We start from the raw sequence: 288358 nt of genomic DNA on the forward strand, positions 1-288358 counted from the left end.
TCCTAGAGCATTTAGAGAGTTAGGGAGATCCATTACCAGAATCTAGACTTCTTGACTCCTAATTTAGTCTATTAAATTAATAAACTTTCTGCTTTCTGAATTGATAGTTAAGTGGACTCATTTCATACCCCCAAGGAACCCTTCCTATTATTCTTTATTTGTTCCTCACAGTGACAATGTGAGAGAAGAGCAATTGATATTATTCCTAAATCATTGTTGAGGAAAATGAGACAAAACAAGGTTAAGACATTTATGGCTGCTACTCTCTAAAATGATGTGCTTGAGGGAAACCTGTATTTGAATCCCAGATTTCCTGTTGATTTTGGTCATTTCCCTTCCTCTGGTTCTCCTTTTCCTTATCTCTGAATCCCCTTGTGATCTCAAATCATGTAATTATTTATTATATTTATTATAATTTATTATAATTATTTGGGGCTAAGGTAAGAGGATGTCATTTACTATTTCAAATTGGTACCATTTTGGTGCCTTTTTTTAGCACATGGATAAGAGTGAAATAAATAAAGAATGAATAAGAAATCATGTTGCCATTCCTTCTAACTTTCAGCATTGTTTAAATCAGGCTGATAGACAAGTCAGGAAGTTTGTAAACGGTGACTGACAGCTAGCACCTCTCCCCTAGAAGCTGTTGTAGAATTATATTTTATTTTTTAACTGAAATTCATTAGGAAACTGAGGCGGGGAGAGGGGGGGGAACACTTAGTAAATCTGTTATAGAATTTGAGGTAAGAATTGTAGGATAATTTCTTGTTTCCTTTGATTTCAGATTGCGTACACAGGAACTACATTCGTTGGTTATGTAGGTTTATGGACTGGACAAAGTCCACAAAAGTTTACAATTTCTGGTGATGAACGAGGTGAGCAGATGAACCTTCAAGCATCTTACCAGGCTTATTGATCATTCTCCCTACAGCTTTAGCACTCTAAAAGCTAATCTTGTAAGTTAAACATGGCAAGACCTAATTAATATTTGAATGGGACACTTCCTGGGGCACAGAACTGAGAGGCAGCAAAGCACAATGGGTAGAGACATGGCCTCAGGTTTAAGTTACTGTGTGACCATGGACAAATTACTTAACCTGTCTTTTAGCACCCCAGGTAACTTCTAAGACAAGGTCCTTAACCATTTCTGTGTCTTTGGCACTTTGGCATCTGATGAAGCTTTTCTCAAAGTAATATTTTTAAGTAAATGAAATAAAATAGATAGCATTACAAAGGAAACCAATTATATTGAAATAGTTAAAAATATATTTTTTAAAAATCCATGCTTTCTAGATTTAGGAACTTGTTCTAATAATTATATACTGAATGATAGTTGCTGATCTGTATTGGAGAAGTCCTCTTGTTACCGAGAATTCCCTACCCCTATGAATTCATAGATTTTGCCCCATCTTATTACAAAATCTATTCAAATACCACAGAAAGAAAACTCAGTTCCCTAAGCATGATAAGCTTCAGAAAGGCTTTCCCTTAAGGTTAGATTTAGCTTTTAACCCAGTTTTGTTGGGGGAAGAGTTGAGAATGTTTTTTGGTTGCTTTGGTTATACAACTTTTGACAGAAGTGAAATCAGAGTTTCTAATCTAGTTAGTTCTTTATTTTATTTTATTTTTTACATATTTATTTGTAGTGGGTGAATTGTTTGGAGCTTATATATGGACAGACCTATGAGGTTGCTCATAGAGCTGAGCTAGTTCTGGCCAATTCTGGGGATACCTTTACCCTTGCTCAGTGCTGAAGGATTTTCTCTGTTAGATGATTTACCTCCCTTATTGTTCCCCATAGCCTTTTACTTTGGGATGATATAGCCCTGATTGGTATCGTGGTCCCACTAATGGTAAAAATATCAAAGGGGATTTGTCACGGAGCTGGAAAGAGCTGCTTACTCAGTAGATATTAAAAAGGAGAGAAAGTTTTGCTATTGCCTTCTCTCTGTGTGTCTCTGTCTCTCTCCCTCCCTTTTTTCCTCCCTCATTCTCTTTGTCTCTCTGTCTCTGTCTGTGTGTCTCCCCATCCCTTCTTCCTTCCCTCATTCTCTTTGTCTCTCTGTCTTTGTCTGTCTCCTTGTCCCTTCTTCCCTCCCTCATTCTCTTTGTCTCTCTGTCTTTGTCTGTGTCTCCTTGTCCCTTCTTCCCTCCCTCATTCTCTTTGTCTCTCTCTCTCTCTCTGTCTCTCCCCATCCCTTCTTCCCTCCCTCATTCTCTTTGTCTCTCTGATTCTCGGTCTCTTTCTTTTTTCCTCCCTTCCTCCCCCTTTCTGTGTCTCTGTGTTTCATTATTGAGTATATCTAAACTCCTTTGGGTCTAGATTTCCACGAAAGGGAAAGGAAGAGATCTTAGTCTGCTTCCCCTGACCCTCTTGGCAGTATTGGCAATCCATCATATGTACACTGCCATGTGATCTTTGCTAACTACACTCTGGGGTATAGTTTATTCAAACTCAAACTTCTTTGGGGAAGCTATGTATTCTTAGAATTTCCACTTACTTAATTTAGGTTTCAATTCCCACTTAATTCTTCTTGTCCTAGCCCTTGATTTTGCCTATAGCATAATTTTAAAGACAAAACCCATTCCTCAGTCTTAGCATTATTTACTCATAAAAAATGTTATTCTTCCCTAGAATAACATTTTTTGCCATCTTTTTTCCCTAGTCTTTTGCCTTCCCTTTCTGTCTCTTATATGTATCCTTTTTCTTATTTCACTGATGAGCTCCCTACACAGCTCTTTAAGATAGCTTTGCTTTCCCCCCCTTCTCTTTTCTCCTACGTTAGAATTAATGGTAATTGTTAGTAATATTTATTCTTGAGAACCTCTCACGCTTCTGGTGTCTCAGCTCATGGGATTGAGCTTTTGTCTGAACTTTTCAAAATGAATCCCTTCCAAGCTGGGATACATTTGCATTTCAGACTATGTCCAGTATTCCTCTCCTTATCTGTTGTGAATGTGTAGATGATGTGGTATCTCCCCAAATTCTTAGCATTGATTTTTTTAAATTAATAATTTCTTTTTGTTTAAAATTCTTAAACTTTGTTCTATTATTTAGTCCAAGCATTTTTCATAGAGTCACAAATTTAGATCTGGAAGGAACTTTGAAGCCTTACTTCAACTTCTTCATTTTATAGATGAGTAAACTGAGGCCCAATAATAAGATGACTTGCTCAGGTTCACACAGGTAGTAAATAGTAGAGCTGGGATTTGAATCCAGGTCCTCTGACTTTAGAATTTTCTCTGAGGCTATCATACTTATTCTTAAAAATAACTCCCTACCTTTTTGTTTAGGGAAATTAGAAAGGTGTGATGGATAAAAAGCTATTTTCAGAGTTCAGAAGACTTGGATTCAAGTAATGCTTATGATATACATGACCCAAGCAGGGCAAGTCACTTAATTTCTCATACATCCTAAGAAACTCCAAGTTACAGAGCAGATGCAGACTTGTTGATAGAAATTTCATCAATGGAATTCCCAATATCCCTTTATTTTCATCACTCCTACAAAAACAGCAACCCTAGTAAACATGGGATTCTGGTGTGCAGTTTGGAGTGGGTTATGTTTATGAAGAAATAAATTGTACTTGTCTAGTAGAGCTATAAAGAGATTGTTTATACACAAACCTAACTAACTCTCAACAACTGGATGTTACCCAACATTTAACCTCTTGAGACTCCTCCTTCCTCTGATCACATTCCTTCTGCCAAGTTTTCTGACTGTGTATTATTTTGGAAATAAAATAGAAACTAACTAGATTTGGAGATTTTTAGAAGAATGTTATTTGAGCAGCAAATTTGGATTGTCTGTTATTTATTTTTATCAATTATATTATGTAGTGATCAATAAACTTTGCTCCCGCCCTGATATTCTTGCCCCACTTTTATAGATAAAGGTTTTTGGTGGGAAAATGCAGTGGCAGCTCTTCTCAGAAAAAATTGTCCTGTGAGCTGGCTTCTTAGGAATGTAAGTATGTTTTCTGTTGAGTCTATCCATGTAACTTTGTCTTCTGTATGACTATTCATATTCTGATGTCCCATACTTCATATGAATGCTATTAAAATAAAGAAGCTATATTACTTAACCAAGTACCTAAACAGTTACTTTGATATTTGCAAAGTCCTTGAAAACTTTAAGGCTGGTGTTTTCAGCAACATCCTGATGGTAGTAAGTAGGTGACCAATACAAAATATCATGAACATTTTTGATGTTTGGGATTTAATACCTGTGAATCAATCAAATTCATAGAGAGTAATGATAAACAATTATGTTTTTATTCTTTAAATATTAAATATAAATATTTTGTTTAATTGTAAATAGCAATTGTTTCTGTTCTGTCCAGAAACTTTCCCAGACTGATTCTTTTATTAAGGTAAACTACATCTTTTGCTTCAATTCTTATCTAGTCTTTAATTACTAAATGGCTGTTTTGTTAGATAAACTGAGACTTGTTGAAGACCTTAATTTAAAAATGCCATGGTCTCCTATTACATCTTGGACCATTGCAAGTTGTCCTGAGCTATGTCTTACCACTGAATTTGAGAACTCTAGGAAAAAAGGGTGAGGCTGATGACTTTACACAACCTACCTCCCTTGAGTCCAATTCACTTGAAAATTAAGATTTCACTCTCCTGAGGTCATTGGTTCTCTTTACGAACAAAGGACAAACAACATGTTTTTTTATCATCAAGATATCAAGAGCTGATTTCTTCTTCGAATCTCTCTTCTGGACTCAATGAACCAATTTTTAAAGGTCACTAAGAGGCGTCATCTATCACTTTTTATCCTATGGCTCATTGCTTCTTACCCGATTCTTTCATGAATTTTCCTTGTACCTCTTAAGGATGACTTCATTAATTGCATGTTTACAATATAAGACCTATTGTTTTATCCCTTTCCTGTGATTGTCTGGCAAGACCAAATTTCATATAATTAAGTTTGTAATAAAAAACAAATAAACCAAATATTGCTCTACTTTGCAGACATTTCTGTCATCTGTTTGTGCAAAATTGATGGTTTTCATTTATCTTTTTTTGCTTAGACCCTGGAAGAAGCTGAGAACTTTGAAGCTGCTGTGATCAAACTGGCCAAAACACCCATTGTTGCGGATGTTTACTATATTGTGGGAGGCGTGTCTCCCAAGGAGGGGGTGGTCATCACGAGAAATAGACAAAGTCCTGCAGACATCTGGCCTCTGGATCCCACAAATGGAGAGTAAATAGAATTGGGCACTTCCTCTAAATTCCCTAAATTCGCACTGACATGTGATACCTGTGAATCAGTCAAATTCATAGAGTACTGATAAACAATCATATTTTTACTCTTTAAATATTAAATATTTTATTTAACATTTATGTTAAATTTTGATCAAAATTATATGTTTCTACAAGGCAAACATAGGACTATTTTCTCAGGTTCTGTTTTTATGTCTTCTTTTGTAGGTGGTTCCGAGTTGAGACAAATTACGATCACTGGAAACCAGTTCCCCAGTGGGATGACCGAAGGTACATACATATCTTCAGTGATGGGGACTGAGGTTCATTTTCTCTATTAAAAAGGACATCCCTCTCATCCAGCAGCTTGGAAAGCCAGAGAACTGAGAAACGTGTCTTCCCAGGAATTTGTTTTTTTGGTGGCGTTATGGTTATATAAAGAATGATATTGAAAAGGTAGCCTCAGGAGCAGCCATTTCACTAAAGGAATGTCTAGCCTTGCTGAAAAAGGCAGTAGGGATATTAGTTAGTGGAAGTACAACTCAGTAAGTAGGTAAGATTAGATATTTTATGTCAACTTGGAAGTGAAATCTGTAAATCCTCTTGCTCAAAAAAATTCTCCTTTCTGCTGAATTTCCCCATTTCTGTCAAAGATATCACCATCTCTTTAACCTCCCAGGATCATAACTTGAGCATAATATTCTATTTCCATCTCTCTTACCCCACAGAGCCAATCTGTTGCCAAATCTTACCATTGGATCTGTAAAATATCTCTTGCATTTGACCCCTTCTTTCTACTCCCATAGCTGCCACCTTAGTTCTTAGTTCTTCTTAACTGCAAAACCAACTGTTACATTCTATAGGTTAATAAACTCCACTGGTTCCTTGTTGCTTCAGGCTTTGTCCTATCTTCCCAGTCATTTTTTTATTTTTTAAATGTGTTATGGACCCCTTTGGCAATCTGGCGAAACTTACGGACTCCTCAGAATAATTTCGTTAAATGTATAAACTAAAAAACATAAAATAACAAAGATAGCCATTATACTGAAAAAAGATATAATTTTTTTTCTGGCTCAGATTTACAGATTTCCTCCTCTCTTCTCCCCCAACATTAAACTCGATCTGTGGATCCTAAAGATCAAAAGATCAATGGCTATCTTGTGGTCTAGTCAAACTGATCTCACCTCTGTTTCTCATACATAATACTCCATTCCTGTTTCTGTGCCTTTCAACCAGCCATCCCCCGGGGCTGAAATCCTTTTTCCTCCTCACTTCCATTTCATAGGATTCTTTTCTTTCTTTGAGGTGCAGCTCAAGGGCCTTCTCTTACACAAGAGACCTTTTCTGTAATCTCTACTTTTAGTGCTCTCCCTGAATATCTCGTATTATTTTGTAGTTTTTCCAATATATATTTATTCAGCATATACTTATATAAGTTGTCTCTGATGATAGAATATGCTCTCCTTGACAGCAGAGACTGTGCCGTTTTTAATTTGTGTCTCCCAACTCTAGTCATGTGCCTAGTACAGAGGAGAAGAGGTACTTTATAGTAAATGCTTTATAGTAGAATACTCCAGGAAACTAAACTGAGGCTTGTGTTATTTAACATTTTCATTGATGATTTAAATAAAGGTACAGATGGCATGCTTAGCAATTTTGTAGATGATACAGATTTGGAGAGGTATCAAATATCCTTGCTGACAAAATCAAGATCCAAAAATTTTTTTGATGCACAAAAACATTGAATTGACTCTAAATGGGTAAAATTGAATAGACATCAAAATGCAAAGTCATACATTTGGGTCCCCAAATCAATTCCTTAAGTATATTCATGATTCACACTAATTGAAATTAAGCTGTAGAAAGGAGGAATGGAAAAGAGATTTTAGTGAACTGCATGCTCAGCATTAGTTTACACTGCTTTTGTAGCAGCTGAAAAAGGTAATGCAATTTTGGGGGTATTTAGAAAGGAATAATTTATAGTATTAAGGAGATGTGAGAGTTCTGTTGTACTCTGCCCTTATCAGATTACTTCTGAAATACTGTGTTCAGTTCTCTAAATGCCAGATTTTAAGAAGAACATGGATAAACTGAAGAGTATCCAGAATAAAGTAATTAGGATAGCAAGAGGCCCTGTGCCCAGGCCATGTGAAAATATGAGTGGTATAGCCAGGAGAAGAGAACTCTCTTCTAGTCAAAGCATACTAGATTTATACATGATTGTGTACACATTTACATATTTTGTACACAAGCAGATTTATAATGAAGGAGGGGTTGGATCGGTTCTTCTTGACCCAGAAGACAAACCCTGCAAAAGAGGCAAATTTGGGCTTGGGGTCAGGAAAATTTCCTAACAATAAGAACTCTCCCAAAGGAAAATGGGTCAGTTATTAGGGATATTTGACCTCAGGCAAACTGAGCCCTGCTGAAGATCTTAGCTTAAAAAAGGTCAAGGTCTCCCATTTCATCCAGGGCCATTTCTAGTTGTCTTGATCTATATTTTGCCCCTGGACCAGAATACTTCTGAAAGGGAAAGTGAGGGAGGTGACCTTGCACAGCCCTCTCTCACTTAAATTCAATTCACTAACATGTCCTGGTATCTCCTCCGTGATGTCATGGTCCTCTTTGAGAATGAAGGACAAACAACAGATGTAGTGGGCATTTTATTTTAGATTTTATTAGATTCTTGTGTATGCCCCTTTCCACTGTAAATTTTGTGATTTTGTGATTTGTTTCATCTCAAATGTACATCAGAGGGTCTGTAAATTAACATTCAATGATTTCTCTCATAGAACCCCTGCTATCAAGGCCCTTAATGCAACTGGACAGGGAAATATCAACTTGGACACACTTTTTAAGGTATTTTAAGATTGTTTTTGTTTGAAATTTTTGTACAAATTATTCAGAAATATATTAATATAATAAAATAGTGCCTCAGGTTGACAAGATTTGAAAACAAATGTAGCAAATTATATTTGGTTATCAGAGACTGAAAAAAATTATTTATGTTGAAATGTTTCTTACCTGAAGCATTTTTACTTCTTTATTTTTAATGAAGGGGGTTGATAATTTCTGGACTTGTTCACTTCTCCTCCATGTCTAATTACTGTCATGTCAGCTCCCTTCTGTCCTTCTTATATTTTAGTTTTGTTTCAAAGAATCTGTGTATAATAAGATTTTTTTTTATTTTAAATGTAGGTTTTGTCAGTGATTCCAGTTCTGAACAAGTAAGTACCTTTAATGTCATTCATTAAGAATGTCTATTTTTTAATTTAATATTTTCTTTTCCTCCAAATTGTACATAAAAACAATTTTTAAGATTTTTTTTTTAATTTTGAGTTCTAGATTCCCTTCCTCATTGAGAAGGCAAGCAATTTGATAATACATTACATATATGCAGTTATGAAAAACATAGTTCCATATTAGTCATGTTGTGAAAACAAAACAAAACAATAAAAACCCAAGAAAAAATAAAGTTAAAAAAAAGTCTGCTTTGATCTGCATTCAGGTTTCATTAGTTCTTTCTCTGAAGATTCATAGAATTTTCATCATAAATCCTTCAGAATTAGTTTGGCTCATTGTCCTGAGGAGGTCTGAGAATTGAGGGGAAGAGATCCCCTCTGTTGGTTATTGCAGGTTCCTTGGGAAAGAATTTACAAACCTGAAGTCTGTGTGGCAAAAGAGAATTTAGTTTCAGTAGGAAGAAAGCTTTCTTAGCGGTCAAAACTCCTGGTTAGGAATTTGGCAGAAATTCGGGGTTCAATCGCCTTTTATTAGCCTTCTGAGGTTTGAAGCTTTTCTGATCTTTGGATGAATCTGACTGATTTTCAATTCAATTCAATTCAAAATTAAATGAGATTGCTTAACTGGGAGTTTGAGCCACTCAGTGGAGGATGTTGACTATGCCCCAGGCTCAGATTTCCAATTGAGTGAAATTACTTATCTTGGGAAGGGTATTGTCCCTCTCAGGGTCTGGGAGAATTTGAGACTCAGGAATTCCCCCCAAAGGGGGATGCAGCTTCAGGGGCCCCCAAAGGTTAAAGGGGACACAATTCCCCCCCACGCAGTCCCCTAAATTCATTTGGGGTAACAGGACAAAGGTCTCATCTTCATCTTCTGTAGTTGCTTCAGGCTGACAGGGGGTGTTATAGCTGGCCCTGCCCAGTGGGGTCCGGAATGAAGAGGGGGGATTGAGTGAGTTGTAGGCCGTTGGGTGCTGAATGTCAGAATCAGGTCTCAGGTGATTTCAGGTTGACTAAGGGGTTGGAATTTCATGACTCAGAGTCTGGAAGAAGCAACTCTCACAAGTGTATTAAAAATGCAAGGACTAAATATGAGCAAAAGAGAAAGTATAAACATAAGTATAGTTAATATGGAGGCTACTAGGGATAGAAACCAGGGACCAGAAACCCATCCACAGGAAGGCTGGGGGGGAGATGAGGCTAGCATAAATGCCTCTCATTCAAACAGCTTTCCTAGCATAGAATGTTTTCTCCAAATTCTTGCTTTTGTTTCCTCAAAGGAAGAGGCAAAAGGAGGCAATGGGTATAACACATGCCCTTCAGTAAATGTGATCTCTCCCAGCAAAATATCTTGAGCCTTACCAGGGAAGGTTTTTTTGCCCAATTAGTACAGGTGTTAACAAAACCGTTTAAAGCCCCTTCAAGTGGCACATGTGCAGGCCCTTTTCAGAATTTACTTGCCTGGGAGTTATATGAGGAGGAGTCAGGAGTCGGCGAATTAAAATTGCTGTGGTCAGGGGCAAACAATCCAACAATCCTGAATGCCCCCATTACCCGCAGAGTTCCCTAGCTGAAAGGCTAAGAAGGAGTTAACTGCTGGCAGGGGCCGTAAAATGACATCAAGAAAAGCCTAGGAGAAAATGCTAGGAGAAAAGTTCTCATCCTTGGAGTGAGAAAGAATTAGGAAGGAGATTTTAGTGAGAGACAGAAGGACACAGGCAATTTCACCCTTCTTTTCTTCTTTCTGAAATACTTCTTTTTATTATTATTATTATTTTTTTAAAATAACTTTTTATTGACAGAACCCATGCCAGGGTAATTTTTTACAACATTATCCCTTGCACTCACTTCTGTTCCGATTTTTCCCCTCCCTCCCTCCACCCTCTCCCCTAGATGGCAAGCAGTCCTATATATGTTAAATAGATTACAGTAGATCTTGGATACAATATATGTGTGCAGAACCGAACAGTTTTCTTGTTGCTCAGGGAGAATTGGATTTAGAAGGTATAAATAACCTGGAACGAAGAACAAAAATGCAAGCAGTTTACATTCATTTCCTAGTGTTCTTTCTTTGGGTATAGCTGCTTCTGTCCATTCTTGATCAATTGAAACTAAGTTAGATCTTGTCTTTGTTGAAGAAATCCACTTCCATCAGAATACATCCTCATACAGTATTGTTGTTGACGTATATAATGATCTCCTGGTTCTGCTCCTTTCACTCAGCATCAGTTCATGTAGGTCTCGCCAATCCTCTCTGTATTCGTCCTGCTGGTCATTTCTTACAGAACAATAATATTCCATAACATTCATATACCACAATTTACTCAACCATTCTCCAATTGATGGGCATCCATTCATTTTCCAGCTTCTGGCCACTACAAACAGGGCTGCCACAAACATTTTGGCACATACAGGTCCCTTTCCCTTTTCTAGTTGAAATACTTCTTTTAAAAGAAGTAAAAGCTGGAGTATTTGTCGCTCTGCAAGGAGCTAGGCAGGCTTAGGCAAGGTATGCTTTCTTTTAGCAAGCAAACCAGAGCCTTCTCAGTCTTACAGGGAAAAGCTTCTACCCAGTTAGTCAAGGTGAAGACAAAGATCAAAAAGCAACTTGATACTAATCTCGCCTGGGTATGTGCCCCTTCTCTGAACAGGGGAATAGAGTTAAAGAAATATTGTTGGACATAAGGCCCTGCTCTGAAGGAGTTCAGAAACCTCCTGCTAAGGACTGCATAGGGGTGCAAAGGAAGGCTCCTGTGTCCCTAAAGGAGCAGGAAGGAGGGGGTTTGATTTCCCTTTAGCAAATTTAAGCAACATCTTTCAATGTTGTTTTAATTTAAGCTTTTTAGTTTTGAGATCTTTCAAGCCAAATTTGTCTGTTTTTAAAGAGACTTTCTAAGGGAGAATCTTTAGGGATTGAAATAAATTGTCCCATTTTGCCACAAGCCTTAGAATCCCAGATTCTATAGTGCTTTGCCCTTCTTTTAGGCATCCCTAGAGATGGGGAGAGAAATGACAAAATACTCCCTGATTAAGGGGATTTTGGGGCAGAAAACACAGTAATTTCCCTTTCAGGGGAATTCTGAGAGAATTCTGCTGGAGTGGGGAGCTCCCAAATTTTCCCCAGGAATTTTTGGGTGTCCTATCTATAAAAATATACAACAAGAAAAGGTTTTTACCTCGGCCAAATTCTTGGGGATCCTCTTACCAGGCCATCAAATTGAGGGTAAGAGATTCCCTCTGGTTGATGTCACAGGTTTTTTGGGAAAGAATTCACAAACTTGAGGTCTATGTGGCAAAAGAGGATTTATTTTTTAGTAAGAAGAAAGCTTTCTTAGCAGACAAAACTCCTGATTAGGAATTTGGCAAAGATTTGGGGTTCAGAATCTCCTTTTATTAGCCTTCTGAGGTTTGAGGCTTTTTTGATCTTTGCATGAATCTGAGACTGGGAGAGTTTGAGACTCAGGATTTTCCCCCAAACGGGGATACAATTTCAGGGTTCCCCCCAAAAGTTAAAGGGGGTATTAGTACTATTGAGAACAGCTAAGTCAAGAAATTTTTTTTTATCAACATTGGGAGGAAAGGTTTCATGCTTATTTTAGGGAATGTGAGAAATCTGTAGAAAAAAGTGGTGTTATGTCATGAATTGTAGTTATTTGTTATCACAGAATATGACTTTGTACTTATCTTTATTTTCTCCCCTATTATTCATTTCTTAACCCTTTCCCATCTGGCTTCTGGGCTTAATTATGACATGACTCAATCTTGCCTTCTCTAGTATTATCAAGGATCTCTTAATTGCTAAATCCAATGGCATTTTCTCAGTCTCCATCCTTTGTGAGCTCTTTGCAGCATTTTACATTAGTGATTACTCATTCTTCTTGGATACCCTTTTTTCTTTCAGCTTTTTTGATAATGCCTTCTCCTGCTCTCCTCCTACCTCTGGCCATTCTCTCTCAGCTGTTTTTTGTTTGTTTGTTTGTTTGCTTGCAATACTCCATGCCTAAGTGTGAAAATCCTCCCTAATTCTATCTTGCATCCTTTTCCTCTCTCTGCATTCTTTTGGGGATCATCAGCTTCTATGAGTTATATCATTAATTGTATTTTTGCTATAAAGGTGACTCACAGCCTTAATTTTTCTAGTATCATATGACCAACTGCCTCGTGGCCAATAGCTTCTTGGCCATGGATGGCATCAGAAACACATGTTTGAAAAGATTTACTCATTATCTTTATTGACAAACTTATCACTCTTCCTATTTCTGTTAAGAGTATCACCTACATAAAAAAAAAAGAATTAAGAAGAAAAAAAAATTAAAAAAAGAGAGTATCACCTACATAACCTCAGAATCTTCCTTGATTCTTCATTTTTTTCTTTTTTCTTCATTTTCCCCATTTCTAATCAGTTGCCAAATCCTATCAATTGTAGCCTCACAAATTCTGTATTTGGCCCATTCTCCTTCTTCATGCAGCCACAACCCTAGTTCAGGTCCTCATTATTTCTCACTTGTACCACATTAATAGTAACCTAATTGGTCTTCTAGCTTTTCATCTCTCTCTTCTTCCATTCATCTTTTATATAATTGCTAAAACAATTTTTTAAAGCACATATTTGATCATGTCACTCCCTACTCAAGAAGCTTCAATGGCTCCCAATTGCCTTTATGATAAAATTAATTAAACTCAATAAGCATTTTATTAAATGCATGATATATATACTGTGCTAGCTGCTGGGTATACAAAAAATAACAAGGAAACAAGTCGAAAAAATTAATTTCCTGGAATGATTTCTTTATTTGGAATACTATTTTCCTCTTAGATTTTCCAACATCCTTCTAGGTTTGGCTCAGTTGCTCTTCTTCTTCCATGTTGTCTTTCCTTATAATTCCTTCTAGCTCTCCTAAAATTATTTTTTATTCACTCTGCATATAATTTGAATTTATTTTTGTACATTTAATCATTTCTACTCTCATTGGTATAATGAATGATAACAGAAGCACCTTGAGAACAGTTATCGCTGCATTTTTGTCTTTGTATCACCAGGTTGGTGATACATAGTTGCATATACTAGATACTTAATAAATATTTGTTGAATTGCATTACTACTATTGAACATCTAACATTTTATCCTTGTCTCCTTGGTTTCTTTCTATTGTCTGTTCACCATCATGGATGATTCTTCTTGCCTAAATCATATTGTGTCCTATTAAATCCATTTGTCTTCTTTTGTCCTGGATCTTTCTGCCACAACATATAAATCTTGATTTTAACTCCAGGAGATTTTCCTTGAGCACATTTCCCTCTGGGCTGATAAAGATTTAATGGTTGATTTAAAGCACAACCTTTGGTGAAATTTATTTCCCAAACATGCCTTAAGCTTTCTTCATAGTCTTTCTTCCTGGAATGTTGCTCCCTGCTTCCAATGATTGAAATTCTGTCCATCCTTCAAGATCCACTCCAAATTCCTGTCTTCCACAAAGACTTTTCCCATTTAGCAAATTAGATGCATGTGAGGGGCATGGTCCTGGAAGGCAAGGATCTCCCTTTTTTGAACCTACATGGCAGAGGTCTTCTCTTGCTTTTCTATTCTGCCCCCCCAACATTTCAAATAGTATCTTGCAGTTAGTATTTACTGAAAAATCTATAGCATGAATGAATGTCAAGTTAAGATTGTTAGCGTTGAACAACACAATTGGTTTTGCTTTCAAATAAGCCTTTAAGAAATAAAGGAGTAATTTTGTGCCTCTTCTAGGTTCTCCTGCCCCCAGTTATCTTTTATATAGATACATTATGCTTCTAATAGAGTATATGATACTTGAAGATACTTGGCACTTAGTCGGCATTCATTGAATCTTATTGGTTGATTTCTATTTTCTGTTTTTGGAGGAAAACACAAGTTTTTAATTCACTAATCATTTTGGAGTGAGAAATTACCAGCCAAATGTTTCTCGGTTTTATAAATGAAACATCCAAGTGAGACTGAATTTAAGTGACTTCTTTCCAGAACAGTCATTGCAAGAACCACAGCTGTAACTCAGGCTTTTCCTCCAGAGAAACATTCCTCTCTATTTGTGGTTTCTGGGTAGTTAATCATTTTATTAATAATCTAGCATATTGCCAATAAAATGGGTTAATGACATTCTCAAAAGTTAAAGACAAATCATGGTGGAGGGCCCACAGTTTATATTTCCTTGGGAGAGTGAGTGTTTCTAAGCGTAGTAACCAAGTCTAATTAATAATTAAACCCAAATGAATATTACAGTGAGAAGTGGACCTATCTTAATGAGGGATTAGCAGTGCAACATTTACTTCTAAATTGGCCAGTCTTGGGCAGTCTAATCTATCTGGCCCTGTAGATTTTTTTCTTCGGAAGTTCATTGTTCAGTTTCTTTTTCTAAAATGGGGCAATTTATATTTTTTAAACTATTTATCTATTTCATTCTGATTGTTAGATTTATTGGCATACAACTGAGCCAAATGGCTCCTAATCATCATTTTAATTTCCTTTTCATTCGTGGTGAATTCACTCTTCATTTTTGATCTGGATATTTTGGTTTTCTTTTTTTTTTTTAATCAAATTAAACAAAGGTTTATCTAATTTCTTAAATAAAACCAGCTTTTATTTTTATTTATTAGTCTAATGGTTTTCTTACTTTCAATTTTTATTAATCTCTCCTTTGATTTTTAAAATTTCTAATTTGTATTTAATTGGTGGTTTTTAATTTGTTCTTTTTTTTTTAGCTCTTTCAGTTTGTCTAATTCTTGATCTATTCTTTTTCTATTTTATTTATTTATTTGTTTGTTTATTTATTTATTTTTGATGAGGCAATTGGGGTTAAGTGACTTGCTCAGGGTCACACAGCTAATAAGTTTCTGAGGTCAGATTTGAACTCGGGTCCTTCCGACTCCTGGGCCAGAGCTCTATCCACTGTGTCATCTAGCAGCCCTGTGAGGACTCTTTCCATTGAAGTAGATTAATATTTACATGGGAGAACTTTGACGATATGTATTTATCTTCTATCTAAAACACAGACTTGTGAGTGGAAATGCATCATTACACCACTTCCCCACATAATTTTTTCTTGACCAAGAGATTGCTCCCAATTAGTGGACATCAGTACTCTGGGACATACGAACCTGCCTGGGACAAGCTGGAGTATGTGATTGATCATTTCAAGCCTAGGACCCTTTGGGAAGCTTAAAAACTGCAAATTTAGGATCATAGTAATGTCCTGGGCCTATGCAAAATAGGTGGGATCAACTAGTTAACCCCTTCAGCAACTCTGAGTGTGCAAAGGGTACGAAGGGATGCTCTGTGTGCTTGTGTTAGCTCTGCCTCTAGGGACTTTGGCCCTGAATTTGAAGTATTCATTTCACAGATAGCTAGTCTGGTCTCTCACCCAGAAGAGCTTTATGTGATCATAGCTGCCTTATTTCTTTGCTTTTATATTCATCAGGAATGATGATAGACATGGACAATCCTTTCTCTCTTTTTTCTTTTAGTTTCACAATTTATACAACAGTAATGAGTGCTGCAAAGCCAGACAAATACATGACTTATATCAGAAACTGAAGGTAAAATATGTAAGTAAAAACAGGAGGGAGGGAAAACTGCAGAGATAAATGCCCACTATTTCACTGACTGAGATTTCCCTTTCAAAGGAAAGGAACCTTACATCACATGCTTGACATGAGATGACATGAAAATCTTATTCTCCCACTAGACTGTAAATTCCCTGGGAGCAGAACTAATGAGTGAACTAGTTGTCTTTGTGTCTTTCTTGGCAAACTCTGCTCATTATAGACACTCAATATTTGTAGAATTGTATTGAAAAAAATTTTAAATTATAATAATAGACATGGACACGTCACTTAACCCTGTATGTAACTGGAGAAGGAATGGTAAACCACTTTGCCAGGAAAACCCAAAATAAAATCACAAAGAGTTGGACATGACTGAAATGACTGAACAACAGTGAGGCTGGATTTGAATGTGTTTCCACCCAAGAGAAGTGATGACAAGTCTGAGAGTCTGTGTCAAATTCCTGGGACTACCCAAGAACCTTATAGATCTTGGGTGGGGCTGGTCACAGAAATGTTACGATATCCTGAGCTAGTAGTAATAGTATCTCTTTAATTTACAGAACTGTCACCAAAAGTTTGGTTTGCTCTGTGCTTATGGCATAAAGATATTACATCTATAAGCCTGGCTTATTCCTGAATTTTAAACTCTGGCTTTTTGGGCATTATTGAGATACAAAATGTGTGCTAACTGATGCGCTTAAATTAAGAGAAGCTTCCATATCCCCAAGTGTTTTTTTTAATTTGATTTGCTTTGAATCCTTGATACTTTGAAAGATGAGTTTTTTAAAATTCATTTACTTTTCTCTTCTAACAGGTGAAAAGAAAAGCTGGATTTTCCTAGCATTGCAATGAGAAACAAAATTAAACCAAAAAACCCACAAGTGAATATATTATAATCTGATATGGAGACATCCATGCTCTACTGTATCCAAAGGGGACCCTATAAAACCAGGGGTTAGTAAAGAGGATGATGATAGTTGCTGCCCAAAGGGGTTAAAATGATTTTCATAATTTTCCCTGATTTTATTTATCCCAATTTGAAAATCCTAAAAAGCCAGGTTGTGGATGCTATGGGCAGATGTCTACTTCTCCATGCTCTGGGATATTCTCCTGTAAAGTGAACTGATGAAGATGAAAATTTTCTTTTGCTTTTTTTTTTTTTTTGCACTGAGGCAATTAGGGTTAAGTGACTTGCCCAGTGTCACACAGCTATAAAGTATTAAGTGACCTCTGAGGTCACATTTGAACTCAGGTCCTCCTGACTTCAGGGCCGGCTGTGTATCCACTGCTACAAGATGTTTGGGGAAGAAATAGAATTATAATAGATATAAACATTGAGCTTGTATGATGCCTTATATTTTGGATAATGAAAGCATGATTTTTTAATTATATTTTTCTATTTAATTGTTATTTCTGATATTTTATGAAAGTTCTGTTTAAAATTTCTCCTGACTCAAATCATTTTAAAAAAAAAAACTAACCTATTTTCTTATTTCTTTTAAATAGTAAGCCACTACCCTAGCCATCACTATGATTATGTCAATTGCTGGGCTGGGCAACAAATAGATAAATCATTTTGAACAATTGAATAAAAGTTTTATAAAGATTTTGTGTCTCTTTAGTTTTGTTTTTCTGTCAGAAAGCTATGGTTCTCATCCACTGCCTCCAAAGAATATTTTAGTGATAGAAAAAGCCCATTTATGAATCCAAAAAAGAAGTGGTTTCCTGAAGCTATTAATTTGCAGAATGAGTTCTTAAAAAGAACAGATTCCAAAATATTTCACACGGTAGGAGAAAAGCTACCAGCATCCCTACCAGATAGGCTGGAGTAGCTCCCCCTACAAATCTGGGAAATTAGTTCAAGGAGCTAAAGCTTGAGTTTCCTGGTCAGAACGTGGTACCTTTCAGACTCGGTTAGATGTTTACCACATCCATCTCACCCAATGTGTTTTGTTAACTGGAAGTTTCTGTATGGTGATGGTTATATCATTGTTATTCAGGTCTATGTTCTTTTCATGCTCTCATTAAGTCAATATTTTTTAAAAGTTTGGATTTTTTTTAAAAGCATTTTATTTGCAGATACCATTTGTAGATTTCAAATTTCATTTCATTCTAATCTTGAGCTTGAACCTCTATACTAGCCCTACTGGTATATGACATTGATTTGAAATTGCAATCTGAAAATACAATACCATATGATGGTTGACCTGTATGTCCAGAGAAGTCTTGGATTATATAATCTGGAACCTGGAAAATGGGATGGATCCTTTATTGTTGTAACCAGTTCTCCTGTGTTTTGAACCCAAACTGCCCATGAGCTATTCTGTGAAATTTCTGAGCCATAGGTTATAACAGTGTAGGAAAGAAAGAACTCTGATTCAGTTTAATTGAACAACATTGACAGTAGCTTGTGGCCACTGGGAAGACCTGGATTCTATTCTCACTTTGACAGCTTCTAACTAGATAGTTCTGAGCAAATTCCTTAACGTCTCTGGATCTCACAAGGTTCTTGAAGGTGTTGCTTGAAGATGATATCTCGAAGATAATATTTATAAAACATTTTTAAATGTTCATTTTTTCTAATGACATGTAAAAACATTTTTTTAATATCAGTTGTTTTTCATTTTGAGTTCCCAATTCTTTCCTTCCTTCTCTCCCCTTAATTGAAAAAGCAAGAAATTTGATATAGGTTAAACATGTGCAGCCATGCAAAATATAATCTTGTAAAATAAAACACTGACACTCCCCTTCCTCCCTCAATCTCCCCCTCCCAAAAATAGATTTTCTTTCTTTCTTTTCTTTTCTTTTTTAAGTATGTCTTGATCTATATCAGTTTTTTCTCTGGAAGTGGATAGGATTTTTCATCATGAACTCTTCAGAACTGTCTTGGATCATTGTCTCTCCAAGAAGAGCTAAGGCATTCACAGTCGATCATTGTACAATATTGCCACAACTGTGTACAATGTTCCACTGGTTCTGTTCATTTCATTTTACATCAGTTTGTACAAGTCTTTTTAGGTTTTTCTGAAATCTTCTTATTCATCTATTTCTTATTGTACAATAATATTCTATTACATTCACATGCTATAACTTATTCAGCTATTCTACAATTGATAGACATTTCATCAATTTCCAATATCTTGCTACCATGAAAAGGTGCTATAAATATTTTTGCACATGAAAGTCCATTTCCCTTCTTAAAGAGTCTTTGGGATACAAACTTAGTATGGTATTGCTGGATCAAAGGGTATGCTCCCTGGAATGGTTGGCTCAGTTCACAATTCCACCCACACTACATTACTGTCCCAACTTTTCTACATCCTTTCTAACATTTATCATCCCCCCTTTTTTTTGCCATATTAGTCAATCTGAGAGCTGTGAGGTGATGTCTCCAAATTATTTTAATTTTATTTCTCTGATCAAAAGTGATTTGGATCCAGAGCTGTGCTAGGTGCTGAGGATATAAGTTTTAAAAATGAAATCATAATGACCTTATATTTGAACAAGGGTCATCTTGTTCTCCATCTAAACTCCATCTAAAAATAGGATAAATAGCTAATACAAATAATGTACACTGTAATTAGACATAAAATAGTCTGAGATGAAGAACACTAATGATTGGGGAAACCTGGAAGAGTTTCATGTTGAAGAAAGTATTTGATCTGCATCTTAAAGGAAGAGAATGACTATGGGGTATCTCTATGGGGATGTGCATTTCAGAAATATCTCTGAACAAAGACAGAGATAAAAGATGGGATGTTAAGTAAGTGAAGCCAGTTTGGTTGGGTGGTAAAATTTAGAAGGGAGTTATGACTCTGGGATTCTTTCCAACTCTGAGATTTAGTGACACATCGTCTAATTTGAAACATAGTCCTTTGTGTCCATATCTTATAGTCTCCTAGTACAAGTATATCCAAAATTTTTTTTATCACTTCCCTCATTAGTAGTAAAAAACAAATGAGCATCCACACCTATTTGCATATATTTATACATATGTCTACAATTATTTATATAGTTTATAAATTTTATGTCCTACTCTACTAACAAACTATGTACATTTCAAAACACAAAATATGAATGAGATAAAAATGAAATAATATTTGATTCCAATGTCAATAAGGAGGCACTAGAATTGATTGTGAAGTAGAATAATGTGGGGCAATTAGGTGATGCAGATAGTGTTTTGGGTCTCAAGCCAGGAAGACCTGAACTCAAATCAGGCCTCAGACACTTAGTAGCTATATGATCCTGGTAAATCATTTAACTCTACTTCCATTTCCTTATCTGTAAAATTAATTGGAAGAAATGACAAACCATTCTAATGTCTAATTGTAAGTTCGTTCCCCTAAGTTCTTTCTGGCTTTTAAAACATAATCATTTATGATTTATATAAAACTTAAATACAAATGGAAAAAGAAAAAAACACACACACATTGCCCCAGTGCTTTATTGAAGTGGCTTAATGCATGCTAATTAACCAAAGCTAATTTGAAAGCAGGTTCAGTTATGGAATTATGTTTAAAAGAATAACACATATTTAAATTATATCAGATTGCTTGCTGTCTTGAGGAGGAAGAAGGTGAGAGAGGAAGGGAGAAAAATTTGGGACACAAAATTTTATAAAATAAATGTTGCAAATTATCTTTACATGTATTTAGAAAAATAAAATGGTATTGAGAAAAGAAATACAGCTAATTCAAGGCAAACTACTTAAAAGCAAGTAAAAATTAACCCAGAGTTAAATTTCAACAACCCTCAAGCTGCTTCCCTGAATAAACAAATTTAAACTTCATTGAAACTACTTTTTCAATAGTATGATCAGCTTAGTCACTAGATGTCTCCAGAGACCATGCTATATAAAGAAAGACCAGATCCTCTTAAGAATTTATTTTTTAAGACTATAATTTGGTTATCCCTTTTCCCTCAAGTCCCTTTAATGGGAATCACTTTCTTAATTTAATATCAAGAGTCCCCCTTGAAGAAGAAATTTTTAAGATTTAAGCATCCAGAGAAAGTAAATTCTTTTAGATTTAAGACTTCCCAGAAAGGATATCAATCCCTGTTGCCATAAACCAAGAACTCCCTGAAGAAGGAAACATTTCTCAAAGGGTCTAAGTCCCCTCTTAGCATAAACTGAAAAGCCCCCTTGAAGAAGGAATTCTTCCAAAATTTAAGTTCCGTAGGGGGATTGCCCAGGCTTTATATTGCCAATTATTTCCAAATTATCACACTGAAAATAAAATAGTACCCCAAGACAGCTGAACAAAATCTCAGCTCCTTCAACAATGTGGGGAAGGGTTTACCCTTAGCTCAGAAAATATTGAGACTGAGAGGGAGCATCAAGTTTCTTCTTATACTGCATGGAAAAATCCCAGTGGCAAATTCTACTAGTGGGCACTATTGAAGTTTTTTCCTGGCGAGTTATTATTTCAGGGACTGTTCTCCCTTTTCTATCCCTTCATGGGTTGTCCATTGTTACATCTGAAAATTAAGGCAAACTGAGAGACAAGACTCTAAGCATAATCAATTTATTACTTAAGCTAGCAATAATCAATAAATTGAGTCAGTGGCCTCTCTCAATGGCCAAAGACTATGAGGAAGAGCTTACTAGACTTTTTATAGTTTTAGGAAGTACAGGAATACAAAGAACAGAGTTGGGTAAACGAGAAAGATAGGTGATTGATTATAGAACCATGGTGATGGGGACAGCATGATTGGTTACATCAAGGAAAGCACGCTAGCACCCATGTGGGGCTTGTAACTACCTCTCTCTGTTATTAAGGAATATTTGATTGATTTATGGAACTTATCTGAATCTTGAAGAAGTTATTAAGGGATAATAAGAGATAGCAAGAGTCTCTGACTCCTAGGAAGTTTATGAGAGATAGGACCTTCCTTGATTGTATAAGGACAGGCAAGGATGGACAATAAAGCAGAAATATATCAGGTCAGCTTATAGACCTTTAAAGCTAACAAACAGATGTCCTGGAATTTTCCCAGGAGTTGAAGGTATGATAGAGGATAATTTTCCCCATTAACTTAAACTAACTCAAAGAAAAAGCCAAATTCCTGAGCCCAACTTAGGACTTAGAAAGTTAATCTTAGGAATCAGAGTAGTATTCATTTACTTTTCTTAAATTGTCATTCAAAGGGCAATGAAGATTTTAGTATACATCAAAAGATTGTGATACTCTACAAGCATGGTTCTATGCAAGGGTACATTCACCACCACAACTGGGTGGGACAATGAACATGCTAGACCTAGAGTCAGAAAGATGTGGATGAAAATCCATCTTCAGATGTGTAAATCACTTTGCTTCAGTTTCCTCACTTGTAAAATGTAGATTATAATAGCATCTACTTCCCAGGGTTATTAAAGATAGAATGGGATATTTGTAAAGCTCTTTGCAAACCCAAAAGTGATATATGAATGCTATCTGCTCTGATTATTAATAATGCATGAACTTGAAAAACACATTTTCCTATACAAAGAATAGGGAAAAAATAGAATGTGAAACTATGGAGCTTATTAAAATATTTGAATTTACTTTTGTTACACACTTAAAAAACACAGGTAAAGAATATTTCTATCCACAAAGTAGCATACAAAAACAGATTGCATATAACACCACAAACCTCTATTAAATACAGTTTGCTCTTTTAAAAATATTAATTCAATAGATTTTCTTAGCTCTCCTGCTTGTCTGTATTTCCTTTTGAATTTCCTTCTATTATCTTCTATATATTAAAAAAAAAGCTTCACTGACTCTTTTTTCTTTTTTGATAACATTTCTACTAATTTCCCTCTCCTTTCCAAATCTCCAATCCCACATAAAGAAAAATACAGCTTTTTAACCCAGAGTTAAATTTCAACAACCCTCAAGCTGCTTCCCTGAATAAACAAATTTAAACTTCATTGAAACTACTTTTTCAATAGTATGATCAGCTTAGTCACTAGATGTCTCCAGAGACCATGCTATATAGAGAAAGAAAAGAAAGAACAAGTCCTCTTAAGAAGCAGGGGGGGGGGGGGGGGGGGGGGGGAAGATGTCTAACAAATTTAATATGCAACATATACTCTGAGGCAGCAGTGACAAACACATAGTCAACAATCTGTATGTGGACTACTTGACCAGACTCAGATGAAAATGTAATTAGGAAATATTTGACAAAATAAAAAAATATCATGAAACTTTAGTACAGTGCAAGGTACATACATACTAGGCAGATTAATTAATACTTGGCTGAAATCTTTTGAAGGAAAATATATCTTGGTCAGGAGGCTCTCTTCATTACCCTATGGCTTGGTGTAGTTAGCCCAAAAGTTGTTCATAATCTGGAGGACATCTGGAGGTCTTCATGATCTATAGAAAATCCCCTTTTCATTTGGATTCCATGTGAAAGCTTACATTTTCTTATTTTATATTTCATTTGAGTGAGTGAGATAGAAAGTGAATGAGTGAGATAGAAAACTGGACCTGGAGTGAAGAACTCCTGAATTCAAAACTGGCATTAGATACAAGCTGAGTGATATTAAGTATGTCACTTACCTTTGTCTGCCTCAGTTTCTTTATCTATAGAATAATATTATTTATTCAAATAATAGCACTTCTCTCCTAGGATTGTGAGAACCAAATGAGATGATATTTGTGAAGTGTTTTGCAAACTTAAAATAGTATGTAAATACCATTATTATTAATTGATATTAATATCAAAATAACAGAAAAAAATTAACTGTTGTTAAATCTGTTAAGGATCCTCATATGCATGGGAAATATCTTGTTGTCTAAGAGTCTATGGTGACATTTTGCTCTGCTTTTCATTTAGATGCTTTTAAATGTCAATGGATAATAAACAGAAGGGAATTTTCTATTTCTTGTACTTTCATTCACTTGTATGATGATAAAATAAAAATATGGTCAACTGTGGATATTGCTTTCAAAAGCCTTGCATCATTGTGTCAAAGTTCTTTTTCTGGTCATAATTTTCAGGCAGTCCAATTATTCTTATATTTTCTCTTGATCTGTTCTCCATATCTGTTGTTTTTCTTCTATTTCCCATTCTGTTCTAATTTTTTTCATTCTTTATAATCTGTTATTTCTTGGTCTTTCATAGCTTCACTGATTTCTCTTTGCTTGATTCTAATTTTCAAAGTTATTTTCATCTTTAAGACTCTATCTCCTTTTCTAGGTTGGTTATCTTTTTTTTTCATAACTTGTTTTTCTTGGATGGGTTTTTTTTTTAGTTTTTCCTCAATATCTCTCATTTGATTTTTAAATTCTTTTTTGAGTTCTTCTATAAATTCTCTCTGGGCAAGGAGCCTTTTCACATTACTTTTGGGGGTAGAAGAAGCTCTTTTAACTTCAGTATCCTCCTCTGAAGATGAGCCTCAGTCTTTCCTGTTCCCATAGTAAGTTTCTATGGTGGGATTTTTTACTGGTTTCATTTTTAAAAAATAAGACATATTAGTGTAAGCCTCTCTAATCATGGGGTGGAGGGGATGGTGCCTCTAGCTTCACTTGAGCTCTTCTTTCTGATTTGGAACCCTCAGCTATTTTTGATTGTTCCTCCATTCTTATTGTTCCTTTGCTAGAGAAATGGATCTTTGGGCACTTGGCCAACCTGTATCCCTTTTTGCATTGCCAGAGCTGCCTACAACTCTCTATTGCCCAACATGGGACTAGTGAAAGACTGTCAGCTCTGCTTGTTTTTGGATAACATTCATTGATCTTTCTGGAGGATCAAGATGTAGATCTATGAGCTAGCAAGATTTTTATTTTACCTCTTCTGTATCATCTAGATACAAGGCACAATAAAACTAAGGTCCTGGAGACAAGAGGCATCTCAGATCTTGAGAAAGATGTGAGATTCCATTCAATGAAGGGGAGGAGGGTGTCCTGGTCCCTTTAATAAGGGATTATTGATTCAGAACTCTGCCTCAGTTGTCTTTGTTGCAGATTGGACATTTCTATCCCACATCTGAGTGCTCTTTTCATAACTTCTTCAAGAATACCCTTCAAGAATAAATTATTCCCATAAAATTTTTATATAAATGAGAATAAGAATAAGAATATAGGTTGGTAGCCAGTCATTTTATCTTGGTAATAATAAGATCTGAATTTTTCTGCATCTTTTATATCTTCCCACCTCTTAGATTCCTTAAGATTTCAGACCTCATATATGAATGTTATGGAATATTTTTGTTCTATAAGAAATGATCAGCAGGGTGATTTCAGAAAGACCTGGAGAGACTTACATGAACTGATGCTAAGTGAAGTGAGCAGAACTAGGAGATCATTGTACATGACGACAACAACAAGATTATAGGATGATCAATTCTGATGGATGTGCTCTTTTCAACAATGAGATGATCCAGGCCAGTTCCAATTATCTTGTGATGAAGAAAACCATCTACATTCAGAGAAAGGATTATGGGAACTGAGTGTGGATCACAACATAGTCTTTTCACTCTTTTTATTGTTTGTTTGTTTTTTCTTTCTCATTTTTTCCCTTTTTGATCTGATTTTTCTTGTGCAACATGATATTTGTGGAAATATGTAGAGAAGAATTGCATGTACTTAACATATATTAGATTACTTGCCATCTAGGGGAGGGAGAGGGGAAGGGAGGGAAAAAAATGGAACACAAGATTTTGCAAGGGAGAATGGTGAAAATTATCTATGCATGTATTTTGAAAATAAAAAGCTTTAGTAATAAAAAATATTAAAAACTGGCCAAAAGAGGGAAAAAAAGGAATTAATACCTCAGCACCCTTAAAATTGTGTCTCCTGTGGCATGATCTGCTTTTGTGTATACATGTCTAGTGTATACTTGGGTCTCTTTAAGCTACCTTTTCAATTTTTTTTTCAAAATCATTTCCACTTCCTCAAGCACTACATCTAGGATGATGCATTCAGTGTGTGATGGCTCCATTGTTGTTATCAGTGGTGAAAAGTGTTTTGTTTTTTTTAAGTCTTACAGATCTTGCACATTTCTCATTTGCTTAATTGTCTTTCTTTCAGTTACATCTTTAAATGTCTTGGGATGAGTTCTTGTTTTTGTTATGTCTCCCATGCAGCTTTCTTTAAACTTATTTTTCCCTTGACTGCATATGAAACAAAACCCTACATAATTTTTACTATCTTTGTGCAAGTTTATATTTTGTATCAGTTTTTTGTTTGACTATTATCTCTGTTGAGTTGGCAAGCAGAGTAGATGTTTACTGATTTGGATGATTTCTAACTTTTTGGGGTATGCCCAAATTGGGTATGATAATTGATTTGCATCAGTCAAGTTCCTTTAGGCAATTATTATAATCAATATCAATGATTTCTTTTGTGCCTTTGTGCCTTCAGAATCATGTGAAGATAGAATTAATTAATAAACAAGCAAGGGACCTGGGAAGTCCTTTACAAAGGTATCAATATAGTCTGAATAGGCACTTATCAATACAAAAATCATGAGCCAAGCAGTCAGGGAGTTAATAACATCCTTTGATACTTATACAATGATCATTCATTTTGGATGTTTTTGTCGGTGGGCACCCTCATGTCGCTTGAGAGGAAAAGGCCAATTCTACCAAATGCACTAGATAGATTCCTAGAATTCCCAAAATAGAGAGGGATGAGGAAAATCTTTTAATTTAGTAAAATCGAGTTATACATAACCTCTTAGTGCCCCAGGAAACTCTCTAAGATAGCAATTACACAACAGTTGGAGATTTATTTGATTAAAGAGAGATGTTCATCTCATCAGGACCTTTCTACATCCATGAAATAACAGGTCAAGATTTCTTCTTTCCTCTCTCTCTTCGTTCCTTATTTTCTGTTTCCCTCCTTTTCTCCTTCTCTCATTCCCTCCTTCCATTCTTTCTTTCTTTCTTTCTTTCTTTCTTTCTTTCTTTCTTTCTTTCTTTCTTTCTTTCTTTCTTTCTTTCTTTCTTTTTCTTTCTTTCTTTCTTTCTCTTTCTTTCTTTCTCTCTTTCTTTCTTTCTCTTTCTTTCTTTCTCTCTTTCTTTCTTTCTCTCTCTCTTTTTCTCTCTCTCTTTCTCTCTCTCTTTCTCTTTTTCTCTCTCTCTCTCTTTCTTTCTCTCTCTCTCTTTCCTTCCTTCCTTCCTTCTTTTTCAATTTCTTTCTTAAATGAGATATAAGTATAATGATAAGACATCAAAAGCTTTGCTAGAAATATAGAAAAATCTATATCTACATTGTATATTCTCCTCAATTATTAGTTTAGAAATCTTGTCAAAAAAGAAAAAGATTAATCCTTAATTTTTATGATTGAGGGTTGCAGTCTGGAGCTAGAAAATGTGAGAGCATATGAATAAGAACCTATTCAAATGGAATTATGACTTCTCTTGATAACTTTAAGAGTTCAGTTTCAGAGACTCTGACTCTTTCATTTTTGTTTTGGAATCTTCATTACGTAGCACAGTACATGTTGCATTTATTAACTATTTATTCAAGCTTTCGATTGGTTGTTGAGCAAGATTTACAGGCCCCTCCTGTAAGCCAGAGTGCAGTTTTGATGAGAGTTTATTCATTGTATTAAAGGTGGTAGTTTTCAATATCCATGTAGCAGGAAACTGAATGCTGCATTGCACCAGATCAGCAGAAATAATTAGTCAGCACTCATTTGGCTGATAGAAATTACCCTACTCCCCACTGAGGAATTTCAGCTCCACAGAAGGTTTGATCCAGGTTGTCCCACCTTCTACCATTGGTTTCTTCACAACACTCTCACAGTAAGGAATACTGTTCACTTGTCTAAGATCTTGTGCTGCTCATGGTCCCCTTTCACCCCTTAACCAGGGGGCAGAATGGGAGAAGGAGCAGAGTCAGTAATACCCAGGACTTGTAAAGAGCATGATAGACTTTAGAAAGAATTTTGGAGATTCCTGTCCAATGCCCTTATTTTCTATATGAGCAAACTGAGACCCAGAGAGGCTCAGTTCCCCAGAATCATACAGTGGGCAAGTAGGAGAGGATTTATCACTCTTCTCAGTACCCTTTCACTATTTTTAAAATTATTATTTTTAATTATTATAACTATTAGTTATTATTTATATTATAAACCATTAGTAATTTTAGTATTCTCAATTATTATGGTGATTTTTATAATTACTTATAATGATAGCTGGCATTTATGTAGCACTTTAAGGTTTGCAAAGCACATTACAAATGTCATCTCATTTGATCCCCACAACCACCCTGGGAGGTAGGTATTTTTATTATCACCCCCATTTTTCAGATGACAAAACTGAAGCAGAGGTTAAATGACTTGCCCACAGCTAGTCTCTTGAACTCCCAAATCCAGCACTGGATGCAAATCCCCCCTGACTATCCTTGTAAAATTCAGAAAGAAATTTCAGTTTCATGACAGAAGGAAATTCTATTTGAATTTTTGCTTATAAAACAACAATAACAAATATTCCCCAGTTCTCAATTCTATTCTAGCTAGAAGGCAGTTTGGGTGGACTATGGGATGTTGGTTAATAGCCAACCCACCTATCACTTCCATTTCCCCCTGGAAGATTACTTTCTAATTCAAGATTAGTGGGAAGGAACAGTCTGCTGATTGCTAGAAAAATAACTCTTTTGCTGGCTTTGTAACCATCATGGTTCTAAATTCCACAATCCCAACACCTGTTGTCTTATTGAGGATTATTTCTGCCTTCCTGCCAAGCCGGGCTACACCCCCTCCACTCTCCCTCTCCCCATCCACTCAGTCTTGTCAGCACTTTGCTATTTCTGGGCTAAGTAGCTCAATCTTAAGAGACATACCTCTGAGTCAGTAATAAAGATTCTTAAACTAAGAAAGCAGAAAGACTTAGAACTGAGGAAGAGACTGGAATTGAAAACTAGAGCAAACCTGGATGGGAATTAGCCTTGCCCAAGAAAGGGGGAGACCCCCTAGTTCTCATCCCCCATTCAAACCTTCCCAGTACAACCTAATCTCTTTCAGAGCTGCTTGGGTCTGATGTCACATGGGGGATCCCTTAAAGCCTCTCAGGACAATTGTAAATAAATCTGAGATTTACACTTTGCCTAGGGCAGAAAGGGATTTCAGGGAACATCAATGAATGGTTTCCACAAATAGCCACAGCGAGGACCAATCGTTCATTTTATTTTATTTTATTTTTTTAAAGAGCTGTAGTATTTGAAGAAATCCATCTACCCCAGGGGCTGTTAGAATGAATCTCACGGGATATTGATCATGTTTGGGATTCTGACAAGGAATTTTCATCAAAATAAATTTCCTGTTAGATAACACTAAGAAAGGTAAGGTCGTTGCTTCTTTCTAGAATAGAAATTTTTAGCTTGCACCCCTTTGGCAGACCAGTGAAACTGATGGGCCCCCTTAGAATAATGTCTTTATATAATTTATAATATATGCAAATATATATAATTCATATGTATATAATATATAATTCAATATAATTGAAGGGAATGTTAACTTTAGTTAAAGGTTAAAATAAACATGTAATTTTTTTATTTTCATTTTAATATTAATTGGTATTTATGTTACTATTTAAAAAAAATAAACATGTACTTTTAGAATGATAAGATAAATATGTAATTTTTTTCCAAATAAATTCACAACCACCCCCACGCCCCTTCCACTGTGGTCTCTCCATAGAATTACATACTTCAGGTTAAGGATTCCTGCTCTAAAGAATAAGATGACCCCTTTGGACAGACTGATGAAGACTGTGAATCCCCTTCTCAAAATGATACTACTTTTTAAATAATCAAAGGAAATGCTAAAGTTCAACTAGAGGATAGTAAAATAAACGGAATTTTTTCTTATCAGAATTCACAACCTTTTTACCATCTATTTACAGACTAAAGGTTAAAGACCCCTTCTCTAAAAAACAAGATAATGGTATAGTAGGAAGACATGGGGAATATTCTAAGAAAGTAAAAGTCTTTCATTAATTCTTCTATGCTCACAAGTAATCAAGAGAAGAGTGATCCAGTGACTCACAGACTATTAGATTTGAATCCCTAGCATTTAGCCTGGCATATGATATTTAGTTAATGAATTCTAATTGACTTGACTTTGTAAGGTCTTTTCCAAATCTGAAATGTTAACACTTGCCGAGGATATCTAGGTGTAGTAATTCCCTTGGCTTAGTTCTGACTACTTCCACCATTTCTTGGCATTCACTCTTTAGTTTCATGCACCCTTTCACACTTGAGGGCCATCTGGACATTTTTAAAAATGGGTTGAATTTTTCTGAAAGTTAAAAATTAAAAAGAATTATGTGGGTGACTATTTTATATCATATGACTGATTTGATTTTTTACTTGTTCAATTTTAGATCTGAACATTTGATTTCTAATATTTTAAAGTCCCTTTTAAATTGCACTTGCAGCCTAACTATATTGAACTGAAATTAAAGTTTAAAACAATAGTTAATAAGTTAAAATAAGTGGAATATATGGTTTGTTTTTGTTAATGAGGGAGAAGGAATGATAGGCAATTAAACTATATCTGATAACCGTAGCACCATAACTTCCAAGTACAAAGAACAATAAATCAATCAGTCAATGAACCAGCTTTCATATATAGAAATGATAAATACAAACTGATTCTTTGAAAAATACTAATAAAATTTGTTTTTTAAAGACAGAAAATCAAATTAGCAAAATAATAAATGAACAAAGGGAAATCACTACAAAATAAAAAGAATAATCAGAAGTTATCATGCACAGTCATCTTAACAAAACCAAAAATACAAAAGAAATAGAGAAATGCCTTCAAAAAACATAAAATACCCAAACTATCAGAAAAACAAATGAATATTTTAAATAGCTCAATCTGAAGGGCAAAAATATGTATTTACTAGTAAAGGAACTACCAGAAAAAAAAACTCCTGGTCTTACTGGACTCATGGAAGAATTTCATCAAACTTTATAAGAACCAATATCAGTACTACACACAAATTAGTATCAAAAATTAAGAAAGAAAATATCCTATCAGATTTCTTTTTTGAAACAAATAAGGTCCTAATATTTAAAGCAAGGAAGGATAAAGAAAAGAACTATAGACTAATGTCACAAATGGTTATAAATTTTAAAATTTTAAATAAAATCTGTCAGATAATAGATTCATCAATTTATTAATGATTTAAGAAATCATTTTTATAATCAACTTGGATTTATACCAGCAATGAAGGATGGTTCAACAATTAGAAAAAAATCAATTTAATTAATCATATTAAAAACAATGAACAAGCTTTTATTAAGTGCCCAGAATAATCCAGACATAGAGTCAAACACTGGGGTATATATGTGTATGTATGTGTGTGTGTGTGTGTGTGTATATATATATATATATATATATATATATATATAGTTTACCAAGAGTAAAGGGGAAAGAGAATACATATTTATATAGTGCCTACTGTGTGCTAGATTGAAATACTCATAGCTCTCAAAAATGTATAGTTTACAGAGGGAAAGGAAAAGTGGATAAGCATTTATATGGTACCTACAGTGTACCAGGCATTAGGGATGAAATACTTTTGGCTCTCAAAGAATTACAATTTGCCGGAGAGAGGGGTGGAGGAAAAGAGGATGAACATTTATATAGTGCTTACTATATACTAGGCATTGTGCTAAGCACTTTACAATTATTATTTCATTTGATCCTCATATCAATTCTGAGAGGTAGGTACTGTTATTTCTCTCATTTTACTGTTTAAAAAAACTGAGGCAGAGAGAAAACTAGGTGATTTACCCAGAGTCAAACAAATAGTTTGAATTTAGGTCTTTCTGATTCTAGGACCATTGTTCTATCTACTTTGCAACCTAAGGAAAATGACAAAACACACACACATACACATACATACAATATGTATACACATATATGGATATATAAACCTATAATGTCTATGTATGAGTAGATATAAAATTGCCCCAAGGTAATTTCTGTGGAAAGATGCGAGAATCTGAAGGATACAGAAAAGATTTCCTGTAAAAAGGGGAGTTATTCTGAATTTTAAAGGAAAGTAGGGATCTAAAAGGTGGATGTAAGAAAGGAATGCATTCTAAGCCTGGGAGAGAAATAGTGCAAAGGCACAGACATAGTAAATGGATCACTATGGATGAGGAAGAGGAAGAAGGCTAGTCTGGCTGGACCATAGAGGATGAAGGGAAATAAGGTGCAATAAAGCTGTAATGTTAAAACAAAGGACTTTATACTTATTCTAAAGACAAGAGGATGCCATTGGAGTTTGTTGATTAGAAAATTTATGGATTAAAATGGATAAAAAGTAAAAGCTGGATTGGAGATAGAAGAGAATTGAGGCAGGAAGGCTAATTTGCCTCCTTGGGGACAATTGTAATAGTCAGGCAAGAGGTGATGGGGGCCTGAATTAGTAAGGTGGCTGTGTGAGTAGAGAGAAGTAACTGGGATGTATATGAGAGATGTTGTGGATGTAGAATTGACAAGATTTGACAACTAGTCGCATGTATAGATTGAGAGAGTGAAGAGCTTGGAAACTCAAAGTGCATAGAAAGATGGTGACCCCCTTGACAAACATTAGGAAAGTTAAGAAGAGAGATAAGTTTAGGGGAGTAAAGAAAATTAATTCTGTTTTGGACATGTTCAGTTTGAATTATATCTGGGATGTCTAATTCAAAGCTCAAGACCATTAGGCAGTTGGAGGTACATAGGATTGATAATCAGGAAAAAGACAAAGGCTGGATATATAAATCTGGTGGGTATGTTGCCTACAGATAAAAATTAACTCCATGGGAAGTGAAGTTATTCTCCACAAAGAGAATGTGGAGGGAAAAGAGAAGAGTGCCTAAGACAGAGATTCATTTAGGGAAAAATATGGATTGCCTTGCTACACTCAGAGCCCAGTTGAGAATACAAAAAATAAATTTGTAGTAAACGTAATCAACACCTACTACCTGTGTGATCCTGGGCAAGTCACTTAATCCTGATTAGAAGAAGGTGGAGGAAGAGGAGGAAAAGAAGGAGGAGGAAGAGGAAGAGGAGGAGGACAAAGTTTCGAGAGAGAATGCTAGGAAATTAATATTGGATGAAAACAATATCAGAGTTCTTGGTCATAGAAGTAGAAGATTTCTGGGTAAAGGTAATATCAAAGGTGTGATTGAGGTAAAAAGGAAGAGGTCTGGAGTTGAATTGAAGAAATAAGACTTTAAGGTGATTGAAAGAATATCATTACATATGTTAAAGGTCCCTAATATAAAGGCAGATGCTGGAGAGAAGAAGATTGGTCACCAGACATTGAACTCATTTAAGAAAGAGATCTGGTTTGGGTGATAAATTTGGATAGCATGAACCTAAAAGGAAGAGAGCTCCTAGAATGATAGCACCAGAGTGATATTCAGAAAAGGGCATTGTATAGAAAGAATTATTTTGACTTTTCTTCCAGAACTAATGTGTGTGTAGAAGTGAAAAAGAAGGGTTATGAAACCAGTACTAGAAAGGGTGGCCAGACATGTAGTGTCAATAAGGGGAGCTAGGTATCTCTGACTACCAGATGATATAAAATAAATGGAAAGACAAGGTCTAAAATGAAAGGAAAGCCTATTAATTGTGGAATGAGTTCCAGAGAGCAATATAGGCAGAGCAGGAAATAGATATTGGAGGGGTTGAGTTTAATGAATTTGTTTTTAAATTAACATAATAAATATCATTTAAAATATTCTTAATTATTTTGTTTCACCTCTGCTTTATTCCCCCCAAGATAGATTGTTTTTCAGTGGAAGCCACTCAGCCTTGACTTTGACTCAGTCCAAGATCAACCAGAAAGAAGACGGTTAAAAGATGGGAACTGGCAGCTCCAGTCACCACCATTTTGTTCTCCAGAAGGCAGAGAGCGGTATGCATTTCCACTCTATTTCATAGTAGATAGAGATTCATACTCAGAGCCAGGAGGATTTGGGTTCCAGTCCCAACATTGACCCAGACTAGCTGTGGAATTCTAGGCAGGTCACTTTGTGTCTCTAAGACTATGGGCAGATCTAGGCTGACTTCAGAAAAGCCCTGGGAAGACTTATATGAAGACTGTACATAATAACAAGATAATGTGATGGTCAACTGTGATGGACAGGGCTCTTTTCAACAATGAGGTGATTCCAATAGATTTGGGATGGAAAATGCCATCTATATCCAGAGATAGGACTATAGAGATTGAATGTGGATCAAAGCATAGTATTTTCAACTTTTGTTGGTGTTTGCTTGTTTTTTTCCCCTTTATCATATTTTTTTTTCCCGTTTGATTGAATTTTTTTTTTTAACGCAGCATGACAAACATGGAAATATGCTTAGAAGAATTGCACATGTTTAACCTATATTTAATTGCTTGCTGTCTTGGGGAGGAGGGAAGGGAGAAACATTTGGAGCACAAGGTTTTGAAAAAGTGAATGTTGAAAACTATCCTTTGCATGTATTTGGAAAAATAAGATATTATTAAAAAAAAAAAAAAAACAAGGGCAGATCTACATCAGGGGAAGGAATTTCCCCACTGTGATTTCAGAAGAATTTGTCTGAAGTCCTGGAGAGACAAGCTGGGAACAGGACATACTGAATATCTAGGCTCCTGCATAGAATCTTTCTCTCCTTCCAGAGAACCTTTGCTGAAGAGAATTGAGACTATGTGTGTCCCCTCTCAAAGGCAGAAGCCAGATAAACAGTCCTTCTCCTCTCCAGGTTTTGACCAGTTCTACCCCTTAGCCCCCTTGTACCAACCCAGAGCATAGAGTAACAATGAGGGGCACTTTATGCAAATACCAGGCTTGATATTTGGCTCACAATAGGACTATCAAGAGAAACAATGAATTCAAATATGGAAATATATACACGCATATATACATAAACCTACAATTATGTTATATATATGTATATATTTGTGTTTATATATATCTGTGTATATATACTTTTTCATATGTATACATCTATGTGATACACATATATATTTTTTAAAGTTTATGGCTCCTAGGCTAAACCACCCTTCTTTAGAATATTTTCTTTAATAAATCCACAGACAATCTTTTTAGATTAGTAGAGTTCTTTATTTGTCCTTGTTAATATTCCAGGGAAACTAAAAGGTTTCTGCTTTGTTCCCTTTGATTTTGTTTTGTCTTCTCTTATCTCCCAGAGGAAGAAATAGCTATGCAATTGTACAATTGCCTTCTAAAGCAATTGTATCTTTCCAAGAATTTTTTTCTCCTAAATCATCAGCTTTCCTGCCCCCATAAGTCTTTATCTGTTTTAATTTTCTTCAATTTGAGTAGAAGCACTGGTTCTCACTTGTCTCCTAGAGATCAATAGCTTAGCCAAGTGTGTTGAAAATTTTAATTTACATTCAGCTGTTTCCATAGTAACCATCTCAGATGCCTTCATTCTCTGATACAGACTGCCTTCTTTATTCATTCAGTATTTTTATTGATGGCTTCTGTTATCTTCTCTCCGCTAAGATAACCACGCTTGGTTTAGGCCCTCATCATATCTTGCCTGGACCATTTTTTTAAAAAATAGTATTTTATTTTTCCAAATATATGTAAATATAATTTCAACATTCATTTTTGTAACACTTTGTGTTACAAATTTTTTCTCCTCCCTCCTCCCCAAGACAATAAGCAATTCAATACAGATTAAATGTGTGCAATCCTTTTAAACATATTTCCATATTTATCATGTTGATAGAAAAATCAGATCAAAGGGGGGAAAATGATGAAAAAAAAAGAAACAAGGAAAGAAAAAAGATGAAAATTCCATGCTTCGATCAGCCTTCAGTCTCCATAGTTCTGTTTCTGGATGTGACTGACATTTTCCATCCCAAGTCTATTGGAATTGCCTTGAATCATTGCATTGCTTAGAAGAGCCAAGACCATCACAGTTGATAATCTTGTCATTAGTGTGTACAATGTTCTCTTGGTTCTGCTCATTTCACTCAGCATTACTTCATGTGAGACTTTCCAGGCTTTTCTGAAACTAACCTGCTGATCATTTCTTATAAAACAATAATATTCCATTACCTTTATATACCATAACGTATCCAGTCATTTCCCAACTGATGGGCATCCACTCAATTTCTAATTCCTTGCCACTACAAAAAGAGCTGCTACCAGCAATGTTGCCTTACATAAAGGACAGGCATTGTGCTAAGCTCTGGGGCCACAAAAAAAGCCAATAACATTCCCTGTCTTTCAGAAATTCACATTCTAATGAGGGAGATGACATTTTAATATTTTGATCTGCTTAATCACTTTTCTGGTTCTTTTTTTTTTAAATCAGTATCAGATAGTTGTGATGATATCTGATGTTACATCCCATTCATTTTTTTCTCTTTCCTTGAGACACTAGAACTTTTGTTTTTTCAAATGAATTTTGTTTTCTTTGGCCTGCTTCTAAAGATTATGCTCTTTTTTTTTATTTAATAGCCTTTTATTTACAGGATATATGCATGGGTAACTTTACAGCATTAACAATTGCCAAACCTCTTGTTCCAATTTTTCACCTCTTACCCCCCCCCCCCCTCCCCTAGATGGCAGGATGACCAGTAGATGTTAAATATATTAAAATATAAATTAGATACACAATAAGTATACATGACCAAAACGTTATTTTGCTGTACAAAAAGAATCAGACTCTGAAATATTGTACAATTAGCTTGTGAAGGAAATCAAAAATGCAGGTGTGCATAAATATAGGGATTGGGAATTCAATGTAATGGTTTTTAGTCATCTCCCAGAGTTCTTTTTCTGGGCATAGCTGGTTCAGTTCATTACTGCTCCATTGGAAATGATTTGGTTGATCTCGTTGCTGAGGATGGCCAGGTCCATCAGAACTGGTCATCATATAGTATTGTTGTTGAAGTATATAATGATCTCCTGGTCCTGCTCATTTCACTCAGCATCAGTTCGTGTAAGTCTCTCCAGGCCTTTCTGAAATCATCCTGTTGGTCATTTCTTACAGAACAGTAATATTCCATAATATTCATATACCACAATTTATTCAGCCATTCTCCAACTGATGGACATCCATTCACTTTCCAGTTTTTAGCCACTACAAAAAGGGCTGCCACAAACATTCGTGCACATACAGGTCCCTTTCCCTACTTTATAATCTCTTTGGGATATAATCCCAGTAGTAACACTGCTGGATCAAAGGGTATGCACAGTTTGATAACTTTTTGAGCATAGTTCCAAACTACTCTCCAAAATGGTTGGATTCGTTCACAACTCCACCAACAATGCATCAATGTCCCAGTTTTCCCGCATCCCCTCCAACAATCATCATTATTTTTTCCTGTCATCTTAGCCAATCTGACGGGTGTGTAGTGGTATCTTAGAGTTGTAAAGACTATGTTCTTACACATTTGATCAGTATAGCACTAAATTAGTTAACTAGTTAAGGAATAATATTTCCATTTTAATTTTTTACATTTATTTCTATTTTTTCTCAATTACATGTAAACTTAAATTTTTAATGTTCATTATTTAAAACTTTGAGTTCCAAATTCCCCCTCTTTCTCCCTCCCCTCTCCCCTCTTTAAGAAAGCAAACAATTTGATATAGATTATATATACACAATTGTACAAAACATTTCCACATTAGACATTTATAGAGGCAGTAAAGGCAGCCAGATGATGTAGTGGGTAGAGTACCTGTCCTGGATTCAGGAGGACCTGAATTAAAATTCAGCCTCAGACATTTAACATTTTCTATTTTTGAGCTCTTTGGGAGTATACACCTAGTAATTGGTTTGGCAGCTCAATAAGTTTAGTAACTTTGGAGAAATACTTCCAAATTACATTCCAAATTGGTTTATTTCTCCCACAAGGGGACATTAAAGTGTCTTTTCCCTCATAGTCCCTCTAATAATTACCATTTCCATCTTTTGTCATTTTATGTATGTGTGTGTCAATCTGATACATATGAGATCTCAAAGTTAGTTTAATTTGCATTTCTCTTTATTATAAGTGATTTAGATGGAGTCATACATGACTGGAAGGCTTCCCTCACAAAGGAAACAACAATAAAAACAACAATATAATAACTACCGTTAATAGTGGTTTATCTATGGCATATATATGTATATACAATATATAATATATATATGTGATATTGAAATTGAATGAAATGAGATACTATTCATATAACAGCTAACAAAAATCTTGCTTAATTATAGCAGGGAAGGACATTCATAACATACATTCCTAAAGAAATGGCCTTGATTCTGTTGAGAGCAGCTTCCCTGCCCCTTTGTCGCCCATGATGGTCTGTGGTCAGAAGCCTCAGAAAGGAGATAGAGCCGCTCACCTCTGGCTACTTTTTGTATTTAAGAGCCTGTGTCAAATATTAGAGCTTTAGTCCACTGAGCCAAATATTTATGTGTATTTCTGTATGTATGCAATGTATGCTCCCTCTCCTCTTTTCCCTGTCTCTTTTTCTCTCTCTCTTTCCCCTCTCTTCTCTCTCTCTCTCTTCTCTGTCTTCTCTCCTCTCTCTCTCTCTCTCTCTCTCTCTCTCTCTCTCTCTCTCTCTCTCCATGTCTATCTGTCTGTCTCTTTTTCTCTATCTATCCGTACCTGTGTATTTGTGATTCTCACAATAACCAGCAGAGAATATTTGTCATGTTTCAAGGAATGGTCCCTCTAGACAAGTTCACCTGTGTTCTGTCTTTCTCCTATTAAATATTTGGTTGTTCTCAGTAAATAAGCTAGGAGACATTATGAAGTGACAAAGTAGGTAAAAGTGTAAAAATGTTACAATTGTCTAAATTGCTCTTAAGGATGTTTGGTTCTGATAAAGTCTGGATTAGCATTTTAAATCATCCTCCATAGTAACCATCTCAAAATACTACAAATATCTATTTGTAAAGGTATGTTTTCCAAGTACACTTTGCATCTGGAGAATATTCTATAGGGCTTATTATATTAATAGCTGACATATTTAGTATTAAAAGAAAGGTCACAAACGTCATGAAGCTAGTAAGTGGTGATGGCATCTAGTTTTGGAGCTGGGTCTTAGCTCATGATCCCCTGGGCCTTTTTCTACAGAACTACAATGTTTTGGTTTTTTTTATCGGTCTCTTCTAAAACACATTTAATTAAACTTCACTTGAGCAGCAAATCTCTTCTTCTTTTGCCACCAAAATGGACAATGAAACCATTTTGACATCTTGTCCCCCCCAGCAGCCATAATTTTCCAATTTCTGGCTCTGTCATAGCCTTTAAGGCAGCAGTCCTGATCCAGAGATGGTACCGCCGCTATATTGCCCGCCTGGAAATGAGGAGACGATGTACGTGGACCATCTTCCAGTCTATAGAGTATTCGGGACACCAAGATCAGGTCAAGGTACAGTGTCCGGGGGAAATTTCAAGGGCTCCTTTCTGGCCAATTTTTCCAAAGTAGCCTGGGACTCCATAACTCTTGGTTTTGGACCTCAAATCCAATTCAACTTTTCCTTCTTTTCTTTGGCAGCTCCATGATTTCTTCAGTTACCTTGTGGATCACTTCACACCGAGTAGCCAAAATGAAAGTGAGTAAGACCCCACTTCCTCCAGCATGCAGACTCATAAATCAAGGGTTTAGAGATTAGGGATTGTGTCTGTTCAAAGGTGAGAGATTTACCCATTCAGAGATGAAAGGAAGTCTCAGGGGAGGAACTGAGGAAGACTCTAAGCCATAAATTCACTGGAATCCCCTCCTTTCATTTCTCTTCTTTCTCCAGTTAGGAAGAATTCACCTGATTTCTTCCCAAAATTGGACAGCTCTTGATTTTCTTTTCTTTTCATTTTGCCGAGGCAATGGGTTTAAGTGACTTGGCCTGACTTCAGGGCTGGTGCTCTATCCACTGCACCACCCTAACTAGACCCTAGCTCTTGACTTTTTAAAGATTGTAATATAGTACCTAACTAGACTTGTTTCTCAGGAGATACCCAGGCCACTGCCCGTCATTCCAACTTGCCGCTGTTCTCTCTCACCTTATTTGAGTTTTCCTATTTTAAGAGGACATTTCAGTTAAGTTGGAAGACAGATTTCTCATTTTGTCCTTTCTTGTAGTATCTCATGCTCTAAAATGACCCTTCTTCCCTGTACCCAATCAAAGCTCCCATGCCTCCAATGAGTATCAGGTAAGAAGAAAATTTACAAAATAAAGAATATGAAACCTCTGAGGTTTCTTATAACTCTGAAGTTCTGACTCTCATTTACATCTGTATTCCAGCAAGATTCAAGGGAACTTTTTCTGTCCTGATTAGGGAACTTCCTTAGCTGTATGTTCGCGGAGGAGAGACTCCTTAAGGACTCTGAGATGGAAACATACTGTGACTATGAATCCATAGAGGTGCCAGACTATTACACCGGACCCCATGTCTCCTTTCCTCTCCTTCCTGACCATGCGACTGCCTTAGTGGAAGCTTTCAAACAGAAAAAAGTAAGCAGATCAGGTGAATATGGATGATGATACTCGGATCGTGAAGCCTCAGATAGCTTTTTATATATGAAAACACCAAATTGAAGTAAAATTCCCCAAAATACCACATGTGTATTGTAGGGGTCAACTCAGGATATCACAATATATTCTCTAGTCAGCCAGTGTTTCTGGAATAAAAGAGTGAAAAGAATACATCAATTAATGCAATATAATTGGAACAAAAGGTTTTGCAGTTGTCAATGCTGAAAAATTACCCATGCATATATCTTGTAAATAAAAAGCTATAATAAAAAATATAAATATGAGATAATTTATATATATATATATAAAACAATATATATAATAAAGAAAAAATGCAATATATAAATCATATATATGTATGGGTACATATTTACTGTGTATATATACATATGTATATATGTGGACACATAAACACACATATGTGCACAATGCATGTACAATAATTATATATTTGGGTATATGTAATACTATGCATATAAACACAATCATGTATGTGTCTATATATTATATGGCATATATGTATATTTTATATATTAATATATATACAGATATGTATCAACTATATATATATATATATATATATATATATACTGTGTATGTATGCTAGTATATACAGAGCATATATTTTAGTGCAGACAAACACACAATAATGTATATACATGTACACACCGGTGTTCACATATGTGTACACAAAACAATAATATATACATGAGATGCATTCTGAACTATATAATGGAATAGAAAAAACATTGCCCTTAGTGTTAGAGATCTGGGTTCAAAAATTCTATCTTTGTGACTTTCTGTATAAGCCACTTTAGGCAAATGACTTTCTCTGGTTCCCATTTTATGGGTTTTATTATGGGATTATATGTGGGATTAATGATAAAAGGGTGTGATTGTAGGGAGAGGAGAAAGAATTTGGGATGATTGATTCAAGGATCTAGAAGGAACGAAATATGGATGGATGGAAAGTAGAGATATCAGGTTTCAACTAAAGGATCATGATTTCTTAAAACCAAATAGGGTCTTTTTTCACTCAGAAACACACCCTGTTGTTTTTCATCCTCTTTCCCTCCCTGCTTTTTCTCCCAGTAGCAGCTACATGCTCGTTATGTCTTAAATATTCTGCACGAGGCTAGGAAATATCTCATACAACTGCCAAACATCAACCACATCTCAACCTGTTACAGCGAGGAGATCACTGTGTGTGGTAAGTAAACTCAGGCATTTGGAGAAAGTCTTTATTGTTTGGGATCACCAGAGGGGAGAATTTGAATATAAATTCTGTACACTAATCATAAAAAACCCTAATTGAGGGCTTATCCCTGCTTGAGTGAAAAGATTCATGTAGCAGGCCTTCAGAGGATGAATTCAGGTGATCTTCTCACCTAAAGATGAATTCAGGTGATCTTGTTGCTTAGAAAAGCAGAAACTTTGACTTGGTAACTTCTCTCCTGTTTGGGAAGTATTTGGAGGTAATCAGTCTAGTAAGTGAGGTCACTTTGGGGATTCAATGTTTATTTAAAGCCTTAAAATTATAGCTCAAGTTGCAGAGTGTTGAATATAAATCCAAATATTTGATTTTTATTAATCTGTACAAATGTTTTTATCATGACTTTGTGAATAAATTATTTTATGATTTATGTTTGAAAATTCAAAAAGATATATTTAGATTGAATCCAGAGACATGCTGGAAAATATTAAACAACCATATCTCCAGGGGAAAAAATGTGTGGAAGACATACTTTTATGTTTAATCTGAATTAGCATTAATCTATATTAACATTAATTAATATTAATCTGTATTAACATTTTCTCCACCATTTCTTGTCAAAAAATTGACAAAACAATAAATCAAGCCCTGATTTTGCTCATTTTCAAGGAGCAATTGATCATAATTGGTTATGCAATCTCATTGAAACTGATCCTGACACATTCCTGCCAGAGAGGGAGGTTCCCCAAGATCATAAACCACTACTAATATTTCTTTTATCACACCAATCAGACAACATCCTACCTCAAGGAAAAATACACTTAAATAGAGAAGTATTTTATGTTGCTCCCTTCTCTCCTCCACCCCATTCCAGTTTTACTATGGGGATTCATCTTCCTTATCATTGCGTTTTGCTAGAGCTATCTGGGGACCACTGCTGGGACCATTGTGCTCCTTTCCACTAAGAGCTTCCAACATTGATTGTTGGTCTGATAATAGTATCAGGCGTGAGATGCTTTCCCCCCCCTGTAACTGCAAATTCCTGACATCCTCTATTGCCCTAATCCCTCCCTGAGCTGCCATCTGTTCGTGTTGTATTCCCTTCCTCTGAATTACCATTTGCAGGTGTGGCTAATGAGCTGCTCACAGTTGTTCTCCACTGCTGTCATCTGTTGGTTCCTTGTTGAAATGCAATTGCTAAAAGACCTTTTCCCCCATTGGGGATGACATCTCAACTTCATGAACCTTCTCAATTCTTTGTCCCAAGTAACTAATTACCTAGAGACACTCTTAAACATTGACTCTGCCTTTTAGATTAATTTTCTTCTGCCTTAATCACCACTCCTTGAATTTACTCTAAGAGTTAGGATGAAAAAATTCATTTCAACTTTCAACTTCCCAAATTAGCCCGGAATTTTCACAGCTCTCTCATCAATGAAATCATTGATCCCTACATACATTTATTTCATATGGTTCTGTCTCTGAAAAAAGATTATATTCGTTACCTCCAGTTGTTGCTATTATATTATAGTGCAAGAAAATGCTATTTATATTTTACTTAGGGAAAAACTAAAAAACCAAAAAGTCAGGGACTTCTCAGGGTGGGTATATATATATATGCATCTTTTTTTCTCCCCTATTTAGAGTGAACATTAGAGAGAATGACAAATACCAGTTGGAACTGATCATTTTTCCTATGTCTTTGTTAGGAGATTTACATGGCCAGCTGGATGACTTAATATTCATATTTTACAAGGTATGAATGTTTAGTAAAACATATAAATTTTTGATTTTAAAATAACTGTAATTAGAAAATGTTTTTAATCTTATTAAATGTTCTTACAATAACTGTGTAGTAAATAACTTAAAATCTCAGGATCTCAGAGTTAGAAAAGGGTGCAGAGGTAGCTAGGTGGTGCAGTGGATAGAGTAAGAGATTTGGAGTCAGGATACATCTGAGTTAAAATCCTAGCTCGGACGTTTTTTTTGTGATCCTAGAAAAGTCACTTAATCTCTGTCTGCTTGGCTTTTCTCATCTATGAATTGAGGATAATAATAGTGTCTTCCTCACAAGGTTGATATGACGATCAAATGAGTTAACCTATGTAAAATACATTGCAAACCTTAAAGTGCTGTGCAAATGTTAATTTCTCTTCTTTCTCCTCTTTTGACTCCTCCTCCTTCTTTATCTAATCCAAACTATATCTGAACAACATCCTCCCAATCTGGAGTTGTCAATGTTTACTGAGCCATGGACACCTTTGGTAGTCTGACCAATCTTATAGACCCTTTCTCAGAATAATGCTTTTAAATATGTCAAATGAAATGCAGAGTATTACAAGGGAAACTAAAAATATTGAAATATAGTTATCAAAATATTTCCTTAAGATATAAATTCATAGACCTTAAGATAAACTAAAATTTGAGAAGCAGTCATGTGGCATTTATGTGAAAGTATCCAGTGATAGATGTTTTTCCATCCCTGTGATGAGAAATCCACTAAGGCAGCCCATTCTACTTTTGTTTCCATCTGTTTGTCAGGAAGTTTGGCCATAAATCAAGTCCAAATTGACTTTTTTGAAATTTTTAGAGTCAACATATAGTAGTACCATATAAACTTTCAGGATTATTCTAGTATGATATTCTATGATTTTAAACTTATATAAAATGATATTAAATAGAAGAATTTACAGTACAGCAACCAATTTTCTCCTTTTTCTGATAAGTAATCATAGAGTGATTTTAAATTTTCAAGAGAATGAGATTATTTAAAGTTTCTTCATTATGCAATGTCATAGTGAACTTAAATTTCATAGTATACATTTCTAAGAAAATATAAAATGATTCATAATGTAATATAGCAATTGCAGTGATCGCTTATACATATTGGAGTTAAGGGTATGGCACCCCACAATCTAGAAAATCCATGTAAAATTTCTGTGTCCTCCCTTCAATGTGGAGAACTCTGAATTATTATGGTATAAAATATGCTGCTATACAATACTATAAATATATATTATGCATTTCTGAGTTTCTAAACTTTTTCCAGGTTTTCTGCTGGCCTTTACAGGTCATTAGCAAAACTACCCTCCAAAATTCCCATTTAATTTCTTATATATTGAAACCATGATGGGGAAAATTGTAATGTGGAAGGGATAACTATACAAATCTGCCATGGATTTGCATGGTACCTTCCTTGTAATGATAAATGAATGAATAAAAAAAAATTGTAAAGCACTTATGATACAAAACTTGTAATAAAAATAGAAAGGTTAGACAAGTCACTGCTCTCCAGGAGCTCACATGTTAATAGGAAAGATGACACATGAAGAAGATATCATCAGCAAGTCAGATGAAAAGTTCTCATGGTCTGTAGGATACAACAGCAAAGCAGATACTAATGCCTCTTCTATATAAAACCATCTCTCCTTTCGGAGTATCAGTTTCTGATATTGAACCAGTTGAGAATGCCATGGACTTTGGTGATTTAAACTTTATTTTCTCACTTTGTTAGCTGTAGCAAGGGCTTCACAAGAGTGACTCCCCTCAACCAGCCAGACTGGTGACAAGTTAGTAGTCCAGAAGGTATTTCTAGTCCAGGGGCTCCCAGAATTATCCATCTGTTGCAAATAGGTCCGGCAATTGATGTTGATATAGGTGATTCTCCTTTTCTATTAGACTGTTCCCCTCAGTGATGGCCAGGGCTAACCACTGGTCTAGGGACGCTGGAATTTCTAGGGCTTCTAGACACTGGGTCATGGGCTCTCTCCACTGGCATATCAGGGACTGTAGTTGTCAAGCTACATGTTGGTTGGTGGGGTCTTGCCTGGTAGTACACTTCCTGCTGCAGATAGTCTTGCTGCTTCAGGTAAGCTGGATTGCTTGTCCCATTGGTGGCAGTTGGTGATGGGGATGGTGGACCATTTCTCCACAGGGGACAGGTTGAGAATGGGTCCTGTTACCTGCCTGTCTGTGGCAATTAGTTAATGATTCGTTTTGCTGGCATGAGATTGGCCCCAACTTCTCAAAGTTTTACTCACCTCAATGAAATTGGAGTCAAAAGAAATGAATTCAAGCCTTGACTCTCTCCCTCTATATCTTGTCTAACTTGTCTTTCCTCTCTGGGATTCAGCTTTCATCTCTGTAAAGTGAGGAGGTTGGACTACATAAACTCTATGGCCTTTTTTTTTAAGCTCTGATATGCTGTGGTTCTATTATCTTATTAGTTTTACGAAAAAGATGTCAAAATGAAGAGGAATTTCTTTCTTTCTGCTAACATCTTCCTTAATCTGATGCAAGCTGTAGGCACTCTGGTAGATCAAAATCACTGAGAAAAAGTACTTTAAAAAATCAAGTATGTATTTGTATCTAGCTATATTCAATGTTTTTTAAGGGAGGTACATACTTGACCATCCAATTCCATTCAATTAAAAATAATTTATTAAAATTTATTAAATTTATTTTAAATTATATTAAATTTCATAAAATAATGAAGAACAAAATGATCAAAGCCAAGAAAATAGTGTATTCAGTAACAGCAATATTGTTTACAGAGTGAATAAATAATTTTGACTATTCTAAATGTCCCAATTAACTATAAAGGACATATGAAGAAAGATTCTATCTGCATACAGAGAAAGAACTGATAAATAGAATTATGTGCAGCATACATATGCACAAATACACCTACTTGTTTCTAATGGTAGCCATCTTTAGGGTGGGGGAAAAGAGTAGGAAGGGAAGAAAGAAAAGGGGGAGAAATTTACGTGATAACTTTATTAGATGTTTAAAAAGAATAGCAAGTTGTAGGTAATCGATTTGCAGTTTTATGTGTAATCATCTTTTTTATTATACTATGTTAAGAAATGCTTCTTTTATTTTATAAATTAAGAAAAAATTCTGAAAAATAATGAATAAATAAATAAATGCTTATTGATTGAAAAATAAAATAAACCGCAGGAACTATATGTTGTTACTTTTTTTTGTATTCCCAATGCTTAGCAACATGCCTTGCATATAATCACATTATAAATGTTTAGTGACTAACTGATACAATAATACTTTGTATGCATGTTTGAAGCTTAGTTTGGTTTCCTTTTTTATTGGATTTGTATTGCTTAGGTAACTATATGACATTTCCCCCCTTCTTTCTCTACTTTTAAGTAAATTAAAATTTGTGGCTTCCAAAATTTCAGAACTATTTGCTGATGATTTCCCCCTCTTATTTTTCCATTAGAATCCTAGCAACCATTTTTTTTTTGTCTTGTTTTTAGAGCTTGTGTAATATTTGGGCTTTGGGGTTCACCTGTAAAATTCTGCTATTTCTTTTAATCTTGCTTTTCTTTTCCTTATCTGATTATACTTTGGCTTTGTTTTCTTGACACGCAGAATGGTCTTCCCTCTCCTGAGAGATCCTATGTGTTCAATGGTGACTTTGTGGATAGAGGCAAACACTCAATTGAAATTTTGATGATTCTCTTTGCCTTCATGTTGGTTTACCCAAAGGAGTTCCATTTAAACCGAGGAAATCATGAGGATCATTTAGTCAATTTACGGTATGATAATAAAACATACCTAGGTCTTAGCTGTGCACTTGGAACTATTGCAAAAAGGTGATTTTTATAAATCTTCCATTTTATTTCTCTACATTTTTTTTGTTTGGCAAAGCAACTGACTTGCCCAGGATAACACAGTTAACAAGTATCTGAGGCTGGATTTAAACTCGTGTGTCCACTATGCCATTTAGCTGCTCCTACAAATCCTTTTTAAAAGAACCATTTTATTCTGAATTTCACAAACACCAAAAAAAAATTCTATATGCAAAGCAGAACAGAAGAGATTTACATGAGAAACTATGAATTTCTATTATATAGTTTTTTCTTTAAAAACTTGTCTCACTTGTCATTGTTTCCTTCAGAACTTCCTTCTATTCTATTCTGTGTATTTTTTAAAGATGCTTCAATAGTCGTTTTTATTTCTTTTTTCTTTTAAAAAACCCAAGCTCTCATCCCATTCTCACCTCCTTGAAAAAAAAAGAAAAATGCTACCTTTATAGCAAATGAGCAAAGCAAAACAAAACAAATCCATACAATGGCTATGTCCAAATGTGTATGTCTTATTCTTTACCATGAGTCCATCGCTACTCTGTCAAGAGGTGGGTAACATGCAGAGGTCTGCTGATAAATATTAACTGTCAAAAAAAGGGACAGGTAGAAGAAGAATATGTTCCAAGCACTGTAATCTGCATCATTAACATTTTCTCCATCATTTTCTTACAAGTAGAAAAATTATCAGCAAAACAATGAATCAAACCTTGACTTGTGGCATTTGTTAATTTCCAAGGTGTAAATATTCACACTGAAAATTTAACTCTCAGGAATCAGATTGAGCAGACCTCTGACATATGCTTTATGAACACTGGTCCTCTGGAATCATGGCTGGTCATGGCATTGGTCAGAGTTCTAAAGTATTTTCAAGTATGTTTTCCTTAAAAATGGTGCTGTTACTATACAAATTGTTCTTTTGACTTTTCTCAATTCACTGTGCATCAGTTCATACAAATTTTACAGGTCTTACTAAAATCTTTTAATGATTCCTTTAAAAAAGAAAATATTTCTCTAATCACTAATCAGAGAAATAGAAATCAAAATAACTTCAAAGTTTTCCTTTCTCAACTTGGTTCTCAACTTTATAGAGTTGATAAAAGACAAAAATAATGCTGGAGGAGATCTGGGAAGGTTGGTATGCATATATGTTGTCAGTACAAATATAAACTGATCCTACCATTTTGGAAAAAAATCTGAAATTATATGAAGATTACTAAACAATTCATACCTTTTCATAAAGAATCCCACTACTGGACATATAAGTCAAATATAAAAATAAAAGACCTAACATATTCCAAAATATTCACAGCATTACTGATTGTCATAGTGAAAAAAAATTGGAAATGAACTAAGTAACCATACAGTGGGAAATGAGAAAATTGTGATTTATGAATGTAGTATAATATTATTGTGCTATAAGAAATGGAGTCTGGGTATAGTTCAGAGAAACAAGGGAAGATTTGTATCAACTGATGCAGAGTGAAGAAAATTGAACCAGGAGAATAATGGCACAATGACTACAATAATATAAAGCAGTGGTTCTCAAAGTGTGGGACCTTGAAAGTCCCAGATGCCCACAAGGTCAAAACTATTTCTGTAATAATAACAAGATCTTTTCATTTCTAATATGGTAAATACAGATCTAACCAATAAAAGTTTTTTGTGTCCTCAATTTTTTTTTGGAATAAAAAGTGATTCTAAGACTAAAAAGTTTGAGAACTACTAATGTAAAGGAAATTACATTAAAAAGGTATCTAACAGGGATAAAACGCAATAATGGATATTGATCCTAGAAAATAATTGATGAAAATGTTGATGAAAGTCTTCTCAGTAAAAAAAATAGGTCACCATAAATACACTTCTGTATTGGCTGATTTTCCTTGACTTTATATTTTAAGGGAGGGCGTTAGAGTTGTGAAAGGTATATTAGGATACTTTAATAAAATTTCATAAGTAAAAGACACAAAAAATAAAAAACTTCAAAATAATATGAAATAACTCTTACTTTTAAATCTAGATATGGCTTTACCAAGGAAGTGATGCACAAATATAAGGTACACTGTTTTTAAAACTTAAACACTTTGTTATGTAGAATAGGTTGGGTGCCTTCCTCTAAGTTCATTATTTATTCATTTCATCTCTTCAGGTAAATGGCAAGAAAATACTGAAGATGCTACAAGAGGTTTTTTGCTGGCTTCCATTGGCCACCCTTATTGATGAGAAAGTCCTGATAATTCATGGTGGGATTTCAGACAAGACGGATCTAGAACTTTTGGAAAAACTAGAAAGGCACAAGGTATTGTCAGTGTAATCAATTTATACAGATTTTCCTATGACACCAGATTTCTATCACCTTTAAAGTATTTATTATTGAATTATTACTGACCATCTAGAAGTGGCCTGAATTATTTGGACAAACAGGGCCTTTTAGTTAAAAGTCTTTCTAGATGGTCCCAACACTCATTTCTTCAGTTTCTTTTTCTTCTCTTATTGCTAAAGTTAACATTTCTAATACAGTATTGAATAATAATGTATTCATTATTATTAAAATGTATTATTATATAGGGTAACCTTATTTCACTCCTGATGTTACTGGGAATGCTTTTAGTTTATCCCCATCACACATGATACTTATCATTTTAAGGAAAATTCCACTTATTCCTATGCTCTCTAATGGTTTTTAATAGGAATGAGTGTTGTATTTTGTCAAATGCTTTTTCTGCATCTTTGATATAATCACATAATTTCTGTTAGTTTGATTATTGGTATAGTCAATTATGTTAATAGTTTTTCCTAATTTCATATCTATTCTCTACTTCACTTTGCCAGTGAAGAATTGGATGTGAGAATTTTAGTTTTTTTTATTCACATCTGCCACTCTAAGAGTATGATGTTAATGGGAGAACGAGTTCTATTGAATCTAAGAACATGTAATAATGATAATATTTTTAAGGTTTGCAAAGCACATTAGATATTATCTCATTGGATTTTCATTACTCCATAAAGTAAGTGCTTATTATTATTTCATTATGTTTATCATATTATTATCATACTTATTATTATTTTCCTTTTACTGATGAGGAAATTGAGGCATAGGAAGACTAAATGATTTGACTTGTAACAAAGCTAATAAGTGATAAATAACTTTTGCAAGAATTATTGTCAAAAATATTATCAATATTCTCCATTTTATTATATAATCCAGTCCTAACAGCCAAAAATTATGGGGTTTGTTTCTTAAGCAAGCCACCAGGAATCTGAGGTGCTTCAGACAAGGAAAACAGGCTGATTTAGATCAAGCCAGAGAGCTGTCTAACAGGAAGAGGCTGACTTAGTATTTCCAGTATAGGATTTGAGTTTCATTAACATCATAAAACAAGCTGTATTTTCACCCAATTGTTCCTGACCCAACAGTCAGGAAGATAAATACGAATCTTGGCTGGCCCCAAAAGAATGAACTTTAGGCAACAAAATGAAGTAGTTGTAATTAAATGGGAATCACAGCCCATGATACAAGAGAAGAGGAGATCAGAACCTTTGGGGAAGAAACTTATCTCTTCACAAATTAGACACAGTGTAGTGGAAAGAGCACAGAATTTAGATGTCAACTTGGGTCTGAATCTTGGCTCTACCATTTGCTATATGTGTCATCTTGGGAAAGTCACCTCTGGAGATCTAAATTTCCTAATCTATAAATTCTATTCTATAGAATTCTAGTGGTAAACATAGAAGAGATAAGAAGGGAATGTTTGGGTACAAAAACACAGAGATGGTAGATGAAGTTTCTTGTGTGAAGAACAATAAGAAGGCCATTTTGGCTGGATCAAATGTAGTTAAGTAAGTGATCCGCAATGAGATTGAAAAGACAATTTGGGTCCAGGTTGTGAAGTTAAATGTTATACAAATCAGTTTATAATTTATTCTAAAGAAAGCAGTAGAATTTATTGAGCAACAGAATTTGTATGGTCAGACATACACTTAAGGAAATTCATTTTGGCATCTATGTGGAGTATTGAAGGGGAGAGAAACTCAAGAAAGGAAGACTAATTGCAACATTTTTTGCATATTAATAATACTTGTTTATTATTCCATATCCACTGGCCTTGAAACAGATTAGATTTCAAGTGTTTCTTAATTTTTACACATAATTGTAAAGCTATCTTAAATTATGGAGGAGATGTTTGCTTTAAAAAATCATACTGCCCATACCATAAATCAATTCTTGGTAACAAACAAGAGTTTTAACAGCATTTATCTGGTAATTCCCATATTAGCTGGAAAATATTACAGAAATATGTCATATATAGTTTGTTTTTGCTCATTTGAATGCACCTTTCTACACTTTTTGCAGATGCTATTACAAACTCATTCACTGTAGCAGATAATTTCATGGAAAGATTGTACTCAATTCATGGTATTCAAACAAATCTCAAAACATTTTTAAATGAAACAAATTATTATTTTTTAAAAAACTCTGACAATTGTTAGGAAATGTTTGTTTTAAAATTTTCTACATTTAGACATGGCAGCAAAATAATTATTTCAAATGAAGGCACTAGGAGGGCGATGCCCCATCCATAAATAACTGGAATGGAGAAAACCTAGTTATCATCTTCCCTGAAGTGATTCTCAAAATTCAGAACTCCTTCCATCAATTGAATGAGGTTCAGACCTAGATTGGTGGCTATATGAATAGAGACAAGGGATTCGATGCTAAAAAATATTATGGGGATAGAAATAACACCTGACTTGCTTGATTGGTTAGTTGTTGTCCTTCATAAAGAGGACCGAAATGACATCATTATGTTAGAGATTTGGGCGGCTTTCATACAGGGAGGATAATTAAACAAAAACCAAGTGAGAGGGTATACACAAAAATGAAAGTCTAGGACAGAATTCTGGAGATCACCTGTGATTGATGTCTGCCCTATCAAAAGTCAGATTTGAGACTAGGTCTCTAAATCAATGGTCTAAAACCTGGACTCCACAGACCCTCAAGAAGGTTATGATTAGATTCTACCATGTTTGTAATCTTGGATGGGGAAAAATAACCTCTTTATTTTTATAAAGCTTTACTTGAAATTTATCATTTCTTTCAATCATTTATTTAATTTTGAGATAGTATTTTATTTTTATATAAAGACAAGTTATAAATTTAAACTCATTTAAATGGAAATTTGAATTCCAAATTTCCCTCACTTTTCCTTCCCCTTCCCCAAGATGGTAAGCAATTTTATATGTTATATATGCAAATTTTTCCATGTATATAATTTTGCATTTATATTTCTATATTGTCATATTGTCCTTCAATTATTTAAAAATTAATAAAAAATTATAAAAATATTTAAGGTATTCTTTGACGAGTTTCACTAGACTTCACCAGTCCATGATACAAAAATGGTTAAGAATGAATACTTTAAAATGTCATACTTATAGCAAATCATAAATGCTCCATTTTCTTCTCCATTTTCTCCTCACATGTGTCTCTTTTGGTCACTTATAGATAATTTCCACCATGAAGTATACAAAGAAACCAGAGAAAAAGAAAGCTGCGGAGGAAAGCAGAAGTATCTCAGCCTGGTTTCCCCTTAAAAGCCGCTCTGTGCCCTCCTCACCCCTGCGTCTGAGTCCTCACAAGGGAAGCAGGTCAGCCAGCATCCCCTGTACCTTCACGCCTGATCGGAAAGAGATCTTCAAGAAGGTCCGGCAGTCGGTGCAATTGGAATTGAAGGAAGGGCAGCAGCAAATGGACTTCTCCGAATTCAAGGACAAGGAGCCCTTGCGCTTCCCACTAGAATCAGAACCAAATTCTTGTGACTTCCAAGGAGTAAATCAAGAGGAGTGGAAGCAGGTGAATAATGAGTGGTCAGATGAACTACTCCCTTTTTAGCTTTGTATAAAGAAAGAACGGAACTTAATGGACAGCAAGGAGTGTCTTGATTTTTTTTTTTTTGGTATTCCCCAGCTTTAGCCAAGTATTTAGTGAGCATTTTCCTATAGGTCAAGAATCAACAAGCATATTTAAATGCCCTCTATGTGCCAGGAACTGTGATAAGTGCTGGTTATACAAAAAAGACTAAAGATAGTTCCCGCTCTTAATATAATATATATACTGTAGATATAATAAATATATAAACAACATATAAACAAGAGAAAGACTGGATAACATAAAGTTCTTCTTGGACAGAGGGTACCAGTTGCCTTTCTGTGTTCCCTTTAAGATCAACAGTCATTGATTAAGTTTTTATTTTGTTCCAGACATTCTGTTTAAGTTCTGGCCATACAAAGAAAGGCAAAAGACAGTCTGTCTGGCATGCTGTCTAATGAAGGAGGCAACATGAAAACAAAATTTATATAGGATAAATTATAGATTATCAACAAAGTATTTGAGGATAAAATGAAAGAGTGGTTAATTCAGCACAAGTAATTAGAGTGATTGGATTTTAGTATATATGTAATTTATTTACCATATTAGAAATTTAAACATCAGTGCACTGTTTTGATGGAGTTGTGAACTGATTCAACCATTCTATAGAGCAATTTGGAATTGTGCCCAAAGGGATATAAAACCATGCATATCCTTTGACTAGCAATATTAAGTCTAAATTCCAAAAAAAAAAAAAAAAGATTTTAAAAAACCCCAAAAGGAAAAGGATGTATATGTACAAAAGTGGCTCTTTTCTGGTGGCAAAAATTGATGGATACCCATCAACTGGAGAATGGCTGAATAAATTGTGGTGTGTGACTATGATGGAATACTATTGTGTTATAAGAAATAATGAGCAGGACGCTCTCAGAAAAACCTGGAAAGACTTCCATGAGCTGATGCAAAGTGAAATGTACTGTGTGCAAAGTAACAGCAATACTGTAAGATAATCAGTTGTGGATGGCATAATTATTCTCAGCAATACAGTGATCCAAGACAGTTTTGAAGGAGTTATGATGAAAAATGCTATCCATCCCCAGAGAAATAATGACTAATGTCTGAATGCAGATTGGAGCATTCTTTTAAAAAACCTTTATTTTTCTTTAGTTTTTTTTTGGTGGGGGAGGCGCTATGTTTTCCTTTGCAAGATGACTATTATGGAAATATTTTGCATGACTACACATGTATAACATATTGAATTGCTTGCATTCTCAAAGAGAGGGTTGTGGGGAGGGAGGAAGGGAGAGATTTGGAATCCCAAGTTTTTTTTCCTCCTCAGTAGTATTTTTCCAAAAACACATAAAAATAGTTTCCAACATTTATTTTTGTAAGATTTTGTGTTCCAAAATTTTCTCCCTCCCTTCTTTTCTTCCTGTTCCAAAATTTTCTCCCTCCCTTCCTTTCCTCCTCCTCAGCAAGCAATCTGATATAAGTTAAACATGTACAATCCTTAGAAATATATTTCCATATCTGTCATAACATAAGATATCATAACTTAGCCATTCTCCAACTGATGAACATTCACTCAATTTCTGGCTATTAACTTTTAAGATCAAAGATGGACCCAGACAAGTGTAGATCATGTGGGGTTTGGTCTATGTATCTGAACATAGACAGTAACCTTCAACTCTCATTAACTTGTTTCTTTGACACAATTATCTCATAATATTTCAGAAATGCTTTCTGCCATTGATCCACTCTACCTCAGTCTGAGCTAAGGAGAATCTTCTATCCCTTTTAGGGAAATTCAACAAAATGATTGTATCTAATGAGCTTCTTGTTCTCTGCATATATGGATAAATATGAAGAAATGACCCAGGAACAAAAATTCTTTCCCCCCCCCCCCAGGGTAATTGGAGTTAAGTGACTTGCCCAAGGTCACATAGCCAGGAAGTGTTAGTGTCTGAAACCAGATTTGAACTCAGGTCCTCCTGACTTCAGGGTTGGTGCTCTATTGACTGCACTAACTAGCTGCCCCTCAAAAATTATTTCTGATGGATCTTAGGTTGTAGATATTCTGTGGAGTGATCCCATGCCCCAGGAAGGTTGCAAAGCCAACACGGTCCGAGGAGGAGGCTGCTTCTTTGGGCCCAATGTGACAGAACAGGTGCTCCAAAAGTACAGCCTTCAGTTTCTGATCCGGTCCCATGAGTGCAAGCAGGAAGGCTATGAATTCTGCCATAATCGCAAGGTAAGTACCTTTGTTGTGCATTCTTTGCTCTTGAGAAGGACCAGCGACATCAGGGAGGGGATGTCTTGAGTTGTGTGTGAATCGGATTTGAGTGAGATAGTTGTCAGCCTTAGTCTCTCCTCCAGAGTCCTTAAGATCCATCCCTACGAGTTGGGTACCAGAGCTCTAGATTCTCAGCAGAGCAAAGGGGAAAAGAGTTTGGTAGCTTTCCCTCACCAACAAATAACAGCAAGAGAAACCAGCTTTGAAGGTGGGAACCCAACAGGGAGTGGGAGGGTGAATAGCAAAGAAAATCCAGGTGTCCATCCTCTCTATCCTGTTTTTGTTTAGGTGCTAACCATCTTCTCTGCTTCTAACTATTATGAAGTTGGCAGCAACCGAGGTGCCTATGTTAAACTGGGGCCAGATCTGATCCCACACATTGTACAGTATCAGGCTAACAAGACCACCCACACTCTGACCATGCGACAGAGGTGAGACTGTTCATCAGCAGGTTGTCATAGAATGGGTTGTGTTGTGGGGGTATTTTCCAACATGACTTCTTTGGAATTGTCTTGTATCACTGTGTTGCTGATTCATAGTTGATCATGGTACTATATTGCTGATACTCTGCACAATATTCCCTTAGTTCTAGGCACTTCACTTTGTGTCAGTCCATTTAAATCTCTCTAGTTTTTTTTTTTTTCTGAAATCATCATGCTCATTATTTTTTATGGCACAATAATATTCCATTATAACCATATTATATAACTTGTTTAACCATTCCCTAACTGAAGTCAGGACATCCCCTGAATTTCCTATTTTTTGCTTATAATATATAGTATGTATTATCTATATTATATATAAATATATATTTGCATATGTATACATAACATATATTTATAATAATATATAACAATTTTTTTTATATAAATAGAACCATTCCCCCTTTCTTCGATCTCTTTGGGACAGACTAGTAGTGGTGGTGCTGGGTCAAAGGGTATGCATAGTTTTATACCCCTTTGGGCATAATTCCAAATTTCTCTCTAAAATGGTTGGATCTCAACTGAGTTTCAATTGATCAAGGATGGACAGAAGCAGCTACACCCAAAGAAAGAACACTAGGAAATGAATGTAAACTGCTTGCATTTTTGTTCTTCTTCCCAAGATATTTATACCTTCTAAATCCAATTCTCCTTGAGCAACAAGAAAACTGTTCGGTTCTGCATGCATATATTATATCCGAGATCCAAGATCTATTTAACATGTATAGGACTGCTTGCCATCTTTGGGGAGAGGGCAGAGGGAGGGAGGGGAAAAATCGGAACAGAAGTGAGTGCAAGGGATAATGTTGTAAAAAACTACCCTGGCATGGGTTCTGTCAATAAAAAGTTATTTAAAAAAATAAATAAATAAAATGGTTGGATCTGTTCACAATTCCAGCCACAAGGACAAACTTCAACATATGCAATATTTCCATTTCAAAAGATCCTCCTTATAGTCAAGGATGTTATATTTCTGAATGTGTGTATTCCTTTTTAAAGTTTAATTATACCAGAGTTCTGATACTGAGAATAGATTTAACCATTAAGAATTTAATTTAATTTAATTTTTGAATTTACAGGTGATTACTACAAACTAGAATTACCAAAATTTAACTATTTACCAAAAAGCCGAAATTCCATAATGATTACTTATCACTAAAGGTGAAATTGTTATTTCTGTCAGATTTAGATCATTAGTAATAGGGAACCTTTCTGATTTCGTAAGAATTATGTCAAACCAGATCAGACCATACTAAGACTACTCAGGAATATCAGGAAATTAAAAATGACAGATAATGAGACAAATACATAAAACAGCAGAGGGAGAAAACCAGTTTTACAGCCTTGAAACCTCAGCTGATGCTGAAGAATTACCTATTATTAATTTTTTCCTTCATCTTGGAAACATAGAAGTTTCTATCAGAAAGCAAATTGAAAATAAGCAACTTTAATATGGGGAGAATGTTTTTACCTTACCATGATATTTTCTTTTATGAATATTTAAGAAAACTTAACTGTTAGGAAAATTAGAAGCAAAGTCACCTAAAAGATAAAAGTAATTTTACAGAAATCAGGATGGGAAGGTAAGAGCATATACATCAGAAAAGGGAAAAATAAGAATCCTTTTCAGCTGATTGGAGCAGTAATTGTGGATTTGTTTCCCAAGTTTGATTGTGCAATTGGTGCGATGGAGTCAATGGTCTCTTTTTATCATAGTGAAGACAAAGACTCTGAGCCAAATGTTTCTTTCCCATCATGGTCTGCCTTTTATCACAGTGGTAGCAAGCAGTTTAAATCAGAAATCTTCTTGCCATAACTGATTGACCTCTTTATTTTTTAACCTGTAGAAACTTGTTTTGATCATTACTGCTTTATAGTATAGTCTGAAATCTGGTTCTGCCAGTCCCCTTTCTCTCCATTTTTTTTTAACCGTTTATTTCTTCGAATTAATTCTATTTCCCCTCTAGTTTAATAAGATAATCTTTTGGTAGTTTGACCACTAAATAAGACAAATTATTTCAGTTAATATTGTCATTCTTTATTATATTGGCTAAATGTTATCCATATTTCTCTAATTATTTAGGTTGGTATTTCAACAATACTATTTTGTAGTTGTATTCATGAAATTTTTCTATTTTTGTAATTATTTTATTCCTTCCAGAGTAATTTTAAATGAAAATTTTCTTTCTACCACTTTTTTCCTGGGTTTTATTAGTAATGAACATTAAAGCTGATGATTTATGTGAATTTATTTTATATATTATAACTTTGCTGAAGTTATTTCAGTTTTTTAGTTGACTCTCTAGAGTTCTCTAAGTAGACAATAATTTCATAGACACAAAGTGATTATTTTGTTTCTTCTTTGCCTATATTTATTCCTTCCATTTCTTTTTCTTTATTTCTATAGTACACATTTTCAGCACTCTATAGAAGTGATTACATCTTTGCTTTACTCTGATTTTGTTTGAAAGAATTCTAGTTTATCTTGATTACATATAATACTAACTTTTTGTTAGATATAGATATAATTTTTCATGTTAAAGAAAGGTCTAATTATCCTTATGTTTTTTTCATGCTTAAAAAAAGAACAGAAATGGATATTGTAGTTCGTCAAAAGTATTTTCTACATCTATTGATATAGTCATGATTTTTCTTGTTTTTATTAATACATTTAATTATATTTATCCTCTTTTTTCATATTAATTAACCACACATTCCTATTACAAATCCAGTCTGGTTCTAATGTATGTATAATTTTTGTGATATGTTGTTGTAGCTGCTTTGTTAATATTTTATTTAAACTTTTTGCATTAATATTCATTAAGGATATTGATCTACATATTTTTCCTGTTTTGACTTTCCTTGCCATAATTATCAAGAACAAATTTGTATCATGGAAGGAATTTGATTAGAAATCTTTCTCTCTGCTATTTGGAAGTAATTTGAATAATAATTGAATGATTCTTTTCAAAATTTGATAGAATTCACTTGTGAATCCATTTAGCTCAAGATCTTTTTTTTTCTTCCCCTTTTGGGAATTTATTTATGGCTTATTCAATGTGTTTTTCTAAGATTGGGTAGTTAAGTTCTCTATTTTAAAATTCCATTAATCTGGGTATTACATTTTTATAAACATTCATCCTGGCAGCTGGGTGGCTCAGTGGATAGAGCATGGGTCCTAGAGTCAAAAAAATTGGAGTTCAAATCGGAGTCCTTGTATCTTTTCATGCTTCTCTTGATTCCTATGTTTATATTTCAAAGTTTCTAGTTTAGTTCTGGTCCTTTCCTCAGGAATCTTGGAAATCTGCTATTTCAATATACTCAGTTTTACTGAATAAGTTATTCTTTATTGTAAACTTAGAGCTATTGACTTTTACATCAGTAAGTTTTGGGAGATCAGGATACAATGGTAAGAATGAAAAAGTCCCTTTCCTCATAAAGCTTACTTTCTCCTGAGAGGCTGCAATAATGAAAATTATTATTATTATTATTATTATTATCATGCATAAAGGAACACACTTGATATATTTGATTAAATAACCCTATGACATGGATGCTATTTTTATCTCTATTTTACAGATGAGGAAAATTAAGCTGACCCAGTGATTTATCCAGGGTCATATGACTTGTTAATATATGAAACAAATTCTAATTCAGGCCCTCCTGATTCTAAGTTTAGCAGTCTGAGTATTTTACCACCTAGAGGAATATATGGTAAATTAAGGGAAAAAAGTAATTGAAAAATCAAATTGTTTATATTTCAAATATAATTTATAACCAGAATATTTTTGAATATTTGTGAAAGCAAAATTTCCTTTATTTTGTTCTACAATTTCTGTGCTTCCCTTTTATCTCCCAGATCTATCCCACTCCTCAGACTATCATTTATTATAAACATTGATATATTTCAAACCCTAAAGCACTTAATGAACAAATAATTGGGGAAACACTGTAGTAGAATCTTGTGGTTATTTTCCCCTCAAAGACTTGAGTTCTTGGAAGTTTGGAACGTATATGTAATGCCCAGGAAACAGGTACATGCCGGTAAATATTTAACAATTGACTCTCCAGGAAAAAAGAAAAATCAAAACATAACAATATGTGCTTGGCACACTTTTAAGTTTAACCCACATCTTTAACATTTTCTTTATCATTTTTTCAAGTCTAGATAATCAAAAACCCCAATAAATCCAGCCCTGGTTTGTTGCAATTGCTTTTTTCTGAAATTCAAATGCCCACAATGAAAATGTAATAATCAGCTCTTTCAACTGAGTACAAATTGACTCTAGCATAATCTTGCCAGGAAAATAAACTGCCCAATGCTTGTCATAAGCTCATCTTTCAATATATTTCCTTTTGTCTTATCTCTGTCTAGGATTAGCAGGGTCGAGGAGTCAGCTCTGAAAGCCCTTCGAGAGAAGCTATTTGCTCATTCCTCTTCACTCCTTGCTGCATTTAAGAGCTATGATCTTGATGGAAGTAGTGAGTGAACCTGAAAGTAGTAAAACTGTGAAATCAGTCAATCTATCTACCTGTTTACCTACCTACCTATCATCTCTCTATCTACTATATTCTATCTCTATCTACCTATCTATATCTATCTACCATATCTCTTCCTATCTATGTAGTTATCATATCATATCTCTATCATTTCTCTCTCTCTCCTTCTTTCTCTGTCTCTCTGTCTCTTTTCTCCCTCTCTTTTTTTGTCTCTCTCTCTCTCCCCCTCTTCTTTCTTTCTTTCTCTCTTTCCTTTTCTTTCTTTGTTTTTTCTTTCTTTCTTTCTCTCTGTCTCTGTCTGTCTGTCTGTCTCTCTCTCTCCCTCTCTTCTCTTTTTATCTCTCCCCCCTCTCTCTCAGTCTCTCTCTGTCTCTCTCTCTCTCTGAGTCTCTCTGTCCCTCTGTCTGTCTCTCCTCCCTTTCCCTACCCCCCTCATCTATTTATATCTATCCGTCTTGGGGTATCATAGTTAGCAAAATGTAAACGTGAAGTTCTCTTAAGACTGAGAAGGGCTGGACCCAGGGTCAGTGGGCATTAAGGGATAAGGAAGTTGCCTTCTGGATCCCAGTTTGCTATCCTCCTTTTTCTCCATTTAAAATCCCCACTTATACCACAATGGAAATTGGGCCAAATAAAAGGTATAGACTCAATAGGAACGTGGTGCTGAGTCAAGTGGCCTGAACTCGGAATCAGAGGGTCTCAATTGAGACCTTAGGCAAGTCACTTTCTGAGCTTCAGTTTCCTCATCTGTAAATTGAGAGGACTGGACTTGATGACCTCCAAAGACCTTGCCAACCTTAGATCTGTGAGCCTATGATCCTCAATCCATCATTTAAAGTCCCTGTAGTCTGACTTCAGCTTATCTTTCCAGGCTTATTACGATGTAGTGCTATTATGTTACTATGTTATATAATCAACTTACCTGTTGACATTTTGTATTTTTCTCTCCCCACCTCGCTCACAGGTCCTATGCTCCTTATCCGTATCCAAGGGTCCTCAAACTTTTTAAATAGGGGGCCAGTTCATTGTCCCTCAGACTGCTGGAGGGCCGGACTATAGTAAAAACAAAAACTTGGTTTTGTGGGCCTTTAAATAAAGAAACTTCATAGTCCTGGGTGAGGGAGATAAACGTCCTCAGCTGCTGCATCTGGCCTGCGGGCCGTAGTTTGAGGACCCCTGAGTAGACCATGAGAAAATTATTTAATTTTTGAGCCCCAGCTTCCTTATTTCTAACAAAGGGATAATTGAGACTCTGTACTTACTTAAGTGGCAGTAAGACATCCCCCTCCAATTAGGCACGATCCTGGCTTAGCTGCCAGCCATGTAAGAGACGACAATGTGAGAGAGATGGAATGAAAGGCTTTAAAGTCCCTTTTAAACCCTAATTCTATAATTCTAAATGATCAGGGGATAAGAGATGAGATGAGATTCAAAGCCAGGACCTGGAACTCTTCACTGTACCAAAAATTTTCAAAGATAAATCCATATATATCTAGAGAGTCTCAGAGACCCTTTCAAGAGGATCCAGGAGATCAAAACTATTTTCATAGTAACTTTAAGCTATTTTAATTTCTAATATGGTTAAACATATATATTTAACTCTTAGGGGGTCTTCAATAATATTTAGAGTGTAAACACCATAACTCTCCCAATATACTTGTTTGTGATACAAGAAGATAGGGACTACATGCGTTCACCAAAAAGACTTTTTTTTACATGACATCACTATGCTCAAGCCTCAGTCTGTCTGTCCATACAGATTTCATCACTCTGAACGACTGGTCAGTGGCCATGGAGTCTGTGCTACACCTGGGCTTGCCCTGGCGGGTGCTCAGGCCACAGCTGGTGACTCACACCATTAATAACATGTTAGAATACAAGTCCTGGCTGAATGATTTAGCAAAGGAGCAAGTGAGCCACGAGGTAAGATTTCCTAACTCCCTCCTCCCCACCACACCCCCTTTTAAGTGCTGTCTTCCCCCATTAGAAGGTCAGCTTCTTGAGGGCAGGGGCTATCTTGCTTGTTTATCTCTGTATCTCCAGTGTTTAACACAGTGTCTGGCACATAGTAAGCACTTAATGGATGCTGTATTTATATTTATAATCTAGCATCTTTGTCTATCTATCCATCATCTTTCTCTAGCTAGCTTCTTTATCATATCATATGTATCGTCTATCTATTCTGGAATATTGTAGTTAGCAAAATCCCAAACTATTTCTTCCCAAAACTTCCCCTCTTCCCTTTTCTTATTACTGTTGAGGGCACCATCATCTTCCCAAGCAAACTCATAGTCTGGTTCTCTCTCTCTCACTCCTCCCAAATACCAATCAATCAATACACACTTATTAAGCACCTACTAAGTGCCAGACACTGTGCTAAGCTCTTAAAGATACAAAAAGAGGTAAAAAAAGTCCCTATCCTCCAGGAGCTTACAATCTAATTGGGGGGACAATGTGCAAACTAAAATATGCAAGTAAGATATATATATATATATATATATATATGTATGTGTATGCATATATATATATATATATATATATGATAAATAGGAAATAATTAACAGAGGGAAAGCACTGGAATTGAAGGATTGAGGATTTCTTTCTGTCGTTTCTTCCTTCACAACACCTCCCTTGTATATCTCCTCTCTATTCATACACAGCTGCCACTCTGCCACTTATTCAGCTGATAAATCATCTCTTATAACAAAGAATAAAAAGGAAAGGAGTGACGGGGTACTTTAGCAAAAATAAATAATTAAGAAACTAAGTGTAACAGTATATGCTGTGATCTACATACAGTACCCACCAGTCTCTGCAAAGGAGACAGGTGAGATGTACCCATATATTTAGAACAAGATGATACATGTATTTTGCATTAAATTATTTGTGGAAACAAGACAGGAGGAGTCTGTGAGGAGTCTGCAAGATTTTATTTTTCCCTCAAAAAAAAGAAAATTATCATGGGCACTGATTTACAGGCTCTCTTTCATTTCTTTTTTAAAATAGATTTTTATTTTTGGCTTTGACATCCACTAGATTTTTCCTATGTCCTTTCCCCTTCCTTTCCCAAGTGTCATCCCTTACAACAAAGAATTTTTTTTCCATTTCCAAATCTTACAATCACTATGGTTACATTATAATTTTTTTAAAATTCAAGATACTCCTAAAGATTAGACCCCAAAGAACAGTGATTTGTGTCTTGCAGAACATTCAGTCCAGCTTGCTAGAAGTGCTCTACAGAAACCGTTCCAACCTGGAGACCATATTTCGGATCATAGACAGTGATCATTCAGGTAAAAATATAATTTATTCAAGGTACGTATGGAAAACGATCTGCATTTTCTAGGTTCTCAATCATTGGTATCAAAGTCAAATAGAAATGGATATGTATGGGCAGGGGACTGGGGAAAGGGGCTCTTCCTCTAGAATCTGCTATCTGTACTAACAGAGGATGCTTAGATGGTTGAGGTCTTCAAAAACAGATTAAGAAAAAAAAACAGATTAAGGTAGCGTCTATTAGGGATAGCTTATTATGATCCTAACTGAAACTTCTTAAAGTTCTTATAATCCTAGTGTGACATACCCAGACTGATACAGAAGAAGTATATTCATTTGTAGGGAATAGTCAGCTAGAAAGAATCTCAATTTCTCCCCTTTTAATGTTGAAAATTAGAAGCATACAAATTAATGAAACTATGAAGTAATCTTCTCAAATTTTTATATTGGCAAAAAGGAGAAAACTAATAGTTGAAGGGACTTTAAAAAAACAGAAAATTAATTATCAATTAATTATCAAAAATTATCAATTCAAATATTAATTTGATCAATTTAATTCAGATACCAAGTTGATACAAATTTACTCACAAATATGCACAGCATCATTGGAAAGAATCTGTGTGTGTGTATGTGTGTGTGTGTGTGTGTGTGTGTGTGTGTGTGTTCACACATGAAGGGGTGTGTTGGAGCCAGTTTAGACTGACTGGTGAGAGCTGATTGTTACAATTTCACTGTGAGCATTTACACCTTAGCAATCAGCCAACATTACAAACTGAAGCTTGATTTATTGTTGTATTCAGTTTTTCATATTTAAGAAAGTGGTGGAGAAAATGTAAATAATACAGATCGCACTTCAAAGTGTGTCATGTATATAATTTTAGAGAATCAGTTAAATACAACATGTATACACATATGTACCCATGTCAAAGGTACACACAGAGAGAACATATCTAAGGGCACACAGGTGGAGGGATGCACTTGTAGGAAGCATAAGTGATAAGAACACACATCTGACATTGTCATTCCCTGATGTTTCCTTGTGATGTCATTAGGCCACTGCTGTAGATCTGCTTCCCCATGGTCTCACAGACCCCATCATTTCTTGGAGAAATACTATTGAGAACAGGTGTAGTCACTGCCAGATGTTCCTCTGCTGCACATTGACCAGCTCTGACTCTACCGAAATACTTCAAACAGGAGACAGGGTTGTTGTCTTTTTTAGGGCCCATCAGTTGGGTTTTTACTGATGTTGGGTTCTTTGTTGGGTTTTATTTTTAGCAAAACTGCATGAACACTGCTATCCCTTCTTCCTCACTGGATTCTCCTGTCTCATTTATTCCTAGTCTTGGACAGTAAGATGTGTCTTTCTTCCATAGGGCTCATTTCATTTGATGAATTCAGACAGATTTGGAAGCTCTTCAGTTCTCACATGAACGTCGACATTACTGATGAAAGCATCTGTGACATGGCTCGGAGCATTGACTTCAACAAAGATGGAAACATAGACATCAATGAGTTCCTTGAGGCTTTCCGCCTGGTTGAACAGTCATACTTGGAGGACAAAGACTCAGAACTGAAGGGTTCAGAGACTAATGAGAGCAGTTGTAGTGGCCAGGGAGTCCACTGACCATGGAATCCACCAGTTAAAGTGCCTTATAGGATTAGCCAGCCTACTGGGACATTTTTACTGATAGACTACGTACCTCCAACTTCACACTATCTACATTCTCAACATCACTTTAAGAAAAAGTTCCAGGGTTTGTTGGAAAATTTGAAGAGCAAATAGATGAGGGAAAAGTGTGGAACTGAAAGAAAGTTTATATATGTTCCTTATTACATTGGCAGATGCTTCTCCTACTTGGAGGTTAATTTTTAAAAAGGGGAGTGTCATTCTCAATCCATACCAAAATAAAAAAAATTCATTTTGATGTGTTTCTCCAGATGGAAGACTATTACCTGGTCTCATTCCTTTCTTCTTATATGAGGATGGGGAATATCTGGTCTATGGGCTATCTAAATCCTATGAAATGATTTGATCTGACCCTGTCAACGCAACTGCAGGTGAAGATAAGCTGAAGACTAGGTACAATTTCCCACTGTTTTAGTTTTTAAATTGATACTTTTGTATGGTCTGTGAATGATGTTCTAAATATCCAAATGGACCCTGGCAGAAAAAAGTTCCCCACCCCTGTTCTTATCAAATGAAATAATATTTGTAAAGTGTTTAGTCCAGTGCCTGGCACATTGTAAATGCTTAATAAATGTTTAATCCCTTACCTCCTACCCTTACTTAGGAGAAAAGATTTTTTCTGCTTTTAAAAAAAGGAGGGGGTAGAGCCAAGATGGCAGAGAAAGGTCTGTTTTACTTTGGTCAGAGTGGATTAGGAAAATGACCAAACAATAGAAAACAAAATTGACCACCAGAAAGTTTCTATGGTGACAAGGAAGATCAAAACACACATACACAGAAGAAGAAAACAAGTCAAAGCTCTCACATCCAAAGCCTTCAAAAAATATTAATTGACCTCAAGCCATGGAAGAGCTCAAAAACAATTTTGAAAATCAAGTAAGAAAGATAGAGGAAAAACTGGACAGAGAAATGAGAATGATGCAAGAAAATCATTTTAAAAAGAGTCAACAGCTTGATAAAGAAGACACAAAAATACTGAAAAAAAACCAGACTAGGCCAAATGGTAAAAGAGTTACAAAAAGTCAATGGGAAAAATAATGTCTTAAAAAGCAGAATTGGCCAAATGGAAAAGGAGCCCACTAAAGAAAAAAAATCCTTAAAATTAGAATTGATCAAATGGAACCTAATGAGTGTATGAGAAATCATGAAACAAAACAAACCCAAAAGAATGAAACAACTGACCCAGAAAATAGATCCAGGAGACAGAATTTTAAAATTATTGAACTACCTGAAAGCCATGATCGAAAAAAGAGCCTAGGTATTATATTTCAAGAAATTATCAAGGAAAACTGCCCTAATATTCTGGAACCAGAGGACAAAATAAAAATGGAAAGAATCCATCAATCCCCTAAGAGAAATCCCAAAATGACAACTCCCAGGAATATTATAACCAAATTCCAGAATTCCTAGATCAAGGAGAAAACATTGCAAGCAGCCAGAAAAAAATAAATCAAGTATAATGAACCCATAAATCAGGATAACACAATATTAGGAACTTCTACATTAAAGGACAGGAGGGCTTGGAATAGTCTATTCAGGAGGGCAAAGGAACTAGGATTGCAACCAAGAATCATCTACACAGCAAAGTTGAGTATAATACTTTAATGGGGAAAATGGAAATTCAGTGAAATAGAGGACTTTTCAGGCATTCTTGATGAAAAGACCAGAGGTGAATAGAAAATGTGACTTTCAAGTACAAGACTCAAGAAAACCATTAAAAGGTAAACAGGAAAGGGAAATCATAAAAAAACTTAGTAAAATTAAACTCTTCATATTCTTAGATGGGAAGATGATACTTGTAACTTATGAGAACTTTCTCATTATTAGTGCAGTAAGGAATATATTTAGACAGAAGGCAAAGATCTTAAGTTGAGTAGGGAATAATATCTAAAAAATAAAATTAAGGATTGAGAGAGAAGTATACTGGGAGAAAGGGAAAGGGAGAGGTAGAACAGGGTAAATTATCTCACATAAAAGAGGCAAGGAAAAGTTTTTACAATGGAGGGGAAGAGGAGGGAGCTGAGGAGTAAATGAATCTTACTGAGATCAGAATTGTCTTAAAAAAGGAATAACATACATGCTCAATTAAATATAGAAATTTATCTTACCTTACAAGAAAGTAGAAGGGGAGAGAAATAAGAGAAGGGAGAAATGATAAATGGGAGGGTAAACAGGAGGAGAGGGTTGTTAGAAACAAAACATTTTTGAGGCGGGACAGAGTGAAGGAAGAAAGAGAATGGAATAAACTTAGGGGAAGAATAGAATAAATGGAAATATAATTAATGATAGCAACTGTGAAAAAAATTTTGAAGCTAATTTTTCTAATAACGGCCTTGTCTCTCTCAAACTGAATCAATTTATAAAAATAAAAGCCATTCCCCAAATGATAAATGATCAAAAGATGAGAACAGTTTTCAGATGAAGTAATCAAAGTGCTCTCTATAGCTTTCTCTCTCTCTCTTTTTCTCTGTATATATAAGCTCTAATTCATTATTGACTGAAGAAATGCAAATTAAACCAATTCTGAAGTTTTAGGACAGATTTAGGACAGAAAAGAAAAATGACAAATGTTGGAGGTGATGTGGGAAAAATAAGACATTAATGCTCTGTTAGTGGAGTTGTGAGCTGATTTAACCATTCTGTAGTGCAATTTGGAACTATGCCCAAAGGGTTCTAAAACTGTGCTTCCCCTTTGATCCAGCAATATCATTACTAGGTCTGTATCCCCCAAAAGAGATAAAAAAGAAAAAGAAAAAAAACTTATATGTACAAAAATATTTATAACAACTCTCTTCTAGTGGCAAAGAATTGGAAGTCGAGAGGATGCCTATCAATTAACAAATGGCTGAAAAAATTATACTGTGTGATTATAAATGGAATTCTATTGTAGTATAAAAAATATTGAGAAGCTCTCAGAAAAAGCTGGAAAGACCTCCATGAGCTGATACAAAATGAAATGTACTGTGTGCAAAGTAACACTATTGTAAGATAATTAACTGTGAATGACTTAGCTGTTCTCAGCAATACAATAATCCAAGAAACTGAAGGACTTATACTGAAAAATGCTATCGATTCCCCAGACAGAGAACTGATGGTGTCTGAATATAGATTGAAATACTTCTTAACTTTTATTTTTTCTTGAATTATTATTGTTGTTGTTGTTATTGGTCTATGTTTTCTTTCACAACTTGACTAACATGGAAGTGTTTTGCATGACAACATATGTATCACTTATATTGAATTACTTGCCTTCTCAAAGGTGGGGGAGGGAGGGAGGAAGGGAGAGAATTTGGTACTCAAAGTTTTAAAAATTGATGTTTTAAATTATTTTTATGTGATACCGGGGAAAATAAAATATTAAATAAATTCAATAAATAAATAGAGATATATGTAAACAAACAAAAAAGGAAATTACAAAATAAAACTTTTCTTGCAAATCATTAATCAGTCATTCCTTGTCCTGGAATTATTTCCAGCATACACTGATACTGCATACATTATCAGAGTATTTTTAATAGATAAAAATAATTATTATTTATATACATATATATTATTTATTTAAATAATTAATCAGCCATGCATCTTTCTCTTATACTATTTGTCACAGCTGAAATATACTTTCCTTCCCAACTTCATCCCCACTCCCCACCTCAACCTGATATAATCTTATTCATTTCTTAGGGCCCTGTTCCAATTCCCTCTCCTCCATGAAGTTTTTTCCTGTCTCTCCATCACTTCTGATCCTCTCCCATTTAGATTTTGCATAGCACTGATTCTACATCCCTTAGGATTATCATTTGCTGTAAACTCTGAGTGGATGCACTGAGGTCAGACAACTGAACACTTATTGGACAATACTCTATTTGCATATGCTTGGAAAATTGCCCTTCCCACTATTCTGTGCTGGTTCGATCTTTTGGTGTATACAGAGAATCGTGGGAGGGATTAGGAGGTGAAGTAAGACAAGCCAGAGTCACTTTGGCTGTGGACAAAGGAGAAGGAAAGTCGTGGAGATCCGGCGTCCATCCCCTTCACTTCTCCCCCTAAGAACCAAGAACCAAGACCAATGACTTTTGCCTGACTCCAGCTGATTGTAAGGTATCCAGGGAGCTAACTCGGTCTTCACATTTGATGCTCAACGTGTGGACCAAGGACCCTAATTTCACTGAAGAAGTCCCTAGTGACCAGGAAATAGGGTGAGTATTTTAATAGACAAACAGGGAACTTACTTTGTTAAGGGCTAAACTAGTAATCTTTTCTAGCTGAAATGGGGCAGATATTGGGAAAAGATTCTCCCCCAGCCCCAGTCCCCCACATACCCCCACCCCCACCCTGAGGCGGGGCTCTATAGAAAGCATACTCTCAAGCTGATCAAGGGACAGGGCTTATTTGTAACTTGGGAGCAGATTGCAGATTCTTGGGTACATTGGAACTCAGGTCCCCTTGGTTCTTAAAGGAAGAAGATATAGGGGCAGATAATTGGAAACTAGTAGGAGATCAATTATGTGAATACTACAATGATAAAGGTCCTGATTCAATTTCCAAGGAAACATTGTATACATACAAGATAATACAATTGGCCTTAAAGAATCCTGCAAGTTATAGAAAAAAAAATTCTAAGGATGGCCAGATGAGGAAGTGTGAGGAAAATGAGGAAGACAAAGGACGATTAATGGCAATGTCACCAGAGGACATGGGGAATTAAGTGAGGATGAACGGCATGGTGAAGGGCATGGTGATTCAACCCCACCTAAACCAGAACTGGTTCTTGACATGCCCCCATCAACTCCACTTTCTGGGATGGAAGGAGGAGGAGGAGTGGGAGGGGCAGTGACACCACCAGCACCTTCCCCCTCCCCCAAATCACCCCCTCCTATGACTAGATTGCAAAAGGCAGTACTTAAAGCCACAGAAGAAGGGAAGAAAACAGCTGATTTGAGAATATAAATGTATCCTGTGACTTTACCTATTCCTATTCAATGGAAAACTGATATACCAGTGCGGATAGAACAGTGGCCCTTAGGTAGCAATAAAATTCAGGCCTTATTAGATATATTACAGGAGCAACTTGACCAAGGACACTTACAACTAAGTCCTTGGAATTCCCCAGTACTTGTTGTAAAAAAAGAAATCTGGAAAATGGAGGATTAAGAAAGCTAAATGAACAGATGGAAACTATGGGAACTCTTCAGCCTGGACTTCCATCTCCTACACAACTGCCTAGAGAATGGCCTCTCTGGGTTATAGACATTAAAGATTGTTTCTATTCTATCCCTTTAGATAAGGAGGATATGAAAAGATTTGCCTTTTCAGTGCCCAGCGTTAACTTAGCTGAGCTCTATAAAAGATATGAATGGACAGTTTTGTCACAGGGAATGAAAAACAGCCCTACTATGTGTCAAATGCATGTTGCTGCTGCTCTTACTCCAGTAAGAAAAGCATTTCCAAAAGTAATGTTATTACCTTACATGGATGATCTATTGGGATGTGCACCTGAGGAACAAATGTTAGAAGCATGTCTAATAAAGACCATAGAAACACTAAGAAACTACAAATTGTACATAGCTCCAGAAAAAATTCAAAGACATGCTCCTTTTCAACATTTAGGATATGAAGTATATCCTAAGGTTCTCACAGTACAAAAACTATCCTTAAGAACAAAGAAGCTAAACACCTTAAATGACTTTCAGAAATTGATAGGAGATATCCAATGGATGCATCCAGTGTTAGGCTTGACTACTTATCAATTGCAACCATTATATGACATTTTAAGGGGAGACAATGCTTTAAACTCACCATGTCAGCTAACAAAAGAAGCTCAAGAGGCTTTGAGAGAAGTTGAACTGGCTTTATCCAATGTGGTTGAAAGAGTCACTCAAAAACCCTTGGAAATATCTGTTTTTGCTACACAAGAGGCACCCACAGCAGTCCTTCATCAAGGAGACAATGTGATAGAGTGGATGAACCTCCCAGCACAACCAGAACAAACCCTTACCCCTTACCCAGTGCTTGTGGCTAGAATTTTACTAAAGGCCACTAACCGAGCAGTACAATTATCTGGGATAAGACCTGATAAGATATACACCTTTTATACTAATGCACAAATTAATGCGTGTTGTGAGACCATCCCAGAGTGGCAAATTTTATTGGCCATGGCTCCAAATTTTACACATGGGTCTCCATTAAAGATAACCAAACTATTACATAATTGGCAATGGATTCTTGAAGAAAAAATTTCTAAAGTTCCTCTTAAAGGACCAACTAACTTTACAGATGCATCCAAACATAATATTTGTGCTGTGTACTCTCATGATTTAACTATAAAGAGAGTAGTCAGAACTCCTTTTCAGTCTACTCAGAAGAATGAATTGTATGCGATCATTCTAGCTCTTACTTATTATCCAGGAGACATAAATATAATATCTGATTCAGCCTATTCAGTAGATGTGGTACAAAGAATTGCCACAGCTCAAATAAAATTTGCAGCCTCTAATCTATATCAGCTCTTTAAGGAACTTCAAGAGCAAGTGAGAAAGCATCCAGGTAAGATTTATATCTTGCATGGCCACTCTCATAGTGGACTTCCAGGTCCTATTTTTGATGGTAATTCAAAGGCAGATAGCCATATAACTATGTTGGTCAATACTCCTTCATTTCAAGAAGCCCAGGAATCTCATTTTAAATATCATCAGGCTGCTCGAGCTTTCTGTTTATAATTTGGAATAACAAGAGAGGAGCTAGGAGCATAGTAAAATCCTGTACAGCTTGCCTTCCTTTCCATGCTCCTACGTTCCCTCCAGGGAAGAACCCTTGTGGTTTGAGACCCAGTGAAATTTGGCAAATGGATGTGACCCATTATAAATTTTTTGGTTGTCTGTCTTTTATCCACGTTGTGGTAGACACCTTTTCAGGATTCACTTTTGCAATACCAGCAGCAAAAGAGACAGCCCGAGTGGTCACTGAATTCCTTATCCAAGCATTTGCAATTATAGGTGTGCCACAAGCCATAAAAACAGATAATGGACCCGCATATACTTCCAAACATTTTGCACACTTTTGTGCACAGTATAAGATTGTATACACCACTGGCATACCCTTTAATCCTCAAGGACAGGCAATAGTAGAGAGGAGAAACAGAGACATAAAGGCGTTCCTCCAAAAACAAAAGAAAAGGGCAGCCACAGGTAACCCTAGAGAACTTCTAAATCTAGCCCTTTATACTATTAATTTCTTGATTTTTGACAAAGATGCACTGGCTCTGGCAGACAGGTTTTATAACCCACCGGAAGGACAGTGTCCAGTGAGAGCAGCTCCACTATCTTTAGATAATTGCCAGGTGATGTGGAGAGACCCAAAAAGTGGGGAATGGAAGGGACCAGATAGGTTAACTGCTTGGGGAAGAGGGTCTGCTTGTATCTCTACAAGTGGAGAAGGAATCAGATGGGTGCCAATGAGCCGTATTCGCCTTGTCCATCGCAGTGGAGCAGACCCTTGAAGCGAAGAAGACCCAAGAAACATTAAGTGGTTCCATTGCTGATTGTGCTCACCATTGAAAAAATGTGGCAGTTACAGCGTTTGACTCATGAACATCGAAAATTGTTGGACTTCAAAACCTTCAAGAATCATTGGATTCTCTGAGACATAATAAGATTGTTGCAGGACTTCAAAATCTGCAGGAATCATTGGATTCTCTGAGACATAAAAAGACTGTTGCAGGACTTCAAAAACTTGCAGGAATCATTGGTTCCCTGACATGTGAAGCAATGGACAATAAATTGGTTTTGGACTATCTCTTGGCTGCTGAAGAAGGCATATATGTGACTGTTGTTTACATACCCTCCTTCTAGGACTTCTGGCGATCTTTTACAACACCATGTTGATTTATATTGTTTGCTATTCCACTACTTGCGTGTACAATTCATGTTTGTTATGCCACATTGAGCCTACACCAACTGTGGGGAGAGTTATCACTAATAGCCTGTGTGTTATTGCTATGTGATTGTGTAATACCTCCCATGCTAATCGGTTTGTGCATACCTGTTTCTAAGACCCTTCAGCCCAGAAACCCGCTAGCAATCCCCACTTCCCTTTGGTGCTTTTCACCTCCCTTCCTGAGAAGTTGGGAGCGGGGCGTGGTCACCTCCTTTTTGGTGTTTTCACCTCCCTGAGAAGCCAGGGAGGGCGTGATCACCTGTGTTCTAAAACAGAGGAAAGCGGAAGATGTAAAGAGCTGAAACTCTGAGTGGATACACTGAGGTCAGACAACCAAGCACTTAAGGCTAATTACCTGTTGGACAATATTCTATTAGCATATGCTTGGAAAATGACCCTTCCCACTATTCTGTGCTGGTTCAATCTTTTGGTGTATACAGAGAATTGTGGGAAGGATTAGGGAGTGGAGTAAGACAAGCCAGAGTCACTTTGGCTGTGGACAAGGAGAAGGGAGATTCTGCGTCCATCCAATTCATTTCTACCCCTAAAGACCAAGAATAAAGACCAAGGACTTTTGCTTATCCTGACTCCGGCTGATTCTAAGGCATCCAGGGTGCTAACTCGGTCTTCACAATTTGCTACCACTATGATGTTTTGTTATTTCATTTCACTTTATTGAGTCCTACTCAGTGATTAATGGTTGTGAACAAAAATAGGCATCACCTCCTGGCCAATTTTCAAAGGTGGCAAGACCCAGAAGCAGCGAGGTGACAGGCACAGTGAACAGAGTTGTGAGTCTGCAGTTAGGAAGTCCTGAGTTCAAATTTGACCTTAAACATTGACTAGCTATATGATGGTGAACATAATGGCATTAATCTCCCAGGGTTGTATTAAGTTATTTTTAGCATCCACCTGCCAGTGTTGCTGTGAGGATAAAATGAGGTAATATCTATGAAGTGTCTTGCAAACCTTAAAGAGCTGAATAAGTGCCAGCTGCTATTATGAAAGGAACAATAGAATGTCCTCCTATATTGTGGAGATCTAAATGTAGATCTCCACCAAGTAAAAATGTGGCTGAGGATTCAAGGAGGGAGAAAAAAAAAAAAGCAAAATTGTGGTTGTATAAGATTATAAATTGCCTGATCTAAAGATGAAAATGGATAATAAGTTCTGGAATCAGATTCAACACTTAGCAAAGGGGATGATTCAATTCCAGAAACATTATTATTGGGAAATTAATTCTCTGGACATCTTGATTAGATGGGAGTAGGGAATGGGGTTGCATATGAATTGGATAGAAGCGAGGCAGGACTGTGCAAAGTCAGTCTCACTTCTCCTCCAGAATTACTGAACTTCATCAGCAAGACAAAAGTCAAGCAAGCAAGGCTGAAACAATGCCCGTTTGTTGACTAGGGAAGAACAGCTGCTCAGCTTTCATGGACCTTGTTGTTGAGGATGTGGAGCAAAAGATGAGGGGGCTTGTTCTGTACCTGATTCTGGTCTATTAGGAGTCCAAGGAGAAATAAAGGAAAAAGTGATCATGACAAAAGTGATCGGTGGACATAATTGGTGTACTCTTGCCTAAAACCTCCCAAGGGGCCTGTGAAGTCAAAATTGAGAGACGGATTTGAAGGAAATCTTAGTTCAGTTCCCATCTCTAATACATATGAGGAGGAAGAGGAAGAGGAGGAGGAGTTAAAGTTATGGTGTTACTCCAGGATACAAACTGATGTTTTTCTCAAGCTGCTGGCTATGGTGGAACATTATACAGTTGTTAAGTAATGTAAGACAGGGATTTCTAACTTTTTTGTGTGTCTTGGAACATTTTGAGAATCTGGGGAATTTTTTTCCTTTTTTTTCTTAATTTTTAAATTAAAGCTTTTTATTTTATGTATATATATGTATATATGTATCTATATCTATAGATACATATATATGGATAATTTTCACCATTCACCTTTACAAAACCTTGAGTTCCTTCCTTCCTCCCTTCTTCCCACTCCCTCCCTTAGATGGCAAGTGAATATTAAACATGTGCATTTCTTCTATACATATTTCCACAATTATCTTACTGCACAAGAAAAATCAGATCAAAAAGGAAAAAATGAGAAAGAAAACAAAATGCAAGCAAACAACAAAAAGAGTGAAAATACTATTTTATGCTCCACATTCAGTTCCTGGGGAAATTTCTGAACCCCTTCTTGCAATTATTTTTTGGAGAGTCAGGAGGATCTGAATTAAAATCCAGCCTCAGACATTCACTAGCTATGTGATATTAGATATCACTTAATCCCAATATTTCTCCCTCCCCCAAAAGATAAATTGTTGAGCAGACAAATCAATGAATAAATAAATCGGTAGGCTAATGAATCATTCTGGTAATCAATATTTTTGAATTTAGTTAAGTTAGCTATCAGATCATAGACCTACATCTGGAGGGTACTTTATAAGACATCTCTTTTCACATTTTTCGTAAGAGGAAATGGAAATTCAGAGATATTGAGCTGTATAAGTTTATACAGGCAGCATAGAGAACAGGATTTGAAGCCAGATCCTAGGACTCCAAAGCTATCCTGACCTTACCACAAAACTTTCTAACAAACTTAACAGGGGATATTCTATTTTAGTATATTTTTGTTGCCCTCCAGATCACCAATTGGTTTCACATAGGACTTTATAAAAGGGGGAAATAAAATTTAATGTTATTAAAAGATGTCATTAGATGTTGCTTCAGTGAAAAATGTTTTTCACCAAAAGTACAGGAAATAGCTGACATCATTAAGACAGTGAAATGAACAAAAACAATATAATAATCAATCAACAGGTCTTTCTCTAAAAACTGATTTTAGGGTAGTAACAGAATTCTCGAGCAGTCAACTACACCTTCATTCATCAAATCTGAGCAATGAACAGAGAGAAGAATGTAGACTATAATAATAATGACCCGATAAGGTCAACAACAACTGACAATGATAGTAACCAGTAACATCAGAAAGATTGTCAATCTGGTCTTGGATCCCAGTAGAAGAAGCTTCTCAGAGACCAAAAATTAGGACTCAAACTTTCTACAATTCATGGAACATCCAAGTAGTCTCAAACATTTTCTTTATTCCACCTCCTATATTTCTTTTCTTTTAGGTTCCATTAGGAACAATTACCTTATGTATGTTATGCACAATCCTTATTTTTATTTACAATCTTTTTAAATTTATAGTTGTCAACTCATGAACTCTGCTTATCATGTAGATCCTCTCTTCCAAACGCAACTCAAAGGTACAAAAGCTTCACCTGTGGGTTTGTTGACCAGAATTATTCCTGTGACTCCCTTCCAGGTCTCACCCCAAAGACATCTGATGTAATTGTGAAAGAGGCCCTCATTCTCAGCCATCTGTATAAGATTTGAGGAATGTATTTCTGGCAAAAGATACTTATACTTTACCCTCTACAGTGTTGCCCGCTGGAACTCCTTACAACCTGACATCTGGTTTATAACCCATAAATTTTCTATGTCCCTCTAGCACCAGTCTCCACCAGCTAAACAACTGTTATTAAGATCACAGAACTTCCCATTAGCGCTATAAAATGGGTACAATTAAATCTCCTCCTCCAAGTTTCTTATTTGTTCTTGAGGAGAATCTTCTTGAATATAATGCAGGCTGATGTAGCTCCCAAAGGTAGATACATATCCTGGAAAAATTTGAACCTGAGCCATATATCACATCTCAGTTGTCACTCATCTAAAGACCATTCCTGAGATTTCTATATTATATTTCTTCTCAACAAGGAATGAAGAAATATCCTTAACCAAACTCAAAGTAGGATTTTAGTAGCTCCATGGAGGGAAATGCTGCTGCTACACACTTAATTTTTTTTAATTTATGGAATAAAGCAAGCATTTTCATAAAGTAATACAATAAAAATATAATTAGACACAGAACTGCAATCTACTATCCAAAACTTGCTAATTCTTTAAGTCTGTGCAGAAAACCAAAATGAGGAAATGCTCCATGATTGGTCCTGTTACAAACTTCTTGTAGGAAATTTCCTCCCCTGACCAGAATCAGAGCAATAGCTTTCTTAATCTGGAGGAGGTTCGTCACTGTGCTACACACCTCTTATCTCTATGATCAAATTTAAAATATACATTAAATACTATCATTATTTTTTAAAAAGCAATAAAAACATCAAAGTATTAAGTGTCTATGTTTTAATCACTGGTAATTTTTTTAATAGGAAGAAAAATGAATGCATGTTAACTGAAAAAAATTAAAAGCAAATACATTTATGCTCTCATATTCAGGGATTGGTAACCAAGCAACCAATTGGGAGCAGCGTCAGGAATCTAACTGCTTTATATTCTTATTTGGAAAGTCTGTGGTCATCCCGGGAGGAGGTCAAGAGCAGCCATGCTGCGAGCTGAGGTTCCCACCGCCAGCTGAGGCTGAAGAGAAATTTATACTGACATGTAAAAAGGGTCTTCAGAGAGCAACGCGGAGTCAGACTGGCTGTCACTTCACCAGCACCAACCTACCAAGTCACTTCTAGCACAGAGAATCTATGCAGTTACCTAACCTTACTTAAAATGTCTGAGAACACATTTTAAGCAGAATTGCAATCACAGACATTTAAAATTAAGGGATCATAATTAATGAACTGCTAATAGCTGCTCCAAAATCCAAACTGATGAGGGAAGAGGAGATGGATCCTGTGCTGGGCTTTGGAAAGAGAGTGTTCTCCACAAGCAGAGAGTTATGGAGAGGACAGCTTCCTGGTGTGGAGAGCATCTGGCACGAATGATAAGCAGGAACGACAAGATTGTATGAACCACTAACATTTCCATTTGGCTCGAATGAGGAGTGTGTGAAGCACAGTAGTGGAAATCTCTAAGTCTGACAGTGGCCAAATTGGGGAGAGCCTTAAGAGTCAGGATGGGGAATGGACATTTCAGCATAGAGGTGATCAGGAGCCACTGTCAGCTTTTTTACACGAGGGGGCTGACCTAAATATCAGGAAGATTGACTGGTAGCTTTGTGAAGGATGGTATGAAGAGGGAGGATGCTAGAAGCAAGAGTACAACGTAGTATGCCAGTGCATTGGAAGCAGTATGAGATAATTGGAAAAGTATTGGGATTGGAATCAAAGTTCCCTTGGAGAGGACCCATACTTAGGGAACTGGAAAAGGGCATGTCAGTAAAGGGAACATTAGAAGGTGAGAGAAGTAAATTCTCTCATATTAATAACTGTTAATTGAAATTAGGACTTTTTCTTATCTATTTCCTCATTCAGAAACCAGCTCCTTGTAGATTGTTCAGCCAGCACCTAAAGGACATTACTGGTAAATGAGATTGCCCAAATCCTGGGGTTACGTGCTTTCCAATCTTGGGTAAGAACCCACCCAACTAGAAGACCTTTGAAAGAGAATATAACCAAACTGGAATTCTTAACCCACCATCTTTCATTGTTTGTTGATTCTGTGGTTCATATTCCTCTAGGATAAATTGCTCAAGATGGGAGTAGTCTGGCTTGAGATGAGTGACATGATCAGTCAAAGCACTCAGCCTCTCATATTCTCTTGTTAATTGTTAACCAATCAGAATTGATTCTTACCTGTTAGGAACATCCCACCAATGGTATATGTGTCGAGAGAGCTCCATGAGCTATCTCTTTGGCTTACAAGAGAAAGCCAAATGACCATCACTAACCATAATTAATAAAATGATTAATTACCCGGAAATTGTATTTCTTGGACTTTTCATTCATCACAATAGGAACAGGCAAATTTCTGGAGATAATTCTTTAACCAACTAAATCTTCAGAATCATGCTTGAAGTTTCTCCTCTAGGTGCCCCCCTCTTAGCCCACCAAAGCATATATGAAAACTATACAGGAGCCTAAGGCACACACCACCAGACTTTGTTCAGTGGTTTGATAAGCAAGGAAGATCATTGGGAGACAGACATAATAAGGGTGTTTGCTAACGCCATAAAGGCTGCCCTAAATGGAATCAAAAGCGATGCCCTATTGATGGCAGTTACTCCTTTTGCAGGTGCTATTGGGCCAACCAGGACACTATAAATCCTCACTGAAATAATTTATTCAACAAATATTAAGCACCCATTAAATGTGCCCCAAATGGAAAAATCTGGGGCAGCTAGGTGGTGTAGTGGATAGAGCACCAGCCCTGAAGTAAGGAGGATCTGAGTTCAAACTTGACCTCAGAGACTGAACACTTCCTGGCTGTAAGTCACTTAACCCCAATTGCCTCAGCAAAAATGGCCCCCACCCCCCAAATAGAACAATCCTACTTGCACTAAGCTTATATTCTCGCTGTGTGTGTGTATAAAATATATATATTATATATATTCATTTATGTTGTAAATTATTATTTCTATATAATCATGTTTATTTATATATTTATTATGTATACATATTAAAAGAGAAACAGCCAAGCAGTTCAGAAGATGAGTGCTACCCTTGAATCAAAGATTTGAATTCAGAGGCTGTCTTGTCTATGTTCAGACCTTTAACCTTTGTCTATCTCAGTTTCCTCATCTATAAAGTAAGGATAATAGCAGCAATTATTTCCAGGATTGTAGTGAGGACAAAATGAGACAATTATGAAGTGTTTTGTGAATCTTTACACCATACAGCATGAAGATAAACATATTTATACATAATATTCAAATATAGAGTGCCATGGGAGAAGGGAGACTAGGAGATAAGGAAATGGAAAAATGCTTCATGTACATCACACCTGAGCTGCAAGTTTCTGAGGTGAAGGCCAGGACACAGGGAACAAACACTGTTCTGGACATGGAGAAGAATATAAAGGTAGCTCTCTTCTTGTGATGGAGAGTCATCTACACCTAGAGAGAAGACTGTGGGAACCGAGTGTGGATCACAACATAGCATTTTCACTGTTTGCTTGTATTTTGTTTTCTTTCTCATTTTCCCTTTTTGATCCGATTTTTCTTGTGCAACATAACTGTATAAATGTTTACATATATTGGATTTAACATATATTTTTAACATGTTTAACATATACTGGATTACTTGTCATCTAGAGGAGAGGGTGGGGGGAAGGAGAGGAAAATTTGGAACACTAGGTTTTGCAAGGGTGAATGTTGAAAAATTATCCATGCATATGTTTTGAAAATAAAAAGCTTTAATTTAAAAATTGTTTTAAAAAAATAAAGGCAGCTCTCTGCTATTTCTCTAGGAGGCATGTGTTGTGTGTGTGGAACAGACAACGATAGCTGTGCTGGCAAACTAGAAGCAAATTGTGTCATGAAAACCCAGAGTGGAAAAAGCATCCAGAAGAGGATGGTCAAATGCACCAAGAGAAAAGGTAACTTGAAGACTGAGATAAGACAGATCTGGCAACTAAGAAATCTTTAGAAACTTTGGAGAAAGCAATTTTGGTTGGGTGGTAAGGTCAAAAGTCAGAACACAAAAATATTTTGTTTTTGCCAATCCTTTTCTCCTCTTTGGAGAACAGCACTAGCAGTGAAATTGTCAGGTCAAAGGATATGTACAGGTTAGTGGCTTTTTAGGGCAAAGTTCTAAAGTCTTTTGCATTTTGACTGACACTCAATGTCAGTCAAACCACTTTCAAGTGATACTCCATGTTGACACTGAACTATTCACAATCACTGAGTATGGCCATCAACCAATTCTGAATCCATCTGATTCAATTATTGTTAGATCCATCTCTCTCAGGATATTCCTGTCATAAGCTTTATAAACATCTTAGGTAAATGCTGTCCTCTCCATCCATTGGTTTAGTAATCCTATCCAAAAAGAAAATGAAGTTAGCCTGGAATGACCCATTCCTGATGAAGCCATGAGGGCTCTTTGTGATCATGGCCTCCCAAACTGATAGTCACTACCTCTTAAGGGTCTTTGCTGTGTGATCTCTAAGTCAAGTCATAGGTGTTTTGGTCATAGTACATAATTAAAAGTGTACGTCTTAATATTCATAGTAATCACTGAATATTACAGTTGTAAAGAACCTTGAAAAAAAACTGGAGACAAAAAAATTGAAGATCACAAAGACAATTTGATCAGTCGTACAGGTACTCCAGAACTGGGTCTAGAATCCTGTTCTTAAGGACTTGGATCTGTACAAACACCAAATTAATAGACGTAATAGTAAATGTTTATCATGCAGTCTGGTTTCATGGATATTCAATGTCTAAAACCAAATCTCAACATATTTTCAGATTAATTATCTAAAGCAGCTGCCTCTACCCCTTACGCCCTTACCTTCCCTTATGCATGTAGGCAGCTAGAACATAGCTAGCTGTGGATCAATGACTATTTTCATATAGTACTTAATACTGGGCTAAGCATTAAACAAATATTTTCTCATTTGATATTAACAACTATCCTGGGGAAAAGATGCTATTATTATTCCTACTTTATACAGGAGTAAACAGGCAAACAGAAGTTAAGTTCTGAGTACAGATTTGAACTCATGTCTATTTTAGCTGTCCCTAAATTGGCCCCTTTCCTCCTTCTCCTAAGCATTCAAGGCCTGAACTGCTCCTTAAATACCAAAACAGATGCAGGGTTTCACTTCTCTGGGCTTGTTTCTTCCTTTACAAAACAGTGTGACTGGACTGCTTAGATAATCTCCAAGATCCTTTCCAACCTGAACTTCTTGCCAATTATGAACTAACATTTACGTGATTCATATATTTGAAGATTTTATTAAGTTAAAAAGTGCCATAAAATAGGTGCTCATGGTTTCAGGTTAAGCACATTATATATAAACATGGAATATAACATGTTATTTTTCAGATAAAATATGCTCATTTTTTTTGTCAATTCAAAATAACTAATTTTGCTTAAGTATTAAATATTAACCTAAAAATTTAAATGAAAAATAATTCACTTCAATGTTCCAACCTTTTTCCCCCCACATTTACTTTGCTTTTCACTTCATGTATGAAGAGGAGGAATGGGAAGTAAATCTTCATACATGAAGTGAAAAGCAAACAGGACCTGCTATTCCCCATAAGTGACAGGCATTCTTTGTACCATTACTTTTGTAAGGCTTTTTACCTCCCCACATGGTATGTTCTCCTTCCCCCCTCCTTTGCCTCTGCAATCTCTGGCTCCATTCTAGGTTTACCTCACATGCCACCTCTTACTAGAGACCTTTTCTGATTCCTCCAGTTGATGGCCTTTCTTTCCTGCATCAAAAATTTTAACTCTTTCTCTCTCACACATCCATCCATATATAACATACATATATGTGTATACACACACACACACACACACACACACTCACTCATAGTTATATAAAAATTTCTTCAGTGTACACGTTGTTCTCGACCCCAATACTTAGTGCAAAGTAAACTCCTTGAGGGTAGGGACACTTTGATTTTTGTCTTTGTATCCCCACAGTATATCACAGTGTCAGGCAGAGAAGGCACTTATATGCTTGTTGAATTGAAATTAGGCTAAATTAAAGTTGTTAGTCCAAATTAAAGGTACAGAAAAGGGAAATAGGGAAAGGCAAACAAAATGCCTTTTGGCTTATCTTCTAAACTTATCTTCTAAAAATTCTTACATTGGAAAAAATTACAATCATCAAGGAATCTTATATTTTTACTAAATATCTGCTAAATTTTGGGTAACAATAAGATGTAGCACGGATAATGTCTACAGCTTTCACAATCTAAAACTTAAGTCAATGACTTAGTTTGGATTGTTATACCCTGCTTAGTTTGAGTTGTTATACAAAAACCCATGTCTAGACACAAGATTATTTGCCAGGAAAGAAAACCACATATTAATCTTTATGACAATGTGTCATCCCAGTGTTTATAGCAGCTTAATCCCAGTCAACCCCATTCCACTTCACACACATCTTGAAAAAAGTTGCAAAAACTCCTAACATCTCAAAATAGCTATTTTAAGACTGACCTACATAACAAGAAACACCTCAAGTGATTGATTCACTTTAAAATACCTTAATGAACTAAAAATGTTTACAAATAATTTAAAATACCATAGTTGAAGAAGAGCATCATCTTGGCTAATACTGATAGTTTGATTCCTATTTCATTAGCATATGTCACATTACTATATGTCATTTTCTTCAATATATTTGGGTTTTGGATGCTTGAGAAGATGTAGAATGGTTTGTGCTGCTGAAATCCAAGCAGAAGTCCTGTTAGTGGTGGGAAAAAAATCACTTTCATAGCATAATATAATCCACATTTTGACCCTCATAATAGCAGCAAAGAATGGAGCCTAGAGAGAACAAGAGAGATACAGTTCATCTCTTTATATATTTACTTGTTATCAACTTGAATCCATCCATGAAAACTCGCTAATACCTAATAATGGGATAGCACTGCTTGGGGGAGCTTGAGAACTGTCCCAGTGAATGTATACCCTGGCAGTCTCTACCAAGTGGGAAAGGTTTTGAGCATGGCTATCAACCTAGCTTAGCGCACAGATTCTTCAGAAGGGAACGTCCATGAGCAAGCTGCACTAGAGACCAGAACTTTCTTAGAATTGCCTCTGAAAGTTCCCCGACTTTCCCAGAGTCCCATTTACATTAGGGGTGACTCCTGGTACAAGACTTCTTGTCTCTGAGGCTCAATCTCCATTTGCCACGTCACAGCTGCCTCTCATAGCTCTGAATCTCAGATTGCCAAAATCTCACAATCAGAATTGTTGGGGACATCAAATGCTATAGGAAGACATGAGCTGATTTTAAGTAGGCTGTTCTCTAGCAACAATTAATGGACAGTCCCAAGTAACACATCGGCATCTGAAATATTAACAAAGATCTCCAGGACATAAAACAACCTCTAGCCTCTCTCTTTATAGAAGGGCATGGACAAGAATCATACAAGATGAAGCATGAATGAGCTACAATCTGCACTAAAGGGTCCACACTAATGGCCCAAAGATTCATTATTATGTGCCAAGTTTTGGAACTTCTTCCACCAAAGTTCATCATCTCTTCCACATCCTTTCACTCCACTCTGCAGTATTTAAATAAGGGGAAAGTCTTCTCTGGATATAAAACCCTTTAAACCTAGCCAGTCTGGCCCTTGGATATGAGCTATGTAAATCCACTTTAATGGCTTGATCGAATGTGCCAGAGCTTACGCTCCATTGGCCCAGGAAAGAGTCACTTCCCCTGATAGCACTTGAGGTGGCACTCAAGCAGGATTCCTTATCAATCATGTGCCAATGGTCCCAGCCTAAGTTATCAAGATCTGGAAAGCAAAGATACGTCTCACTCTTGAGGAAGATGGGAACTTCTTAGAAAATATATCAAAGATGGCTTGAAAATCAGAAAAGGTGGATTGTTCTATAGCAACAAGGTATCATACACAGCCCCCTTACCTTTCATGCTAACAAACCTAGCAAAGCAGTCCCTCTTCCAGGAATTTGCTAGCAGTCTACAAAGCATTCTCGACTCTTGTTCACGTCCTGCCAAAAATCCTACCCCAAGGACTTAACATCCTTACTTTAGGATGTCTTAACATTAGTGCACATCCTCACTCTTGTCACATGGAAGTCTTATTTCAAGAGGAAAAAAAATGTCCTTAAGTTTCTTCATTGTTATTTTTTCCCTTTTCCTAGAAATAGTTTATGTTTGAATGTTGAGTAATATAACAAGTTTTAGCATTTAACAGTAGTATAAAATGCAATTATGGGAAAACATCCAATAATGATAGAAAAATAAATGCAACAGAGTATCATTGGGGTGAAAAACAATGAAAATGTATAATTTGAAGAAGTATGGGAAAACTTATAAATTAATGCAGGATTAAACAGGCAGAATTCAGAAAACCAAAGCATAACACGGTAAACAACAAAATGAAATAGTAAGACATGATTCTAAGAACCAAGTTTGGCCCCAGAAAGAGAATTAAAAAATGTACCTCTCTTCTTTGCAGAGGTGATGGTGGTGGTGGTGGATAGGGGAGGTAGGAAATGGGATCCAGATATGGGAGACTGTATCTCATCAGATATTGATGTATATTTGGCTCTACCACACTACTTTTCTCCCCTCTCTTTGTCATCTGTTAAGTTGGCTCATTATGTAAGGGAAAGGATAGAAATATTATTTTATAATTTTTGGGGGGAGAGTGAAGAAGCAGAACCATCCTTCTGATTTCATTACCTGTAAGGAACTCCTAGTGACAAAAGGCACTTCTACCAATTCAGCCTAGCATCTGCTCTGTAATTTGTATTCTAGGAACAAGGGTTCTTAAACTGGGGTCCACAGATACCTAAAAGGATCCATGAATTTGGATGAAGAAAAAAAAAATAAAAAGACCTTTAGTTTCAGCACAATTGATTTCCTTAGCAATCCCATACATTTAAAGCATTTAAAGCCATTATTCTGAGGAATCAAGCTTCACACATAATTGTCAAAAAGAGTCCTTGACATAAAAAAGCTTTAAGAACCCTTGGCTTAGAGTTGACTAGAGCAGTGAGAGATTAGATTAAGTTGACAGGTCACCTATCAGTGACCAAGCAGGTATTAAGGAAGAGGTCTTCTTATAATAGGGCATGGGTATTAGCTGATCTTAAGTCCAGGAGAAGACATTTTTAGCCAGATCTGATGATTTTTTAAAAAAATAAAATGAGGATTTGGGAACTTGATCAAGGAATAGAAAATAATTTTTACTCACATAAATTTTGTATTTTGCTAAAGAGCAGATTTTATGACTAAGGAAAACAAATAGCTAAGAAAATGAGCCCACCAAATTGTAGAAACTCTTAACTTCTAATTAAGAATTCCCTGTGCAAACCTATGCTTTCCCACCAAAAGATGATCCCATTATCCTGAGTTCTCCCTTTGGGAACAAGGAACTGTAAAGCAGAGGACCACATGCAGTGGGAGTAAGTAGGTGGTGTTATGCGAGGCTAATTCCACGTATTAAACTCACTGGATATCCTAGTTAAGACTGAGGATGGGCTATATAAATAGCTATGGAATGTCAGTGGAAATAATTTCAAATTATATGATAACAATTATAATTGTGGAAAAATACTATGCTGCCATCTAACAATATTGCGAGAAGTACTTGGAACAGGAAAAAAATTTGCTAGGGTAAAATTTTGTATAACATTGGTCATGTTTGTAAATTCCAAATGGAATTAATTAGATTGCCTCTGAATATATGATCTTAATAAGATGAAACCAATTTGAGCTGATTTTCCCACCTTAAGTTAATCCTTCTGGAGAGATTCTATGACAGATGCATTTATTTTGTTATTTTCTGTTGTTCTTTTAAAGAATAAGTATTACTTGAGGGACAAGTAGTTCTTCAAGAACAAACTTCAAAAATTAAGAGGGGAGGTAATTGGTTCAAGGATCATTCAAGCCTACACAATAAAAGTGGATCAAAATAGAAATGAAAATGTGGTTGAAAACAAAAAGTAATGCCCTGCAAAACAGACTAATCAATCCTCAGAAAGAAACACAAAAAATAAAAAAACCAAGCATTTCAGAAAAATCTTGGAAGCTGGAGAAGGTATTCTTGACTCTGACTCTTACTGGATGCTGGAAGCCTGAAAAATAGTTAAAAATGATTACACTGAGGGACACCTAGATGACATGGTGGATAAAATGCTCATCCTGGAGGACCTGAGTTCAAATCCAGCCTCAGACATTGCATTAGCAGTATGACCCAGAGCAAGTCAAATTAATTGCCTCACCAAAAAACAAACAAACAAAAAACCATCAAAAGGAAAACACTTTGGAGAAGTGAAGATTAGAAAAAGGCAATTAGCATTAATGAAATTCACTTTTTTCATTCAAGGTTTTATCAATATTATTGTCAGAAAGTCACAATGTAAAATCTGGATCTTTTCAACAGACTACAAGGTAACCACCTAAAAATATTCTGGGAATTTTTTCTACTTCCAGTGGACCTGGTAGCCTATCTCAGTTGAGAAAAGAATGAATTTGGATGAACTAAAGGCTGGCATATTGGTATATCTGAGAAAAAGAATTCTTCAAAAATTATAGAAATTCCTAGGTAGAAATTGAATATTGCAACATAACTTGGCATAAGCATCACAAAAATGAAAGCAATTTTTCCAAGAAGGAAAGAACCATAAAACCCATTCCACTTCAGAAGCTACAATTGACAAAGTCCTCTCCCCAAAGTAAATTTAATGTTGCCTCTTTTAACTCCTCCCCCCCCCCCCCCCCAAATTTGCTCCTGACTCTACTCATGGTAGCCAAATGAAATGAGCTTTAGTCCTTTTCCACAACTATGTATGTTGAGGACATGACGGTCCTTGAACATTGTGCCAACATGTCCCTCCAAAGTTTTCTTTTCTTTGGACTAACCTAATCCTTCTGTGCATACTCGCCCAGCACAGGCTTCCCCATCTTTCTGAAATGGCAGTGTATTTTCTTAATCTAATCCTAACACTTGAGTTGTGTTCTGAAGAGGGTAAGGTATAGAGAAGCAACCCCCACTCCTCATTTCTCAGTGTAGCCCTGAGTCAGCATTATTTTTTTGTTGCCCCATTATACACTTGTTTTGCACTGGGCTCAAAGTCCACCAAAATCTCCAGACCTCTGCAGACAAAGGGTCGGCTTCTCCTATGTGGACAGCTGATTTTTGAAAATCAAGTACAAAACTTGACATAAATCTCTGACAAATTTCATCTTATTTGGTTCCATTCAGTGTTCTAAGATGTAAAGTGGGTTTCTGTTCCATTGGATGATTTAGTTATGAGAGTAAATAAACTTTAATGCCATCATAAAACCAATATCTAAATGCCAATAGCAAACAAAAATGGGAGTTCTGATTTGAGATAAAAGGAATGTGCGTTATGAAGTGAGAGGGTAGAGCTGGATGATGTAAGCTTTTTTACAATTGTGGGGTGGAGTGGTACAAAAAAATTAGGAAAATTAGGAAATTAGGAAAACAAGTGTTGAGAAAGGATGGCTGGAAAGGGAAAAACATAAACTCTCTCAATTTTAAAAGATCTTAAAACTCCAGCTTCATCTTTAGTCTTTCCAACTTAAATAAAACTTCCCACAGGAAAAGAAAAAGAAAAAAAGAGAGAAATATTTGCATATGCTTCCTCCCAACAACTTTAAGATCAGATTAATTCAGTCAAGATTTGTTAAACAAATCCTAAAAATAAAGCAGAAAATAGCCTAAACTCTGGCAATACACAAATCAATTCCTACCTTCAAAGATCATATATTCTATGAGGAGATACAATATGTAAAGAGATATACAAATTAAGATGATCAGAGGAGGTAGCAAGCATTAACAACTAGAAGGGAATCAAGAAAAGTTTCCTGAAGGCACCTAAGAAAAATGCTTAAAGGTCTTTTGTCATGATTTCATATAAAAACATACAGGAATTTTGATTCAATCATGAAAAATAAATAACACTGTTGCTCAAAATCTAAAAAGAAGCAAAGATAAAACAAATGACTGGACTTAAGTGAACATAATATCTATTTTTATTACCAAAACATGAGATTGACATCTTTTATTGCACTCTTTTAAAATCTTTTATACTGGTCAAATCTATTTCAACATTAATTCAATTCAACAAGCATCCCTCAATTGTCTATTCAGTGCAAGGCACTGGCTGAGGTGCTAAGAGATAGCAAGAAGAGTAAGACCCAGTCCCTGCCCTCAAGGTGCTTCCTTGTACAAAGGCCAATAAATTAAAATTATATCAATCAGAGGAGTGGGTGTTGGTTTTTTTTTTTTTGACTCAAGAACATGAAGCTGGTTATGACAACCAGCTAACATGTTAGCTTGCACTGTAAGAATTATTAGGAGTTGTTTTTAATTGAATTGTTCTGCTTCCCAAATCATACGCTTCAGTACCCCTACAGCTTACTGCAGACATAACCCTGCATCCTTGGGCATCAAGCTCACTGTCTCTTTGCAATCTCTAGCTGCAAAGGCACTCCCTCTACCTTGTTCAATATATTTATTTTGGGAATCACCATCGACGAATCAGTCATTTCCAAAATTATCCTGCTCCTGGCTCTTAAACCTACTTAAACCCTTAAAAGAACCCATGGGTTTAGAATATCACCAAGGTTGACTAAGGAGAACAAAGAGCCCAATTCAATGTGTTAAAATCAAATACATAAGTACTTAAAATCACAAATTTCAAAAAAAAAAAAAAAAAAAAGATGCAGAGACTTCTGTAAATGACCAAGGAACTAAGGCAAATTGTATGGCTACCTCATGCTTTTTTAACGGTACACTTTTGGTGTCTAAAGCTAAGAGATGGTTGTCTTCTAAAGAGTTCAGGAGAACTTAAATAAAACAGTAGTGTGTTTTGCCCACCATTAGGTCTTTTTCTTTAAAACAAACAAACAAACATGGGTGGCATCATTTCAGAAACATGGCAATAGTCTTTTAGTGAATGCTTTCCATTTGTTTCCTAAAAATCTTTTATTATTATGTGTAGAGACAGACCAAGATATTGTCTTTGAGGCTCCATCTTAAAAATTACATAGTAATCTCTATTATTTTTAGAGATACTTTAAAGCTTAGATTGATCCTTCTACTAATGCATTGGAATTATGACGGTCATCTTCATCATCACTGTTGTCGTCATCATCATCGTCATCATCATCATCATCATCAACATCATCATCAATGTCATCATTACCAGTCTGGTCTCCAGATCCAAGTTCATCTTCATCTTCATCTTCAACCTAAGTTGAAAAAAAAATTAGCTTGGACCAAATAACATGAAAAAATTATTTCTTGGCCAAAAAAGGCTGCAGTTTCAAATGCTCTCCCTACTTTGAAATTTGGAATTTTAGAATTCTTTATTTCCTTGTCTTAATGACTGATGCAACTCCTGGGAAATGATCTGTCCAATGTAACGACAGCTACTTTTACATAATAAAACCTATGATGAGAAAATTTGAATAGGAACTAAAAAATCGTAGTATCTTCTTATTCTCCAGTGAATGTTTCTTGCTAAAGTAACAGAAACCAAACCGATTCACTTTATTAGAAATAAAATATGAAAGTATAAGCATATGCAAGATAGATAAGCAAAATCTTTAACAAGTACAATGCTTTTAAAGGAGAAATGTGCCTTCCCATAAATAGTTTAAATTTCTAAAACATAATAAAATTATTACAGAAATTATACTCCAGGATCATCTATTCATGATATAGCCAGCACCTTCAAGGTAAAATATTTCTAAACATTTTACAAAGAAATGTGAAACTAAGCACAAGTGAAATGAAATACAAAATGTAGAGCAAAATCTTTGTAATGATAAATTCTAGAGAAATATGTGGTCTTACCGGGTGCCCAAGTTCCTTGAGTTTACTTTTTAATGAAATTATTTTCTGATCTTGATCAGCCAGCAGCACCAAGAGGTCATCCTGTTCTTTGGCAGATTTGGCAAGTCCCACCTGCAGTTTGCTTTTCTCATTTTGTAAGATTGCAATAGTGCTGTTTGATGAATCCAACTGCTGTTTTATAGAAGCTTTTTCCTCAGATAGGGCTTTAACTTCATTCTGACAAGAGAAATGTTCAAGTTACTTAACTTAAAAGAGCACTCATATTGGAACAGCACATGATGAAATGCTCTTTTCATTCAAACACACTCCATCCAGTTCAGCCTTGGAGACTGGTTTTTAAATACACAAAATTACTCTTAAAAAATGTATTTTTATATGCAAAGGATTTTCCATTATCAAGAAAATAATTTTTAAAAACCTGAGTTGCATTATTTCTGTTCAAACTAGACAGAGTTAAGAGATTACATGAAAATGCAGGCCAAAAAAACAAAGCACACATTCCAACAGAGATACTGACAACAAATTATTTGGCTTCATTCTACTTTTCAGATTTTACTCATGCACGAAAATAAAGTTCTCAATATGCTTAATGTTATCTTTTTAAAAAATTGTGTATTAGGCATGAAAATGATACTAACCTTTAATTCTTTAGTCTCTTGCAGCAATGCAGAAAGTCTTCCTTCTATGTCAGTGGGTTTTGCTGTTGTTACAGTTCCATTGTCTCCTGATACTGTAAAAGATTTAGCCTAAGAAACAGAAATTGAGTTAAAAAGAAGTTTTAGAAGTCAAGCTAGCAATATAAATGCCCAGACTACTAGACATAGTTTTTATTTCACTTTTAAAATCTGGTTTCCAAGATTAGATAAAATAGTTCTCAAATGGACTCCTATGCAAACAAAATACCATTATATAAAATAAATGACACTTGGGGAAAAACCCAAAGTGCCAGAAGTCCCATGTATCATGAGTCAAGAAACAGGGCAAAGCAGACACATCTAAGAAAATAAAGGGGACAGATCAGGGAAGGAAAGATCAAAGTTATTCTGAGTTAGAAGTGTGCTCTAACAATGCCTGAAACATAAGATCCCAGATTCAGAGCTGGAAGGGCTCTCAGTGACCAACCTGTCCAAGACCTATTTTTGAGAGACAAGGAAATGATGCCCTGGCAGGTCTCAAAGAATGACAAATCAGGGTCTTTGATTATAACCTGGGCTCCTTCTATTATGCGTCAGTAAAGAGAATGGGTTGAGGGATTCTAACTGGTGAATTAATAGCCAAGATTCTACTAGGCCATTGTGAATCTCTAATTTTAAACAATACAATAAGCTGATCATACTAAAGCTGACAAGTCATTCCAGTCCTAGCTTTGATATTTATGGATAAATAAAACAAAAGAAACTTACAAATGTTTCCGTTTTCTGTAATAGCTCCTGCTTTTCCATCTGTAATTTAGAGACCTCTACAGACTGTAAGTTTAGCTGAGCTCTGAGTGTTTCAACTTCCTTTAGAGATAAAAGCAGCAAAAACCATTTTATATTTATTTAGAAAACTACAGAGAACCAGCAAAAAAATTGAAACAATAACTTTGGTCAATTATCAGCTTAAAAATGAAATTCACAAAAATCACCAAAATTTCTCTACCAAGTGTTCTGCTACACAAACACTTCTGTAGGACATGCATCAAAACAAGATATGACAAATAACTAGAGGAACATTTATTACTCTTAGTATGACCCATATCAATGTAATGAAAATAACTGTGCTACTTGAATTTATACATCTAATGCTATACCAAGCAAACTATTAAGTTCTTTGACAGAGCTAGACAAAATTAATATGGTTAAATATACAGTAGAGAAACTTAAGAAAATAATTTAAAAACTTAAGAATGAAAGAGGTTTAGGAAGGAATGAGGGAGTAATTCCAGATCTCATGATATATTACCAAAACACAAATTATAAGAACCAAAACTGCTTAGTACTAGTTAAAAATCAGAAAAGTAAAAGCAGTGGAACTAGATGGGTGAAAATCAAAAATGATATCATTCAATAACCTGGCAAATTGGATAAATCTGGTAACATAGATGACCCAGGAAAGAACTTGCTATATGACAAGAACTGCTAAGAAAACAGAAAAGCAGTTTGAGAGAAATTATATCTAAGTAATATAGCATAACAAGGGCAAAATGGATAAGAAATCTCAATGTAAAAAGTGATAACATAAAATAAATTAGCCTTTTAACCAAATGAGAAAAGATCACAAATGATAAAACAGGTAATTTCATTTACATGAAATTAAAAGGCAGTCGAATTAAACAAAAGCTAGACAAGATAAGAAACTGCCAGGTGGGAAAAAATAAATCTTTACATCAAAGATTCTTTGGTATGGGTCTGATAGCTAAAATACATAAGGAAATAACACAAATGTATATACAAAAAAACTTCCCTTATGGATAAATGATCCTCAAAGAATATGAATAAATATTTTGAAAAGAATTGCAAACTACTACCAGCAATGTGAATCTTGTTCTAAATAACTAGTAATAAGAAAAATATAAATTAATATAACTCTAGGGCTTCATAGCTAATTAACCATGAGGCCAGAAATGAGGGTTAAAGAAGCGGCATATTAATATTTTAGTGGAGATGTGAACTGATTCAACCAATATGAAGAGCAATTTATAATTATGCTTTAAAAAGTAAACTGTCCATACTCTCTGACATAGAGATCCCATTGCTGAGCATTTGAAAAAGAAGCCAAAGACAAATGGGAAGACCCTATGTACATAAAAATATTTATAGCAGCTTTTTTTTTTTTTGTGATAACTAAGAACTGAAAAGAAAGTAGGTGTCCATCAATTAAGAGAATGGTTAAAAAAAAAAACAAAAAAAAACCGAAAACTGTGATACATGAAAGTAATGGACAATCAATCATTGCTTTATAAGATACTGTGAACATTAAGAATTCACAGAAGCACATGACTAGACAGAATGTGAATTAAATAGAATCAGAAAACAATATAATAACCAGAATTCTGAAGCAGAATTATCTATTTTGATAGGATTTTCAAGTCAAAAAAGATGTCAGAATGAGGAAAAAAGTTTATTTTTTCCCCAAATCAAAGGCATCTATTTGAAATACTAACAAGACCACCTTTTTATTTACTTCTGTACATGTTCTCAAGAAGCAATTTTTGAGACAGAAACACAAGGCACAAATAGTTTACCAAGTTCTCCCTTCCCCCAGTAATTATAATGAAAAATTGGTCATGAAAATTAGGCAAAGTTTACCACTGTTCTGCCCACCCCACCCCAACCCCCCAGCATGTTCAATTTATCAGCAAAGCTACAACTGCCAATAAATGGGATCCAAGGCTCCTTACTAGCCAAGCATGCATCTGACAATCAAGGGGACTCTTTTAAAATCAGTATAGAGAAACTAATCAGCTTGTACAATCTTGGACAACACAGACAAATCTCATTTCTGACTGGTGGCCTAACATCTGGACCGACATCCTCTAGAAAGTACTATAGTTGCCACAAAGTTTACATCTTAACACAGTCACTGGTAATTGATAGTCAAGCCACTACTTAATCTTTTTTAAATTTTATTTTAACAGCTATTTCACAGTCTGGGAATCAATTTGGATAGAGATTACATCTTTTTAGCAAAGAAAAATTATAATTATAAGGATTCTAAAAAGTCAAAAATTAAAGACAATTATTTGGTTACAATTTTTGTTATTAAAAAAAGTCAGATTAATGATTATTCAGAACAATCATTCTAATTTATGAAGAAAAGGGAGAAAGTACAAATTTACCCGTTGTAATTTTGTAGTCTGTTCAGAATCACCATCCACAGAAATCTCTAGAGATTGTTCTGCTTTCCCAGGTGCTAACTGTGTAGCCTTCTACAATAATAAACAAACAAATAAATGAAGAAACTAAATTACTTAACACTTCCTAGCTGTATAACCCTGGGCAAGTCACTTAACCTCAATTGCCTCAGCCCCTTCCTCCCCCCCCCTCAAAAAAAAAGAGAGAGAGGGAAGGAGAAAGGGAGGGAAGAATAGGAGGGGGGGGGAGGGATATATCACTTTTGTATAAAACATATTTTGTCCTACTCTAAAGCACAGGGATATTTGAAAACAGAAAGCTAAACATATATATATATTTCATTTAAATTGATATGAAAAACCATTCTATAAATGATCATTAAAAAAAATCAACATAAGCTATTTTCTCTCGTTTCAGCACAATGACTCACAACTCTTGTGAGACTAATATAAATTATAAAGATATATCTTGGAAAGAACAAGCTCTTTACTAAGTTTACTAAAACACAATATATGGTCATATGAGGATAAAGAAGTAGATACTATAAAATTAAAAGACTAGCAAATTTTGCTTTTATACTTTAGTACTCCCTTAATGTTCATAACTTACCAAATTTTCAATCAAGGAGTCCTTTTCATTCAATTGGCTTTGTAAAAGTTCTTGTTTATTTTTTAGTTCTTTTATCTCTTCTCTCAACCTACTAATTTCTTCTGGCTGAATTCCATTCATCTGAGCTCCATCACTGTGGGAACTATGATGTTGATTGTCTTTTCCTATTAGACATACATGAAATTTGATAAAGTTACATAGACTTAAGTTTGGCATTTATTTGCCCTAGAAATTCTAAGACAGACAGACAGACACACACACACACTAAATCAAATATAAAGCAAGATAAAAGACAAAGGACTATATAATTGTTTCTCTAATATGGTACCATAACTTTATTGTATGTAGCATGTGATAATTACAAAGCAAACATTGAGGGGCAGCTAGGTGGCCAAGTGGATAGAGCACCAGCCCTGAAGTCAGGAGGACCTGAGTTCAAATCTAGTCTCAGACACTTAACACTTCTTAGCTGTGTGACCCTGGGCAAACTTAACCCCAATTACCTCAGCAAAAAAACAAAAACAACAACAAAAAAAAACCATTGACATTACTGATCACTACTTTTTGTCTCTGGTCAACCCATTACCAAATTTATTAAATTATACTATCATCATATCAACTACAATGTTCTATTTTCTCCATGATATAATGAAACACTTTGCCAAATGTTCGGTAAGAAATGACCAAAGGAAGATTTCAGAGAGGCCTGGAGAGACCTACATGAACTGACGCTAAGGGAAGTGAGCAAAACCAGGAGATCACGTTGTACACGCCAACAACAAAATTATATGATGATCACTTCTGATGGATGTGGCTCTCTTCAACATTGAGATGATTCAAACCAGTTCCAACTGTTCAATGATGAAGAGAGCCATTTACACCCAGAGAGAGAGTCACAGGAACAGAGTGTGGAACACAACATAGCATTCTCACTCTCTCTGTTGTTATTTGCTTGCATTTTGTTTTCTTTCTCAGTTTTTTTGCCCTTCCTTCTTGATCTGATTTTTCTTGTGCAGCAAGATAACTGTATAAATATGTATACATATAATGGATTTAACATGTATTTCAACATATGTAACATGTATTAGACTACCTGTTAGCTAAGGGAGGAGGTGAGGGGAAGCTGGGGAAAATTTGGAACAAAAGGTTTTGGCAAGGGTCAATGTTGGAAAATTTACTCATGCATATGCTTTGTAAATAAACATTTAATAATTAAATAACAACAATTAAATAAATAATTGAAAATTTTATTGTGGCCTGTTTTAAATGAACTTTGGGTTCTCAGTGATTATCCCGCAGTTTTAAAAATGTTTACAAACCAGGGTAGGTTAGCACTGTTAAGAAAAACACCAGCCCTGGAGTAAGGAGGACCTGAGTTCAAATCCAGCCTCTGACCTATAACACTTACTAGATGTGTGACCCTGGCCAAGTCACTTAATAACCCTCCCCCCCCACACATACATAAACACACTATACTTTAATAACTTATTTTAGAAACTGGTTGGAATCATAATCCTATTTGCTAGCCTATAGTTTGAAGATCCCACACTTCTGGAAAACAGGGACAATGATTTGCCTAATGCACCTTTAGCAATTTTGATGATTTTTCAAAGGTCTCTGACAGTAGCTTAGCAAACATAATTCTAAATATATCTATAATTCTAGCATGCATTTTGTTTAGGTCTGGAATTTTGAACTCATCTTAAGTCATTTCTGGCTCTTACTTCTCCTTTATATTTTTCCCCAATCCAATTAGCTGCTAAGACCTATAGGTACTATCTTTAAAGCATCTCTTGTGTGTGTCTTTTTATATATTTCTACTACTACTTTTACTATGCCGGTTCAGGAACACATTCTCTCTTTCTGACTACCAGAATAGCTTCCTGGCCAATCTACCTGTTTCTACTCTCTGGAGAGTGGGTCTCTGAAGAGAGCCTTAACAACATTACCAAAATATTCATCCTGGTATATAGGTACTCTACTTAAACACCTTCAGTAGCTACTCCCTACTAAGTGAAGTACAAACTCTCTAAGCTAGGACCGAAGGCTCTCCATAGCTGGCTCCAATTTATCCTCTCTTTTATTTTGTGTCCTATATATTTATATTCTAGCTATATTGAACTACTCACTCTTCCTTTATTGTGTTCTATTTTCTTACCTCGAAGCATTCTTTCTCATGTATCTACAAATCCTTCACATTTCCAACTACCAATATTACTCTCATGTTTCAACATATCTTCCATGAAGTGTCTTGAATCCCATAACAAAAACTGCCTCCCTCTCCTCAAATCTTTCCTGTTTCTCTTCTAAGATTTTTCTGTATTTCATCATATTACAGAAATCACAAGGTTTGTAGTAGAAAGGAAATCTAGAAGATAGAGACTATGTCTTCTTTGATTTTTATATCTTCAGCAACTAGTATACTTAATATGTAACTGGTACTTAACACTCCTCCATCCCCAAAAGACTTTCATTTTAAAAAAGACTCAGTCAGGTACGGAAACCAATGGGCATGATGCCAACACAAAAAGTTTCATGCATATACAACACATACATCCCAACCCAAAGTTCAAGTGGGATCGTGATACCTAGCTGTACTTTGAGGAGATTATACTGATCCTTGTGCTGCTGGATCTGAGATACTTGCTGTGTGACGGCTGTCTGCAATTGTTCATTTTGACATTTTAAGGTAGAAACCTGTTGTTTTAATTCCTCAAGCTGGCAATCCTATGGAACAACAAAAAAAGAGCATTTTTGTCAAGAGAAATATATGTATCAATGCATGTGGTACTCAAGATAATCATTTATACAAGATGGCATGAAACGAATTAAAATTATGGATCCAGTTTATATTAAGACAATAGTGTTTTATGGGTATGCTCATTTGGACTCATGTATTTCTATATTTGTGCTCTCTCACCTTGATCCCATCACATAGCTCCTTAAAGGTCAATATTGGAGCACTTGATTCAACACTTTCTACATAGGTGTTTAAGAAAAGCATTTAGGTTAATTTAACTCAAGTGTTTGAATTCTGTGAGAAATCATAGGAGAGAGATTTTACTTGCTCTGTGTGGCCTCTAAAGAATACAATTAGGAGGAAGCTAAATTTCCCCTTTGGAAGGAGAAAAATGGTCATAAAAAAAATAAGTGAATGGACCCAAAAGGTAAGCCTTTCTGCCCTTCCCAGGAGTTAAAGCCTTCCATCATTTGTCTGGAGATTATGCAGAAGGGATTTCTGTTTCAGAAGGACTAGACCAGATGATCTCAATGTCCAATTTTAACATTTTATGACTCTAAATCCCAGGAAAAATTATTCTTAATCCTTTAAAGTTATAGATCATAGTTTCAGCACAATAGAAATGTTCATCCTAATCCACAAATTATCTATAAACTATTTCACAACACATGCATTCATTACATTATGTGGGTGAAATGCCAGTCATTTCACAGTCTGTAGAGAGTCGATAATTCAATATTCAAATATCTAATAAGTAAGGAATGACTTTTTAACAATGCTGAGTAATAATCCCTAAGTGTGAAGTGTCCAGTATCATTTTAATAATAAGCACTATGACAGCTTCTAATCTCACAACTTAAAATTAAACTATTAACACTTTAATGCCCAAGAAATTATTAAAATGAGTAATTTATAATCTTTCTGAATTAATTTTTTTATTGATTATAAATATATCAATTATTATTTTCTTCTCTCTAATCAACTACTTATTAGTTCCAAGTACAGACATCTAAGAATCTTTTCTCCTTTGCTCTAAGATACTTAGAAAGAATACTGCAGTGCAATAAAAGGAGAAACATTTTTTCACTTTTTTAATCTCATTGTGGTTTGAAGATTGCTGGGCATAAGTTGTTTCCAAATCACCAGCATCTAAAAAAAATTCTGATTAATTTGATTTATACAAAAATTATTGAAAATGTAAAGTCTGAACTTGAAACATTACATTTATACTTTGATTTCACACTTGGTGGGTATGGAGGGGAGGTTTCAAACATGTAAAAAAGTCATATACAATAAATAATCTTAAATAAAATGATTTGACTTTGAATTCAAAGAGCGCGAATTCTGTTTTAAGGTGATGGCAAGCAATACACAACCCAGCTGATGGGAAGCAAAAGATCCCACCTCTCTAACATCTATGCTTATGCTACAGGGAATTCACATAACAAAAGAGAGCGGGCCAAACTTCCCTAGATCAACTTCTCAACAACACAGAAATTTTCAAATCATGAGAAGTCTGATTTCAATCTAATCTGATTTCAATATAAATAAATCTGTTTCCCCAAACCCCATGTCCCAGGTCTTCTGATCTGCAACCGCAATAAAGATGCCTTTTCACTTCCTAATTTATTGCAGTAAAAATAGAAGGCAGTGAAGCAATGGGAAGACCATTAGTTCTAAAGATCAAAACTAAGATTCAGCTATCATCTCTGAGGTCCACTCTGTGACTGGGTCTGTGGGACAAACTTATCTTTTTGTGAATTCTGTTTGTTCATGAGCAGGTAGGAAAGTCTGACAAAAGTCTCAAGTCTCTCTCAAATCTAGATTTATGAGCCTATAAACTACATAAAAAATTTAGAGGCAATTTTCATGAAAGAAATATGACTAAAGTGGATTTTCTATCGTCCTCAAATACCTAGTAATGTTCTGAATACAATAGGTACTAAATAGAAATCTGCTGAATTGTAGTATGTTTTAGTAATTTCTATTAAATATGGAGCAGCAAGGATGCACTTAAGATCACTTCAACAAGAAAAATCAAGATTTAACCTACATCTTCTAAAATCTCTTTCAACATCATAAGCTATCCTAATGGAAAAGGGCTGGCTGCCTGTACCTGTGATATACCACATATCAATGGTATTATTTCTTCAAATGTGTAACCCTTGAGTTTAAAAATAAAGGAAAAGGGGGAAAATGAAAAATTGCTCAAGTAATTTTAAAGAAAATATTCTGCTAAATCTTTACTTAGGGTCTATAAGGGTCCATGACACAAAAAACATTAAGAACCCTGTCCTAAATGTTTAGCAATAAAACTGCAACTAATACTGGACCTTTTTAAATGACTTTTTTTTTTTTTTTAAACCAGGAGCCTATAAAATAATGTCAATTCTGAAAGAGACTATTTTTCAAAATTTTAAGGGGTTTTAGTTATGTAATTAAAACTAAAATGAGTTTGCATTATACCACATTGTATAATTTACAAAATTTCTCCTGAATGCTCCTTAAAAAAATTTTGCCCTAAACCTGATGAGCTAGAGAACACCTGTCCTGGCATTTACCTGCTCTCGGATCACATTTTTGTAGTGAGTTACAATGCTGTCATGCTGTTCCAATGTTTTCTTCACCTCTTCTTCCTTTTTATCCTCTTCACTAGATTTATAAATGGACTTTGTTATGACACCTGCAAAAAATGACTTATAGTTAAATCTTCCAAACTTTATAAATAGGATTTCAATAGCTATGCATAATCTATCAATGAAAAGAAAACACTTTATGGATTAATCAATCTAAAGAACAATGCCTTTTTGGAGTTCAATATGTCTTGAAGATCTTCAGAGAGAATTCTTAATTACTTTTCAAATTCACTGTCTCCATTCAATGTGTCTCACCTTCAAGTTCTTTCACTAACTTTGTAAACTCATGATCAAACATCATGTGATCTGGGCTAGAAAAACTTGGCTGTGGTTTCTGGGCAGCTCTTGAGTACAGTTCATGCTTGCTAATGAAACCCAACTTCTCTATGAAGTTCTCTTTGCCAATTCTCTTCTCTATAAGTTGTTTCAATTTTTCTCTAAAAAAGAGAGGGGGGGGGGCAGACATACAGACATATTAAAGAATTATCTATAGGTCAAACACTAAGCTCAAATTATATTTGCAAGGAAAACAATATTTTTATTTTCCAATTACTTGTTATTTGTTACTCAATCTCAATGGGACCTTTCTTGCAAGAAAGCACAATTTTCTGCTTATCCCAAGCCTGACAGAAGCTGTCGCTCCCTTCCTCATGCCTCTTCCTCTTGGTTAAGCTCCTATGGAATCTTTCTGCCATGACCTCTCTCCAGTCCTTTGCTATCTAAAGCCCTGAATATTATCCTCTATTAACTCTCTTTTTCTTCTAGTCTTGAACGAGACCTATCTTCTGACCAATGCCAGCCTCTCTTCCTATGCCTTTGACTCAATCTTCCATTTTTCCTCAGATTTTTTCTTCAATGTCTGCCTACTTATTGGCTATTACCCTAATGAATTCAAAATTTTTAAGTCTCCCCAATCCTTAAAAAATTTTCATTGATCCCAGTATCATCTACAGCTATCATTCTCTCTCTCCCCTTATCTAAATTTGCATTAATTATCTAATACATCCAAGGCCTCTGCTTTCCTTCCTATCTCACTCACTATTCAGCCCTTTTTATATGTATTAGCAATTTCTGACCTCCTCACTCAACTGAAACTGGTCCCTCCAAAGTTGCCAAAGATCTCTAATTGTACCCGATGGCCTTTTCTCAGTTTTTGTTCTTCTCAACCTTTCCATTACAGTGGAGAGTGAGGACCACTCTGACCTCCTAGATCCTTTACCTTTCTCCCTGTCTGACCTTTCTGACTGAGACTTTTTGTCATCCCTCTCTCTTGTTGATGTCATCAGCTCTCATAGATTTAATTAGCATGTGTATGCATAATTCCTGCAGCTCTTTCCTGCTTCTAGGATAAAAAGGAAGTCCCATAGCTTTTAAAACTTTTTACCATCTGGCCCCAAGTACCTTTCCAACATCATTGAATGTTAGTTCTCTTCTCGTATTCTACTGTCCAGAAAGGCTTTCTTAATTTCTTATAGATAGCTTAGTTGTTCAGCTGTTTCCATGCTATCTTCTCTGTCCTGTGAACTCCCTGAAGGTGGGAGGGCGGTAGAAGAGGGAGAGGGAGTTGGGTCTGGTCTTTTTGTGTCTTCCTAGTACTTAGCAGGCCTTGGCACAGAGCAGGCACTTAATAAACATGAGCTAATTCATAGCAATTTTGATTCAACAAATTTTGATTCCGCTTTTTATGTGCAGAACACTGTTATTAGGTGCTGAGAAACCCATGGTCTCTGCCAGCACACAAGGGAAGACACACACTTTAATGATCTGGGATTTGGTTGCTATGTCTTCCTTCACTGAAGCATTTCCAAGGATTGAAAATGTCAGACTCAGCAGCTATACATTTTGTTAACCACAAGAGCTCATACAATTGTTTCTGTGCAGAGCACTTAAAAGTATGAATTTTCTCCCCACTTACTTCATATAGTTCTCAAGTGAATTATCATTGAAATAAATGGAAATGCCCAACAAGAGGGCACATAAGCCTTGAACCAACTGCTCCTCTTCTCCAAGATTTTCTGCTATTTGTGCTGTAAGCTGAAATTTTTGTTAAGGAAGATGACAAACTTCATCACATAACCCAATTGGTATGTTGTTTTACTATTCACAAAATTATTACACAATCGTTGGAAAAATATCCTTCTGAATACTGTATAATGGCACATGTACAAAACCAGTCTAGATGAATCATATAAGTGAATACTACTATCTTCTGCTTAAGAATCTTAGGAAATATCATAAAGCATTTCTGATGAAATATCATATCTGGAAAATAACTCCCCTAATATTTATGAGTTTTAACATAAATGAAATCATAAAGGCAAATTTTGAGCCTAGCACTATTTAAAAAAAAAAAGAGTTTAACAATAACTCTTAGCTATTTAAAACAAAGGATACAAATGGAATATTTGCTGAATTGTGAAGAAAGTGTGTCACAGCAATAGGACAATTGCTTAACCAGGTACAGAGCAACATCAATAACCCAACTCTTGTTTGTACTTTGCTCCCCTGAAATGAAAAAAGTGCCGTGAATTTCTCCCCATAAGTTATTTATTTTTATTGAAGTTTTCCTCTCTCTTTCTCATTAAAGAAGAATTATAATACTTAGTTCCTGGTACCTTCCCACCCCTCCTCCTCTTCCACCCCCATCTCCCTTTAACAGGAGAAAAACCATTTTGGGTATATGTATAGTAACCAGCTTCCTGGCATGCTGTTAATATTCAATAAAAGAATCCATTCTTCTATCATCCAATCACAGCACTCCCAAATGCGCAACCAAGAGCAAGCTCAAATAAGATGAAGAGAATTCAATTAGAATTAGTAAAAATTAATTTATATTCATAAATATAAATTGGCCTTGTTAAAATATTAACAGAATAAACAATGTTTTCTGAAGAATGTAGCAATCTTGCTTAAAACAGTTCAAGTATGTTCAAAATGCAAGAGAACTGCCCTTCTGCTCTAGTCTAGGCTCCTTTTCCCTATTCCCTAAATCCATGACATCATTAGCATGGGTAGTGGTGGTGATGTTGGTGGTGGGGCATTTCTCCCCACCCACACCCAGGCAAGCTATTGTTTCTCTCCCAGGCAGACTGTTCCAGATAACCTGGCCTGGCTGAATAATAAGTCCTTGGTGCAGCCTCCCTCCTGGTGATAAGCCTTTCTAGACTCAGACTGGTTGATCCTGAGATCACAGACACACAAATCTTCACTGAACCTGTACCCCCAAATCTGTCCTACTTGATCTAAGTTTCCAGAGGCTACACTGTGTTATCATAATCTGTGAGAATCCAAGGTCACCTTCAAGCCACAATCAGGCACTGGGGGAAGATGTAATTTTATATGTTTGAATCTATCTCAACACCAAAATTTGTCTCTAAATTGAGTGTTGCTTCATCCCCAATTTTAAAAATTTCTCTAGTACAATTTTCTTGTCAAACAATGCACTGTAAAGAAGAAATCAAAATGGAATGTTATCATGGATCATTTAGAAATTTCCTCTCATGGAGGAATGGAAGTTGAGGAAACTGATCAATGATCTCAGGGGCAGAGGAATTCTTACAGGGAAATACTAACCAATGCAGATCAGTATTTGCTCATAATCCCTAGTCTTAAGAGAGCTGAAATTGCTAATAACGGTTTAAGTTACTTGTTTGAGGTCATGCAACCAGTATATATCAGAAAAGAAGACTTGAATCTAGGTCTTCTTGATCTCAAGACTGGCTTCCTATTTTTTTTTTTTAATTCCCCTGAATAGTTCTTTATTCCCTATCATGAAAAAAATAGAAATTATTTACAATAGATTTAATTATAATGTATAAGAAAATGTTGGTCAATTCTCATTTCACTTTTTCTCATTAGGAAAAAAAAAGTTTTTTTTTTAATTGAAAAAACATTTTGAACCACAGCAGAACAGTTAAGCAATAAAGTGTACTACTTAAAATGATTGAGCTTTTATAAATTTATCACTTTTTAACTTTTGGATGTATAAAGCTCTACTGGAACTCTCCCATTATATATAATAGGGTAGTACTCTCTTAAAAAGTCTCTAGGATTAAAAAAGACCTATTTTTAAAATCAAAATAAACGAATAATCTATGCTTACTCTCAAAAATAAAAGAATAAAGGCATTAAACAGGAACAATAACAATATGGAATGAAAGCAAAGGAATAGAAGTAAAAAAAAATTACATGCATTATATTGTGATGATCATGAAAATAATGTGATCCTTTGATGTTAAGTTTACATGAAATCATTTAACATCATGATTTAATGTAAACTTTCCCATTTTCAGAAAAAGAAAAGTTGAAAAGAAAGAGGGACTTGTGAGTTTATTTTAGTAATTTCTGGTGTTAATGAGGCACAGTTCCCTAGTAAGTGTAAGGTTTCTCCTCTAATGAGGAAGCACTGTATGATTGAAAGAGATAAATATGATCATAATTTAAAAGAGTGAAAGTCTCATTGAAATGAATAGAACTGTTATGCTTACTCAGTGCTTGGAAAAAGCCAAAAAAAGAAAATAATGAGATCAAGATTTAAAAGAAAAAGCTTTAGCAACACATTTTTAAGAATCACTTATAGCACTCCCTCCTCCCTTCAGTACAAATAATTTTTCACCCTTTAAGAGGCTACTGATCAAAATTTTTTTCAGCTTCCTTGTCAATTATAAAATCTGACAGATAAAAGCATCCAAGTACAATTTTATTTTCTAGATGAAGAATCTGAGGTAACCAAAAAACTAAGTGACTTGTCCAAGGCTCCTTTTTCTAGGAAGAGGTAGAACTGGACTACAAATCAGGCCTTCTCATTTTGGAGGTGAAGTTCTTTCCATTGAACTACGTGTGTGTGTGTGTGTGTGTGTGTGTGTGTGTATGTGTGTGTGTGTGCGCAAGAAAGGTAGAAATATGTATTTATACACAGTATGATCATACAAATAATTTCAATGTATAAAACGTTAACTATCCTGCTTTGAAATTTCCTTTCATGTCTTCTGCTCAACCTTCTTCCTTTTCAAAGAATGAACGCTGAGTGACTCTTTCCAAACTAGTCAAAGGGAGGCATTAGTTTGATTTTCTAGTGCTTCCATTTAGCCAAAAAATTCTTACCTCTCTTTCCAACATTTTCTTGATCAAAGACTTTTCTGTTTTTTCTCTCCAAAATAAAGACACACTATACAACTGAGGTTATGTAAGCTGCAGACCCAAATCATCCAACCAGTAAGTCAGCTTTTATTGAGCACTGACTTGGTATCTTTATTTTTTTTAACCTCCTCCTGACAGGCTTCAGATTTTTTAAAGCCCCACAATCATTAGAACCACAAAGAACATCTCCACACTAGTACATAGCTTTTACACTTGCATAGTCTTATTTGCTCAGCACAACCATCGTTGGAGGTAGACTGAACAAGTCTCTACATCCCCATTTTCCCTATGAGGGGACTAAGGTATAGGTGTCCTTTAACTTGCCCAGAACTGGCAAACATAACCAATATTCACTTTAGCTCCTAAAGAACATTGTGCTAGACACTCAGCAAGACAAATTCTGGTTTAAAAAAAAAAATCTGCTTTCAGTCATGCATACAATCTCCAAGGGATTATGGCACATAAATAACTAATAACTTATAATTTGGTCTCACATAAATTAATCTAATAAGAACGAAGATTTTCATTTGCAAGACATATAAGCACAAGAGAGGTACAAATTAAGTGCTATGATCTCAGAGGTCAAATGATTTTTTAGTTCGGTGCTCTTTCCAAATTAAATTCACTAAGCATTAAATACCTAGCATGTGCAAGGCACTAAGAAACAATAAAGACAGATCCTACCTCAAGGAGCTTAATACAATTTGCATCTCAGTTAATTAAAAAATGACTAAATAGATCTTTATAATGGAAAACACATTAGACAAAAACACAAATCAACTTGCTTCATTGCATATACCTGCAGGTTTTACTGGAGCTAAATGACTCTTAATGATAATTTTATATATATATATATGTCACAGTTCTTGACATCAAAAGCTTGAACTTTGTAGGAATTCAATAAGCATTTCTTAATTTGAAAATATTTTAATTACATTAACAAAGTAAATGTAACTTCATTTTCTGAGGATTTTAATTGCTAGAGAATTATTCTTGGAAATCAATTCAAATAATTTATTGGAAATTTGAACTGGCCTTCTCTAGATAATTAATCTCAACTCTATTTTTAGTAAAACATTAAAATATGTCTAATATTTTGATTGACTTCAATTATGAAAACAAACATGCTTAGGTATGTCTGGTAAAACCTATAAATGTTCCATTCTTTGATGCACATTTCTCCCTTATACTTGTATAGTACTAAGAATAATACTTATGAAATACTTGCTCTTTTCAAACACTACACAGGGCACCAAGATGGAAGTTTCATGTCAATAGAATATTCATCATATTCTGAACATAGACATAATGCTCAATATCATTAACTTTACACATAATAAAGCCCACATTTTAGCACCTCAGCTATTGTTATCCAGATTTTAAAGTGAAAACATATATCCAAGCATGCCTAAGTTTACTAGTTTAAACTATACATTTTTTTAGCCACTCACTTATAAAATCATTTCTAATGTTCTCAGTATAAAATTATGTACAAAATAAACCATGGTGTTTAATTGTAAAGATTTTAAATGTCAAGACTTAGTATGATTTTAGCAATTCATTTAAATGATTCCTATTTTAAATCTTGATTAAATAATGACATAAGTATCTTAAAACTAAATTTTACATTCTTGAAAAAAAAAAAGAGGGAAAAGAAAAAAAGTTTCAACTAAAACCCTTTGAATTCTGCAAAGTGTAAGCAACCCAAAGAAAGCCCAAGGACAGTTTAGGATTATCACTGGCATAGCTCCAAGGACACCACTGCAGCATCCCACTGAGAAGCCCTTAAGAGTACCATCCTGGTTGACAAATGAAAGTGTAAGTAGAGTATTATTTCAACAAGCAGTTAAAAAAATCAATCAGCAGAACCCAAGACACAGAAAAGGCCCTATTTTAAAGAAATACCTAAGCCTCACCAAATGATACATACCCGTCTGTCGATCTTATCACCCTGTAAATTATACATTAAAAAAATTCACATGTATTACTATTTTTGAAAAATTAAATCTGGAAAAATCTTACCAAAATTCTTCCCTCCCGCCCGCCATCTTTAACTATCAGAGAACTAATCATTCATGGCTGAGTCTACCTTGAAAGTGATTCTATTTCACTAAAATGTACATTCATTTTGGGAGTCAAGGTGATATATTGTTCCCATTGAGAGATGAAATGAGCGGTCATTATTTGTAAATCCTTAGGACTACTTATTGTTCAATGTGTGGTTTCCCTGACTAGAGAGTTAAAAACTATTTAAATTAAGACAGGAGCTTTGATAGCTTACATTATGGCAAACACTGACCAATATTAAGTAAACATAACTAGCTTTTCTGGATAAAGTTTTGGCTACTTCCAAATACTTGGGGCACTTGAGCTTTTTTTTTATTTCTGAGACTAAAAAGTACTAGAAATAAAGATAAAGGTGGAATTTTTAAAAATGACAAGAGATTTAAAATAATATTCATCTTTTGTCCTTAATAAACTCATTCATAAATTCCATGAAAGGCCCTAATCAAATCAGAGTTATCACAGAGGGCCATCAAAGTCCAATCCCATCATGTTACTGATCAGGAAACTTAGGCAGAGAAACTTAGTATTTCTGCTCAAGGTGATTTCATATAAAATGCTCTGCTCTAAGTGGAGACTCCAAGCAAAGGAGAGCCATCGCAATACAAGCCTAATTTAATATCAGGTTGCACAAACTAATGTCAGAGGCAAAATGTCTTAGCAAAATGTCACATCAGCGGCTTTTTCTTCCTAATAAAAACTGAGTGCATGAGCCCTCCTCTTTTCTCCTCTCTGCAAACTTTTCTGATGCTCCATAAATCTCGTAAGGTTTCTGTGCTGAAATAAAAATGTTTCTTTAGTGCACACTTCCCTTCCCCTCTGGATGTAAGGCTGGGCAAATACTGCACCTGAGAGAGGATGTTAGTGCACTGCTGCAGCAAAGACACTGGAGGGTTGCCGATACTTGTGGCAAGCTGAACCCGCAGCAGCTGCTCCTTCTGAGTAGAATTTTCTTGCAATGCATGGGCCAGGGCCACAGCAGCACACCAATTTGAAAGGGAGTCGGTGGAAAAGAGGCCTCCACATAATAGTTGACCAGCAGAGACTGAAACACCTGTAGCTATAAAATTAGCAGGCAGAAGATAATGTCAGAACACTCTATATGTGTGATCAAATTAAATTCAAAGTGAATTGAAGATATATATTCATCAACATATTGGATAAGTTGCCACCTAAAATCATAAAAATACCACAAGATTAGGAACTCACCTCCTTTTGCCCCTGAGCTATAATGGATTAGTAGAGAACAATTCTTAAAATATGAAGAAGTGAAGGAGAAATGGTGTCTAAAAAGAAATTTATAGAAGAATAGAAGCAATTTTAAGCTCTCAGAAGAATATCAAAAAAAGATAAACACCAAGCTGGTGGTGATGAAATCACTTCTAAAACATTCAAGAAAAGGCGAAATCCATTTAAATGACTCAAACAAAGCTTCAGGGCTTTTTCTTTCATTTGTCTTTTCTTTTTTTGTTTTTCAATTTTTAAAATTGGCCTTTTGTTTTGCCACCTTCATTTTCATATATAAATGCTCCCTTGTCCAGAGCGATCCCCAGCCACATATAGTGAATTAAGGAAACACAGCAGCAGAGCTGGCACTTTATGCACCAGCAGCCCCCAGCTCTGCAGAAGAGGGGGCCAGAGGCACTTGACTGGCTTTTATGTGTTTCTAGTCACTGTTTTTCAGGCTCTACTTTATTGTACCGCCATTTTTATAAATCTTCCTTCACTTCTAGGAGCAAATTAATATTCCATTATATTCATGAACCACAATTTGTTTAGACATTCCACAATCAATATGGATACCAGGTAAACTTACAGCAGAATGCCTTTCGGTGAATTACTTTTTTCCATTTCTATCAAGTACGTTCTTGGTAGTTAACAGGATTTTTGGGGGGATCAACTTCAGGAAAGTTGCATACTTATTATATGTAACCTATTAATGTAAAAGAAGAAACTGGATACACTCAGTATTTTCAAATAGCATCTCCAAATTATTAAGATTCAAGTAAAGTATAAAAGATTTACTTTTCTATAAAGCCCATCAATTCAGATACAATGGATCTTAATTTCAAAAACTACAGAAATTTTTTTTAAATTACATGAATTTTCCCTAACAAAACTCTGAAAAAGTCTCCTAAATGAAATCTGTAATAACTTAAGAATCTGGCCTAGTCAGCACAAGAAAAATCAAGTGAAATGACTACTATCTATGCTATAATATGCACCTGAAAGCAAAGGTAGAAAAGTACCAGGTATGTAGTCAGAGAACCTAGGTTTTAATCAGAGATTTACAATTTACTACCAAGCATGACCTTGGAGAAGTCAATTAATCTCTGAAACTTAATTTCCTCACTTGAAAAATTAGAGGATTGGGTCTGACTGTTCCCATGGTTTCTTCCAATGTGATATCAGGGTTTCTTAATGATTTTTGTGTCCTGAATCCCTTTGACAGTCCGATGCCATCTCCAGAAATATTTTTAAATGAATAAAATAAAATGTATAGACATATCAAGCACATCAATTATGTAAAGAGGTGTATCTTTTGACCAATCAATCAATCTTATCTACTCTATCTAAAACAGGGGAACTCCTAGTTAAGAATTTCTGTTTTTCATAGTAGCCAAAAGCTAGAAACTAAGTAGATGTCCATTGAGGAATGGAGAAGCAAATTGTGGTTCATAAATGTACTGGAAATATTCTTGTGTGCCATGAGAAATGATGAAATGGTCAGTTTCAGAGGAAACTATAAAGATTTCAACATGAACTAATGTAGAGTGAAGTGAGCAGAATTAGATTAAAACTTTATTTTTATTTTTAAAAACATTATAAAGAAAAACAACTATGAGCCAAATTGTAAATAGAACTTGGCTCAATGCAACATCAAACCACGAATTCTGAGGTCTAAATATTAATTTTTCTTCCCACTTCTCTCTACCCTCACAGCTCCTTCCAGAGAGGTGATGAACTAAAAATGCAAAATGAGACATGAATTTTTTGAAATGATAAAAATGGAAATTATTTTTGCTGGACCCTGCCTGTTTGCTACGAAGATTTTAGGCTTTTAAACTGTTCAGTAGGAGAGAGGGGCATGATGAGAATGAATAATAAATGCCTGCAGAATGGAAGGAATGAAGAATGAAAAGATCAGGGGCTTATGGGTATAAAATAAAAATTTGATGTTGGGATTTACAGTAGCAGAGCACACAACTAGATTTCCAGAATGCCAAACTGATAAGAAGTGTTTATTTAGGATTCATATATTTGCTGGAAATTTTAATCTATACTGTTGACCTCAGGATTTTATCATGAAAATTTTAATTAAAAAACATCTGGAAAAATTTAAAAAACCATAATAAAAAGAATCTTTGTCCAGATTTATGATCCAGTTTTAGAGATGTGTTCTACCCATGGGCTGAAGCTATGAATACACAATGAAATGGGACCAAAAATGAACAGGAGAAGAAAAAATTGGATTATCTTTGGGAAACTATGTAGTGCTTTTAATGAAACCAAGCTTTTTCCTCAAAGGTGCAGAAATATTCTTTTTTTGTTTTCTGATGTTTATTTTCTAACTTTTTATTATGAAATCTAACAAAATTAAATGGACATCTCCATTTGCACTATAAAACATAAAGGGAGAAATGCATGACAAACTGAATATTATGTGGAGTTTGCTTTCCTTTTAAAATTAAAGCCATGAGGGGTAGCTACTTGGTGTAGTGAATAGAGCACCAGCCTTCAAGTCAAGAGTACCCGAGTTCAAATCTGCCTCAGACACATCACACTTCCTCCCTTTGTGACCCTAGGCAAGTCAGTTACCCCAATTGCCTCAGCAAAAAAAAATAAAAATAAAAATAAAATAAAAAAAATAAAGCTGCGAGTCTTTAACAGGGCAATAAAGACCATGACATTTCCAAAATAGAATCACTCAAACCAAAACATTTGTATTTTATTTAACATTAAGATTAATCTTCAGATATAGGAAGATGGATAAAAGCATGAAATGGATTCAATTTAGCAATTAAAAAAAACTTACCATCAATAGTAGAAGGCAGAAGTGTTGCCACAATTTCCCCTTGTCCTTTCTGATTTTTATACAAGAAACACTGGAAACAGTAGAGAACAGCACAACGCAAAACAAATGGCTGCCTTTCGTTAACCATGGACATCAAAAGCACAACAATAGCAGGCCTGTTTCATTTTTAAGAGAAAAATGCCTATCAGAACCAAAGCACCAAAGGCCAAGACTCAGTCATGTGAGATCTAGGGGCTGAAAGAACAATTATTGATGTGCAGGAAGGGCTGCTAAATATTATCTCTTTTCTAGGATTATCTTATTTTTCTAAAGTCAAATTCACCCAATTAAGAAAACCTGAAAAATTGATTTGCCCAATAAAACTTTCTTTTTGCAAACAATAAATATATTTGGAAAATTCTAAAGTTTAAAAAGCTATTGGAAACACTGAAAAATGTTAGCAAAAGAGATTATAAAATAAAACCACAAAAATCAACATTTCTCTACACATCACCCATAAAACCCTGCAAGAAGAGATAGAGAGATACCCCAATTAAAATACCTCTAGACAGTATAAAATATCTGGGAGTATATCTACCAAAATAAACCTTGAAAGTATATTAACAATTATAAAAACCCTTTTCATACAAATAAAGTAAGATTTAAATAATTGGAAAAATATTAACTGTTCATGGATAAGCAGAGCTAATCTAATAAAAACAGTAATTTAAATGAATCTATTCGATGTCATCCCAATTAAATTACCAAAAAATTGTTTTATTGAGCTAGAAAAAATAATAAAAATCATTTGGAAAAACAAAAGGTCAAAAATTATCAAATGGATTAATGAAAAAAATGTAAAGGTTTGGCACTAAGAGATCTTAAACTAATCAAAATGGCTATAATTAACAAAATCATCTGGTACTGGCTAAGAAACAGTACAAAGGTAGATCAGTTTAACATAGTTGACAAAGTAGACACAATAACAAGACAGTAATAACTTTGTGTTGTAAATATTTAAGCTTTTTGAAAATGAATATTTGGTAAAAATTGTTGGGAAAGCTGGAAAGGAAATTGGACATAGACCAATTTACCAAGATAAAGTCAAAATGGACACAGGGATATGAAGGGAGATATCTTAAGAAAATTAGAAGAACATGTAACATATTTATCATATAATGGAGAGGAAAATAATTTATGAATAAACAGATAGCACACTGAGGTACAAAAGGAATAATTTAGATTACATTAAGTTTAGAAGTTTATTTATACAAATAAAACCAATGTATCCAAGCACAGAAAAAAAAGCAGAAAATTGAGCAAAAATTTTTAGAGACTTTCTCAGATGAAGATCTCATATTTTAAATGTACAAAAACAACTCTGTCAAACCTATAAGAATGAGTCATTCCTCAACTGATAAATGGTCAAAGGATATGACCAGACAGTTTTTTGATGAAGAAATCAACTTATAGTCATGTAAAAAATGCTCTAAATTACTACTGATTAGAGAAATGTAAATTAAAGCAAATTTGAGATATTACCTCATATCTATCAGATTGGTTAAAATGATAAGAGGGGAAAGCAACAAATGTTGGGAAGGGATATGGAAAATTTGCAACACATTCACTGTTGGTGGAACTATGAACTGATCCAAAAATTTTGGAGAGAAATATGAAGTTATGTCCAAATTGGTATTCAACTGTCGATACTCTTTGATCCAGTAATATCACTATGCGGTTTGTTTCCCAAGAAAAGAATTTATATTTTCTAAAATATTTACAGTGATTCTCTTTGTGGTAGCAAAGAATTGGAAACTGAGGAGATGCCCATCAACTCGGGAATGGTTAAACAAGTTGTGGTATATGATTGTGATGGAATACCACTCTGTTACAAGAAAAGATGAGCAGACTGCTTTTAGAACATGGAAAAACTTGCATGGAATAATGAGGAATAAAATGAGCAGAACCAAAAGAATTTTGAACACAGTTAACACCAATGTTATTCTTAGAATAATTTTGTAGTACAAAGTCATTTTGAGTATTATAAATACGCAAAGCAAAAGATGTGTAAAAAAAGATGTTATCTACCTCCAAGGAATTAATAAACAGAAGAATATATAGTATGGTTTTGCACATAACATATGCCCATATTTGTTTTTAAGGTGGAAGGTAGAGGAGAGAGGGAGAAAAAATATTTAAAATGCACAGCAGAGAACAAAGAAAAACTTGGAAGCACTGGAAAGCAGGATAGTTTAAAAAAAAGTAAATGATGAAAGGGAAATTCATGGTTTTATATTGAATCTTCTTTCTGTTGTATTGTGTATAGGATAACCCTTTTTAGGGATCTTTTCATATTTATAATCCAAATGAACAAAAATTTTTCTAGCATTGTTGATGGCGTTATGAAATGATCCAACCATTCTGGGGAGAAATTTGGAACTATGCCCAAAGAGTTATCAAACTGTGCATACCCTTTGATCCAGCAGTGTTTCTACTAGGTCCATGTACCAAGGAAATCACAAAGGAGGGAAAAGGTCCCACATGTGTAAAAATATTTATAGTAGCTCTTTTTGTGGTAAAAAAAAAATTGGAAAATGACTAGATGCCCATCAATTGGAGAATGGCTGAATAAGTTATGATAAATGAAAATATTGGTATATTATTGTTCTATAAAAAATGAATAAGATGATTTTAGAAAGGTCTGGAAAAATTTACATGAACTGATGCTGAGTGAAACAAGCAGAATCAGGAATACGTTATACACAGTAATAGCAAGCTTGCACAATGATCAACTATGAAAGACACGATTCTCTTTAGTGGTTCAGTGATCCAAAGACATCCCAATAAACTTTGGATGGAAAACGCCACCTAGATCCTGGGAGGGAACTATGGAGACTCAAAGGAAATTAACATATGTTGTGTTCACTTTTTTTTTTTCCATTTTCTTATGTGTTTTTCCCCCTCTCGTGGCTTTTGTCTTCTGTTCTGATTTTTTTCTTCCTAATATGATTCATAAGGAAATGTGTTTAAAAAAATAATAATAAAAATGAATGTACATGTATAACCAGAAAAAAATGTTTTTAAAAGAAAAAGAAGAAATATGGCTTTGCCTATTCATTCATAATTATTTCCTAGAGAAAGAGCACTACATCCACAAGGAGAAGAGAAATGATACTGTATTCAAAAAAGACACACTGTTTTGAAAACTTGTGTCCATATATTTATGCCCATTTTAAGAGGTAGGTAATCTTGGGCAAACTACCCCTCTTACACATGGGTTTCTTCATCTATAAAATGGGGATATCAACACTATGTCATTTCTGGAAATATCTACCCAACATCCTCCATTAAATTCTACCCCAATTATTGCCAAAAACAAGATAAAAAACCAATCTATTTTCGTGGTTAGGAGTCACAGATAAAAGCTGGAGGCAGTAAGGATTCAACCCAGGTGAACAGTTAATTCAGTTCAAGAAATTTTTACTGAGTATCCATATGTGTGTCCCCATTTGCTGACAAGCTCCATTTAAAAATCGACATGGGTAAAGAACTCTGGGGAAAATCACATTCTGGAGATGAAAGGCAACACATTTTGTCAAGTGGTAATTAAATCAAATCAAACATGTAACTTTTAAAAGTTACAGAATAGGTATTTCTGGTAACTGACAAAAAAAATTAGGGGAAAAAAACATAGCACCTAAAGTTTCAAAATCAAAAACCTGGTATATATCTGATTTGCTGAAAAGATTAATAATCTCTTAACCATCTCAAAGGTACACCACAAAATTTTAAGAGGACAAAGACATACAAGTTTTATTACCAAATCAAAGTTAATTAAGTGTATTTATAGTTTCCATTAGAATCTTTTATAAATATTGACATATCCCTTTCTCTTACCGTGGTGGGTTTGAAGGAGCATTGACAGATGCAAAGTAGTCCTGGTTTACTTGGCAGCCTCGAATAACTTCTGATACAGTGTTAATGGTCTGTTAAGAAGAATTAAAATATTTATCAGAAAATAAAGAAAAAAGAAGGGCTAATGCTGACCAGAGTAGGGAAAAAACTTAATTGCTTTTCTTTCAGCTTAATCTCCAAAGTCTGCTAGAAAAACGGCAAAGGCTATTAGCAGATAATTTGTAGCAATTAAAATCTCACATTTCTTACAAATACACTCATCAATGTCCCTCACTTTCCCACTAACATCCTATAAATAACCTTAAAATTCATGTTACTTTAGGAATACTTTAGAAAAACAAGATAATCCTTTGTGATTAGATGAAATAATAGCTAATGAATCATTTAAGCAATCTTATAAGGATACAAAAAACAAAGCTTATAAAAATCAGTATAACCACAACTTCTTTCTTTAGCATTTGCAAACCACCTCTTCCCAGTCAAAGTAATGGTTTGATAAAAGCATGTATTCATTTATTACTTCCACAGAATCCTTGGAATGCAGCAGTTTTGCATTTTGACCTTTTTTTGATTGTCTTTAATAAAAAAAATAAAAGGCTATCAACACAACACCCCCTCAGGACATGTACTCTAATGATTTCCTACAAGTATAATTATATTGGCACTAATATATGCTTTAACTTGGTGCCTTATGAACCATACATGTATTAGAGATAGTTTGTCTGGGACTAAGGACCTCCTAAAGTAATACTCTTTACTTGGCCAGGGCTGTGCTCACCCTGGATTTCCCAAGAGGATGGGGCTAGAAAAACTGCTATTTCTAAAGTTGTTGGGTTTAAGGTCCTGGCTGTTTCCATTGGCTCCAAAAGGAAATGATGGTCAAATGAAATACTAAACTTTCACTATCACTCCACAAAATTTACTTAGGATTGCTGAGATCCTGTACATTGAAACATGTTTTACTTAGCTTGACCCATCTGTAGCAAATGTTGGTATTTTGAAGATTCTGAATGCAATATGCACAGAGTACATCTCTATCTTACCCTCACAGCCCTTTATAATCTGAAGAGCTGCCCAAAACAAAAAGCTCATCCTTCTGCAACCACGTGGGTAATGTGCTTCTCAATAGAACTTGTCTGGGCTGGTCCATAAAGAGTAGATATTGAGGTAATCCAAACTAGTAAAGTTTCCATAGATCACTAAGACTTGCCTTCTGATGTCCATATGGCCTAAAATGAGACATTTCAGTGGCCCTTTTGGGAAGGCTTTATACAACAGATTTATTTAATAAAAGGATGATTTCCACCTTAAAAAAAATTTTTTTAGCCTTTTATTTTTAGGGAATTCTTCCAAAATTGAGGTTCTTAGCCATTTTCAATTGATAAATGTTTAAGGGATATAGAAAGCTTTCAGAGGAAGAAATCAAAGCTATCCATAACCATGTAAAAAAATGCTTTTAATCATTAATAGAGAAGTGAATATTAAAACAACTCATTCTTCCATTTGATTGGCCAAGTCGACAAAAAATGGAAAATGGCAAATGCTAAATTAGTTATAGGAAAATAGCTTCACAAATGCAATGCTGGTCAAGTTGTGAACTAGTTGAACCTCTCTGAAGAGCAATTTAGAACTAGGTGCATACTCTTAGACCAGCAGAAGATAGGTCTGTAACCCAAAGAAACCAAAGAAAACTTCCCATCAATTGAGGAGTGTTTGAACAAAGTATGGTGCTAGTGCTAAATACTATTATGCTATTAAGAAATAATAAGAGATGACTTCAAAAAAACCTTAAATGAGCTAATGCAAAGTAAAATGACCAGAACCAGAAAATTTATTCAAGAATAATAATAGCATAAAAATAATGAACTTTTAAAGACTTAGTAAGTGACCTACACAATGGCCAAAAAATTCACAATTAAACATGCAATCTATTTCCCACATAGAAAACTGCTAAAGGGACCCCCAATATAGTTTGAAACATATTTTCTCTTCTTTCTGGATATCTGGATATGGCTAATGCTGCTATTTGTTTTGTATAACTACAAATATGTGTTCTAAGACTTTTTGTATTTTTTTCTCTTCTTAATAGGAGGGGAAGGAGAGGGAATTCAGAACAGAATAAAAAGAACTAAATTTTTAAAAAGAGATACTTAATCTGGGGTTTAAAAACTTATTTTAAAAAAAATCTTTAGAACTATTTCTATGTAATTAACTTCCTTTACATATGACTGATCCCATATATTTTATTTTATGTATTTAAAAATATCATTTAAGAACTTTGCCATAAACTAATAATCAATAAATATTTAATAAGTACCTACAGGGCTGGCATTGTGCTTGGTAAAGGTGCTCAAACACAAAGAATGGAACAATGCATATAATTTCAAAGAGTGGGTAAAAAGCACATTTGTAAATATATTCAACATAAATGAAACGTAATAACAGGGGAAAGCATTAATAGGTTAACCCTCTGGTAGTGATGAAAAATTTCATGCAGAAAATGGTACTTTAGCTACATCTGAAAAGAAGAGAAAGAACAGGTGACAGAGGTAAGAAAAGATACATTCATGGAGATGAGTGATGGAGTATCTTCTGAGGAACACAGAGAAAATCAGCTTATATGAAACACAGAATGCAAGAAGAGAAGTGACGCCAAATGAGGCTGCAAAGATAAGATGAAGCCAGTCATCCAGACTTTTTAAATTATGCTAAACAGAGGAATTTATATTTTATTTGGGGGGGCACGATAATAGGAAACCAATGGAGTTGATTAAGGAAGTCACATATTGCATTTAAATTTGCTCGCATTGTGTAAGATGGGTTGCAGTAGCAGAAATGAGACTGAAAGATTAATTGGGAGGCTATCACAATAAGTAGGAGAGAGGTAATATGGTCTTAAATAAACTGGGTAGTGGGGTGAAGGAGAATAAGGAGTTGAGGATAATGCTGAGATTATAAACCTAGCAGACCAAAGGCAACACTGCATTCAACAGAAATGGAAATTTCAAAGAGGAAAGGAGTTAGAAATAAAGAGACTTGACATTTAGGTTTGCGAGTCATTTACATAGAGGTAATAGCTAAAACTATGAAAGTTGATAAAGTTACCAAGAATATTCCTAGGGAAAAGACAAAGCTTAAGACAGGAGTCTGAGAAGCAGCTATGGTTAAGGGGGAACAGGGGTAGGATATAGATCATGCACCAGCAACTAAAACTGAGAAAAAACATCTTATAAGATCAGCCTCTTTTATAGTGTTTTCAGGCTTTCAAAATGCTTCAAAACATTATTTTATTCAATCCTCACAACTCAGAGGAAGGCAGATGCTACTATATTACCTCCACCTTACAGATGAGGAAACTGAGGCAGATAAGGTCACCCAGCTATTGTCTGACACTAGAGCTAAACTCAGGTCTTCCTGACTCCCAGTTCCCCCTCCATTCACTGAACTGAGCTGCTCTCTTACAGCATCACATTTTACAAGGTGCTAATGTTATTTACTATACATCTTATAATTCTTAAGAGAATGTAAATTCTGGAGCTCCATTTTAGTCCTTTTCTGCCTCGGAACTTCCAGCAAAGTGACTTTCGTAGAATACGTGACCAGTAAATGAATTCCCTAGTGAAGCTAATTCCCAGTCAATTTGCCGTGGCATATGGCCTTTCTCCAAATAGTTCAGTTCCCAATATCAGATACTTTACCTCAGTCAGAATATCAGCAGGAACACCAGTAGCCATTAAGATAATACAAAGTTGTTGCAACAATCCACAGTGATACATTGCCTTCTGGCAGCTGCTGGTAGCACCTGGAGGATTTGTAGGTGATACCAGAACACGAACAAGCTAAGTTAGGAAAAGGAGAAAAAAAGAATTGTTTTTAAAATAGAAGGAAAGTATAAAATAAAGCCTAAACAGACATAAATTTACTTCTTGGCGAAAATTACAAATTTATTATTATGCAAAATTTATTTAATAAGAGGAATCAGTCAACAAGCAAATATTGTGTATTAAATAAATTAATATAACTTTTGAAAGCCAGGTCACTTTCACAAAGCCAGATAAAAAGAAAACAAAACAGATAGACTAGCAAGGACATAGAAATATTATTATAGGAAAAAAAAGTCAAAAGAATTTTTGTACTTCAGATCTTAAAACGTATTACAAAGTGAAAATACTGAAGTTGCCTGGTTCTGGCCAAAAAGCCAGAAAAACAGACCAATGAAACAGACCAATGGAAAAGACCAATAGATCTAATTTAAATAAAAAGATCACAGATTTAGAGCTCAAAGAACTTTCGATCTCATCTATACTAACCTCCTCATTTTAGGATAAGAAATCTGAGTACTAGAGAGGTAAAGGCTGTTCTGGGGTCACATAGACAAGTAGGACAACTATGATCAGAGGCTTTCCTTCTCAAGATTTGGTGCCCTTTCAACTATAACATGCTCATAAATCTATGCCTAATAAATAGTAAGGAAAGAAACTCAAAAATTTCACAAGACCACAGCCACAGTGAAGTCGGGACCCTCCTCACAGCTCCAGGGCAGAAAAGTGTGCTTGTGGTCAGGTCCCTAGAAGGATCTATGATAATAGTTTCATAGAACCCCTAAAGCTCAGGATATTATACCCTCCACCCTAGAAACAGAGCCCTACTTTACAAAGAATTATAAGTCAAGTAATATTCTGGGATATGAGCAAACAACAGGAAAAGATTCTGATCACAGAAAGTTACTAAAATGACAAGGAAGATCAAAAACACACTCGGAAAATCACAAAGTCAAAGCTCCTTCATCAAAAACCTCCAAGAAAAAAATAAGAATTGATCAGGAAAGAATTCAAAAACGATTCTGAAAATGAAATAAGAAAGTTAGAGGAAAAAAATGAAATAATGTAAAAAAGGAAATATAAAAAGGCAATGAGAAGTTTTTAAAAAGCAAAACTGACAGTGGATAGAGCATCAGTCTTGGAATTAAGAGAATCCAATTTCAAATCCAACTTCGGACACTTACCACTTACTAGCTATGAGACCCTGAATAAGTCACTTAAATCCCAACTGCCTTACAAAAAACAAAAAAACAAAATAAAAACAAGATCAAAACTGGACAAATAGGAAAGGAGATACAAAAGCTCACTGAGGAAAATAATTCCTTAAAAATAAGAGTTAAGCAAAAATGAAGCAAAATAAAGCTAATGGCTTTATGAGAAATCAAGACACAAACAAAATCAAAAAAATGAAAAGACAGAAAACATGAATATCTCATAGATCCAGAAGAGAGAATTTTAAAATCATCGAACTACATGAAAGCCATGATAAAAAACAGCCTGGACATTGTCTTTTCAAGAAATTATCAAGGAAAACTGTCCTAAAGTATTCTAGAACCAGGATGTAAAATAGAAATTGAAAAAAACCCCACCTTTTACTATAATGGAGCCACAGTCAGGATAACACAAGATTTAGCAAACTTCTACACTAAAGGATCAGAGAACTTAGAATATGAAATTCTGGAGAGCAGTGGAGCTAGGATTACAATCAAGAATCACCTACCTAGCAAACCTGAGTATATTCCTTTAGGGTAAAGGGTAAACATTCCATATTTATGGATTTTGTGAATTTCAAGCATTTTCAATAAAAAAGACCAGAGCTGAATAGAAAATATGATTTTCAAATAACAGGACTCAGGAGAAGCATAAGGAGGTAATCATAATCAGTACAGGGAAATAAGAGAGTTAATCAGATTTATCTGTTTATACTCCTACATGGAAGAATGATACTTCTAACTCATAAGAACTTTTTTTATTAATTATGGCAGTTAGGAGGAGTATATATAGACAGAATAAAGGTATAAGATGAATAAGGAATAATACTTTTTTTTAAAAAATTAAGGGGTTAGAGAGTGGGAGAAAGTTAGAAGTGGAATAAGGTGAATTACCTATCACAAAAGAAATGAGAAAAAGCTTTTATAGTAGAGGGGGAAAAGGAGAAGGGGAGGGGAGTGAACCTTACTCCCATCAAAACTGGTTCAAAGAGGAAATAATATAAACACATTCAATATGGGTATAGAAATCTATCTATAGGATAACAGAAAGGAGGGTATATTAGAGAAAGAGGTGGGTCAGAAGCATAACAGTTTTGAGAAGGGACAGGGTGAAAGGAGAGAATAAATGTGGGAGGAGGAATAAAATTAACCATAGTAATTGTGAAAAGAATTCTGAAGCAAATTTCTCTGAATGAAGGCTTCTTTTCTCAAATTTAGAGAACTGAATCAAATTAATAAAAAATAAGAGCCATTCCCTAATTGATAAGTGATCCTAAGATATGAGCTATGCCCCAAAGGCTATAACATCATGCATATCTCCTTTGACCTAACAATACCACCACTAGGCAAGAATCCCTAGATTAAAAAAAAAAAAAAAAAAAAAAGACCTATTTGTACAAAAGTATTTATAACAGCTCTTTTCTCAGGGCAAAGAACTGGAAATTGAGGGGATGCCCATTAAATGGAGAATGGCTGAATAAATTGTGATATATGATTATGATGGAATACTACTGTGCTATAAGAAATGATGAGCAAGATGCTCTCAAAAAAAGCTTTTTAAGTCCCCCACAATAGCTTATACAAAATGAAATGCACTATGTGCAAAGTAACCGCAATATTGAAAGATGATCAGCTATCAATACTTTGCTATTCTCAGCAATACAATGAACTAAAACTATTCTGAAGGTCTTATGATCAAAAATGCTATCCATACAGAGAGAAATAACTGCTTGTATCTGAATATAGATTAAAGCATACTTTTAAAACAAATTTATTTTTCTTAAGGGTTTGTTTGTTTTTTTTTGGGGGGGGGGCTGAAGATCTTTGTTTTCTTTCTAAACATAACTTTCTATGGAAATATTTTGCACAACTTCATATGTACCTTTTCTCAGTGAAGCGAGAGGAACAGAAAGAATCTGAAACTCAGTTTTAAAAATATATTAAAAATTGTTTTATATATAACTAGAATACACGCATAATATATATAGATTTAAGATCATTCTTAGGATTGGAGAGGATGAGTAATGAGATCCTAAATGCATCAAACACTTAACAAAGGAGTTACAGAGAAATTAATATTAAACTTGTGTTCAATCCACTTCAAGATTGAGACACAAAGACTTTTCCAACTTTAAGTCAAGCAATATAGTTTTACTTAAAAAATCTCCCTGTACTCCAAATGAAATTTAACAAATAAAGTAATTACATGATACACTAGTGGAGATTTCAGTTTACATGCATATCTATACTTGTAAAAATTATTTTGGAGGAATTTTTACCTTTAAAAAAAGCAGTGATGTTAAATAAAATGGATTTGGCTTACATATCAATACCAAGTCTACCACTTGCTAGTGCTAGTCATATAAAAATTATAAATGGCCATTTTAAATTTTAAAAAATTAAGACTACAAAGAAGTTACCCATTGCTTAAAGTTTTCAATTTTGTAAAAAAAAATTAAAATGAAAATTTTGACAATCCTCATGGTCATTAAGACTCTTTCTCAAGTTCTCGATCAAATTCAGTGTTTCGAACCATTATCAATTGTACATTCCAGATAAATCGGACTACTACAGATTTCTTATGCTCAGTCCAGCCTCTCTTGCTTTTGTGTTCTTGCTCAGTCATTCCCATTATGCCTAGCACATCTTCTCCCACCTCTTCTTCCACATCTTTACCTGATGAAATAATTTTCTTCCTTCAAGAACTAATTCACATAATATACCTGGTCAGATGCAATCTCTTACTTTCCTACCTGTCTCTATTCTCCAGTTTACTTAGACATTTATTAAAGCTATTTATGTACATGTCAAGATACACTCACTAAAATCAGTTAAAAATAAGTGGAGTTGGGAGACCAAGGGTCTTATGTTAGGAACAGAAAGATCAGAATATGTAGAAGGAAATAAAATGTAAAAAAGATTGGAATGGTAGAAAGGGACAAATTATAAAAAATTTTAAAGCCAAACAAAATTTTAGATTTGCTCCTGAAGGTAACAGGATGCCACTAGAATTTACTGAAAACGAGGTAACAGGGCTGAATTTGCACATCAGGAAAACCCACTGGACAGATGAATGGAAGAGAGACTGGGGTAAGGTGACAGGAGGCAGAGAGAGCAATCAAAAGCATCTTGTTGTTTATAATCTTTATATCTGCAGTGCCTAACACAATGCATTGCTTCAGTAAGCATTTTTATGGAATTAATATATTTTTATGGAATTTAACCCAATGGTTCAAATTAGAAAATCATCCACTTCTAATTATACACAAGTTTCTTTTCACAAACAACAACTATGTGCAATGGAAAGAACACTGAACAAATGCTTAATGAATAGTTGTTAATCTGAGAGAGATTCAGAAAAACTGGATTGTACTATTAGCTCTACCATTAGATCTCTAGGTCCAGCCTGAAAGAAGTATTACAAATACTTGAGACAAAAGTTACTACATTATTCTAGATTTACGGTTTCTACTATGCTATGTTGTAAATTAGCATTATAACCTTAAGTATCTGTAATAAACTTTTAAATAGAATATGATCAGGTAAATGCTGGAGCTGAAAATTCTTTACTGGACTTTAGAGTATGAGAGGCTTTTAGCTTTTAGCTATTTTTTCCAAGTCAAGAAATCCTATCTATAAAATTAAAACAAAGGATTAATCTATTCTTTATTGTAAAATTCTATCAATAATCACCATAAGCACAGTCATATACTTTATTCTGAAAAGAGATACCAAAGTTCCTACCATATTTGTATCAAAAAACAAAATAAAAGGGGAAGCTAGGTGGCGCAGTAGATAGAGCACAAGCCCTGAAGTCAGGAAGACCTGAGTTCAAATATGACCTCAGATACTTAACACTTCCTAGCTGTGTAACCCTGGGCAAGTCACTTAAGTGCAACTGCCTCAGCAAAAAAAATAAAATAAAACAAAACATTTTACCTGAAGCATCAGATGAAGATTAGTCACTTTCTGTGCAGACCAGCCAGAATTGTCATCACCAACCTCAAACCAAGGTTTCATACGCTGAATGTATGAACCTTCTTTGAAAAAATTCTGATTGGAATTATTGTTCTTTAACAAATTTTGAAGCAGGAGGAGACAATCTTCAACTACTATACCTGAAAAGACAAACTTGTTGAAGTTAAGACCTGAAAGAAAATTCTGAAGCATTTTTGCCTGCAAACACTATCAGGCAGATACTGAGCTGTACTATCATTTTGGTTATGACATCTTCTAAGTTTTCTTTCTTTTTCCTATTCATCAAACCTATTATAAGCTCTAATATGGCAACATTTTACAAAATAGTATCCTACTTGCTAAGGGGAAGAGGTAGCTGGCACCATATAAAATACTTAATAGGACAAAGATGGTAACAAGGGGGTGTTTCCCCACTTGAGATATGAAATAGAATTGCAAATTCCATATTATTAGGAACTAAAACAGGATAGAAAAATTTCCATCCTTTCATTGTTCACAGCTTTATAAAAGGAATGTTTTTTCCTCAATGCTATTTCCAAAATATTTAACCAGCAAGTATTATAATATTCAGTTATTCTGAATATTTTTAAAGAGTTCAACCTCTGGTCTTACCTTTTTTAGTGTTACTATATTAGTTGTGTCTGATTCTTCATGACCCTGTGAACCATATCATGCCAATACTGTCCATGGGATTTTCTTAGCAGACACTGGAATAGTTTGCCATTTCTTTCTCCAGTGAATTAGAGTTAAAACACCTTGCCCATAGTCACACAGCTAGCATCTGAGTCCAAATTTGAACTGGACCTGTGCCTGCCTGAGCCTTGTCTACTGAACTACCTAGCTGCTGTTATTACATATGGTACTTTTTAAAACAAATTACTCTATTTATTAATGTATTACCTTTTTGGCTTTTACTTTTTTTAGCCTCTGTTCACCAGCCTCTAGTACAACAGGCAATTATACTTTTCTACAATGGATATAGTATTTTATATTAAAAGAGAAAAAGGAGGTACAAACTTGGCTTCTGACATGACCTAAAAATACATGCATTCATCTTTTATAATATATATATATATATATATATATATATATATTACTTTTTCATTTCTAATAACTATTTATATTTTATACCAAATCTAAACAGGTGACAAGACTGCAGATTTAACTTGTTCGTACCATACCTCCATCACTGTTTCCCTCCTCTGTGATGATGTCCAGTAACCTCTCAAAAGCATTTTCAAAAGCAACAATTTTCTGGATTGCTGCATTGCTTCTTGTCAATGCCTGCAGTAATAAGACACCCTAGTAGGGAATAGGGAAAAGAATGGTTAATGGCTTATTAACAGGAAATGAGAGCCACTCAAAATCATAACATTATACAAGAGCTGGAAGAGGTCTCAGAAATTATTTAGTCTAATGTCCTCATTTTAACAGACAAGAAAACTAAGGACCAGAGAGATTATCAAGCCTTTAAATAAAGGTTATACAGCTATTTATAAGCAATAAAAGATAATTTCATGGAAAGCCACATTGTATTTCAAACTATGTGTTAACAGAAAAAAGTTTTACACATGAAAATTAAGGACCTGACTACATGGTTATAGTGTGAGCAATACCATGAGACTAAGTTAATGACTACATGTCACCAACAGTGTGCCCAAGTGATTTGTGTGTAGTCCTATTAGTCCACAGTAGACTAGTTATCTTCATCACAGTTTAGGAAGGATGTTAATAAGTTGGAACAGTTTCAGAGGAAGGGAACCAGAACAATAAAGGGGCTCAAGTTCATACCCTAGCAAGGAAAGGAACTGGAATTGTTGGTTCTGAAGAAAAAAAATTAGAAGGAACACAAGAACTGTCTTTAAATATTTTAGGAGTTTCCAAATGGAAGAGGCATCAAGTAAATGCTGCTTAGAGGTTTGTTTTGGTAGAATTTAATAAATAATGCAAAGAATCTACATATCTTGCCAATAACCTGTTTGATATTAGCCATGGAAAATAAGGCAAAATTACTGAGAAAAAATGAATCACAGAGGGCAGAGATAAAAACAATGAGTGAAAGTTGCAAATAAGAAAATTTAAACCTAAAGCAATAAAATCAAAAAGCTGAATGGGTTGTCTCAGGCATTATCAAGATGCCCCTCACTTTAAGCAAAGGCCACTGTGAAATAAGATGTAAAAGTGGCCACTGAAATTCCTTATGTCAACTCCAAAAATCTGTTATAAACCCTACTGGTCATTAATTAGCTGAATCATTTATTCTCTCTGGGCCACAGCTTTGTTATTGTAAAATAAGCAGGTAGAGATGAGATGGTTTAAAATCCCTTGAGGTTTTAAAATTCTCTCTCTCTCTCTCTCTCTCTCTCTCTTACACACACACACACACACACACACACACACACACACACACACTCTTACACATGAAAGAAAGAACATTATCTGGTAATACCAAATAATGACAAAGAAAACCATTCAAGAGTCTTTACATTAATGTATATAATAAAAGACAAGTCTTATATGTAAATCTTTGAAGGTATAATAGACAGTGACCATACTTTTAAGCAAATTATGCTAATTGTTCAAAATCAAATCAGTAAAATACTCAAGCCTTAATAAATTCAACTACATATATTCCAATGGCCTAGACTAGAGCATGTCAAAATCTATATGACTCTAAGAACTCTAAATCTGGGCAAAACCCCTATATTGATAAGTTCTTGACATTAGCTCATACACTTCAGTGTCCACAGGGTCCTCCTTTGTATTGTGGGGAAAGGAATGGACATAACACTATACTGGCATTATTTTTCAGAAAAGGCTGACGTGCTATACTGCAGGGCTTCTTAAACTTTTTCTACTCACAACCCCATTTTGCCTGAGAAATTTTTATACCATCTCAACTCAAATCTGAGCCAAGGTGTTTCTGGCAGTATTTGTGCATGCACAAAACGTGCAAAATGCACATGCTGTATGTTCAGAACCAAGGTTGCAGAGAAATTGTATGATGCAACACAAAGCAACCACTGCCAGAATCATTTTGGAATCATTATGCATTTGATTTTAAATAAATTTTTGTTCACTGAATTCAGAAATCTTTTACTGTTGCCAAATTTCTTGTGATTCTCTCATTCAATTACGTGACCTAAATGGCAGGGATAGAGAGCCTTTTTTTCTGCAAAGAGCCATTTGAATATTTATAATATCAATTGCAGGCCATACAAAGTAACTGACTACTAGAACTCAAGCAGTAGAAGATGGTTCTACCTAGCTTTCAGCTCATCTTTGCCTGTGGTTGATTGTGTGAAGGGAGGGTTCCCCACCCTTGCTATATGGGATTATGACATACAGTTTAAGAAGCTTTGCTCTACGGAACTATATGGCAATAAATATTCTGGTTAAAATAAATATCTGTATAAAAAGGAATCAAAGAAACAATGTGTTCTATATTATCCTTTATGGAACTAAAACCAAAACCAAAAACTAGATGATCATTCTCTCCTATTGAATTCATGCAAAATTACAAATCAAGTTCAGAAGCTTTTAGGTTCCTGGATTGTTTTTTTAAATGATATCAAGAAATAAAATTTAACTAACTTCAGTCTCCTGAATCCTTGCTTACTTACATCATTACGTATAACTTCCCTGGAATCAGCAAGCAAATCCATTAATCTTGAAACACCTAGAATAAGCAAATTATGTGATTTGTAATCCAAAAAATACATCTTAAAAAGTGAAACAAAGTATCAAAAATGAACCTACTTTTACAGTTCCATTTTCAAACATTTTTATAATCTGAAATTATGCAAGTGTTTTACCCATAGGACTGACGAGAATAATCTGCTGCACCTGTGGCCCCTGTTGTTTTAAAAGTGTGGTAAGAAGCTTCACTCCAGGCCAACGAACATGGAAATCAAACTCCTGCAATATAGAATATAAAATACTTATATGTATTTTTAGACAAGAAAAAAATGTTTTAAATTGATCATAGTATATAAAAATATGGTACTTAAAATATCTTTAAACAAATTTTAAAAAACTAATTTGTGAGTCAATGGACATTGATAAAGGGACACAGAGCACTAACTGAAACTAGCAATTTATTACTGACTAGATAAAAAAGAACTGTAGAAATGAGATAAATAGCAGAAAGTATTTCTAGAAATGGTACATCTTAAGATCAACATGCTTTAACTGTACAATTATTGTTCAGATATAAAATTCACAATCTCCCTTGTTATAATGGTTAAATTTATGTAGAAAACATCTTAAAAAGTCTAATACATTAATACTTATGTCAATGTTTTGCTTCCTTTTCCAAAGTAGGTTGTAATGTCTGGTAATTTACTAAGGAATACTTTTATTCCTAGCATCCAGAGTGGAATTTTTCTATGGGGAGAAGGGAGATTCCATCTCCCCTATTTTTCCATTTGAGTTTTCCTGATTTCTGTCAAATTATTCCACAAAGAGAGTAATGAATGGAAAGTCTTCCCAATTGTTAGTACTAAAATTCTGCTCTTTTAAGATAACAAAATCCTGGGAAGATGACAGAATAAGGTCTCCTAGGGGCAGTCTCCTGCACTAGAGGAAATAAGACATATAAGAAAACAAAACCTAAATTCAAAGAGTTCAATGACAAGAAGAGTGGAAGAATATCCTAACAAAGTAAGCTCTAAGGGCTCTCTTCCTCATCCTCTGTCTGCTGTAGTTTGGGGCACGTTTTCTTTTCAGGCTCCCAGGGAAGATTCCCCAACTTTTATATATGGCACTCCACTGTTTCCAGCTTTTTTTTCCCTAGCTCTCCAAGCCTACCAGACAGTCATCTACACACAATAGCAAGTTGTTTATGTTGTCCAGCATGTCCAGTGTTGCTTTGGATATATGAGGGTATTAGGGTATATAAGGGTGAGAATTTGGAATAAATGGACTCCATGTTTGACCATCCACGTGAGTCTCGCCTCATCACTCCTTCTCTAAGACCAAGGACTAGGGATGGTACCAAGATCCTCCTGAGAGCTAATCCAGACACATTTGGCGCCCCAAACGTAGAGCTCTAGAAGGTACATAACAAACAAGGATAACAAGTAAGAATAAGAACAACCTGAAGGTTAGGTAATGTAATTTCTTCATCTACTGAGATAATCATATGGTTTTTGTTAGTTTGGTTATTGATGTAGTCAATTATGCTAGTAGTTTTCCTAATATTGAACCAGCCCTACATTCCTGGTATAAATCCTACTTGGTCATGGTGTATTATCTTTTTTTTTTTGCTAATATTTTATTTAAGATTTTTGCATCAATATTCATTAGGAAAATTGGTCTATAATTTCTTTCTCTGTTTTCATCCTGTTTTAGATATCAGTACCATGTCTATGTCATAAAAGGAATTGGTAGAAGTCTTTGAGTAAAAGATTGGAAACCTGAGTGACTGGGAAGACTGTGTTACTCTCAAGAGTGATATGGAAACTAAAAAGAGATGGATATTTTGAATTAAGGCATCCTATTTAGGATGCCAAAGGAGAGTTGGTACATGGGACTGGGGCTCAGCAAAGAGAACATATTGGCTGGATTTCTAGTAGAAGAATCAGTGATGCAGTACACAGAGTGCCAAGACTGAATTTAGAAAAACTCAGCTTTCTAAATTCAAATTCAGCCTCAGACACTTACCTACCTATGTGCCCTTGGACAAGTCACTTAACTTAGTTTGCCTGAGTTTTCTCATCCTTAAAATGGGCTGGAGAAAGAAATGGCAAACCACTCCAGTATCTTTGCCAAGAAAACCCCAAACAGGGTCATGAAGAGTCAGACATGAGTGGGACAAGTAAAGATTTCTCAGAGCCTATAGGGTAAAGTAGATCAGACCCTAGGCCTAAGTTTCAGGTTCCTAGATATCATGTGACCATTAATGGAATCTGCTCATGCCAAATAAGGAGACATTGATATACACTGGTCAATGGTCCCTTCCATGTTCCTGAAGAATTCAGTCTAACCAATGAAATTTAAAAATTAACAGGGTAAGGGGGGTGGGGAAGAGAGAAGAGAAGAGAAGCCTGCAGCTTTTTGGCTATATAACCCAGCTTCTGCTTCTGTGCTGGGCCATACCCTGCCTCCTGAGTGTGCTGGCTCATTTCTTGCAAGAACTAAATTTGGGTAAGGGAGTTCCAGCACCCCATCCCACACAGACACAACTGAAATAGTTGAGCAACAACATAAGTATCACAAAAACTTAAAGGGAAAAGAATACACATGAGCAAAAGAAAATGGATAGTAAAGACTTGGCCTAAGTTAATAAGGGTAAGGAATGAGAAAAGGCCATTAGATGTGGGAATTGTGAAAATTAAATATCGATCCTGTGTTTAATATTTTTATTTCAATCTATAATTGATTCTATTCTACAAACACATTTTATATTCTTTTTTGTCTTTGAGTATAGAAGCTCACAAGTTCATCCATCTCTCACAGTTAGATGTTTATTATGATTACTGTTACGTCAAAAAAATCTTTACACTTATTTTAGAAGTTCAATGCTCTCATAAAACATTTTAATTGAGAGGAAATGTTATCTTAACACCACCTGCAAATCCCTTTGTGCTCCTCAGAAACTGTCATCTTGTGCACTTCTTGAAAGCAGACAAGCTGACCTTGCACCATCTTTGTTTCATCAGTGTCCAGTTAAAAGTAGTCTTTGATCTCATTCCCTGATTCCAAGGAGTCTGCTATCCCTGGTCCACTAGCAATGGTCTTGCGACTAGGTCGCATAAATCTATAAAGTATCTTTTTAAGACAGAGAGGGTATGGTTCCAATTCCACAAGTGTGAATATGAAACTCTTCTCAATGTAACCAATCATGATTTTTCATCTCCTGATGTTGCCAAGTCTTTAACCAATAGTATATGATTTCCTCCATTTTATTCGCTGTTCTATGCTTAGAAAAAGGCTCTGCAACTTCACCTCTTTATCTCTGACTAAACTGAGACAGGCCATTAGACCTGTGTTATGAGCAGGTAGTACCCCTGAAAATTCACTATTATACTGCTCAGAGAAAACACACCTCTCTTGTGCTGAATTTCACTTGTGACCCAATTGTGATAACGCTGGAGAAAGCAGTTTCATTTAATGATGAAATCAGAAGTCAAACTTCAGCATTAAGAAATGAAAGAAGAGACAAAAGGCCAACAAGGAAGAATGATAGCCAATAGGAAGGAAAGATCAGGAAAGAGCTTTCTGAAAATGGGAATAGCAGAGTACATGTATGTGCAATATAGACTGATAAGGAGTGAGTAGGGATGGCTAGTGGAGACTAGCTGCTGGAATACACAAAGGTGTATGAAAAAGTATTAACCCCAGCAAGAAAAGCAGCTTTTTCATGCATAACAGGAGTGAAAGAGAAGATAATAAGGGAAGACATCTCAGTATTTTAAGGTGAGGAAGGAGGGAGAGAAGGGAGCATCAGTGTTTTTGGTAAAGTAGGAGGCAATTTTCTTAGCAGGGAGAATGTCAGGGGATGGAAGGAAGGTACAATGGGAGACTGGAGGAGGGATTAAAAAGGTAAGGAACAGCTGCTTGGTTGAGAAAGATAATTGTTTGGGGAAGTATAAAAGGACTGCCTTGCTGCAGTAAGAGCCAGATGAAATTATTTAAAATAAATCTGTAGTGGCTCCAATAAGCATAGTTTTGTGACTTTCTCCAATTCTATTCAGCAAGATATTTATTTACACACTGATCAAACAAAAAAAAAAGTTACTGTTTTAAAATAATAATGGAAAACTAAGAAATGATTTTTCATTTAGCTAGGAAAAGAAAGGGACTTAAATGTATGCAGGACCAAGGAGTAGCATATTTCTATTTGTTATTTGATTTTCTATTTTGATACTAGCAAGAATTGGATTTATTAATACCTCAAAGAATCAAGTGTCAATTGTGTCAACTGACAATGTGCATTTTTAAAAAAAATCCATAAAGCAAAGAAAATAGTGATATAGGATGAAAATTTTTATTTCAAAGTAAAATTTATTGCATCAGTTATCACACCTGGTCCTTCTATTGTTAAAAGTCTCACAACAAAAGAGAATAAGCAAGAACATCAATGGGCCAAAGAATCTTAAGGTTTTTTTTTTTTCAATTCTATTAATTGGGACATAACTAACTTGAACAAAAATTAAGTATGTGAAACCATAAATATGATCAGTATATCTTGGTTTGATTTTTAAATTTTTTTCTAAAGAGTAAAATCAAGACCATAATAAGTATAAGAAAGGAGTATCTCAGAAAGAAAAATCTTATTAGTAATTCAATATTTCAGATACCCAGCTAGGGTGTCTACTTAGATGTGGAGAGAAAGAAATGAAATGAGAATTCTAGATAATAACTAGTAAGGGCTCAAAACAAGAGGTAAACAAGTCTCAATTTCTCCCCCTGACTTTGGGATTAACAGGACAGAAAATTGAGAGTGAAGAGGGAACTCTGAAAATCTCCTTCAATTCTGCTTCAGGAGGGACCCCGCCCTAAGGACAAATGGCATCATTTTTGTTATCTGGGCAAGGCCGGCTCAGTCCTGAAACCCATTGAATTCAATTCAAATTCCAGCTCTGAGCTGAAACCCAGGGAGGAGCCAATTTGGGACTCTACCCACGAGCTCCCTTCAGCTTGTAGCCAAAGCTCCCTATTATAAAAGAGCCAAAGTACTCTTTGCAGAAGTTCCAAACATGCCAGCCCTATGCTTGGCATGACAAGGGCCTCTTCCCACTGGAATACTTTTTCCAGTGCCATCTTCTCTTCACCCTCACCTATTTCCTTAACCAGACTTTAACCTTATTTCCAATCCCCATAATAAACCTCTTTTATCAATCTAGATTTGGGGGTCTATAAATACCTTTACAAAGAACTTATGTTTGTGCTGAATCCTGAGGGGTTGAAGGGGAGCCTGAACCCTGAACCTAGCCACTAGACCTTATTTAACTCCCTGGCCACCAGAAACAAATTTCATTTGAGTATCTCAAATCTAAACCTCATCAAGAGGAAGAACAAAGAAAAATCCGTGCTATCAACATGCATGCAACCCCTTGCCCATGGAAGGGAGTGGGCCAAGTCTCCCAGCCAACTACTGAGGGAGTTGGACACTTCAGAAGAGCAGACCTGAAACTTGATACTAGGTTTATGATATACTTCACACTGTACTTTGATTTCTTTATCTAAAACTATCATGTCTGAGAATAAATCCTGAAGCAAACTAGGAGTAAGAAATAAGTAAGGGCACGGAAGAAGTGCCTGAGATTCAAAAAAGGCAACAGGAAGAGAAAGGGGAGACAAGATTCAGAATTGCATAAACAAAAGCGTGGAGGCTAAGTTTTAACTTAAGAAAGAAGGTAAACTTAATATTCATACATATTCAAGTAGCTAATCAAAGACACAAACTTCAACAATTGTAACTTTAAATGTAAAGGGATTAAATTTATCAATAAAAGACATAGAAGAATGGGTAAGAAAACAAACTATTACAATTTGCTGTTAACAAGAAACACATTTAAAATATACAGAAAGGATGGATCAAGATTGTGCTTCTTGCGATTTTAAAAACACAAATATTAAGATAAGAACATAGGTATGATTGGAAAGGACCTTGGGAACCATCTAGTCCAACCTTCTCATTTTTAAAGAGGAAGAAATTGAAATTCAAGGAAAGTTAAATGCTTGACCACAAACATACATGAGGAGTGTCAGAAACATGATAAGCAACAATGGACTTCAAATAATGCAATAACAACTGACAGACAGAGACAGAAGAACTACATTATGTAGAGTGGCACCAGACACTGATAAAATGTTAAATGTCTATGTATCAAATGACATTGCCTCTAAATTCCCCAAAATCAAAATGTATAAGGTGTTGACTCACCTCTAAGAGGGATAGAAGGAGTGTGACATTTTCTTGCTGTTTAATGAAAATTTCTGTAAATTGGCCTCCCAAATCATCACTCTGTTTTGAAGAATTGTCTTCTGTAATATTCAAATAAAAAATACTTCAGTATGGTGCTAAATTATCTTAAAGCTTTTTTTTTTTATTCAGCCATTAAAAGTATCATACATTTGGTATTGTAATTATGAAAAATATAATTCTATTAATAAGTGTCCAGTCTTTCAATCATAGTACTTCCACAAATGCAAATAACTTTTTTTATTTAAAATTTGGATTTAATTTTCATTCAATATGCACTCTTCAGGTTTCCTTAAACATTTCTACCTTCTAAGAACACATTTAAGTCCATATTCTTCGACCCAGAGATTCCACTACTAAGAATACTCCCCCAAAAGATAAAAATCACAAAGGCTTCATGCACATCAAAATATTTATAGCAAACTTTTTATACCAACAAAGTTAGATATCCACTGAGTAGGGAATGACTTATATGAAGAGAAATAGGCATGAAATATTACTACATTGTTAAAAAAAACAAAACAATATGAAGACCTTAAAGCAATAAGGGAAGGATTATAAGAACCAATGAAGAATAAAATAAACAGTTCCAGGAAATGAATATATGCAATGACTATACAAAATAAAAATTAAAAACAAACATAAACAACAACAAAAACAATCCCTGGAAGCTGAATGCTTTATAACAAAAAAGCCTGATCCCAAAGAAAGGAACAGCTCTGCCCTTAAGTACAGAGTCAGAGAAACATGGATATGGAACAGTGAATATAGTTCAGATTGGGTTAGTGCTTTTCCCCCTCAGTTTTTAATTCTTTTTAACAAGGGTAAGTGGAGTGGGGAGTCAGGAAGAAAGGGGATATATATATATATATATCTGGAAATGATACAAAAACAAAATAAACACATTTTTAAGACAGTTGTTATGACTGGATATACCTCCTAATAGTTCAGTCATTAAATGTCTAAGGGTTAAAAAGCAGATTATATACCACCTCACTTGCACACTTTAGGTTCCCCGATTTCTTTCAAGATTCAGCTCAAATTTCACCCACTCCAAGCAGCCTTTCCGGGTGCACATATTAATCTTTTCCTTTCAGAGGACTTTCCATATACTTTAGAGTAGGGCATCTTAAACTTTTCCCATGTGCAATCCTTTTCACTTCAGATATTTATGACCCCAGACATTGGAAAATAAAACAGGTATACAAATCAATTACTGATAACGAATCATAATTTCACATCCTTCCCTCACCTTTCAGTTACAAGACTTCATAGAGGGTTGTGACCAACAGTTAGATACTGTGCTAAGCCTTGGGGATACAAAAAGAAATAAAAGATAATCCCTGCTCTCAAGGAACTTGCAATTTGATGTGGGGATACAAGAAGCAAACAAAGAAGCTATATACAGGATAATTAGAAAACAATTAAAGAGGAAGAACACTATGGAATGTTTCTCCCCCAGTAGAAGAAACATCTACAAAATACATCACAGAAAAATATCTATAAAATTCAGAAAAGAATAAATATCTATGGAAAATTAAAAAAAAAAAAAAAGAAGCAGCAGCAGCTAGGGTCTAGACATATTCTATTTTATAGAGAATACATGAATACATATTGTCTCTTTCCTTAAATGTACTCTCAAGAGCCATGACTGTTACTTTGCCTTTCTTTGTATTCCCAGTCCTTATTACACTACCTGGAATATAGAAAGGACCTGAAATCTTGTTGACTGCAATTCTGGCAATAAAAAGTATCTATCAATTGTTTATCAGCTTTTCAAAAGTATGTTAATTTTATAGTATTCACTGTCTAACATTATCATTTAAGAATACTACATTTAACTCTGCTTTCTTTGAGCAATTGTTTCTCTACAGATATAAAAAAATCTTAGAATCATTGAAAATGTTTATTTTAATTCAACTAACTGAAAGCCTTAGACTGAGAATATAAAATAAACATTATCAAAACCCTTATTCCTATTTTTCAACCTGCCATTTCAAATAAGATTATACTGGAGAGTTTCCCCCAAGTGTGACATTTAACATTAGCATGCTATGGAAATGAGCAAACATCCCTAAATTAGGGAAAACAATTATATGTAACTGATGACAGAAGAGGTTCTTCAAAGAGAAAAGAATAAGCAAGAAGGCGGAGTGGGGGGGGGGGGGAGAAGAGGAGGAACCACAGAAAACAGTATTAACTAAGTACTATTTTGTATTGTTCATTTAGTACCTAAAAAAACACAATGCTTATCTTGTTTTCTAGAAATTAAAACTAAGCACCAAAATGAAACAAAATAGCTCATGATCAAACATGTTTAAAAAATTTTAATTCAAAAATAGTCTCCATAAAATTTCTTGCCTCTACCAACTTCAACTTTCTCAAAACCTTAAAAATTTTCCCTTCAAAAATAACTTTTCTTCTGAACACAAAAAGTTTTAAAAAAACACAATACTGCTATATGTTCCATTGTTTAGACTAATACAAGGGGCCTAAGGATTATGTCATCCAAAAAAAAAAGTGGACAATCCAACAATGTTTATTTTTTATTTTTTTTTTTGGGGGGGGAAGCAATTGGTATTAAGTGATTTGCCCGGGTTTACATAGCTGATAAGTGTCTGAAGCTGAATTTGAACTCAGGTCCTCCTGACTTCAGGCCAGTCTTCCTTCTATCCACTGTGCCATTTGGCTGCCACTATTTTTGATCTTCCATGATTTTTTTTTTGATTTGCTTTTGAATACTGGTGGTTTAATGTCTCTATTAAATGGCTGAGAAGTTGTCCAATTTTCTCATCTGCTGTGGTTGCTTAAATCTTTTACACAGCAGGCAAAAGAATTGTTAGGATTTCAAAATGTTCTACCACATGCAAAGCAAGAATTAAGAGGCAAGATGGAACTAATGTTACTAGTAAGAAGAGCAAATCCTAAAAATAATGAATGTCCAATTAAGGTACAAAGGTTTGTTTATGACATTATATTGAGAGAGAGGAAGTACATGGTGGATTCATGAAGATCTGAGTTCAAAAACTGCCTCTTGCACAAACTCCGTATTCAGCCAAGAGTCAGTACTATTAGTACCCTTAGACATCCCTTATATGTAAACTACAGATCCAAATCAATGACATTTCCTTATCAAGAAGCTTTCCACACAATGAAATGACAAGACCCCAGAGCAACTGGTGTATATCACAGACATCTAAGAAAGGAATCTCTGGAAGAGGAGGGAGACATGGTGAGCAGTGTCAAATGCTATGGCTAAGCTAAGAGACAATATGCTGGGGAAAGGCCATCTGACTTAATAATAAAAAGCTTGGAAAGCGGAGTTTAAAGTTAAAAAAAATTAAGTATGGAAGCCAGATTTCAGAGGCTGACTTTAAAGGGAAGAGTTGACAAGGATATTGAAAGGAGAGATGGTGGAATCAGGTCAAGGTGAACAATTTTAGTGCCCTCCCCCCCTTAGCTATTACTCTCAATTTATCCTCAGACTAGGAACTACTGGAAATAGACTGCCTTTCGACTTTCTTTGTATCCCTACAGAGGATGTGATTAAGTGCACAAACAAAATGGCTGACTTGGTTAAATGGGCTACTTCATTCTCTGCTGCAGGAGCAAATGAAAAGAATAGGACAAGCTGTTAAGGTATTTCAAATGTAAACTTGGAAAGAAAAAAGCATGTGATGGAATGGTCTCTATTTTTTCAGTGAAATATAAGGTGAAAGTCTTTGATGAAGAAAGTGGGAGAGGTGGCCTGAAAAGATATAGAATGGCTCATTTGGGAATGAAATTCCTGTATTTTACATTATTATCCAAACTATCACAGGATAGTGTGATACAAACAGTAGCATATGGGAAACCTTACAATCTATAAGAAATCTCTTCCACTTTAATTCTGTAATGTGCCCCATCCACACAATGGAAAACACCTTTAGCAAGCATTCATTTTCATATTGTATACCTCTATTGATTTTTACCAATTAAAGGTTTGAACCTGAAGACCTGGGTTTGAGCTTCTCTTTAATTTAATTATGTAAAATATATTTTAAGTCACCTATACAAACTTATCAATGGGTGTGTTAAAAAAATCCCTGAGTTCAAGTAACCTATTAGCTGCTTATCTTTCTTAGCACTTCATTATTATTAGCATAAGTTTCTATACACTATATGCTTTCATGCAAAATAGATCTTTGTCATCGTTGCCAGATAGGCAGAAGGCAGGACTTCATTATATTTCCTTTTGAAGCTGCAGATGATCCTGGATTCTATGTTCATGAAACACCTGCGGGCCAGGCACTGTTCTTGACACTGGAGTTAGAAAGAGAAAAATAAAGAGTACTTTCTTGCCTTCAATGGGCTTACATTCTATTTAGGGAAACAACCTAAATAAATCTAAGTACATCTAACCAAAATAAAGTAGAAGGCAATTTAGGGGCAGAAAACAGAACAAAGAAAATAGAATATATAAAAGTATGAGAAATAACAATAAGGCTAATGTGGCTGGACCATAGAACACATCCATGTCTGGAAAGGTCACCTGAAGGTACACTGTGAAAAATTTTAAAATGTCAAGCAGGAGTTTATTATTTTTTCCAAAAAACAACTAAGAGTCACCTTGTATATGAGATAGAACATATGGAGGGATTAAAATAAACAATCCTATACATTAGGAGATCACTTTGTCAGCTATGTGAAAGATGGATTGGAGAAGAGGGAAACCAAGACTCAGGAAGATCAATTAGGAGATAGCAGCAATAATCCAGATGAGAGGTGATGAAGTCCTGAACCAAAATAGTGATAAGGATGGAGAGATGTTGAGGTGGTCATCAAGACTTGGTAACTGATGAGATATAATGGAGCCAAGTATTCATTAAGGGCCTCCTACATGCCAGGCACAGTGTTAAGCACTGAGAATACAAAGAAAAGCAAACAAAGAAAACACCTCCTTCCCCCTCTCAAAGAGCTCACAGTTTAATGGTGAAATAAGAAAGAGTAACACTACTCTGAAGCCAACTTAACTTGTCTTCTTGAATTGTCCTATTTTCCAGAAATAGGAAATCTTTCCAGAAATTTTTGTATTTGTTTTAGGAGTTCCACATGCACATGGATCCTGGATGCACAGGAGTGCATCTTCATTTCTCTGATAATAAATCCAGTCTCAATGTTTGGCTTATGGACTTGTGATTCTTTTAATTAATAGTGAGAAATATAAAATGGTACAAATGTCTTGAAAAAGAAAAACCATCATTTCCCCAATAAGTTCAAAAGAGGGATGCATTTCAGAGGAAAGATAATGAATTGTATTCTAGTTGCATTGAGTAAGGGGTGCCTATAGGACATTCAGTTAGAAATATCCAATAAGCAGCTAAGCATGCAGTACTAGAAATCAAGGAGAAAGAAATTAGGACTGGATATATAGATCTGGAAAAGCACCTGCATAGAGATGAGTGTTCAGCCCATGGGAACTGATAAGTTCCTTAAAAGTCTGAGGGGAGGAAGGGAGGGCACGGAGATGATCCAAGACAAAGCACTTGGATGTCCACTTAAGGTTAGGAGTTGCGACAAAGATTCAGAATATGAGTGGTTGGTCTTTTAGAAGCAGCAGGAGAGTTGTGCTGTGAAAATCTATTTCATTCAAAAAGCATATATAAATGAGATTTTAAAAAGAAAAACAGATGCAAAATAAAAGATTTTCCTGTATTTCCTTAGCAACCTATTTTCATCATTAGTAACAATAACCCAATGCAGTTGGCTAGAAACTGGAAACGGAATGGATGCCCATCAGTTGGAGAATGGTTGAATAAATTGTGGTATATGAATATTATGGAATATTATTGTTCTGTAAGAAATGACCAACAGGATGATTTCAGAAAGGCCTGAGACTTATATCTAACTGATGCTGAGTGAAATGAGCAGGACCAGGAGATCATTATACACTTCAACAATACTATATGATGACCAGTTCTGATGGACCTGGCCATCCTCAGCAATGAGATCAACCAAATCATTTCCAATGGAGCAGTAATGAACTGAACTAGCTACCAGAGAAAGAACTCTGGGAGATGACTAAAACCATTACATGGAATTCCCAATCCCTATATTTATGCCCACCTGCATTTTGATTTCCTTCACAAGCTAATTGTACAATATTTCAGAGTCTGATTCTTTTGTACAGCAAAATAATGGTTTGGTCATGTATACTTATTGTGTATCTAATTTATATTTTAATATATTTAACATCTACTGGTCATCCTGCCATCTCGGGGAGGGAGTGGGGGGTAAGAGGTGAAAAATTGGAACAAGAGATTTGGCAATTGTTAATGCTGTAAAGTTACCCATGCATATAACCTGTAAATAAAAGGCTATTAAAAAAAAAACAAAAAAACAAAAAACCACAATAACCCAATGGCTCAAGTAGTAGAAATGGTAACAAATATTATTAATCCATAATCCCATGCATATAACTTGTAAATAAAAACCTATGATAAAAATTTTTTCTTAAAAATAAAAATAAAAAAAATTGGAGAAAAAATTCAATTGCACCTCCAGATAGTTCTCATTTATAATTTAAAAATGACACCAACACTAAAAAAAATACTAAACATAACCAACAAGTTATTTTTCATCTGTAAGCTTATCTTGAATTGGGTACTTGTTCAAATATCATCTCAAACCAATTTATGACTGAAACATTTCCTTCCTCATTTACAAAGCAAATCATTTAATCCATATCAAAATAAAAATTACAACTACACTTAATTGATTTGACATACTACTTAAACAAGATGTTTTATGCTTTCAGTTAACTATTTTTTTTAAATGGTCATGTTAATATTATACAATTCAAGTTAAAGTATACATTTACACCCCAAAAATGACGAAACACAACTCACTCCTATCAGAGAGGTTGGAAATTACAAGTATTGAAAGATATATCTGTCAGAATCAGCATCACCACAATATTTGATTGTACTTATCTATAAAAAGTAAAACAGGAGGGCACATCAGGAAATGACAATGATATTAAAAAAAGATTATAAATAATTTTTTAGAAGATGTTAAAGGAACATCACACTTTTCTGTAAACAATAAATTATATTCAGGTTATACTTTGTAGGGGGCTGGAGGTAGAAGCTATTCAAGAGTTTGCTAGGTTCAATCTGTTGTGTCAAAACAAAATGTGTCAATAGATTTAAAAATTATATATAAATAAAATGAATTAAGACAATCTTTTTTTTTTTCCAAGCCAAAAACAAAAAACAAAAAACTAAAAAACTAAAACACAAAAATCTGTGTAATAAACACTCAAAATATCAAGAGTCTCATTATTTTCACTCCATAAATGCCTTGAGTCCCAGGGAACAAAAATGTCTACATATAAAATTTGGGAATTACAATACAGTCAATAACAGTGACTTTGTTAAAGATCTATCTTCAATAACAAATTCTTAAGCAATAAAGAAACTTTCAATATGATGATCTTTACTACAAGCTGAAGAATGGGGGGGGGGTGGGGGGAAATCACATACCAGTGTTTTTACATTATCAAAAATTATGCCTAAAAGCAACATGCATATGTAAATACAATCTCTTTTACCTTCCATGTCATCTGCAAAGGTAGACATAAAAGAAAGAAGAGAAAATGGTTGAAATAGATAAATATTACCTAAGTAGCACCATACATAGAACAAACAACAAGTACTTTTAAAATACTTCCAAAAAGTATATATATTTCTCTGTTAAACTATTACATTAGTACATTAGTTGGTTGTAAGAAATAAATCAAATTCACTTAGTCAACTACCATACATGGTATCAAAATAATTCTTTCAAGATTTTGGGCCAGCATACCACTAAGCACATTTTTCAAACCTGAAATTTCAAAGGATGAAAGATTTCCAAGTGGACTCGGTATGTCCTTTACCTTCTGCTGCCAGGGACCAATTGGACAGGGATTGGCTTTCTGACAAAGCACCGACAGGCAATGATTGAGCTAAGGAACAGCAGTCGATAGCTTCCCTAACCCACAAATTCCTAACAGATTATTTTTGCAGCTCTTTGCTTTTAAGTGACTAAACTTTCATGTGTCATTAAAATTCAAACTCCTTTGTCTCAGTCCTTCAATCTAGTGCTTGTCTACTTTTTCTGCCTTATTTAATATTGCACTGTAGTCCACACAAACAAGTTTATGCTACTGTATGTGACCAACTTATTCAACTTGGCTCATGCTGCTTCCTATGCCTCGAACCCTCCCCCATCCTTTAAGATCTAGGCCGAATGCAGCCAAATCATAGAACCAGAGTAACTCAAGTTTAAATGGAACTTCTATGTCAATTAGAATTGTTATCAAACTTTAGTTGATGACATAGGGGCTTAGAAAACCACAAATGTAACACTACCTAAGTTGTACTGTATTTTTCTTTACTTTATTAAACATTTCCCAATTATATTTTAATATGGTTCAGTCCCAGGGCCGTGAGTTTGACCTTGCTCACCCTACCACATACATCTTTATACCTGAGCAAGAATACTCTCTCTAGTACCATCCTTTTAATTCAGATTCTGCTGATCCCAGAGATGAGAAATTCCAGTTCCAATAAGCTTTAACTATAACAAACGTTTTTCCTTTCATTGAGGTAAAAATCTTTCCTTACAGCTTAAACACAACTTTTCCCTCTCTTCCACACAAAAGTCCTTCAAATCCTGAAAATCTGCTACCATGTCCCCACTCTCCAACTTTTCTCATCTTCTCCAAATTAAATTAATATCACTAGTTCTTCTTGGTTTCTCTAGTTCCTTCAAGGCCCAACCCAGACACCACCTCCTTCCAAGGATCTTTGGTGTGGGGGCATTCACACTTGAGGGAGGCAGAAGCTGATCCCTTGACTCTTTTAATTGAGATGGCTGAAGTACAGTGTGGCTGGGCTCACTTAAGCCCAGCACCAACATGGCAAGTCTCTGAAAGGAAGGTTCCACCAGGATGCTTACAAAAAGGTAAATCAGCCCAGGCTGGAAAAATGGGCGAGGAGGCTCCATGCCCATGAGTGTTGGGATCAGCCCCATGAATGGCTGTTCCACTTCCAACCCAGGTGAGACACTCAAAGATAACAAACAAAAAGGCCTATGTTGAATTTAAGTTAGTGTCCCCCTTCAGATACTTCACCTCCATATGTTCTATATATCTTGTGTTTACTTCTATGTGAACACGCAGTGTTCCTTATAATATACTATATGCCAGTTCCCCTGAGGTTGGGTAATTTCTTCTTTGTACCCCTAGTACAATGTCTAGTATGCTATAAATATTTAATAAATGCTTGACACATTCTTTTAAGTATTATTTTGAATGGCATGACTTCCTGTTTCTTCATGATTTTAATTGCCAGCTTATGGATGAACTCTACTCCTTTCCAGTATGTACAAAGCAGAACTGAAATCAATATGCTAGAAAGGTCTAACCAGATGTATAGAAGAGTCCTACATATTCCATTATGTTTTTTTCTAATGCAGCCTATGACTGATTACAGTCATGGGCTCAAGGTTTTTGTTTTTTTCCTATTCGTTGATTTATATCAAGCCTGTAGTGTAATAAAGCACTTAGATTTTTATCTAGGACAAGGGTGAAGAATCTTTTTTCTGCCAAGAGCCATTTGGATATTTATAACATCTTTTGCAAGCCATATAATATTATGAACTTAGAGCTTAAAGCAGTGGGAGTTTGCTGTCACCTGTGATTGCCTGGGCAGGGTGAGAGCAAATGATTTTGTGGGCTGGACATTCTCCACTCCTGATCTAAGGTATGCCTTCCCCATTTTGTACTTGACAATGTGACATCTTTCACCCAAATATAGGATTTCATAATTACCTTATAAATTTATAAAATTCAGACTATATTTCTGACTCACATTACCCCTTTTTTGTATCTAAATTCTATCATGCAAAATTTTAGGTTTCCTTTCTGGTTTATGGAATCTACAAATAAGCATAACAACACATATACCTTCATCCAAGTTACTGAGAAAAAGGACTAGGAAACCATCAGAAACACAGTTGCATGTATCTGCTCTTCACAATTAAAACTGACCCATCTCTCATCACTTCTGGAGAGTGGGAAGTTGACTGCTCAACCAGTTTATTTACTTGTCTCCATCTTATCCACAATAAAAACTAACAAATGCTGTTTTGAAAACCATTTACATGTAATCTATACCTACATATGATATCTGCTGTAATACATGAAATTTCCCTACCTATTCCCATTCTAGTAAACCTGCTCAAAAAGTAGAAGAACTCAGTCTGGTTTGATTTTTTTATTGATGAACCGGTTCTTGTCAATTCTTAGTGATCACTATTTCTCTTTCTAAGTACTCATAACTTATCTTTCTAGAATTTTTGCTAGGAGTCAACTTCAAGCCTCTAACTAAAAGAATCTTTTACTCCTTTCTGAAAATAAAGTCCACATTTGCCCATCTCCAGTCCTATGATACCTTTCCCCACATTTCAGGATTTTTCATAAATCACCAACAGCAGCTAAGCAATCAAATCTATAAGTTCTTTCAGTACCCTGTGTAGTATACTTGGTCCAGGCCTGACGATTTCGACATATGGAAGGCAGCTACCCTTAGAATCTCCTCACTTATCTTGGGTTTCAATTCCCTGTTAACCATTTTTGTTCTATGCTTCTCAGTCTCCTAGGTAGAGAAAACAGAAGCAAAATAAGACTTTAGTAATTCTACCTTCTCTTCTTCATCAGCCCCATTCACCCCAAGCAGCTCTAGTCTTTCTTTGATTTTTCCTCCTTTTAGCCCCTAAGTACCTTTTCAAATCCTTTTTGTTGTCCTTAGCATGATTATCACAAGCTATGATTCATTCTGGATTTCAGAAGCTCTTGAAACTCTGGAACTATTCTCACTCTCAATTATCTGTTCTTACTGCCACTTCCTATACTAATCTTTTAAAAATCTGAGTTGGTTTATAACTTTTCTGATTATTCAAAGCACTTACTTTGCAAACTTTTTACATTATTTCTTCACTGAAAGTATAAATTGTTTGTCTCATTAAAAGTTTCTTCCTCCATAACATACAGTCTCTTCTGTAGGATATCAGGATCACAAATTCCATCTAATCCTTTTTCTGATGTTCTCACATGAATCTTCCCAAAGCCTACAGCAAACAACAAGCTGTGCTGGTTCTTCTTTTCTATCATGGCCACTTCCTTTCTAGGTTTCCATTATTTCTATTTAAACAACCAGTTCCTCCTTGAGAAGGATGTGGGATGAATTCAGAAGGGTAATCACCTTGTTGTTCCCTCTAACTTCTGAAGGATGAAATTAAGGAAGATCAAGATTTTCGCATTTGCTTTACTCTCATCAGAGAAAGACCTCCAACAGGTGCCCAGATAGGAAAATCACCCCATCACAACTATCCTCCTGCCTCCACGTCACCTTTGGATCTGGGCTCATCATCCACTTCCAACATGTAGGTCAGGCAGTCTGTACTATGTTCCTACCCCAGTCCTGTTTGCTTCTTTCTCCTTTCATAGAATCTCATCCAAAGGTCCTCCATCCCGTTTTTATACTGCAGCCCATGGATATGCTTCCAGAAGGTTAAACTCATTCAGAATGCTATTCTACCATCCCTCTGATCTCATCTTTTCCCATTTTTAATAAGGTATTCTCCAATCTTAAGTCATAGCAGTCCCCTTAAAAGGACCTGTTTTATCTATGAAGTTTTATATCTAAATTTCTAGTTCATTTTTCTACTGATATTTTACAAAAGCCATGAATATCATGTGAAGGTTTCTTATTCAGATAGTAATGAGCTTTCTTCCTTTAGTCCAAAGCTAGCACTTTGTTTACAGCTCTCTTAATGTACATTAAAGTTTTAATAATTTAAGCTGAAGCAGCTGGTAGTACAATACACAGAGCATAGGATCTGAACCTGAGTTCAAATCCAACTTCAAACAATAGCTCTGTGACTACAGGCAAATCACTTAACCTCTGTTTGCTTTAAGTTTCCTCAGGTGCAATATGAGTGCACGAAATGATTATTTCTCTTTTATTAATAAGTAATTATTGTATTAAGACCAAGAAGTTTTTCCCCTTTTCTACTGCCTTATCCTGAAATCAACCAGTGTGGGGAATCTTTCTAAAACACTTTCCCAGTCAGGATGGCTGAAATCTAATCAGAGACAGTAAATGAAATTCTAAGTTTGGACTAGTGCGTGTATTCCTGCTCATTGTGTTTACTCTTGTTGGAAACTTTGGAACTTGTTAATTCTTTTTATCAGAGAGATGACAAGGAAATTTTTTTGTCTCTTTGACCATGATTTGGGTGATCCAAGTCACAAACCCAAGATCCTCACTATAATATTCATTTTCTCATTAACTGTTAACCACTTAGAGTTGGGTGCCACCCTCAGGAACACCTGCTCTTTCAAGGGCATAAACTGTGAGCCCACTGCCAGGGGGCGCTTTGGACTATGAGAAAGACAACCAAATGGCCATACTTTTATTAAAATGCTGGCATTTTAAAGCTAATAAAAATGATTAAATTACTCAGAAATGATTTCTCTTGAACCTTTGTTCAAAGGATCAAATGAGATCATATTTATATAACCACTCAGCACCAGCTATATAAATGCTTACTATTCTCTATTCTTTCCTTCTCCTAAAACAAAAAAAAAAAATTATTTTGCTTTCCAGTTACTGGTGCATGTTCTATGACCTCCAAGTAAATAAGAAGCTCCAGCCCAAGTCATAAAATTTTTGTGCATCACCCAGAGCCAGATAAATATATATATATACACACACACATATATGTATATATATATATATATATATATATATATATATATATATATATATATATCTCCCCTCAACGTAACTTCTGTCTGCCTGGGAAGCCTACTGGTATTGCAGAATTATCCTTTCAGTTTCTAGAGGGAAACCTCTCAGATATTAAATTTTCAACAAAGAAAGAAAAACCCAAACACACAAAGGAAATCCCAAGATTTAACTCTGAATATGTTTACTCTTTAAAAAGAATAAAGGAAAGACACTATCAACAGCACTTAAAAAGAATAAAGGAAAGATACCATCATCTTCAAATAGGAATTATCATTTTCTTACTTACAAATACCCTCTAGTCAATCCAGGGCTGGATTTTATACCTAGTTAAGAAATTAGTCAATTACTTATCTAAAATTAGGTAATTAATAAATACTTTACCTAAATAAATTTCTCAATTCTTTATACATATTATAAGACTGATTATCTCTTGTAGTTCAAAAAACAAATACCACAAATACCACACAATCTCTGAGACTAGTAAGAAATTTAGAGCTAGAAGAAATCTTACAAATCATCTTATCTAGTAACTTGTTTTTCATTCCTGGACTTTGAGACTCAATAAAGTGCCTTGCCCAAGGTAACACACACAAGTTAGTGATAGATCCTAGTGAAAGATATTAGAATCTAGGTCAAACCAAGAATACTAAGTAATGCTTACTAGAGATTCCCCATCTAGGAAAGGTCACCAGAATTAAGCTATGGGCAAAATATCTTAAATAGTAAGAAAGTCTGAATTGTAAAAAAAAATTGAATTACAAATAAAACTTACCATAAAAATTTTAAAGAATTTTTTCTACTTGTGTTCAATACTTTAATGTGTAAGGATCAGTAACACACACACAACATTTTTAATGGTTTTTAAAATAATATACATTATCAATATATATCTACTTTCATGTCGAGATTTCCCTATTCTATATTAGAGAAGGTTGGACATTTTGCTAATTGCTTAATTCTAAAACCTCAATAACAATGAGAAGCAGTTAAGAGATACATCTAATTTTCTGAGAATAATAAAAACCTATCCAAGAAATACACTCCCAGCATCAGAAAATGAAGTGTGATAGTATACTTAGAACTCAACTATATTGAGTAATGATCTCTTAGAGGCTTTTCTTTTTAGAAGGGGACAAAGTATCAATCCAGTTGAATTGCACCAAGTAAAAATGAAGACATCACAAGAAAACAATCTGGGTTAAGAACATTAAGTAATTTGAATGAAAAAAGGAAAAGATATTTGAAGAATATTTCTTCTACTCCCCCCAAAATATATCTGAATTGCAGTTTGCTTCAGAATCAATGAGTACCAAATAATTTTCAATGGAGAGTATATGGGAGTATGGGAAATGCAAAATTTAATTTATTTTATTGACTAAATTTAAATTTATAATAAGTTCCAACTGGAAAGCCTATTAACAGTCAACAGGGTAATCTTTTAAAAATAAGATAAATATCTAGTTTTTTAAAATAGACTAAGATATGATCTAACATCAATTTAGGAAATTTGATTGGAAATCATTAATAGGTTTATAATTCTTTGTTAAATACATATCTTTGTTTTATTCAATTCAAAGATGTTTTTGACTATTGATAACTATAATACTAACAAAAAAAAAAAAAAGGAAAACTATGTGGATAGCTACCTGGATGAATAGATAATATAAAACAATCTGAGAATTCATAGGCTGATAATCTTAGGTACAAGAGAGCAAAGTTAATGAATGCTTTTGTAATTAAACTATTTTATATAGCAACTTCTTTACAAGTGGTATATATATACTAAAAGTAATTTGATAATACATAACTGAAAAAGTAAAGATTCCCTAAAAGGAACTTCAATTCTTAGATGTTACAGAAGAGATGGAAAAGTCTGGTTTTCAATCAGCAGTAAAAAATGAATGATAATCCAATTCTATTTTATAATAATGTGACAATTTCACCCAATAACCATTTTTAACATTTCCCTCCAGGAATCGACATAGAAACTGATCTTGTTCTGATTTAACAAATTTTTCACATATTAGAAGTTGGTAACACTTAAATGATTCCACAATACATTTACAACTCTTTTCTGTCTGCAAATGTGATTTCATCAGTCACAGAGACAAAAGCAAATAACAAAATGTGCACTGAACAAAAGTTCTTTCACAAAGCCAGACAATTCAAATCTAAATTAGGCTAAAATTCTTAATACAATTTTACCAAAACCAATACAGTAAATAAAATCTATATTAGTATTTGTACGGACAACTTTAACAATTCATTTTGGAACAACTTCATATACTTTAAACCCTACAAGTCAAAATTGTGCATAAAGTGTATTGTGAAATTAGTAGCAGAAAACTGCCTCCCTCCCCCAAATTTAAATTCTTGTGTATATCTGTAATAAACTTTTAAATGATAAATTTATTCCTAAAAAGACAGAAATAACTAAATAACTGGAAACTTACCTTGCTCTTCTTCTTCTACATCATTAGACATTATGTTGTAGAGTGTGTCCAAAGTATAACCTATTATTTCAGAATCTGAACTGCAAAAAAAAAAAATAATAACAATAATAATAATAATAATAATACTTTACACACACACATACACATACACACACACACTCACACTCACACACTATCTTTGGCATAAAAATTTTCTCATACAAATTCAGATATATAAAATAAATTCAGATATATAAAAATCCCTATAGCTCTTGCACTTGAAAAGTCAAGTCCTAAATTTAAGTCCTGAGATTCTAAGACTTAACAATTTAATGTGATTGTAGATATGTAAATCTGAGGTTCAGTTTCCACATCCATTAAAATGATCATAATACTGGATAAACCTACCTATAAAGTGTTCATAGACTACAAATATGTATGCAAATATGTATACACACATATGCATTACATTAATATGCACACATGTAATTCTTATTATTCTACTGCCACTTTCAAAATGGTCATAATATTGTATAAACCTACCTCAGAAGGTTACTGGGAAGAAAGTTTGTCATATTTTATATGATTATAAATCATATTTTATACACACAGAAACAAATACAGACACACACAACTTCTTACTTTATTCTCGTCACACTTTCAATAAGTGGTCCTTTTTTTTTTTTTTGCAGCTATCATTGTCGTTTAACAACTTTACTTTCCCCAAAGGCCAGGTTTCCAACAGTCACTTCACTAGTTCTACCTCTAATTTTAGACTTACTTATTTACTTTAATAAGTATATATCTAATGTATTCCTATCGGCATCTTGTTAATAAAAATAAATTCATGAAGTTTTACTATATATTCTATCAATTTCATGAAGATAGTTTTGATGAGATGAACAAAATATATTTCCAATTGAGTTTAGAGATATCAAATTTGATGTTTTTTTTAATTTCTTGAGATTTTCATTTGTCAACATTTTAAATTGAGAAGTGAGTAATCTATATTACTTACTAAAAAATACTCCCTGTAGTAGTGTATACAGAACATAAAAATATTACCCAATATTATATACTACTTTCCATAAAGTCTTTCTCTTTCTTTCTCTATATATCTGTATATATATATACACATACCCACACACAATGAGATTATTTTCTTCTGCTATAGCAGATTTAGTGAAAAAATTAAATTTTCATAAAAATGAAAAAATTGTTAAAAACAGTATAACCATCAGATTGAAGTTTTTACAAGGTTTTAAGTTCTAAACTTAATAGATTCCAACATCAAAGTTATAGAAAAAAATATTAAATTCTCGTGTCTAGACTACACTGAAAATAAATCCATTGACTCTCCAACTGAGATAATCAAATTTTGACGTTATTTTTTTCAGTAATACAATTTACATCTCTATCACAAGGAGGACTCAGTCCAATATATAAAAGGAACACTGGGATAATTATACTGCAGTATTTTGTGGTCATTAAAAAGCAGCTTCATTTAACAATTTATGAAGAAAAAACCCTTAAATTTAACAAGACAGAAAATAAGTAGATATTTTACATTAATAATTCCTGAAATTTTAATTATATACATATATACATACATATTTCAATTTCTATTGATTGAGGAAAAGTTTTAAGATACAGAAACTTACCGGTCTGTCTGCAAAACATGGATCAGATGTTCCATAGCTTGGATACCTACTTCCAAACGATATTTCTGCCCATAAAATAAAGGTATCATTAGAAAATGAAAAATTAGTCTACATGTTATACTATAAAATAAATTGTCGCAAACCTTAGATAATGATTTGAGAGCACGGACAGCATCCCTTCGATCATCCAGAAGAGTTGATGAAGCTACTCGGTCACAAAGCTTTTGTATCTGTCAGGAAAAAAATACCATAATATTACATTAGTTAAAAGGTGAGAAACAGAATTTGTAATAAAAAAAAAAAAGTTTCATATTCAAATAGAAAGGTTCAAGACTAGATTTTTAGAAATCTCATTGGTGTCAACCTCTATGGGGGTTGGGAAAGAGTAAATCATCTAGTACAATAGATCTTCCTCCTTCCCTATCTCTCTCCCTAGACCCCTTTTCCAAATGGTTTTACTCAAGATAAAAAAACTTCTCTAGTTCTCGTAAAATAATTCAAGATGGGGCAACAAAGTACTTATTCCAAGATTACAAAATAAAGGATCAAAAGTAAAGAGGTATGTGCACGAATGTTTGTGGCAGCCCTTTTTGTAGTGGCTAAAAACTGGAGGAAACTGAATGGATGTCCATCAGTTGGAGAATGGTTGAATAAATTGTGGTATATGAAAATTATGGAATATTACTGTTCTGTAAGAAATGACCAACAGGATAATTTCAGAAAGGCCTGGAGAGACTTACATGAACTGATGCTGAGTGAAATGAGCAAGACCAGGAGATCATTATACACTTCAACAACAATACTAGATGATGACCAGTTCTGATGGATCAGGCCATCCTCAGCAACGAGATCAACCAAATCATTTCTAATGGAGCAGTAATGAACTGAACTAAGCTATGCCCAGAAAAAGAACTCTGGAGATGACTAAAACCATTACATTGAATTCTAATCCCTATATTTATGCACACCTGCATTTTTGATTTCCTTCACAAGCTAATTGTACAATATTTCAGAGTCTGATTCTTTTCTACAGCAAAATAACGTTTTGGTCAGGTATACTTATTGTGTATCTAATTTATATTTTAATATATTTAACATCTACTGGTCATCCTGCCATCTAGGGGAGGGGGTGGGGGGGTAAGAGGTGAAAAATTGGAACAAGAGGCTTGGCAATTGTTAATGCTGTAACGTTACCCATGTATATATCCTGTAAATAAAAGGCTATTAAATAAAAAAAAAAAAAAAAAAAAAAGTAAAGAGGTATATCAATGGAAAAGACAAGGCAAAACCAGAAATAATGAATTTAACAGCCCAATGTCTAACACATCAGAAAGCATAAAATGAAAAAAGAACTCCCTATCTGATAAAAACTAGAAAGCAGCCTGGCAGATATTAGGTCTAGACCAACAAATTAATGTCTTCAGCAACTAAGCAAACATAAAGAAACAATGGGATTTAAGAAAAAGGGACAGCAAAAGAACTAGTAAGCCATCAAAGACCAATTTGGTTTCTTTTCTTTTACTTTTTTTTTTTTTTGGGGGGGGGGCCCTAAGGTTTTCCCTTCACATTTTCCTTCTTTATTAGAAATCTAACCTGTCAGTTCCCTTATTTCTCTGGAAGGTGGGGGGGTCGGGGGAGGTAGATCTGCATCTTATATTATTAACCTTTGTATTACCCTGGACTCTCTCATGGTAAAGTTTAAAAAAAAAAAAAAAAAAGTATGACAAAAACTAAGCATTGATCCACACCTAACACCATACACGAAGATGAGGTTGAAATGTGTTCATGATTTAGACATAAAGAATGATATTATAAACAAATTAGGAAAACAAAGGATAGGTTACCTCTCAGATCTGTAGAGAAGGAATTTGTGGCCAGATAAGAACTAGAGAACATTATGAAATGCAAAACTGATAATGTTGATCATATTAAATTTAAAAGATTTTGTACAAACAAAACCAAAGCAGCCAATATTAGAAGATAAGCAGAAAACTGGAAAATTTTTACTTCCAAAGGTTCTGATAAAGTTCTCATTTCTAAAATATAGAGAGAACTAACTCGAACTTATAAGAATACAAGCCATTCTCCAATTGATAAATGGCCAAAGGATATGAACAGAATTTTCAGACAATGAAATTAAAACCATTTCTAGTTACATGAAAAAATGTTCTAAATCACTACTGATCAGAGAAATGCAAATAAAGACAACTTTGAGGCACCACTACACCTCTCAGATTGACTGAGATGATAGGAAAAGATAATGTTAAGTGTTAGAAGAGACATGATTAGTAACACATTGTTGGTAGAATTGTGAACTGATCCAAACATTCTAGAGAGCAATTTGGAACTATGCTCAAAAAGTTATCAAACTGTGCATACCCTTTCACCCAGCAGTGTTTCTGCTGAGCCTGTATTCCAAAGAATCTTAAAGGAGGGAAAGGGATCCACATGTGCAAAAATGTTTGTAGCAGCCCTTTTTGCAGTGGCAGGGAAACTGAATGGATGCCCATCAATTGGAGAATGGCTGAATAAGTTATGGTAAGTAAAGGTTATGGAATATTATTTTTCTGTAAGAAACGATCAGCAGGATGATTTCAGAGAGGCCTGGAGAGACCTACATGAACTGATGCTAAGTGAAATGCGTAGAAATCAAAAGAGAACATTGTATACAGCAACAAGAAGATTATGTGATGATTAACTGATGGACATGGCTCATTTCAACAATGAGGTGATTCAGGCCAATTCCAATGGACTTATGATACAGCTTCTACATCCAGAATGGGACTCTAAGGACTGAATGTGACACAGCATTTTCACCTTTTTTTGTTGTTTGCTTGTTTTTTTCTTTCTCATTTTCCCCCTCTTTTGATCTGATTTTTCTTGTACAGCAAGATAATTGTGGAAATAAATATGTTTAGAAGAACTGCACATGTTTAACCTATATTGGATTACTTGTCTGGGAGGGTGGGGAAAAAAGGGAGAGAAATGTGGAACATGAGGGTTTGCAAGGATGAATATTGAAAACTATTTTTGCATGTATTTTGAAAAAAATATATAAAAAAAATAAAATATAGTTATACTACATTGTAGTACACACAAAAAGAGAATATCTGCATTATTATAATTTGTAATGACAAGTTACAGACAGACCTATAGAATTTTACACCAAAATAGATTTTTAACAGCACATGCATCATCCTTTATCCCAAAGTAGCAATCATTTCTCGCAACATTCCTTAACAGATGGTCAGCTATAAGCATACTATTCTGGATTAGAACTTTTTTCATTTTATTTTAAACAGCTTTAGTGTTCAAAAAATCTCTCCCTATAATAAAACAAAATGTACCTCAAAAAAAGTCAAAAAGAAACTTCCCTAGTCCCACGACAACTTCATGGCCCCCTATTTCTAGCCAAGTTCACATAAGACTGTTAAACTCAAGCTTTGAGAGGAAAGGCATAACAACTTCATAATTTTCAGCTTTTTTTCTTCTTCCATGTTCCTTCTTTACCTGCTAAAGTACCTGTCTTTCCTTTTATATATCAAAACCAGAACATGAGATTGTTTACCAAGAGCATAAAGTATGTGCTATTATCATCCCTATTTTAAGGATGAAGAAACTAAGGCTCAGTGACTCAAAGTGACTGAGGAAAATTAAATTCAAGCCTTTCTAACTGAAAATCTAACCCTTTATCCATTCTATTTTTTTAAAAATTTAAGTTTGCTTCTCAGACCTAATCTTAGTATGATCATATAAATTCAATTAAGGCATCAAAAGATGTGTAAAACTGCCTAGTCCAAATGAAGCCTATGTATTGTACTATTCTTCCTCTTTTTTCCTGTTGTAGACCTGTGATGTCATAAGCTTTAATATAATCAGGTACTCTCTTTTACTCCTTTATATACTGTTAACAATCTGAATAAACAGACCTTTATTTAAAATTTCATCATAAGATCATAGACTAAAAACTAGAAGGCACTTTGGAGATAATCAAATTCTACATGCTCATTTTATAGTTAAGGAAACAGATCCAGGTTTGAGCAACTAGAAAGTAACTGAGATATAATTGAACCAAACATTAGCTTGGCTTCCAATATCCAGTACAGATAAACAAAACAAAACAAAAAAAGGTCACAATACAAAATTCTGGAGAAACCTAAAGATAAGAACCTCTTAAATCAAGCAAACACTTATCAAGTAGCTACTATATGAAAGTCATTTTGATAGATATAAAACAGACCAGTCCTCAAGAACTTAACGTTCTTAATGAGACTACACAAGCAATTAAGCATGCACCAAATAAAGATGTACTAAATATATACAAAGTAAATAAAAATAATTGGCAGGTAGGACCAGTAAAAGATTGAGGGAGGAGGTAATTATGATATTTGAACTAAGTTTTTAATTTTAATTTCCAATTAGGAATTTTATGAAGAAAGGATGAGCAGAAAATGTGTTTTGTACTTGGAATGTAAAAGGTGTAAAAGGCACCGAAATGGAGGATAGAGATGTGAAGAATAGCAAAAAGTGGGCTTTTTCAAAGACGATGATGTGAAATAGTAGAATTAGGATTACCTACATATGTTCTAGTCAATAAGCAAAGAATACTAGAAATAGAAAAACACACACACACACACACATCCCCCTTCTCCTGGACAAAGACAAAAACAAAAACAAAACCAGTAAGAGAAACAAAAATAAATTCTTATTCCAGGACTTCAGGGAAAGCCTACCAGAAGCCTTTGGAAAGGGCATTTCTGACTTGAATTACATCCTCTTATTACTCTAGTCAATTCTTTAATACTAAAAATTGCTGAAAAGGAACCAACTTGCATTGGTAAAAGATGATTACTTAACTAGGATTCCCTAAATAAGGGGTGGGGAAGTCCAGCTCACTGGCTGTATTGGGTCTGGCTCTGCCAAGGCAATCACAGGTGATAAAGAACTGAAAGCTAGGTACAACAACCTCTCAGAGTTATTAAATCAATAGTATGGCCATTGAATAGTATGGCAAAGATGCATAAAAACCAAATGGTCCTTGGCAGAAAAAAAGGTTCCCCACACCTACCCTAAGATCAATGAAATCACAGGTTCATTTTTGATACCTTTCCTTTTTTAATATAGCAAATATCAACCTAAAAGCAGTGCTAGTCTCATCTGTCATGAAGATAAAGTTATAAAGGATGGTCACTGTAAACTAATATTTGATACAGATCTAGAAATGCTAACTAACTATAGCAATATAAGGAAGGGAAGCAATATAACTACAGAAAATATAAAATAGCAATGAATCTACCTTATAAACACAAAGAAATTGAATGAAATCAACTGTAAAACCAGCTGGAGAAATAAAAGACTTAAATAATTTAGTTGTATCAATTACTCTGGATTGGCTAAGTAAGTATTATAAAAATGCAATGTTTCTTAAGTTAACATGTAGATGAAATTCAATAGTCATCAAACTCCAAAAGGATTACTTCATAGTACTAAAGATATTATAAAATATATGTAAAGGAACAAAGATCAGGAAATCTCAAAGAAAAAGGACCTAGTAATAAGAGATCTCAAATTATACTACAAAACAGTAATCATCAAAACTATTTGGAATAGTTAAAAGTAGAAAAATTCATCAGAAGAATGACACAAGACTTAGAAGGAAGAACCTTAGTAAAGTAGTGGACAATAAAACTAAAGATTTTAAATAAAGAGGTAAGGATTCACTGTGATTCAATTAAAAGTTGCCAACAATTAGGTTTAAAATTTTAAACCAATAATTCACACTACAGATCACAAAAAATATCATAATCAAAAAAGCCGGAAAAGAAATACCTTTCCTAACTATCTAGGGAAAGGGTTCTTAACCAAATAAGAGAGGGAGAAGGTTACAGGAGATAACACTGATAATTATGATCATGAAATTTAAAAAGTTTGCACAAAAAATGATTCTATCAGCCCTTTTTGTAGTGGCAAGGAACTGGAAATTGAATGGATGCCCATCAATTGGGGAATGGCTAAATAAGTTATGGGATATAAATGTTATGTACCCAGAAAAAGTCTATGGGACTGTGAATCACAACATAGTATTTTCATTTTTTTTTTCTCATTTTTTCCTTTTTGATTTTTTTGGTGAAGCATGATAATTGTGGGAATATGCAAAGAATTGTTTATATTTACTATATACTGGATTACTTGCTGTCAAGAGGAAGGAGTGAGAGGAAAGGAAAAAATTTGGAACACAAGGTTTTGCAAGAGTGAATATTAAAACTATCTTTGTATATATTTTGAAAATAAAAAGCTATTATTAAAAATACTTTGCACAGATAAAATTCAATAAGATAAAATTACAAAGTTCATAATTAACTGGGTTAGCATAGTTAATCTTTGCAGCAAAATTTCTCTGATAAAGGTCAACTATCCAAAATACATAAAAATTAATACAAACATAAAAGAACATAAGGACCATTTCACAACTCCAAAAAGAGCCAAGAAAGATGAAAAGGACTTAAAATGTAAAAAAATCTTTAATTGTTCTTTTTGAAGTAGCAAAGAACTGAAAACAAAGGGGATGCTCAGTAACTGCAGATAAACTGATCATATCATGTTATATAAATTTGTAAAGAAATATTGAGTCCTAAGAAATGGCAAAAGGGATGGTTTCAAAAAAGATCTGGGAAAACCTATATGAATCCTAAGAGAATGAAGTGAACAGAAAGCAAATATACACAATAACATATAAAAACTTGAAAGGTATAAAAGTACTAATCAATTAACTGAATGACCAACCAGGATTCTACAGGACTAGTAATGAAATACTCTTCTTTTCAGACAAGGCAAATGTGTAGATTCGTTTTGCCTGACCATGTTTATCTGACACAAGGGTTTTTCTTCTTTTCAAATGGGGACAGCAAAGAGTCTGAAAGCATTTAAAAACATGTACTTGAGGGGCAGCTAAGGTGATTCAGTAGACTTGAATTCAAATCTGACCTCAGACCTGGAACACTTACTAGCTGTGTAACCCTGGGCAAGTCACTTAACCCTAGTTGCTTCAGCCTCCCCCCAAAAAAAAATGTACTTAAGAATAAAATGAAGATCAGTAGGAAATACAATCAGAACATACTTGGAGTTTTGCTGGAGGAAGGCATGGACCAAAAAAAAGAAAAGCAAGCTATTTACAGAGCTTCATAGTTTCACGTAGGATTCATTCTCTTTTCCTTTTCTGCTTCACTTATTTGATATTGTTTAGGTCCAGAAATTTTTTTAAAAGAAAAAAAATAACTTGACAGGACTATGCAATGCCTGGGCCAATTCTAGAATAGATCATTAAAAAGAAAATGGTTGGCAAGCATCTAGAAAGAAAAGCAGAGATTACAAAGAGCCAGGCTAGGCTTCAATGAGAACAGGTTATACTACACACTATGATTCCTAGCAATACTAGTAAGTGTATCCCAAAGAGATCAAATAAAAAAGAAAAGAACCTATATACAAAAATGTTTGTAGCAGCTCTTTTAGTGAAGGCAAAGAAATGGAATTGAGGGATGCCTATCAATCAAGGAATGGCTGAAGAAGTTGTGGCCATCACATATGAGTGCAATGGAATACTATTATGCTACAAGAAATGATGAGGGGAATGATTTCAGAAAGATACAGGAAGAACTGATGCAAAGTGAAGTGGTTAGAACTAAGAGATCACGGTACACAGTAATAGCAATATTGTATGATCAACCATGAAAGGCAGCTCTTTTCAGCAATGCAATTATCTAAGACAATCTCAAAGTTTTCATCATGAAAAATGTTATCCACCACCAAAGAAAAAAACTGATGAATTCTGAATGTAGATTGAAGCAGCATACTTTGTTTTATTTCACATGACTAATATGGGTATGTTCTGCATTCCTATGTAACCTATATAAAATTGTCTTCTCAATTAGAAGAAAGGAGAAAAATTTAAATTCATAATTTTAAAAAAGTGTTAAAAATTGTTTTTACATGTATTTGGGGAAATTTTTTAAAAAAAAAGAAACCATAGCAAAACTGAAACTGATAAGAATAATCAGGGGGAAAAAAAACCCAACAACTTGTTATGCCAGGTAAACCTTATTTCCAATTTTTTTCCAGATCATTAAACTAGTAAATGATAAGAATGTGGTAAAGAGTTTATCTAGAGCACAAAAGACCATTCTATTACAAGAAATTTAACAGAGATAAATATTAATTCATGTTACTTGAGTACTAAAAAACCAACTTCACAATCACAAATGAGGAGGCCTAAATAACAGTTGTTCAGAAAAAGATAGGAGGGTTTTCAAGAACTACAAAATCGGTATGAGTCTATAAAGTGATGTGGTGGCCAAAAAGGTTAACATGATCTTAGGCTGCAGTAAAAGAAGCACAGTTTCCAGCAAAGAGAAGTTAACAGTCGAGTGAGACTGTACACTTGTCAGATTTTCTCTCAAGTTATGTGGTCAGTTCTGGCTACCAGTTTAAGGGCACTGACAAACTGGAGAGTGACCATGGATAAGGACGCTTAAAAGAAAAGGACATAGTTATCTTGGAGAAGACTCAGTGCAGAAGATAGCTGTCTTCAACTATCTGAAGGGCTATCATGTAAGAGGATTAGATTTATTGTTTGGCCTCGGAAGAAGTAGGGAGTTAGATTCAAGTCACAAAAAGACAAAATTAGGAGTGATGTAAGGAAAGAAATTCCTTAAAATTGATCCACAACAATTGTGAACAGAGCCAACCATTCTGGAGAACAATTTGGAACTACGCTCAAAAAGTTATCAAACTGTGCATACCCTTTGATCCAGCAGTGTTACTACTGGGCTTATGTCCCAAAGAGATCTTAAAGAAGGGAAAGGGACCCACATGTGCAAAAATGTTTGTGGCAGCCCTCTTTGTAGTGGCTAGAAACTGGAAATTGAATGGATGCCCATTAATTTGAGAATGGTTGGGTAAACTGTGGTATATGAATGTTATGGAATATTATTGTTCTGTAAGAAATAATCAGCAGGATGAATACAGAGAAGCTTGGAGAGACTTACTTACATGAACTGATGCTAAGTGAAATGTGCAGAACCAAAAGATCATTATACACGGCAACAACAATACTATATGAGGATCAATTCTGATGAAAGTTGCTATCTTCAACAATGAGAGGATCCAAATCAGTTCCAATTGATCAGTGATGAACAGAACAGGCTACACTCAGTGAAAGAACACTGGGAAATGAATGTGGGCTGCTTAGATTTTTGTTTTTCTTCCCAGGTTATTTTCTACCTTTCTAAATCCGATTTTTCTTGTGCAACAAGAGAACTGTATAAATATATACACATATATAGCATTTAAGATATACGTTAACATTTTTAACATGTATAAGACTGCCTGCCATCTGGGGAGGGGGTGGAGGGAAGGAAGGGAAAAATTGGAACAAAAGTGTTTGCAAGGGTCAATGTTGAAAAAATATCCCCGCATATGTTGTCAATAAAAAGCTATAATTAAAAAAAAAATTAATCTGTAACCCACAAGTGGAATACCCTGCTTCCACACATAGTGGGCTTTGCCTCCTTAGAGGTTCTGAAACAGAAGTTAGATGACCACTTGTATTTTATAAGGGAAATGAAGGGAGTAAGCTTTTACTAAGAGTCAGACACTGCACTAAGTGCTTACAGATATCATCTCATATGATTCTCACAATAACACTGTGAAGTAGTTATATTATAAACCCCATTTTACAAATGAAAAAATGAGGTAGACTGGTTAAGTGACCTGGGCAGGGTCACACAGCTACAACCATGTGTAGATTAATGGGAATTCCTTGGTGTAGCAATTAAGACTAGATTAGATGACCATGACCATTCTCTTAATTCTTTGATCTATATGTACAAATATATTGATAGCAGCACTTTTAAAAAAATTTCTGACAACCCTATGTACAAATATATTAGTTGAAACACTTTTGTTGTAGTAAAGAAATGGAAATAAAGTAGCTCATAAATTGAGAAATAAATTCTATTGATGTAAGGGAATATTATAATACTGTAAAAAGTACAAAAGGGGCAATTTCTGGGAAACTAAGATTTGTATGAACTGGTGTCAAGTGAAAGGAGCAACACTAAAGTAATTTATATAATGACAACACTGTAAAGAAAAACATTGTTGAAAGACTTAAAAACTTTTGACCAATCACAATTCCACAAATTTTAAGAGTAAAGTATGCTTCCTATCTCTTGGCAGAGAGGTAATGGACTAGAGCTGAAAAAGGATGTGAAATTCTTTTCTTCATTATACTTATTAAAGGGTAGGCTTTTCATCTTTATGGGAGAGGAAGGGTATGTGTGGGTATTTATGAAAGAAAAGGCAGGATAGCAAAGTGGAGTGTGTGTGTGGGGGGGGAAGCAGTAATGAAACATGATAAAACAGGAGAGCAGAAATTCAAAAAAACAGAGAAATGCCATTCTATACCTTAAAAAGTGATAAGTATATTCCAAAATTATAAAGATCAAACAAGACATGAAAAAAAATGAGAGAACTCTCTAAACCCACCCCTTTGTGGAGGTCTATGAAAGAGAAGAAGGTGCTCACACGTATTACACACATTTTTGGACTTTTTCAAAGTATTGACATGCAGTTGAGATTTTTTCCTCTTCTTTTTCTTTTTTTAAAAAAAAAAATACTACCTGCTATATAGTAAAGCTCACTGAGTAAAGAAATAAGAATAATGGGGAAAACTGAAATTTTTTAAAAAATCATTTTAAAATTTATTTTAAAATGCTGAGGAATAAAAATTCAGTTTCATGTAAAAACCACTTTCTGGTTTGTTTTGGATTATTTTTTTTTTTGATATACTGGAATGTTTGTATGTGTTTGTTGTCTCTAACAAGAAACCCTAAGTACCTTGAAAGGGATCGTCTTTTGCCTTTTTATCCCAGGTTACTCAGTACTGTGCCTGACACTGACACAGTAGGCAATTAATAAATGCTTACTAATTTGTAGGTGCTCAAGTTCATTAAAACACAAAACCAGAGAACAAGTAGGCCAATACAGTGGCCTCCATTCTTGTAAGCAAAGGCAAGAGAAGTGGACTGGCCCAGGGCTAAGGAAGTTCTTCGCCAAGGACACAACACACCCCCTCTCCAACCTCTAAACTAGTTATATTCTGATAACAACTACCATATATGGGGTGGTGTAAGGTTTGCAAAGTGTTTCACAAGTATTACGCTGGGATCTTCACCACCCCGAAAGTTAGTTGCTATTATCCCCACTTCACAGATGAGTAAACTAAAGCTGAAAGAGCTTAAGAAAGTTGCCAACCTGGGTCGTGAAATGGATAGTTCTAGATACACAAACACATGCATTATATATAAACTTACGTTTTATATATAAACCACATGTATATCTATTTGCATATACATATTATTTGTCACATAAACTGTACGGAGAATGTGATACATGATATTAAATAATATAAACAAACGGCAAGACAGACATAACAAGCTGTATAGATATGTAATATATAAAATGTATACTACATAAACATACAGAAAACCACAGCACAAGTTCTCCCATTCATCTCATATATAGCGTGTAATTACACGCAAGTTGTATAAATAGTGTATTTTTTGGTCTCTTGTATATTTTATGCACTTAATCTGATTCTTAAGTGATTCAGACAAATGTGTGTACATAAACATTACATATCTTTATGCACGCCTAGTTTAAACATGATTCTGAGAAAGGGACCCTGGGCTGCCCCAGACACGAGGGGAAGGGCAGGACTGGGGGACAGGGAGGGAGGAAGGGCCAGCCGAACGAGAATCAGGCGGCGCCAGCCCAAGTGACACCTAGTACAAGGGGACAGGAGCTAGAGTGCCGACCTTAGCCGACCCCGCCCCCTCGGGAGAGGACCCCCCCAAGGGCGCCGAGGCGCCGGGCAAAGCCTGGGTCGACAGCTGGGCTTTAACCCCCGCCCCGCCCCCACGCTCCTCCGGCAGGGCCCGCCGGGCACTCGGCGCAGCTGGGGGCCGCCACTCGCCACCCTCCTTCCCACACCCTCGTCCCCTCCCCCCCTCCCCGGCAGCTTCTCACCGTCTCTGCCCCCGAGGGCTGGGGTCCCGTGCTCTGACCCCCCATCACCCCGCGGAAGAAATTCATCTTGCCGTTCGCTCTTGGAGGAGGAGGTTCCTCCCCGCCCTTCCCCAGAACCCTTACTTTCTTCCTTCCCCCCAACTCCCAGGCCTAGCCCTTGAACTCCGGACCGCCCGGCCCCCGGCCCGTCCGTCCGCCCGCCCGCAGCTGCACAGCCCGGAAACCACCGCCGCACGGCCCGGGCTGCGCAGGCGCGGGGACGTGGCCTGACGTGGCGACCGGGAGGGAAGGGGGAGGGGAGCGGCAACGGCTTAAGGCTGGCGCGGCGCCCTCGAAACCCCGCCCCTCTCCGTCGGATGACACGCCCCCGTCCCCGCCCCCTCCCCGAGGTGCCTTTCCAATCCTTCGCGAAATTCCTAGCCGCGTGTTTCAAGTTTATCAGGTCTATTACGCTTTCCTCAAACAGCCCTCTACGATTTGTCTCTCCCACTGGAAAAGGGACCTCCTCGGGGGCAGTGACTTTTTCCAAGTCCAGACAAAAGGCGCCTACTATGTTCCAGACACTGTCAGTCAAACACCTACTAGCTGCCGGGTACTGCGCCGAGGCATACAGAGAAAGACAAAACGCGCAACACGGCCCCTTCTCTCCAGGAGCTCAGTCTCCTGCAGGAGATAAGCAAATGATTATGCACAAGTAGAATGCATGCACAATAAAGCCGAGACCATCTGAAAGGAAAGCGCCGAGAGTGAGTAGCTAGCTGCTCCACCGACTGACCTTCTGCCCGTAAACGGCGATCCCAGCTCACGTTCCGGGCTGTTTTTTCTTAAATTACGCATCTTCTTGCTGGTTTGGTTTTTTTTTTTTACCGTCCCATGCACTACCCGTACTCTTTATAAGAAAGGATGACAACCATGTGACCTGGACAAGTCATTTAATCCCAATTGCCTCAACAACGACAGAGAGAGACAGAGACAGAGACAGAGAGACACAGAGAGACAGAGACAGAGAGACAGAGACCGAGAGAGAGACAAAGACAGAAAGAGGCAGAGACAGAGACACAGAGACAGAGAGACAGAGACCGAGAGAGACACAGAGAGACAGAGACCGAGAGAGAGACAGAGAGACAGAGACAGAGAGAGACAGAGAGAGAAAGAGACAGAGACACAGAGAGAGAGAGAGACAGAGACCGAGAGAGACACAGACAGAGACAGAAACAGAGAGACAGAGAGAGACAAAGACCAAGAGAGACACAGAGAGAGAGACAGAGACAGAGAGAGACAGAGACCGAGAGAGACACACAGAGAGAGACAGAGACAGAGAGAGACACAGAGAGACAGAGACCGAGAGAGAGAGACAGAGACCGAGAGAGACACAGAGAGACAGAGACCGAGAGAGAGACAGAGACAGAGAGACAGAGACCGAGAGAGAGACAAAGACAGAAAGAGACAGAGACAGAGACACAGAGACAGAGAGACAGAGACCGAGAGAGACACAGAGAGACAGAGACCGAGAGAGAGACAGAGAGACAGAGACAGAGAGAGACAGAGAGAGAAAGAGACAGAGACACAGAGAGAGAGAGAGAGACAGAGACCGAGAGAGAAACAGACACAAAGAGACAGAGAAGTACACACAGAAAGAGACAGAAACAGAGAGACAGAGAGAGACAAAGACCAAGAGAGACACAGAGAGAGAGACAGAGACAGAGAGAGACAGAGACCGAGAGAGACACACAGAGAGAGACAGAGACAGAGAGAGACAGAGACAGAGAAGAGGAGGAGGAGGAGGAGGAGGAGGAGGAGGAGGAGGAGGAGGAGGAGGAGGAGGAAAGAAGGAAGGGAGGGAGGGAGGGAGGAAGGAAGGAAGGAAGGAAGGAAGGAAGGAAGGAAGGAAGGAAGGAAGGAAAGAAGGAAAGAAGAAGGAAAGAAGGAAAGAAGGAAAGAAGGAAAGAAGGAAAGAAGGAAAGGAAGGAAAGGAAGGACAGGGGTGGGGAAGGCAAAGAGGGAGGGAGGGAGAGAGGAGGGAAGGAAGAAAAGAAAAAGAAAGAAGCAAAGAGCAATTTAGCTAAACTAAACAACAGAACCTGATAACATTCCACTTCCTCTTCTACAAAGAAGAGAGGGTACTTTATAGGGGTGATGTTTTGTTGCTTTTTAAATTCTGAATGAACACTTCCATAGACAATGTAGAACACAATAGGAAAAAAAAATTGCACATGAAATCTTTATCCCATCTAGTTTTCTTTAAATATATATATGTATATATAATAAATTCAACAAATTATTTCAAAACCATCCTGCTTGTTACTACTGGGATTATATCCCAAAGAGATTATAAAGAAGGGAAAGGGACCTGTATGTGCACGAATGTTTGTGGCAGCCCTTTTTGTAGTGGCTAAAAACTGGAAACTGAATGGATGTCCATCAGTTGGAGAATGGCTGAATAAACTGTGGTATATTAAAATTATGGAATATTACTGTTCTGTAAGAAATGACCAACAGGATGATTTCAGAAAGGCCTGGAGAGACTTACATGAACTGATGCTGAGTGAAATGAGCAGGACCAGGAGATCATTATATACTTCAACAACAATACTAGATGATGACCAGTTCTGATGGACCAGGCCATCCTCAGCAACGAGATCAACCAAATCATTTCTAATGGAGCAGTAATGAACTGAACCAGCTATGCCCAGAAAAAGAACTCTGGGAGATGACTAAAAACCATTACATTGAACTCCCAATCCCTATATATTTATGCCACCTGCATTTTTGATTTCCTTCACAAGCTAATTGTACAATAATTCAGAGTCTGATTCTTTTTCTACAGCAAAATAACGTTTTGGTCATGTATACTTATTGTGTATCTAATTTATATTTTAATATATTTAACATCTACTGGTCATCCTGCCATCTAGGGGAGGGGGTGGGGGGGTAAGAGGTGAAAAATTGGAACAAGAGGTTTGGCAATTGTTAATGCTGTAAAATTACCCATGTATATATCCTGTAAATAAAAGGCTATTAAATAAAAAAAAAAGAAAAAAAAAACCATCCTGCTTATTTACTTCCCTGTTTTCTTCTGTGCATTTTATTACAATTCATGGAGCATATGCCTAAATCTGCTTCCATTGTTCCCATTTTTTTGTACTGAACACAGATATAAAGGTAATCCACATTTATAAATTTCTAGGATCTGCTAGCACCTTTTGTACCTGCTACTCAGTGACAAGATATATTAATCAGTCAATAAACATTTGTTAAAACATCTATTATGTGTCAGGTAGATTGGTTAGTTGGTTTTGTCTTTCATTCTTGAAGAGGACCAAAATGATATCACTATGTTAGAGTAGAGTTACAGCGTCTCCAACTGTGGCTGATCAGACCAGTACGAGCTCAGAACGCTCTGCCACAGGTCGGACACAAATAGTCCCTATGAACATTTGGGGGCTTCTCTAACTTTGTGCATCTCATGTTTCTTCTGAGCTAACTCAATTCTGCTTGGCTCATAGAGCACAGCACCTTCTCTGATGAGGGCACACCGTGCTGGGCAGTCCTGGGCTGATGTCTCCCATGTAATACAATTGATTCTAAAGTTCTTAAGAGAGATGTGTCAGGTACTATATTAAGCACTGAGAACTGCCCCTCCCCACAAGGGGCTTACAATCTAATTATTCTAATTCATCCAAAATACAGAGTTCTTTATGTCTTAATTTAATATAGCAGATGCAGGAAAACAATGGAATGGCAAGAACTATTTATTAGAAATGCTTGGGCTGCTAGGTGTCGCTGCTGTTGATACATCAATTAATCAGGAAGGCCTGAATTCAAAAATGACCTCAGACACTTCTAGCCGTGTGACCCTGGCCAAGTCATTTAACAATCCTGTTTCCTTCAGTTCCTTATCTGTAAAAAAATAAGCTGGAGACCAAAAAAAAAAAAAAAAAATAGCAAACCATTCTAGTATCTTTAGCGAGAAAATCCCAAAATGGGGTCATAGACACAGCTAAAGAACAAATATGATAGATGCTATAGTAGCATGCCAAATGAGATAATAAGGTTGAGAGAAGTGCCTTAAGATAAGGTACACAAGCAAACATACAGTGAATAGAGATAAAATTCAGCATTCAAATATACTTGCATCTCCAATCCTTCAATCTCCTGAAGAGTACCCAGAAAGTTCTGCAGTTTAGCAAAGCTGAATGAGATCAAGGCAGTGTAATTTAAAGTCAGTGGGAATTTAAAAGCAACTGAGTGGATGCCCATCAGTTGGAGAATGGCTGAATAAGTTATGGTATATGAATGTTATGGAATATTATTGTTGTGTAAGAAACGACCAGCAGGGGTCTGGAGAGACTTACATGAAGTGATACTGAGTGAAATGAGCAGAATCAGGAGATCACTGTACATGTCAATAACAAGATTATACGATGATCAATTCTGATGGACGGGGCTCTTTTCAACAGTGAAGGGATTCAGGCCAGTTCCAATAGATTTGTGATGGAGAGAGTCATCTGCACCCAAAGAGAGGACTGTGGGGACTGGGTGTGAACCACAACATAGCATTTTCATTCTTTTTGTTGTTGTTTGCTTGCACCTTGTTTTCTTTCTCATTTTTTTCCTTTTTGATCTGATTTTTCTTGTACAGCAAGGTAATTATATAAATATGGATGCATATGTTGGATTTATCACATATATTTAAATATATTTAACATATATTACTTGTATTGAATTACTTGATTACTAGGGGAGGGGATAAAAGGAAGGGGAGGAAAAATTTGGAACACAAGGTTTTGCAAGGATTATTATTGAAAAACTATCCATGCATATGTTTTGAAAATAAGAACAATGCCATTCTGCTGCTCTGTTGGCCAAGAGGAGTCTGATCCCTTTAAATATTCTGAATCCTATATACTCATTGTTCTAATATAACATTCATCTGCAAAGAATACTCCCTATTCTTTGTCTAATCTAACAAATCTTATGAATATCAGCTATAACTTCATCTCTAATTTTTTTTCCTACACAGACATTGAATGGTTTTTTAAGGTGAGAAAGCCCATTAATCTCCTTTTCCACAGAAAAATATCTGGCATTTTTCCAGTTGCTGAATAGCTTAGGCTCACTCCTATATCAGAATGAGCTACTCAGTTTCACATTCATCCTTTTCAGGAACTCAAGAGTCAGAGGCCTGGATTCCCTTAACCCTGATATTAGATAGTGTATAAGACACATTGTGAAACACTTCCAACCTGAGAATCTTTGGGTCATAGATTAGAAAGAATTCTTGTCTCTCTCTTTGAACTGTCAGCCAACTTTGATCTGTGAAGTCATCATGAATGGTTTGCAGCTGGTAATTCCAGAAATTCTGGACCTCAGAGCCTGCTGCTCTACTCCTTAATGAGGAGAGGAGGGATTTGTGGTTACCTGGGGAAGGATCTACGTGGAGCTGATTCAATTAGGGTCTCCTAAGGACAATGGCTTTTTCTCATAATATTGACTAAAAGCTTTTCCTTGACTCTTATGTCCATTGCATGCTAGGGTTTTTATGACTCTTTAGTCATATCCCATTCTCAGCCATCCTTGCCCTTTCTAACAGGTTGCAACCTCTTGCTTGTGTAACTCCTGCTTCAGTGCCCACGGGTATGGGACTTTCATTATTGATTGAGATGAATGACCTTCCCTGTTTGAAGGATGGGATGGAGAGGAGGAGAGGCTAGAGAGTTCCATCCTTCCAGACCCTTCAAGGTCAGTCCACTTTGGGACTGATCGGTCAAATTTCAAGTCCTCATGCAGAAAGTTGCTTTGGAAACTCCTGGTTTCCAGCTTCAAGAGAGAAAAATGAAAGTTGCTCATCAATATTGTACGACGATCAATTCTGATAGACGTGATTCTCTCCAATAATGAGATCATTCAGGCCAGTTCCAATGGACTTTTGATGGAGAGAATCCTCTATATCCAGAGAGAGAACTGTGGATCACAACACAGAATTTTCACTCTTTTTTTTTGTTATTGTTTGCTTACATTTTATTTTCTTACTCATTTTTTTTCTTTTTGATCTGATTTTTCTTATGCAGCAAGACTTGTGTAAATATGTTTACACATATTGGTTTTAACATATATTTTAACTCGTATAACATATATTGGATTGCTTGCTATCTAGGGGAGGGAGTGGGTGAAAGGAGGGGAAAATTTGGAACACAAGGCTATGCAAAGGTCAATGTTGAAAAATTATGCATGCATATGTTTTGAAAATAAAAAGCTTTTATGCCCAGAGAAAGAACTCTGGGAGATGACTAAAAACCATTGCATTGAATTCCCAATCCCTGTATTTATGCACACCTGCAGTTTTGATTTCCTTCACAAGCTAATTGTGCAGGATTTCGGAGTCTGATTCTTTTTGTACAGCAAAATAACGCTTTGGTCATGTATACTTATTGTGTATCTAATTTATATTTTGGTATATTTAACATCTACTGGTCATCCTGCCATCTGGGGGAGGGGGTGGGGGGGTAAGAGGTGAAAAATTGGAACAAGAGGTTTGGCAATTGTTAATGCTGTAAAGTTACCCATGCATATATCCTGTAAATAAAAGGCTATTAAATAAAAAAAAAAAAAAGAAAGAAAAGAAAAAGCTTTAGGGGCAGCTAGGTGGTGCAGTGGATAGAGCACTAGCCCTGAAGTCAGGAGGACCTGAGTTCAAATTTGGCCTCAGACACTTAACACTTCCTACCTGTGTGACCTCGGGCAAATCACTTAACCCCAATTGCCTCAGCAAAAAAGAAAAGAAAAAGCTTTCAAAAAAAAAAAAAGAAAAGAAAAGAAAATGAAAGCTGCTAAAGGAAAAGTATCTGTGAAGAAAAGATAGAAATCAACTGCCTCCATCATGTGTTTGTCCTAGTTTGCTCTTCTAGAGACTTGAAGATGTTTCCCCTTGAGTATATTCTCTTAATTGATCTGGGTTATCTTGTTCTCAATAGAAGAGCTCTTTCTTTTTCTATTTATTCTGTTATGTACAACTTCTCTGATTTCTGTTTTTGCTAAAATTGGATTTCTTACTGGAAGTTGAAAGGATGTCCATCAGTTGGAGAATGGCTAAATAAGTTATGATATATGAATGTTATGAAATATTAATGTTCTGTAACAAATGAACAGCAGAATGATTTCAGAAAGGCCTGGAGAGACTTACAGGAACTGACGCTAAGTGAAATGAGCAGAACCAGGAGATCATTGTACACAGCAACAACGTTATTATACAATGATCAGTTCTGATGGATGTGGCTCTTTTCAACAGTGAGATGATTCAAGCCTATTCCAATGATCTTGTGATGATGAGAGCCATCTTCACCCACAGAGAGGATTATGGAAACTGAGGGTGGATTACAACATAGCATTTAATTCTTTTTGTTGTGGTTTGCTTGAATTGTTTTTTCTTTCTCATTTTTTTTATCTGATTTTTCTTGTGCAGCAACATAATTGCATAAAGATGTATGCTTATTTTGAATTTAACAAATATATTTACCATGTTTAATATATTTTGGATTACATGCCATCTAGGGAAGGGGGGAAGGGGGAAAAATTGGAACACAAGGTTTTTCAAGGGCCAGTGTTGAAATAATTATTCTTGCATATGTTTTGAAAATAAAAAACTTCAATTTAAAAAAAGAATTAATAAAAAAAATAAAATAAAATAGGGTTTCTTTGCTACTTACTATATTGTTTATTGTGAAACTGATAATGGGGTGGGAAAGGCATCAAGTCTTGGACTTAGAGCTTGGGATCCTGGTTCACCCTGATAACTAAAAACAGTGCTTAGAGGTTAAAGTGAACCTTATCATAGCCTTTAGACTAACAATATTTAAGGAAGCAGATAGATATAATTTTAGCCTAGAATTTACTCTTCCTGAAGAAATTAGAATGGCCTCCTTTTCTTCCTCTGGCAAGAAGTAATTTCCTCTGGAGGAGGATGGGAGAAGAAGAGGCTGAAAAGAACTATTCTGATATGGAGTATTATTATACATGGGGTGTTCCCTCATTATACCTGGAATCCTAGATCCAAGGGTGCCACGATTCAAATTCCTGGATTCAGTGGGATTGCATCAGCATCTTAAACTGAGAAGGACAAATGACCACAGAACAGAAACAAACATCCTCAGACCCATTTGTGGGGAGAGGGGGAGTGCCAACATTAGCTCATTTGTCCCAATCTAAATTCTTAGTGACCTCACTTTGGGTGAACTGTTTGTTATTTCCTCCTTCTAGATATAGTAGAAAAGAGAGAGACTATTCTAGTCTCTGTTCCATTATGATCAATGAAACTAATTCAAAAAGGCTCCTCTCTGTCCATGTAGTAGAGAACCACTGAGCAGCAAGGTACCACCATATTAGGTAATCTGGGTATATTTGGGGCAGCTCCTATTCCATTATCACAAAGGTATCCAGTTTAATTTGGCTTATTTCTCCCAGGCTGAATGGATACTCAGATACTAAACTTGTATCAATCAGATAGCTGTCCTCTTAAAAATCAAAATATTGTAAAGAAAAGGGTCATTTTAAAAAATCACTAATACAACATTTATAACAGTCTACCTTCTTTCCCAATTCTGTAATAAAGTAGAAATAATGATCCCAGCTAGTTCATTTGGACTCTCTGAGGTGTTGATTGTTAAGTTTTCAGAATATTTACATCTCAAAAATTAGCAGTCACTACAAAGCATAGTTGAAGTTATTTTGTTGATTGTCTAGATTTAAGAAATTGATGGAGAAAAAATAATAATGAAGATTAAACTTAAAAGTGTATCATAAACTGGAAAGTGAGTGGAGGCCCATCAATTGGAGAATGGCTGAATAAATTGTGGCATATGAATGTTATGGAATATTATTGTTCTGTAAGAAATTGCCAACAGGATGATTTCAGAAAGGCCTGGAGAGACTTACATAAACTGATGCTGAGTGAAATGAGCAGGACCAGGAGATCATTATATACTTCAACAACAATACTATATGATGATCAATTCTAATGGACGTGGCCCTCTTCAACACTGGGAGGAACCAAATCAGTTCCAATAGAGCAGTAATGGACTGAACCAGCTACGCCCAGGGAAAGAACTCTGGGAGATGACTATGAACCACTACCTAGAATTCCCAATCCATCTATTTTCGTCCGCCTGCATTTTTGCTTTCCTTCACAGGTTAATTGTACACTATTTCAAAGTCTGATTCTTTTTACACAGCAAAATGACTGTTTGGACATCTATACTTATATTGTATTCAACTTATATGTTAACATATTTAACATGTATTGGTCAACCTGCCAGCTGGGGGAGGGGGTGGGGAGAAGGAGGAAAAAAGTTGGAACAAAAGGGTTTGCAACTATCAATGCTGAAAAATTACCTATGCATATATTTGTAAATAAAAAGCTATATAGAAAAAAGTGTATCATAAATATATTTTTCCCCAGAGAAGTAGTTGTTAAACATTTAATAGCACACTGATAGTCCCATCTTAGATCAATAGTATCAGAAACCATGACTATATTTATTACCTTACAAAATTCAGTGATTACATTATAAAGAATGGTATGGTGTCAATGTATATATCATAGTATGATCATCAATTTATACATTGGTTATTATAGATAGGGAATTAGGAAAAGTCATCTTCATGAGTTTAAATCCAGCGTCAGTATTTGCTAGTGTATAAATTTGGGCAAATCGCTTTGCTCTGTTTGTCTTGGTTTCTCATCTGTAAAATGAACTAATTTTACAATAGAGAGTCCAATAACAAATCATTCTAATGTCCTTGCTAAGAAAATCCTAAATGAGGTAAAAAAAAAATTGAATATCACTGAACAATAACATTACAGAAATTGTATAAGTAAACAATACACTACTTTGGAGTTTCCTCAGTTGAAGAACCAATCCTGGCATGAATTTCTAATTTCCCTCTTTTGACGGAATAAAGAATGCTTTTTGCTTATAACCATCATTATCAAAAAAAAATTATTTTGATTTTATTTTTCAGAGTTTAACAAACAGTTGGTGTACAACGTCAGTGAGCTCTTTAGTATTTTCAGTCAACAATTATTGCATAACTTCAATGGCTCTTTGGTCATTTATTATCTGAATTTCTAGAGAATTCACTGATAGCCACTGAGGTAGAAAGTAGAAAGCAAAGATACAAAGAAATAAGGACAATTAAAAAGGTAATTTGAAAATGGAAGATGTATTACTCCAAAATACAGACTTTTTTCTCTGAAACAGCCTCTTCTGTCTTTGGATAGAGGAAAGGTTATTAAAACAGTCACCCTGTTTTTTGGCAACAGACTCCATAAGAGCAAAAGTTTATGATGGAATAGACAACTTAGTATGAATAATCCTGAATCAAATAGCTGTTTGGATGATTAACAGTAATCTGGTTACAAAAGTCTTTCTGTAGTTCCCTTATGACTGCTTTAGAGTTGACTTTAAGATTAAGGTAAATTCATTCAAGGGTTCTGATAAAGGCCTCATTTCTAAAATATATAGAGAATTGGCTTAAATTTATAAGAATCCAAGCCATTCTCCAACTGACAAATGGTCCAATGATATGAACAGACAATTTTCAGATGAAGAAACTAAAACTATTTCTAGTCATATGAAAAGATGCTCCAAATAACAACTGATCAGAGAAATGCAAATTAAGACAACTCTGAGATACCACTACATACCTGTCAGATTGGCTAAGATGACAGGAAAAAAATAATGATGATTGTTGGAGGGGATGTGGGAAAACTGGGACATTGATGCCAAAGAGATCTTAAAAGAGGGAAAGGGACCCACATGGGCAAAAATGTTTGTGGCAGCCCTTTTTGTAGTGGCCAGAAACTGGAAACTGAGTGGATGCCCAGCAGTTAGGGAATGGCTGAATAAATTGTGGTATATGAATATTATGGAATATTACTGTTCTGTAAGAAATGACCAACAGGATGATTTCAGAGAGGCCTGGAAGAGACTTACATGAACCGATGCTGAGTGAAATGAGCATTATACATGGCAACAATAAAATTATACTACGATCAATTCTGAAGGACGTGGCTCTTTCCAACAATGAGATGACTGAGGCCATTTCCAATGATCTTGTGATGAAGAGAGCCATCTACACCCAGAGAGAGGCCTGTGGGAACTGAGAGTGGATCACAACATAAGATTTTCATTCTTTTTGTTGTTGTTTGCTTGCATTTTATTTTCTCTCAATTTTTTCTTGTTTGACTTGATTTTTTAGTGCAGCAAGAGAATTGTATAAATATGTATGCATATATTGAATTTAACATATATTTCTACCATGTTTAACACATTATACTTGTCATCTAGGGGAAGGAGTAAGGGAAAAAGGGCAAAATTGGAACACAAGGTTTTGCAAGGGTTAATATCGAAAAATTATTCATACATATGTTTTGAAAATAAAAAGCTTTAATAAAAACATCTTTAATAAAAATAACTATGAGATAAATGAACATAAAAAGTTGAGACGAATAAAAAAAGAGTAAAGTAAACTTCAATTAATCCTCAAAATATATATACTATAACAAGAATATCATTATAGCACTTGATCATTTTAACAAAATCAATGTGTATTCTAACAAAAGAAACATATCATTACACTGCTCTCTTTGTCTTCTTTTGGTTTTCCAGTGTTATACCTGACAGATAAGGCTGGTGCAATAATATTGTTGGGCTATTCAAGAAAAAAAATCTTTGGATTATAGTAGCACTAATTAGTACCAATTTCCCCCATTGACTCAAGCTTATTAAAATAAGCACAGAAGCAAGTTAAAAATGACCTTAGGCATGAATGAGCCAGTTGGGCTTTTAGAAAAGCCAGATCTTCTTGAATGGCTAATTAGAAGTTGAGGAGAAATAATATAAAGTAACAATTGTTTTGCTTGAAGGAGGGGTGAAAAAGAAAAGACTATAGTCTTAGCTATGGATTCTGTCAGGAAAATCAGTTTCTCAATTTCCTGGAGACTTAGAGAAGGATGGTATTAGATTATATTTCTGAAATAAGCCTCTGAACAGGCTTCCTATGATTTAAGAAAAACACAGATGGTTATTGAGGATCATACTTAAGTGTGGAACCCCAAAAATTCTGTAAAAAGATTTAAGGGAATTGCACCTTAAAGGAAGAGGCTCGGTTCTCCAAACCCCACCCCCACCCTTGGCTGTGAATCCTAGCAAGGTTTTGTTATTATAATCTTTATTTTACTCTACAGGGTCAGCAAAAGACTGACATAATCTAGAGAAATTAGAGATATCTGTCTGGAGGTCATTAAACAAATTTACTAACGCAGATGTTGCTTGAGTAAGAATGTATGTTTTTCTTTAAACAATAATAATCTTGCTGTACTTAAAATTTTTTTTTGTATATTCTGAATTGGGAATGGAATAAAGAGAGAGGTTAAGAGATTTCCCCTGCAACTGCCTCTCGGTTCCCTTGTGTCATCATCATCCTCTCACATGAAGGGATCTATTCTGCTGGTCAGAATTAGCTCCCCAACAGCCACTAGCAGGTGGTTCTCCTAACAAATGGTGAAGTTTAATTAATGTCTGAATGTTTCATTTCAGTTTTTACTTTCCTAAACTCATCTCCTATTCACTTGGGCAGAGTTTTTTTTTTTTTTTTTTTTTTTTTTTTTTTAAGGAAGACTCACCTCAAAGGGAAGTCTGCAAGTAATTATGTAATTAGATTCTACTGCAAAAATCAATGATACAAACTGAACAGTCTTAAAGATGGAAGTCCTTTAGAGAGACTTTAAATTTCTATAGAACAATCACCAAAATTATCATTTAAATGTAATTTGGACACTCTTCTATTCCTCCTTGAACTTAGCAGCTTTCAAATTATGCTTTCTGATAAGATTTCTTACTTTCCATTGTCTGCTATGTTGTTTGCCAAGCCCAAATTGACTGATTGGAAAATCATAATATATACTTTTGAAAACAATTAACTAGAAGATAACTATGTCTTCCAGACAATTGTCTCTATGGTTCAATAGCTCCAATTCACAAATGATCAAAGCACTGGAGCTAAAAAAATACTCAACTTTCTAATGTTACATAAATATCATATCTAGATATTATTCCAAAACTCAAAACAAAACATAATCTAGCACTGCTGCATAATACTGTCCAAAATGTTGATATAAGAAACAATAGACACAGCTCTAATATGAAAACAATCTCATTAATTGAAAACATAAACATGAAACAAAGTGTATTACTAATCTAAAAACATAAATTTAACTCAATACATCTCTATATCATGGAAAAACATTTCATTCATTATCTTCCAATTTTCAATTAGTCAGTAAACATTTATTAAATACTATTATGTGAAAAGCACCGTATTAAATGCCAAGGATACAAAAAGAGGCAAAAAACAGCCTTTGCCCTCATGGGTTAGTGGAGAAGACAACAAACAAATATATATGAAGAAATTATATACAAGAGAAAAATGAAATAACGAACAGAGGAAATGCAGTAACAATGAGAAGAGTTAAAAAAGTAGGATTTTTAACATTTCTATTTTAAGTACATTCAGAAACCTGTCTAGAACAGTTAATACTTTTAATCTCACAGTTAGAAAGATGTAGCTCCAACAATTACTATTTAGTATATAGATCAAATATGGTATGGTTAATAATTGCTCCCAATTAATTGATCAAACCCAAATAAATCCAAAATTTTAAATGCTCACTTCTAAAGATTGTTACCTTATCTCAGATACGTTCCCAAATCTACCAGAATGCAAGCATCTGTGAAGTTAAATTTGGAAATTATTAGAAATCTCAAAACAAACTCTGACTTCCTCAGGAGGAAAATATTTCTTCAAGTGAAGTTTGCTGATTTGTAGGCATAGTAGTTTCAATAAATTCTGAAACACCTTTCTTAAACTTGATTTTCTTATCTCAATGAATTCTGAAACACCTTTCTTAAACTTGATTTTCTACTTTCTACCATCCTGGGCTTTCCTCTTTTTGTATTTTTTAAATTGGCCTAACAATTTTAGGTTTGCTAACAAATTGGCAAAAATAAGACTCATGTCAATCCTTATTTAAGTAAAAAGTCACAAAATCTCTTTTGTTGCAAATGGGAAATTGAAAACGGAGGCCACGAATTTGAGTTCTAGATAACATTACAGTGTAAAGTTGAATTTAAATTTTTTTTTCTATAGCATCTTGATGCACTTCTAATTGTCTTATTGAACTTCAAACTTGTATGAGCAAAATGAAGTGAATAGAATCAGGAAAATAACATACACAGTAACTATAATATAATAAAAAATAATATAAAATATAATAATAAGTAGATGGCATAATGGTTCTAGAGCACTGGACGTAGAATCAGGAAGATTCATTTTTATAAGTTCAAATCCAGCCATAGACACTTAGCAGCTGTGTGACCCTGGGTAGGTAACTTAACCCTATTTCCTTCAGTTTTCTCATCTATAAAATGAACTGGAGAAGGAAATGAAAACCACTCCACTATCTTTGCCAAGAAAATCTCAAATGAGGTCAGGAAAAGTTAGAAATGACTGAGCAACTTGTAAAAATGATCAATTCCTACTTAGCTACTCTGATCAAAATAACAATCCTAGACGATTTCAAAAAAAGATGAATTTTTTTTATTTCATTTTTTTTCAGTCTTTATATCTCTTGGTTTTGTTTTGTTTGGCAACAAGACAAATATGGAAATATGTTTTGCATGATTTTACATTTATATTATTCTATCATCTCAGTTGTGTCTGAATCTTTGTGATCTCATTTGGGGATACTGTAATGTATCTGTATTGGTTTGCCATTTTCTTCTCTATTTACAGATGAGAAAACTGAGGCAAACAGCATTAAATGACTTTTCCAGGGTCACATAGTTAGTAACTGTCTGACACAGAAATTGAACGCAGGTCTTCTTGTTACAAGCCCAACCCTCTATCCATTGCTCCAGTTAGCTACCCCTTTATATGTATAATTAATATTTTATTTCTTGCCTTCTCAAAGGTTAGGGGAGAGACTACAGGGAGGGGGAACAATTGGAACTCAAAATTGTAAAAAACCAAAGTAAATATTTGAGCTACAAGTTTATACTTTGTAAATGTATATCTCTAATTTTTCTTTTTTTTTTTTATTTATTTAGGAATTGATTAACCTAGAACATTTGCTGCAAATCACAACACTGCCTTTCTTTTCATATTGATTCAATATTTTACTTTTTAAAAATACTATCATTTTCTAAACCTTTCAAATTATGTTTCTAATTGTACTTTCAGATCTACTTTCCCTTTTTTCCCCCAATGAATGTTTCTCACCCAAATGAGCACAATTTTCTTACAAATTCATTGCATAAGATTTGATCAGAGAAAACTTTTTGAGATTGAAAAAGTTTCTTTTTGTACTCTGTAAGACATTTCTTATTTAAAATCTTGCAACTTCCTGATATATTCTAATTCCTTTTAGATGATTTTGCTTTTAATTTGCTAGACAAAGGAAGCTCATTGTGGCCAGGCAAATCAATTTTTTCCTCTATTGGACATTCCTATATTGGATGAAATATTTTTTTTCAAAAATATTTTGTTCCTTTTTCTTTTTTCCTTTGGAGCAACTATTATTCTAAAAAAAAAAAAAAAAAGAAGAACCTTCCTATTGTGAACTAAGAAGTCATTCAGGGGAATTATATTATGTTATCCCCTAAGTGCTTTAAAATTCTGTATATCCTTTGATCCAGCAATACCACTGTTGGTCTATAACCCAAAGAGATTTTTTTTAGAAAGGGAAAAGAACCTATTTATAAAAAAATATATTTTTAACAGTTCTTTTTGTGGTGGCAAAGAACTGGAAATTGAGGGGATGCCCATCAACTGGGGAATGGCTGAACAAGTTTTGTTTATATGATTGTGATGGGACAATATTGTATTTGAGAAATGATAAGCAGGGTGATTTCAGAAAATCCTAGAAAGATTTATGAACTGGTGCAAAGCAAAATGAACAGAACCAGGAAAACACGCTACATAGTAACAGCAATATTGTAAAGATGATCAGCTGTGGATGACTTAATTATTCTTAGAATTATAAGGATCCAAAGGACTTATGATGAAAAATGTTAACCTCTAGTGAACAAATTGATGGAAACTGAATGCAGATCGAAGCATCCTTTTTTGCTTTTATTTTCTTTATTATTCTTGTTTTTGAGGAGGGTGTGCTAGTCTGTATTTTTTTGGTAATATGACTAATGTGGAAATGTTTTACATAATTATATAATCTATGTCAGATTGTTTGCCTTCTCAAAGAGGAAGGGAAAAGAAAGGTGGGAGAATTTGTAAATCAAAATCTTTTTTAAAGTTAAAAAATTTGTTTATATATAATTAAGAAAAAAATCAAAATAAGCAGCACATGTATTTAGAAAAAAAAAATTAAGAGTTAAGCTCTAGAAGCACTTTGAAAAGCCAAAACCTTGGATCTGGTCTATGCAAAATCTTGCCCACTAGATAGCAAGAAAAGGTAGAGGTAGCCTAGAGGAAAAAATGTTATACTCCTTCTTCTATCCTTTTCCCCCAACCTCACTGATCATGTCTTCAGAAACATTGGTCCAATAACAATGCATTCAATTGGGAGCTGAGATAGGGCAAATTTATTGATATTAAGAAAAGGAAGCTTTAGGAAGAGCTGCCTCAGGGCAGCATTTAGGATACAAAATGTATAAAGGCCCCCAGTTCAGAGTCCAGCAGAAAATTACACATAATTCATGAAAACTTTGTGGATGCCCTATAAAGGAGAAAAAAGGATTCCAGGAATAAGGACTTATGAGTTACCTTTTTGCTAAATGTGTTGTCTAAGCTTGAATCCACTTTGTCCGTGATTATACATATTCGTGGGATAGTGAGTGTGTCCCAGACTTTTGAGCAGGACATTTTAAAAAATAATTGTTCTTCTATTATCTAAGCAGATACTTCTCCCCCAAAACTAATTACTCTAACTGAGTAATTTATATTAACTGGATAATTAATGAGTAACTGGTACAGGCTGATGAATGATCCTGTTTTTTCAGGGTTACCTCTAAAACACTGAAAGGAGAAGCAGTCAAACATGTCTTGGGAACACAACCTCAGAGTTGCTTTGATTTGTATTTCTTTAAGGATTAGTGATTTAGAACATTTTTAAAATTAGGTTTTGATATGGATTTCTTCCTCTAAAAATAACTACAGGTACATTAATGTTAATGTTATTATTATGTTAATGTACATTTGTTGTGAAAGGAACCTTGAGATTATTTCATGATCATCATTATTCTTTTAAGTACTGATATGTGTTTTGATGCTTTTAATATATAATTGCAGATCTCAAGTAAAGCGTGGTTGATTTTGTAAGAAATTACATTTTGTGGCCCTGGGGTAGAAGATAGCCTCAACTTAGCCTCAACTACAAAGATAGCAGAAACATTTTGGGGAGGGATTTTACGAGATGGTCAGGTAGTATTCAGATTTTCACTTTCCTCTTCCAACCTTTGGTAATGGTACTTACAAGTAAGGGAAACAGAAAGATAAGCAAATAAAAGGATGGAAAGTGATGCTTTTAGATCACCTGAGAGATATCTTTCTTGATTAGACAAGATATAACATTAACATTTAGATTATTTGCTGAGAATCAAGAACAAGAAGTGGCAGCCCAATCCAAGAGACAAGCCCATGAAAACATGGAGGAAGATAGTGAATCTTCTTCCCTTTCATCTCATTCCTCTGTCTGCCTTTTCCACCTCTGGGAAAAGCAAGTTTTCTTGTTGCTTCTTAATTTTTTCACTTCTACTTTCTATTCATCCCTAAAATTTACTTTAATTTTGAATACTTCTAAATTTCAATAAAGATGCTAGTCAACATAAATATGTATTGTGCACCTTAGCTTTATTTGTTATTCAGATATTGGTATAAACAAAGAAAGAAGGAACAGGGAAATTCCCAGTTCTAGAGATTAAAAAAAAAATTTGGTCAAGTAAAACTGATCTGGGTGCTTGAAGCTGATTTAAAACTGTTAGGCAAAGTGGGAAGACCTGATAATTCTTTAAATTCCTTCAAGGGGTCCTCAAACTACGGCTTGCAGGCCAGATGTGGCAACTGAGGACATTTATCCCCCTCATCCAGGGCTATGAAGTTTCTTTATTTAAAGGCCCACAAAACACAGTTTTTGTTTTTACTATAGTCTGGCCCTCCAACAGTCTGAGGGACAGTGAACTGGCCCCCTATTTAAAAAGTTTGAGGACCCCTGCGAGTGACCAATGCAATCACAGTTATATTTGAGTTACTGAAAAAAAATAGAAACAAAAAAAGCAAGGGCAGGCATGTTGTTCTAAGGGTTTTAAAGGAAAGCCGTACCTCATGCTGGCAGGGGAAATGAATTTCTAAGCATCTTCAGACAAGTCATCTAGCTTAGGACATGATGGAGTGGTCAACTTTACTTGCTTGCCAATGCCATCTGGTGGTAAGATGTAATTTCACCTGGTCTGATTTTCCCTATAACTTTTCAGGACTGTATTAACTAGACTAATCAACAAAAAGATGTTTTGGCATTGATTCTGTGGCCTTTTTATTATTTTGTTTGTTTTATTTTGAAATTTTCAGTATTCTCTCAATTATATAACAATTCACATTTTAATGGTACAAGTATTAGCCAATTTTATGGATGAAAAAACTGAGGTTCAAAACAGCTTTACTGATTGGTTAAAGGTTGTACAACTAACATTGGTGTTAGGACTTTGTAGATCCTTTGGATTCTAGTACTTAGTCTAAGCTCTAGATTGATAAATTACAATTTTTCAGTCTTCTGCAAATTGTTCATCTTTTTGTTTGATAAATGAAAGTTCTTTAAAAAAAATAAGAAAATTAATCTGGAAGAGCAAAAGGTCAAGAATATTAAGGGAATTAATGAAAAAAAAAAACAAAACTAAAGGAAGATTACCTATCTGTACCAAATCTAAAATTATATTATAAAGTAGCAATCATCAAAACTATTTGGCACTGGCTAAAAAAATAGAATAGTGGATCCATGGAATAGGTTAGATACACAAGACTACTAACTAATGATTAGAGCTATCTACTGTTTGGTAAGCCCAAAGATTCCAGCTTCTGGGATAAGAACTCACTATTTGACAAAAAGAGCGGGAAAGCTGGGAAACATGGCAGAAACCAGACACATACCAACATCTTACACCATACAACAGATAAAGTCAAAACTGGAACATTATTAAGACATAAAGAGTAATATCATAAGTAAATTAGGAGAGCAAGGAAAAATTCCCTGTCAGATTTATGGAGAAAGGAAGAATTTATGACCAAAATAAAAAAAAAATACAAAATGGACGGTTTTAATTACATTAAATTAAAAAGAGTTTGCACAAACAAAACCAATGCAACCAAGAGTAGAATGAAAAAAAAAAAAAGCTGGGAAATAAATTTTTCAGTGAATGTTTCTGATAAAGGTCTTGATTAAGCATCAGTTTCTGAGAAAGGGGTTTGGGTTATAAAAAACTCACAAAACCATTACTGTAGCCACAAGGAATCCTTTATTTCATCAAAGGACACAAAAGGTAATCAATCTAGTTACAAGCTGTGAGTGAAGAATATCATTTAAAAATCTGAGGCAAAGAGGGTGAGAGGAAAGAGGGTCCGGAGAATTAGAGAAGGTCCTAGTCAAGAATGAACCCGAATATGAATTATATCTATATCAGTAAGTATATGATAGGAATACAGGAAGAAGGATATGCTAATAAAGGATAATGAGGATATTTTCATCACAAAGGTTTCTTGCAGAGCAAGAATATCTCCAGTGTGCCTGTTCAGGGAAAGGGGAAGGGTCCCTTATTTGCAGGGTTCTTATTGATTTGGTGGATTGGGCAAGCCTTGTTCAGGCTGACAATTATTGATTTGGTGGATTGGGCAAGCCTTGTTCAGACTGACAAGAAAAAATAGTCCCAGGATGATGGCTTCCCTTTGTGTGGAATAAGGATGACAATGGGAATTTGGTGGGCTCAGTTGGAGTTTGCATCATTCCAAGGGAAACAGGGTGGGCTTGGTTAGAATTCAAATCAGGCCTCATTTCTAAAATATATAGAGAATTGGGTCAAATTCATAAGAATACAAGTCATCTCTAATTGATAAGTGGTCAAAGGATATGAACACGCAGTTTTCAGATGCAAAAATTAAAGATGTCTATAATCATGTGGGAAAAAATGCTCTAAATCACTATGGATTAGAGAAATGCAAATTAAAGCAATTCTGAGGTACTCCTTCACACCTATCAAATTGGCTAATATGAAAAGGAAAGAGCCTTGAAATATGAAAAAGAAAATATAAAAGGAAAAAGGAAAATGATAAGTGTTGCGTAAGATGTGAGGCAATTGGAACACTAATGCATTGTTGATGTGAACTGATCCAACAATGCTGTAGAGAAATTCGGAATTATGCCCAAAGAGCAACTAACTGTGTGTATCCTTTGATCTGGCAGTTTACTTGGTTTACATGCCAAAGAGATTATAAAAATTTTAAAAGGACCCACATATAAAAAAATATTTATAGCAGCTGTTTTTGTGGTAACAAAGAATTGGAACTTGAAGGGATGTTAATCTGTGGGAAATGGTTGAACAAGTTATAGTATATGAATATAACAGAATACTATTGTGATAAAAGAAATGAGAAGCAGGCAGATTTCAGAAAATCCAGGAAAAATTTACATGAACTGATGCCGACTGAAGTGAGCAGAACCAGAACATTGTGCCCAGTAACAACAAGATTATGTGATGATCAGCTGTGATAGACTTAGCTCTCTTCAGCAATGATGACCCAAAACAATTCCAAAAGATCCATGATGGAAAATGCTGTTCACACCCAAAGAAAGAACTATGAAGTCTGAATGCAAATTCAAGCACATACTATTTTTACTTTTTTCCCCCTTTCCCATGGTTTTTCACTTTTGTTTTCATTCTTCTTTCACATGTTTAATATGATTGTACATGTATAAGCTATATGAGATAGTTTGCCTTCTTGGGGAAGGGGAAAGGAGAAAAAATTGGAACTCAAAATCTTATAAAAGTGAATGTGAAAACTGTCTTTACATGTAATTGGAAAAGATAAAATATTATTAAGTGATGGAAAAAAGTGATATTTCTGCAGCTTTCCTTGCTGAATACTCCCATAAATCATACAAAAGTGAGCCTTCATGTGGGAAGCAAGAATTTGAAACATATTTCTTTATATTTTGGCATTTTACTTTTATCTACTAGAAGCCAAAACAAAGAGGGTAATTTAAAAAAATCTAATTTAGACATAACACTTCTGGGTTTTATATAGAAGTAATCAAAACTGAAGACTATAATTTGAAAAGATTGCAAAAGGAACAAAACTGATAATTCTAAATTGTCTAAATTCCATATTGTTGTTTTTTTCTTTTTTTCATATTTAGATATTAAAATAAAGAAATGAAAAAGAAAATTCCTTCCAAGTATGACCCAGGTTTTCAAGCCTGGGGAGCTTTGAATGCACCACTTTGATGTGACTCTGGATTTGTAGGATGTTGACATAATGCTAGAAGAAGGATAAAATTGGCACAAGTCTGGAGAAGAGAGCTATTCTTTTTTTTCAAAAGTCACATACATTGAAAAAGTGGTCTAAATCATTATTGATTAGAGAAATGCAAATTAAGACAACTCTGGGTAATACCTCACACCTCTCAGATTGGCTAAGATGTCAGGAAAAGATAATGAGGAATGTTGGAAGGGATGTGAGAAAACTGGGACACTGATACATTGATGGTGGAGTTGTGAAATGATCTAATCATTCTGGAGAGCAATTTGGAACTATGCCCAAAGGGCTATCAAACTCTGCATACCCTTTGATCTACCAGTGTCTATACTGGGCTTGCATCCCAAAAAAGATCTTAAAAGAGGGAAAAGGACCCACATGTGCAAAAATATTTGTGACAGCCCTTTTTGTAGTGTTAAGAAATTGGAAACTGAGTGTATGTCGATCAATTGGGGAATGACTGAATAAGTGATGGTATATGAATGTAATGGAATATTATTGATGTTATAAAAGAAATGAGGTAGAGGCTGATTTCAGAAAAGCCTGGAAAGACTTACATGAACTCATGCTAAGTGAAATAACCAGAACCAAGAGAAAATTATACACAATAAAAAGATTATGTGATGATCAACTGTGAGGGATTGACTTTTTTCAAGAATGAGGTGATTCAAAGTAATTCCAATAGACTTGGGATGGAAAGTGCCATCTGCCCCAGAGAGAGAATTATGGCGATTTAATATGGATAGAAGGATAGTATTTTCACTTATTGTTTGTTTTTTCTTTCTCATGTTCCCCCCAATTTGGTTTGATTTTTCTTGCACATGACAAATATGGAAATATGTTTTAAAGGATTACACATATTTAGCCTATATCAGATTACTTGGCTGTCTTGGGGAGGGGAGAGGTAAGAGAGGGAAGGAGAAAAATTTGGAACACAAAATCTTATAAAAATGAATGTTAAAAACTGTTTTTACATATATTTGGAAAAGAAAAACATATTGGTGAAATTTTTCTTATAAAGTCCCATATAGTCAAGGAATTGGAAACTGAGTAGATGTCCATTAGCTGGGGAATGGCTGAATAAATTGTGGTATATGAATGTTATGGAATATTATTGTTAAGAAATGATCAGCAGGGCAGTTAGTGGATAGAGCACCTGCACTGAAATCAGGAGGACCAAGAAATCAGCTGTGTGACCCCGGGCAAGTCACTTAACTCCAATTGCCTCAGCAAAAAATAAATAAATAAATAAGAAAGAAAGAAATGATCAACTACAATTCTGATGGACTTGGCTCTCTTCAACAATGAGATGATTCAAACCAGTTCCAATTGTTCAGTAATGAAGAGAGCCATCTACACCAGAGAGAGGACTATGGGAACATAACATAGCATTTTCACTCTTTCTGTTATTGTTTGCTTTCATTTTTTGTTTTCCTTTTCAGGTTTTTTTCTTTCTTTCTAGACCTGATTTTTCTTGTGCAGCAAGATAACTATATAGATATGTATACATATATTGGATTTAACATATATGTTAACATATTTAACATATATTGGACTACCTGTCATCTGGGGGAAGGGGTGGAGAAGAAAGGGAAAAGTGGGAACAGAAGGTTTTGCAAGGGTCATTGTTGAAAAATTACCCATGCATATGTTTTGTAAATGAAAAGCTATAATAATAAAAAAAAAAGGAAGAAGAAAAAAAAGAAATGATAAGTAGGATTATTTTAGAGAGGCCTGGAGACTTACATGAACTGATGCTATGTATGAGTAGAACTAAGAACATTGTGCATAGCAACAGCAAGATTATACAAGGATCAATTCTGATGGATGTGGCTCTTTTCAACAATGAAGTGATTCAGTCTAGTATCAATAGACTTGGGATGGAGAGAGCCATCTGTATCCAGAAAGAACACTATTGGGACTGAATGTGGATCACAACATAGTATTTTCACTTTGTTTGTTGTTTGCTTGATTTTTTTTCCTTTCTCATTTTTTTTCTTTTTGATCTGATTTTTCTTGTACAGCATGGTAAGTGTAGAAATATGTATAGAAGAATTGCACATTTTAAAACATATATTGGATTGCTTGCTGTTTAGGGGAGAGAAGGTGGGGGAAGGAAGGGAGAAAAATTTGGAACACAAGGTTTTGTAAGAATGAATGTTGAAGACTATCTTTGCATATATTTTGAAAATAAAAAGCTATTATGTAAAGATTCACATATGGCCCTAGATTTCCTTCAAAGAAAAAAAGAGAAGTACTTTGGAACCTCCAAGCATGCAGGGAAAATCCAGTTCTTGAACATGTCTGATTTCCTTCTTTTTTCCTTAGACTACTTCAGGAAATTTCTCCTTGAGTGAGATCAGGTCCTCTCTTTTAATTGAACTGAGATCTTATCTCATTCCTATCCAAAGAAATCATTTACCTATCTATTTTCTATTTCTTTTGTTGTTGTTATTGTTTTGCTTTATTGTATCTTGGTTTCTCATAAAATCATTAACTTCCACTTGTTCAATTCTAATTTTTAAGGAATTATTTTCCTCAGTGGCATTTCCCAATTGGCTAATTTTGCTTTTTAAGGCATTTTTCTCCTCATTAGCTTTTATATTTCCTTTTGCACTGCTTTAAATTCTTTTCTTAATTTTTCCTCTTTCTCTTGCTTGATTTTCAAAATCCCTTTTGAGCTCTTCCATATCCTGAGGTCACTTCTTATTTTTCTTGGAAGCTTTTGATGAAGGAGCTTTGAGTTTGTTATCATCTTCTGAGTGTGTATTTTGATTTTCCTTGTCACCATAGTAATTTGCTATGATCAGAAACTTTTTTTTGTTGTCTGCTCATTTTCTTAGCCTGTTACTTGACTTTTAGCTCTTTGTTAAAGTAGGGCTCTGTTTCCATGATGTAGATAGAGCACACTATCCCAAACTTTGGAGATTTTGTGTAACTGTTTTCAGAGATCCTTTTAGGGCCCTGACCCACACTCTTTTCTGTTCTGGAATTGTTAGGAGGGTTCCCACCTCCCTACAGGTATTTAGTGCACTGAAGCTACAGTCCTCCCTTTCTGGGTCTGCACTCCTGACTTTCATTTTGTTGCCACAGACTTTCTCTGCTGACCTTCCAAGTCTTCCTTGGTGTCCCTGGGGTTGAGAGGTCCAGAAGCCACCAGTCCCCCCCCCCCGCATTGATCCAGAGGTCCCACCTTGCTGACACTGGGGCCAGACTTGGGGTCAGGGCTGGTGGGCTACTCTAGGATTGTGTGCTGGCCTCCCACTCTGATTCCCCAGACCTTTTTTGCTAAGCTTCTAAGTTATCTTCAGCTGGAAAATGTTTTACTCTGTCTTTCTGGTGTTTTGATGCTCTAAAATTTGTTCAAAATCATCATTTAAAGGAATTTAGAGTGGTTTGGGGGAGAGGTAGAGCAAGTTCTTGCCTTTATTCCACCATCTTGGCTCTGCCTCTGCTTGTCTATTTTCTGGTTCTAATCTGTATAATCTGCAATTTTTGTTTGTTATTTACTTGGATAAATAGGTTTACTATTCATTACAATTTGGAATATTCTTTTTTTTGTAACTTGCATTTAGCAGGAAGGAATTAAGCTGATGAGTGTAATCAAAGGGCTAGCAACAAGAAGAGTACCTTTTGTTTAGATTTGTTTAGAACCCGCAAAATTATACCCAAAGACCAGCAAGATTTGGAAGGCTAGATGCAATTCTAGCTTAATATAATTAGTTAGGTCCTGATAAGTGTGCAAAATGATTCCCCATGAAACAGCATTTCATTCAAATTCACACTGCATATTTCCTCTGGCCTAGCCAATTACCATATTTTACATAATTATGACTCTTTCAATAGTGCTAATTTTGATTTGAATACACCTGCAATCACTTTGTGGTATACAATGTTCATGATTATTAGGACCTAGTTGAATCTTCCCACACTCAGTCCCTGCTCCTGTTAAAGCAGAAATTGCAGTCTCCCGTGAAGAGGGGTAGTATAGATTCCAGAGATATTTATCACTGCTTCCCATGAGTTTCATTTAGACAATTCCTAGGTAATTATGCATTTTACATGGACATACATGTGATCTTATAAAAGTACAGGAATTAGAATAATAATAAATATTTTGTATTTTCTAAATAATATTAAAATACAGCTATATATTGAACAGTCAGATTATAGATTATAAAATTGTGGAAACAGCCTGGTATAGTAGAGAACTAGCTCTGGAATGAGAGAGATTGTCCCTCACCTAAGGAAGCAAAGAATACTAACATCTCTACTGTATTCTATATATTTTAACAAATAAATTGCTATTGATAATTTCTGTTTTTTATATCATGACAGTTATCCCAGACATCCCTCCTCTATTCCCTTCCAGAGAGACATCCCAAATTACATATATTGGTTTTTAGAAAGGGGAGATGAGGCAGAAAATCAACATAACCAATCATTGAAAGAGTTGAAAAGCATGTTCAATGTGTAACACCCCCCCACACACACCCATGGAGGGGTAACTTGGAGGTATCATATCTCTTCATTCAAATCTTGCTTGATCTTTGTAATTTTGCTATATTTACTTTGTGTGTGTTATTCTTTACATTTACATTTAAAATATCATTTTCTTGGCTCTATTTACTCTGCAATCATTTAGATTTTTCCGTGCATCTGTTTTTATCACACAGATTATTTCTACATATACTATATTTATGTACCATAATTTGTTCAAGCTATTCTCTAATTGATGGGCATCTATTTTGTTTCCAATTTTTAACTATCATGGAAAGTGCTGCTATAAATATTTTAGTGTATTTAGTGTTTTCATTTAGGAGTTTCTTTCAGCAAGTGACTGGTAAACGCCTTTTATTTCCAGGAAAGAATTTTACCATCATTGTCTAAAAGGGAGGTGCATGTTTGAGAAATAACTCCATTGGATTTGGGAGGGGTGAAGTTAGAAGTCCATTTTATTACACAATCACAGAAGCAGATGTCCTTGTACACACTTGTATCATAAAAGCAGTCTTTTACTCCCTATCCCCAAATACAAGTTCTTCCTTTGTTTCCTCCATTGGCTGGGTACTACAGAGATTACAGTTTATCTGGACAATAATTCTCCCCCATATGTCCCCATCTCATCTTCCACCCCTATAAGTGTAAGTCCTTAATTACATCTTCCCTTCCACTTGTGAATGAATCTCCACTTCTAATTATATTCTACAAGTATTTCTTGGTCTAAGTCCCCAACTCTGATTATTTTTTCACTCCATAAATTTTTGTTTTCTTGTTCTGTATTAGCTTAACCTCCATTTCTGGTTTCAATTTCATTTTTCTGATTTAAGTTTCATAATTCTGTGGAAACAGAACTTTCATCCAATTCTCACATATTGTACATCAATAAAGCACACAGGCTGAGGAGACCTTTCCTATGACAATCTCTGTATATTGGTCGTTGTCCTTCAATCTCAAAAAGGACCATAATGATATCACTATGTTGGAGCTGATATAACATAGAGATGCAAGATGTCTGACTGTGATATGAGCCTGGAAGGCTCAGTTCACATATATATTTAGAGTTGAAATGCCTCTAAATTTGTGCATTTCACATTTCTTTTGAACTATTGAAATTCTGTTTTGCTTATAGAGTATAGCTAGTACCCATCCTGGGTGGTCTTGTGCAGTGTCTCATATGTCACACAATGGATTTCAAAGTTTTTCAGAAAGACCTTGAAAGTTTCATTGTGATGTGGACTTTGAAACCAGCTTATTTGGCAGTGAGGAAATACAGCTATCACTCTTTGAAGATGATATGATGATATACTAAGAGAATCCTAGAAAATCATCCAAAAACCTATTGGAAACAATTATATAAAACAAACACACAAAAATTGTCTGCATTTCTATATATAACTGACAAAGCCCATCAGCAAGAGATAGAAAGAGAAATTCCACTTAAAATTACTGTAGACAAAATACTTGGGGGGTCTACCTGCCAAGATAAACCTAAGAACTATATGAACACAATTACAAAACACTTCTTACATAAATAAAGTCAGATCTAAACAATTGGAAAAATATCAATTGTTCTTGGCTAAGCTGAGCTAATATAATAAAAATTACAATTCTGCCTAAATTGGTCTACTTGTTTAATGATATACCAAACTGCCAAAACATTATTTTATAGAACTAGAAAAAATAATAATAAAATTCATCAGGAAGAACAAAAGGTCAAGAATATCAAGGGAATTAATGAAAAAAAAATACAAAGGATGGTGGCTTAACAGTACCAAATCTAAAACTATATTATACAGCAGCAACTACCAGAACCATTTGATACTGGCTAAGAAATAGAATGGTCAATCAGTGGAATAGATTAGATATATATTACACAATAATCAATTACTATGACAATCTAGTATTTGATATAAACCCCCAAACTCCAGTTTTTGGAATAAGAACTCACTATTTGACAAAAATTTCTGGGAAGATTGGAAAATAACACGTCAGAAACCTGGCATAGACCTATTTCTCACACCCCCTACCAAAATAAGGTCAAAATGAATACATGATTTGGGCATAAAAAATGATATCATAAACAAATTAGGAGAGCAAGGAATAATTTACCTATCAGATCTTTGGGGAAGAGAAGAATTTATGATCAAAGAAGAACTAGAGAATGTTATGAAAGGTTAAATGGATCACTTTGATTACATTAAATTAAAAAGGTTTTGCACACACAAAAGCAACAGAAACAAGATTAAAAAGGAAGTACAAAGCTGGGAAAAATATTTACAACTGATATTTCTGTTAAAGGTCTCATTTCTAAAATATATAAAGAACTGTGTCAAATTTATAAGAATACAAGTCATTCCCCATCTAATAAATAGTCAAAGGATAAGAACAGACAATTTTCAGATGACAAAATTAAAACCATCTATAGTTATATGAAAAAATGATCTAAATAACGCCTGATTAGAGAAATGCAAATTAAAACAAGTCTGAAGTACTACCTCACACCTCTCAGATTGGCTAAGATGACAGGAAAAGATAATGATAAATGTTGGAGGGAATGTGGGAAAGCTGGGACACTGATACATTGTTAGTGGAGTTGTGAAATGATCCAATCATACTGGAGAGCAATTTGGAACTATTTCCAAAGGGCTATCAAACTGTGCATACCCTTTGACCCAGCAGTGCCATTACTGGGTCTGTATCCCAAGGAAATCAAAAAGGAGGGAAAACGACCTACATGTGCAAAGATGTTTGTAGCAACATTTTTTGTGGTAGCAAAGAATTGGAAAATGAGTAGATGTCATCAATTGAGGAATGGCTGAACAAGTTGTCATATATAAAGGTAATGGAATATTATTCTTCTATAAAAAATGATGAACAAGCTGATTTTAGAAAGGCCTGGAAAGATTTACATGAACTGATCCTGAGCCAAACAAGCAGAACCAGGAATACGTGGTATACAATAACAGCAAGAATGTGCAATGAAAAGAAAAAAAAAAAGAAGCCAGCTTATTCTTCTTCCTTATCAGGGAGGAGTCTATCAGACTATTATCCATCATAATCAAGTTCCAAATTTTCTCTCTACCTCCCTCCTCACCCTCTCATTGAGAAGGCAAATAATTAAATGTAGATTGTACAAGTGTTATCATGCAAAAATTTCCATATTAGTCATATTGTGAAAGAAAACAAACCAAAATTTTTTTGAGAAAAATTTTAAAAGTTAAAAAAAAAGAGGCTTCAATATGTATTCAGAAATCATCAGTTTTTTGGCTGAGGATAGATAGTGCTTTTCATAAGTCATTTAAAGTTATCCTGTAAATATTATTGTTCTGTAAGAAATGACCAACAGGATGATTTCAGAAAGCCCTGGAGAGACTTACACGAACTGATGCTGAGTGAAATGAGCAGGACCAGGAGATCATTATATACTTCAACAACAATACTATATGAACCAGTTCATGGATCAGGCCATCCTCAGCAACGAGATCAACCAAATCATTTCTAATGGAGCAGTAATGAACTGAACTAGCTATGCCCAGAAAAATAACTCTGGGAGATGACTAAAAACCATTACATTGAATTCCCAATCCCTATATTTATGCCCACCTGCATTTTTTATTTCCTTCACAAGCTAATTGTACAATATTTCAGAGTCTGATTCTTTTTGTACAGCAAAATAACGGTTTGGTCATGTATACTTATTGTGTATCTAATTTATATTTTGATGTATTTAACATCTACTGGTCATCCTGCCATCTAGGGGAGGGGGGGAGGGGTAAGAGGTGAAAAATTGGAACAAGAGGTTTGGCAATTGTTAATGCTGTAAAGTTACCCATACATATAACCTGTAAATAAAAGGCTATTAAATAAAATAAAATTATCCTGTATCATTGTATTGCTGAGAATAGCTAATTATCTCCCTCCCCTTTTTCCTGAATTAATTCCCTTCTTCTCTCCCCCTTCAACCATCCCATTCACTAGTTTATATATATATATATATATATCACTTTTTGTACCCCTTTCCAGATATGGTTTCTCTGACTCTCTTCCTCTATCCTCTCTTTCTGTCTACTCTATACTCTCATTCTTTGGTTCATAACCCCTATAATTATTCCATCTCTATCCTCAGTAGTTCCCATGTAATCAAAACTTCTGACATATTCATTGTGGGCTTCCCAGTTTTTGCCCCTGCTTTGTGGAGAGTTTCTCAATTCCCCTTTTCCATTCGCACTCCAATGTCAAATTCCTGTAGGGCAATAGAGAGGACATTGCTCCGTGTCAGAACTACCCCTACCACCACCACCCTTCCCCAGTTATGAAGCTCTTCACTGATCTATGCCAGGCCTTTGGTTACTTCTCCCTCACCACCACCATTTGCCTCAAAATCCCTATCCTGGGTCTATGCCCTTCTACTCCCACTAGTGCCAGTTGCCTCTAGGAGTTCCAACTGCTTTCCATCCCAAGGAAGGATGAGTGGCCTTTTTAAGCACTAACTCCCTCAGACTACATCTAAATAGAAGATTGCCATTCCCCTTCACAGATCTCTCTTCATCCACGGGATTTCTCTGCCTTTCAATTTTTCCTTCCTGCTCTTCCCCCATTCTCCTGCAGGTTTTTCTCTCCCTGACAACACATGGAGCATCATCTTTACCTCATTACTAACCCTTAATTTGATCCCAGCACATCACACACTCCCTTCTAACTCTATGAACCCTTGATCCCTTTCATGCACCCTCCTACTACGTTACGCAATCTCTCCCTCCCTCCTTTCCTCCCTCTCTCATCCCTCCCCTTCTCTCTTCCTCCTTCCCTCCCTTTCTCCCTCCCTTTTCCCCTTCCTCCCTGTTTTCCTCCTTCTGTCCCCCCCTCCCTCCATCTCTTCTCTCTTTTCCCTTCCTCGTTCTTTCCGTCCCTCCCTCCCTCTCTCCTTCCCTCCCTCTCTCTCTCTTTCCCTGTCTTTCTTCCCTCCTTTCCCCCCTCTCCTCTCTCTTGCTCCCTCCTTTTTTCCCCCCCCCCCCCTCTCTCACACACACACACGAAAAACCATTGATTGACCTGTAGGCAGAGTATTGCCAGTTTCTGTATAAAATGCTCCAGACTGTCTCTTCATTGTTACCTCCATCTCACTTCTGCCTTCACCCCTGTCTCCTGCAGAAAAAAAAAGTCTCTTATAGGTTTTTCAGCGATTACTCTATTACTGTGCTCTCATCAGAGAAGGTGCTGTGCTCTATGAGCTAAGCAGAATTGAATTAGCCCCAAAGAAATGTGAAATGCACAAAATTAGAGAAGCCCAAATGGTCAAAGGGGCTATTTATGTCCAACCTGTGGCAGCGCATTCTGAGCTCCTATTGGTCTAGTCAGCCATAGCTGGACATACTATAACTCGACTCTAACATAGTGATGTCATTTTGGTCCCCTTCGAGAACAAAGGACAACAATCAATCAACTATTATTGTTTCTGAATCTGTCCTTTCCTATGGTATTTATTCACCCTTTCTGCAAATCTATTGTCTGGAGTATTTAAGAAGCAACTAATCTCTTTCAGTCTGGTTTTCTTTCTAAGGAGGTTTCAAATTCCTCTATATTATTGAGCCTCCATTGTTTTTCATTTATAGGTATGTTCCGTTTTGCAGGGTAAATCACCCCGGGCTCCATCTTGAGTTCCATTTTTCTATATTATTACAGTACTTTATTTTATTCCCTCCTCAATTTCCTTATGAGTTCAGAATGTCTTGTATTTGAATTTTTTTCCTCTTTGCACATGATTGTTTTTGAATTGAGTTGTTAATTTTAACCACTTTATCTTGAAATTTTTAGCCTTTTTTTTCTTTTCTGGAAGTGATCTATCAATTTTCAATTGGTATTCATTTTCTGTATTCAATTCTCTTGTATTATTTCTTGCATTTTAGTATTCAATTTTTGTGTCTGATCATTTCCTTTTGGAGACTCATGTTCCTTGGATAGTTTGATATCACTATATTTTGCTTGCATAGTGAGAATATTTTCTTCTAATGTTTTTTGTTTCTCTTCTTCTAGATTGTCCTTAAATTCTTGTATTTGCATTCTGTTTGTTCTCTTTGTTGTTTCTTTGATGAGACTTAAAGATTCTAATTTTTTTCATTCTATCCATTATTTTTACTGGGCAGACCATAATTTATGCTTTCTTAATTGTCTTTTGAACCACTCAGGAACAATTTTTGTAATTCCACATTCTCCTCATATTTCATGGGGTTCTCTATCTCTTTAATATTGAATTATTTTTCATTGTTTTGCAATATGTATTCATAAATTCCTAAACATGTTTACTAGATTTGGAGGCCATATTTTCTTTTGCTGATAATCTTTTTCTATTGATTTATCTGCTATATTCAAAGTTTCTAAGATTTTTTTCTTCGTGACATTTATTAACTTCAGTTTTTTTTCTCCCTTTTGATTTTCTCTTTGCTCACTTTCTGATTGCCTCCCCTTTGATAATAGTTTCAGTGGGACTGGATCTCAAAGTGTCTTAGCCTGTTCCCATACTAATTAATTCAGAAAAGTCTCTGGCTTTAATATCTTTTTGAAGGACAGAACTGGCCCTAAGTAGATGCATTACTTATACTGGTGGTGTCCTGGCCTGATGTAGTAGCCTGCCTCTCACTGTCTCTCCATTTTCTAACCCAGAACCAGTAGCTCAGATACCTGCAATACTGGGCACCATTTAATTGATTTTTCATAGTTTGAATCTCTAAGGCTCTGGGAGGAAGAGCAGATATGAATATTCTCCCTTCCTTATGCTCTGAGGATCTCCAGTAGAAATATTTTATGCTGGTTATCTTTCACAACCTTAGCCATCTTCTAAAGCAACACTGCTGTTTTTTTTGTGATGCAAATAAAGTATTTCCGCCTAGATCCAGGATCTCCACAGTACTGGAGAGAGGGGAGAAGGATCAAAGTCGTGGAACTAGATTTTGTTGTAAGCCCAAGTGTTTTAGGTCTCTTCACTGGCCAGTGGAGTCTTGTAACTGGTAGAATAGTGGGCAATGGGAATGCTGAGTGAGCTCTAGGTAGATCCATAATTATGAGTTTTGAGAATTCATAATTTGTTCTTGTTTTACCTTCTTTTGAATTCCAGATGATAGAAATAGCTGAATTTACTTTATTTTTGTCACATAATTTCTTTTTTGGGGGAGATTGTAACTAGCATAGAAAATGTTTAGTCCTCCAATTTGGACCCAGAAGTTCCTCAGCAAACATTTTAACTCTTATACACATACATACACACAAACACCCCTTCTTCCAAAGGAATTGTTCTTCTAATTTTTTTTTTTAAACATGTGATCATTACTCCTGATAGAGAAGTGATAAACTAAAAGTACAAAAATGTGGCACCATTTTCCAGACATGATTAAGGCAATGTCTTGGCTTGTTTTGTCTTATCTCTGCTTGCTTGTTACAAAAAAAGGATTAATGAATTAATTTATTCATTTTGGCAAGGGGAGAATAATGGGGAAGGGAAAGTAGCTAGTGAAATGACACATATAGACATAATTAAAAGAGAATAGAAGGAATTTCAGAGTGAGACATAGGCTAGAAGAACAGTTTTGTGAAAAACAAGTTGGACTTATTACATGCATTAAAAACAAGCTATATGTAAAAGAGATTCATGATTTCTCATAGTCTTCTTTCCTTTGTATATTGGATTTTTATGTCTGTAGATGTTAGTCAAGCTCTATGTGACCCCTGTTCCAAGGTCCATTTGTATGGAACTCTTTACATATTTTGGGCTAGTGGTGACATCAGAAAAAATAAAAACAGTTCTTTTAAAATAAAAGATGGGGTATTTTACATTCACATTGCATATCCACTTAGTGTTTATTTTGATGTATGATAAAGGAAACTGAACTGATCCAAATTTTTACCAAATTTCTTTCTCTTTTTCTATACAGTACTTGTCAGAAAAGGAGTCCTTTCCCCTCAAAACTTATATTCTTGATTGACCAGTTTTTGCTGTTTTTGATGTTTTTGGTTCGTTCTTATCTAGCCTATTTTTTTTACCCGATAGCAAGAGGTTTTGATTTATTATTTGTTGATTATTCATTAGTAATATGGCTTTGAGGGAGAAGTATGCTACTAAATTTTTCATAATCAGCTGTCTGGGACAAAACAACTCCCAATACACTTTTAAGTATAATCTTCATTATTAACATTTTCTCCAGTTAAATCTGCAATATCTAGATTTTCTTCATTACTTTATTAAGTCTAGAGAATCAACAAAACAATAAATCAAACCCTCACTTATAACATTTCTTGATTTCTGATGTTCACACTGAAAATGACAATTAGCTCTCCTAAATTGGTTGGGTCTAGCTCTAGCATACAGCTGGTCTGAGATCTAATGCCCTCTTTGTTTCCAAGTTTTTTAAAATTTCATTTGAGACCTAGAAATGTAGTTATGGTTTTCCCATTCCTAAGAACAGATACAAACAATTGGGATTCTCCTACTTCACTTTCTTTCCAGTCTTATGTAAAAATGAATTCATATTTTTCTGTTATAGACTTGACTGGCAAGGTTACTATGTGTCAGATGTCTGAAATTTGCTCCTTTGCTTCATAGTTATAGGAGTGAGAATCTTCATCTAACTAGATATATTCCCTGCTCCCATTTATTCAATTTTGGAATATTTTACCCTAGAACCACGGGCCATAGTTTGGGAAAATTCCCTCCTATAAACCTCTACTCTAGTCTGGACCTGACCTAGACCAGTATTTTGGTAGATTAGGGTGTCTATTGAAACAGACTGAGATAGCCATAGGTCATTCATTAAACAGTTAACAAAAGATTTGCTTAGCTCATATAGGAGAAGATATTCATCAAGAACAGGTAGGGAGGACATTTAGATGATAAGGATTTGAAGTCAACATTAGTCCCCAATGAAGTTTCAATTATGTGGAGTAGAGATAAAGTAAAGAACTTCCAAGAATGTTTAAATTCCTTTTCTGTATTTCAGTTTCTCTAGGTCTCTGTGACCTGCATAAGTATGTGGAATATTAGCTAATATGTACTTAGATTTTAGATATATGTATTTAACCTAAAATGATGATATTTATCCCTATTCAAGTTATCAATGTTTAGACAACTAGTTGCCTGATATATGGTTCTTCTCGGAACCAGGGAATCTGCTGTTTTTGGCACAAATAACATCCAATTAAGGGGGGGGGACAACCTATCTCTCAATGTTCCCCAACCCATGATGTAATCCTTTGTAACTAAAACCTATAAAAACTGTGTATTTTCTCCTAGTTCTTTAGCCCTTCTACCGTGAGCTCTCTCTCTTTTCTCCTCGTGGTGGAATTGCTCATTCTCATGAGAATTTATTAAATAAACAACTTTTCTGCTTTTTACTTCAAGAGGTCTCTGAGTAGTCATTTTTGGATAGGATTTTCTATCCCTCACAGTTTGGGGGCTCGGTCTGGGATGAGTTTTGGGGGGAGATGACTGCACACCTCGAACGGGATAGGTGAACTCACAGCTAGTTTTTTCCATGGTCTCTGGCTCTGAGTGTGTAGCCTCCTCCCCTCTCTGACAAATGATACTCAGTGAAAAGCAGAATTGAAGACAAAAAGGAGAAATAAAGTCCTGACAGGTTGGGGGCAGTCTGAAAAGAAAACACATGTTCTCGAGATAAACTGAGCTCTTGGGAAGTCTGGGGGTCTATTGGCTGAGTCAAGGGAGACCCGAGGGATTAGCCCTCCTAAAAATTGCTTTGGTGGACTGCTATTGACCCCAACGGTAAAGGACTTTCTAAGGAGGCTCTCTTGGGTGACTACAGAGCGTGAGGGTAATGAAGGACCTCCGCTGACAATTTGGTTTGAGACCAAGTTGTAAAAATGGGACAGAAGTAGTCCAAAGATGTATGTCAGGATGATAGCCAGGGAATTCCAGTTGGCAGCCCACTTGGGAGTTGACTCAGAGACAAGGATAAATTACCCAGGTATAACGGGAAAGACAAGAAGATAATGATTAAAAATTGCTATTTTGTTTGGGGCAATCAAGATATTGATGGAGGAATAATTTGGCCAAAATATGCAGGATTTGATTGTAGGAGCTAGTGATTGTAGGAATACGGGAAGCCTTCCCGAAGAAACAAAATATAAACAAAGCACTGACTATCATTCTCAGGAAAAGTAAGAGTCACCAGCCCAGTATTTAGAAAGGCTCAGAGAAGGAATGAGGAAGTATTCTGGGGCTAACCCTGATAGCCAAGAGAATGAACAAATATTGAAGGTACAGTTTGTATCCAATTCCTGGTCAGATATTAATAAGAAAATCCAAAAGATTGAGGGGTGGATGCAGTCCCCACTAAGAATCCGTCTGGACGAAGCCACCAAGGTATATGGAAGAAGGGATGAGGAGAAGGAAAAACAGAGAGACAGAAGAATTAAGATGCTGTTACAGACAACACAGCAGAAAGCTAATAAGGAGAAAGAGGTAAGAGGGAATGCAAGAAAGCCCCCTCAGGAAAGAAGTGAGGGGAGTGGAAGAGAGTTGATGTGACTTGCTGGTCTGGAAAACCTGGAAAACTAGGTCACATCTCTAGGAGATGCCTGCAGAAAATTGAAGAGGAGTGGGTATTGTCCCTGGTAGAGTTAGAAGGGTGTCAGGGGCTCCGAGGACCCCAAGAGCCCTTGATAAATTTGAAGGTGGGGTCCAAAAGGAAAGCTTCTGAAGTTTGGGCAGGTCCCGAGAACCCAGGACTGTTGTCTATTCCCCCAATACAAATAATTTTAAAGGATCCACAAACCGTTATATAGGTCCAGCAATATCCAATCCCAAATGAAGGGAAAAAAGGACTGAAGCCAGTAATTGGAAGCTTGCTGAAAACAGGACTAACTGAACTCTGCATTTCGCCATTTAATAATCCCATTTTTTCTGCAAGGAAAAAAGATGGGACATATAGAATGGTCCAGAATTTAAGGGAAATAAATAAAATAGTGTTGCCATCTCATCCAATAATACTGGACCCTTATACGATCTTGGGAAGGATTCCAGAGGGAAGTGCATGGTTTAGCGTAATAAATTTAAAGGATGCATTTTGGAGTTGCCCCTTAAGCTGAGAACAGTTGGAATATTTTTGCATTTCAGTGGGAAGATCCAGATACAGGGAGAAAACAGCAGTATCAATGGTGTGTATTACCTCAGGGATACACAGAGTCCCCCAATTTATTTGAACAAATACTGGAGGGAATAATTGAAAATTTTAAGAATCCAATTCAAGGAGTAAAAGTTTTACAAGATGTAGATGATCTTCTTGTGGCAGGATAGAAAAGAAGTGATATTGCCCAAGGTACTATCAGTTTGTTAAATTATCTAAGGGCACAGGGATTAAGAGTTTCCCAGGACAAATTGCAATTTGTGGAGCTTGAAGTAAAATATTTAGGCCATTTTATAAGTGAAGGGAAAAAAGAAATTAGACCCTGTATGGGTGGAGGGGATTCTTCGAATTACTAAACCAAGGACGAAAAAGAGCCTTTGGAAATTTCTAGGATTGGTGGGATATTGTAGATCTTGGATTGATGAATATGCATAATTAATTAAGTCCTTATTTACTCATTTGTTAGAAGAGAAGCCTGATATAATGCAATGGGATTCAGAAGGAGAACAAAGTTTTGAATAACTTAAACGGGGCATTGATGTCAGCCCCTGTATTACCTTTGCCATCGTTAGAAAAGTCTTTTCATTTATATGTAGATATTGTAAACAGAGTGGCTTTAGGAGTATTATAATGCACAGGTAAGGGGAGGGCAGCAACATCCAGTGGTCTTTTTGTCAAAAATGTTAGACCCAGTGGCAAAGGGATGGCCTATTTGTATTCAAGCAGTGGCAGCCACAGCACTTTTCAGAAGAAAGTTGGAAATTAACCTTTGGGGCAGTTTAATAGTGAGTGCCCGGAGGGGGCTAACTGATTCAAGGATTTTAAAATATGAAGCAATTTTACTGGAAAGAGATGGTTTGGTACTCTCACCAAACCATAACCTTAATCCAGCCATGTTCTTATCCGCTTCCCCTGGGGAACATGTGTCCCTTGAACATGATTGTCTAAATGTGATTGATTACCAAACTAAGATTAGGGAGGACTTGCAGGAGGTCCCTTTGTTAGAAGGCACTCAATGGTTCATAGAAAGTGCTCACGAGTGGTTAATGGGAAAAGGAAAAATGGATATGCTATTGTTGATGGGGAGGACTTGACTCTGGTTCAAGCTGGATCCTTGCCAAAAGAGTGGTCAGCTCAGACTTGTGAATTATATGCATGAAATCAAGCCCTAAAATTGCTTGAAGGGAAGAATGGAACCGTATACTCGGACTCAAAATATTCTTGGGGAATTGTTCATATATTTGGAAAAATATGGGAGGAAAGGGGAATGGTAAATAGCAAAGGTAAGGGACTGGCACACAGGGCATTGGTCACTGAAATTTTGACTAATCTTATGTTGCCTAAGAACATTGCAGTGATTCACATGCAAGGACATCAGAGAAGAGATTCATTTGAGGTTAGGGATAACCACCTTGTGGATGAGGAAGCAAAACGGGCTGGAGAAGGGGAATCTGTAAGTACAGAGGAGATGATGGCTCTAATTCCAGCATTTCCACCTCATTTTTGCCTCCATCTTCCCTTACCCCTGAAGAGAAGAAAAAGATTCAGAGCCTTGGTGCTCAGGAGGATAAAGAGGGGCACTGGCTCCTCCCTGACGGCAGAGAGGTACTAACCACAGCAGGTATGAAACATGTACTCCAACACTTACATCAGGGCAGCTATTGGGGCGTCCAGAACCTGTGTGATGCGGTGCTGACTAAGTCTGTAGCCCTTGGCCTGTACACAATAGCACCGCAGCTTATTAGTGGTTGTCTTGTTTGTCAAAGGACAAATAGGGCGGCCCAATGACACGTGCAAAAAGGGGGAATGCTCCCTGGTAACAGGCCTTTTCAGAGTATACAGGTGGACTTCACTGAACTGCCATCAGTGGGGTGTCTCAAATACCTGTTGGTCGTAGTGGACCTTTCCCTTTGCCTGAGCAACTGCCTCAGTGGTTGTAAAAATACTCCTTGAGCACATCATTCCGAGGTGTGGGCTGGTGGAGTGAATAGATTTGGACCAAGGCACTCATTTCCCAGCCAGAGTCCTCTGATGTATAGCTTAAGCTCTAGAAATATCCTGGGATTTGCATACCCCATGGCATCCACCCTCATCAGGCAAAGTGGAAAGGATGAATCAGGAAATTAAACGACAACTAACCAAATTGGCCTTAGAGACACAATTGCCCTGGACTAAGTGCCTTCCCCTTGCCTTGCTAAGGATTAGAACAAAACTTCGAAGGGATGTGGAATGATCACCTATGAGTTATTATATGGTCACCCTTATCCTAGGGAAATGCAAACCTCCTCCTTAGACCCAATATTTGAGACTTAAGGATTTGTTTGTGAGAAAATATGTTATGTTTTTATCACAACATTTAAAAACTTTACAATCAAAGGGGATTATTGCTCATACTCCTCCCTTAGGGTTCGCAGAGCGCAGGTTCCAGCCTGGAGACTGGGTCCTAGTTTGGACGTGGAAGGAGGATTAGCTGACCTCGACTTGGAAAGGATCGTTCCAGACCCTCCTAACATCAGGCACAGCAGTTGGTACCAAAGAGAAAGGATAGACCCATCATATCAGAATTAAAGGACCAGTGGACGCTCCAGTAGTATGGACCTTGAAGCTGCATCCAGAAGATCAGTTAAAGCAAACGTTAAAAATGACCTGATGAATTGGGCATGTAAAATCCTAATAGCAGTATTACTCTGGGGTACTATACTGGGGCTTTTTCTAACAGTGTTAGATATTATTTTCTGTTGGACAAATTAGAAATTTGACTTGTTATTCAGTAGAATGGGGGCCAAACAAAACACACACAGAAGGGGATTGTGCTTTCTATCCTTATGTATAACACTACCCCTTGCTGGAACAATCTCTAATCCTTTATGGAAGGAAGGCAATAGTTTCCAGAACTTGGTTCAGGTTATTGCTGATACATTTTATCTCAAAAACTGCTGGATATGTGGGGGACCCGAGCAACTCACATGATGGCCCTGAGGACCTGTCCCTTTATTTCCAGCTTGGATATTGAGTAATAGATCAGTTGTACATGATGGTACAGATTTTGGTCAGATCAGGAGGAACGTCAGTGGAAACTAACTAATGCTGTCCCAGAAGGACATTGTTTACATCAAACAGGCACAGGGCCTTGGATGGGAGAAAGTAAATGCAAATGGACCTTTACCTGCCCGTCAGAAAAGATAGATATTATAGATTGTAGTAAATATAAAAATATAAAAATGTAGTAAATAAAAAAATAAAAAAGTAAATAAATTTAAAAATATATATAAAAATATAAAAAAATAAAAATTTAGATGGGATAAAACAAGTATTGTTTGTGACAATGGGTCAGTGATTAAATGTACTCATCAACATGCAGCAGAGGGTAGTGAAGAATGCTTGAAGGAATTTAAAAAGAAACCAACTTGTCAAACACCCCAAGATTTATGGAGATGTTTAAGGTTAAACAGTACAAAGCCAGGTACTGCTAGTACTGTAATGGGATGGAAGTGGGAAAATAGAAATGGAACTATTAGAGGAATGTTTGGTAACTTTTGGAGTAATATAGATTTTACTGGGGAAAATGACTGTAATTGCACTTGGAGGCCTGAAAAACAACTTTGGAGGTGTTATTCAAACACCATGAAAGGGGGACCGTTAGGCCCATGGGATGTTAGATATTTCCCACCCTCAACAGGAGTTTTTATCTTCTGGCATGAGAAAAACCCAGCTTTAAGGGGACGTTATTGGATTTGTGGTCAAATGGCATATACTCACCTCCCAAGGAATTGGACTGGGAGTTGTTATATAGGTACAATAAGGCCCAAGTTTTTCTTCCTTTCAGAAGATAGTGACAAACAACTAGGAATACAACTATATAATAATCTAAAAAGAGAAGAACGAGGCTTAGATCATTCTCTAACTAGCATAGATACTTTTCTGATTCAAACAGGTGATACTGATGGATGGGGAGATAAATCATCATCATCATCAGAGTATGGGCCAGCCACATGGGCTCAGGATGGAAGCTGGGGGTATAGGACACTAATATATATATTAAATAAGTTAATTAGATCACAAGCAGTTCTGGAGATAACAACTAACCAGACTGCTCAGGCTCTTGATTTGCTAGCTGATCAAGCCACTCAAAAACGAGAAGCTGTTTTACAGCATCAACTAGTTTTAGATTATTTGCTAGCAGAGGAAGGAGGGATCTGTGGAAAATTAAATTTGTCCACTTGTTGCATGCAAATTGATGTTAATGGGCAAGTGGTAAAAGAAATTACAAAAGGCATTCACAGAATAGTTTATGTGCCTGTACAGGAGTGGAAATCCTCTTTTTCTAATAGTTGGTGGTCCTGGTTTGATGGTAGCTGGTGGAAACAACTTTTATGGTATGGACTAATTGCAATCAGTGGTATTATATTGTTACCATTATGTTAACCGTGTATAATTACATTAATAACCAGAATAGTCCAATGATCCCGATCGAAATTATTGCATCCAGAGGATGCTATTAAAAAGATGATTCTCCAGAAAAGAGGCTGAAGGGTGCTGCAGGAAGGAGATAATTCTGATAGTGAACTTGATAAATAATGTGTAAGTCTGTTAACTGACTTTGAGCAATGTGTAAGTTCTTCATAGACAATATGATAAAAATCATTTGTATATTAGAAAGGGGGAGCTGTGTGGAGTGGGGATAAAGTGAAGAACTTCCAAGAATGTTTAAATTCCTTTTCTGTATTTTAAACGGCAGCTGGTTAGTGGTTGTCTTGTTTGTCAAAGGACAAATAGGGCGGCCCAATGACACATCCAAAAAGGGGGAATGCCCCCTGGTAACAGGCCTTTTCAGAGTATACAGGTGGACTTCACTGAACTGCCATCTGTGGGGAGTCTCAAATACCTGTTGGTTGTAGTGGACCTTTCCCCTTGTCCGGGCAACTGCCTCAGTGGTTGTAAAAATACTCCTTGAGCACATCATTCCAAGGTGTGAGCTGGTGGAGTGAATAGATTTGGACCAAGGCACTCATTTCCCAGCCAGAGTCCTCTGATCTATAGCTCAGAATGTGGGGAAGGAAGGAAAGGAGGCAAGAAAAGGACCCACAATTTCATTGAAGGAAAGGGGCATATGGTTCAAGGATATATGGGGACTAGGGACAGAGAGCAAAAGAAAGAGGAAGAATATACAGGCCAAGTCCAGCTATATGGACAAGGCCAGAACCAAAAAGAAAGGGATGGCCAATATGTGCAGGTAGACATGTGGGAGCCAGACATGATGATGGACAGAAAAGGACAATCACCACCAGTCAGTACAGACATAGGGGTGTTGGGTTGCATGGGGAAGTGGAATCAGACCGGTGGGTATGTGAAGCATGGTAAAGGTCTCGTCTCTCCAAGGTGGAATCCTCATAGTTCTATTTTCACTTGGAAGTTTTTGTTTGCTTAAGATGGGAGGAGAGAATGGGAAATCAGAGAGAGGGAGAGCACAAAGTATTTTAGTTTCCCTAGGTCTCTGTGACCTGCATAAATATGTTGACTATTGGCCAATATGTACTTAGATTTTAGATAAATGTATTTAACCTAAAATGATGACATTTATTGCTGTTCAAGTTATCAATGTTTAGAGAACTAGTTGCCTTATGTATGGTTCTTCCCAGAACCAGGGAATCTACTGTTTTTGGCACAAATAACATCCAATTGGGGGAGGAGGGCACCTATCTCTTAATGTTCCTCCAACTTATGATGTAATCCTTTGTAACTAAAACCTATAAAAACTGTATATCTTCTCCTAGTTCTTTAGCCCTTTTACCGTGAGCTTTCTTTCTTTCCCTCCTCACGGTGGAATTGCTCCTTCTCATGAGAATTTCTTAAATAAACAACTTTTCTGCTTTTCACTTTGAAAGGTCTCTGAGTAGTCATTTTTGGATAGGATTTTCTATCCCTCACACAATGAATATCTCAACCTATTTTAAGGAAAGACTAGCTTAATCTGCTTGGAGGAGGAGGTCAGCTTACCACACCTTTCAACTTCCAACAACTTTTCTTTCCTAAATGGATCCAGGGGCTATCTTCTCTTAGATTTCAGATCTTAATGCTTTCCCAACTATTGTAGAGCTCTCCAAACTTTGGTCCCCATTATCTCAACAATAACATTTGCACAAGTTTTACATGAACTGATGCTAAGTGAAGTGAGTAGAACCAGGAGATCATGGTACACAGAAACAAGATTATATGATGATCAACTCTGATGGACATGGATCTTTTAAACAGGGAGGTGATTCAGGCCAGTTCTAATGACCTTGTGATGGAGAGAGCCATCTGCACCCAGTATGAGGACTGTGGGAACTGAGTGTGGATCACAACATAATATTTTCACTTTTTTTGATGTTGTTTACCTGCATTTTGTTTACTTTTTATTTTTTCCCCTTTTTGATCTGATTTTTCTTGTGTAGCATAATAATTGAGAAAATATGTATAGAAGAATTTTTTGTGTTTTATTTATTTTATTATAGTTTTTTGTTTACAAGATATATACATGGGTAATTTTTCAGCATTGACCCTTGCAAAACCTTCTGTTCCAACTTTTCCCTCCTTCCCCCCAACCCCTCCCTAGTTGGCAGGTAATTCAATACATGTCAAATATGTTAAAAGTATGTATTAAATACAATATATGTATACATATTTATACAGTTATCTTGCTGCACAAGAAAAATAGGATTTAGAAATAAGCTAAAATATAGAAGAATTGTACATATTTAACACATATTAGATTGCTTTCCATCTAGGAGAGAGGCTATGGGAAAGGGAGGGAGAAAAAAAAAATTGGAATACAAGGTTTTACAAGAGTAAATGTTGAAAACTATCTATGCAAATGTTTTGAAAATAAAAAGTTTAAAAAAAAACGTATCTTCTCCATTCTAAGTGGTCTGCCTGAACAAAGGTCATGATTAATTGGACCTTAGAAATAACTCAATCTAAATTGTATCTTTTCTCATATATCTACCCTCCTCTCAAGGTCCTGTATCCTGATTTTATATTGGCAAAGCCTCTGGGATCCTTGCTTCTCTGACCTTGGCTTGTCCTGAACAAAATACAACATGGCTTCTTGCCCAGTGCTAACTTGTGCCTCTGTCCTGATTCTGTTCCCTGTTGGGAATCTTCTTACCCTGGGGTGCTGAAAAGCCCAGGGCAATCAAACCTACCAGTTGAAACTTCTCACTGGAGTCAAATAATTTAAGTAACAAAACTGAAAATTAAAAAAAAATTCCCCTTTCAAGTAGCATGCTAAGGAAAGCTGCTTTCTGGTAGCAATTTTAGCTTCTTTTCTTACAGATTTGGCTTTTAAACTTTGTGCTGGTCTGTTTACAGACAATCAGCAGCATTCTGTAGCAACTTGTAACACTTGTTTCTAAGAGCAAAATTTTTTGTTATGTAACTGGCAGAATTTATTATAGGATAAGAAAAAACTTTCTGTTCAAGGGCAACAAAGAGGAGGTGACCAAATATTTTAAAAATGATTAAAGAAACCTATTTGATCTGAAATAGCAGGGTAGAAATAATGATTTAGAGAAAGTTGTGTCTCCTAACCAAGGTCAAAAAATAAGTTTTTCCACTGATACCATGTCCTTGTATGGTTTGTTATGTTTTATTTCTCCATCAGTCACATCATGGTCTTTCTCTGGATTCCCATTCATTTATCAAGGCGTGGAATGCCAGATGCAATTTATTCTTCCTTTTCTATAAACTCCAGTCATTTCTCTAATTCTGCAAGGGCTTCCTTTTCTGTGTGCAGATCCAAAAGGATCAAATATTTGGAAATGTGTCAATATTGACATACTTTCAACCACTTCTGGTGATTGTGTCACGTTGACTGTAGGGCACAAAGTTAGTAGATAAAAGCTGAAATATTTCATTATCACGTGCAAAACTGTGTATTATGTCATGACATATAAATCAACTAGAGGTAGGTCATCCAAAAAACAGTGTAAGAAATATCAGTTGAAAAAATGGGACAGGATTGTCTTGTGGGTCAACTCTAGGATTGAAGCTAAGGAACAAAAAATTGGATTACATCTTTATCATTGTTACTGTACATGTGTGTATTTGGGAGGGAAGGTGAGGTATCTTTTAACCTTCCCATGTTGTCTTTCTCATCAGAGCCCAATATTATCTCCCTTTACCAATTCTTTGAAGAATATGTGCTATGAGGTTATGTAGCATTAGGATTTTAACTGTTTTCTTAGAAACATTTCCATGCTTAACAGCTTTTGGAAAGTTCTTTCCTACTAGGAGGTTGAGAAGACACTTCTGGTCATTAATTCCTGGGTAAAAGACTTAAAGAGAATAAAATTCTACTTTATAAAAGAATATTTTCTCCTTAAGTACTACTTTTTAAAAATTCTGAATTTAAGATGTAAAACTAATATTTACTTTTTAAAAGGACTTTTTATTTTCAAAACATGAGCACAGTTTTTAATATTCCTCCCTGCAAAACCTTGTTTCAAATTTTTTTCTCCCTCCCTTCTTCCCAACCCCCTCCTCTAGATGGCAAGTAATCTAATATATGTAAAACAAATATTTTTGTAACAAAGTAGAATAGAAAAGGAGAATATTGCACATGCAATTGAAAACCTAGAATATACAATTGGCTTTTCTTTTTAAATATATAATAAAGTTGTCAAGTTGCTTTCTTTTCTTTCTCATCCTTTTACTCATACTACCCTAAGATGGCTATCATTACACACACATATATGTCCATACTATACATATTTCTATTTATTAGTTCTTTCTCCAGATGCAGAGAACATCTTCCTTCATAAATCTTTTGTAGTTAAGTAGGTATTTATTATAGTTAAAATGACTTGTTTGGTCAAAGTTGTTTGTAAAACAATATTGCTGTTACCATATACAATGTTCTCTTGGTTCTGCTTATTTCTTCATTATTTTGTGCAAGTCTGCCCACATTTTTCTAAAATTTTTGTTAATCATTTCTTCTAGCACAGTAGTATTCCATCACAACCATATACCACAACTTGTTTTGTCATTCCCCAATTGTTGAGCATTCCTACAATTTTCCAGTTCTTTGCCACCACAAAGAGAGCTGCTGTAAATGTTTTAGAACATATATATATATACATATATATATATGTTCTAAAATATTCAAGAACATGTATATATATATATGTTCTAAATATTCAAGATGATTATGGGAAAAGGAAAAAAATATATATATATATTGTCCTTTTCCCATAATCATCTTGAAAAACAGGCCTAATAGTGGTATTGTTATGTCAAAGGATAGAAACAGTTTAATGTCTCTTTGGACATAATTCTAAATTGCTCTTCAAAATGGTTGGACCACTTCATTGTTCTACCAACAGTGAATTAGTGTCTCAATTTTTCCACTTCCCTTTCTATACCTGTTGCTTTCTCTTCCTATCATTTTAACTGATTTGATATTGTAAAATGATATCTCAAAGTTGTTTTAATTTGAATTTCTCTAATCAATAAAGATTTAAAGCATTTTTTCATATGATTATAAACCTTTAAAATTTAATATAATTTAAATTATGCATTTTACACCTCACAATACTTTCTATCTCTTGTTTATTCATAAATTGTTTGCCTATCTACAAGTCTGACAAGTAATATGTTCCATGTTCTTCTAATTTTCTTGTGATCTCTCCCTTTTTCGGCTGTGTATCCATTTTTATCTTTTTGGTAAATGATATAAGATAATGGCCTGTATCCAATTTCTGCCAGACTATTTTGCAGCTTTTTCAACAATTTTTTTTTTTACCAAATAATGAATTCTTATGCCCCAAATTTAAATGTGTATAATTGTCAACCATAAGATTACTGTAATTATTTGCTACTGTAAATTGTATGTGTACCCCATTCCACTGATCTACCTTTCTAATTCTTAGCCAGTACAGATAATTTCAATAATTATTGCTTCCCTCCTTCCTTTGCCTTTTATTTTCATTAGTTCTTTTGATATTCTTGACCTATTATTCTTGCAAATGATTTTTTTTTCTAAATTGGTAAAATAATTTTTTGGTAATTTAATTAGGATGCATTAAATAAACAGATTAGTTTATATAAAATTGTAATTTTTATTATATTGGCCTTGCTTATTCCTGAATTATTAACATTTCTCCAATTACTTAAATCTGATTTTATTCATGTAAAATTTTTTCATTATTTTGTTCATATAGTTCCTGGATTTGTTTTGGCAGGCATAATTCCAGGTATTTTATACTATCTAGAGATATTTTAAATGGTGTATCTCTTACTATCTCTTCTTGCAGGATTTTGTTGGTGATATATAGAAGTACTGATTTGTGACAAATATTATTTATTGATGGTTTTAAGTAAATGCTTCTTATCAATTTAAGGAAAAATTCATTTATGCCTATATTTTAAATGTTTTTAATAGAGATTAGTATTGTATTTTATCAAAAACTTTTTCTGTATGTATTGATATGATTTTTGTTACTCTTTTCTGTGATTTTTGTTACTTTTATTACTGATGCAATCAATTATGTTAATAATTTTTTATGTTAAACCATTCCTCCAGTACTGGTATCAATCCCTCTTTACCATAAAAGAGTCTTTTATGGTACAGTCTTTGCAATATATTGTTGTTATCTCCTGGCTAATATCTTATTTGGGATTTTTGCATTCATATTCGTTAATTAAATTGGTCTATAATTTTTTCTCTTTTTACGTTAAATATAAACACATTTATTTTTAATATATTTAAATATAAATATAATATAACATAAATATAATATTTGTTTTATAAAAGGAGTTTGGTAGGATATTTTCTTTACCCATTATTCCAAATAAGTTTTTCATATTGGAATTAGTTAGTCTTTGAATGTTTGATAGAATTCACCTGTAAATCTCTGGTTCTGGTGTTTTTTTTTTTTCTTAAGAAGACTATTTATGACCTATTAAATTTCTTTTTCTAAAATAGGTCTATTTAGATACTATGTTTCTTCTTCTGCTAATCTAGAAAACTTATATTTTTGTAAATGCTCTTCCATTTCACATTATTATTTTTAAAAGAACATCTTCAAAAAAAGAATTGATTTTAAAATAGCAAAAATAATTTTAATTTGAAATGTATCCCGAAAGAATTAAAGGAATATAGTATAAGAAACTATGGGTCAGAAGACTTACATTCTTGTTTTGGTACTGTGACTTGCCATGTAATTTATTTTATTTTTTATTTTTTATTTTTATTTAATAGCCTTTTATTTACAGGTTATATGCATGGGTAACTTTACAGCATTAACAATTGCCAAACCTCTTGTTCCAATTTTTCACCTCTTACCCCCCACCCCCTCCCTCAGATGGCAGGATGACCAGTAGATGTTAAATATATTAAAATATAAATTAGATACACAATAAGTATACATGACCAAACTGTTATTTTGCTGTACAAAAAGAATCAGACTCTGAAATATTGTACAATTAGCTTGTGAAGGAAATCAAAAATGCAGGTGTTGCCATGTAATTTAAACAAGTCCTCTTCTCTTTTTTAAAACTTTTGAATTTAAGCACAAAAAAGCATTTTCCTCTATGCAGCAGAATACAAAAAGATTTTATATAATACTGTGTGAATATCCATTTCATAGTGATTGCTTTTTTAAAAGGCTATGATAAATTCTACATGTTATTTTCAAAACAGTCCTGTTTATCTGCGGTTCCTTCTGTTCTCTTCTGTGGCTGAAAAAATGTTTCACTGGCCTCTTTTTTTTTTTTAAATCACTGTTGCTAATCTCCTTTTCTCCAGTTTTTCCCCCACAACTTAAAACCAAGAGAAAGAGGAAACCTTATGACAAAGAAGCATAATCAAGCAAAATGAATCCATACAGCGGCATTGTTCAAAAATGCATCATTTTTCTGCATCATATTTCTGTTAACTCTCTGTCATGATACAGGAAAATACTTTATCATATTGCTTATCATGTATATACATCAATAAAGACATAGTTGTTTTCTCAATTATTATCTTTTTGTAAATTACTCTCTTCTCACTTCATTCTGCATAATTCATATAGGCTCTGAAATTCATATAGGCCTCTGAAATTCACTTTTTATGGCACAATAATATTCAATTAGATTTCTATTCCATAATATATCTAGCCATTTCCCAATAGGAGGGCACTACCTTAGTCTATTATTTTGGTCTATTGCCCCCCAAAAATGTTGCTTTAAATATATTTGTACATATAGGACCATTTCTTCTTTCTTTGCTCTTCTTGTAGTACAGAAGCAGTAATGGTATCATTGGGTCAAGAGATAAAATTTGATATTGTTCCAAATTGTACCCAAAATGGTATTTATGTGCTTGTTTCCCTATGCCCCCTCCAACAGTTATCATTTTCCTCTTTGCCTATCTGATGGGTATAATGTAGAACCTCAAAAATGCTTCAATTTTTTTTTCTCTAATTATAGAGCATTTTTATATGGATTTCTTCATACAGTTTTGATATTCGTGGAAACCTAACTTCTTATATACTTCATAACAACTATGTAAAAGAAGGTTCCAAAACACAACTAATAATAGTAGGCCTTGATTCACTGCCACCAGTTATGAAGCTCACTTGAACAACCTCAAGAATCCTGACAAAAACATCTCCATCATGTTTTACTCAAATTCCATGTTCAAACCCAGCATGGGTGGGATGCCCCTGATTCTTTGGAAAGTTCCCCAACTTATTTTTGTACCTTTAGACCATTCTCTCTTGTCGAATATAAGCAGGTTATCACCTTTTAAGACCACTTAATCAGTGAAGATGGCCCGTGTTTTACCCATTCTGTGACCCTACTGCTGATACATCATTTTTGACCCTCAAGAGCAACGTCAATCAAAAAACAATAGTCTGTGTTTTACCATTCCTCTTTTGCATATTTGGGTATTAATCCCCATAAACATAAAATCCTGAGAAGCAGGCACATCTTGGGCTGGGAGGAGGATCTGAGGTCTATTTTATTAGAGAAGATCATGGATCCTTTAATAAAGTGCCATTGACTAAGAGTTCTATCCTGGTGGTTTTTCTTGCAGATTGAAAATTAAAATCCTCACAAAGTAAGGGAAGATTAATGTGAATTGATTTTCAATGAAGTAAATAAAACCAGAAAGACAATATACATGACTACAATAATGCAAAGTACAGAACAAAAAAACTGAGACCCAATATTTTGTGATTAAGATGATCAAGCTTTGCCCCGAAGAGGAAGAAAATATGTTTTTCCTTTTTTTTTATTTTGGTAGAGAGAGGGATAATGGAGCATAGCATACACTGTTTTTGCTGAGACTTTTCCTCCTCTTCTTTCTTTTTCCTTCTTTATTAAATCTCTGAGTTAAAGAAAGATGAGATTTTTTGGGGGAAATGAAGGTGATTTGAAAACAAAAGTCATTAAAAAAAGAAAACAAAACAAAAAACATTAATAGAATATTTTTAAATGGAAATTCATAAGTTGAATAAATATTGTAAACACAAGGTAGTGGTTTGAGTTAGAATGTTTGGAAAAGCTAGTGCTTTTAAGATAGCATCTACTTACTACTTCAATAGTTAATTTAATAACCAAAATAAAGCACTATGAAGAAAAAAGTTAATGAATATTTCAGAGTTGATTATCTAGTTGGTAAACTATTTTTCTATTTCTGTAATGTTGTTTCTCCACTAGAAGATAAAAAGAAAACTCATAAATACTAAATATTGTTGTGACCTTGTATAGGAGACAGGGAATTTATGGAAGACAATACAGAAAGATAACTTAAACAAAGGGACTCTTGCATGGCTCCAGCTGCAGTAATGTCCACTGAAATGAATCTAGCCAGGGGGACTCTCTTATTGGTAAAACCTAACATGATAGAGTCACCTATCATCAAGACCCTTAAGAAACTCCCTCTATTACTTATATCACCTTTTACAGATTCATATTTTCCAAATTCTGGTCTTTTAAAAACAATTATTTGTGTACATCCCCTATTATCTACTAGAGAGCAAGGTCTTTGGGGATAGGGATCATATCTTATTTCTCTTCATATCTTCCTGATATTAGGCTTAATATATATTAGAATTACACTGCCCCACCACTCTATTTCTTAAAAAGTACCAGATTGTTTTAATGTTTTAGATCTGGTACAGCAGGGCCACGTTCCTTCACATTATTTTTTCCCTTGATTCTCTTGATATTCTTGACTTCTGGTTCCTCTGGATGAATTATATTATTTTTTTCTAGCCTTATAAAGAAGTTCTTTGGTAATTTCATTATTATGGCACTGAATAAGTAAATTAATTTATATAGAATTGTAATTTTTATTATATTGGCTTGGCCTACCCAGGAGTAATTCATATTTTTCCAATTAATTAGATCTATTTTTATTTGTGAGAAGGGTATCTTAGCAATTAGACTCATAAGTTTTTATAATGTCTATACTTACTTTAAATGGAATTTCTCTTTCTTTATCTTATGAGTTTTTTTGGTAAATTTTAAAAAATGTTGATGATTTGTATGGGTTTATTTTATATCCTATAACTTTGTTGAAGTTATTAAAATTAGTGTTTAGTTGTCTTTCTGGGGGTCTCTAAGTAAATCATTATCTTTTTTGTCAAAAAGTGACAATTTTTTACCCTTGTATATGCTTATTTTAATTTTTTATCTTATTGCTATAAATTCTATTTTTAGTGTAGTATTGAATAATAATGGTGTTAAAGACATCCTTGCTTCACCCTAATCTTATTGAAAAAGTTTCTTATTTATTTCATATGATGCTTGCTCTTGGTTTTAGATAGGCACTAATAATCATTTTAAGGAAAGCTTTAGTTATTCCTATGCTTTCCAATTAAAAAAAAAATCAGAATGATGTTTGATTCAAAAGCTTTTTCTTCTTCTAATGAGATAATCAGATCATTTTTGTTGTTTCTATTATTGACATGGTCAATTATGTTTTGAATTTTCCTAATATTTAGCCAGTCTTTCATTCCTGATATAAATCCTGATTAATCATAGTTTTTTTGATGTATTGCTGTAATTATCTTTATAATATTTTATGTAAAATCTTTGCATTAATATTTATTAGGGAAACTACTTTATAGTTTTCTTTTTCTGTTTTGACTTTCCTTGGTATCAATACCATATTTATGAAATATAAAAAACTCTTTCTTTGCCTTAAATTGATTCTATAGTTTTGGAATGCATTTTTCCTTAAATGTTTAGTAGAATTTGTGGGCATTTTCATTAAGTTGTTTCTTAGGGAGCTAGCTCATTTATGACTTGTTCAACATCATTTTCTAAGATAGTGTTATTTAAGTAGTCTATATCCTGCTCTGATAAATTGGGCAACTTATACTTTTGTAAATATTCATCCATTTAATTTAGAAATGTCAATTTTTATTGACATTTGTAATTGGGTGAAATAGTTCATAATAATTGCTTTTATTTTCTTTTCATTGACTGTGAATTCACCTTTTTCATGATTATTTGGCTTTCTGTTCTCTTTTTAAAAATGAAATTAGCCAATGGCTTATCTATTTTATTTTGTGTATGTGTGTGTGTTTGTGTGTGTTTTAAAAGAAAACTTCTAATTTTATCTATTAATTCAGTGATTTAAAAAAACTATTAATTTTGTTAATTATGCTTTTGATTTTCAAAATTCCCACTCTGGTGTTTAATTGGGGGTTTCCAATTCATTGTTTTTCCAGGTTTTTTTTTTTTAGTTGTATGCCCAATTCATTGAGTTTCTCTTTCTCTCTTTTACTGATACAAGCACTTAGAGAAATAAACTTTCTCCTAAGTACTGCTTTGGCTGCATTCCACAAATTTCAGTATGTTTTCTCATTGTTGGCATTATCTTATTGATTTTTTTGTGATTTGTTCTTTGACCCATCCTTTCTTTAGGATTAGACTATTTAGTTTCTAAATTTTTAATCTGTGCTTCAAAGGCTCTTTATTGAAAGTAATTTTTACTATGTTGTCGTCAGAAAAGATGCATTTCATATTTTTGTTTTTCTGCATGATCAATTTTTGTGAAAGTGTCATGAAAAACTGAGAAATAGATATTTTTTTTCTACTCTTATTCAAGATTCTCTAGTGGTCTAAGATATCTAACTTTTCTAAAATTCTATTCATCTCTTTAACTTCTCTCTTATTTATTTTATGGTTAGATTTATCTAGAAATGAGAGGGAGTAAATTGAAGTTCCCAACTAATTTAGTTTTATTATTTCATTTAATTATTTCTTTAAGCATTTTGATGCTATGCCCTTTGGTACAAATATATATTTGGTATTGATATCTATTCATTATATGTAGCACCTTTTTGCAAAATGTAGTTGTCCTGATTATTTCTTTTTGTTAGGTTTATTTTTGGTTTTGCCTTTTCATGATACACATGATTGCTGCCCCTGCCCTTTTAACTTCAGCTAAAGTTTAATGATTCTGCTCCAACACCTTACTTCAACTCCATGTGCATTTTCCTGTTTCACATGTATTTCTTGTAAACAACATATTGTTGAATTCTGATTTCTAATCCATTCTGCTATTCTCTTCTGTTTTATGAATGACTTGTAGGGGTGGTTTTAAAATTAGCACCTTCTCAGTTAAGGTTCAATGTCTGGACAAAATAAGGGACTCTATTCACTGAACATTTAACAAAAGATGTTTGTTTTACCCTGAGAAAACAAAGATATTAAAAAAGGATACAGCAGCACTTAGCTTCTCTGGATATAGAATCCTTCATTTTTGTCTAGAAAGGTGTCTGATTATTGAATCATCAAAATATAATGATTCATATGGTCTTTGCTACCCACCAAGTCTGAGAGACACTGAGTCCATAGGATTTGGACTTTTTGTTGGCCATTGGCCAGGAAGCTATATCAGAGAAGCTGGGGGCAAATAAGTTTCCAAGGGGTAGGAAGCTTCAAAGACTATAAAGGAAACTGGGCCTGAAGAAAATAATTTAGGAAGAAAATTCTGTTTAAGGGAAGCTCTTTCAAGAAATTTCTGTCTTATCACATACCACCCCTTAGTGGTAAGGTCCTCAGGATATTCTTAAAGGATGTTCCACCAATTAAATAAATAGACATTTCTCCTGTCAAGGGCAATGCTAAGATAGAAAGAAGGAAGAAAAGGGAGGGAGCAGGCTAACAAAGCCTGTACATTGGTTTTGATGACTTAGAATAAAGGTAAACACCAATTTTAGGTCTTTCTCTCCCAGACTGATTTTTTTTGACTAGGTAAAAAGGGTCATTTTTGCCTTATTTCTTGCCTAGTCTTAGTCACTGAATGGGTGTTGCTTCAGACAAACTGAGATCTGGGAAAGACCTTGGCTTAAAAAGGGCAAAATCTCTCATTACATCCAGGGGCATTTTTCATCATGATGATCTATATTTTGCCATCGGACACAAATGGATCCTGAAGAAATACTGAGGTATTTCTTAAATACTAAATACTTAAATCCATAGTCAAGTCAAGATATCACTTTCCCAATATCATTGGTCCTCTTCAAGAATGAAGGACATACCCTTTGATCCAGCAGTATTACTATTGGGCTTATATCCCAAAGAGATCTTAAAGAAGGGAAAGGGATCTGTATGTGCACGAATGTTTGTGGCAGCTCTGTTTGTAGTGGCCAGAAACTGGAAAATGAATGGTTGCCCATCAATTGGAGAATGGCTGAATAAATTGTGGTATATGAATGTTATGGAATATTATTGTTCTGTAAGAAATGACCAGCAGGATGAATACAGAGAGGCCTGAAGAGATTTACATGAACTGATGCTGAGTGAAATGAGCAGAACCAGGAGATCATTATATACGTCAACAACCATACTGTATGAGGATGTATTTTGATGGAAGTGGATTTCTTCAACAAATAGAAAATCTAAATCAATTCCAATTGGTCAATGATGGACAGAAGCAGCTACACCCAAAGAAAGAACACTGGGAAATGAATGTAACCTGTTTGCATTTTTGTTTTTCTTCCTGGGTTATTTCTACCTTATGAATCCAGTTCTCCCTGTGCAACAAGAGAACTGTTCGGTCCTGCACACATATATTGTTTCTAGGATATACTGTGCCATATTTAACATGTATAGGACTGTTTGCCATGTAGAAGCGGGGGTGGAGAGAGGGAGGGAAAAAATCGGAACAGAAGTGAGTGCAAGGGATAATGTTGTAAAAAAATTACCCTGCATGTATACTTATTGTGTATCTAATTTATATTTTAATATATTTAACATCTACTGGTCATCCTGCCATCTGGGGGAGGGGGTGGGGGAAAGAGGGGAAAAATTGGAACAAGAGGTTGGGCAATTGTTAATGCTATAAAGTTACCCATACATATAACCTGTAAATAAAAGGCTATTAAATAAAAAAAATTACCCTGGCATGGGTTCTGTCAATAAAAAGTTATTATAATTTAAAAAAAAAAAGAATGAAGGACAAACAAACAAACAAAAAACAAAAACAAGAATAACATTGATGAGAAAACAAGCAGTTATAAAGATAGGTCTGATTACTGTTCAAATTCCACTGTAAACTGCATTATCTTCCTTCTTCATAAGTAACACTGAGTTCTAAGGGGAATCTGTATAATGAAGCACACCAGTTTCCTTCATCTCTGTCACTAATGAATCCTGAATCCTCAAGGGATATTGTATGGTATTAGCTACACAGAATGGCCCAGGTGGTTCTAAGGGTTTCCATTTGGCCCTATGTATCTTAATATACTGAAAAGGTGACTGGAAAGGTCTGAACAAATACTAAGTCCTAAGCACCTTTTCCCTCCATGGATTGTTCTCTATAGTTTCTCCTGAATGACCCAATTGGGTCAGGGACTTTGGAAGATACCTCAGGTTTGAGTGGGACTAAGCGATCCTAGGGTCCAGGAGCTTACCTTCTCAGAATGATTTTTTTAAATTTAATAGCCTTTTATTTACAGGTTATATGCATGGGTAACTTTACAGCATTAACAATTGCCAAACCTCTTGTTCCAATTTTTCACCTCTTACCCCCCACCCCCTCCCCCAGATGGCAGGATGACCAGTAGATGTTAAATATATTAAAATATAAATTAGATACACAATAAGTATACATGACCAAACCGTTATTTTGCTGTACAAAAAGAATCAGACCTCAGAATGATTTTCAAAGCACATCCATGGAATCAGGTAGCTCCAGTGCAGCCGTGGCCCCAGCCCTGGCCCCAGCATTAGCAAAGCAGGACTCTCACACTAAAACTTTCAGCTATAGTGGAGCAGGGACCCTCCTCACAGTTCCAGAACAGAAAAAGGTGCTTGTGGTCAGGTCTCTAGAAAGATCTCTAAAAACAGCTGCACAAAACCCCTGAAGCTTGGGAGAGTGCACCATCCAGCTTGGAAACAGAACCCTACTTTAACAAATAGTTAAAATCTGAATAATAGGCTGGGAAAATGAGCAGACAACAAAAAAAATTTCTGACCATAGAAAGTTATTATGGTGACAAGGAAGTTTAAAACACTCACTCAGAAGAAGATAACAAAGTCAAAGCTCCTACTCCAAAGCCTCCAAGAAAAGTAAGAATTAGATCAAAAGGACTTCTGAAAATCAAATAAGAGAGATAGAAAAAAAATTAAGAAAAGAATTAAGAATAGTGGAAAAGGAGATACAAAAAGCTAATGAGAAGAATGCCTTAAAAAACAAAATTGGCCAAATGAAAAAGGAGGTATAAAAGCTCACTGAGGAAAATAATTCCTTAAAAATTAGAATTGAGCAAATGGAAAATGACTTTATGAGAAATAAAAATACAATAAAACAAAATCCAAAAAAAGAAAAAATAGAAAAATATGTGAAATATCTCATTGGAAAAACAACGGACCTGGAAAATAGGTCCAGGAGAGATAATTTTAAAATTATTGGACTACCTGAAAGTCATGATCAAAAAAAGAGCCTGGACATCATCTTTCAAGAAATCATCAAGAAAAACCATCCTGTGATTTCAGAAAGGCCTGGAGAGACTTACACGAACTGATGCTGAGTGAAATGAGTAGGACCAGGAGATCATTATATATTTCAACAACAATACTATATGATCAATTCTGATGGACATGGCCATCTTCAACAATGAGATGAAACAAATCAGTTCCAATAGAGCAGTAATGAACTGAATCAGCTACACCCAGTGAAAGAACTCTGGGAAATGACCTATGAACCACTACCTAGAATTCCCAATCCCTCTATTTTTGTCCACCTGCATTTTTTATTTTCTTCATAGGCTATTTCACTATTTCAAAGTCTGACTCTTTATACAGCAAAATAACCGTATGGACATGTATACATATATTGTATTTAACTTATACTTTAACATATTTACCATGTATTGGTCAACCTGCCATCTGGGGGAGGGGCTGGGGGAGGAGGGGAAAAGTTGGAACAAAAGGTTTTGCAATTGTCAATGCTGAAAAATTACCCATGCATAGATCTTGTAAATAAAAAATTATAATAAAAAATAAATTTAAATTAAAAAAAATCCTGATATTCTAGGACCAAAGGGTAAAATAAAAATTGCAAGAATCCACCAATCACTTCCTGAAAGATATCCCAAAATAAAAACTCTTAGGAGCCAAATTCTGGAAACACTATAAACATCTAGAAAGAAACAATTCAAGTATAGTGTAGCCACAGTCAGTATAAAACAAAATTTAGCAGCTTTTTCATTAAAGGATAAAAGGGATTAGAATATGATATTGTGGAGAGCCATGGAGCTAGGATTATAACCAAGAATCACCCCCAGTAAAACTGAGTTTTATATTCTTTCAGAGTGAGTGAAATGGGAAACTGAGGACTTCTCAGAATAATAATAACATAGCAGAATCTGTCAGTCATTACAGCTTTGGAAAGAAAAGCAAAAACTTGCTCTTCTAGCAGAAATACCTGAGATAACTTCCTTGACCTTTACTTAACTGCTTAGAGAAGAATCTGACTAACTATTTAATAGCCTGGAGATATTCAAGAGAGCAAATCTCTATTTGTTGATTGAGGAAGCCTGAGGTAAACTAGGTCTCCTTAGTTATTCTAGCTTAATGGATTACTTACCTCTAAATAAATCTTATTGTGAGGGAGTATATGGTTTCTCATAAAATTATTAACTAAGGTAGATTGAACCTATAACCTGAGTTTAGTTTATGAAGATCTGATGGGTTTGGAAAATGAAATTCTTTGTACAAAGCTTATAAAGTAAACATTTGTAAATCTTGTGAAACTGATCACCATAAATTCAGGTAAATATATCTATATTGGCTTGGCTAGAAAAACAAACCTGTGCTATTTCCATCTAAAGAGGCAGTGAAAATTAACCAGTTAAGGGGAGGAAAGGGATCATTAATTTTTGTGACCACGACCTCCCCTCACTGGAGAACTCCAGTGATTGGATTGTCCGTTTTTTGTGAGATCCTAATAAAACATTTCTATTCTTCACTTTGAGAAATCTCTGAGTGTTTTTGAATTGGGGTTCGCCATACCACACAAGAGGAAAAAGTGGATATTCAGTGAAATAGAGGATTTTCAAACATTCATGATGAAAAGACCAGAAATGAATGGAAAATTTGATTTTCAAAAACAGGACTCAGGAGAAGCATAAGGAGATAATCAGGAAAGTGATATTAGAAAGGACTTAATGAGCTTTATATTCCTATGTAACCTATTAGAACTTTCTCATTATTATGGCAGTTTGAAGGAATACATACATACATATCTATATACACACACGCATATAGACAGAGGGCACAGGTGTGAGTTGAATATGAAGGGATAATATCTAAAAAGAAATGATGATATTAAAGGGAAAGAGAGCATGTAGCATTTATGAGATTTGTATCCCCTCAATTCCTAGTGGTGATGAGGTTAGTGACAATAAGACAGTTGTTAAAATCCCCTTTTAATCACCTGCAGATTTAAAGTGAAAAAATTCACTTATTCCTAAATTATTAATTGCAGAATGAAAGTTTATTGTTGGATAGAAACCAGTTTGCTAAGAGACTGACTTCTATAATGGCAAAGACCTATTGGGGAAATGGAATTTTGCACTGAGAAAGGAGTGCCTCTTCATTGGGCAAAAGGGTCCTAGCAAATTGCTTGGGCCTTCTGCAAGGAGTGAGTTTAAGGGAACCTGTTATATGGGTTTCTTGGTGGGGATTGGAACAACCTGAGCTGATCAGACAAAGATTTCTCAGTTGAATGAGAACTTAGAATTTCAAAAAGATCAATGGAAGTTGATTTGCCCTCAAATAGTGTTGCTTCTCTCATCCTAGTAAGATGGGCCCTCTCTCTAGACTTCTTGGAGCCAGGAGATTCTGATCTATCAGATCAAAAAGGGGACACAATTTAATTTTAAAGGGAACACAGTTTAGTGATAATCTTAAAGGGAACATAGCTTCAGAGTAATAATCTTAAAGGTAACAGTTTCTCTCCCACTTCAGCACGAGAAAGGGAAAGGGAGAAGTAGAATGGCGCAAATTATCTGCCATTAAAATAGAGACAAGAAAAAGCTTTTACAGGGGCAAAATATTTTTGAGGAGGGACAAGGTAAAAGGAGAGAGAGAGAAAATTGGGGAGCGGGAATACAGTTAACAATAGTGATTGTAGAAAGAATTTTGAAGCAAGTTTCTCTGATAAGACCTCATTTTTCAAACAGAGGAAATTGAATCAAATTTATAAAAACTAAGAACTATGCCCCAATTGATAAATGATCAAAAAATATGATCTGTGCCCTAAAGGCTCTAAATTCATGCATATCCTTTGATCTAACAACAACACTAACTAGACATGAATACCAAAAGAGATTATTTAAAAAAAAAAAAAAAGGAAAATGATATATGTACAAAAAGTATTCATAGCAACTCTCTTCCGAGTACAAAAAAAAATTGGAAATTGAGGGAATGCCATCAATTGGGGAATGGTTCTATAAAGTGTGGTATGTGTTTGTGATGGAATATTATTGTTCTATGGGAAAGGATGAGGAGTATGCTCTCAGGAGGAAAAAAACAAAACCAAATCTGGAAAGTCCTCCATGGACTCAAGCAAAGTGAAACATACTGTATGCAAAGCAATAACAATGTTCTGGGGCGACCAGCTGTAAATGACTTTGCTATTCTCAGCAATATAATGATCCACGAATATTCTGAAGGACTTATGATGAAAAATCCTATCCATATTCGGAGAAGAAACTGTCTGAACACAGATTGACTCATAAAAAAAAAAAAAAAAAAAGAATTGCACATGTTTGACCTATATTGGATTATTTGCTGTCTAGGGGAAGAGGAAAGGGGATTGGAACACAAGGTTTTGCAAGGGTGAATGTTGAAAACTCTTTTTGTATGTATTTTGAAAAATAAAAAGTTAAAATAAAATAAAAGCACATCCATGACCTAGCCAGTAGTCATTTTCTTATTTATAGAGTCCTTGGTCCCTGGTAACTGGGAGGACCATAGAGAAGGGAGTTTTGATGGGAGAAAGTCTGAATTACTATATACAATTGGGAGACAGAGCTAGTCCCTGAAGTAAGCAGGGAGGAACGCTGACTGAATTATCTCTTAAGTATGCCTTTTGTTTTTAAATAGGGTTTTTGTTCTTTTTTGAATTCCTAGCAAAAACCCCATAGTTGCTATTTCCAATTAGAAGGCCAAGTTATAATACCAATCCCTGATTTTATTACTCCCCTATTTAAAAAAAAAAGTCTACTGGTACTCCTTTTTAGGAATTAATCAGAGTGATGGTTTATGGATTCATTAGGATTCACCCATTTATAGCATTAAATTCACTAGGGGCTTTACTTGTCTTATCACATCTTTCCCCTTATAAATGGGGAATTCAACTAGGGAATTTAGTACTTTTCCCTTTTGGATAATTAACTCCCTTTTGGAACTTAGATTGCCCATCAATGGCATACTAACAGTATCTTTGCCTCTAATATATGGAGATGGTCTAAGGGGCAGGGGTCCTCAAACTTTTAAAATACGGGGCCAGTTCACTGTCCCTCAGACTGTTGGAGGGCCGGACTATAATAAAAACAAAAACTTTGTTTTGTGGGCCTTTAAATAAAGAAACTTCATAGCCCTGGGTGAGAGGGATAAGCGTCCTCAGCTGCTGCATCTGGCTACAAGCCGTAGTTTGAGGACCCCTGGAAGCCCACAAATGTCTTTGGAGACATATGACACTGACCTGAAACTCCAATAAGCTTTTGGGATTAAACCCCCTCTCCCCAACATTTAATGGATTGTATAGGGAGAGCCTGAAATTTCAATATATTTCAGGGGGCTCAGTGCCTCTGCACCCTGTACTCCATCATTATCAATCCCATGTTTCAGAAGTCCCATTCCAAGCTTTATTTCTAGGGATGAAGTTCTGCTCCTAGGTACATATAGCAGGTAAGGCTGCCAGTGTGGTAGATGGAGTTCTGTGAATTCTCCCCACCTCCATTCCCAAAATGACTATTTGCACTGATAGCAGTATTTGCCCAAGCCCAACATCCTGCTTAAATTTCATCAAATGATCTGTCAACATCAATATGATTATATAGGAAGGGGAGGGAGATGTCCAGAGGAGATAGAGATCCATAGCTAAAATCTAAAGCCATTCTGGTGGGGCTCTACCCAGAGATCAGATCAGATTTAATCACCCAGGAGACAAGCTGGATACTGGATGCTTTGTTTCCCTCTCCTAATAAAGCCAATCTATCAAATCCATATACTTTAGGCACTCTAGCTCCTCCCTTGCAGATCCCTTCTGAGAGCTGACTGCAGGTATAATTCATCTTTGCAAAACCAACAACAAATACCTCCCCATCTCAGCACATTGATTCTGAAGACTCTGAAGTTTTACTTGGCTTTGTAAAAGGGGGTCTCTGGGAAAGTTCCCTTAGGCCCCAGAATTTTTAAAAGAGAACCTTTGATCTTGAGCTCCCATAGACTACACCCACAGGGACCTTAGCTCCTGGGATTCCTCAGTTTTTCTTTTGAATTTCAACTACCACCATCACTTTTTGGTGGAGAGGGTCCACCTGATGAGGTTTGGATTTAGGGAACCCAAATGAAATTGGGGTTTCTGGTAGTCAGGGAGTTAAATGAGGTCTAGTGGCAGGTTTGGAGTTCAGGTCAAATGGACCTCCCCTGCAACCCCTTGGGATTTGGTGCAAGGGTAGGGAATTTGGGGAACTCCCTTCTGGCAGCACAGAGATTCTTTGTAAAGGAATTTACAGACCTAAAAACCTAGATTGAGGTTTATTATGGGCATTGAAAGTAAGGTTAAAGTCTGGTTAGGGAAATAGGTGAGGGTAAAGAGAGGTTAGCACTGGAAAAGAACATTATTCCAGTGGGCAGATCTATGGAAAATGGAGTTTTGCATTGAGAATGCAGTTCTCAGTGGACAGAAGGTCCTGGCAGCAAAGGGAACTGCCAAGGTCCATCTGCAAAGACCTTAATTGATGGAAGCTCATTATATTGCTTGTCTTAGTGGGGTTTGGGAAGCCCTAGCAGATCATCAGAAAGGGGACTGGGAGAGCCCAAGTTGGCTCAGATTCAGTGGGAGCTGGGACAAGCTGGGATCTCCTAAAGCACCACTCAAAGGGGTGCTTTTGACCAGGATTTGTGAATCAAAGGCTCTGGCTTCCTGGCCTGAAATGCCTCAGCCAGGAGGGGATGCAAATCTGAAAGGAATCACAGATCAATCTGAAAGGAATCACAAATCAATAGGAAATACAGTTTCTTAAAGGGACCACAACCCACTTCACACCCACAACTTATTTCCTCTGGGAATTGAAATACTTGTCCTCAGAATAATCCTAGAGTTTTCTAAACTCTGGTGGGAATTCCCTAATATCTGCTTTAAAGATTTCCCTTTAGTCTCAAGACTCCCATCACAGTAGGAACCAGAATTTCTGGGCCAAGTATCACAGGATGGATTCTTGGCTGCCTCCCATTATTGTCCATCAGAAGAGATCTTTTATTGCATTGCTATCCTATATTACCTACACTAATGGCTGTCTTTCACATGGCCCCTAAAAGTAGAGCTCTCTCTCTAGTTACTGAATGAGAAACTTACTTTTATTTTTTTTAAATTATACCTTTTTATTTTCAAAATGTATTTTATATACATATATATGGAAATATACATATATATATATATACATGGATTTTTTGACATTTACCCCTACAAAACCCTGTTTTAATTTTTTCCCTCCTCTTCTCCCACCCACTTCCCAAATCGGCAAGTGATCCAATATATGTTAAACATGTGTAATTCCTCTATACACATTTCCACAAATATCATGGAGCAGCTTACTTTCAGCCTGGTTATTCTAGTAGTATAATTTAGGAGGTACTGAAGGAAAGCTAAAGAACAGATGATACAGTGGATAGATTGCTGAGTGAGATTGGAGTCAGGAACAACTGAGTTCAAATCTGGCCTCAGACACACCTGGGTGAGGCACTTGACCCTATTTGTCTCAGTTTCTACTCCTGTAAAAATGAAATGATAAGTCAGTATATTTGCCAAGAAGACCCTAGGTCATAAAAGTTGGACACAACTGAAAGACAGTAAAGAATTGTCCTTGATGCTTTCTTTATCCTACCAGACATTCTCCTCCATCACTTAACCAAGCTAATGATCACGAGTCTGTTTGCTGGTCCCACAGAGAGGATTCCCCATATAAGATCAGGAAGTCTCAGAGACTGAGGCAATGTCTTTCTAAGTTCTCACACACTGATAGGGTGAAGCTTCTAGGGGAAACATAGCAATAACTTTAAGGTCCTCTGTCCTTAGAGTGCTTCTGTTCTAACAATATGTCAATGATTCTAAAGTCTTCTGACTAGAATCAGTGATCCTGAGATCCCCTTGACCTTGAAATGCTTCTGTTCTAACAATCTAACATTGATGGACACACCAATGACTGTAAAAATCTCCTGGCCCAGAAATATAATAATATTTCTTTCCTTAGACTTTAGGGAAGATATATTAGGGATCCTTCTGACCTTAGAATGCTATTGTTTTAACAATCTGTCCATCAATGATTGTAAAAATCTTCTGGCCTAGGAATATAATAATGTTACTTTCCTTAGACTTTAGGGGAGATATATAAAGGACCCCAAGACCCTCTGACCTTAAAGTGCTATTGTTCTAACTGTCTAGATCTGCTGGTCAGTGACAACCAAATTCCTGAGACCATTCCTCAGTTCTACCTCTAGATCATAAAATTAGCATGTCAATGACATGAAGAACTGGATAAATTTGTTTCCTTGCTCCTGCTTCTTTGATAAATTATTTTGGAACTTAGCCTACTTCAATTGGAGTTACAATTACAATAAATTTTGCCCCTTGACTTGGAGATGGGTTCAAGCCTGTAAATTCTTTTGAGACACCTTGTGAGACCAGTGTGTGACCCCCAACCTTTTATAGTTCCTTTTGAACTTCAACATTTGGTGACCCGTACAGGGAGAGTCTGGCCTCCTCTAGCTTGATTCCCTCGTTGTCAAGGTAAGCCCCCCATTTTTTTCTCCCTCAATCCTATAACTAGGACATCCCAAACAGCTGGAGAAGGCGTGGTTGGGTCGTCATGAGTGCCACACTCAGCAAATTTTCCTTGACTAGGGACGTCCAGATTGTGAAATTCTTGCAATTTTCAGCAAAATTAATTTTTACTACCTTTTTACTTTCTTTGGGATGACAGAGAAGACAGAAATGCCATAGGATGTTTTTTGACAAAATTTTATAGCTTTTGGCATAGTTAGGACAGTCCTTTTTCATGTCATTTTGTCTGTGTCTGTGTCTTCGTGCAGAATGTCTATGTCATGTTTGGTCTGTGAGCTAGATTTTGTTACCTGGAAAGATTTGAAATGTAATCAGCAAGGAAAAAACCTCTATGCTGTAGTTAGAATACTGAGGAAATTTCTTAAAAAGCCTAAACTTTTTTTTTTGCTGTAGACTTCAGCTCTGGCCAATCTAGGAGCTACACAAAAAAGCTAGCTAATTAAAATTAAAATAACATCTTAGCAGATTCTCAAAATTTTGAAAGCAATGATTAAGAAGTTTGACAAGTAGTCATTTTAAGATTGCAAGACAAATTCCTGAACCATTGGGGATAATTCCAGGAATTTACCCCATTTTGGAAGAAAAGAAAAAGGAAAAACAAATCAGGTAAATAGCAACTTTTTGCTAACCTTTCCTTGACTCCGATCTTGTTCAGAGTTCCCTTTTGTTCCTTTGGGAAAACACCCTAGAAAATATTAAGGGACCCTCTCCATTGCACTCCCTAGAGTGTATCTCAGTTGTGGGGATTGCTAACAAGATCAATATAGCCCAAGTCCTTCTGTTTGCTAACTCCTCTCATCTCAGATCAGATTAAGAAAAGAGAATGCTAAAAAAAACTGTAGGGAAACTCAAATTCTAGCTCACCTGTAGAAATGGGGAAAGCAGCAACGGCTACAGGGACTCCACACAATTTTTACTTTCCCAACCCAGCTTAGGGGAATGGAGATGCAGTAGGGGTCAGGCTCCATGGTCAGTATTTCCTGAGCCCTGGCACCTGAAACTACCATCAAAGGAGATTCTGTCCAGCAAATGTCTGGAAGGAATCCAGGTACCCTTGGAAGTACCAAGTATGGTAGTGTGAGGTGAGAAAGCCAGTCAGCCTCTGCATTTGGAAAGCCCACCATTATCTGTTTCAATTGTAGATGTGTATTAGCTATGTAATTTGTGAAATTATGTTATCTCTGCCCAGTTTTCTGATTTGTAAAGAAAAATAATAATGATTGTTGTGAAAAATCATATGATTGCAAAAGTGCTTAACATAAAACATGCTATATAAATGTTAACTACTTTATTGGATATAATTGTTTTGTATTTAATAACTTTATGGGTATTTAAGTGAGACCAACATACAATGTCAGTGTTGAGATAAATGATTTCTGTGTGTGTGTGTGTGTGTGTGTGTGTGTGTGTTGTGTGTAAACTAGGTGCATAGAGGAAAGAAGTCTTTCTTCACCCTTCCCTTCTTCCCTGACTGCAGCAGGGATAAATGGATGAAAGGGTAAGAGGGAGAGAAACAAAATACACTCATTTCAGTGAAATTTGTTGATTGAGATATGATACTAAAAGCAATATTAAAGGAGCTCTAAAGCCCACTAAAGGGATGTGTAAATTATAATCTATTTGCACTGATAGTGTTAACAGAAGATTTAAGAGTTTGGAACTTTAGGAAAACATAAAGGCAGTTTGCTACCACCTTAAAGACTCTGGCAACAAATAGTCTGCTTTTGAGTTATTTAGAATCAGACTTCTGAGGGCCCTATCAGTAAAAAAAAAAAATGGCACTTTTAACTCTTTTCTGGCTCACAAGAGAAATGATTTGTATGAATTGGAAAACAACCAAATGGCAATTCAGTTTGTCTAGAACATTTAATTAGAATTTAGGGAATCTCATTAACTAAAGTTGTTGATTTTAAAAGCTGTTTTATCTTAATTTTAAAAATTGTCTTGTTTTCTCCCTAAAAGGGAAATTTATTTAAAGGAATAGAAATCCTCCCTGAATACTTCCAAAGCTACAACATCTTGAGGACAGAACAAAGCAGTTTGCTGCTGCTTGAAAATTCTGGCAATAAACAGACTGCTTTTGAGTTGACAAAGAGTCAGATTTCTGAGGGTCCTGTCAACTAAAAGAAGGTGAAAATTTTATTTAGCCTTGCTAATCTTATTTTATAATGCTTTGAAAATGTAATCTAGGAAATTAAGTATTTTCACCTTTGCTAGAAAATTAAGAGGCAATTACAGCCAAGATTGTTTGGCTATTAGGAAAATTCTAAAATTAACTAAATTATTTGTAGTTATGGTCATCATGTTAAACCTAAAGTTGATTATTACTGTGTATGGAACAAGAGGGATGAGGTGAAAGCCTTATCAGTTCACCTCCAAGTATGAGTTATACAGCACCTTTTCTCCCTTCACAGAGTGGGGAACATAGCCCATTAAAACACTAAGTATAGTTGGGGTGGGCAACAGCAAGTTCAGTCCCTTCTCTGAGGTCTCTGTCAACTCCCCTTAATTTGTAAGCTTGCCGGTTTTCTTGAAACCATCAGCCCTGAGAAATGAGCCTGTTTGGATGTACAATGTTTACTAAGAATCTGAAAGCTTGTTTAATGATTGATCCTTTGCACCAAGATAAGTTTAAACATATAAAACATGTTAAACAAAATCTCCTATGTGTGTAAGTCCTGGTAAACTTTTAAAAATAATGTATTTAGCCCTAAGTTGCAATTATTAGAATTTGCTATTAGAGATAAAATCTCTTGGGACTATAACTGATACTCTTTTGAGTTTTAAATTTGATTGATTAATTAATCATTAAGTCAGTAACCCCACCATTGGAGAGAAATGCCATAAGTTACTAAAAGGAATGCCTTCCTGAATTGTCATAGGTGGACAATCTTATCTGGGCAAGAGCTGGGAGGACAACCTTAGCCTTTTTTCAAGGTGGGATCTTTTTGACTCAATTTCCCAGTTTTGTTTCTTTGTTTCTCACCTGTTTTTTCCTGAGTCTGGCTATGAGGTGGAATTGTTACTCCAAGATCACTCATTAAACAGAACTAAGGATACTTTATCTTGTTATGTATGTGCTCTCAGGCTGAAACCTGAAAGACCTGTTTTAATACTATTATAATCATATGCCTGCTTTTTCCTCTTATAGCAAATTTCTATAATCAGAAGAAATGGTCAATAGACGCCATTAACTTAATACAAGTCCTAGGGGACACAATGGTTTTAACTTAGATCTTTTAAAAAAATTTAATTAAAGTTTTCTTTGTTTTCAAAATATATACATGGATAATTTTCAACATTTGCCCTTACAAAATCTGGTGTTCTGAATTTTTTCCCTCCCTTCCCCTTATCCCTTTCTCTAGATGGCAAGTAATCCAATATATGTCAAACATGTGCAGATTATATATATATATATATATATATATATATATATATATATATATACATATATCCAAAAATATCATGCTGCACATGAAAAATCAGATCAAAAAGGAAAAAATGAGAAAGAAAATAAAATGCAAGCAAACAACAATAAGAACGAAAGTACTATGTTGTGACCCACATTCAATTCCCACAGTCCTCTCTCTGGGTGTAGATGGCTTTCTCCATCACAAGATCATTGGGACTGGCCTGAATCATCTCATTGTTGAAGAGAACCATGTCCATCAGAATTGATCATCATGTAATCTTCTTGCAGTATATAATGATCTCTTGGTCCTGCTCATTTCACTTAGCATCAGTTCATGTAAGTCTCTCCAGGCGTCTCTGAAGTCATCCTGCTGGTCATTTCTTACTGAACAATAATATTCCATAACATTCATATACCACAATTTATTCAGCCATTCTCCAACTGATGGGCATCCACTCTGTTTCCAGTTTCTAGCCACTACAAAAAGGGCTGCCACAAACATTCGTGCACACACAGGTCCCTTTCCCTTCTTTAAAATCTCTTTGGGATATAAGCCCAGTAGTAACACTGCTGGGTCAAAGGGTATGCACAGTTTTGAGCATAGTTCCAAATTGCTCCAGAATGGTTGAATTAGTTCACAACTGTATCAGTGTCTCAGTTTTCCCACATCCCCTCCAACATTCATCATTATCTTTTTCTGTCATCTTAGCCAATCTGGCTATTGCTACCTCAAGAGTTGTCTTAATTTGCATTTCTCTGATCAATAGTGTGATTTAGAGCACTTTTTCATATGACTAGAAATGGTTTCAATTTCTTCATCTGAAAATTGGCTTTTCATATCCTTTGACCATTTATCAATTGGAGAATGGCTTGTAGTCTTATAAATTTGAGTCAATTCTCTATATACTTCAGAAATGAGGTCTTTATCAGAACCCTTGAAGTAAAATTTTTTTCCCAGTCTTAGACCTTAAAGATTCTTTCTTTCACATTCCATTGCATAAAGATTCACAATTTCTTTTTTGCCTTTGAAAAGGCAAATCCAGGGGAAGGAAGGTAACCCTTACCAATTAACATGGGCAGTCATGTCCATAACATGGAGGTAGCTCAGGGCTTCCATGACAGCCCCTGCATATTTGGACAGGCTCTGGCTATCCAATACATAAGTGATATCTTGATCTGCAGCCCAACTTGGGAGCCAGCTTCTCTGGCTGAAGCCATTAAAAACCCTTAACTTCTTGGCCCCTCCAGGGCTATGAAGTTTCTTTATCTAAAGGCTCATATTGCCTATTAGTCTGTTGAGTATTTGGGCCATGAATGAACTCCCACCTCCCTTTTACTCACAAAAGGAAGAAGCAATCTTATCACTCACTCCCTGAACCTTCCTCCAAGAAATGGCTTCATCTCTGACACATTTCCCTGACATAATCAGGCCAAGGCTTTTAAAACTCTGAAAGCTAAACTGCCCTGGCCCTACTCCTACCTAAAGCTTTTTACCCTGTATATTGATGAAAGGCGGGGCCAGGTCCTAGTGGTTTTGACTCAGGCCCTGGAACTCTGTTCCAGATTCCTTCTTCTCAAAAAACCATGATATCTTTGGGGTGACTCTCCTCCTGCCTTAGAGCAAACTGCCACAGCCCTTTTTTTATTATTATAATAACTTTTTATTGACAGAACCCATGCCAGGGTAATTTTTTACAACATTATCCCTTGCACTCACTTCTGTTCCGACTTTTCCCCTTTCTCCCTCCACCTCCTCTCCCAGATGGCAAGCAGTCCTATACATGCTAAATATGACAGTATATCCTAGATACAATATATGTGTGCCACAGCCCTTCTAATTGAGAAATTAGAATGCTATTGTTCTAACAATCTATCCATCAATGATTGTAAAAATCTTCTGGCACAGAAATATAATAATATTTCTTCCTTTAGGCTTTAGGGAAGATATATAAGGGACCCTGAAGATCTCTGATCTGTCAATGATTCTAAAGTCTTCTGCCCTAGGTAGTCCTAGATATGCTGGTCAGTGATAACCAAATTCCTGAGAACACGTCTCAGTTCTACCTCTAGGCCATAAAAGTAGTATATATCAATGACATGAAGAACTGGATAAATTTGTCTCCTTGCTCCTGGTTCTTTGCTAAATTCTTTTGGAACTTAGTTTATTTAAATTGGCATTACAATTACAATAAACTTTGCCCCTTGACTTGGAGATTCAAGCCTGTTATTCTTTTGAGACACCTCACAACACTAGTCTGCAACCCCCCCCTCTCCAACCTTGTGGGGTCCCTTCTGAATCTCATCAGCACCACACTCTTCTTCCTCCATCTTTGCAGGACTTTTGTCACAAATTAACTATGATGTGAATTACCATGAGATCAGCCTACTGACTATACCAAATGTAGGCATATGTCTAGAGCTAGGTCTCTCTTAGTTCAGGTTCTATGTTGGGAGAAAAATGAGATACCTATATGGTAGATGAAAGATGAAATAACTGGGAAACAAAGGTTTGAGCTCCTGAGTATATTGATTTATTATGTAATACATGCCAATTGCTCAACAAATTGGAACAAATCCTCCTCATGAGTCTTTGGCACTGGATCCTTAAAATAGGGGGGAACAAACTTTTATGCATTAAAAACAATCAAATAAGACAAATTAATTAAAAGAAAAACGATTAACCAAGATACTAAATTAGGCAATCTGATTTCTGATTGTAGGCAAGATTTTGGACTTTCCAGGTTGGGAGAGGAAGAGCAAATAGGTGCAATACCCTGAAATCAGAAAAAGAGGTGTCTCACACCTCCCAAGTGTCTGTATTTGATGAAGGTTGGGAGGCAATTCCTAATTCAAACAGTGACCCACAAGTTACAAAACACAATGATATTCTTTTTGCCAAAAGGTACCTTTATTCACAAGAAAAGTCCATGGGCAAAATTCAAAGATGTTTTTGCAACATGGTTTTGAAAAGGGGAGACTTTCATAGTTCAGAAGGAGGAGGAGGAGATAATAAAGGCAGGATCTTGGGAGTGATAAGAATGTGTATTGAGATGCCGAGACTCCCAAAAATAAGTCTGGGAAACCTGAATTTCCTCTCAAGGTTGAAGTACTCACAATGAAAAAGCCAGATGAGCTCCAGATTCTCATTATTCTATGCAAACAGCACAATCTGGGAAACTGACCTGATCAAAATTGACAAAGTATTAAGTACTTTATTCCTTTCTACTTAAGAGTCTATTTGCTTCTGACCACTTCCCTAGAGACCACTCCCTTATCAGCTCTTTTTCTTAACCCCATTTTCCTCCCGCTTTAATTTCTGTACCTCTAGACTGCTAGAATTCAAAAGTCTGCCAGTAACAAAACAATTTCCAAGTTTATATGTAGACATTTTGGGATAGCTATTTATCTGTCTATAAGTCTAAGAGAAAGACAGCAGCTTAAACTTGAACTCAGGCTTGTCTAGGCAGAATATACTTTAGATGCCATGTGCATATAGCAGCATGGAGACCAGGGTGGGAGTTAGAGTAAAGCTTCCCCTTCTCACATGCCCATCTTGGTAAGCAACTCAAAATAGTCCAGACATGATTCACACACAGCTGGGTTGGAAGAGTGTCTTCCAGTTGGGTTGATTCTTTTTCTCCATCCACTGAGTCATCTCTTTAGTTGTGAAACCAATACAGGGACTGTTGTTATTTCAACTTCAAGTTCTTTGTCCTTGAGTTATATTTATTTAGAAGCAGGCTTTCCAACTACCATGAAGTTGAATAAACCATCATGTTCCATTGGGATGGCCCCAATAGGTTACTTGATATTCGCTATTGTGGTAAAAGAACTACATGACCTGTAAGGACCCTTTCAACACAAAATTTATGAATATGGCACTCAAAGAAAGATTCAACCTTGTTCAGGAGATAATTTACATTTCTATTTTCTTGATTCTCCACTGTTTGAGTGAAATGTTTCTTTTTTTTAAATGGTATTTTATTTATAAATGTAAAGACAATTTTCAACATTTTTTTGGATTTGTTTTTAAATCATAGCTTTTTTATTTTCTAAATATATGCAAAGATAGTTTTCAATATTCACCTTTGCAAAACCTTATGATCTATTTTTTTCTCCTACCCTTCCATCTACTCTCTCCCTTAGTAAGCAATCAATATATGTTAAACATGTATAATTCTTCTATATATATTTCCACATTTATCATGTGATACAAAAAAAGCAGATCAAAAAGGAAAAATGAGAAAGAAAACAAAAAGCAAAGAAGAACAAAAAAAAATGTGAAAATACAATGTTATGATTCACATTCAGTCCCCATAATCCTTTTTCTGGATGCAGATGGCTCTCTCCATTACAAGTCTATTGGAATTGGCCTGAATCACTTCATCAACATTCATTTATTGGAAAGATTTAAAATTCCAAAATTTTTTTCTTCCCTCCTCTTACTTCTTCTCAAGATAGCAAGCAATCCCATTTATATCACACATATATAATAAAGTAAAACATATTTCCACATTAGTCATGTTGTGAAAGAATAAACAGAATAAAAGGGTAAGAACATGAAAAAAAAAACCCAAAGTGAAAATAGAATATTTTGATCTACATTCAGACTCCATCAGTTCTTTTTCTGGATGTGGATAGCGTTTTCCATAATGAGTCGTTTGGAATTGTCATGGAACATGGTATTGCTGAGAAGAACTAAGTCACACAGTGTAACTGTTATTGTGTACAATGTTCTGGTTCTGCTCACCAAGTGAAATCTTTCTGATTATTTAATCAAATCAAACAAGGAATTTCATGCCACATGCTTTGAGCGTGGCTCTCTGATAGCAAGTACACTCTGTAATGCAATTGAAAGAACATTGTTCTTAGTTTCAGAAGACCTGGCTTTAAGCCCTGCCTCTGATGTTGACTTGCTATGTGATCTAGGGAAACTATAATTCTCTTTACTATTTTTTCCCATCTCTGCTAAGATGAACTAAGCCTGAAAAGGCTTGTTGGAGCATAAATATATGGATGGTCAAGAAGATTATTTGTTGGAAGATACATTATGATCTGGGGCCAAGTTTTTGAGTAATTTTCTTGCTTAGAATTGTATCACAGTGGAGTTCACACAAAGAATGTTTACTTTCAAAGGTCACAAATAGACAAACTTATTGCCCCCTTCCCTAACTTATCCCCTTCCTTTCCTTCCTTCATGTACCACCTCAGTCTCTGGGAGTGGAAACTTAGGTTCATGGTTTAGATTGGTTCCCATAGAGCAAATCCCAGGTCCAAGTCCAAAATCCACCTGAAGCTCAAGTGCCAGACTTCTACATAGAGCTCCTATTTGAGGCTGGTGGTAACTAGCTCACCTACAATCCTAACTCCAAAGTTGCCATGATTTCAACTTCCAGGTCTTATGAGGATCATCACCTCTGGCACCTGAACCCAAAAATAAACACTCCCAGATCCATTTCTTGGAGCCCATATAAAAGAAAGAAAGCAAGGGAAGGCAAAGTCCATCCGCTCTCATGGTTCAATTCATGACATCCACAGTAGTGTAGTGACTAATCAGAATGCAGGCAAAAAAAAAAAGTGAAGAAAGAAATTATCTCAGTCCCACCACTTTAAAAGATGTAGGCAAATTATCAGAGGTTGCCATACTCATGTGGTAAGGGAAGCAGTGGGCCCTATAAAAAGCAAAATAGGCTATGCTCAAAAAATTTACATAGCCAATCTAAGACCTATTGAATTCCCAAATATTGTAAAAGATCAAACTCACATAGCCCTTGGCTGGGCATGGAGGGAACAGGTGTCAAGTATGGGATTGTGGCAGAACTAACCTGAAATGCATCTGAAAACACAGACTTCTCAAGTGGAAATTAAAACAGGAATCATACAATATTTTTTTTTGTCTCTAAGGTAGAAAAATAATTTTCTCTGGGGATATTAAGTGATCATGAAGTATAGTTCAAGGACACTGAATCAAATGTAAAGATCTAGCTAAGGATAACTATGTTCTGTGTTCTAGAGTTTGGTGTCTGGGGGCAGAGTCTCCCGGGATTTTATGTCTCCTCTCTCCAAGACATTGAGAGAAAAGACATGATTCTATTATTAAAAAAGAAAGAAAGAAAAAAGAAAATTAGTGGAAAAGTTCTCTCCAGTAGGAAGACTTATTTGTCTTAGTCTGATTTACCTTGGATGTTTTCTGTGGGGATAGGAAGAAAGTGGTCTGCCCTTTTTACTGAAAGAGGAATGACAGAAAAGGTGTCTTTAATTTGAAAGAAGATGCCAGAGTTTACTCTTCATAATTAGGTGAGCTAATTGTAGAAGTGTGCTAGAACCAGTTCCAATGGATTCATAGGAATTGAGTGTTAAATTTTCAATATTAGCATTTTACATCTTGGAAACAGACAAATCAGAGCTTGATTTATTGTTTTGTTCATTGTCAAAGCTTTAAAAAGTGATGGAGAAAATGTTACTAATGAAGATAAAACTTAAAATTGTGTTCTGTGTACACCCCCCACCCCAGCCAGTTGTTAAACATTTACCACCATGTCCCTAATTGGGACCTCTTGTTAACTAGTAAACATAAGCACATGGATAGAGGATCATATATTATGATTTTGAGTGGATGTAGCTCTAAAGAGTACTTTGAATCTAAGAAAAATATATGTTATTCCCATGCATAAGTTGGAAATTGTCCAGCAATTGTATTTCTATAAAATGGGAGTTCATGATAACTGGATTACCTACCTCATAGATTTGTTGTATGGATAAGATGAGATATTATATAAAGTGTTTTCCAAACCTTAATGCCTATGTACAAATATAGGCTATCTTTTCTATATGAGGTCCACAAATTTTATGTTAATATTCCAAAATAAAACTGTTGCCCAAAGGAATATTGAGTCAGGTGTATTAGTGGAGCCCAGCAAGATTCCTTTTCTTGTGTATAATATTTCATCCTATCAGTCACTCATTATTTTGTAAAATTGTATTTATGTCAAGTCTTTCCAACAATTTAAGGAAGAAAACTGAGTTTTAGCACTTCTTTTGAGATTCCCCATATAATACCAAGCAGAGAACCTTTTCCAGAGCCACTTATTCAGTAATGATGGGTCTGATGAATTCCTTTGAGATTTATGGGGAGGTGATATAAAGAGTTTGACAAGTGATATTCTTCCTGAATGTACACTCATATGAATTCTTTCAATAATCCTAGCTGTAATTGGAATCATCTTTAGGAAACAGCCTAGAAACGCAAAGTTTGATGGAATTCATAGTTATTTCTGTTGTATAATATACTGTTTTGGAATATGAATTATTTTAAAATTCTCCTTTTCTGAATAAACAGAATATAGAAAAAGCAATTGACTAACCGTCCATCATGCAGCCTACCTCTCTGGATAGGGGTACCTTAATGTTAGCCATTTAACCTGCTTTTCCCCACTTTCTCAGATCTATCTAACACAGTCCCCTGTCAACCTGCTGAGGGATGCAACTGATTCTCTTGGGCTATAAATAAATTGTAAGGTCTGGCTAGCACTAAGTTCAGATTTAAAACACTGATTGGTAGATGATCAAGCAGCAGAGGTAAGTGAGTTGGAGTCCTTTATGTTAGAAATGTCTGGGTATATTTCAGTATATTATATCATTATATCTTGTTACATTAATTACACTATATTATGTCACATGTCACACTATAACATATCATAATATATCATATTATGTTATTTTATATTAGGTTGATGAGCATTTATTAAAGTTTACTATGTTACAGGTACTATGCTAAGCACAAAGAATACAAAACAAAACACAGTTTCTTAACGTTAGAAATCTTATATTTTAATGGGGAAAACAACATGCAAAAAACTATATGCACAAAAGCCATATATAGAGTGTATAATAGCAAACAAACAAAACAAAGCAAAACAAAAACACAGTTCCTTAACATCAGAAATCTTATATTTTACTATATGCACAAAAGACACATACAGAGTACTATCTCAGATAACAATGGTGGTAAGGAGATAGAGATTGGAAAAGACTTCTTCAGAAGGTGAGATTTGAGCTGAGTCTTGAAAGAAGCCATATAATATATGATTATATCATATCATATCATAACAAATCATGTGTTATAAAATTGTATTTATGTCAAGTCTCTACAATAATATTGCCAGCAGTGTAAGGAGGGAGATTGAGTTTTAGCACTGCTTCTAATGTTCCCCATATAACATTTAGAAGAGAACCATTTCTAGGTTTGCAAAGTTACATTATGTTTTATATTATATATGTATATATACATAAAAAATAATATAATGTAACACAATATTATAAAGTATGTTGTGTCATATTTGATCATATTTTATTACATGGCTCTATTTCATGTCCTAACCAATAGAGCGGAGTCAAAAACATAATTTTGAAATATAAAAATTTAGAGTAGCATAAACACTTGAATAATTTTTCATTATTTCAAATACATAGAAACTTACACATAAACATATATACACAAAACTCTTGTTCACCTCATCATGGTAAGGAAATGAGAATAGATTTTCAAAGACTGGGTGAGTGAAGCAAGTTCTATGTATTAAGTCAGAAAGATTTCAGAGATAGGACTAACAATGGACTGCATCTGTATTCAGAGGACCAGTCTTTTCAGTACAGAGAGACTCGGCAGCAGCAGCAGCAGCTGTTAACTTGCCTTTTGGTGATGAATTCTTTAGCACTAGAAACCCAGGGAACAAAGAAAAATACAAAACTGCCCTGAGGCCTGTGTAACCCCTTATTGCTTCTATAATGCTTCTTTTTGTACTAGACTGAGGGGAAAGTGGACAGAAGGTGCAAGGATTCACAAAGCTTTTTGATTACCAAAAAAAGTTGAATTAGTTGTCATTATTGGAAATGTAAGATCCCTATCTAGTGACCAATGAATAGACATACTACTGGAGGAAATGAATCAGATTAATCTTTAAATTTTTAAAATTCTCCTTGGAGAGTCAGATAAGAGATTTAGTATGGTTTTGTTATCTGTCCCAAAACAATAAGAAACAATTTTAAGAATTGTTTGGCCATTTCTAATTGCCATGTACATGATAAATGAGAAATTGTTTTACCTGACTACAAATATTTTATTACAAGGAGTTTTGCATTTCCTATTTATTAGAAATTTGGTTCAATTTCATTAATTGTTTTCAATAATTTTTACTGATAAATTTTATTTTTACATCACTGAAATTTCCCAGGATATGTTGTTTCCTCCTTTCTATCACAGATAGCAATCTCTTTTAGTAAAAAAAAAAAAAAATTAAAAAGGGAAAAAAAAATTCTGAAAACTAACACATGGAAAATATCTGATTATTTGCATTTCTTCCAAGAAATGAGGGAATATACCTTCTCATATTCCTTCATGGGTCAAACCTAGTTGCTATAATTTCATAGTAATAAATTTTTTTGTTCTTTCCATTTATATTTTTGTTCTTGTTCATTTATTTCAGTTGTGTCTGACTTCATGACCATATTTGGGTTTTCTTGGTAAAGATTAGTACTTGAATGGCTTGCTATTTCCTTCTCCAGCTCAGTTTGCAGATGAAGAAACTAAAGTAAACAGATGTAAGTGCCTTGTCCAGGATCACATGGTAGGTAAAGTATCTGAAACTGGATTTGAAATTAGGTTTTCCTGTGCCACCTATCTGCCCATTTATATTTTTGTCATAATTGTTTATGTTATTTTCCTGTTTCTGCTTTCTTCACTTTGTATTAAAAGCAGCACTTCTACTAGCGCAACTCTTCTTGTCTTCTTCAGGAAATTGTCCCCAATATTATCCTTACTCTTTCTCTTATCATCAGTGTCTCCCTAGTTCTGGCTACCTATAAATAACCCACCCTCCATGTCTCCTCCATCAGTTTAAAAACCCTCATTTAATGCTCTCCAATCATATCTCCTAGCTATTTGTAACATTTGACACTACTGATCATATTCTTCTCCTGAATATTCTTTTTTCATTGGATTTTCAAGACATCACTCTCTTTTAGTACTCCTCCTACCTGGCTAACCTTGCATTCTTGGTCTCCTTTGCTAAATCTTAACCCATGTCATACCCATTAATTATAGGTGTCTCCCAAGATTCTAGCCTAACTTTTTTTTTTTTCTATTCCCTCTTTATATTATCAGGCTTGATTGAACTCATCAATTTTCATGCATTTGATGATCGTTTCTATGCAAATGTTTCCCAGGTAGAATTATATACCCAGGTTACTCTCTCTCCTAAATTCCATTCCCATTACTATCTGTCTATTACTATTTTGAATTGAATATCCCAGAGAATATGAAGGTAGCTACAGAGATGAATTTTGACCAAAAAAACCCAAAATATGGTTATTAAAAGCTCATTAGTTTGGAGAGAACAGTTTCATTTGAATTGAAGAAGTTAGAAGCTAAATTACAGAGGATTTAGAGGACAGTAAGTAGAGAGAAATTGGAAGATCCAAGTACTGATAGTTTTCAGAGTTTCACATACAATCGGAAGAAACAGAGAAAAATAGCTAGGGGATAGGTTTGATAGGATCAAACTCATCAAGTCTAAAGCACACATTATCTTTCCCCTCAAAACCATGCTCTTCTGGACTTCCTTGTCACTCTCCAAGGGACTTGTGTCATCATTGTAGACCCAAGTTTTTCAGTCTCATGCCATCAGGGAATCTTATCACTGTTGCTCACCCCAAACATCTACTCAGTTGCCTCATTTTATTGCTTCTACTTTCATATCTGTCATATATATTATTTTCTTGCCACTCAAATATTCACCATTCTAGTTCAAGCACTTATCACCTCTCTCCCAGGTGATCTCTCCCAGAGTACTGACATAATTTCTAGTTGGTTATCCTATCTCAAGTCTCTTCCTCCTCCACATAACTGCCAACTATGATTTTCTTAAAGCACTAATTTGACTATGTCACTGTAACAAAGGAAAGATCTGAAAGAGAGAGTTTCTGTGTAATCAATTTAGTAATTAGACTAATGATCAATACATTGATGATCAGTAGTTTTTCTTGGTAACAAAGGACAAAACCATGCCAGCTATGAGAAAAGGCTGGGAAGAGAAAGACTGGAAGACTGACTGAAGGATAGCTCCCTTACTCTGCTTACATATTAAACTCCCTTATAGATATGATTTGGGTAAGGTTTCTATTTTGTCTAGATCTATCCTTCTGGCATTTTCTCTGATTGTCTCCCTGAATCACTCTCCCTATTCTGCTCTGACTACTGACATCCCTGGCTTCCTTTAAGTCCCAACTTAAATCCCACTTTCAACAAGAAACTTTTCCCAACCCTTCTTAAATTCAATGCCTTCCCTTTGGGGATTATTTTCTATTTATCTTGTATATACTTTGCTTTTAATATATACACACACACACACACACACACACACACACACACACACACATATATATATATATTTGCAAATTGTCTTCTCCATTAACTTGTAAGCTCTTTGAGTGCAGACTGCCTTTTGCCTCTTTTTGTTCTATCCCCAATGCTTAGCACAATGTCTGGCATAAAATTAATAAATTTTTACTGATAGATTGTTAGAATACCTTCCCTACTCCTTCAACTTTTTCTCAAATCAAATAAAGTCCACTCCAATTGCAGCTTCTTTTTGAATCTTTCCCAGATTTCAAATACTCATATGAATCTTTATACATTTCCTCCAAAATGCCAAATGTGAGATCCAACCATGGTAGTCTATCCTGTGCAGCTCTTGTCCATGTCTTCTCAAAAATACACCATTGAGGATTCACCAATTTATTAGAGGCTTTCCATACTATTTTCTGATATCACAAGGACACCAATGAAGTACTCAGTCCTTAAAAATGTTGTTATTTCATCTTTGTTTTGATCCTAACATCACTGACAGCATCCTTTGCTCCACATTTTCCTTAAAGTTCCTTATCTGTTACACATTATAGCTATTCATACCCACCCTGCACCATTCTATTGGCTTCACTGTGTTATTCACATAATAACATTGCTTAAATATTGATTTTTTTTCAAAAGGTGAATCTTCCTTTCTGGAAGAAATCATTTCTTTTCATTAAAGGAAATTTTTTTAATTTATTTTTTATTTTTTATTTAATAGCCTTTTGTTTACAGGATATATGCATGGGTAACTTTACAGCATTAACAATTGCCAAACCTCTTGTTCCAATTTTTCACCTCTTACCCCCTCCACCCCCTCCCCTAGATGGCAGGATGACCAGTAGATGTTAGATACATTAAAATATAAATTAGATACACAATAAGTATACATGACCAAAACGTTATTTTGCTGTACAAAAAGAATCAGACTTTGAAATATTGTACAATTAGCTTGTGAAGGAAATAAAAAATTCAGGTGGGCATAAATATAGGGATTGGGAATTCAATGTAATGGTTTTTAGTCATCTCCCAGAGTTCTTCCTCTGGGCATAGCTGGTTCAGTTCATTACTGCTCCATTAGAGATTATTTGGTTGATCTCGTTGCTGAGGATGGCCAGGTTCATCAGAACTGGTCATCATATAGTATTGTTGTTGAAGTATATAATAATCTCCTGGTCCTGTTCATTTCACTCAGCATCAGTTCGTGTAAGTCTCTCCAGGCCTTTCTGAAATCATCCTGTTGGTCATTTCTTACAGAACAGTGATATTCCATAATATTCATATACCACAATTTATTCAGCCATTCTCCAACTGATGGACATCCATTCACTTTCCAGTTTCTAGCCACTACAAAGAGGGCTGCCACAAACATTCATGCACATACGGGTCCCTTTCCCTTCTTTATAATCTCCTTGGGATATAACCCCAGTAGTAACACTGCTGGATCAAAGGGTATGCACAGTTTGATAACTTTTTGAGCATAGTTCCAAACTACTCTCCAAAATGGTTGGATTCATTCACAACTCCACCAACAATGCATCAATGTCCCAGTTTTCCCACATCCCTCCAACAATCATCATTATTTTTCCTGTCATCTTAGCCAATCTGACAGGTGTGTGTAGTATCTTAGAGTTGTCTTAATTTGCATTTCTCTGATTAATAATGACTTGGAGCATCTTTTCATATGACTAGAAATAGTTTCAATTTCTTCATCTAAGAATTGTCTGTTCATATCATTTGACCATTTTTCAATTGGAGAATGGCTTGATTTTTTATAAATTAGAGTTAATTCTCTATGTATTTTGGAAATGAGGCCTTTATCAGAACCTTTGACTGTAAAAATATTTTCCCAGTTTATTGCTTCCCTTCTAATCTTGTCTGCATTAGTTTTGTTTGTACAAAAACTTTTCAGTTTGGTATAATCGAAATTTTCTATTTTGTGATCAGTAATGATCTCTAGTTCTGCTTTGGTCATAAAGTCCTTCCCCTTCCACAGGTCTGAGAGGTAAACTATCCTGTGTTCCTCTAATTTATTAATAATTTCATTCTTTATGCCTAGGTCATGAACCCATTTTGACCTTATCTTGGTGTACGGTGTTAAGTGTGGATCAATGCCTAGTTTCTGCCATATTAGTTTCCAATTTTCCCAGCAATTTTTATCAAACAGTAAGTTCTTATCCCAAAAGCTGGGGTCTTTGGGTTTGTCAAAGACTAGGTTGCTATATTTGTTGACTGTTTTATCCCTTAAACCTAACCTATTCCACTGATCAACTAATCTATTCCTTAGCCAATACCAAATGGTTTTGGTAACTGCTGCTCTATAATATAATTTTAGATCTGGTACAGCTAAGCCACCTTCATTTGATTTTTTTTCATTAATTCCCTTGAAATTCTTGACCTTTTGTTTTTCCATATGAATTTTGTTGTTATTTTTTCTAGGTCATTAAAATAGTTTTTTGGGAGTCTGATTGGTATAGCGCTAAATAAATAGATTAGTTTAGGTAATATTGTCATCTTTATTATATTTGCTCGCCCTATCCAAGAGCATTTAATATTTTTCCAATTGGTTAGATCAGACTTAATTTGTGTGAAAAGTGGTCTGTAATTTTGCTCATAAAGTTTCTGATTTTCCCTTGGCAGATAGATTCCTAAATATTTTATATTATCAGTAGTTACTTTAAATGGAATTTCTCTTTGTAACTCTGACTGTTGGATTTTGTTAGTGATATATAAGAATGCTGATGACTTATGTGGGTTTATTTTATAACCAGCAACTTTGCTAAAGTTGTGGATTATTTCTAATAACTTTTTAGTAGAATCTCTGGGCTTCTCTAAATATACCATCATGTCGTCGGCAAAGAGTGATAATTTGGTTTCCTCATTGCCTATTCTTATTCCTTTAATCTCTTTCTCAGCTCTTATTGCCAAAGCTAGCGTTTCTAATACAATATTAAATAGTAATGGTGATAGTGGGCAACCTTGTTTCACTCCAGATCTTATTGGGAATGGTTGCAGTTTGTCTCCATTACATATGATGCTTACTGATGGTTTTAAATAGATGCTGCTGATTATTTTAAGGAAAAGTCCATTTATTCCTATACTCTCAAGTGTTTTTAATAGGAATGGATGTTGGATTTTGTCAAATGCTTTTTCTGCATCTATTGAGATGATCATATGGTTTTTGTTAATTTGGTTATTAATATGGCCAATTATATTGATAGTTTTCCTAATATTGAACCAGCCCTGCATTCCTGGTATAAATCCTACTTGATCATAGTGTATCATCCTGGAGATGATTTTCTGTAGTCTTTTTGCTAATATCTTATTTAAGATTTTAGCATCAATATTCATTAGGGAGATTGGTCTATAATTTTCTTTCTCTGTTTTCAACCTACCTGGTTTAGGTATCAGTACCATGTCTGTGTCATAGAAGGAATTTGGTAGGACTCCTTCATTCCCTATTTTATCAAATAATTTATATAGCATTGGGGCCAATTGTTCTTTAAATGTTTGGTAAAATTCACATGTAAATCCATCTGGTCCTGGGATTTTTTCTTAGGGAGTTGTTTAATTGCCTGTTCTATTTCTTTTTCTGAAATGGGACTATTCAAGCAATTTACTTCCTCCTCTGTTAGTCTGGGAAGTCTATATTTTTGGAGGTAGTCATCCATTTCACTTAGGTTATCAAATTTATTGGCATAAAGTTGAGCAAAATAACTCCTTATTATTTCTCTAATTTCCTCTTCATTGGTGGAAAGTTCTCCCTTTTCATTTTTAAGACTACTAATTTCATTTTCCTCCCTCCTTTTTCTAATCAGATTTACCAAAGGCTTATCTATTTTATTGGCTTTTTCATAGAACCAACTCTTAGTTTTATTAATTAGTTCAATAGTTTTTTACTTTCAATATTTTTAATTTCTCCTTTTAATTTTAGAATTTCAAATTTAGTATTTGATTGGGGGTTTTAAATTTGGTCTTTTTTTAGTTTTTTTAGTTGCAAGCCCAATTCATTAATCTTTTCTTTCTCTGTTTTATTTAAGTAAGCCTCTAAGGATATAAAATTCCTTCTTATTACCGCTTTGGCTGCATCCCACAAATTTTGGTATGACGTCTCATCATTGTCATTATCTTGGGTGAAATTATTAATTGTATCTATAATTTGCTGCTTCACCCAATCATTCTTTAAGATGAGATTGTTTAGTTTCCAATTACTTTTTGGTCTATTTCCCCCTAACTTTTTGTTGAATGTAGTTTTTATTGCATCATGATCTGAAAAGAAAGCATTTACTATTTCTGTTTTCTTGCATTTAATTTTGAGGTCTTTATGTCCTAATATATGGTCAATTTTTGAATAGGTTCCATGAACTGCTGAGAAGAACGTATATTCCTTTCTATCTCCATTCAATTTTCTCCAAAGATCTAACATATGTAATTTTTCTAATATTCTATTTACTTCTTTAATTTCTTTCTTATTTGTTTTGTAGTTTGATTTGTCTAATTCTGAGAGTGCAAGGTTGAGATCTCCCACTATTACAGTTTTGTTGTCTATTTCTTCTTGCAACTCTCTTAACTTCTCCTTTAGGAAGTTGGATGCCATACCACTTGGTGCATATATGTTTAATATTGATATCGCTTCGTTGTTTATGCTGCCCTTTAGCAGGATGTAGTTACCTTCCTTATCTCTGGAAATTTGTTAAAAGAAATTTTGGGAAACCAAAATCAGTACAGCCCACTCTCCTCCTACTTTTCAGTTCCAATTCATTGTCAGCTTGTAAGGTCTGATATACATATACATATGCTGTGTATGACAGAAAAAGTCTAAAGGTTGTCCATATAATTGTATAACCAATAGGTAGTTTGTCTCTCTTCTTTTGTGTCTTTTTTTTTTTTTTTTTTGCTATGTAGAAGGTTAGGCTTAACAGAAGTATTTGGAGGACCATATCATGGATACATAATTCTTTAGTATTCCTACATAACAGTGAGGAACATCTTTGCTGAGAATCCTTCTCCTAGTTGTATGCATCACTGGATATTAATGATCAGATGGGTAATGGGAGGTATCATATAACTTTTAAGGAATATTGCATAATTTTGATATCTACATGGAAGATACCTTATTGTGATAGAGACATTAGGTAGCATTTTTATGTTTCTAATTAAATACTTTTTAAAAAAAATAATCAACAGACCATAAGTATTGTTGAACTTCCATTCAATTTCAGAATAGTAAAAATATGATCTACTACAGAACATATGACTCATATGGTCCTCATCAAGGAGCTCTTAATACTAGATAGATTACTCTCATAAACATTTATATAGATGGAAAAATATGTTATATGTAGACAATATTCTTCACACACAAATATATTTTGTGTATATATATATAATATATATGGATATACTTTCAGTTGTTGATATTCTTTCAATCACCTTTTGTTTCAGGTATTATTAAGATCCAAGATTTTCCTCATACCTTGGTATATTTGCCTCCTTCAGATAACATGTTAACTGTTTCCCTCAGTGCTCTCATAATTGTAACACCTCCAATATTTCCCCTGAAGGATTATACTGTTTTGCTCAGTAGGTGATTCTTGGTTGTAATCGTAACTCCATTGCTCTTATTCCAAACCCAGTGAAATTAATATGACAGAAACTAGGTATTGACCCACAACTAATATATTAAGATAAGTTCAAAATGGGTTCATGATTTAGATGTAGAGTGATACTATAAACAAATTAGAAGAACAAATGATAGTCTACCTCTCAGATCTGTGGAAAAGGAAAGAATTTGTGGCCAAAGAAGAACTACAGTACATTATGGAATGTAAAATTGATATTTTTGATTATATTAAATTAAAAAAGTTTTGTACAAACAAATGCAGACAATTAGAAGGGAAGCAGTAAATTGGGAAAAAAATTTTACATCTAAAGGGATGTTTAAATATATGTTAAATCTAATATATGTATGCATATTTATACAGTTATCTTGCTGCACGAGAAAATCAGATCAAGAAGGGGAAAAAAAAAACTGAGAAAGAAAACAAAATGTAAGCAAACAACAGAGAAAGTAAGAATGCTTTGTTGCGGTCCACACTCAGTTCCCATGGTCCTCTCTTTGGGTATTGATGGCTCTCTTCATCACTGAACAAGTAGTACTGGTTTGAATCATCTCATTGTTGAAGAGAGCCACATCCATCAGAATTGATCATTGTATAGTCTTCTTGTTGCTGCACCAGGGAAAAATTATTATGTACGTAATAGTTGACACAGCTATGGGTTTAAAAGCTTTTTAATTTCCTTTAGGTAGGTTACAAACAGTTGGCTGTGAATTCCCTAACTACAGAATTAAATGGAAGCATTGCTGTATTTAAAAGCTGAAAGACTATTTATATTATTAAAAGAAGCAATAGAACTTCAGTTTGTTGTCATGTTAACACTGTCCAAATCTTATATAAAATCCTAAAATCTTTATTGCTATAGAATATATACTTCATCATACCTTGATATTTAGATTGCATCTATATACTGCTAGTATTACTGCAAACAATTGAGAAGTGAATAGTTTGATAAGATGGAACTGTGTGTGTGTGTGTATGTATGTGTGTTTATTTGTATTTATTTTACATGATGCCAAATAAATGACTTGGTTTTTTAATTTAATTCTCTTTGAATATTGATTGGCTCGACCAAATTGATCAGTTGTTTGGCTTTATGCATCTACAATCTTTAATTCACTTGGTTTATAATACATTGAATATTATTAGTAGCATGGATTATTGTTTTTCCTATGTGAATGTCTTTCATATTAATGAGACCAGATGAAAAAGAACAAAATAGGATAGGAGTTCAGGATTGAAATAAACAAGAATTTAAGAATTAGAAAATTTTCTATTAGAATTAGAATAATAAATTTTTCTCTCTATGTTTGTTCTGTCATTGACTACATTTCCCTGCCAAACTTGCAATAAATAAGCCCCAAAGAATTATTGTTATCCTATGCAGCTTAGCCAGCAAGCTAATAGCCAAGCTGTCAATTCACAAACAGAAGGTTCTCCTAGCAATTCACCGCTGGTTTCCACTTAACTTTGTTTCCACCACCTGGATATAAAAAAAGTGGAATGGAAAATTTTCCTCTAAAAACTGTAATTTTGGGTTCATGTATTCCTTTCTATTTCATGTACTCCTTCCAGTTTCTGTTTCCTTTATTCTATCCACTGTGATCATGAAATCAATTAATCCCTCTGCCTCACTTTCTTCATTTGAAAAAATGAGTTATAGTAGTACCTCCTTAAGATAATATGTATAAAGTGCTTTGGAAATCTTTAAAACATACATGAATATTAGTTCATATTATTTCTTCATTAATTAAAAAAACTATCTCTCTCACTGGTACAGGATTTTCTTAATTAGTGAAGATCAGTGCCCTGTACTTGTAGGAGTGGTGGAGCACAGTTGGCAAGAAAGAGGAGAGATCTGACATCTTCAGTTTCTCTGAGTTTCATGTGGAACTTTGGGTTCTTTTGGCTTCTAGTTTCAAGAAAAAAAATAATGGTAATGATAACTAACATTTATATAACATTTACTATGTGCCAGGCACTATGCTAAAAAGGACATTTTCATTATAAAATGCTAATGTCACTTCATGTTGCTAAAGGGAGAAAAAGACTTGGTAAGAAGCAGACATGAGAGGAGTTGACAATATCTCCACATCCCTGTCCCCAGATTGCTACAGTAGAGATTTGGGGGAATTTCCATTTCGTTGAGATCTGATAATCTCTGGTGGTTGAGCTAAGTTACTTTGCTCTCTCTCTGAATGTCTGGCACATATTCTCCTATGTATGCTTTATTTGGTTTCAATTTTGTTATCAGTTTAGATAAAAAGGTTTCTTTGCCAATTGCTATATATGTTTGTTAGTAGAATTGGTTATTTGATAAGAAGAGAGTCAAACCTTGTACATAAAGCTTAGGTTCTCCTTTCTCCATTAATGAATAGTGATTTGACAAAAGGGAGAAGGATCTATTTGTGTGGAATTACTGGGGAATGGCTGAACAAAATGTGCTATGTGATTGTGATGGAATACTATTATGCTATAAGAAGTGATGACAAGGAAAAAAAGAAATGATGAGCAGAATACTGTTAGAAAAACTGGAAAGACTTGCATGAGCTGATGCAAAGTGAAATGTACTATGGACAAAGTAACAGCAATATTGTAAGATAACCAATTGTAAATGACTTAGCTATTCTCAGCAATGCAGTGATCCAAGACAACTCTGAAGGACTTATGTTGAAAAATGCTATCTATTCCCAGACAAAGAATTGATGGTCTCTTAATACAGATTGAAGCAAGCATCTTTTTAGTTTCTTTATTTTTTGTGTGTTGTTATTATTGGAATTAAGTGAGGGAGGGCAAATATGTTTTGCATGTCTGCACATGTCTGCACCTATGTCAATCTGCTTGCCTTCTCAGTGAAAGGAGTGGAGAGGGAGGAAAGAAGATAATTTGGAACTCAAAGTTTTTCAAATGAATGTTAAAAATTATTTTTCCATGTAATTGGGGAAAAATAAAATACTAAAGAAATTTTGACAGAAAAAACTTTTTAAAAATTGAGTTTGACTTTAAATCCCCTAGATTAATTTAATATTTAGTTTGCGTCTAAGCCTCCTAGATTAATAAATATTAAGATAATAATATTTAAGAAATATTTGAGATAAATGTAAATTTAGTCTGGTACTCCCTCACTTTGAGGAGAGGAATGTGACCAAGCTTTTGGTCTCAACATTCTATTTTCCTTCCTGAGAGGAATGAAACTCTCCCTTGGATAAAGATTTGTGTAGCGGGAGTGAGGGTGACAGAAGAAGCTAAAGATTTCTATTCTGAGACCCACAATGACACTGTCATACCGCATATGGAGGGCAGCCTAGTTACATGTGGTTGAGTGAGATCATTCAGTGATCAATCAATGACTTTTAAAAAACAAGAAATTTTCAATAACAACCATTAAATCCTAGAAAAGATCTTGCTACATATGTGCATATAGATTCATACCTATCTATGTATGTAACAAAACTGACAATATAATTTATTAACATTATGACAAATTATAAAACTAATAAGATATAAATTATTACTCATACTGTTTCATCTGTGAGAAAGGTCATAACCAGAGTCCTATTCTCTCTCATCAGTCCTATTCTTGATTTCTCACTTCTAGAATGTTTCCACCATTCATTTCTCAGAATCATAACCAAAGTCTCTCAAAAATCTTTTATTTATTTACAATACAAGATTAAATTTGGTTCTCTCAAAGAATGCTCTCTCTTTCTTTCACATTCTCTTTTCAGCTATGACAGAAACCTTTCTAGAATGACAGTTAAATTAAATCTTTTCACAGACTAATAGAATGACAATTAAATTCAGGCCTTAATTTCCTTCCAGGCTCCTCAAGGAATGTCCATTAAAAAAATCACTATTCAAGATTTCATTTCTTTTTTTAAAAAAATGGTAACAGTATCTACAGTTTCTGTGAAAGAGGTTAATAAACATGGCATGAAAACAACAACAAAACAGAATTTACTGCCAACAGACTTTTGTAATAAATATAGGAATGTAGACTGAGTAAGTTGAGAACACTGACTTTGGTTCCTCACTTTATCTTTGTTCTGATTCAAATTCATTTGCAGCTAAACCAGAGAGGATCCTGGGATTATGTAGTAATATCTAATCTAAATTAGATACTTATCTGTCATAGGAGGCTATGATCTTGGTCCAAACATTAGGGCTGAAAAGGGTAGAGTTAATCTTAACCAGAAGTAAGATTTAATCTTACTCTACCTGGCAGAATGTAGTATCTGTGGCTAAAGAACCATTAGGCACAGCTCTTAACAAGGCAGGTTCTAAGCACTATTCTATAGAGCTTTTGAAGTTAAAATGGCTTAGCTGGCTTTGAAGAAATGAACCCAGAAGATAATGGCAAATAACAAAGCTTAGCAGAGACTAAATGCCCTCCCTCCCCTTCCTATTCCCCACAACTATCATATACCTCTCAACTGTGACCAGCAAGAACAAGTGAGAACTACAAAAATAGAGAATTAGGCCCAGTGAAAGTTATATAACATCACCAGAAGACATGAATTGGGAGAGAGTGCTCCAAGTTTATGAGAAAGATGTTCCATTTCAAATCTTCTTACTATATCATATACTTTATCAAATACCTTCTCTTTGAACTAATTTTAAGTTTTGAGAAGAGCAAAAATGAATACACTAGTGGGAGTTTATATGCAATCATTTCAGGGAGTATATTCCTGTAGAGTAACTTGAACCTTACATGAGCTATTCTGGGATCCCCATATGTGAGTAGGAGAATATCCTTGTACTGTATCAAATTAATTTTGATTACAACAAGAGAAAATTCCAGAGTACAAATGATACATATAAAAAAGTAGGGAAAAAAGGATACTCTATAATTGGAGGGATTATCCAAGTTAGGTAATAAACCCAAGTAGGGTTTATTTGTTTAAATATCTTTCTCAAGTAAAAGATTGATGTTGTAGCATTTCCCAAGTAAGAAAAGCATTGTTCCACTCCTTGACCTGGATTCTCCTCAGCCTAGTCCAAGGTTAAAAATGTAAAATCATTTCCATATAATATTTCATAAATGTATCTCAAATTGTCCTGAAACTCTGCTTCCCCCCAGAACTCTGAGAAAAATCTCCAAATAGGGCTCATTCTTCATTTCCCATCAAAATTCATATCTCCTTCCCTACTTCATGTGACATCAAAGGAAAATATACTCCCATTATAGTTTAGAGCATTTTTATTAAAAGAAAGTAGAATTTAAAAAATACAGCATTAAACACACTAAATGGCACATGTTGCTCAAGTAAAAGGAAAGACATTTACTCTCTGGGGAAGTAACAAGCACCTCTGTGGAAAACCTGAACAGGTGATTATCCTTCATTTCTTCCTAAACCACAGTCATAAGAGGAAGAATATGCTTTCTACTTACCACAATCCTAGTAGCTTGTTGGGATATTCATCTGAGGATTCAGAGCCAGGACTTCTCCTTTTCCAGGGATGATAGATGATTTGATGAACACAGTGCCTCTGGCTTCTTCCCTGGCTAGTCTTCTGCAAGTCTTACTAGTGCCTCTTAAATCAGTGGTTCTCAAAGTAGAGAATCCTGGGGATCTCTGAAACCCTTTTAGAGGGTCTACAAATTCAAAAATAGTTTTTATTTCCAATATGGTAAATGTCTATAAATATAATCCAGATAAAAATGCTTTGGAGAGATCCTCAATAATTTTTAATAGGATAAAGATACTGAAAACAAAAGTTTGAGAACCACTGCTCTTAAACATTCAATGCCCAACCCACTGATTCCTGAATACTGAGAGACCACTATCCTTTAAGTACTGAACCTCCTTTTCTCCCTCCCCAGTCTATTCCATCTCTTTCAAGTCTGGCTACTGCCTTTCTGCTTAGGAGGTTTCTTCCTTTCTCATGGTTCTTATAAATTGATTCATTCAGTGAATTTTTAAAGTCTCTGCCCAAAGTGAAAACCTCACATTTTATAGGAATTTTAGGAACTTTTGCTCTAACTATACAGACCAATACGAATTATGGAGACCTCATGGATCACTGCCTGTTCTAATGGGTGCCACATGGAGTTATAAAGCACCAATAACTTGAAGCTATTGATGTCACTTAGTTAGTTTACAAACAATTTAACTGTCTTTTTCAGATCTATATATATTGTTTAATAACTACTTTATACTTTGAATGTTTGCACTGGAGTCAGGGATATTACCCACTTTGAGATAACAAGGTATACCATGATTATTTTTGGAGATTTTTCTGGAGAACTTGAGCTAAAGAGCAAAATTAACCTTTTTGGGTCATGTCTCCAAGGTGAGAACTGACTTGGATGATATTGGAGTCTTTCCTGAAGCCATGAGTTATAATGGGGAGAAGGGGTAGTGATTAGAGCCAGTTTTTACCAATTCATAAAAGCCATTAGTGTTTCCCCAAAGAAACTTAAATTTGGTGAGAAGAGTTAAGTGTTTTCTTCTTTCTTTCTTATTTATCTTCAACCAATCAACCCACAAGCATTTACTAAATGACATGGAGTTAATATTATATGATATGGTAATAGAATACTACATAATATTATGTGAGAATATTCACATAATATGAATACTACATAATAGATTTATTATATCATGCATATATCATGGAAGTACCATTTAAATCTCTGACATACAAAGACCAAAAAAAAAGAAAATTTCCCTCCTTTCACCAAGCTTACATTCTATTAGAGGAGACTCTGTCTCTATCTCTGTCTCTCTCTCTTTTACATACATACATACATACATATAAATATATACATATACTTGCATTTATATATCTATGCTTTAGAAAAGCATAGGCAGAATAAAAATAAAATATAAAAAATTTTAAAATTTCAATGGTATTTTATTTTCCCAATTACATGTAGAAATAATTCTCAACATTACTTTTTGTAAGAGTTACCTTTCTTCAAGAAAGAGATTTTCTATATTGCAAACAATAGAAAGGTGCTTAATAAATGATTGTTGAATCATTTATTTTGCAAAAAGAATTTGCAAAGGGATTCTTGAGTTTCCCTTTTTTGGTGGAATTTTAGGGCATACAATTCTTCATTTCCTTTCTCTAAACCTTTTGAAATGTGTTCTTCCTACCACTGAGGATGCACAATTCCAGACTGTGTTTGGCTTTTCTTTCTTTATTACAATTTTAATAGAGAACGATTTCTTCTTCCTTGGATTCCCATAATTTTTACTTCAACAATTAGTTTTTCCTTACTGGTCAGAATCAAGACCAGGATGTCTTTTATTCCATAAATATAGCTTGTTCTTTTGACCTGCTATCTTCTGGAAACAATTCTATATTTAGTGGCATGTTGTTATTTCAGAGACTCTCTAGAACTTCCTCAGTCTTTCATCATAGTTAATACCAGAGAACTTTTACTAAGGAAAGAGTTCTAGATCTGAAATTCAAGAATCCTGCCTCTTCCATTCAAAACTATACCCAAAGGACTATAAAATTGTGCATACTCTTTTATCCAGCAGTGTCAACATCAAGAAATCATAAAATAGGGGAAAGGACCCACATGGTCAAAAATGTTTGTAGCAGTTCTTTTTATGGTGGAAAGAATAGGAAATTGAGTGGATGCCCATCAATTGAGGAATGGCTAAATGAATTATGGTACATATGAATGTAATGAAATATTATTGTTCTATAAGAAATAATGAACAGGCTGATTTCCTGGAAAGGCCTGAAAAGACTTACATGAACTGATGCTAAGTGAAATGAGCAGAACCAGGAGAACATTTTACACAATAACAAGATTATGTGATGATCAACTATGGTAGACTTAGATTTCTCAGTAGTGCGATACTTCTAGATAATTCCAATCGACTTGGGATAGAAAATATCAAATGTATCCAGAAAAAGAAATATGGAGACTGAATGTGCATAGAAGCATATGTTTGTTTTTTTCTTTCTCATGGGTTTTTCCCTATCTTTGGATTTTTCTTTCACCACATGACAAATATGGAAATATGTTTTAAATGATTGTACATATATAATCTATATCAGATTACTTGCTGTCTTGCAAAGGGAGAGAGGGGAAATTTTTGGAACTCAAAATCTTATCAAAATGAATGTTGAAAACTATATTTACATATAATTGGAAAAATAAAATATTGAGGAAATAAAGGGGAAAAGAAAGAAACTACATTAACAAAATTTATTTTTTAAAAAGGAAAAAAATGAACCTGAGAAGTTACCTGCAAAATGAGGGCGGGGGTGTAGGAGGCTTCTGTGGTCTCTTCTAGGTCCCCCTATATCTGTGAAACTATGATGCGGGGACGGGAGGAGAGAGGAATGTGTATAGTTAAAATATATACACACACACATATATAAACACTTTAAATTGTACAAATTTTTCTTAATAATAACTAATTTCTTAAACTTTACACATATTTTAGACATTTCTAGTTCCTTGGTTTCTTTTTTCTGCTTTGTCCCTATTTCATTTATTCTCTTTCCTACTACCTTGTATTTTTGCTTCTGAATTTGCCCAAACTAGCCATTCCATTCTCTCCCTATTCTTATCCATTTTCACTTCTGCTGCCAAAATGACTGTTATTTCTAAAGCATGGGTCTGATCATGTCACTTTTGTCATTCAATAAGCTCTAGTGGCTCACCATTAATGGCCTTTAGAATCAAATATATCTTCCTCTGTTTGACATCCAAAGCCCTGTTTTTGTAAAGCCTAGTGAACCACATGCACTGGAAAATTATGGAATAACTTTATTTGTATTGAGTGTTTTTTGAATTTTTAATAATATTTTATTTTTGTAACAATTTTTGTAAAAACAATTTTTAACATTTATTTTTAAAAATTTTGAGTTCCAAATTTTCTCCCTTTCTTTCTCTCTTTTCTGTAACATGAAATAATAAGCAATCTGATATGGATCATATAAAACATATTTGTATATTAGTCATTTTGTGGGGGGAAAACTCAAAAAATAAAGAAAATCAAAAATATGTGCTTCAGTTTGCATTCAGACTCCATCAGTTCTTTTTCTGGAGTTATATAACATTTTTTTTCATCATGAATCCTTTGGGATTGTCTTAGAACATTGTATTATTGAGAAAAGCTAAGTCCTTCACAGTTGATCATCTTACAATATTGCTGTTACTACATAAAATGTTGTCCTGGATCTGTTTGATGCTGTTCGAGTCTCCTGGTCACTGTCTCTAGGGATAGAGTGTGACAAAAGGAGGCCTTTTGTCAGAAAATGAAGATATTCTCACTGGGAGAATACTGCTCCAACAATTCAAAACCTCACTTGGTTCTGAATGTCCAGATATTAGGGATTCCCGGTCAGGGAACCATAAATATGATACAGTTTGAGTGGTCTAGATTCCTGGTGGTCTAGAGGGTAGTGGCTATAAAAGAGTTGTTAAGAATTCTCTTTAAATTGGCTGCAGGTTTTAGGAGTGAAGAAATTCACTCATTCCTGAATTATTAATTGTAAAATGAAAGTTTATTGTTGGATAGAAATCAGTTTACCAAGAGACTGACTTTTATAGTGGCAGATCTATGGGAAAATGGAGTTTTGCAATGAGAATTCAGTTCTCAGTGGATGGAAGGATCCTAATAGCTGAGTGAGCTATCTAGGCCCATCTGCAAAAGACCTTTGTTGATGGAAGCTATTATATTGGGTGTCTTGGTGGGGGCTGTCCCAGCAGGTCAAACCCAGTGGGGACTGGGACAGCCCAAGCAGGTCTGACCCAGTGGGGGCTGAGACAGCCCCGATCTCCTACTGGAATTAACAATACTTCAAAAGGGTGCTTTTTGACCAGGATTTCTAATGAATCAAAGGCCCTGGCATCCTGGAAAGATAACTTATCTGGGGAGGATATGCCTTCCTCAGGAGGGAATGAGAATCTGAAAAAGATCACAGATCAATAGGAAATACAGTTTCTTAAAGGGACCACAACCTGCTTCATGTTCACTTTGCATCAGTTCATGTAAGTCTTTCCAGTTTTTCTGAAATCATCTTGCCCATCATTTTTTATAACAACAACTTTCCAGTATTCCATTACAATTATAGACCACAATTTGTTCATTCTCCAATTAAAGGTCTTTAATTTCCAGGTCTTTGCCACCACAAAAAGAGCTGCTATAATATAATCAAGTGATCTTAATCTAAAGTCCACTGACACTCAGAGTTCATATACAGATATCAGCAAGTTTGTGAACATGGATGGGAAAAACTACATCTTAATTTCAATATAATTTGTTTCCTAATCCAGTGAGAGTGGCAGTTGAGAGAGTACCATTAAAACATGTATTGCATACACATACACACACATACTCTCTCTCTCTCACACACACACGAATAACAACTGCCAGATTTAATGTCTTTTCTCAATCTTCATCTATCTTGATCTCTTGCAACCCTTTGACACTATTAATTCCCTCCTCCCTTTGGATGCTCTTTTCTCTCTAGATTTCACGACAGTGCTCTCTCCTGTTTTTCCTACCTCTGTTAGACTATTCCTCTTCAGTTTCCACTGTTTGATCTTCCACTTAAGCACACCCAATAACTTTAGGTGTTTCTCAAGGTTCAGACCTGGGCTCTTCTCTCTTTTTCCTCTAAATGCTTCCTAAGAACTTTCTTCTTATGACCTCCTATTATGACCATCTCTGCAGATGACACCCAAATCTAGGTATCCAGCACTTTTCTTTCTCTAGATTTTCAATCCACATTATTAATTGTCTTTTGAATTCATCCCCCATCCCCGACCTTTCTTCTTCCATTCTAGTACTACTGTGGACATCATCAGCCTCTCTGGCTAGAATGTCATTTTAGACTCTCTATTCAATCTTTTGCTAGTCTTTCCTATTTTCAATGGCTCTCTCCTATAAATCCTTGTTTCTTCAATCATCCAGCCACCACCCTGGTTCAGACCCTGATAACCTGGATTATCACTTCAAGTCTTTCCCTCCATTTATCCTCCATTCATCTGCCAAGGGGATTCTCCTAAAACTTACTTAGGTCTGCCTAGTCACTCTCTAGTGCTTCCCTATTGCCTTCAGGATCAATACGAAGTCCTCTGGCTGGCATTCAAAGCTCTTTGTAATTGGGCGCCTTCCACCTTTTACATTGTTCACTTTCCGTGTTCTATGATCCAGCTAATTCTTCAAAGGACTCCATCTCCAGTCTCTGTGGGTGCGGACTAGCTGCCTAGGCCCAAGCCGCGGGATGCTCTTCCTCCTAGTTCCCCGAAGACCCCACTCAAATCCTACCTAACGCCTTCCCCCCTCTGCTTTGTCTATAATGTGTTATACGGACGGCGTTTGTGTGTGTGCACAAAACATTCGGACCAATTTTGTTAGAACGTGCCTTTTTGAGAGCCTTTCTTTGCATGGCCACCGCTTGCAGTCCCTGGGACACAGAGCGCGTTTAACAAATGCTTGTGGGCCGATTGGAAAGGAGCTGGACTAGGACTAGGACTCCCCGGGGCAGGGCTCTCTGCCTTACAGCCCAAGGTCCGCACCGGACTGAAACTGTAACCGCTTGCTACAAAATTGCTACAGCTTTCTCTTCCCTGGCACGAAGCATCACATCCCTGCATCTGCCAAGATTACACTGTTGCAGCAGCAGCAGGACAGCCTCCTGCGCCCGCCCTATTTTAGCGGAGGACTAAGCTCCTGGGCTCCAGGCTCCTCGCCTCCAATGACGTCAAAGCCGCGGGAGCGCGCGGGCCAGGGAGAGCGTTCCAGAGGCCGGTTCCGGTTTTCTCCAGTCCGGGACGTGAGATTTAGGGAGCGCGAGAACGGGCGCCAGGGTCGCCGCGATCTGCGCGTGCTCAGAAAAGGGAATGGGCGGGGGAGAAGGAAGGCGGGCCCGCGATGAGAGGCTCCGTGGTTGGTCGACGCCACACTAACGGGGATCCCTAGGCGATCTGGCAGGGGTAAAACAATAAGAGTGGGCGGTGGTGAAGGGGGCGGGACCCTAGGATTCCCTGTCGCTCAATGCCAGAGCCCGGCGCCGGAGTGGGAGGGGAGTCGGAGGGAGAGACACGCGTGCGCGCGCCCCGCAGGACAGCGCCCGAGACTCGCTCGGGGGTTTTTTGTTGCGTCGGGGAGGCCGGGCCGAGCGGAGCGAACGCGGACCATCCGCCGCAGCCTTTTCTGTGAACTGAATCTGTTCATCGGCTGGCCTCCGCCGCTGTTGGTTGGAGGTGTGTGTAAATGTCTGTGTGAGACTGGGGGGGGGAGGGGTGCTGGTGGGGTAGCCGGGAGAGAACAAACTGCTGGCGCACCCCGGCTCGAGGCAACCGTCTGGCGCGAGCGCCGCAGGACATTGTTCTTGCCGGCGCCGCGGGCGCGCCGAGGGAGCCGGGGCCGGGCGCCGAGGTGAGGGCGGCTGGAGGCGGCACGGGTGCCCAGGGCCTTCGGGGGAGAACGCGACGAGCGCAGACCCGGCTCCGGGTGGGGGCTAGCGGGGGAGGGGGGGAGATCTGCTGCGGCCGGCGCCGCCCTTCCCGGGGGGAGGGAGGGGAGGAAGGGGGGGAAGGAGGAGGAGGAAGGCCAACGCGGGAGTCGAGGCCTTCGGGCACCATTGCTACGAGGCGAGACCTCGAGCCGGCCGAGGTGGAGGCTCCGGCGTCACCCCCCCCCCCCCACCGGGTGCATCCATATTTCCCCGAGTGGGGGAGGGGGAGAAGGGGGGGGAGTCCTCTACCTTTTCCTAGGCGGCCTCGCGTTGCAGGTGGGAGGCCTTTCTCCGCAGCCCCTCTTGGCGTTTACTGCTCAAAGGAAGGGAGCTCATCCTGGTCAAGCCTCCCTTCTTCCACAGACCCGGAAACTGAGATGGAGGGACTTGAACCAGAGGTCTCGATCATTATGCCATTCTCCTCCGCAGACGTGTAGGGAAAAATTACTTGGGGGCGGGCGGAGATGTGGTTAGATTGATAGGCCATCCCTGTGTCTCTCGCTATTTAGATAAAAAATAATGAAATCCAATTATTAATGGATTTTTTGGGAGGTTGTTTTGTTGTTACCATTTTAAATGCTATATTTAGTGCTGAATCTTGTTAATATACGAGCTTTTTTTTTTTTTTGTTATACGATGGGCACGTTCACTTTAGAACCCACCACTGTTTGGCTCCAACCTACCTTTGCGGCCATGTTTTATAATAGTCTCCTTTACACGTCCCTGGTTCTGTATTCGATCCTTAGCTAAATCTCACTGGTAGCCATTCCAGATCGTGTTTCTTGCCACCCTGTCGGAATAGGCTCCTTGCACACATGCCTTAGGGCTAGCTCAAGCATCCTCTTCAGCTCTCCCCCCTCCCCCCTGAAAATAATTCCTTCCAGTAATCTCTTATCTCGCTGATTTACCCATGCATTTATGCTGTTTTAACTTGTATCACATTGAAACTTATTTTTTTTTTTACTTCCGTGTATCCAAACGTATCTTAGATAAGTGTCTGGAGCTTATGTCTTGTGGCATGGGTGGGGGGATGGGTAGGAGACAGTGGGGGCGCAGCCGCTGCTTGAGGTTCTTCATCTTTGTCTCTCTAGGGCCTTGCGTGAAATAGGTTTAATAAATGTCTGTTAAAATATAAGGATGGATATTACGGTATGTATGTACTGTTGAATGATAGAGTACTGATGACAAGAAGCTCTCCTGCAGTTCATCAGAGTGCATGAATTGCATATACCTGGACCTTTATAATGCTGTACTTTGGAAGGGCCGAGGGCCTACTAAGCAAGCCTTAACAGTTTGAAAATTCCTACCCAAGTCTATATTTGCCTCTTAATTTAGACTTCATTATGTGAACAAAATGACCTAGCTAAACATTCTATGGGCCTTTGGGCATCTAATTTTAATTGAATTTTGACAGATAACCTGAATTTGAATCCAAAAGGATAAAATATTTTCTGACATAATATTTTATTTCTTGAAATGACCATGTATTTTCTTTCTGACTTCACTTGTCTACTTTAACAGCGCTTCGTTAAGAATCTGTATAGGGGCAACTAGGTGGCAAAGTGGATAGAACACTAGCCCTGAAGCCAGGAAGACCTGAGTTCAGATGTGGCTCAGATATTTAATAATTCCTAGCTGTGTGACCCTTGGCAAGCCACTTAACCCCAATTGCCTCAGGAAAAAAAAAAAAAAAAAAGAATCTGTATAGCTTGTTGTCCAGAATGTATTGTTTGTTACCTGATATCTGTCATTGTTCAAGTGGAAATATATAATTTGAGAAGCTAGTTTTTAAAAAAAATTATTAATGGAATCAATGTTAGGGGTTATAGTTGAAAAACAAATTATGCTAGAGTGCAGAGCAGAGATATGTTTATTTTAAACTTTGATATCAGGCATCCTTAGTAGAGAAAGTAGGAAAGGCCAACCCTAATCTCAGTTGATGAGGATTTTTTGAGGGTGCAATTTGAGCAACTGAGTAATATATTATTGTGATCAGATAACCTCCAATTTATGTTTTAAGTTCTTTTTAATTGGTTAGCATTTATACGAAATTCAGAATATCCTTTAAAGCATTTTACTGATGAAAGTAATTCAGGCTTTATTAGTAGCTTTCAAATATTTAAATTTGATATCTCTACTTGCAAATGTAGCATTTCATGCCTTAAAAGCCTCTCCTCCCACAACCTTTTGATTTTTTAAAAATTTTATCCTTTATTTTTCATATGATTAAACTGAGATGTAACAGCTTTTGTCTCTTGCCCATAGGTTTGTCAAACTAGTAAGTATCTTATACATTCATAAAGAATATGTTTGAATTTGGATTTCTCTTTCTATCCTCCATTTATTTTTTTCCTTCAGCAGACATTTAGGAGTCAAAAATTGTCCTCATGGAGCCATTTTAAAAACTTTCTCTTTTTTTAACTAATACAATTTGTTCCTGTGAGTAAAAGGGGGGGGACCCCATTTTAAAGACTTAAAGATGAATATTTTTTTAATAAGGCATTTACATATTCCTTAAAACCAAGGCTTAATTGCCAACTTTCAATCCATTTTCCATTATTGGGTCAATAATGGCTGAAAGCCTGTTTCTTATTTCTACCATAGGATGCCAGTATTGGCCTGCAAAATGATATTTAGTGATTATTGTTTCTTTTTTAATCTTTTAATTAACTTGTGTTGCCCCAGTTTGTTATTTATTTCATATATTTCGAATCCCTTAAGAGAGAGGGTGTGATATAGAATCCTGGAGTAGTCTCCACTTTTCTCAGTTTGCTTAGTAGCTTGAAAGGAACTAGCTGTAGATGATTTGGACTCCAGTGAAGTTCTTAAATCTGTATATCCCCAAAGTTTTGTTGCCTCTGCCTCTTCTGTAAGCTGATGAAAGTGGCTTGCCATCCTCCCAGAGTTGTTAAGATAATTATGTTAGAAAAGGGAAAGCACTTTGGAAACAAGCCGTAAGTGTCATATGATTGTATTGTGGCATTATTCTTTTAGTGATATTGATGTAATTCTAGATCTTTGATTGTGATCTTGATTTTTATCTGGTGGATAGCATCTTACTGCCCTAGATATATTGCTGTCATAAGATTTCTGAGTCTGCTTATCACCTTTGATTATGGCTGAGAAATTTAAGGCTTGGGAGAAATGGCAGACTATATTCCACAAAACCTCCTCTTTTTTTTGGTATTTTGTGAAGCTGTAGTTGTACTGAGTTTCACAGAGGTAAATTTTTCATCTCCATGTAAGAAATAACTTGTTTACAGAGTAGTACGAAAGTTGGAATGGGCTATTATCAATCAGCAAGCATTTATTAGGTATGTACTATGTTCCAGATACTGAGAATGCCAAGACAGAACTTTTGTTCACTGCCCTCAAGGAGCACACATTCTTTGGGGAACTGGGGGAATGGGAATTGGCAAGACATTTACATAATCTAGACATGCATAGGATAAGAATAAATGGGTGAAGGCCTGAGCAAAGGAAGGAACTAGGAAAAACTTCCTATGGAAAAGTGGCACTTGAACTAGGTCTTGAACTTTCTAGAATTTGATGGTGTCAGCTGAGGAGAGATTTTTAGAGAAGGACAGGCAGCTAGAGTAAAAGGCACAGAAAAGAAGATTAGACCTCCTACTGGAGGAACAGTAAGTAGTGCCACTATAGCTAAACAAGAATCCATAAGTAAAGAAGTAAGTAATGTGGGAAAGGTCAAGTTGTGAAGTAGAGCTGTTTATATTTTGTCCTAGAGATAGTAGAAACTCACTATAGTTTGAAAGAAACAGGCCTGAGATTGGAACCTTGGGAGACACCCAAGGTTAGAGTGGGTATGACCTGGATAAAGATTAGGCAAAGGAGACTGAGGAGTGAAGTAGGAGAACCAGGAAAGCAATGTCCTGAAACCCAGAGAGGAAAGAATATCCAGGAGGAGGAGGTGATCAGTAGGGTCCAAGGTTGCCAGAAATCAAGAAGGATGAAGACTGAAAAAAAGCATTAGAATTGGCAGATAAGGGGTTTTCAGTAATTTTGGAGAGAGCTGTTTCATTGAACGATGAGGTCAAATGTGAAATCAGATTGCAAAGGGTGTAGGAGAAATGAAAAGGAAAGAAAGTGGAGGGACCCAAGTATGGATGTTTTTGTTTTTTTTTTTCAAGTGGAGAAAAGAAGGAGGAATAATAGATTTGGGTTTTTTATTTATTTATTTTTTTAATTTGGAAGAGATGTTCATTGAGTGCTGAGGAGCTTGTAGATGGGGAATATTTTAACAATAAGAATAAGTTAGTACTTAGAATATTGGGTGAAAAACTAGCCTCAGTTAAGTGGCTTTGCTTCTTCTTTGATCATTTTCAGTCAAGTCTGACTCTTAATGACCCTACTTGGAGATTTCTTGGCAAAGGTACTGGAGTGTTTTGCCTTTTCCTTCTCCAGTTCATTTTACAAATGAGCAACAGACAAATAGGATTAAATGACTAGTCCAGGAACACACAACTATTGTCTGAAATCAGATTTGAATTCGGGATGAGTTTTCCTGACTTCGAGCCTGGCACTCTATCCACTATGCTACCTAGCTGCTTCCATAATCATTATAAGTTCTCCTTAATAGAACTTTTCAAGTAGTTGGTGGTGCTGTGGAAAGTATTCTAGGTTTGCTGTGATTTGTCATAGATAGCTTCAAAGATCTTCTTCATCTTTGGATTTAATTATCTTTGAAAAGCTTACCAAATTGGAAGTTACTGTTCTAGACTATAGAGAGACAGCTTTTGGAAGTTAGTGCTCCAAATTATATTTAGAGAGATAGCTGTGCTGCTCAAAGTATTGGACTTAAAAGAGTTAGCAAAAACTGAGTTCAAATCCTGCCTCCCACTTTTTAGTTTTGTGACCCCAAATCATTCATTTAAGCTCAGTAAAATAGGGATAATAGCATTACTCATGTAATTTTGTGAAGCACTTTGCAAATTTTAGTATCATCATCATTATTGTTCTAGTTCCATTCTACTAGTTATGTGACTTTGGACAGGTCACATATGTTGGGTCTGTGAAACCATTAAAATTTTTATTTATAGTTCAACTAGAAGTAAACAGATTACACTATCACTTCCTTTTCCTCCAGTGTAATACAAGAGGGTTAGAGTAGATGACCACTAGACTTGAATCAGGAAAACCTTTAGTCTTTGACTCCTGCTTCAGTTACTCACTAATACTGTATGATCCTGGGCATCCATTTTATTTTAGCACCAGTTTCTTTATCTTTAAAGTGGGGGTAATAATAGAACCTGACTCAGTGAATTCAAATGAGTTAATACATGTAAAAAACTGCAAAATTTATAAATATTCTATAAGAATAATGTTTCTATAAGCAAAGCCTGGGTATAAAGGGGATTGGGGAAGCCTTCATATTGACAAAGTGTGGCTCTTTCTCAGACCTAAGCCACTGAAAACTGGGCCAGGCTCAGAGAAATACCTTGCTAGACTGCCAAAAAGAAGATGGGAGTTTCTCCATTCTTAATTAATATCCTGGAATGCATCTCCTTTGTATCAGAGGTACCAAGTGTCTGGAAACAAAATGTATTCTGTTAATTCAGAGGAATATTACTGCACTCCCCACTCCTACCAGCATAATAAGATGTATATTTATGTATAAACATGTGAGTGCTTTTTAAAAATGGTCTGTGATATGTCATTTACTTTAGCATTTTATATTTAAGCCAAATATTAAGCAGCTTGCCCTAATATAGAAGATTGTTGCCAGGAAAGTCTTTAATTTGGGGGGGCTTTTTTTTTCTCCTTTGGTAGAAAATTTATTTATTTAGAAATGGCTTTTTAAAATTTCTGTTAAGATCATTAAGGTTGTGATTTTATAGATATAAATAACTTGTTTTCAAGGGAAATTATTTTCTTTGTTTCTCTTTCTGTCCATTTTTTTGGTATTTTAAGGGCTCCTTCAAATGTCCAACAAGGGTGGATAAGTATAGGAAAAGAAGATAAAAGATAAAACCAATTGCCTTTGCTAATTATTAATTTCTTTACCATTCTCTACCTTCAAAGATTTTTGGGGGGGGGGATGATGAGGGGAGATTTTGCAACTTTTGGCTAAATTGAGGAGGAGGAGATTTCACCAATTCAGAGAGACATAGGTAACAGTTTTATAATGAGTAGAATTATTCTCATAATTGATATGCTTTTGTATGTCTATTTGTACATGCTTATGTTTCACAGTTAGCTCTAATTATCAATTCTTGTGCCAATTTGCAGTAAACTTTTTAATCCCAGTTCAATTTATTACCCAGCTTCTTTTGTGAAGAAGTATGTGATAATACTGGGTATGTTGTTCAGTAATTTCAGTTGTCTTAATTGTTTATACACAAGTTTTTGTTATTGTTTTCTTATTGTTGAGTCAATTGGAGTTAAGTAACTTGCTCAGGATCACACAGCTAGAATGTATAAAGTGTCTGAGACCTGATTTGAACTCAAGTCTTCCTGACTTCTGGACCAGTGATCTATCCATTGTGTCATCTAGCTGCCCCTCTTTGGGGGTTTTCTTGCAAAGATAGGGGAATACAATCCCATATAACACCTCTCAGATTGGCTAAAATGACAGGAAAAGATAATAATAAATGTGGGAGGTGATTTGGGGAAACTGGGACACTAATGCATCGTTGGTGGAATTGTGAACTGATCTAATCATTCTGGAGAACAATTTGAAACTATTCCCAAAGGGCTATCAAACTATGCATAACCTTTGATCCAGCAGGGGCTCTACTGGGTCTGTATTCCAAAGGGATATACCGGATGGAAAGTATCATCTATATCCAGAGAGAAAACCGTGGAGACTGAATGTGAATCAAAGTGAAGTATTTTAAATAAGCTTTTTTTTCCCCCGTTGGATCGTTTGTTTGCTTTTTTTCCCTTTTTTGTGTTTTTTCTCTTTTGATCTGTGTGTGTGTGTGTGTGTGTGTGTGTGTGTGTGTGTGTGTGTAGCATGTTGAATATGGAAATATATTTAGAAGAATTCCACATATTTAATCTATATCAGATTGGTTGCTGTCTTGAGGAAGAGGGAAGGAAAGGAAAGGGAGAAAGGTTAGAACATAGGGTTTTGCAAAGGTGAATGTTGTAAACTATTTTTGCATGTATTTAGAAAAATAAAATGCTAATTAAAAAAGGGAAAAAAGCCGTGGCATTTAAAATTCAAATATACATGAATCTAACCTATCTACTAGTTTATTGTTTATGCTATATAAATATGCTATAACTAACATGCTGCTAATTATATTTTAGCTTGTGTATTATTTAGCCTTTTGACCTTATTAGAACTGCTAAATAGGGGTAATTTGGGAACCTGAATTTTAAATGGTTTGTGGTGGCCAGTATAGAGTCTGACCTTTGGAGGCAAAAAAGCAGAGGTAGTATTGATACATTATCAATTTTATTTCTTGTGGTATTATTTAAGGGTTCATAGGTACAGTCCTGAAAGGACCTGAGAAACTATTACCTATTTCTACCTTCTCTCCCTTACAGAAACTTTATGCACAAAGTCACACAGGTAGTGTCAGAGGCAGGATTTGAAATCCAAGGTTCTAGGTTCCCAGAGATAGTGTTCCATATTAATACACAAGAACTAAGGAACATATTTCTCATTATACTGTAGTTGCTTTTGATTCTATTTGGAAATCTGCTTTTATTGAAGCACATTTATGTATTTTTTTTCCAGTATAAATCAAATACTTTTTAAGTATTTTAACTATATTTAGCTATATTTTAACATAGGTGATATAGGGAATTCAAAAGAATTGTGTAGTCTTTGTTTGCAAGAAGCTTATAACATTTCAGAGGCACAAAGAAGATGAGAGGTTTGAGGTTTTTTTTTTCCTGAGGCAATTAGGGTTAAGTGACTTGCCCCAGGGTCACACAGCTAGATTTAAACTCGGGTCCTCCTGATTTCAGGGCTGATGCTCTATCCATTTTGCCACCTAGTTGCCCCTTGAGTCATTTATTTAGAGGTGATCTTTAAAGTCATGATTAAGGTCTAAACTTTGCTTTATGGGTGAGGGAATAAAAGAAGTTCCAACAAAGGTGATTAAATTGGCCTGATTACATCATAAATGGAGTAATAAGAGCTTTTTTGCTGATGGAGAATGTTGCAAACTAAGAAAATGGCATTCATTTGTCAGGATTTATTTGGTTACGTGTAAGAAAAAAGTTTTAGGTAAATGGTTAAGGGAAAGATTGCAGGGTTTGGAGAATAGCAATAGCCTGGGTATGAAATGGACTTGGGTGAAAACCACAGGAGAGCAGAACAATTTAGGAGAGTAGTATCAGGTTAAGTGAAAATTATTTGTTCAAGAGTGGAGAAATCTGAGCATGTTTGAAGGAGTCTGGCAAGGAACCTTTGAAGAGAGAATAACTGGAGAGGCCAAAGATTGTGTAATGAGTAGAACTAAATAATTGCTCCTGAGAATACTATGGAGCCAGGGTTCTTAACTGGGGATTTGGAGTTTAAAAAAATTTTTTTTATACTTGTATTCCACTTTAATTGGGTTCTTTTGGAATCTTTCTCACCTTTTATTACACACACACACAAAGTTTATCTATCCTCAGTTTCCAAGACAAAAGGTTTAAAACCTCTACCATAGAGTACCATTTTGAGTTATAAAGAAAGCTTTAGGGTACAAGTGAACTTAGATAGAATCTGTATATTAAAACATTCTATGCACGTGTATAAAGGAAAGCAAATAAGAGGTGAACTTAAGTAGACTAAATTGGTGTTTTTATTTTGTTTGTTCAAGGCACATTTTCATATTCTCTATTCTTTCACTTCCAAAACCCTCTTCTCCTTCCTTCCCTACCCCCTCTAAAAAAATCAACATAGCACTCTGTTCTCTTCCTTGCTCAGTATGTTGACTACTCTACATTGAATTTGGTGGTATTTGTTATAGCTAAACTTACAAGAGTAACTTTTGGTTACTGGCTAATGCCAGTACCTGGCATTTGTTTATAACATACATTTGTACCTGGGTAAGTTTAGCATTATGTTAAATCTAGACTGGGCTATGTTTAAGTTAATATTTTATTCTCTGCTCTATCCTTCCCCCTCACCTGCCACCGTGATCATATCTCAATTCTTAGCCACATATTACAATCATTTGTTATTATGGTGAGGTGTGTGTATGTATGTTTCCATAAGTGAACATGGTTTTTCTAACTCTTCATAGTGTGGATGTATGTTTTCCATTTACAGTGTTGGTACCATTGTGTATGTTTTCTGAATTTTGCTATTTCATTCATTTATTTCATTTAAATATGATCTTTTGTTAATCGATAGGTAGATCTAGAAAGGCTATATGCAAAATGATTAAAGCATTATAAATGACAAAACCATAAAAATGAAATTCTATACCATGTCATGTCATAGCAACCAATTTTGGTCCTGAAGAAGGGATGAGAATATGCATTTCCCCTTTTTTGCAGAGGGGATGTTGTAGCTCTGTCAGAATTGGTATGTTGGTTGGATTTGCTGAAATTCTTTTTTTCCTCTTTTAAAAAATTCTTTGTTATAAGGAATGGTTTTGTTGGAGGAGAGATACAATGAAATAAATGTTATGTGAAAACTAAAGATCAATTACAAAAACTTAAAAGATATAGAAAGGGGAAAAGTGTCTGCAAATTCTTGATAATTTCTGTTTCTTTTAATTCAAAATATTCCCGTCCATTCCCATACCACAGCAATTCCCAAATTGACTGGTAATAATTTTTGCTTCCACTTTTTTTTCCTACAACAACAAAAAATTTTTTTTATTAGTAATTTGGCATTTATGGTACTTTTCTATAAGTCCTTAAGGTTTATTATCTAACAGGATCTCAAAATCAAAGGGTATTGACACGAGCCACTTAAAAAAAAAAAGAATTCCATATTGCTTTTCAAATGATTGGACTAATTCTCATTTCCATACTATATCCCTATTTTTCCTCTAGTTGTGTTTGGGAATTTGTGTTTCTTTTTGCCCATGACAGTCTTTTTGTGATGGTTAGTTGTTTGCAGTTGTTTTGAGAATAATTTGTTAAAATTCTTTGGCTACTTGTCTGTTGGTAAATGGCTCTGATCTTATGTATTTGTGTCAAATTCTTGGCTGTCAAACCCTTGACAATCACATCCCTTAATGTTGATCATTGGACCTTTATCAGAGATTAAAAAAAAAAAAGTTAATGTTATTGACATTTCATTTCAGTCAGAAAGACTGTTATGTACCAGACTATATTGCTACATTTTACTATATAACTACAGTAGGGATAAAGGAAAAATTGAAAACAATTCCTGCCCTCAAATTTAATTTAAACTCTTAACTGCATTGAATTTATTTGTTTAAAAAAAAAAAACCAGAAATTTATGTGCTAATACTTTAAAGGCTTCAGTGCATAGATTTTTATAAATAACAATAATCTAAATTAAATGTTGCTGCAGGACAGAGGATGAAACTCTTCTATAGTTGCAGCTTTCTATGAATGAGAAGAAAGATATTTCTTGGATACTGTACCACAGTCTTATGTTACATGGTATCAGACAATTGCTTAGTGGGCTGTTAGGTACCTTGAAAACATTTGCATTATGAACCATAACCAAGTCACTATTTTAATTTCTGTTTTTTGCTCTTCTCCCCCCCCCTGAATCTTTCAGCCTATTCATGTTCTCTCGTATCTTTATTGGACTTGGTCCCAAGAAAATTTTTAGGAATATATGTGACAAGTGTAAAGTACTTTCTATACTATAAACCATTGTATAAATTATTTATTAGAATCCATGAATTTGTTCACATCTCTTTAGTCTGATCATTCTCATCTTGTTTCTCTTTTTATTCTTCAGTCGTTTGCCTTCCCATTTGTTCTAGCCTTTTTATTGTTCTTTATAGTACATCTGTAGTCTATTATATAGTCAGTATTTCATTTTTTAATGAAATTATTAAATCCTATTTATATTAGTCTTATGTGTAAGCATTTGTTTTGATTATTATTGTCTTATTTGATTTTTCTTAAAATGCCCTCCTCTTGTGTCTCTTCTTTCTTATTGTCAAATGAGGAACATTGTGCTTTTTTTCCCTTCCTATCTTATGGTGTCTATATAGTTTAGCAAATACTAAATTATATTTGGATGCATGATGTGGCCATCTTAAAAGTTCTTAGGCCCCCACAAAGCGGATTTGAAGAGCAATTCATTAAGTGATCTGTACTTATACTGAAGAATAAGTGATTTTATTCTAATTCTTTGGAAATTATACAGTTAAATATTGCTAAGAATATATGTGAACTTAACTTTTAGTAATTAAAAATGAATTTTCATTTTCTTCCTCTCATTGCAGTAGCTTTGGACACTTTACCACTATTTCCACACAAAATACTTAACATTTATTCTAGGGTGCAGAATACTGGACCTTGAGCTGAAAGCTCAAGAAAATAGTCTTCACTTTTCAGATAAAATGGTTCAAGTTCTATTTCCTAACTCTGTTGTCTTGGGTGAGTGACTGCCTTAATTTCCTTATCTGTAAAATGAGAAGTTTGGATTAAACTATTTGAGTTGATTCAGTTCTTAACATTCTGTGATTCCAAGGGTGGGATGGTAAAAAGAGAAAAGGTAAAATTCAGTGACAGATCTTGATAATTTTTTAGGGAAGGTTTGAGTTCAGAAGGACTTTGAAAAAAAATGCTTTCCTACTTTTATTATCCTCTCCCCCCCATTTGATTTTTTGAGGGGGGTTATTATAGGTGCCGTTTTTGCAATTATAGGAGGCTTCATCCACTGATTGCCACTCTTCACAGGCTATATACTAAACGACATATGGGCAAAAATTCACTTTTCCATTATATTCGTAGGCGTCAATATGACCTTTTCCCCACAGCATTTCCTAGGACTTTCAGGTATACCTTGCCGATACTCAGACTATCCAGATGCTTACACAGCATGGAATGTACTATCTTCAATTGGCTCCTTCATCTCTCTCACAGCTGTCATCCTAATAGTGTTCATTATCTGAGAAGCATTTGCATCTAAATGAGAAGTTTCTTCCGTAGAACCAACTACTACTAATATCGAATGACTCTATGGTTGCCCTCCACCATACCACACAATCAAACAACCAGTTTTCATCAAAGCTTAAACGAACAAGAAAGGAAAGAATCGAATCCCCCAAAAAGTTGATTTCAAGTCAACCCCATAACCATTATGACTTTCTCCAAAAGATATTAGTAACAACCATTACATAACTTTGCCATAGTTAAATTATAGGTTTAACCCTTGTATATCTTATCATGCCATACCCTATACAGTTGGGCTTTCAAGATGCTACCTCTTAGCATAGAGAGAACTCATATATTTCCATGACCACACACTCATAATCGATTTTCTTCACTACAGTTCAATATGAGTATAAGTCACTCTCAAGTTTTAATAAAAGGCAGATTTGAGGGGAAATTACATTCTGCATTTGAATTAGACAAATATCTGTGGTCTTGCATGCTACCATTCATGACCTGAATTCAAATTTGGTCTCGTACATGTAACACTTCCTGGCTGTGTGACCCTGGGCAAGTCACTTAACCCCAATTGTCTTTAGCAAATACACATGCGTGCAAATTCATTCAGACCATGATAAGCATATGCCCCTTCGACCTGTTTTAAATTTAGGTTTCCAAAGAAGTCAGATATAAAAAGAATAAAACTTTTGGAGTTGAAATGGACATGACTAGAAAGATGACCAAATTGAATGGCTACTTGTCTTTTTTTTTTTTTTTTTTTTTTAATCAGTCTCTATCTGAATACTTCCAATTACATTGTCTCTAGAGATAGAGATGAAGGATATTGAAAATCAGGAAAATATCCGTGAAGATGACAGGCAAGAAAACACAGCCCTATAGATGAGATTTGAAATTAGCAGATGTTTAACCTTTAGAAGTGACTTACAGAGATAAATATGACCACCACTGTACTGAAATATTTGAAAGCTCTGTAGGAGAGGTATTAAGTGTATTATGCTTGACTTCAAAGGGAAAACAAGTATTTGCTGTATAATCTACATTGTGCTAGGTATTGGAAATACCTAAACAAGAGGGAAAATAGTTTTTACCTTCGAGGAGCTTATTTTTTGTTAGAAACATGTGAACAATTAAATAATAAGTACAAGTTATATGCAAAATAATTTGGGGGGTAGAGTGGGAACACTGTTAACAATTAGAGAAAGACCAAACTTTTTGTGGCATATGACCAAGTTTTGAAGGGAAATGAGGATTCTAGGGGACAGAAGGAAGGGATCCCATTCCAGGCTTGTGAGATAGCTTGTGCAAAAAGGCTAAGGGGTAAGATATTGAATATAGACTAGTGAACAATAAGAAATGTCTAGAGAGAGAGATTGGAATATTGTGAAAGGATTTAAATGTCTATATGTTGACGGCAATAGAAGGCCCAATGGAGCTTCTTGAGTTCAGGAGTGACATTTAACCCTAGGCTATAGAAATAAAATACCAATTTTGCCCAGAATGAATTAAAGGAAGGCCTTGCAGATGGGAGGACCAATTAGGAGGCTATTTCAGTGGTCTAGCAGAGAGATGTTAAGAGCCCAAAGTAGTGTGAAATAGATGGATAGATTTGACCAGTGATTGTTAGAAATTGTGAGGAGCAAAGAGTAGAAAATGATTTGTAGATTGCAAATCTGGGTGACTTGGCTAATGCTAGTGCCTTGAACAGAAATAAGGAGTTAGGAAGAAGTGTGAGTTTGGGGAATGATAATAACCTTCTGTTGAACATGTTGAATTTCAAATGTCTGTAGAATTTTCATTCCCAGATATTCTTTATATTGAGCCAAAATTTGTTTACTTGTCATTGTAAATCGTTGATCCTAGTTTTCCTCTTTGGAGCTGGATATAATAAAGATCATCTTAATACCTCTTCCACAGAACATTTCAAATATTTCAGCAGCAGGGTGATTATTTATCCTTGTCAGCTTCTCTTAAGGTTAAATATTCTTAATTCTAAGCCTCATCTAAAGAGTTTTGAGTTTGTGTTTCTCGTTTTTCTGGTCACCTTATTGGATATTTTCCTGATTATTAACATCCTTCCAAAAACTAACTCTAGAAAAGTATTTAAAATATAGTTAAAATCATGTTTTTCATTCTGGTCACAATCATTAACATTCCCATATATTTAGTGCTGTGATCTTGCCTTTGGTACTCTATTTTCTATTTTTACCTTGCTTGATATTTAGAATTGTGTACATGAAACAGTTATCCCTGAATCTATGATTATAACATGCATGGAAGAGAGCTAGCATATGCTCTGTTACAAATACAATTTTTACATTCAACAAATCAATACAGTAGCATCTTGTTTTCTCTGTAATTTGTGTCCAAAGGATGGTTTGCCATAAAATATAGTTAGCAAAAACCTGTTTTCTTTTCAAAATTTAAAAGGAATTGTTTGGTATATTGATTGTTCTCATGTCTTTATAGAGGGCATTTTGAAAAGGAATCCAAATAGACGGTGAGGTCTTTCTGATACTTCTATTGTACTGGTTGCATTAAACTCTAAGTATTGTCAAGTTTGGTAAATAAGAATCCATAATCTGTCAAAAAATTAGTTATAACTAACCACAGAGACAAACCAAGTGGATAAAGAAAGTCTATTGACCTATAGATCAATACTATGATATTTGAATTGATGTACAATTTGTAGATTTTGTGACATAAGTATATTCTGGACAGACTGCATTTGGGTCCAAAATCAAATAGATGGAAGAGTTATCTGGATTGACTTTAGTAAATTGAATAGCCCCTTTCAATGATGACCAACTTTTTCTTCTCTTGGACCAGACTTAATTATTATATTTAGAAAATATTTAACTTCATTTTTACCTCGGGGATGTATAACTTGTTTGTCCTTATTATTTCACTTAGTTCATACGTATCTTCACATGATTCTCTGCATTTATACTTGTTATTTCTTGCAGCACAGTGGCATTTTTCATATATGCTATGCTACTTTTTAAAGCTATTCATCAAAAAGTGGCAACCTTCTTTGTTTCCAGTTTTTGTACTATCATAAAGAAAAGTACTTTTTAGTACTGATATTCTTCTGGTCAAGTTATACATACTCAAAAACATGAAATAACATAATTTCCAAGGAATTAAAGTTGCAATTTAGCCAAAGGGAATAGAAAAATCATAAAACTTGATAGTTAAAAGAGCACCATCTATTTAAGTCTCTACATGAAAAGGAATTCTCACCAAAATATACTTAAGTTAGCATTAGAATAGCTCCTCTTACTCGACCACCTCACAAAGAATCCCCATCCTGATTTGGGGTAGTTTTATTTTTTCTTGGTATCAAGCTTACATTGACTTCTTTGCTATTTTCATTTGTTCTTCCTTATTCTGTCTTTGAGGATCAGTTGACTCTTTCAGCAGCTGGGTAGTACAGTAATACAGTGCTAGGCCTGTAGTTAGGAAAACCTGAGTTCAGATTTGGTTTTGGATACTTAACTGTATAACCCAGGATAAGTCACTTCACTTGTAAGAGAGAATAATAATAGCACCTACCTTCCAAGGGGGATCAAATGAGATATTTGTAAAAGTACTTGGCACAGTGCTTGCTTGGCACACAATAAGTGCTATATAAATGCTTATTTTCTTCACTCCCATTTCCCTCCCTTGTCTTTTATATTAACAACCCTTCAAATACTTGAAGATTTGTCATGCATGCTTTGTCTTCTCCAGACTAAACATCCCTGGTTTCTTCAGTAGTTACTTATGTAACTTGGACTCAAGGCTCTTCTTTACTATTTTGGTTATTCTTCTCTGGAAACTTTAGTTTAATAATGTTTTTAAAGCAAAGTGCAGAGAATTGAAACATAACGTCTAAATGAGGTCTGAAGAGGGCCGAGTACAATATGTCCATCACCTCTATTTGCTGAAAACTGTGTACCTTTTAGTGGTGTTCAAGTTTGCATTAGCCTTCTTGCTAATGCATCACACTGCTGACTCATTGAACTCTCGCAGTCTACTAAAAACTCTAGACATTTGTCTTACTCTCTAAGCCAGCCTTATGCTAGTAAAATTATTATTTTGTATTCAAAATGCAAGACTTTACATTTATCTGTAGAACTTTGACTTAGATTCAGTCTATTCTAGCATGTGAAAGATATTTAAAGAAGTTGCTGCTGTATCAGAATGAGTTTCACTTGAGGTGAAATTGCAATTGCAAAGTCAATCATCTTGCACCTAGTTCTTCCCTCTCTTCCCCCAGAGTCAAATCAGGATATTGCAATATTCAGAATAATATTTAAAGACAATAAAAATGCTTCAGTGAATAAATAAAGCATTTGCTGCCATCAGATCAACAATACTTTCAGAAAAAAGTTTTTCTTGGGTTACTTTTTTCAGATTGTAGAGAGATTTGTGCAATGATCTATATTATGCAGAGAAAAAAAAGTCTACTTAGAAGGAGCAGCACCTGAGCAAGATAACAGTTTAAAATGTAGGGTTTGAAAAAGGGGTTTCTGGGAGATGGGAACCCAAAATTTGGAATTTTTAGAATGGAGGATGGTTCTAATTAGGAAACAAGATAGTTAATGTAGTTGAGTTGGAAAAGAGGTGAATGTGGGATGTAGAGTTATAATACAATTTGACTCGGCTACAGATTGGGGAATAGGTTACTGAGGACTAGTGAAAATATGAATTCTTGTCTTTCATTAGGTTTAGGATTAGTACTCTTTAATGTGTGCGCACGCACATGCATAGGTATATTTCAAAGATCTGTAAGATATGGAAGAAAACTTTTAGCATAGGTAATCAGAAAAAGTTTTCATATGAGAGGCAAATATGATAGTTTAAGATAGGGCTTTTTAAACTCTTTCCATCACAATCCCTTTTTGACTGAAAATTTTATGTAACCCTGGGTATATAGATATATAAAATAGTTATACAAGTCAAGCATTTACTTATGTCATAATTTTGTATTCATTTAGTTACAAGACTCCAGAAGTGCTCATGACCCCCAATTTAAAAAGTGTCAGTGAACTAAACATTTTTTAAGGTCCCTTCTTGATTTACATCTGAGGCTCTGATTTATTTCCTCTCCTATCCTTTCTTAATCATATCCCTTCCCCTTCCTTCCCCCTCCCCCCTATTCCTCTTACTTATCTTTATTCATTTATCTGTGGTCTGTATGCATTGCCTCCATTTCCTCATCTACTGCTCAGAGGATTATAGATTTAGATGGAAAGCACTTTAGTTTATCTTAGACACCTTTGATCTGGTGAATCCTCCCAACTCTTCTCAGAATAAAGTGTTTAAGTATGCATAAAATTAAATTCATAGCAATACAAACTAAATTATGCAGAAATAGTTTCTCTCTCTCTCTCTCTCTCTCTCACACACACACACACACACACACTCTTTAAAGTTCACAGGCCTCAAGTTTTACCTAATTTGATCCCCTCATTTTATAGAAGTCCCAGAGAGGTAATATTACTTAGGTATTCTCACTTTGATCACATCTGCTTCTAAGGTTTCACTTACCTAAACACACACACTTCTTTTCCATATCTCTATTTCTAGTCCTGACTCTCCTCGAGTTCCATTTTCGCTCTTGCTGGTTATCTTTACCTTAAACATGTTAAATCTCTACCTTAAACATTACATATTGCAAAAAGAATTTATTGTTCTCCTATTCCTTTCCATTTCTGTTAAAGACTAAACTTCAGTTTCCTTTTGCTACTTCCCCAATGAGTCAATTACCACAGCTTTGTCAGTTCTATCTCTGTAGTATCTCTCAAATGTGTCCTCTCATCCATTCATAGTGGTACCACGCTATTTAATTAAGGCTCTTATCCTGTCATTTGTGTATAGTATCATTAAAAACTTAAGTAATTTCCCTGCTCTTAGTTTCTCTCTCTTAATCCATCTTCCGCATGACTTCTTAAATAATCTTCCTAATGGCCTTCTTACTTCAGTTCTCTATATACAAAGATTTTTATTCATTCCCCAATACCTATAGAATAAAATACAAACTTCTTACCTTGATGTAGATGGCTCTCCAGAGTCTGGCCACAGCATGATTTCTTAACTCTATTTAAGCACTTTGTACATTTCAGCCAAGCTGAATTATCTCATTTTGTATCCTTGTATCATATCACATAGTTCCTGGTTTCTGCCTATTAAAATCTTTTTATCTCTCAGGACTAGCCAGGTGCTTCTTTTCATGTTAAACTTTACTGATTTATTTCTACTCTTCCCTTTTCTTTCTCTACTCTCCAGGCTCCCCTAATTCCATTCCTACCCTCTCCATTTCTGTTTGTAGAGCTAGAGACTGACTTCCTATTCAGCATCTGCTTGGGATTCCAGTGATGGAGCCCACTTCATTTTTTTGTTTAATCCTTCAAGAAAAGTTGTATTGATGCTTTTTGTTTTCATATTACAATAATTTATGTAATACTGCCTCACTGAATTGTCTCTTGAAACAAATAGTTAAGAAAAATCGATCAAGACTAAGATGACAGGAAAAGATACTGATAAATGTTGAAGGGGAAGTGGGGTAACTGGACACGTGCATTTTTGATGAGGTTGTGAAATAATCCTATCATTCTGGAGAGCAATGGAACTATGCCCAAAGGTTATTAAACTGTGCATACCCTTTGATCTATCAGTGTCACTACTGGATCTGTATCCCAAAGAGATCATAAAAGAGGAAAAAAGGATCCACGTGTGCAAAAAATGTTTGTAGCAGCTGTTTTTGTAGTATAAATTGAGTAAAAATTGAGTGGATGCTTATCAATTGGGGTATGGCTGAATATGGACTTAGCTCTTCTGGGAAATGTGATACTTAAAGACAATTCCAGTAGACTTGGGATGGAAAATGTCATCTGCATCTAGAGAGAGAACTATGGACACTGAATATGGATAGAAGCATAGTATTTTTATCTTTTGTTTATTTGTTTGTTTCTTGTGGTTTTTTTTTTTTTTTTTTTTTTGGTCTGACTTTTCTTGTACAACATGACAAATATGGAAAGAATTACAGTTATTTAACCTAAAAAAAAACCCCAAAACCCAAAAATCAACTTATCAACCAATCTGACATTATATATAATTTGTACCCTCAAATCCCCTCATTTCCCCCTTCCCCCCTTGTCAGAAGGGCATCATGTTTCTACAACTCTAAGATTATTTTATATACATTGTGTGTATTTTCCTGGTTCTGTTTACTGCATTACTTCACATAAATTCTTATTTTCCCTTGAATTACTCATTCACTTATTTGCAATAAAATTACATTGCCATTATATGTTGAAATTTGTTCAGCCAAAAAGTGCAGCTATGAATATTTTGCTATGTTTTTGCTTAGTAGTGAATTTTCTGAGTCAAAGAAAATGTGAATAGTATTTAATAACCCCACTCACAATATCAAATCATTTTCTAGACCATTTGGACCAATTCATGGCTTTACAAATAAGTATAATAGAATACTCTTTTTCCACAGTCTCTTTCAACATTAACTATTTTCTGTAATCTTTGTCACCTTAGGTATAAATTAAAACCTCATTCATATTTGAATTTGCTTTTCTTTTGGTTATTTTGAGCATTTTTGTTTGTTGACATTTTGAAGTTCTTTGATAATTCATATTTTTGGATCACTAGGTATGCTTTGCTTTTGATAATGTGTTTGTGTCTAGTTTGATGTATTTTTTTAAAGTTCTATTCATTAAAATTCTCATTTCTAGAAATTTTCCCTCCTTTAACTTTGCATCATTGTTTCTAGTTCTACCCTCTTGAATAACACAGAATAAACTTAATGGCACCTGATAGCCCTTCAAATATTTGACAACTTTGATGTGTGCTTTTGATGTTTCTCCTCTCCATGTTAAATATTCCTGATTTCTTCATCTGTCTTTCATTTGATATTGTTTCCAGACTTTTGACATTAAGATTATTCTTGAATGTTCTCTTTATCAGCTTCTTTAAATTACCTCAAAATGAACTTTTATAGTCTGTAGGCAAAGTGTAACCTTTCTTGGTTTTCTTGTTAATTTAAGGGAAGGAGAGTCAATGATTATCTTTTTAAGATAGCTATGTTTGTAGGCAGCATAGAAGAGCCAGTTGATAGGGAGTGATTAAAAATCAAAGTGGGTAATAGAAGAGTTAGTCTACAGGACAAGATAGGAGGGGATGAGATCCAAGTCTGCATGTTGATAGATTGACGTTGACGAGAAGACACTTCTTCAAGCAATATAGATGTAAAAGAAGAGAGAGGGGAAATTAATACAATTTGTGAGATGAATTGGGGAGAAAGAGGGAGTTCTTGGCAAATGACTTCCAATTTTTTCTGAAGTATAAAGTAAGAATCCAGTTGAGATTATTATTTCATATAAATTTGTAGTGTACCCAGTCTATAATTTTGTGCTTTTTCCACAACTCTTCATCAGTAAGTGAATAAATAGGAACAGTGGAAGTAGATGTTGGGAATAGTCTAAGATTGGGATTTGGCAAGATGTGATCAATGATAGGGCAAGAGGACAAAGGACTCTTAAGGAAGTGACTCCATTGTAGGGTTGATAGCTTAGAGGTTGTAAAGGTAAAGACAAAAAATAGGTCAATGTATTATAAGGCACAGACAAAAAACGTATAAGATTATCATTAGATAAAGGAATTTTGGAGTTAATTAACAGAAAATTGGAAGAGTTGTGAGTGAAACGATTCTCCCCTATGGAGATCGTCATGATAATTAGTATGTTATGCTATTAACTTGGAAGGTTAGGATATTTAAGGGAGCAGCAATGTGTATATTCAAATTTCTTAGTATAAGGGCAAGACCAAGTAGAAAGGCTGAGCTGAATATTCATTGAAGAAGTAAAGAGAGTGTCCTGGGAAATTGATAGATAAATGATTACCAGAATCTGGATTGGGTTATAAACATGAATTGTGTAGACTTCAAAAGAGGAGAGGTTACTAAGTGATGGTATTAGAGGGAGAGTCTGAAAGTGCCAATGAGACAAAGAAAGTGTTTTCCAATTCTCCCAACAAAACTAGTGAGTTGAGGGAATATGAGGCCAGAAAAGGTAGTAATATTATTATCTGTTGGAAAGGTCCTGAAGAGAAGTCAAAGTGGAGATGGAGGTGCATAATCCTTGGCTGACACATGAGACAGAATCCTGAATCATCATAGGAGAATGTGCTTAAATGCTGGTTCACATCAGTCATACCTATCTGTACTATATTTTAATTTGGGAAGTTAGAGAAAAGGATATTTTGTAGATAAATTTAATTACTGCACTTGATTTTTGTCCTTATTCCTTTCTAATGATTTGCCCATTTGAATAATTTCTCCAAATTATGTCACCTGTAGTGTTTGTCTTATTGAAAAGATAATTGCTTATATAGTTATTTTTTTCCCCTTTTACAGCATTTGACATTGCGCAGCAAAGAAATGGTGATGGAGAAGCCAAGTCCCCTGCTCGTCGGGCGGGAATTTGTGAGGCAGTACTATACTCTGTTGAATAAGGCCCCAGAATACTTGCACAGGTAATTAGAAAATAGTTAATTTTTTTTAAATCAGTTTTATTCTGATCAGTATCATACAGATCATTATTTCTACTCATCCCTCTTTCCTTTTCTCTCATTCTTGAATGTAATTCCATGTAATACCTTAGATTTTGTCCCATGATTTTTTTTTTATTTTAAATTCTGTGGATCTTTGTATATTAACACTAATCAAAATGCTTAATTTTCCACCCTTTTTGGATACATGGAGTTTTATTGTATGTATGAAAAAAAGACTGGGAGAAAAAAATTTGGAACATAAAATCTTACAAAAATAAATGCTGAAAGTTATTTTTACATGTATTTGGAAAAAAATAAAATACTATTGAGAAAAAAAGAAATAATACCCCAAAATTTGGCTCAGTTACAAGAGTCTAGTCTTTTATCTAAGGAAACAATGTGTACCTCAATAAGTTTTTTTTTTTTTTAAATGAATGAATACAGGATAATTAAAGAGTTAGGGCACCAGCAGATGGGAAGTCACAAAAAGATTTGTATAGATGATTGAGAAAGGTATGTCCAGATTAGCTGGATTGTAAGAGTGGAAAAGGAAGGAGGAAATGTATCATGAAGCTAGAAAGATAGTTTGGGATCAGATTGTGAAGGGCTTTAAAAACTGAACAGAGTTTGTGGTATCATGGAGTCAATAGAAAATCTGTTGGAATTTGAGTTGGAGATACTTAAGGAAAATCACTTTGACAGCTGTGTGGAGGACTGCTACATGGCTATTGCAGTCATCCAGGTGAGAAGGGATGAATGCCTAATTCTGGTGGCGATTGTGTCAAATAGATGGTGATATATAGGAGAAATGTAAACATAGAAAGATGGATTTGGATAGGGGATGGTGAAAGAGTAGAGTTGAGGATATAAACCTAGGAAACTACAATCAATAAGATGATGTATTTTTACAGAAGTGGGGACGTTTTAAAAATTATTATAGTAATATTAATTAACATTATATAAAGTTAGGAAAATATAACAAGATTATACATTAAATTTATTTTTCCTTTTAAGGTTTAGGGATAGGGACATTACCTGGATTTCATTTATATAAGATGCTTCCAGTAAGGTACAGCTTATCAATGCAAGTTGCTTAGAACACTGAGTGATTAAGCAACTGGCCCATGTAGCATCCAGTGCCATCTCTATCTATTACAATACTTTTAATTCAACATAACTTTCAAAACTACTTGCTGCTTTGCTTGTCTTTTCCTTTTGACTATTTCTTTTCCTTATTAAAAAAAAAAATGCTCAAATGACCCTTTCCCCTGGGGATATTGCTGGTCTCCTTCCTAACTCAAATTGTTGGTATAGGTGAGTGGGACCAAAATCTTTGATACAAATATGCATTGTCAGGCAAAATTATGTCATTTAGCAGAAGTTAAGAATGAAGTAACTAAGACCCTCAGAGTTAACAGTGAAGAGATTTTGGGTAATTTTGAATAGTTTTTCAGCTAAGTGATGAGGTCAAAATTTAGATTGCAAAAGGTAAGTGAGAAGAAAGGAAGCAGAAATTAGAAATGTAGACTGCTCTTTTCTAGTAGTACTTTGGCTGAGAAAGTTGGAAAGAATGATATCTTGAGGGAAAGAGGATCTATGTGAATTTTGTTAATACTGTATTTTAAGATGGGGAAACTTGGATATGGATATATTTGAATACCGTGGGGAAGAAATCAAATGAGAGAGATGCAAGGTGGAAGATAGATGGGGCAGCATTCTGCTGCAGAAGACAAGAAAACAGTTTAAGGTCAAAGGGCATATAAAAAATTGGCCTTAGCAAGAAGGGACTCCTCTTTATCATATACTGAGGGAAAAGAGGAGAGAGTGAGGGTGATATTGAGGAGTTATGTGATAAGAGGAGGAGAGTGAGCTTAAGGGCAGTAGCTTCAATTTCCTTTGTCAAGAGGTGGCCTTTTCATGTTTATATATAATACACTAAATTTTTTGGTTAACTTTTAATACTGCCATAGTATAATTTGAAAAGAGCATTTGATGAATGTAGTAATAACTATTCAATTATCTTTACAGGTTTTATGGTAGGAATTCTTCCTACGTTCATGGTGGAGTGGATGCTAGTGGGAAGCCCCAGGAAGCTGTGTATGGCCAAAATGTAGGTGAATTTTTTTCCCCTTGCCAAGGGATGTGGGTTGGAATGGCTAGAAAAAAATGGAAACTTAGCATAGCATTTTAATGTTCAAAAGTATTTGCTCAGTATACTTATACTAGCTATATATATATATATATATATATACACTAGGTACTTAATGTTCTCAGTTCTATGCCAAGAGCTTTGAAGGTTTGATCCTTATTCTGAAGCGTAAACACTAAAATAAACAATGACAATCACATAAGTTTAATTGAGAGTAGTGTGACACTCTACTTTCCATTGCCTAATTGTGTGTGGTAATAGTTGGAATCAAAGGAGCAAAAGTTAATCACTTATGGTTATATTGTACATTATGTTGATAAGTAGTTGAGTAGTATGGTAGATAGTGGTGAACTTGAAATTAGGAGGATCAGATTTTAACTCCTGCCTCAAGACACTTGGGATGACCCTGGGCAAGCACTAACCTCTTTCAACCCCAACTTTAAAATAGAGTTAATAATGACCCTTCCCCCCCCCCCCCAAGATTGTTAGACTCAAATGAGAGAATATGTGAAGGTCTACTATTACTATCAAAAAGCACTTTACATATATTACTGCATTTTTTAATGAAGAAAGACTAAAGAAGTGGGATTCCACCTGAGCCCTGAAAGGAGAATAGGGTTTGGATTCTGTGTCACATTTAGCTTTGAAAAAAGAGCGACTGAATGAATATTGGCATGAAAATAAAGATGAATGTGTTTGTGTCTGGTGGGTGAGGTGGTAGAGCTGAAACAGTTGGTAAGAATTGGGCATTGAATCAGATGTAATACTTTGCTTAGAATTCACTTGGTTCTATGGGTTACTTTGTTTTTCATCTAGGGGAGTAATAACATAAAAGCAGTGATTTGAGACATTTATATAGTGGAGTTGATTTTGGGTTGGTGGGAGGATATACAAAAAGTAAATTGATTTGGAAGTTAGGGTAATTCAGGTCATAAATGGATTGTATTAGGAAATAACAAATCAGCATTATATTTTGATGTATGTTTTAAAATCTTACTATAAATTTATCTTTAAATATCAGCAAAACTAAAGTTTGTTTATGTTTAAATATCACTTATTCCATCTCTTTATCTCTCAGGTTTCTTTGCTCATTTTTATAAATTTATTCTAATCATAGCTGATGAATTCTTTAAATTTATGTTTTTCTAGATTTCTTTGTTACTCATATCTGTATTCCATTTTAATTGTTCCATTGTATTTGTTAATTTGTATTGGTTAGAAAGATTATCATCACAGAGCTCCTTATGTGGATGAAATCACAATTCTGAAACAAAATACCTCCAAACTTTAATAAGCCAGAATTTATTAAATAGTCTGTTTCTAAGCATTTAGATTGTTTCCTTTTTCTCTTCCTTCTTTCCTTCCTTCCTTCCATTTGCCATTTGTAAATTATGCCATTTTATTCCCAATAATGAATTATTGGATCAAAAGGCATAATTTAAAAAAAATTTTTTTCATTATGCTACCAGATTATTATTCAAAATATTATACATTATGAATGTATTTTTCCATTAGTACTAACTAATTAACTCTTGGCATTTTTGTTTTTCTTTTTAAAAGGATATTCACCATAAGGTATTGTCTCTGAAGTTCAGCGAGTGTCATACTAAGATTCGTCACGTGGATGCTCATGCAACCTTGAGTGATGGAGTAGTTGTGCAGGTCATGGGTTTGCTGTCCAATAGTGGACAACCAGACAGGAAATTTATGCAGACCTTTGTCCTGGCTCCTGAAGTAAGTTGTTTGAGTTTTTATTTTTATCAGTGTGGTGGTTGTAACTGTATGCTACTTAAGCATACAAAAATATCTTCTGATTGTTTTAATTTATATATTAAAGTAATAGGCTTATAGATTTAGAGTTCAAAGCCTTAATAGAATAGATGACCTTAGAGCCACCTGTTCCAATCCTCTCATTTTACAGATGAGGAAACAGAGGCCTTAAGAGATGAAGTAACTTGTCCAAGGTCATACAGGTAGTAGTAAATATTAATTTTTAAAGGTATAATTCATGGCAGCTATTAGTCTGTCAGTGTGGCTATTAAGAAGTTAGTATTATATTTAAGATGAAATAGGTCATTTTAAGTTTTCAGAAAATAATGCAGTGACTATTCTGCTTTATCTGTAACAATTATCTCTTCAAATAATGACCTTGACTAGTAGGCTACTCATTCCTGGTATTTTTTTACTCAAAATCCTTGGATTCTATTAACTTTTATTTTTAAAAAATTTTTACCTTTGAAAATTTCCATCTAAGGAAAGTGCTCCATAAATGATAACCAATTGAGTGCCCTAGATTCTGTGAAAACATGGAATAGGCAAAAGAATGTAAAGACAAGATGTAGGAAATAATGTGGCTATATACAGATGCTTGGGTGGCCCAGTGCTAGCTCAGATTATTAGCCAATGGTATTTCAGTAGGGTTTAGTTATAATGACTAAATGGCCCTACTTATGAAACTTGATTGGGACAAATTATGTGGGATATGCTAGTACAACACAGAACTTGGAAGTAGAAATTTTGTGATTCAACATATTAGGTATTTTGGATAATATAGTAGAAATAATTGACCACTGAAATTGGTAATTGTCTTTGAAAGCTCAATTGTGTACATACATGGTTTCAAAATACATATTTGAATGTTGTATATGGTTATTGATGGATTTCCTCCCCTCCCACCCCCCCCCTTTCCTGCAGGGATCTGTTCCAAATAAATTTTATGTTCATAATGACATGTTCCGCTATGAGGATGAAGTATTTTGTGATTCTGAACCTGAACTTGATGAAGGTAAGGGAAGTCAGATCCTTATAACTTAATTGCTTTTTTAAAATTGGGAAATACTCTTTTTTTCCCTCTTTTGCACATTCATAATCTTACTTTGTTAAAATCTTTTCCAACATAGCTTTGTTCACAAAAATGATTCTTCTTACCAGTATGGGATACAATTTGAAAACTTTATATTCTGAGTTATTTCCCTTTGTGAAAAGATGAGAAATTTGAGATGTTACTGTTGATCAACAGATGTTTCAAAAGCAGTCTTAAATTATATCATTTTCCTAAAATTTAAAATTCGTGTTTTTCAAAATTTTCACATTAAATTTCCTGAAGAGAGATGCTATATTTTATATAATGTCTGTCAGAATCAGAAGAGGAAGTAGAAGAGGAACAGGAAGAACGGCAGCCATCCCCTGAACCTGTGCAAGAAAATGCCAACAGTGCTTACTATGAAACTCACCCTGTAACGTAAGAATGGTTCTAGTGTTGAGAAGTTAAATTGGATGTTATTATTTTGTTCCAAAGGGCATTTGTTTTTCTAGAAAAACCGTGGCGATAATAGGGGCAAATTAATTACATCTCTTTGTTGAGAGCTTTTCTTTGGTTAATCTCTTTATCAATCAGAATTGATTTTTACAATGTGCTAA

At 35.2% G+C, this 288358-nt stretch overlaps 4 protein-coding genes across 11 annotated transcripts in view; 3 read left to right on the forward strand and 1 right to left on the reverse strand.

Moving 5' to 3' along the window:
• Positions 1-17644, forward strand: part of NAAA (N-acylethanolamine acid amidase) — a 22543-nt gene extending 4899 nt beyond the window's left edge. The window contains exons 4-11 of one of the 2 annotated variants that reach the window (XM_031944204.1): positions 785-875; positions 3891-3967; positions 5043-5215; positions 5443-5505; positions 8007-8073; positions 8413-8441; positions 15957-16037; positions 16852-17644. In XM_031944204.1, the coding sequence (XP_031800064.1) occupies positions 785-875; positions 3891-3967; positions 5043-5215; positions 5443-5505; positions 8007-8073; positions 8413-8441; positions 15957-16026 (570 nt within the window). In that variant the 3' untranslated portion in view covers positions 16027-16037; positions 16852-17644. The remainder of the gene's footprint in view (positions 1-784; positions 876-3890; positions 3968-5042; positions 5216-5442; positions 5506-8006; positions 8074-8412; positions 8442-15956; positions 16038-16851) is intronic. The other variant, XM_031944203.1, reaches the window with a different exon arrangement.
• A 16201-nt stretch (positions 17645-33845) lies between these two features.
• Positions 33846-65616, forward strand: PPEF2 (protein phosphatase with EF-hand domain 2). Its single transcript, XM_031942045.1, has 16 exons — positions 33846-33900; positions 39255-39382; positions 39509-39566; positions 40288-40463; positions 41580-41694; positions 43407-43453; positions 47086-47252; positions 49321-49357; positions 49450-49599; positions 52807-53154; positions 55235-55420; positions 55751-55893; positions 60320-60426; positions 62204-62367; positions 63650-63737; positions 65097-65616. The coding sequence occupies exons 1-16, from the start codon at positions 33846-33848 to the stop codon at positions 65345-65347; spliced, it is 2220 nt and encodes a 739-aa protein (XP_031797905.1). The 3' UTR covers positions 65348-65616.
• A 23186-nt stretch (positions 65617-88802) lies between these two features.
• Positions 88803-163803, reverse strand: USO1 (USO1 vesicle transport factor). 6 transcript variants are annotated; one of them, XM_031942771.1, is made up of 26 exons: positions 163560-163803; positions 151619-151705; positions 151476-151540; positions 149836-149915; positions 142135-142146; positions 134505-134605; positions 128428-128530; positions 128236-128291; positions 125794-125914; positions 124574-124752; positions 119301-119441; positions 115585-115673; positions 111709-111863; positions 108521-108732; positions 107539-107559; positions 102864-102974; positions 102385-102503; positions 100725-100906; positions 100395-100516; positions 97682-97820; positions 95094-95257; positions 94469-94558; positions 92052-92150; positions 91287-91394; positions 90649-90864; positions 88803-90041 (listed from the first exon to the last, which is right to left on the reverse strand). In XM_031942771.1, exons 1-26 carry the CDS (start codon positions 163623-163625, stop codon positions 89874-89876), a joined length of 3006 nt encoding a protein of 1001 aa, XP_031798631.1. In that variant the 5' UTR covers positions 163626-163803; the 3' UTR covers positions 88803-89873. The 6 variants fall into 6 exon arrangements, with proteins under 6 accessions (XP_031798631.1, XP_031798632.1, XP_031798633.1 ...); XM_031942772.1 differs by lacking the exon at positions 142135-142146; XM_031942773.1 differs by lacking the exon at positions 107539-107559.
• A 118849-nt stretch (positions 163804-282652) lies between these two features.
• G3BP2 (G3BP stress granule assembly factor 2) overlaps positions 282653-288358 on the forward strand; it is a 17646-nt gene continuing 11940 nt past the window's right edge. For both annotated transcript variants that reach the window (XM_031943333.1, XM_031943334.1), the window contains exons 1-5: positions 282653-282771; positions 284818-284899; positions 286499-286672; positions 287633-287723; positions 288077-288179. In XM_031943333.1, the coding sequence (XP_031799193.1) occupies positions 282677-282771; positions 284818-284899; positions 286499-286672; positions 287633-287723; positions 288077-288179 (545 nt within the window). In that variant the 5' untranslated portion in view covers positions 282653-282676. The remainder of the gene's footprint in view (positions 282772-284817; positions 284900-286498; positions 286673-287632; positions 287724-288076; positions 288180-288358) is intronic.

The sequence above is a fragment of the Sarcophilus harrisii genome, chromosome 6 (assembly GCF_902635505.1).
Source record: "Sarcophilus harrisii chromosome 6, mSarHar1.11, whole genome shotgun sequence".
Lineage (NCBI taxonomy): Eukaryota > Metazoa > Chordata > Mammalia > Dasyuromorphia > Dasyuridae > Sarcophilus > Sarcophilus harrisii.

Excerpts from the sequence above, each read along its gene's own strand:
- PPEF2 (XM_031942045.1), top strand. The coding sequence starts at position 33,846 with ATGGGAACTGGCAGCTCCAGTCACCACCATTTTGTTCTCCAGAAGGCA. Across the intron at positions 40,464-41,579 it reads AAGCTTTCAAACAGAAAAAA|CAGCTACATGCTCGTTATGT; the intron begins GTAAGCAGATCA and ends TTCTCCCAGTAG. Across the intron at positions 47,253-49,320 it reads GATCATTTAGTCAATTTACG|ATATGGCTTTACCAAGGAAG; the intron begins GTATGATAATAA and ends TTTTAAATCTAG.
- USO1 (XM_031942771.1), bottom strand. The coding sequence starts at position 163,625 with ATGAATTTCTTCCGCGGGGTGATGGGGGGTCAGAGCACGGGACCCCAG. Across the intron at positions 108,733-111,708 it reads TCTGCCTTCTACTATTGATG|CTACAGGTGTTTCAGTCTCT; the intron begins GTAAGTTTTTTT and ends CTAATTTTATAG. Across the intron at positions 100,517-100,724 it reads GTTAGTGAAAGAACTTGAAG|GTGTCATAACAAAGTCCATT; the intron begins GTGAGACACATT and ends CATTTTTTGCAG.